The sequence below is a fragment of the Mytilus galloprovincialis genome, chromosome 4 (assembly GCF_965363235.1).
Source record: "Mytilus galloprovincialis chromosome 4, xbMytGall1.hap1.1, whole genome shotgun sequence".
In the NCBI taxonomy this organism is placed as follows: domain Eukaryota; kingdom Metazoa; phylum Mollusca; class Bivalvia; order Mytilida; family Mytilidae; genus Mytilus; species Mytilus galloprovincialis.
The window spans coordinates 56,427,567-56,715,924 of NC_134841.1; the positions used below are offsets into that span (position 1 = coordinate 56,427,567).

Here is a 288,358-nt window from a genome sequence, read left to right on the forward strand (position 1 = left end):
CCCCTCGCCAAATTTTTTTCGCCTCGCTACGCACGGCGAATATTTTCCTCACTTTTAAAAGAGGCTAGTTACGGCCCTGCACACTGATTGTCTTTTGAAGCCGGTAAAGATCAAAAAGGACAAAGGAGATTTCAAAATAAAAATAATAAACTGGTTTCAATGTAGCAGAATTTTGATTCCTGACCGAAAATAGTTCAAAATAAAATTTTACATGCTATTCTTGACATATAAAATATTAATAAGATTTGGAATATGGAACGTTATTGTTTATGTCGGTTTTCAGTTTTTTATTTTGGTCAAATCTTTTTTGCCCTCTGGTCTGAGTTTCTCAAATGTTTATGACTACGAAAAAAATATGGTATTGTAAAAAGAAAATAATGACTGTGATGAAAACAAAATAAACTTCCGGTGGATGGACGAGAGAAATAATAACTCAAAATGTTGAGTTTTAACGCCCTGACAACAGATTTTCATTAATTTCTGAAAGACCGAGAAGGTTTTCCACCAACAAAAGTTTGAGCTTGATAAATCTCTTCAAATTCTCTTTAACAGGAGGTAAATGAATGATTTAATTCTTATAATTTCACATTATGTGAAGCACGACAACTTGAACTCCTGTGGCTGTAGCAGTGTTGGACGGGCCTCCCCTTGTCTTTAATATTCGTTGCACTAAATCTAAAATCCAATCGTTATAATGAAAGTAATAAATTTGAGTGAGTGTGCATCCCGGTGTCCTACACGCTCCCTTGGGCGGTGTTGGGTGGGGATTGTTCTGGTGGTGGGATAATATTGTAAAGGACACATCTCCATTAATCCTTAGGGAGTGTACATGGATCCGCTGTACCCTTGCAGTCAATCAAGGGGTGCGTCTTAATTGGCGGAATCTCAGTACATACATGCTCGCTACAGTAACAATACATGTAGCTCTAAAAATCTTACTGGTATGACGGGGAGCCAGTTCTTTTAAAGGGAAAATTCACAAAGAAATAAAAATTTGATATTATGTTCATCCTTAATAAATAAGCATAATCCAAAAATATTAAAGGTTTATTCATCTAGATAAGTGAGTTAATCGATTTTTAAAACCAACTATCAATAAAAATTTTTATCGATTATTGAATTTATTGTTTCGTTGTATTGTCAGTATGCTGTCAGAAGTCCTGGAGCGAAAGCACAGGCCGAATTCTCTCTACCAGTAACGTAAACGGCTGAGCTAGCGGGGTATAATGTAATGAGACAGATTATGAATGGAAAATATGTTTACACACGAAAACCCATTAACATGATTAAGTTGCAATTTTAGACTTTGAAATTTTAAATTATATACAATACAATGCACATTTTCAACTGTTTAAAGACAACCTTGTCTTGTCCTTTAAATTGTCTTACTATGTTGTCAAATCGCGGACGATTTGTTTTTCTGGGTAGGGGGTATTGTAACGTTTGTGGCCGGGTCATCGTAAATTCCCCTTTTTCTATTTTTAGATACTATATATAACTATAGTTGTCCAGTCACTTTTTTCGCGGGGATCGTTTATCTCCTGCTTGAACTCAATGTCCAGACTTGGATATTTAAACCTCGTCAGGGCAGTATTTTTTTAGATTGGGGAAAACTTTCGTACTGGTAAGTTGTACTTTAAAATTTCATTTTATTTTGTATTTTGATGTTTGACTTAAAATATCTATTTCTTCTCATTTGATATATTTCTTTTCGGTCTTGTAGTCAAACAGTTCTAAAATATTAAATTACGTTTCCGTTCCAGAAAAAATAGGGGGAATTGTACACGAGCTAGAGATTTTATGATTTCGGGTTTATAAAGAGATGGAGTTCATTTTGATAGCAATATTTAAACAGATGGCTAATCCGAGGGGTATTTTGGAGTAACGGTCGTCAATCTACGGAATTGTTCGTGCCTTACTCTGACATAGAATTTTGTATTATCGCATGTTTTGGTTTTGGATCTTGAACTGGTCAATGATATTGAAAAACGTTTTCAGACATTGCTCTGGTTGGATTGAAAATTAAACAGGTATAGAGAAATGCGATGTTTTTTTTTACTATCTACGGAATTGTTCGTGCCTTACTCTGACATAGAATTTTGTATTATTGCATGTTTTGGTTTTGAATCTTGAACTGGTCAATGATATTGAAAAACGTTTTCAGACATTGCTCTGGTTGGATTGAAAATTAAACAGGTATAGAGAAATGCGATGTTTTTTTTTACTGGATCGAATTTTGTTCCCTAGTCATAGAATAATGAGGTTCATGATCTAGTCTAACAAAGTCGGTGGGAACCAGTGGGTATATTTTTTTTTGTCTCGGAAGGTTGACGTCACAACTTGATTGATTGGATAATATTTTAGTTAAAGACGACTAGTGTACAGCTCTCAATATTTTAAGAAAACGGACACCTCAAATTTCTAGTATCATATTATTTTATTCCATTAGATAGCACTAAGGCCAAACGCTTCTTTGAATTGGTAAACTTGTAATGGGTATTTTTCACCGCATCGTTTGTTCAAAAAAAAGGGGAAGTTCGACAATGTATTGAAATTCTGAAATATTTTCATATTTATGTATTTATATTGTCTTTGTCTATTAAATATGAAACTGTTTTATGAATTTTGGTCATTTGTTATATGAGCAAATACATTGCTTGGCAAATTGTCATCACTGTCATATTTTAGGTTTCATATTATACCTGTCACTTATTGAATTTATTGTTTCGTTGTACAGGGACGTAGCTAGAAGAAAACGATGTGCAAGCAACTACCGCTGAGCGGAGCGAGTCGAAAAAATTTTGGGACCCTTTAATGCAGAAAAATGTTTTTTTTTCGGTTTTCAGTCATAGGACGGTTTAAAGAGGAGCTACATGTAGATAGGACTTATAAACAATTTATGAATGTAAAACTTTCAATACTTGAATCTTATGAATAGAGTAAATCATGGTTAATTTAATACATAAACAACACATTTTTGAATTACAGAATTTACTCAAAATTGACCAAAATCTGCTCTTCGGGTCTAAGCAGAAACGAACTTCTCTATTACTTTGTCAACATTCACACTGATGGGACAAGTAGAATCATTCTGCAGAAAATAAATTTTAATCCAACTTTGATGAACAAAGTATGATTATTAAAAAAAAAAAAAAAACAAGAAAAGAAGATTTGTTTGAATCTTTCCAAATTTAAACTGAAACTAATTGAAACTTTTTATTTCTAAAGACCCCCTCAGACTTGCAATCGATAATTTAAAACTGGTTCTTTGTCAGTACTTTTAACAGGTAAAAAGCACACTTTTCTCGGAAACCAGTCTTACCATCCCATTCAACCATGCGCTTTTAAGATAAGGTAACTTAACAAGACAGTTCCTCACCAGCTCAGAAATGATTCGGCTCCAAGTTTAATAGACAGTTGGGCACCATAAGAGACATGATTAATAGACAGTTTGGCAAAGCAGTAGACATTTCTGGACCAAGACAAATCAGAACCTCTTTTCCTACCTTATTTTGTTGCTTTATAATAATTAATACCAATGTCCATACCCTATTTTTTAAATAAGAATGAGGAAATTATTTACCATAAAAATCATCAAATCATGTTTTTTTTTTATGTAGAAAAAACAGTACTTGCAATGCAGTGACCTATAGTTGTTAATTTCTGTGTCATTTGGTCTTTTGTCTCATTGACAATCATACCTCATATTCTTTTTATTGATTGCATTTGAATAAACTTTTTTCAACTTAAAAAAAAATAGGATAAAAATCCAATGAGTGTACATTTAGAGGCCAATCAGATGGTGCCTCATGTGCAAAGTATGATGAGACTTAAGCATTGATAAAAACTAGACCTAAGTCCTGTGACACAACTTAATTCAGTTGTTCATGGCTCATATCTTTTAAAAGTATTTCAAAGGATATAAATCAAATTCTGTTCATTTTTTTTAATTCATTTTGTTCCTTGAATCAACTTGAAATGCAAAAAAGGTTATTATTAAGATTTTTTTTGGACAAGTTACAATTTCATGCGGACAAGTAAGTTTTGGTATGTACTTGTCCTACTGGACAAGTTGAAAAAAGGTTATTGTAGAGGCCTGCTCAATTATGAAGGTACGTCATGTATTTCATTATTCAAGCATCTGCTATGAACACAGAGTAAAGTATTTTATACTGCAAATAGTTGTGTTTATTTCCTAAATATAGTAACACAGCTATATTTTGTGCAATGTCAATTTCATAATGGAACACTTTTTCCACAGTCAGGGGTTCATTAAGGGATGAAAACAAGTTTGAAATTTGTGTTATAATTTAAATAGCAATGAATTTATTTATTTAAGTTGCAGTATAAAACAATATTAGGTCAATGTCAGAAAAATAACATTTTTATTTTACTCGGCGCAAAACTTGAGAAGGGCTCAGTAGAACCTCACCCTTTCCCAGTTTCTCAGCCTCATACAGAAAGGTTGTTAATTTTCTGACATTGAGCTAATATTGTATATGAATTCTCATTTGCATTGTTAATGAATAATGAATAACTTGGAGTCAAAATAAAAGGTTGGCATTTCAGGATAGATATTGTGGATACAATGTATATGTATAAAAAAATTATAATAGCTTTCTTTCTTCATTTCATTATTTTTTGAACAGGCTAAATTGTCACAATGGTAAAGATACAGTGGAAACTTTTAGAGTTGCCATGGAGACTAAAGGCCTCAGCCATACAGTCTTTCCAATGGCTACGATTGTTAAGGCAGACATTATTTTACAACCATTTTACCTCAACAACAGTCATCATGGAAACTGCAGCAGAGCCTATGTTTTGGACTGTTGATAGATTTGCAAAATACTTAGGACCAGTAAGTTAATAACTGATTAATGAAATACCACTTATAATTGACAGTTAGTTGTGCATGAATTTCTTACTTTAGGTATTATAGATTAGTTAAGTAAGATCAACATTGCTCATGTAAAAAGAAAACTTATTGGGAATTTAACAAATTTATTCCAAGATCCATCTCAGCAATTTTGCTTTCAAAATAAGATATTACAGCCAGGGATGGGCACGATTACTGACAAATGTAATCGATTAATAATCGATTACATGAAGGATTTTTGTGCAATCGATTAATAATCGAAAAAATATTTTAGCATAGTTAATTACAATGTTTAAGGAAATATAAAAAAAAGTCGAATAATTAATTAGTTCAGCTAATTTTTAAGATCAAAATTTATTTTTATAATGACATGCATGTTTTAAAACTTTTGTTTGGATAACCACCCTAATTACAGATTATTTAACTGCCACTGGAGTACAATTTATAACCTGGGGCTAAATATTGTAAATTTCCTTCTTTATTAGACATAAGATAAGTGAAATAAAAACAAAGTATGTTCGTTATTAATTAGAAGACTTTGATCATCTCATTAGTAAAGGCAAGAATGTTGTTAACTTCTCCAATCAAATTATATACAAAATATATTTATAGTGTCAAAGGGCTACATGTATCTATTTCTAAAAAGAATTGCTATGCATTACCATTGGTTCATTGTTAAAAGGATTTTGTGTTCTTTTTTAATTTAATTTATACACATGTATATATATCATAACATTTAAGAAATCAACTGTTTATGTATTCTAAGCTTTAATTAATTTCAACTCTGATTGAAAATGATATTTTCAGGAAATTTAATACAAATAAGCTTACTACTTTTAAAAAATGTAGTACAAAACTTAACGAAAGACAGACACATTTCTTATTTAAGATCTTTTTTATTTTTTCAAATCTATTTTCTTATTTAAATATTAAAGCTCTTGAATTATTGACAAGCACATACATCCATTTGTTTCAAAAGCTAGATATAAAGTAAATTTAGGTAGGGGAGGGATCTGGTTACTCATAATGCAGCTAGAGACAATAGATAGAAATAAGGCAGTTGCTTAAATCTCAAGTATTGTTAATGCATAATATTTTATCTGTACTACAAAGTGATAACATACATATTTTCCTCTGAAATAGGTTATTTTTCATCAAACTATTTTACTAAAGTAATCGAAATGTAATCGAAAAGTAATCGATGATTACATCCAAATTTTTGCTGTAATCGATTTAATTATGATTACATGTAATCGAAAATGTCTTCGATTACAGATTACTGTCGATTACTTGAAAAAATGTAATCAATTACAATCGATTACGATTACAGATTACGATTACCCCATCCCTGATTACAGCTTATTAAATTAGGCCACAACATACCTATAATCATCAGCATGTTCATTAGACTGCTAAATTTGTTATATTTATATTTATGTATGTTCTCTATAGCTATGTACATTTTTGTAATTGAAGTTTTTTTATGAGAAATAAAGTACAAAATGTATTGGTATTCGTTAATGCAACTCCTAGTATTTAGATGGATTTTTTGCCATCATACATTTGTATATGTCATCTGAGACTACTATAACATGTGTTATAGTAGTCTCAGATGTCATATGAAGTTGATTATAATAGAAGTTGTCATTTTAGTGATTCCACCATTAAAACAAGAATTATTTGACCGGACCATTTTTGGGGTAAAGATTGCATCAAATGCAATTAAAACCCTATGTTACTGACTTGATATCTAAAACTTCCAAGGCTTATCACTACCTTTTTGATACACAATATATAGTGCATTGATCATAACATTCTATACATCCTATCCATGAACATTTCCAGAAATTTATCAATGTAATATATATATGTTAGACTCGGATCTACGTCCGGCCTCTAATCGACGTCCGTTCCTCAAATCGACATCCGTTTCACAAATCGACGTCCAAATCTGATGTCACATTCTCTAATCGACGTCCAATATTTTGATACTCTAATCGACGTCCAATATTTTGATACTCTAATCTACGTCCAATGTGACGGTACTACTTGCCAAAACTACACCCGATTGATTGTTGTCGTCTTAAATCAATGTTCAATATCAATAAATAATAAATTATTGGTCACAGATAAGGCTTTTAGTTTATTCGTTTAAATTGTTTTACACTGTCATTTCGGGGCCTTTTATAGCTGACTATGCGGTATGGGCTTTGCGCATTGTTGAAGGCCTTATGGTGACCTATAGTTGTAGAGAGTTGTCTCATTGGCAGTCATACCACATCTTCTTTTTTATATCAATTGTTTACACTTATACATGTACATAATCTATTTTTCAATCCGAAATAGGTATCATGCATATTAAAGTTTTTCTTGATATAAAGTTAATCCAATTGATCCACATCAAGGAGCGTGAGTCATTCCTATTCATAATAATTAGGCAATTAGTAATGCAACCCAACGACTAAGAAAACCAAACGACATGTAGGAGCTTTATTCAGTCTTCATCAATAGACAAAATAAAGAAGCACAGCCAAGTGTTTTGAGAGTATTATAATTCGGGTTTTTATTTTAACAAATTTCTGAGTTTTACACCTGGAGTGAAACGTAAACACAAGATAATTGGCATTATGTTTTTATGTTATGCTTTTACATCACTGTTCTAGGTTAAGTGCTCACACACATGTGTAACCCCTGACAAATTCTGTATGGGCCTGCAGTACATTGGTTTCCCTGGTTTATGTCTGTCATATTTGTTTTTCGGAATTGTTTTTAATAAATAAGACCGTTAATTTTCTTATTTGAATTGTTTACATTATTTATGTCGTGGCCTTTTATAGCCTTTGCGGTATGGGTTTTTATCATTTCGAAAGTCGTATGGTTTATAATTGCTCACATCCATTTTTTTAACTCTGGTGTATAGTTGTCCCTTTAAAAATCATACCAATCTTTGAAAAATTGAAATCACAACCTGTTTACATACTTTAATAGTCTAGTATAATAATTAAAAAAAAAACACACACATTTCTTATTTATTCCGTATTTTACTTATAACTGGACTTAGTTTTTCTGCTAGATCTTATTTGTCTCACTCTCACATACTATGATATGTTTAAAGGTCTAAATGTTTCAGCTGCTTTCGGTTCAGTTTAGTTTTGTATTCTGTGTCCAAAACGGACGTTGATTATAGAAGCTCAAAATCGGACGTCGATTAGAAAATGCCAAAAAAATGGACGTCGATTAGACAGGCATAAAATTAGCCGTCGATTTGGAATGTTATTTTATTGTGACGTCACATTTGGACGTCGATTTGAGGAACGGATGTCGATTAGAGACTGGACGTCGATCTGAGTCTTACATATATATATATATATATATATATATTAGAACAAAAAATTTGTGAAAGCAAATTTACAGATCTAACATTGTTGGGTTGATTGTTTAGACGAGTTGTATATATATCTATAATACTAAAATTACGAGGTCCAATTTGTCAGCCGTCATCATGTAAAAACGACGAATCAAAGAATTCAACTTTATATATAACTAATATTGTACAAACGTGTAGATTAAAAATTACACCACTCCAGGCCCTTTTTGCTGGTGATCTGATGGATAAATCTGTTGTAGAGTTGTCACTGACTCAGACGTACTTATGAATATAATTATTTTCTGTGACTGTATTTTGCATTAATTTGTAGGATACTTTACTATAGATAATTGAGCTGATCTGTAACAATAACATCTCCATGCCTTATATATCATGTACTGTAGTTCGACGCTAGATTAAACTGACGAGGAAAGGTAACACACGGCCACCGAAAGCTTTATTTTGAAGCCCAGGTGGTCGTGTGGTCTAGCGGGACGGCTACAGTGCAGGCGATTTGGTGTCACAATATCTCAGTAGCATGGGTTCTAATCCCCGCGAGGGAAGAACAAAAAATTTGCGAAAGCAAATTTACAAATCTAACATTGTTGGGTTGATGTTTAGACGAGTTTTATATATATATATATATATGGTCCGAGTACACAGTTATAGTCCTTTGATTTTTGTTGTCCACGAATATAGTCCTTAGTGTGGAAAAGTACGTCTGAGTCAGTGACAACTCTACAACAGATTTATCCATCAATGAGTGATCTTATGGATCTTATGGATAAATCTGTTGTAGAGTGATCTTATGGATAAATCTGTTGTAGAGTTGTCACTGACTCAGATGTAATTATAAATATAATTATTTTTTGTGACTGTATCTTGCATCAATTTGTAGGATCCTTTAAAATTACTATAGATAATTGAGCTGATCTGTAACAATAACATATCCATGCCTTATATATCATGTACTGTAGTACGACGCTAGATTAAAACTGATGAGGAAAGATAACACACGACCACCGAAAGCTTATTATTGTGAAGCCCAGGTGGTCATGTGGTCTAGCGGGATGGCTACAGTGCAGGCAATTTGGTGTCACAATATCTCAGTAGCATGGGTTGAATCCCATTGAGGGAAAAACAAAAAATTTGCAAAAGCAAATTTACACATCTAACAACATCAACCCAACAATGTTATAATCGCCTGCACCGTAGCCGTCCTGCTAGACCACAGGACCACCTGGGCTTCATAAATGAAGCTTTCAGTGGCCGGATGTTACCTTTCCACGTCAGTTTTAATCTAGCGTCGTACTACAGTACATGATATATAAAGCATGAAGATGTTATTCTTACAGATCAGCTAAATTATCTATAGTAAAGGATCCTACTAATTAATGTAAGATACAGTCACAGAAAATAATTATATTTATAAGTACGTCTGAGCCAGTGACAACAGATTTATCCATCGAATCACCAGCAGTGATGGTGATACATGGCTGTGTACATTATAAATATACATCTCGTCTAAACATCAACCCAACAATGTTAGATCTGTAAATTCGCATTTGCAAATTTTTCGTTCTTCCCTTGCCGAGATTCGAAATCATGCTACTGTGATATCATGACACCAAATTGCCTGCACTGTAGACGTCCCACTAGACCACACGACCACCTGGGCTTCATGGTATATTGCCCCCCCCCTCATTTACACCTTCAATTTCAAAAATTCTAGCTATTCTAACTTCTTTTCATAGTAATAATACTCCAATAATTAGTTTGTATGTGCAATGATAACAATATGTTCATCAATAAAAATAAAACAAAATATATGATTATTGGAACAAAACAAAGAGCAATGCCACATTACAATGAGAGTTGTTTAACTATTAACAATCAAGTGATACAATCTTCCACATGCGAAAGTCTTTTAGGCATTAAATTTGACCCTTCCCTCACATGGCCAAACCAAATTGATGTGATCTGTTCAAAAATATCATCTAGACTATATCTACTATTAAAGATTAAAAAATTTCTAAATCTAGACTGCAGAAAATTATTCTATAATGGTTATATCTTGCCACTAATTGATTATTGTTGTATAGTGTGGTGTAGTTGTAGCACTGAGGGTTTAAAAAGGATATTAAAATTACAAAAGAGGGCTGCTAGATTAATATTAGAAACAGACCCATTCGCTCCTTCTCCCTTCCCTAGATCTTCCATCAATTTCTTCATTTTCAATCAACACTTGATGGACAATTGATGGAAATTTGATGGTACTTGATGGAATTCCATCCTAAACCAAAAATATCCATCAAAGGATGATGGAAATTAGAAATATTTTTTCCATCATCATTCTTTTGATGGAAAATTTGATGGAATCTTTAACCCGTGATGGAAAGTTGGATGGCATTTTTACCCTTTGATGGAAAATTGGATGGCATTTTTACCCCTGATGGAAAATATGATGGCATTTATTCCATCTGATGGTAAATAGGATGGAAATGAAAGAATTTTGATGGAAATTGGACTTAAACATTTTCTTTGATGGAAAGAGGGATGGTATTTGGACTCTTTCTTGATGGAAAAAAAACTTAGAAAATTTTTCCATCACAGGTGTCAGGTGCCAATCTGTTTTCCTTTAACCTTTGTGTACAGGATGTGACATCATAAATGAACACAGAGTTTATTAACAAATTTAAATTTGAACATTCATGAACATGCAGACAAGAAGCAAAGATGACTTCTGTCATTAACAAATTATGGATTTTACAATGGATTTAGATCAAAAGGTTCTTATTAATTCTATTGACTGGGATTGAATAGTGCAGATGTATTCTTCTGATGACATAATTGTCTCTTGGATTTAGGAAGATTAGTGTGTACACATGTTCTGGATTAAATCTTTTGGTAAGTACAATGTATTTGAATTTCCACCATTTTGAATATATGTGCATGCTCTTTTAGTTCAAAGTTAAGTGACATTTAAAATGTTTTATTAGCTTTTCAGAGTCAAGAGAAAAAAACTAGACCATAGATTTATAGAAATTATTAATCAAGAAGATGTGGTATACATGGTATATAATTGCCAGTGAGACAACTATCAACAAAAGACCAAATGACACAAAAAATGTGAATATACATATCATACAATTGTGTACGACAGGAATCATATTTTGTATCATTTTAAAACATTATTTGTTTTATAAAATTATTTAGTACTTAATTCCAATAAAATAATTTTGCTATAAAATTAGAGATCTGTGGTATGACCGACAATTATACATTTATATATCCACAAATGACAAGTAACTAATAACCTTTGTCTTTACAATGTTAACTTATTCTAATTTATCATGTTTATAATATGCTAGATTCTTTTATTTTTATTTTGCAGAATTTGCCATCAACTAATTCAACTTTAAGGACAGAGATTCCAATGGGACACTGAACTAAAAGATACACACATGTAACTGGACTACCTATAGATGACAGAGAACAAATATTGTTTTATGACATCACAGAAAATGCCATATATGGAAAGATTTTCAAATTCCATCAGATGGAAAAACAGACTTCAATTATCCATCAGATGGAAAATATCCCCTAATTATCCATCAGATGGAAAATATGCCATCAATTATCCATCAGATGGAAAATATGCCATCAATTTTCCATCAATATGAAAAAATTCCATCAAACATTTTCCATCAATTTTTTTCCATCACTGATGGAAAGTTGATGGAAAGTTGTTCCAATACTCCATCAACTTGATGGCATTTTTTCCATCTCGAAATTCCATCACGTTTTGATGGAAAATCTAGGGAAGGGAATTATTGCACCCTTATTCAAACACTTAAACTGGATGACAGTTGAACAGAGAATAAAATATCATAAGTTAGTGATGACATTTAAGTGCATTAAATGTGATGCCCCATCATATCTTACTAACAAGTTTCATTATGTTTCAGACAGAAATCCATACCCCTTGAGAAATGCTGTTCAAGGAAACCTCATACTCCCTAAACCAAAAACAGAATTGTTCAAAAATCTTTTATGTATTCTGGACCATTCTTGTGGAATAATTTGCCAATACCGTTAAGAAATATTACAAATGTTAATTCTTTCAAATACAAAATAACAGATCATTTATTGAAATCAACCTAGCTGTATCAATAATATAAAAAAAACTGATCATGTCATCATGTTTATTTTTTTTCATCACATTTTATCAAGTTGTATTGAACATTATTATCATACTTGACTTTTTATACTAATGTATGCAATGTATATGTTTGCATTTTGTTTGATTTCTCATGTCGAGGGCCTCAAGGAAGATTAGTTATATAGCTAACTGTGTAACCCTCTTAAAATAAAGTATTGTTGTTGTTGTTGTTGTTTAACATGCTGGAACAGATGTTTTAAAAATTTTACTTTTTTTAAATTTTGTGAGCCATGGTAATTTGACCCCTCCCCCTTTTTTACCATGGAAAATCAAAACTATCCTTATATATATATATTCAAGCTACATGGTCTAGTCAGTAAGGATCAGTAAGTATTTTGAATGACATTTTGTTGGTAAAGACTTCAGAGAACTTATACCAAGCAAAGATATTTCTTTAAATCAATCATGAAAAATGTACCTCCCTTTCTTGTATGAATGATTTTTTAATCTATGATGAGCTTTAGAATAATGTATAATGTTCTAATAATCATCTAGGATGAAAAAAACAGGGGGTTCAATTTACCATAGCGGTATTTTGACCCCGGGGTCAATTTACCATGGGGTTCAAAATACCATATGACACTGGGTCCCCCTTTTCTGGGAAAAATCTGGTTGATTATATAGGGAAGCACTGTTCAAAGCATGACCGGAGCGGGCCCCCACTTATGAAAATTTCTGGATCCGCCACAGTTATTGAATAAGGTATAGGAAATATTTTAGCAGTTATTATTTTGATACAAAAACTATTATCAATACCTTTGCATGTGCACTTTTAAATTGTTGGGATTTGTTCTATCCTCAAAAATAAGCGACAATTTGCACTCCACGAAAATAACCTGCTATACAGTACTTAGAAGGATTGTTTGCCATCTTGTGTATATAAATGTTGTCACAGTTTCACATCTATAAATGCAGGCATAGTATTTTGGAATTACAATATATAATTTCTATTTTTTTCAGATATTTATGACAGCAGTAGTATGTTTAGTATCATCTGTTATAGTAGTAGCCTATACATGTTTATTACCACAAGAATACACCAAAGGTGTGGCAAGATGTATTTTCCATCTATTTTTTGGTCATTGGTTATTAGTTAATGTTGTGTTTAACTATGTAATGGCAGCATTTACAAACCCAGGAAATCCACCATATGTGAGTATATTATACGTCTGAAATATCTCCCTTAATTACAACTAAGCAGTTTTATAATTAACATTTGTTATGACCTTTCGTACCACAAAATAAGAAACTGAAATAAATTAATGCAAAAGATTTTGAAGGGTGTCTGTACTCCAATACTTGACAGGCATATGAATAATATAGGGTTATTGCATGAATATTGGGGAATATTGTCCGAGTAGAATTTTATATTGCACGAGCATGCGAGTGCAATATATGTTCTACGAGGGACAATATTCCCCAATATTCATGCAATAACCCTTTTAATTGAATAGCAATATAATATTTGAAAGTAAAAATTGGTTTAAAGTAAGATTTTGTCGTTGATGACGTCATTAATTTAAAAAATTTATTGCACTAGTGAAATATTGGAATTTATTGCACGCTAACTTTTGGTTACTTTCTGTGGGAAATATTATATTGCTATGCAATAAAAGGAGTTATTTCATATTGGTATTATTTTTGTAGGTTTCTCTATGCGAATTGGATTTTGAATAAAAAAGCATATTCACCTGGAGAAAAGTGTTATTCACCGCGCTTAACGTCACACGCTTTTACATGCAACGTTATGTTAAAATGTTTTATGTAAAATTTGTTTTGGTATATGTTTGTGAGTAAATACATTTTCTTCTCTCGGAATATGGAATAAAACAATTACTGTCTTTTGTTTTGGTAAATATGGGGTTTAATTGACTTTTGAAAAACTGATATTCACTTCGTCCTTCGGCCTCAGTGAATATCAGTTTTTCAAAAGTCAATAAAACCGCACATTTACCTCATCAAAAGACAGTAATTGTATAAAATTGGATATGAAGCAATGAGACAGCCACCCAATAACACAATTGGATCATGTGAAGTTTGTAAATATATTAACGAAAAAAGGACATTTAAAAATTATAGACCTCATCTTCATCTGCAAAGAGCAAAAGCACAAACCTTATAACATGAACAGAAAGGAATACAGTATACTGTTACATTAACAAGACACCAACCACTTAACATAAACAAGAGCTAACTCTGTAAAATGTAAACCACAAGAAAGAAAACACACCTTAGAACATCAGTGTGAACATGTACACACCATATTGCATAAGCATGAACACAATTCAACAGAATGATAAAAGATTAGAAAATTGTATTACATGTACTGGATTTTACAAAACTTTTAGTAAAAATGAAACATATGCAGATGCAGACCATTTTAAGCGGATATTCACTTGCTCATGATTATGCATTAAAGATTGAGGATTTATGCGCTCCATAGTATATTTGCAGGATATTTTTAATAGTTGACTTCCAAAAAATGTTTCATTGCAAGACTTTATGCACTGGTTGAAATTCGCATAAAGCAAGGTTATTCATTTGTATATGTGCAATTTCAAATATAACTCGTTTTTATTAATTTAAAATGAAGGTAGTATATCTAGAAAGCTGTAAAACTTGGTTAATTGTTTAATAGTTTGGAATTAGTGGTCTGACACCTAATGAATCTGTCCAATACCACCCAAAAACTCAATACTGTATACATGAATTGATAGTTTTACACATTTTCTCCCAAAGTTCCAGAAACAATATCTATATACATTTTGTATATGTAAGTAATGTATAGTTCCAAAACCATCTTGGACTCTTGACATAAATTTTTTATACATTTTAGGAGGTTCCAGAAACAGTATCTATATGTAAGAAATGTATCAGTTCAAAACCACCTAGAACTCATCATTGTAGTATATGTAACAAATGTGTGTTAAAAATGGATCATCATTGTCGTATCCTTATCACAATGCAGTTCTTATAGAAGAAGAAGATATTCATTTCCAATTATGGTCCCCAAAGGGCATAAACATTACAACATCAATCATTTTCATAATACAATACAAACAATGATATAAAAAAAAGATTAATGAGAACTATTTAAGTTTTTAAAGAATATGTAGAAAAAGAATCTATAATATGTGTTTTTTTTTAAATACTAATGCATTTTAATGCAAGTGTGGTTGATATAGATAACAAACAAGCAGCCCAAAAAGAAAAAAAGAAACATAGATATCCATATATGTATAGTACACAATAAGTTGGATAAATTAAACATATAATAACTAGCCAAAAAGAAAGTAGAATTCATGCATGTCCATGACTCATCCTGTGTCATATATAAATGGGGTAGTGAACAAAATAAAATTTCAGTCAAAAATTCAAATATACCGGTAGTAAAGATAAAGTTTTATTACTTTAATTTCACTGGTGATATTACGGCACATGTTATTCTAGTACATAAATACTACTATGGATTCATTATTACTCATGGCTACCAATTTTTATGGATTTTATGGGTTTATGGCTTTATGCATGTCAACACAAATTTGAATGTTCAACAAGTGCAAAATATCACTAAGCAAACTTTGCCAAAACCCATCAAAAATATCCACATTATATAAAACTATTCATCAATCTACCAAAATTGGACCGCTTGAAAAATAAATGAATCCACAGTATATGTTTTATTTTCATCATTATGACACATATACTTAAATATAATTCCAAGAGCAAGTTTGCAACAATCTCCCTTAACAAAAATCAGCTTGGATAAACAATTGTGTTGGATTTTATAACCATCGATATTTCTTTTTGTTTATTGTTTATTTATTTATTGGCGCTATTTATGTATGTGCAGTAGGTTATGATTCCTTCAAAGAACATTTCTATGGAAAAAAGGTTGGTTTAGCATCTTTTAATTCATCTTTGAAAAATAATGACATAATTTTTTTAGTCAGAGCTCTTGTAAAGTACAAAAATATCCTTTGAGTTCCTATAACCTACAGTTTATGCTTGAACAACTATTATGGATATTCTCTGTATATGGACACTTGGGTTTGTCGACAATTCTTTTATCCTTAAACGAAGTTTATATTCTTAAGCTAGAATATGTTATGTTCATATACGGTGAATTCAGAAATGATTGCAATTTTTTTTTAAAGTTGACTAAAATGCAAGATTGATTATTGCGATTTCATAAAAATCTCGAATGTCTGAGTTCTTATTATTGCAATACCCACCCAATTGCATTAGAATTACAAAACATTCTGAATTTACAACAAAACAAATTCCACCACATAATTTATTTTCTCTTTAACAGTCAATATGTATGTCTTTTTTTAATACTACATTTAAAAATTAATTAAATATATTTACAATAAAAGTATTGAAGTTTGGGGGGTTATAACAAATGTATATGCTATGATTCTGAGACAATGTGTATTTTGAATATATTTATAACCAGAATATTTACATAAATGAAAGGAGAAAGCAATAGAACAATACTCAAAAATCATTTAGAGGTTTACACACTGTCTTCAACGATAAACAAGTGTTCTTACCATATATTAATCTGTAAATGACTTACAGACAAAACAACAATAAAAAAAGAGTTAAAAATCTTTAGGCAGCAACCATTTGTTTTTCGGGGGGGGGGGGGCTATGGTTTTTTTTGGAAAAAAAAGTTTGTTTCCAGTTTTTGGAGAAAAAAATAATTTGTTTTTGTTTCTGAGAAAAAAAATTTGTTTGTTTCACCCTCAGCTGCCACTATATGTAATGCTAAAATTGAAAGAAAAAAAATGTTTTCGACTTGTCACGAAAAAAATAGATTGTTTTTCGCCGCAGGCGGAAAAAAAAATTTGTCCAGAAAAAAAAACCATAGCCCCCCCCCCCCCCAGAAAATCAAATGGTTGCTGCCTTACCACCCTGATAACTGTATTATGACTAATGAAAACACAGCTACAAGAAAGTCAATGTAAACATATGTGTGTAGTTATATTTTTTTTTACATTTTGCAGGAATATCCATTTCCAGGTTTTATGTATCCTCTCAATATAGCACATGAAGTTTGGCAGCACACAGCCACAGCAACTGTAAGTTGTAAGTAAAAATTGTCAAGAGCAAATGAAGGTGTTTACTATGTCCACAAAGAGAGGACATAATATGATATACCTTTGTATGTCTGTCCCCAGAGAGGACATAATATGATATACCTTTGTATGTCTGTCCACAAAGAGAGGACATAATATGACATACCTTTGTATGTCTGTCCACAAAGAGAGGACATAATATGACATACCTTTGTATGTCTGTCCACAAAGAGAGGACATAATATGATACACCTTTGTATGTCTGTCCACAAAGAGAGGACATAATATGATATACCTTTGTATGTCTGTCCACAAAGAGAGGACTTTATATGACATACCTTTGTATGTCTGTCCACAAAGAGAGGACTTTATATGACATACACCTTTGTATGTCTGTCCACAAAGAGAGGACATAATATGATATACCTTTGTATGTCTGTCCACAAAGAGAGGACATTATATGACATACCTTTGTATGTCTGTCCCCAGAGAGGACATAATATGACATACCTTTGTATGTCTGTCCACAAAGAGAGGACATAATATGACATACCTTTGTATGTCTGTCCACAAAGAGAGGACATAATATGATATACCTTTGTATGTCTGTCCACAAAGAGAGGACATAATATGATATACCTTTGTATGTCTGTTCACAAAGAGATGACATAATATGAAATACCTTTGTATGTCTGTCCATAAAGAGAGGACATTATATGACATTTGTATGTCTGTCCACAAAGAGAGGACATAATATGATACACCTTTGTATGTCTGTCCACAAAGAGAGGACATAATATGATATACCTTTGTATGTCTGTCCACAAAGAGAGGACATAATATGATATACCTTTGTATGTCTGTCCACAAAGAGAGGACATAATATGACATACTTTTGTATGTCTGTCCACAAAGAGAGGACATAATATGGTATACTGTTGTATGTCTGTCCACAAAGAGAGGACATAATATGGTATACTGTTGTATGTCTGTCCACAAAGAGAGGACATAATATGACATACCTTTGTATGTCTGTCCACAAAGAGAGGACTTTATATGACATACACCTTTGTATGTCTGTCCACAAAGAGAGGACATAATATGATATACCTTTGTATGTCTGTCCACAAAGAGAGGACATTATATGACATACCTTTGTATGTCTTTCCACAAAGAGAGGACATAATATGACATACCTTTGTATGTCTGTCCACAAAGAGAGGACATTATATGACATACCTTTGTATGTCTGTCCACAAAGAGAGGACATAATATGATATACCTTTGTATGTCTGTCCACAAAGAGAGGACATAATATGACATACCTTTGTATGTCTGTCCACAAACAGGGGACATAATATGAATACATTTGTATGTCTGTCCACAAAGAGAGGACATAATATGACATACCTTTGTATGTCTGTCCACAAATAGAGGACATAATATGACATACTTTTGTATGTCTGTCCACAAGGAGAGGACATAATATGATATACCTTTGTATGTCTGTCCCCAGAGAGGACATAATATGATATACCTTTGTATGTCTGTCCACAAAGAGTGGACATTATATGACATACCTTTGTATGTCTGTCCACAAAGAGAGGACATAATATGATATACCTTTGTATGTCTGTCCACAAAGAGAGGACATAATATGATACACCTTTGTATGTCTGTCCACAAAGAGAGGACATAATATGACATACCTTTGTATGTCTGTCCACAAAGAGTGGACATTATATGACATACGTTTGTATGTCTGTCCACAAAGAGAGGACATAATATGATATACCTTTGTATGTCTGTCCCCAGAGAGGACATAATATGATATACCTTTGTATGTCTGTCCACAAAGAGTGGACATTATATGACATACCTTTGTATGTCTGTCCACAAAGAGAGGACATAATATGACATACCTTTGTATGTCTGTCCACAAAGAGAGGACATTATATGACATACCTTTGTATGTCTGTCCACAAAGAGAGGACATAATATGACATACCTTTGTATGTCTGTCCACAAAGAGAGGACATTATATGACATACCTTTGTATGTCTGTCCACAAAGAAAGGACATAATATGACATACCTTTGTATGTCTGTCTACACTCTTTGCAGAAGCATATTTCTATAGGATTTTATACAGACTTCGGCCACAAAAGACAAAATAAAATATCCACAAAAATACAATTCCACAAAAATACAATTTTTTCTCAATCAACGAAAATTGATACCCAAGAGAATTACTAAATCCACAGTACACTGATATACATATCATATCTTGTATCCAGATTATCCATTTGCTATCCTTATACTGCTTCTATAATGTAATAGACCACTTTCAAGTTTGTCCTTCACCGGAAAACTCGTTTTGCATGCCTTTATGATGTCAATTACCAGATATAGAAGATCGCCTGTATATCTGCTCTATTTACGTTCATCAAGCGTCTTAGTGATCATCATTGTGCAGGATAAGCTAGAAAATAGTTTTTCTGTAGGTACTTAATCGCCATTCCCTAATGACAGCAGTGCTAATTGTCAATTATGAGAATTCAATTTGCTGAATAATTCATGCAATATAGTATATATCATAGTTTTCTAATCACTCGCTCAACTTGGGAATGGAAGTGACGATGCTCCTAAACACACGAATGATGTTCACTAAAACCTAAGTTTTTGACGGAAATACATCAAACTCGAAAGTTGTCTATTCCATTTCATTTGTGATATTATATCCTTTAAAAAAAATGTGCTTTTAAATACGTTTACTGGTATATATACTTATCTTTTTTCAGGCAGCGCCATACAAACATGACGAGAATGATTTAGAAATGGATTATGTGGATGCATTTTTCCACAATGCAGTATTGTACGAGTTTATTTTAGCCAGTGGTGTTTGTGTGGCTATATCACTGTTATTAGTATGGCACATCAAAATGGTCAGTTATAATGAAACAAATATAGAAATCCATATCAACAAAAAAGAGAAGGCCAGACTGAAAGCTCTGGGGATTGTAAGTTTACATTTGTTGTGTTGCTAATAAATATACCATAACATAAATACCCATAGGCGGATCCAAGGGAGGGGGGTTTCAGGCCCCCCTTTCTTGTGAAAAATTTAGTTGATTATATAGGGAATCACTGAAGCATGACTGGAGTGCCCCCCCCCTTTTAGGTTAGTCAGCGGGCCCCCCCCCCCCCCCCCCCCACCTTATGAAAAGTTCTGGATCCGCCACTGAATACCTGTTGACAAATGAGAATGTCAGAAAACCTATCAACACAATTATGAAACGACAGATACTTAAAAAACAACAGTTATTATTCCATCTTAATATTTTGATTTTGTGTATGGATAGTTACAGATGTAAACTGTGTGTTTCATTATAAGTAACAATGGATAGTTTTCATTATAAAACTTATGTACATATACTTTTTTCTGAAGAAATTTCTTTAATTTGTCCACATTTAGAAGAAGTTTACTTTTTTTCAATTGCTTGCTTCCAGGAAGCAATTTGCCAACATATTTTTCCATATGCAAAGTGACATTAGCGTGACCCTTCTTGTAAAATCTGGTGATCTCAAAATGAATGGAACTGTCATTAAAATAAACAATTATCTGATTGTACATGTTAAACACATGCTCAATATCCATGCCTCTTTGTTGATTGTTAACTATAAGGTGACAATCAGTAAAGTATGGTTTCAAAACACAACAATTAAGTAGCTGCCATTTTTTCCCCTCATAACAGACAGAGAGAAAAAAAATTGACGATTATACGATATATTGCGTAAAAAATTATAAAATTGTGCTCAGAAGACTAAGTTTATGATATATACATGCATTGGTTCAAGAATTGGATAAACATTATTTTTCGCCAGTCACTCGTTTCATATGACTTTAATTGCAAACACATATTGTAAAAATATATTTCTCATATGAAGATGTAGCAGGTACAACAAGGAAGTTACTGTGGATTAATTTATTTTCATTGGTACTTATTTTTGTGGATTGATGAAAACTTGTATTTTCCTGGATATATAATTTTGTTGTTTTGCCAAAGTCTGCATTCAACCTTATGGGAAATCAGTAATTTCGTTGAACATTTAAATTCGTGGTTCATATGTACCTACCAAATCCACGAAAAGAAGTACCCAACGAAAAATGATGAATCCATACCTGCCAACTTTTCAAATTGTCCATGGGGCTTTGACGTGCAAGATGGCTCTAAAAGTGCTACAAAACATTCAAGGGGGCTTCAAATACATTTTAATGTTGTTTTTTTGGCTTCTTCGTACTTTTGCAAGCCTGTAGCATTGTAAAATTAATAGTTTTGTTTAAAATTGTGGACAAAATTGCTCTTTCAAAATTTCCATTTCGGAGCCTTCATGGGGGAAATCCCCTGTAAATAGTGACAGTTGGCAGTTAACTATTTAAAGCCTGTTATCTGTCCTCTTTGGTTAATCTTTATTAAAAAAAACAAGAATAGGCTTACAATTATATCAGATATATTGACAAAATTACTATTCAAGAATAAAATCAACAAAATATTCATCCATATTGATTTATTTGAAGGTCAGATTTATAAGCTTGATGCCCTAAAAAAAATAATTTTAAGTTAGAAATTATCATTTAAAGACTGAATAAATGAACATATCAATTTAAATTAGAATTATGCATATTTCTTTTTCATTTTTAACAGAAATTCAAGAATCCATACCATCATGGAGTATTAAGGAATTGGAAAATATTTTTAGGATTATATGATGGAAGGTAAAATTATAGCAAAATGTGGAAGGAGAATTTAGTGATGTAATTTGATAATAGATATTCAATACAAGTTTTGTGTTGGCAACATTGTAGTAATGGAGTCTTATCTGATGGAAACTTTGATATAACATTGGACAACATTTCTCACTGAATGAGTTACTAAAGTAGCCTTTTCAATAGTCGTCTGGCGCGAAAAGGACGATAACTCAATTTTAGAATTTAATATTTTTGGAGACGGTCAATTTTCGGAATTCCATGCTTGATCATCCCGATTTTTTCTTTGAATTATTGCTGCATTCTTTGACAATAAGGTATATTTAACAAGGCAGTATTATCAATGTATTATCGTGGTATCAATATATGTTAGAAATGTTAGATACCTGAATTATTTGTAATTTTGGCAAGGACAATTCATCACGTCCCCTGAAAACATGATTTTGTAAAATATCACTTATTGGCATCTCCGGGCGGCAAGCCAGATTAATTTCCTGATAATCTTTACTACAGCATTCTGATTGTTATTAATTGCTACATATTACCGCTTTTTTGTAAATCGATGTTTGTTTACATTATCAACAAATGTGAGTAACATTGTAGGTCGAGTTGTCGTTTATGGTGTATAGTTTGTTCCAAACCATTGTTTGTTTCTGGTACAGGTTGGCAGTTGTTTATCAACAATAAAGTTGTTGCAACATAAACACATGTTATTTTCAGTGTGTATGTGTGTTTTTCTTTCTTTCTAATTAGTTATGATTGTTTATAAAAACAAAATGTTTTTAAATTCATTTGGAAGACAGGATTGTCATGTAATTGTTATTTCCCTTGTTTAAAAATAGAAATTGCGTGTTTCTATATTTAACAATTTGCATGACACTATTTAGTACATATTTGTTAAATAATATAGATATTGCTGTTTTGAATTCATTGTTAAAGAGAATTATATATGTCCTAAAATTCAATATTTGCATCGTTGCTTATCATTTATAACCTTTGTTGAAAGACTTAATCATTTTAGATAAGTTGTTTGAAAATATTGTTGGTTTCAAACTTCCTTCTGTTGTTTAATTGAAAGCAGTCAATGGCACTTTTCAAGGACTGCCAACGCTAATACTGTATATGGTTGGTAACAACATTGAATGATTGAGATGTTTATGAACTGACATTCAGTCCGACCATGGGAAGCTGTGCTCTGCCGGATGGTTGCTCAATTATTGTAGTCATTCAATGCTACATTTCTCTTTAGGTCTACATAATAAAAATTGTACTTAATTGAAAAAAAATATATATTGTTTTCATTTATTTTATTAAGATAGCGCTATCACATTTGGCATCCATCGTATCTTTATTTATCAGTTGTCAAATTAGACCAATATGTGGTCTGCATCCCCTGCATAATTGATCCTTTTACATACATGTCAGACTCCACTCCTTTATTTCTTTAATGGCTTTCAGTTATTTGGTGGACACAGGGAATTGATTCCCCGTTCCCTCCCCAAACTCCTACTTCACTCCATATTCTGTTCCTCTGCACTCTTATTTTTTCATCAACAAGAATTATCCCTGTTTTATCAAACTTTTCTCACGATTAAGACCACCCTGCCTCAAGCTTTCATCCATCAAATTCTCATTTCTAGTCCTCTTATTCCACAGTTCCCATAATTCTGTCCAACCCCTTTAAAGTGTCCCAATGACTCGCACCAATTAACAACCCATCATTCAACAAATTATATTAAACAACCTGATTTGTCTCCTATATGCAAAAATTATGAGTCAGGTTTTTTTGCTTTAATATAAATGGCAATTTTTAGCTCACCTGGCCCGAAGGGCCAAGTGAGCTTTTCTCATCACTTGGCGTCCGTCGTCCGTCGTCGTCCGTCGTCCGTCGTCCGTCGTCGTCGTCCGTCGTCGTTAACTTTTACAAAAATCTTCTCCTCTGAAACTACTGGGCCAAATCAAACCAAACTTAGCCACAATCATCATTGGGGTATCTAGTTTAAAAAATGTGTGGCGTGACCCGGTCAACCAACCAAGATGGCCGCCACGGCTAAAAATAGAACATAGGGGTAAAATGCAGTTTTTGGCTTATAACTCAAAAACCAAAGCATTTAGAGCAAATCTGACATGGGGTAAAAATGTTTATCAGGTCAAGATCTATCTGCCCTGAAATTTTCAGATGAATCGGTCAATCGGTTGTTGGGTTGCTGCCCCTGAATTGGTAATTTTGAAGAAATTTTGCTGTTTTTGGTTATTATCTTGAATATTATTATAGTTAGAGATAAACTGTAAACAGCAATAATGTTCAGCAAAGTAAGATCTACAAATAAGTCAACATGACCAAAATGGTCAGTTGACCCGTTTAGGAGTTATTGCCCTTTATAGTCAATTTTTAACCATTTTTCGTTAATTAAAGTAATCTTTTACAAAAATCTTCTCCTCTGAAACTACTTGGCCAAATTAATCCAAACTTGGCCACAATCATCTTTGGGGTATCTAGTTGAAAAAATGTGTGGTGTGACCTGGTCAACCAACCAAGATGGCCGCCACGGCTAAAAATAGAACAAAGGGGTAAAATGCAGTTTTTGGCTTATAACTCAAAAACCAAAGCATTTTGAGGAAATCTGACTGGGATAAAAATGTTTATCAGGTCAAGATCTATCTGCTCTAAAATTTTCAGATGAATCGGTCAATCGGTTGTTGGGTTGCTGCCCCTGAATTGGTAATTTTGAGGAAATTTTGCTGTTTTTGGTTATTATCTTGAATATTATTATAGATAGAGATAAACTGTAAACAGCAATAATGTTCAGCAAAGTAAGATCTACAAATAAGTCAACATGACCAAAATGGTCAGTTGACCCGTTTAGGAGTTATTGCCCTTTATAGTCAATTTTTAACCATTTTTCGTAAATTAAAGTAATCTTTTACAAAAATCTTCTCCTCTGAAACTACTTGGCCAAATTAATCCAAACTTGGCCACAATCATCTTTGGGGTATCTAGTTTAAAAAAAAATGTGTGGCGTGACCTGGTCAACCAACCAAGATGGCCGCCACTGTAAAAATAGAACATAGGGGTAAAATGCAGTTTTTGGCTTATAACTCAAAAACCAAAGCATTTTGAGGAAATCTGACATGGGATAAAAATGTTTATCAGGTCAAGAACTATCTGCCCTGAAATTTTCAGATGAATCGGTCAATCGGTTGTTGGGTTGCTGCCCCTGAATTGGTAATTTTGAGGAAATTTTGCTGTTTTTGGTTATTATCTTGAATATTATTATAGATAGAGATAAATTGTAAACAGCAATAATGTTCAGCAAAGTAAGATCTACAAATAAGTCAACATGACCAAAATGGTCAGTTGACCCCTTTAGGAGTTATTGCCCTTTATAGTCAATCTTTAACCATTTTTCATAAATCTAAGTAATCTTTTACAAAATCTCCACTGAAACTACTAGGCCACAATCATCTTTGGGGTATCTAGTTTGAAAAATGTGTCCGATGACCTGGCCATTCAACCAAGATGGCCGCCACGGCTAAAAATAGAACATAGGGGTAAAATGCAGTTTTTTGCTTATAACTATGAAACCAAAGCATCTAGAGCAAATCTGACAAGAAGTTAAATTGTTAATCAAGTCAATATCTATCTGCCCTGAATTTTTCAGATGAATTGGACAACTGGTTGTTGGGTTGCTGCCCTCCAATTGGTAATTTTTAAAGAAATTTTGCCGTTTTTGGTTATCTTGAATACTATTATAGATAGCGATAAACTGTAAACAGCAATAATGTTCAGCAAAGTAAGATCTACAAATAAGTCAACATGACCTAAATGGTCAATTGACCCCTTAAGGAGTTATTGCCCTTTATAGTCAATTTTTAACAATTTTCATTAATTTGGTAAATTTATGTAAATTTTTACCAAATATAGTTCTCTGTTACTAATGGGCAAAGTTCATGATAGATATAATTGTAAGAAGCAAAATCGTTCAGTAAAGTAAGAACTTCAAACACATCACCATCACCAAAATACAATTTTGTCATGAATCCATTTGTGTCCTTTGTTTAATATGCACATAGACCAAGGTGAGCGACACAGGCTCTTTAGAGCCTCTAGTTTTTCACACATCTCGTTTTTGAACTCCCATGCCTATTTGTTACTATCAACTATATGGCATCAATGCACACAATTCAAACGATCTTTTCACAAAACCACAAAAATTGCATAGCAAATACATTCTCAGGATTTTTAATAAAGTTTACTTTGCAAGCCCAAAGTGAGGAATTAATTATAAAACAATTTGGTAAAGCAAAATAAATATCTAAAAGATGTTTTAAAAATAGACTATAGTGGATGAGCTACCCCTTCGTGTAACAAGATTTATCTCTCCTGGGATTTAAACACATTGAGATTGAGATTGAATTGTTTCCCTTTGATAACAACCAGTTCCAAAGCAAGATTATTTGTTTGATGATTTTTAATTGATTAACAATATTTTGATAAAGGAAAAGGATAATACTTTCAATTTCGAGGTCTCACAAAGGCTTTTTACCTTCCATTCTAATTTTACATTAAAAACCCAAATTTAGATGAAAAGGCTAACTAAAGAAATATGTTATTCTTTTTTAAAGAAAACTTACATTTTATCAATGTTTTTACATCATTGCAGCTTACCGAACAATTGAAATTAATTTTCTATAGAACATATGATGCAATAATTTAGAAAAACAAATTTCTTGAACATTTTCAGTATTTATTTGTGAAGTCTTTTTAAATTTTTAAATTCATTTTAAGTTATGGAAACGTTTTGATTTGTTTATTACTAAGTCATCTATAAAACAGATTGACTGGGATTCATAATTTTTTGGGGGATGCTAATTTTCACAGATTTCATGTGTAAAGATGAGTCATGAATTTAAATGTTCAAAAAGTAAAAAGGTTCTATAGGCATGTATGCAGAATATGTCAAAACCTATTGGTTCTAACCTGCTGTATTTGATTTATTTGACAGAACAATATGGAGGCATATATTATTACCATCTACTCATCCACCAGAAGGAGATGGATTACGATGGCCAAAAGCTCAATATAAATATGACAGAAAGAAAGGAATATTGCAGCTCTTATGACAAAAACTGTATCAAGGCAAATATGAATGACAATATTTATAAACCAATTTTATCAAAGACCATAGATATATTAATATATGTCATTTATGAACTGTTTGTGATCAAATTTATTCCATTATTGTTTATTTTATTGCGAACCAAATGAAAGTTTTCCACAGAGTCGTCTGCTCTTGACCAGGGTATCTAAACTTTTGTCTATTCTCTTGTCCTATTGAATAACTACAAAAGCAATTGTTCTCTGTGTAGATTTTATGGCCCCGCAACAAAGTTGTCAGTGCCTTATAGTTTTACCCTTGTCCATCATTCTGTCATTCCTCAACAAACCATTATACAGACTTTTTTTCTATACGCCTTCAGATATTGGGCTGATTTTTGGTATGTGAGTAAACCATGATGAGTTACAGATCAAGTTTAAGTTACGTTCCACTCAGCTAATTTTTGCCAAAATTACAGGCTTTGGACTTTGGGCTTATTTTTGGAATGTCAGTTAACCATGATAAGTAACAGATCAAGTTGAAGTTTAGTTCCGTTCCGCTGATTTTTGTCCAAATTAAGGCTTTTTAAGACTGAAAATTGTTGAAAATCATATTTTTTTTACACAGACTTTTTTCTATACTCCTTCAAATTTTGATGTGATTTTTGATATATGAGACTACCATCATGTTTGTGTCCACATCTGTTGTTGAAATAGCAGATTTTTCAGTTTTTTGAGACAGGGCCATTCGTGATGTTTCGACACATCTAGTTTCACTTTGACCTTTTTGATTAGTTTACCTGACCAAAAAATTATCTTCTTTTTTTATTGAAATACTTTTAGAAACTTGCATAAACTGCATGCATGATTGTATTTATTCAATTTCAATAATACATTTTCAATCTGTTCAATATAAACATGGATCTAATCATAAAAACTTTATTTCTGACAAAAAATTTGGTATTGTTCCAAAGCATTTGCATGTTTTGTATATGTTCAGTTATAGAATACATTTATCAAGACCTTAATTTAAACAAAGGAGTAGTGCCGGTAAGGGCAGATTTTGGCCTCAAATTTCAGGTTCATCTAACGACAGATTTTGGACTCTTTTTAAACACTTAAATGTCTATTTCACTTGATTCGATTCGTTTATGTGAAAGATTTTATTTGATTCAGTCATTAAAACGCTCGGATTCAAGCTTATATATTATAAATATGAAAAATCTATCAAATATGCCAAAAAAACGTCTCTTTTCAGATGTTTTTTGTCAAAAATGAAAGTGGCTGCATATGTGTTCATCTTCAACCTTTATATATGTTTTGTATTATCATCAAATACAACTTACAATTCAATATTATAATGAACACAAATGCGGCCACTTTCATTTAAGACAGAAACTGTCTAAAATTTGACTACAATGCTAAAATTATGAAGATTTTAGTAATTTAGCATGACTTAATGAGATTAGTACCCGATATATGTGCATTGTATTATCAAAAATAGCCCATATTTATGTAGCTGAAGCATTTTACTTTCCAATAAATAGCTGAAAGATAACATTTTCACACTTTTGTAAAACTGCTATATTTTGGGGCCAAGAAGGGGTCTTACTGAACCTACTCCTTTATTTTAAAGTTATTATTTGTCAAACACAAAAAAGCAAACTTTAAAATAGGTAAAGTATTAAAAATTTGATCAGAAATCAACTTTTAGTTTTTGAAACAGTGTTTATATTGAAACAATTAAAAATGTTATATTGATATTGAATAAATACAACACTACATGCAATTTCAATGAGTCCTTATTTAGTATTTGTACATGTATTTTCATCATTGACAGTTCAATTTTTCGTTCAGGTAAATTAATTTGTGAGTGATAGATTTCTCCTAGAAGAAATTTAAAGGTCCCAGTGAATTAACTACACAGTGAACTATTTGTTAGATGGGACAGTTACTTAAAAAAGTTTAAATAAACAGGTAACTTGCAGGTTAATCTGTGGAAAAGTATCATTGGGTTCACAATAATTGTTCAGATTGATCCATGTTTTATATTCATGCCTTTACATTATAACATTTCTACAGGACTTTTGTGCTTGTGTGTTCTTGTGCATTGTGTCAGATACCTCAGGTGATGAACTAGAATTTATTGTTTTATGTAAAAAAAATCTTTTGTTTGGGTCTTCCTATGTAAAGTATATCATTTCAATTAAATGTCACATGAAATAGTTTGTGTAACATATAGCTATAGAGTGCAAAAATTAAACATATATGATTGCTTATTTCATGCTGAACTCACACACTTCTGTGCAATATTGTATGTTCCTTGACACTTATTTTGTTTTAACTTGAAAGTGTGGAAAAGTTTAGATACATGTATTTGTATAACATTTATTTATGATTCTAGGCTTTACCATACTCATATGTATATTAATAGTATGAAAATAATTTGTATATGTTCAAATGTATTTCTTATCAGTTTGCATATTCTTTAAAAATTACAAAATTTAACACCAACCTTAACTTTGATATACATGTATTGCATTTTAATGAAGCTTAGTAAAAGACTGTAAGAGGCTTTGCAAGCTTTTCTAATATTTTGAAATATAGCTGTATAGAAGGGAGAAATAAATGCAGCTGTAATATCTGTTTCTTCATGTTTTTATACATCGCCAAAAAATTTTTGCGTCATATAATGCTATCATGTCGTCGTCCGAAGACATATTTAGTTTCCGGACAATAACTTTAGTGAAGTTTTAGTGAATGAATCTCTATAAATTTTTACCAGAAGATTTAACACCTCTAAAGGAAGGTTGGGATCAATTTTGGTCCCAATAGTTAAGTAATTAGAGGCCAAAAAGGGGCCCAAAATGAGCATTTTTGCAGTTTTCAAACGATAACTTGTGTTTAAGTGTATGAATCTTTCTGAAATTATTCCACAAGTTTCCATACCATGAAGGGATGGTTAGTATTGACTTTGGGGGGTTATGGCTCAAAATGTTTTGGAATTAGGGGGGAAACACAAGGTTTTTCTAGTCAATGGACAATTAAGACAATTTAAATCAGTGTAAGGGAGGTAATTCAAAAGCATTTAACATACAATGTATCAGGTATGTTCAGATATACCTCCCTTACTCTTCTTGTAAATTATGTATAAAGGAATGTCAGGTTTTTGACTAATTGCAAAAAAGGGTAGTAGTTTTCAATTAATTTTTTTCCAAATTTCTCAAATTCCAAATTTTTTAAAAGTTTGAAGAAGAAATCTTTAATTGCACAATATTGTGCAATAGATTTGTAAGATTTTGACATTTGTTTTGTGTCAGAAACTCATATTATGTCAAAAATTTGATCACAATCCAAATTCAGAGCTGTATCAAGCTTTAATGTTGTGTCCATACTTGCCCCAATTGTTCAGGGTTCCACATCTGCGGGCGTATAAAGCTGCGCCCTGGGGAGCACCTGGTTAGGATATGTTAGCAAACTTGCTTTCTTTTTTTATGATCTTGGTATTGATCTCTTGATTTTTGGTTAGTGCTTTTTAAATTATAGAATTCCATTTTTTACTCAAGAAGGGTGAAATTTGTCATGAATATAGTATGCATTTTTGTTAACAGAAAAATTCCAGTTTAAATTTTTAGCCAGTCATGAATGTCAACTCATATATTGGACAAACAAAGACAGGATACATTTAAATATGATCAATTAATGCTATTATTCAGACTATTTTTTCCATAATCATGTAAAAATTGAACTTCTTATATATTTTCTTCTTATCCTTGTGTAATGGTTGTGAAAACATGTTTTACCCATTGTGTATGCTTGTTGACATTGCTTCATGGATGCATCACATCATAGTGAACAAATCATCGATTGTATGTTTCTGTTTTTAGATGGGCATTTTAGTTAGAAAATTATGTAGAATTACAATTCTATACACATGAATATAATTGTGCCATGTGATATAAATCTCTCTCTTTTATAAAGATATATATAAAGAAAAATGGGGGTTCATTGGCATTTTTAGCTCACCTGTCCCGAAGGGACAAGTGAGCTTATGCCATCACTTGGCGTCCGTCGTCGTCCGTCGTCTGTCGTCGTAAACTATTTCAAGAATCTTCTCCTGTGAAACTACTGGGCCAAATACTTTCAAACTTTAACTGAATGTTCCTTAGGGTATCTAATTTATAAATTGTATCCGAAGTTTTGATCTATCAACAAACATGGTCGCCATTGCTAAAAATAGAACATAGGGGTCAAATACAGTTTTTGGCTTATAACTCAAAAACCAAAGCATTTAGAGCAATCTGACATGGGGTAATATTGTTTATCAGGTCAAGATCTATCTGCCCTGAAATTTTCAGATGAATCAGACAACCCGTTGTTGGGTGGCTGCCCCTGAATTGGTAATTTTAAGGAAATTTTGCTGTTTTTGGTTATTATCTTGAATATTATTATAGATAGAGATAAACTGTAAACAGGAATAATGTTCAACAAAGTAAGATTTACAAATAAGTCAATATGACGGAATTGGTCAGTTGACCCCTTTAGGAGTTATTGCCCTTTATAGTCAATTTTTAACCATTTTTCGTAAATCTTAGTAATCTTTTACAAAAATCTTCTCCTCTGAAACTACTGGGCCAAATACTTCCAAACTTTAATTGAATGTACCTTAGGGTATCTAGTTTGTAAATTGTATCCGAAGTTATGATCTATCAACAAACATGGTCGCCATTGCTAAAAATAGAACATAGGGGTCAAATGCAGTTTTTGGCTTATAACTCAAAAACCAAAGCATTTAGAGCAAATCTGACATTGGGTAATATTGTTTATCAGGTCAAGATCTATCTGCCCTGAAATTTTCAGATGAATCAGACAACCTGTTGTTGGGTTGCTGCCCCTGAATTGGTAATTTTAAGGAAATTTTGCTGTTTTTGGTTATTATCTTGAATATTATTATAGATAGAGATAAACTGTAAACAGGAATAATGTTCAGCAAAGTAAGATTTACAAATAAGTCAACATGACGGAAATGGTCAGTTGACCCCTTTAGGAGTTATTGCCCTTTATAGTCAATTTTTAACCATTTTTCGTAAATCTTAGTAATCTTTTACAAAAATCTTCTCCTCTGAAACTACTGGGCCAAATACTTCCAAACTTTAACTGAATGTTCCTTAGGGTATCTAGTTTGTAAATTGTATCCGAAGTTGTGATCTATCAACAAACATGGTCGCCATTGCTAAAAATAAAACATAGGGGTCAAATGCAGTTTTTGGCTTATAACTCAAAAACCAAAGCATTTAGAGCAAATCTGACATGGGATAATATTGTTTATCAGGTCAAGATCTATCTGCCCTGAAATTTTCAGATGAATCAGACAACCTGTTGTTGGGTTACTGCCCCTGAATTGGTAATTTTAAAGAAATTTTGCTGTTTTTGGTTATTATCTTGAATATTATTATAGATAGAGATAAACTGTAAACAGCAATAATGTTCAGCAAAGTAAGATTTACAAATAAGTCAACATGACGGAAATGGTCAGTTGACCCCTTTAGGAGTTATTGCCCTTTATAGTCAATTTTTAACCATTTTTCGTAAATCTTAGTAATCTTTTACAAAAATCTTCTCCTCTGAAACTACTGGGCCAAATACTTCCAAACTTTAACTGAATGTTCCTTAGGGTATCTAGTTTGTAAATTGTATCCGAAGTTATGATCTATCAACAAACATGGTCGCCATTGCTAAAAATAGAACATAGGGGTCAAATGCAGTTTTTGGCTTATAACTCAAAAACCAAAGCATTTAGAGCAAATCTGACATTGGGTAATATTGTTTATCAGGTCAAGATCTATCTGCCCTGAAATTTTCAGATGAATCAGACAACCTGTTGTTGGGTTGCTGCCCCTGAATTGATAATTTTAAGGAAATTTTGCTGTTTTTGGTTTATTATCTTGAATATAATTATAGATAGAAATAAACTGTAAACAGCAATAATGTTCAGCAAAGTAAGATCTTCAATTAAGTCAATTTGACCAAAATTGTCAATTGACCCCTTAAGGAGTTATTGCACTTTAAAGACTTTTTTCACAATTTGTTCATCATGTTGACTTACTTTAAAAAATCTTTTCCTTTGAAACTGCTGTATCAATTTCAGCCAAACTTAGGCTAAATGAGTTTCAGAGTATCTAGTATAAATTTTATATTTTATTTCCTTGTATGTCAAGAAACATAGCTCCTATGGCTAAAATAGAACATAGGAGAAAATGATTATTTTTTTTGGCTTTTGAAGAAAATAGGACGATCCAAAAAACATTTAAATAAATTGAAAAGCCAAAATAATCATTGATGAGAGATTTAACCAAAAGAATTAAGGTGAGCGATTCAGGCTCTTGAGAGCCTCTTGTTTTTTAAGGCATTCAAATGGATAAAACCAGAGGATTTCTAAAATCTGACAAAAATTACAAAACATGACAAGCAAACATCCTTAAAAATTCAATTTTATCTAAATAAATTGTTGTTTTATTTCGAGTTTTATTTTTGTATTCCCTGGATCAGGTGAAAACAGAGGTTGCAGAGATGCTTAACTGGTATTGGCGACTGCAGCGACATTTGCTTTTTATGTAACCCCTGCCCCCCTTGTCTTTATATCCATCCCTACATCTGTATATAAATACACGTAGTATGCATGTCCCAAAATTGGTTTCCATTCTCTAAAAACTTTACAAATGGAAAAATTACCACAAAAAGGCATCACTTTTACTTTTCTGAGTTATGTCCCTTTATAATCAGGGGCGGATCCAGGATTTAATGTAATGGTGGGTGCAAATTTAAATGCTCCCTGAGCGGAGCAGGTCTAAAAAAAAATGAATTAAATTATCGTAATTATTGAAATATTCTCCTAGAATGGGTGCAATGTAGATATCTTGCCAAGCAAAGCGTGTCGAGAAATATTTTGTGGTAAAATTAGAGAGAAATTAAAGTTTCAAGCTAAAACCGTCTCAATCCACCCCTAACAATCTACAATTTCCATAATTAACAAGAAATCTGTGAGCTTTTATTCATTAAGACTTCCTCTATATATTCACGAGAAAAATGGGACTGAACACAAATAGAATAGAGATAATCCGGAGTACAAAAGTTGACCCTCCATATAAAATAAATTCAAGTGAATGCTATGTCAATGGTTGCTGGATAGCTGGTGTTGTATTTCTATTAGTCAATCGAATGTATTCGGGGTGACCTTTACCGTTTAGTTTAAACATAATTATTAATAGTGGATTTGGAAATAAGTTACCTGAGATCACCCTAAGTTTTTGGTGGGGTTGGTGTTGCTTAGTCTTTAGTTTTCTATGTTGTGTTTCTGTACTATTATTTGTCTGTTTGTCTTTTTATTTTTAGCCATGGCGTTGTCAGTTTATTTTCTATCTATGAGTTTGACTCTCCCTCTGGTATCTTTCGTCCATCTTTTATTACTACTTGTATCAATCCCTTTCCACTTTGTGAGTGCGAGTTCTGCCTTGTAGCGGCATGCTCTTTTTCGAAATCTATAAGGGTGTCTTTTACGTGCAAGAGATATTGCTCTCTTTTAATATGGGTCAACCATTTATCGTCCTCTTCTGGAGGACTATAATCGGTTCTGAAGACCTTACTCGCAAATGGTGTCGAAAATTCAGTCGGGGATCTAACCATGAACCTTTGTGATAGTACACGGCCGACACTCGGCTAACCGAGAGATTGGTCGGTTAATCTATATTGAGTATGCGGCTATATGGGCGATTGGTCTGTTAATTGGGTTGGTTATACGTCTGTTAAGAGTAAAACGCTTAATTTAATGTTAAACTCTATTAAATATACAGATTTTTGGCATGTTATAAGAACCAAATCAAAAAAAGAAAAGTGTCTGACAAAATGATATCTATCATAGAACATTTTGCATTTGTAAAAACAATTTTTAGTCTGCGCAGTTTTCAGTAAACTAAAAGGCGTCGCGCAAGTATGTAGTATTTATGCTTATATGCATAGCAATTTTTTGAATAAAAGGCGAAACAAACAAATTTAGATATCATTTAAAGGACAAAAAATAGTACTGTGGTTCTAAAAAATAAATTGACATTGGTAAATATTTCATAATAGTAAAATAACGTGAATAATACCATGTTTTAGTGAAAATTATGGGAATAAAGTCTGTTAATGGGTTGGACAATTGAAATTGTGTCAGTTAAGAGTTATTTAGCCACGACAAATTTAAGAATGAGATGTTCCTGAGTAAACACAAATGACAATACGGTGCCACAGTATCCTAGAAAGAGCATTTTTATTTTGACTTTCTTTGCATTTTATTTAAGAATTGAATGCTTCTTTTTGTAACTTCATTGGGGTGTAAAAGCGTTGACCGAAGTACATTTTGTATGAAGCGCGGAAGCGCTTCATACTAAAATGTGCGCACGGTCAACGCTTTTACAACCTTATGAAGTTACAAAAAGAAGCATTCAATACTTATAATTACATTTTTTTAGCAATGATCATGAAAAAACGAATTTTATTATTGTTTTATTTAATTCACCTGTGCACTTTATTGTGCGACCACGTGTTATCATGAATGAAAAGTTTTATTGAGCAATGCAATTGCTTACGGAATAACACGTTAGCCAATCAGAATAAAGTATCATAATGAAACATACATCTAATGTAATTATTGAAGGGTGTGTCACTTCAATATAGCGTGATATGTATTGGCCTCTAGAATATGCATGAATTTTTTATTGACGTTTTCAATCAGCCTTAATTTTGGTGTCTGTTTGAAGTAGCACGTTGTCAATTCCGACTGAAAGTGTCTTTCTAATACAACACAGGGTACATTTAACGTGTTCTCGTTCACATATGAACATGATATTTGTCACTGGACGTTAAACCCTAATTCGTCAGCATCATCCAATTGGTTCTTTTCTTCTATTACTTAATAATCATATGTTGTTTACAAATCACTCTAAAGAAGTAAACGGAAAGGAGCGAATGCAGCTACATTTGGTTATTTTAAGTTTCAATTAATTTTATTCCGTTTAGTTCCTTTCTACATAAGTGCAGAGGAGAACTACAGTTGTCTATGGTGGCCGGTGAAGTCCATTTCGCGTTATCGCGATTTCGCCTTTCATATTCTATAGGGCGAAAACGTGAAATAGCGAAAAGGCGAAATCGCAAAGTCGAAAACGCGAAAACGCGAAGTCGAAAACGAGAAATCGGTTTCGCATTTTCGCGTTTTTGACTTCGCAATTTCGCGTTTCCGCCATGTAGAATGTGTAAGGCGAAAACGCTAAAGCGCTAAAACGCAAAATGGCATTAACCTGCTACCATAGTTGTCCGCATGTAAACTTCTAGAATTTGTCACCAATATAAGTACATTGCAATCCGTTACTGTTTCAACAGCCATCGGTGTTTCATGTGTGTATTCTTAAACAAGTATTATTTTTCTCTCGTTTTTAGCAATGTACCACTCTCTACTGTCCTTATATATTATTCTATATTCTGCGTTTCCATCCAGATTCTCGTGTATACCATGAGGGTCCGGATTGGGGGTTTTGTTGATTTCTGTAGTCTTTAAATTGTTATGTCATTTTTTCTACATTTTGTTTATCTTACTCATTATTCTTTCTTTCTTTTCATATTTTGTCATCCCAATATATTTTACTTACTGATGTTTAGTTACATTACGACGTTTATCTCTGATTTATATATATTGGTTACCAATGTAGATGACAAATTTGTGTCATGCATGACAATTAAGCAGCATCAACATGACATATGCGATCATTCTTGGATGAAATTAATATTACTTTAATAATACACTTTTCGAAACCATTTTTATCAATTTTCAATTTCATGTGTTGTTTCCGTATATGCTATGTTTCATTGCTCATGTGGTGTTTTCGTATATTTTAGCCGCTCGTCTTGAGCCTACTCATTTGATTTGATAACACCCAATATAGCAATAAAATTATACTTTTATTGCCATTCATAACTCTTAACAGATCGAGTTTTCTACATCCGACCCATTAACAGACCAGGTTTTAAATAAAGATTGATTTATGTCACCAAAATACAGATTTTTGTGTAGATTTTTCACACAATGATATCAATATGGTTAACAAACATAATGCCTTTCTTTTTTCGATGTTCAAAATATTGAATGCAAGTAAATTTAACCAATGTGTAATTTTGTGTACATTTTATGTGTGTAAAATGTGTATAAATTTATTGATGAGGAACTCGCCTTTTCATTTTATAGATCGTACATCGAAGCTAGAAAAATAATAATTACACCACTGAATTCAGTACATTGAATTGTTTTGTTAGACATGAATACTTTTTATGATGAAAATATATTTAGAAAGTTATACTATGAAACATGCTGAACTTTCAATGATTTTCTCGATAACACCTGATTAACAGACTTTAGCCAACCCGATTAATAGACCAACCGCCGATATAGCCGCATACTCAATATAGATTAACCGACCAATCTCTCGGTTAGCCGAGTGTCGGCCGTGTAGTAGTCTGATGCACTATAACCACTACACCACGGCTCTCCTTGACCATTTATGCATGCTTTGGCAACATTTATAGGTTGCAAGTGAGAAACTATACTGACACAGAGAAATTAGATTAGGCAGCAACCATTTGATTTTCTGGGGGGAGCTATGGTTTTTTTTTTCTGGACAAATTTTTTTTCAATCTATTTTTTTCGCGACAAGTCGAAAACAATTTTTTTCTTTCAATTTTAGCATTACATATAGTGGCAGCTGAGGGTGATACAAACAATTTTTTTTCTCAGAATCAAAAACAAATTATTTTTTTCTCCAAAAACTGGAAACAAACTTTTTTTTCCAAAAAAAACCATAGCCCCCCAGAAAATCAAATGGTTGCTGCCTTATAACAGATAACAAGGAATTAAAATGGACAAAACAGTAACAGTAAAGATCAGTAAATGAAATATTAAAATAAGTCGGGTCATTGACAGATCTAACCCGAATAATTCAGTCGTTAGACCACACCAATTAAATTTCTTGTTCTACGGATTTTTGGGGCGAGCGAGCGATTTGAAAATTTGAATAAAAAATATTTAATTTGCAAATTTTTGAGGCGAAGCTTGAAAAGAAAAGGCGAGCGATTGTAACTTTTTTTTGTAAACATAAAATAATATGTTTTGACAACATTAAAACTTGATTTATCACTTGTACTTTGACATTAATTTTCTTTAATTTCTGAAGTATTTTTTCCCTGTTCACCAAGAAATAATTAAATCTGGTCTATGTATGTGTGACTGACAATTCACAATGAGACAATTCTCCATCCAAATCATAATCAGTATGGGGGCAACCCCTCAATGTTATAAATATCCCTTTTACATGTTTTATGAGGGATCAATCAATATAAGTTATAATATATTTGTTTGTACAAAAGGGCTCATATTTTGTCATAGAATTATATATCTATCTGGTATTAAATGGTCAAAACATGTCCAAGAATTTAGTAATATTCCTGGATTTTAACCATGTTAACACATTTACTTGAACAGTTTAATATTATTCAAAATAAGTGGACTCATATTTTAGAAAAAAATTGTTTAAAATATGATGTAACTCTCCTCTTTTTGAGTACAAAATTCTGAGTGTTCAAAGGTTTTGTATAGAAGAACTATACAAATCCTTGGTATTTCTATTTTCTTTTCTACATCAGTAAAATGACCCCTTGTCTGAGGGAGGGTTGTTCTCAACCGGATAATTACAAACACAGGTCAAAGTACGGCCTTTTACAAATTACACAGGGCTTTGATAGACCAAACAGCAAGCTTTAAAGGACCCCAAAATTATTAGCGTACACAATTCGAACAGGAAAACCAACGATCTAAGGGAGCTACCATTTGATTTTTATGGGGGGGGGGGGGGGACTAGGGTGAAATTTTAAAAAAATAGGCAGGACAGGAGTTTTGAGTAAAAAAAAAAAGGCAGGATGAGACACTTTGCAAAAAAAAAAAATCGGACACGGAAAGGGCTTGATTTATTCGAGTTATGACAGATCCAGTATTTCTTATTACGGGTATAATCCTTTGTAATGAATTCCATTTTCTATGAACATGTTCTTAAAATTATGTATCTAGAATGTACTCACTACTCAGTATATTTTTATATGCTCGTTTACGGGACGTCTCTCGTCAACATGTCAAACATTAGGGAGCTACCATTTGATTTTTATGGGGGGGCTAGGATGAAAAATTTTGTCCTGCTTTTTTTTTAGTTGTAATCTCTGTCCTGCCTTTTTTTTTACTCTATTCGGTCCTGCCTTTTTTTTTACTAGTTATCCTGACTTTTTTTACGCAAATTGTCATCCTGCCTATTTTTTTCAAATTTCACCCTAGCCCCCCATAAAAATCAAATGGTAGCTCCCTTAACGACAATGCATGGTTGCATGAGAAGTGTGCTGCTCTTTTCTGAAATTTTTCGATCTGTGAAATTTGCTGTTTTTGATGTGGTTCCCAAATTGTTGAGCAGTTCTCTAATTCTGGTCGGACAAGAGCTTTATATGCATCATAGTGAGCTTATTTTTGGTTTCTACGAATAAATCCAAGAGACTGGTTTGCTTTTGATGTCATGTTATCGATATGTTTGTCACATTTTAAATTTGATCGAAGAGGCCTAAATATTTTGTAGAGTCGACTTTTTCTAGAGCGTGATTGTATAATTTATAAGTTAAGTTTAAAAGGTTTGCGTTTTTGAGTTACACTGAGAATGTTGCACTTATATCTTTTGCCATTTTGCATTTTTATTACTTTACGTGGCTGGGATTGGCACCTTTTTAATGATAGAAACATTCTAAATATACAAGAGGGAGGGCAATAGGGGGTCCGTTAACATGTTAACGACACCTCGATTTTGGCAAAAACAGTTAACAAAATTGCAGAAATACTGATAACAGTTAACAAAATGGGTAGAAAACAGTTAACAGCTTTAGTTTATTTCAGATAACAGTTAACAACAAATTGAAAAGGGCCAAAACAGGTGAACATAAAAAGGTATTGTCCCCCCTCCTCATACAATATAATGGTCTGCCCGCCCTCCCCTATAATGGTGGCATGGTTTCAGTTTTTTCAATGATGGCTGGATAATTTGTTAACACAAGATCTAAAATTATATCATTTCGAGTTGGTATGTTTACAACTTGTGCTAAGGCAGCAACCATTTGATTTTCGGGGGAGGGGGGGAGGCTATGGATTTTTTTGGAAAAAAAAGTTTGTTTCCAGTTTTGGGAGAAAAAATAATATGTTTCTGATTCTGAGAAAAAAACAATTGTTTGATTCACCCTCAGCTGCCACTATATGTAATGCTAAAATTGAAAGAAAGAAATTGTTTTCGACTTCTCGCCAAAAAAATAGATTGTTTTTCGCCGCCGGAAGGCGAAAAAAAAAATTTGTCCAGAAAAAAAAATCCATAGCCCCCCCCCCCCCGAAAATCAAATGGTTGCTGCCTAATGAATGGTCATTTATAATATCTAAAAAAAATTGATGTTGTTTTTGCTTTTCCAGGAAAGGTCCAGATTCATCTTTTCTCCTTTAAGAAATAGACATTCTGAAAATCACCAATAGACATTCTGAAAATCACCAATAGACATTCTGAAAATCTACAGAAGAGACCAATAAAACACGCCCCATAATTTTCGCTAATTTGATTGGTTAATGAAATGATTTTGTCACGCATGTCCAAACTTAACACGTTCTCTTAATTTCAAGAATTATAGAGTAAGTTATATAGACGTGTTTAAAGTTTGAAGAAAAAATTCAGAATTTAGATGGTGACAAAAACTGACATTGAATTGACAATGAAATAGTTACGCAGTTTATAAAAACTGAGACTAACCATTTAAATTTAGTACAATTATGAGTGGGTAAAAATATCATAATCTAGAAGACATAGATATGTTCAGTACAACTCCATTATAAGATTATAATAATTTAATACAACTTTTTCTGTGAATTTTATACTGCTGTCTCTGTAAATAATATAGAAAATCATCACGACATGAAAAAATGATTGAATAAACGTAAACATGTTGATGTCAGAAAAAATAAAATGGCCGACTCTATTACAAAGATATCTTAACATGAATAAGGTATTGTTAAATAAAACGTGTTTAAGGCACCAAAGATGGAACTTTACTGCCTCGATTCACAGCCAATTTTAATGTGTGTGAAAATCAGTCAAATAAAACAAACGGTACCAAGACTGATGATTTATGTGTGCAAGAGTATTTTTTTCTTACAGGGTACCCAACAATTTTAACTAAAATGAATTTAGCTCATTTAATTTCCATTAAAAAAAATCAAAAATGTTTACTCTGACCTGTTGACAAATATAAGAATTATTCAAGAATATTCATTATTAATCCACACAATCATTCCTCTATAAGTACTATTAGTATGCACTAAAAACTTTCAGCTGATATTTCTAGAGTCAACTCCCCTTGCCAACCTTTTGTGGGGGGAAATTTAGTTGTAATATAAAAATTAAGCATCCCTCTTAAGCATGATTAGTTAAAGATCAAGCTTAACTTTCATTAGGCTGGGCTAATCTTTGCTGTAATTTCGGGCTTTGGACTTTGATAAATTTTTGAAAATCAGATATACAGACCTTTATTCTAAATGCTTTCAGATATTGGGCTGATTTTTTTTATGTGAGACTACCATGATGAGTTACAGATCAAATTTAAAGTTTCGTTCCACTCCGCTAATTTTTGCCAAAATTAAGGGTTTACAACTTTGAAAATTGTTGAAAATCAGTTATATGGACATTTTTCTATACACCTCCAGATTTTGAGCTGATTTTTGATATGTGAGACTACCATCATGTTTGTGTCCACATGTATTATTGAAATTGCAGATTTTTCAACTTTGTGACACGGGGACATATTCCTGACACATCTAGTTTTTTATTGTATTTGATCGGCAAACCAAGAATTACCCTTGTTAGTCCCTGTAATCTGATCTTCATTTCCAGTTTTGGCATGCATAGTTTTTATACAACTGCAAAAATCAAAAAAAATTTGGTCATATATTGATGTCAAGTGGTAGTTGTCAGCGTTGTCTAAAGACGGATGATTTCTGGATAATAACTTAAGCTTCAATAAAACTTTAACACAAGGTTTATAACCACTAAAGGAAGGTTGGGATTGATTTTGGGGGTTTTGGTTCCAACAGTATAAACAAGGAGCCCAAAGCAGGTCAAAATCAGTTTTTTTTCTAGTTTCCAGACAATAACTTGTGTGTATTAAGTGTATTGATATTTTTGAAATTGTAACACAAGTTTCCTTTCCAAAAAAGGAAGGTTAGGATTGATTTTGTGGGTTATGGCCCAAATTGTTTAGGAATTTGGGGCCAAAATAATACTTTTCAATGCTTGTATAAATTGCTTATTTCTTTACCAATTTCAATTTCAATGGGGTTTTATTCTTGAGTTCTTGGGATTCTTATGAATTCACCGTGTATTAAGTTTTTGGAATGAGGTCCTCGTTTTTCAATTTAATTTTGGGTCCCTTTTTTAAATTGGTCTACATTTTGGTCCAAAGGGTCCAAAATAAAATCTCAACAAAAATTGAACATGGACATGTATGGGTTTCTTTGATATGCTAAGACTAATCAAAATCTAGTCAAACCATACAATACTGACTGCCAATCATGCCTATTAAGTCATCTTGACAAAGTCGAAGATGAAGCTATTAACTAACATCTTTGGTCCCTTGCTGTTACACAAAAAAAGGTTGATTTTCATAGCGCGTAAAAGTGACTAAAGCCCTCAAAATCCTAGCTTAAACCCTGTTAAAGTAGACAATAAACCATCAATGTTAACTTTCAGGAAATTTGCTTCTCAAATTAAAAAGCTTTTAAATCAATAGAATATAAATAAAAGAGCTCAATAAGCAGAAAACAACTGGTCTGCATGCTTGCATGTTTCCAAGAGATTAGCCTTTGAAAATTGTTTGGCAGGATATAAATCTCTCTAGAATTTTCGTACATTTTCATACATGTAACATAGATTAAGGAAATAGGGGGAAAAAAGGATTCTATAGGATTGAGATATTTTTTTTATACTACATGTAGATGTTATAAAATTATAAAGAGAAAAGTAGGGGTTGGCTGGTAACTTCTTTTAATGGCACAACATGGAAAAAAACTAGAGGATTCAGGATGGCAAAAATATTTTTTTTATCTGCGACACCCAATGCTCAATGAATTGATCAGTTGGTTGTCTTATCAAAAGCTAATTTAAGCTGGTTTTTGTACTACAGCAAACATATTTTGGGTCATGCATCGCTATCACATCTTCAGCATCCTCTGTAGACATTTGGTTTCCGGACAATAACTTTAGTATAAGGACAACATCAAAAAATCTATGAAGGATAAAATACAACTTAATTCAAATAGTTTTGGGGTGGGGGGTCGAAATTGCTGCAAATTTTGTATAACAAATATTGATTTTCTATATACCCTTATTGGTCAATCAATTTTTCCCAAATTAAGTTAAGAGGGGGGTGGGAGGGTAGGAGGGTCAGTGAAAAAACTATATGAATTAAGTTTTTTTGCCCCATCCCATTTATAGGCATGATGATTTCTGGTCTGTGCATCAGTTTGTTCGTCTGTGCGTCCATTCATCTGTTCTCGCTTCAGGTTAAAGTTTTTGGTCAAGGTAGTTTTTGAGGAAGTACAATCAACTTGAAACTTTGTATACATGTTTCCTATGATATGATCTTTCTAATTTTAATGCCAAATAAGAGTTGTTTACCCCAGATTCACAGTCCACTAAACATGCATAGAAAACGATAGTGCCAGCCAGGAGCATTTGTGTACTATGGACACATTCTTGTATATATATGAATAAAATATTTCATTCAGGTCAAACCAAATTGCTTTCCGTCAAGAAGATAATTGATATCATTCATTTATCTTCGTTTTTAGATATGATGTGATGTGGATAATTAACAAATTTAACATAAATTAAGAAAATGCAAGATATCACATAAATCTGATTGTACATTTTAATTTTAAGAGGTTACTCAGAATTAGCCACAAGTGTAAGATATGAAATCATCCAGAGTAGGATTATCATAAATTTTGTGTTACAAGATTATAAAAAAATATTTTCCTTGAATACGTGCACATACAACGTATGTATATATATGTACGATTATAAGAACAAACGCGTGCTAACCTGTATGTGTAATCTTCGAAAATTTTATAGACATATACGCATAATATATAAAAATAACAAAGTTTTAAAGAATAAACCCCATATTTTCTTCTAAAATTATTTAATTTAAATATCTTCGTAATATTCCATATTTTAGGTTAATAATGGAACAAGTACAGAAGACAATCCTTCTTAAAGAAATATTAAATCGCGAGTTGAGAAGAAAAATGAAATGTCAGGAAATCAATCCATTTTCTACAAGTGCTAGAAACAAACTTATAACCATCCTACTAGAGTTTCATGTTTGTTTATCATATTTGAGTTATACCCTAAATTTAGATTGCGACGAATTCATAAATATACTGCCTTCACAAATTCTTTGGGCAGACAAGAGGCAAATGATGTTAACAGTATCTATATAAAAAAAAAAAACAAAAAAAAACGGAATTTTATATCATATTTACTGTTGATATGCCTATAAAGTCCGATATTCTCAACAAATAAAAGACATAAATTATATTAAATTCTCTAAATAAATTCATATTCAAATATATGTGTCACTATGGTACAGTGCACTTATAGAGAGAAAAACAAATTTTATTCCCCTATGGAGTACATAAGACACAGATCTCCATATGACATATTTTCGCGACGAGTTGGAGTACATCCAAAGACAGATCTCCATTATTTCGCAGGTGGACTTTGTTCCACAGAAGAGGATCGACAACGCTTGATTGTGAAATATTTTTTTTTATTGTGCATGCATCATATATTTTTGTGTATATATATATACATATGTATGTGTTCCATTTATTGTAAAAACAAATCTCCGAAAATTATCTCAGGAGATTTCAAACTTAACAAGGAAGGATTTATGACGTTTTTAGAAATAATTAGAAATTGAAATAAAATATATCTTATTTAAACCAAAATATATGTTTATAGGTAATTCAGATAGTTACAAGTAAAAGAGAATATAAAAGCCAAATAATTCGTTGATATAAGAAAAGAAAATAAGAAGAAAACACATAAAGAAAATAACGAATAACAAACATTATCTTGGATGCATGATATCAAAAACAAAAATAGTACAAGTCAAGAACCTCATAAGTTATTTAGCTCGCATTTAGATCGTCGGACACATATGTATGTCGAATTGATATTACATCCAAGATTCTCAGAATCATGATATCAGTAAAACATTAAAGACACGAGAATGTTATTGATAACCAATCAAAAAACTGAGATACAAAGATTGACGTATACAAGATACTAATTAAAATTTACAAATCTTTAATTATCTTTAATTTTTTAGATCAGAAATTGAAATTCTTCAAAAAATATTATTATAATTAATTTAAGAAATAATTATCCTAACGCCTATCAAAAAACAAATAAATACATTTTGCATATTTTGAAGCAATATAAGTTTTGGCAACACATTCCATCGTTTGCAAAAGAAGCTCAATCTTGTAGGGGGAACAAGAATGTCGGGTAGTGAATATATAAAAGCAAATATAAGTCTACTAGGTAACCCGTACATTACAATCCTTGTTCCTACGAGCAAATTGAGTTGTCTTATTTATTTCATTAAAAAAGACGCGAAAAAATATAGCAGACGTGCTGTATAGAGAAATCTTCACAAGATATGGTTGTCCGTCATATCTGACGAGTGACGGTGGAGCAAATTTCTTATCGCGTATAGTGAGTTCACTTTGTGAGGTATTAAAGGTAGCTAGAAGTTACACTAGCTCCTATCACCCACAAACAAACTCCTCTTGCGAAATTCTACTTCTAGACCTACCGAATTAGACTATTTACCGGATTTGTACTCACATAAGGAACACGACGGGAGCCACATGTGGATCTGCTTACCCTTCCGGAGCACCTGAGATAGCCCCTAGTTTTTGGTGGGGTTCGTGTTTTTTATTCTTTAGTTTTCTATGTTGTGTCATGTGTACTATTGTTTTTCTGTTTGTCTTTTTCATTTTTAGCCATGGCGTTGTCAGTTTGTTTTAGATTTATGAGTTTGACTGTCCCTTTGGTATCTTTCGTCCCTCTTTTAGCACAATCCTTGAGAGCGTTATGCTCCTATGAACAGGACACGTGGGATAATGATGGCATTTCGAAAGACGCCAGTCACCCAATCCATAGGATATTCACCTTATTATGTTCTATTTGGGAAAGAAATGACTTTACCTATTGACACTCAATTAAATTCCCACACAGAAAATGGAAAAAGCACCTAAACAGTTCATTGATGAACTAATTAAAAGGGTCAAAATTGATACAAGTATAAATAAACAAAGAGATAACAATTATTCTGAAAAGAAAGCAGGCCTGACGGTACTAAAAATAGAAACCGCAATAAATGTGACGGTAATAAAAATAGTAATAACAATCAATCAACGTGGTGACGAAATTATTAAAATCAAAAATCGATATCGGGAAAAAGACATTACTTGGTACTACTACCCCTACTTGGTAATGTTTCAGATGCACTTAAACAAAAATACTAACACAACCGTAATTCAAAATCGTTTTAAGAAAAAGCGACGGTATTAAATGGTATTCAATTTTATCTCATCCGTTGGTTGTATGAAATGTTTAAGAGAATGACTAACAGCGTAGTGACAAATTACTTTTTGCCTAAAACGTTATATTGCCTATAATTTTGAAGTTACGGTACCTAACTTCAATTCTTTTATATTGTAGGCATGGCAAGGGTAATAGGAGTGATGTTACTACGTTTGTTAGTGTACTTATCGGTTCTGACCTTTTCCAATGGTGATGAATACAGATTGAAGGTAAACGGACAGAAAGTCACAGGACAAAAAGTCACAGGACATTAAGTCACAAATTTGGTGGGACAAAAAGTCACAAATAATTTGTTGACAATTGTTTGAATATATAATAGAAATATCTTGAAATATTTACTTTTTAATACATATATTCAAATTAAAGTTTAGGAATTGTGTCATTATACTTGAAAAATCAAGATTTATTTAATTTTAATCATGCAAAAAATATATTTCTTGGCACCATGAAGCCATTTAAGTGCTAAGTCACTTTGACATTTTGTTTTTTTAACAATTATTTGATTATCTTTGATATATTTTTGATTAATTTTGTTCACAAAGTTGGTATATATACAGCAGTTTAAGAAAAATACAAAAATATTTTTGTAGAAATAAGCTTTTTTCCTTTAAAGAAAATAATCAGAAAAAAATGAATTGTGACTTTTTGTCCTGTGACTTTTTGTCCGTGACTTTTTGTCTGTGACTTTTTGTCCTGTGACTTTCTGTCCTACATTCAGATTGAACTACGGGATAATTTTTCCACAGCAAAAAGATGTTGACTTTGCTACCGATATGTGGACAAATACATTTGAAATTGAATTACATTTAATCCTAATGTGACTCTACCGAAACAAATGTGTGTACAAATGAAAAATCCTTTCTGTATATTGATGAATCAAATGCTGACACAAGTTACTTATATGAAATCTAATGTAAAACACCATATTATACAAACATTAGATTTAGAAAAGCAATTCTGCCTTTCGTCGCTGCGAGTCTCTTCGGAGTTTCAACTCAAAGTGACCTAAGACGTGTAGTTAATCACGTAAATAAAATAGGAAATGAAACAAATACAGTATTAAAAGCGTTAGCCCAATATGCTGGAGACTTCGACTCCTTTGTTACCCCATTACAACGCAAGAATTGCTAACATAATGATTTAATAGTTAAATTCTAGATCTACAACAAGAAATGACTAATATTAGTTCTGCTTTTCAATGTATATAAAGAAAGGTAATAGAAGGGGGAACAAAACCTATATAGTGAATATAGTGCACAGATGAGGTTTAAGGGAGTAAGTAGTATCCGAATGTCAAAAACGGCTGATTTGAAGAAAAAATGCTTCCCCCAGGACGTTATGATCGAATTTTGAACCCTTGAATCCCCTAATTACAGGTATATCCTATATCTTAAGAAAGGTAATAGAGGGGGAACAAAACCAATATAGTGAATATAGTGCACAGATGCGGTTTAAGGGAGTAAGGAGTGACCGAATGTCAAAAACGGCTGATTTGAAGAAAAAATGCTTCTCCCAGGACGTTATGATCGAATTTTTAACCATTGAGTCCTAAAATCGGTCTTATCTATGACTTAGTCTGAGGACGAATCTAAGGATACTTTCGAGAACACCACACCAGGTGTCTACACGAAATGCCAAGTTTTAAATCGTCAGGAATTTGTATAATACAATATTAAAAAAAAGCAATATGAACGTCTAAATAATATAAATATTCATTATTTACATATATTCTACATTTCTTTGTCGTTAGAAACACGTTTGCAAAGACCATTTTCCGTTCACATAAATTTTTGACGGTTTTCCTTATTTTTTTTTATAACCTACAAAAATTGCTCAAACTAGATGGGATGAAAGGGTACGTCTAAACACCGCTCAGGACCTCCCGAGTGCACTCAGGACATACAAAGTGCACTCAGGACCCTTTATAGTCATCGCATTTGCACACAGGATGGATGTATATATTCGTTACATGCTGCTTATTTAAGAATTAAATTTTGGTAGAATTTGAAATCGAACTTAGATAGATATGTTAATTTTGTTTAAATAATGAGGGCACGTGTCACTGATTACACAACTACTGAGCCGTGAATTATCCAATCAACAAAATTAATTGGATTATCTTTATTGATGTTTATGAATTGTGTTGTTTGTACAATGTTGCATTTAAAATATTTGAGATTGTTTAATGTAGTTAAATTTAAATTATGCACTGTAAAAATAGTGAATTGTATGGTTATGGAGAAAAAAAAAATAAGATAACCCATTCGATGTTCTTTTTCAGTCTATTTTTCATTTTGACGGCTAAATTTTTTTTTGTGTTCTGCAGTTTATGAATAAAGAAAATAAAAAAATCTGTAACAAGTTCTATTTTTGTTTTTCTTTGTTATTTATTTCTCTCTCTCCATATCAACTTAATAAACAAAAACAATGTTTACTAAATATCAAATTTTATTCTCAATAAACAATACACATAGTTAAAGAGAAGACAATTACATGTATGTACAATATTTACAATGACAATATTTACAATTTAAGAAGTCTAATATCTTGGCTGTGTACGTTCTGTCCTTGGTCTTTTCCTTTGGTTAGGCTTACGAGCAAGCTTCTGGGGTTTTGGTACTTCAAAATCTGAGCACGAAGACTTAGTTGTGGTTTTGATGGATTTTGTGTCGATCAACAGTCTCCGAAATAGTCTTTCTCGCTGTTCTTGTGTTTTCGAAAACCAACATTGGTACGATACGACATGCCTTCTGTACGGACCGAAAAGTTCATAATTTCCCATTCCATACAGGGAACGCTTCAAATCGATTAGTTGTACACGTACAATGTCCAGCAGTTTGGTTGCAAGGTCTGGAATTGGTTGTGGTTTCCACTCAACGGCTTTCTTAAATACATGATTCATGGACTCGCAATTGTTGTTTGTCCATAAACGGTCATGTTTAAGCTGCACTTTCGGCTGACGGACATTCTTCTAGACGGTCTCGGAGATTAGAGTTGAAGTAGTTGGCAAAGGAAGAATATTTCGAGCTCAAATTATCTGCTAAATAATTGTAATCGGAAATGTCACTTGCATTTACTAAACCTGTAGGACCAAATATTTCTGACATTAAGTTCGACCTCTCTTTGTCATTGATGCCTATCTTATTTTTCAAATGGTCAGTCACATTGTCCTTGATTTGTTTGCTGCAGAGAAGACGCTTTATTCCTGGAAATACGTCGTCAATGGCTTTAGTTAACCCAGAAGAATTGCGAATCTGAATTGTTTAGAAACAATACCCAAATATGATAATTATTAAAAATCAGACAAGAACGAGCTCAATGTAAAACCAATTCGTACTACATGAAATTGTTAAAAAATAATACCCAAATGTGATAGTTTTCAAAAAACGGAGACAAATTCATTTCTCAGAATTTATTTTCACATCGAAATTCGTTCAAGGCTTGTATTACTGAGCAAGAACGACTTTAATGAGAAATAAAATCTTACTAAATGCGGATTTGTTCAAACATTCGTATGACTCAGGAATTAAATTACTGGACAAGTCCGATAAAAATGAGAAATAGAATCTAACTATATGAGATTTTTATTGTTTGAAAAATTTATTTTGGTCAGTACGGTTTCTATAGTTCAAAACGGGCTCCATATACAAAACTAATTAACTTTATGAAAAGTAAATTTATTTCCCTTTTTAACCTCGTTCAAGGAATTTATTACTGGACAAGAACGAGTTTCAATAGGGGAATAAATCTTACGAAATGAAATTTTGATTGAATCTTAACGACAAGAAAATAGAGAAAACACACACACACACACATACATATATATATATATAAATATTAAAGTATTGAAAAACGCAATGATACCAATTTAAAAAAGAATCAACGCTACTATCCGTCATTGTAACTGTTAGCTTGGAAATAAATGATATATAAAAAGGTGTATCACATATTCTTTTTTACTATGGAACAGTGCAATTAAAATCTATTGTAGTATATCTAGAGATATGAAAATACGAAAGAATTATTCATCTTAATTTTTGAACTATTAAAGAATGAACTAAAACTTTCCCGTATATTGAACGAAATTTGATAAAATCAACGCTACTTTTTGTGCTTAACTGTTAGCTTAAAAGTATTTCAATTCAAAATATTTTATTGTTCAAATATCAAATGTACATTTAAACAAAGGGATTGGACAAAAGGCAGTGCCTATACAAATCCTTTCCCATACAAGATGGATTGAATAACATGCATGATAGTATATAATTTTCTGATAAGTTAATAGATCATACGTTGTTGCAGTGAGTCAGGGAGGCAGTTCCTCCACTTCTTGAAGTATTTTTTGTGTATACATATATAAATAACTATGTTAACAAAGTTAAAGCAAGACCTACTGAAGGTGATGTCGAATTTTATACCAAAATAATAAGTGTTGGTTAGGAATCAAGTAGATCATAAAGTGATTTTTACTCAAATTCACAAGCTCACTGCAACAAAGTTGTTCTATTTATATGAATAAAAAGAATTGATTGGCCCTTTTTTGCAATACATAAATAATTTAGTGTACCATCTTATTACATGACTATTAATTTCTTGATTTTTGAAAATATAATTACTAATACAAAAAATAAAATAAAATATATATAAATTTATTTGCAAAAAGATGCTAAACACAATTGGTTGTTTTTTGTGTTAAAAGTTAGGTTTGTCTTTAATTAAGACTAAAGAGTGGTACACTGTGGTTATAGGCTGGATTCTAAACAGTATAATATCACATGAAATATTATAAAAATCTTCCAGTTTCATGAATATATTGTTGTACATATGTAAATATCTCTGTGTTTTCATCAATATTTAAGTCTGAGCAACCCTGTAGTAGGACATCAAGATTGACATTTTTAAAGTTACTTATTTTTCGAAAGAGCTCATATCTCTGATAAATGTAAAATGGACAAACATAAAAGAAATGAAAATTATCTTCTACTGGATCTCCACATGCACACATAGAGCTGTCCGACAAATGATCACAGAAGAGATGATCTTTTATTTACCGGGGATGAAAGACTTAAAAAGTCAGTGTACACACGTTGTTTTTCACAAACCGATAAGTTCGTCGCCTAGGGATATATCAGAATTTGTCATAAAAGGTCCCTGAAAAGCTTTACAATACCCGGCCGTGTCATTTCCGTTTATTGTAGATGGAATGATAATATACATACACCATGCATACCAATACAGGTGAATTTTATTTTTTGATGACTTTTAAGAGGTGACGCATTATTACATAATGGCTAATTTTGAACTTTTTTAATTTTGAACTTCAATAATATAAAACGTTATTTTACAGATTATAGGGTACATCAAGGATTTACTATACAAATCATTGAGTTATTCAATTCTTTAATATTTCTGACAGATAATTTGTATGTTGCAACATTTTCCAAAAAGCAAAGTTTTACACTTTTCCACGTCGCCCCGGGTAGTCAAGTTTTACATCGGTATAATATGAATTTTGTATCTTTGCTCATCATGCACACGTATGTTATTTAAAGTAATAAAATAGTTGAACAGGTCGAGAGCACCTTTTTAGGAAATATGCATGAATTAGCGAATGTAGGACAGAAAGTCACAGGACAAAAAGTCACAGACAAAAAGTCACGGACAAAAAGTGACAGGACAAAAAGTCACAATTCAGTTTTGAGATTATTTTTCTTTGAACAAGACTACACTATTTTTTTTAAATATTTTTTTTGTTTTTTTCTTGAACTATTTTATATGAAGCAACTTTGTAATTCAAAATGTGTTCTATCAATATCAATTATGATCAAATAATTGTTATGAAAACAAAATGTCACAGTGGCTAACTACCTAAATGGCTTCATTCTGCCAAGAAATATGTCCTTTGTATGATTAATTTTAATAAATTTTCATTTATCAAGGCTTATGAACATTTGCCTAAACTTAGAAATAAATATATGTTACAAAAAGAAAATATTTCAAGATCTTTCTCTTGTATATTCAATCAATTGTCAACAAAATATTTGTGACTTTTTGTCCTATCAAATTTGTGACTTTTTGTCCTGTGACTTTCTGTCCGTTTACCGAATTAGCATACGTTTGTCCGCGCATTTGTTATAGTTTATTTACTGTGACTTAATTTATAAAATTGAGAATGGAAATGGGGAATGTGTCAAAGAGACAACAACCCGACCATAGAGCAGACAGACAACAGCAAAAGGTCACCAACAGGTTGACCTCTTTTTTTATCAATCCACCAAACAAGAAACAATGCATGATTGGCTACACCATGTTTACAATCAAACGAAAACACGTGTTATTTACTGAAATACAACACATTTTTTTCATGCTTTGCACTTGTCCCAAGTCAGGTATCTGGGGTGATGTTCTCGAAAGTATCCTAAGATTGATCCTAAGACACATCTTAGACCAATTTTAAGATGGACTTAAGAAGATCAACTAAGGACACTCTTCAGTAGTGTCTCGAAGCTATCTCAGACGAATCTTATGTTAGGACGTCCTAAACATATTCTTAGTCGAAACTTTAAATCGTTTAGATAATTTTTGGGAAAACATTTTTTAATGACGAAATTATTTAATAAAATTGTTCACGAATTATATAATAACATGTACAGAATTAAATGCATAATTACCAATGTAATTATATGATAAAAAGATTGTTATTTAAACTGGAAAACAATTTGTTTTGAAATAAGAATTAAATTTGTAGTGTACTCGTATCGTGAAACACGAGGTTCAAAGTTTAAAATCTTGCACTATTTCTTATATACGAGTTAATAACCGACGGTGCGTTTCATGTAAAATAATGAGCAAAAAGTGAAATCCAAACTTTATTACACTAGGATGAAGATAGGATGCTCTTAAGACACCTTATTGGGTGTCCTTAAGTTAGGACGAAAAATGAGATATATCATAAGTTAGAGAGCTTCTAGAACACCACCCCTGATGTACAGTAGTTGTCGTTTGTTTATGTAATTATATGTATTTCTCGTTACTCGTTTTTTATATAGATTAGACCATTGGTTTTCCCGTTTGAATGGTTTTACACTAGAAATTAAGGGTTCCTTGTTGTTCGGTGTGAGCCAAGATTCCGTGTTGAAGGTGACCTATGATGGTTTACTTTTAAAAATTGTTATTTGGATGGAGAGTTGTCTCATTGGTACTTACAACACATCTTCTTATATCTATTTGCGATGTTATCAATATCGATTAGATTTTCATTTTTTTTGTATCCATATTTATAGTTTGCGATATGAAGTATTCTTTAAATGCATAGATTAACGAAGAACTATTTCTATGCAAAGAACAGAGTATTGAATAACCCGATATATTGCCATTACTATATGATGGATGATGACACGGAGATTTCGGGTATTCATTCGCAAGACAGCAACGAAAGGACAGTTTCAACACAATTACCTATATTAGACGAACTTACAAGTGTAAAGTTAACCGTCGTTGCGAATATTTACGATGGCAGCAACTTTCATAAAGACAGTTAAAAAAAAAAGGGATCCTTGAATTTTGTGCTCGTAAAGATTTTGAGTGGTTCAAACTTATATTGGGGTCACTAAAATTTCATCGTTTTCACAAAATTGATTTTATGATATTGTACCTTTATTTTGTATAAGATCAAATAAAATCGAGGAAAAGTATGTAATTATGTATTTCTCTCTAGGAAACAACAAAGTATAATCATCAAGCGAGACAATTTATAACCGATTATACGTTATGTATTCTTCTCATTGTTGAAGGCATTACGTTTGCCTATCATTACTTACATTTACTTCATTCGAACTTGAGTTGAAAGTTGAGTCATATCGGCAATCATACCACATTTCCTTATTTTGTATACAAACATCTTTCTGATAGATCGTTTTTCCATTATAAGATATTTAAGCAATATTTTTATGTTCACTATTTGATCGGTACAGAACATGCATGAAGCTATATCATCCATCATATTCCATCAAAACTGCACAAGACATTTTTAATTCTTTCTGACAATGTTAACAAAATGTACAAGTACAAATTCCAGTATATTGGACTTTTTTTTTAAAAACTGTTCACTTTGTTCTGAAGGTTATGACGCAAGCAGTTGTATAGTTTCATTTTGTTTTCGTCTTTATAGAGTTCTTTTTTTTCCGTTCTGAATGAGATATTGGATTTTTTTTCATAAAATTTAAAGGACGCAGACAATTACCAACCTCAATAAGATCATAAAGAGGTTTATGTGCGACAAGGACGTGAACTCAAATATGTTTAGTGAAGTTGCAGCGTTGGATCTAAAAATCTATTATATTTCTTTTCTTTGTTTATTTTGTTTGTTTTGGTTTGAATTGTTTACACTATAGTCCCTTTATATATATCGTTGAAATTATGATTGCCAACTTTAACAGATTGTGTCTTGGTGAAAAGATATCGTATTAGGCACTCATACGTGTACCTCATCTTTTTTTTTTCTTCTTCATAAATATATCTGCTGTATAAATCACCTACTTCTATTTTACAAAATCAAAAACGGTCCGTTTACATCCTGTATAACCCCTATACAGATGAAACCGGACGTTGACGCGTTCGAATCGAACACACCGTGTAACATTGAGTTCAGACAATAAGGAATTAATAATTTTAAAGAAAATCCAATATCTGTTTTTCGGATATTTTGCTCCAATATATTCTTTGCCATATTACTCATTAGTATCTTAAAGGTTTTTCAACTGTGTGACATTTTTATATACAAATATAAAAAAATGCATTTTTGAAAGTTTTTACCATACATTTAATGTACGGTTAGGTGGCGGGTTGGGTGTCCGCTAACATTTTTAATCCCGCCATATTCTGTATGTGCCTGTCCAAAGTCGGAAGCGTGTAATTCAGTGGTTATATATATTTTTTTGTTCACTGTTTTGTACATAAATTAGGGCCGGTAGTTTTTACGTATGAATTGTTTTACATTTTTCATTTCGGTTAGTTTTATAGCTGAGTATGCGGTATGGGCTTTGTTCATTGTTGAAGCCCGTACGGTGACCTATAGCTATGGTCTCTTGCAAAGAGCTTTCAATACCACATTTTTTTTATATAGACAGCTGTTGAGATTATCACGGGAACATAACGTTCCTTAAATTCTCCCTCGCCCTGCTCGTCCGAATTTAAAGCATTTAATTTCTAATTCAATAGGCTATAAACAAGACAAACACAGATATAGGATTAGTTGCTCGCAGTAACATCTTATTTTCTCTTGCGATACAATATTTTATTTTACTGAATTGTACATATTTCTTCAATCGAAACATTATATAAACACATGACATATAACATTGTTCCTCTTTCGCATCGTTTCTTTTCCCCCGGCTAATGCCTCCAACGCCTGTACGTACAATAAACATAGCAGCAACTGCACATATACCTATGTGACCAACTTCAATCCGACGTAACTGCGAGCACATTCGATACTATAGTGTGTGATAACATTATGTGAGGGAATTCGACGTTTGATGTACCACTGTTCACTCCAGTGCAATTTATGACAATACCACTGCATCAATCAGAATTATTTTTTTTGCAGTGTTTTAAGAAATGATTTTGCTTTGTTGTCGCGTATTATTTGTGAAACATTCAATGTTTTAAAAAGGCGAATTTTCTTTATAAAGTCAATGATTATGTTGACTTTTGAAGGCCAAACTTTCTACAGCCTTAAATACGCTAATGAAAGATCCAAAAACTATACCAATACATAACGACATGATTATGAAATTATAACAAATCTATTGGTTAACAAATTTTTACTCGTTATTGCAAAATAATGAACTTAATATATCTGACATTTTCTCCCTACCCAGTTTACCCCTATACATTTTTATGATGTGGACTGGTCATTGTTATTGAATCGTAGGCAATTTGATTGGATTAAGTTGTTATTAGTTTACCTTCAAACTTGTTTATGCTTTTCATACATGACTATTGATTAATTAGAACGTGCATGAATGTGACCGGTAACTAAAATGACCTTCAAACTGGACACTGGAAGAGTCAATATTATGTTTTATCAATGAAAGTTAAGGTATGAAAGGTAAGAATTGCCACTTATTCGATTTTCACAAAATTTTCGGAATATACAGTTGGAAAGGTTATTTTTTAAAAGCCTATTGTGAAGAGTAAAGAGAAAGTTTACAAATAATACGTTTTGTTCCATTAAACAAGTCATTTTCGTAAGAGAAATACCGAAATATATTTTACGCACGACTACGGCAGGTAAAATTATTATTTATCATAATAAAAAAAAGCATTTTTCAGTCTCATTGGAATATGTTGATTACAATTAATCCCAAACTTAAGAAGTAAGTAACTAAAGTCAAAATATGTCCGATCTGCCTATTTCTGCACATCAAAAGTCAATACGATCGTTTTAAAGTCAATTTCGTCTACCTCACAAAATCTTGTTAGGCACTATAATACATTTAAATCCCAAACTTTATATAGTACCTTTAAACCCCACCCATAAAAACCGCCAAAACTTTCCTCGTGCCTCCTGCACCTAACATCAAACTTATAAATAGTACATACTGTTACAAAACCAGTATCCAAACTAGTTATACTAGTTCCCATCTGTAAATATTAACTACAAATAGCAAACGGGAAAAACCCTATTTCAAACGAAATAAAATACATAACTATTGTACATGTCTATTGTCGACATCGTATTAGTGACGTCGCCTTGGGCGGAAATACATATTTGTAGGTTAAATGTAATGGGTGAACAGTTGTTGTAATATCATCTATATTTATGCCTTGACCAATGGATCTCGTAAAATATTGAAAACTGCCGTATCTCAAGTAGGTTCGAATCAGCACTTTATCGATACGAATATTCTGTTTGACAAAGGAGCTCAAAGATCGTTTTTGACGCAGAACTTAGCGAATCAACTCAATTTACAGATAGAAGGAAAAGAGATTTATAGTATAACTAATCGCCGTATTTGAATATCAAAAATAAGACAACGCGTGACCGAACGACGCATGGATTAAACGAGTGCGCAGCACGAGTTTAATCCATAGCGGCGTTCGGTCACAAGTTGTCTTATTTTTGTTATTCAAATACGGCGATTAGTTATTCTTTTTATTACATTGGCAAATGGCTTTTTTTTTATGAAATTAATGTAGAAAATGTAAGGAACTATATCTTTTTCCTACGCATTGACAATTTGTTTTGATCCGACGTTATCGACGTCTTGACAACGCCTATTGTTGTATGACGTCAGAGAGTGAAATAACCACGTTTATTTCACATGTGAAATTATCGGTTTTTATCTAACTGGGACAGTTGGAAAGCAAGTCCTTGGAAACGTCCGTTGTCGTCAAGCTTTATCAGCAACAATAGCAGGGGGAATTAATTAGGTGGCGCTACAGTCGTCCGTAACGTCAAAAAGTCCGCCAAATCAATCGGCTGAAAGATTGACGTTTAAAGTATTTTTTGCAACTTGTCATGCTTTTATTACAATTAAATTTTAAAATTTGTAAGTTTTGTGGCCAATATTATTTCTTTACGACATACAAACATTACAAAAAATAGCTTGTTATTGCTATTCCTTTATCCTGTCAGTTCTGAAAAAAAATAACCATCTCTTTTGTTCGCCAAAAAAATCGATTTTTCCTAATTTGACGTTTGCGTATCCAAATACAGAAAAGAACGGTTATAATCTTAAATGAAACCGGGAAACCTATTTCAAATTTATACACTGTTTTGAAGCCATCATTTTTTACTTTTATACATCAATTTTAGTGACCACCAGCCATGTCAAGTTTTATCTGGTTTTAACTACGTTTCTACTTCAAAACAGTAAAGTTTAGCTTCTTTTCATTGTACCTGTTTCAAAGTGCTCTAAAATACTGATTTTATTAAAGACATGATTAAAAGTTGTGGATTTTCACAATTCCATACGATACTTGTATTTTAAAGTAACTAAAACCCCTTTTGATCCCCTACACAAATTGACGGTGACATTGTTTTCTTTTTTCAACATACGTCATGTGTTAAAAAAGTATTAGAAGTTTTTGAAATTAAACAAGAAGTAAAACATTTCGGACAATATAAATTTTTGAACATATCTAGTAAATTAATTCACACTAAATATATTAGCAATTGGTATGCTAGCCAAAATAAAGCTTCCGATGGAAAACTGTTTAATTATGTGAAATTTAAGCAGAATTTTGGTTATGAAAATTATCTTTCTTTAATTAAGAACTTTGATTTTAGAAGATCTATATGCAAATTACGTATTTCTGCTCATAAGCTTCAAATTGAAGTTGGTCGTTTTTCAAATATTCCACGAAATGAAAGAATTTGCAAAAAATGCTCCTCTGGCTGTGTTGAAGATGAAATCCATTTTTTAACTAACTGTGAAAATTTTAAATCAGATAGAGATGCTCTCTTTGACTTTGTTTGTCAAAGAATTCCAAATTTTTCTATACTTGATAATCAGCATAAATTTATTTATTTATTAAACTGTGAAGACAATCAGGTCCTTAATGCTGTTGGTAAATTTATTAAAGTGAATATGAGTTAGTAATTGTATTGTAACTGTATGTAAAAAAAAAAATTGTTTGTATCTATGTATCTATGCAAATCAATATTCTTTTGCCTTATTCATGTATACTCTGTATGCCCCTTGTGGGCCCTTAATTGGAAATAAAATATGTTCTGTTCTGTTCTGTTCTGTACCGTTTATAACAAAATATGTGTCAGGGTCATGTGCATAGTAAAAAATTTACACATTGGAAAAGTGAAACAACAAACAAAGATCTTCTTTATTGCGTTTAAAGCTAAACGTCTTGGAAAATTCTGACAGATCTGACAAACTATTGATAGCCTACCGTATGGATGTACAAAAGAACAAAAATAGCAATAGAAAATGCATTGCAAAGAAAATTCTGTAGGAAAAAAACATATGAAAAAAAAAAATGAAGGTCAGTTAATAAAATCTTGCTTATATTATTATCTCTTTACTTAGTAAGCTATATTTCCATTCTCAATTTTATAGTAATAAGAGCAAAAACTAGCTTATCAAGCCAAACAAGAAGTTTATTCATAGAGATGTGTTCTCTTACAAAATTGAATTTATTCAAATGGCAAATTCTTGTCAAATTTAACTTAAGCATCTTTGATCATTATTGAAGTAAAATGCACAAAATTTGTCCCACACCAGTTTCATTTCATTTCCTATTACTAGTATTGATCAGTATTCAGGTAAAGTATATTTACAATACTTTGTTTATAAATATGTAATTATTTAAAGAAGCTGATACAGCAACCTGTTCAAGAGAAGAAGCCCCATTTTTCCAAAAAGTTTACTTTCATAATCTATAAAATACCCTGAGAAATAAGACAAAGGGCTACTGTGCAAGCTAATCTAATAGTGTAATTTTACAATAATAATGATTCTGAAATTCAAAATTGTGTCACTTTCACTTATAATTTAAAGCATATATTTTTTTTACAGCATTTCTGTCAATATTTTTGGTATAAAACTTATAAATCCCTTTTTTGTATTTTACAACCCAAACAAACAAACCCGCAATACTATTGTCATTCTTAAAGTCAGCACTAAATTGTTCACAAACAAGCTGCTAAAAACATATGATTCAAACACTCAGAAAGTCCTTTGTTCTATATTTTTGTCTCCATTTTTATGCAAAACCTTTTACATTTTTATTTTATGGGTTACTGTTGAAGGTCTTACGATGACGTATGGTTGTTAACACATACTTCCTTTGGTTTCTTATGGAAATTTGTCCATTGACAACAAACATACCACATCATTTACTTTATATAAGTATTGTATAAATGACAACGTATTTTGGTGATCTTGCAAAATGATCGTAAACATATTTTCTTATCTTAAAAGGGGGCAAGGAGGGTTCCATTAACAGGCCAATAAATCAGATTACAGTTAATTTAAAAAAAATTAAAAAATAGGGGTATTTTTTCTCTCATAATAACAGTTAACAGATTCACAAAAATGTCAATTTCAAGAAAGCAGACAGTTAATTAGTCAATAACAGTACAGCATCAATAATCTTGAATACATGCCACTTTTAACTAAAATATAAAGGCACAGAACCAGGACATAGGAGCACAGAACCAGGACCGTTTTTCTTATCACCAGCACAGCGTCAGGACAATTCCGTTTAACGAACTTGCACGACTTTTGCAATATAATATTGTTGTAATATACTTTGCATGGTACTTATGACGCATCAGAGAAAAATTAAGCAACAAAACAGTCGTTTCATTGCCGTTCTGATACAATGTAAATAAACCCACCAGCACAGAATCAGGACCCACCAGCACCTGACAGGACCAAATTACCAGCACAGAACGTTCTCTCGCAGGACAACCATACCCACCGTGAAAGAGAAATTTGGATTTATGAAAAAGTTGACAAAGTTAAATTCTCTGAAAAAATGGACGACGTAGACTGGAATGCACTGCTTCCTAATAATAAAGACGTGGACGAACTATCTGGAATATTTACTGAAACATTCTTAAATATCGCGAGGGAGTGCATTCCCACTAAATTAGTTACTATACGTAGTTCTGATAAACCATGGTTTAATGGTGAATTAAAAAGAGAAATTCGAAAACGAGACCGTTTTAGAAAATATGCCTTGAAATTTAAAAGAGAATCGGATATTGCGAAGTATAAGAAACAGAGAAACAGAGTTAACAATTTAAAAAAACTTGCTAAGGAAAGATTTGAAACTAATTTAGATAACCTTATATTGAGTAATGCCCCAAATTCAAAAAACTATTGGAAAATAATGAAAATGCTGATAAAGTCGAATAAGAGTTCAAATAATATTCCTCCTCTACAAAACATAATAAAAGATGAGGAGTTTAGTGACATAGTTTATGAGGATAGCGAGAAGTGCGACTTATTGAACAAATACTTCGGTTTGATATCTAAACTCGAGGAAGAAAATGTTCCTATTCCAGAGTTTAAAGAAAAAACTATTACTTATATTCAAGATATATACATAAATCAAAAAGAAATAATGGATATTATCAAAACTATTGATCCGAATAAGGCATCAGGACCAGATTTGATTAGTCACAGAATGCTGAAAATTTGCCCTAAGAAAGTGGCGGTTCCTTTACAAATAATATTAAATAAATCCCTCCAACAATGTAAGTATCCTTCTAGCTGGAAGATTGCAAATGTTATTGCTATTTTTAAAAAAGGTGATTCGTCATTACCTTCAAACTATAGACCAATTTCGTTAATAAGCTGTGTAGGTAAAATCATGGAACGAATTGTCTTTAAGGGGGTTCGCGGGTCTAAATCATTTATATAGGATTTCTCTATATTTTTCTATAAATGAACTTTATCTTAAAGTTAATAGAAAAATAAAATAAAAAAGTGGGGTCACCGTTCATTTGCGCTCACAGTCTGCCTTCGAAAGAAGCATACATTTTTGTAAAGGTGTTTTTTTCTCTGTTGAAGTAATAGGAGAAATAAAGATAATATCGAAATAAAAAAAAAGAAATTTATTACAGAAATCGCTAAAATTTTACAATAATTTAGTTTAAGTACAGCTTATATGGAAATTGTATTAAAAAAGATAGGTCACCGATGAATTGAAAAAGATATTTCAATTTTAGAGCCAAAAAATGGCATTTTTCCATCAAAGGGAGATAATTTGGAATTTTTTCAATGATGTATCCATTTTGAAAGTCATCTTGGGCCAACACGAATTGATTGTTTTGAATGATTTTTGTACCATATGATAAAGTAACAACTACAAAAGGAAATTAATAACATTTGTAATGAAAAACAAATGTTTGATTTTTTTCTGAAATTTTTATACCCTCGTATTAATCATTTACATTTACATATGAATAAACTAATTTATGAATATCAGTCTAGATTTTTGCCAAAAAATTCAACTGTACATCAGCTATTAGAAATGTATAATTGTATTCTTAACTCACTAGAAAAGAAGGAAATAAATTGTTTTGTCTTTTGTGATTTTTCGAGAGCTTTTGACAAGGTTTTGCATAGAGGACTCTTGCATAAAATGAAAGCTTACGGAATACATGGTAATCTACTTAACTGGTTTGAGAGTTATCTTTGTGATAGGCAACAAAAAGTTGTGATAAATACATCATCATCCTCATTTTGCAGTCTTTCAGCTGGAGTACCTCAAGGCTCAGTACTTATTATTCATAATATATATAAATGACATTGCAGAGAAACTCGCATCTCTAACTAGACTCTATGCGGATGACACTTCGTTTAATTACTCGGGGAACGACCAAGAGCAAATAAAAACTGTTATTGATCGTGACCTCGAAGAGCTAAACGAATGGTCACGGAGGTGGCTAATGTCTTTTAATCCAGACAAATCAGAAATAATGATTTTTTTCAAATAAAGATGCACCCGTTTTAAAATTTTGCTTAAATGATAAAGAAATCCCTATAACAAAATGTCACAAACACCTTGGGGTAACGTTTTGCTCTGATGCTCGGTGGAACAGTCATATAGACAATCTGATTATCAGTGTTACGAAACATTTAAATATCCTGAGAAAACTCAAGTATCAGCTTTGTAGGAAAAACTTAGAAAAACTCTATTCAGTATTTATAAGACCAATTTTTGAATATGCAACTGAAGTTTGGGATAATTGCGGGATAGCACATGTTAATAAACTTGAAAGTTTGCAGCTAGAAGCTGCTAGAATAGTTACTGGTTTGCCTATATTTACAAAATCTGAAATTATGTATGAGGAAATTGGGTGGGAAACTTTAGCTGACAGGAGGAAAAGACGAAAATTACAAATGTTTTATAACATTCAACATAACCAAGCTCCGGATTATCTATGCAAACTTGTTCCACCTAGTGTACGGAGCACAACTGCATATCCCTTGAGAAATGGCAATGACATCATTGTTCCTTTTTGTAGATTATCTCGTACTAAAGAATCTTTTATACCATCAACTATTAACCTATTGAATCATACCGATTTGTCCCTTCGAAAATCAGACTCTATAGCAAAGTTTAAAATCCATTTAAAAAGGTTAAATACCACAAATAAAGATGTACCAAAGCACTTTCTATATGGACCGAGGAAACTAAATATGATTTTAACACAATTCAGATGCTACTCATCTTTCTTGAACTATGACTTGTTTATCAGGTCAAAATCTATCTGCCCTGAAACTATCAGATGAATCGGATAACCGGTTGTTGGGTTGCTGCCCCTCAATTGGTAATTTTAAGGAAATTTTGCCGTATTTTCTTGAATATTATTATAGATAGAGATAAACTGTAAACAGCAATAATGTACAGTAAAGTAAGACCTAAAAATAAGTCAACATGACCAAAATGGTCAATTGACCTCCTAAGGAGTTATTGCCCTTTATAGTCAATTTTTAACAATTTTCATAGAATTTGTAAATTTTCACTAGCCTTTTCCACTGAAACTACTGGGCCAAGTTCATTATAGATAGAGATAATTGTAAGCAGCAAGAATGTTAAGTATAAGATCGTAAGATCGACAAACTCATCACCATCACCAAAACACAATTTTGTCATGAATCCATCTGTGTCCTTTGTTTAATATTAACATAGACCAAAGCGAGACACAGGGCTCTTAAGAGCCTCTAGTTGAAGACAAAATGACATTTTGGATGTTTTTGGTATTTAGTGGTTCAATTTTGTTCCAGTTATTTGTGTGTAGAGTTGTGGTCTTTGGACATAGGAAATTCACTTAGATAGTCAGAATTCAACAAGTTTTTTCATTATGATTGAAGATTTTGTCTCGATATTTTTATGTTGTTTACACCATGACAAATTATAGATCAAGTTATAATTTTGTTCCATTACAATGAATTTGTACAAATCGGCTTGGGGACTATATGCATTGTCATGCATTACTCACAAAATGCTTGTTTTTATCAAAATTTTCTCAACTCTGATTCTGCAAAATTGTTTGATATTTAGTTAAAATAGATATTGATGACTTTATTTTGTTAATTTTTTTCAGATCTATCAATATTTTACTCCTTTTTGCTAATACCTTCATCATGTTCATTCATGACTAAAAACTTGTATCTATACCATTTTGCACTTTTTTTACGGCAGACCACCATAATATTATATGAACAGTAAAATCATAACTATTTTAATGACAATGTCTGCTCAACAGTTTAACCATTTATCTGTGTATATTTGTTTTTATTTCATGTGGTTATGAAATAAATTGTATTGCAATTTTAAATATTTGTGTTTGTCTCAGCTGGTAGTTATAGGTCAACTGTATCTTACATGTCTTATTCCCAAGCCTCAAATTGCTAGAGATTACATTCTTGGAGGAAACTTAACATTATTACTGTTATGTCCACTGTTCTCCCAGAATTGACATAGGGATTACTAACTGGTTCATGTCAGCATCATGTTTTGCAGTTGCAGTTTTATCAGGAATTATTCGGAGTATAGTCTCGTTATATTTGGCAGAAAGCTTTATCGCAATATACAAAATATAGCACTTTTCTAGGTAAGAGGCAAAATTCTATGATATTCAAAAAACTATTAAATCTTCCTCTTTTCTGGTAATAGATAACATGAATGTATAAGGCTGCGCAGTTTGTACAATTTTGTCTACATTTTCATGCTATTTTAGAAAAGAAAAGTGCTTAGAATTTTTAGTACTTTTACGATAGTCTTTTTGTCTAAATTGTAAGGGCTGCATTCATGTTGAGTCTCTATCTTTTATATGTTAAACAGTTTTATGAATCATTATCAAATACAACATGTTTTAAAAATTTGAGAAGACTGAACTCAATTGTGGCCACTTTGAAATTAGACAAAAAGCGTATAAAAACAAGAATATTATAAAATGCTAAAATTATGAAGAATTCATGATGATTTTACCTGATGAGGGTGCATAGTATTGTTATTTAAAATAAAACAGCCCATTTTTTAGGATCTAAAGTAATTTTCTTTTGAATAAGTTTACATTTTAAACATATTGTAAAAATGCTCAGTTTATGGGCAAAATGCAAAAAAGGGGTCTTACCGGGTTTACTCCTTTAGTATATTTTCTAATTCAACCTATGTTAAACTTGGTTTATTTAATAAATATAACCAGTAAACGTTCAGTCATTATTTTTCTTATATTTTGACTATCACATACTTTTGAAAAGTTTCTATTGAAACAGATAAAACCAGGTGCTCCGCAGGGCGTAGCTTTATACGACCGCAGAGGTAGATCCCTGAACAGTTGGGGCAGGTATGGACAAAACATTTAAGCGTGATACAGCTCTGAATTTGGATTGTGATCAAATTTTTGACATTATATGGGTTTTTTACACAAAACAAATGTCAAGATTTTACAAATCAATTAAAGATTTCTTTTCAAACTTATTTAAATCTAAAATTAAATAGTTGACACAGCATAGGTTTCTGACACAGAATGAATGTGGTCTATAATGAACTTAAATTTTTTTTTGCCTTTGAGCAATTCATTATGCTGTTGAATATTAATCCTGTCAAAAAAATGTTTGAAGAAATTTTCTTTTTATTTATGAAATCTGAAATGAGAACAAGTATGGACACAACTTTTAAGTTTGATACAGCTATAAATGTGGATTGTGATTAAATAGTTGACACAACATAGGTTTATGTCACATTATGAATTTGGTTTAAGAAATGAAAATTAGAATTTAAAGTTTTTAAATTTAATAATAAACTATTCTGGTTCAATATCCAAAATGTAAATAGTCATGTCTGGCAAATGTTCAACATACATTATCTAAAAACATTTTAGATAAGATAAGGAAAAAAAGCTTCATCAGCAACATTTTATATTGGCAAATTTCCAATGAAGTTATTTACATAAAGTTAATGGCAAATAAAAATAGAAAATGACATCATAGTCATGTCTGGCAAATTTCCAACATATATAATCAACTACTATTCTATACAAAGAAAGATAACTCCAATTGAAAATTAATTGCTATTGCACAATATTGTGCAATTAGATATTTCTTGCTATTGTGCAATACTGTGCAATTGAAAATTTCTTGCTATTGCACAATACTTGATATGGAATCCTGATTTGGACCAACTTGAAAACTAGGCCCATACTCAAAAATCAAAGTACATGTTTAGATAAAGCATATCAAATAAGCCCAAGAATTTAATTTTTGTTAAAATCAAACTTAGTTTAATTTTGGACCCTTTGGACCTTAATGTAGACATATTTGAAAACAAGACCAAAAATTAAGAATCTACATACACAGTTAGATTTGGCATATCAAAGAACCCATTTATTCCATTTTTGATGAAATCAAACAAAGTTTAATTTTGGACCCCCATTTGGACCAACTTGAAAACTAGGCCAATAATTAAAAATCTTAGTACATTATTAAATTCAGCATATCAAAGAACCCCAAGGATTCAATTTTTGTTAAAATCAAACTAAGTTTAATTTTTGACCCTTTGGACCTTAATGTAGACCAATTTGAAAACGGGACCAAAAATTAAGAATCTACATACATAGTTAGATTCGGCATATCAAAGAACCCCAATTATTCAATTTTTGATGAAATCACACAAAGTTCAATTTTGGACCCTTTGGGCCCCTTATTCCTAAACTGTTGGGACCAAAACTCCCAAAATCAAACCCAACCTTCCTTTTATAGTCATAAACCTTGTGTTTAAATTTCATTGATTTCTATTTACTTACACTAAAGTTATTGTGCGAAAACCAAGAATAATGCTTATTTGGGCCCTTTTTTGGCCCTTAATTCCTAAACTGTTGGAACCAAAACTCCCAAAATCAATTCCAACCGTCCTTTTGTGGTCATAAACCTTGTGTCAAAATTTCATAGATTTCTATTCACTTAAACTAAAGTTATAGTGCGAAAACCAAGAAAATGCTTATTTGGGCCCTTTTTGGCCCCTAATTCCTAAAATGTTGGGACCAAAACTCCCAAAATCAATCCCAACCTTCCTTTTGTGGTCATAAACCTTGTGTTAAAATTTCATTGATTTCTATTCACTTTTACTAAAGTTAGAGTGCGAAAACTAAAAGTATTCGGACGACGACAACGACGCAAGACGACGCAGGACGACGACGCCAACGTGATAGCAATATACGACCAAAAAATTAAAATTTTTGCGGTTGTATAAAAATAAAAAATTCGGCAAAATTGCCATCATGCCTATCTTTAATTATTATTTTATCGTAAGAAGGTATCATTTGCCGAGCACTGTTTTCTTGCATTTTGTAGATAAAAATATAAGCTTCATGAAATATTGCATTTTATTGAAAATAAAACATGATCTTACAAGATTCAAGCCTTTAAAAATATACAAATTTTGCAAAATCGGCCCTTTTTCAAAACATTTCAATTTCAATCTGTCAGTAGGGGTTTTGAGAAATGTCACAACTTTTTGAATTATCCTAATTTCCTTTCATTTTAAGTTGCTTGTTAAATTCATAAAATATTGGGACAATAACCCCCAAAATCAATCCCAACCTTCCTTTAGTGGTATTGAACCTTCTTGTTAAAATTTATAGAGATCCATACACTTAAACACAAGTTATTGTCTGTAAACTAGAAAAATGATTCATTTTAGCCCTTTTTTGGCCCCTTATTCCTACATATTCGGGAAAATTAACGCCAAACTGAATCTGTGTTTTATGTAAACGTGTTACAATGTCAGAGAGATTCATACAGTTACATACAAGTTATTGTCTTAAAACTAGAAAAATGCTTGTTTTAGGCCCTTAATTCCTAGACTGTTTGCCAAATAACCCCTTAAAATAAATCCCAACCTTCTACTTATGGTATTAAACATTTTGGTACAATTTCAGATCCATATCCCCCCCCAAAGTCAATACTTACCATCCCTTAATGGTATGGTAACTTGTTGGATAATTTCAGAGAGATTCATATACTTAAACACAAATCAATCCCAACCTTCCTCTTGTGATTATAAACATTGTGTTAAAGTTTTATTGATTTCTATTCACTGATACTAAAGTGATGACGCTGACGACGACGACGACGACCACAACGTGATACCAATATACGACCAAAACATTTTCAGTTTTTGCGGTCGTATAAAAACCTAGTCTTTTGATTTGAGGTCCTTGGTTTATGACCTTCAAATTAAGCTCAAGGTTATAGGTAAATTTGGCATTCTAGATTTTGACCTTGGCTTTTACTGTATAAGTATACATGATATAGCCATGGGACTTTTTGCATTAGGTTGCAAGTCATATGACCGTTGAAAAGCCAACCGGAAGTAGCTATCTTTTTACTTATTTCATGATAAAAAGTGTGTAGAATCCATATATTTTTGGAATTAGCTAAGAAATTATAAACCAAATTCATATCAAAAGGAATCGTATTAAAAAGATGGAAAGACCTTTAATTATAGTTTTGAGTTTGTATTGGATGGAGCAATGATTTGTATCTCGCGCTGCATAAGACATTATACTACAGTCTATGCAAAAGCACACGAGATTCCAATCCTTCTTACTATACAAATCCTTGGATAGAGTCAGCATGAACAACTAGAGAAGTCTATAACATAATAACCTTACAGTGGCGTAGCCAGGGTTGCAATGATGTGTATGTTTTGCTGAGCGGAGCGAGGCGAAATTTTTTTTTGGACCTTTTTATGCAGAAAATTATTTTTTATTTAAGCACATGTACTCCCCTAGAATCCGACACTAGTCAGATTTTTGTTTAAATTCAAAATACCCACCAATTTATATATTTATATTTTCAACCAAATTTTATTGTTTCCTCGAAACTACCATCATTCAATTTATAAATATTTGATGTAAACGTTTCCCACCCAATCTTATATTTGACATATCAAAAACAGACCCCATTACAGCGGCACTTCTGTATAATTAAGGAACTTCCGAATATAGGAACTGAGGTGACTGAACCCCAAGAATTCATTTTTTGTTGAAATCGAACTAACTTTAATTTTGGACCCTTTGGACCTTAATATAGACCAATTTGAAAACGGGACAAAAAATTAAGAATCTAAATACAGGTTAGATTCCGCATATCAAAGAACCCCAATTATTCAATTTTTTATGAAATCAAACAAAGTTTAATTTTGAACCCTTTGGGCCCCCAATTTAAAACTTTTTGCAGTCGTATAAAAAACATTTCAATGTTATTTTCAAAAAATATTTATTTGAAATCTTATAATGTAAATTGAGATTCATACGAGACCTGTTTTACAGAGTATATTGGTGTGAGAATAAATATCACTAAACATGTTGCTGATATATAAATTATAAATAACTAAAAACTATAAAATTGGTCATCATAGATGATTATCATTCAGGAAATCATACCACGAGTCAAGCTTTAACAGATGAGATCAACAGATAAAGCAGTATGCTTTTTAAAAGAAAAAATAGGATTGAAGTAAATGCAAAATCAATGTACCTAAAAAAAACACAAATAGGTTGATACAAAGTATTTCCCTATGTACCATCAATTCTGTCAAAAATCAGAATTTATACAATTGTAAAAAATATGAATTCAATTAGGTTCATTTTGCAATTTGGTTCAGTAAATAGACGGTCAAAGAACTAAAATAACATTTTGTCATATTTTCAATAATACTACACTTCAACCCAATCTGAGGAATCAAATACAATTTTGATTTGATTCTTGAAAAAACCCCACATATATTTGGTATGGAAGCCAACAATAAGTATGTCTACCCTAATATTGCCACACATTTACACATCATAAAAATGCAACGTTTTCTTAGCAAAACAGAATCAATATACACTTAAAGCTCTTGGAGTTTGCAAGACTAATTCCTGTAAGGTTAGCTCCAAAGAAAACATTGAACTGCACCTCTAAGTATTATCACAACTATGTAAACTAGGTAACAAGAAAGTCATCTAGTATCTTATAACAACTATGAAAATGTGGACTGTGTAACAAACAAGAGGCTCGCAAGAACCTCAATCGCTCACCTGTTATTTTTTGCTCAAAATCTTTCCACAATGACAATTTTGCTTTTCAATATATATTAATGAGTGTCTTAAAAATTCCATTTAAATGTTCTTTGCGTCTGTCATATTTTCTTCAAAAGGGGAAAAAATGCATTTTACACCCTGTTCCATTTTAGTGATACAATGTAGTAGCTATGTTTCTTGACGTACAAGGAAATAAAATACAAAATTTATACTAGATATTCTGAAACTCATTCAGCCTAATTAAGTTTTGCTGAAACTGATTAAGCAGTTTTAAAGCAAGCGAACTAGATGAACAAATTCAGAAAAAATGTCTTTAAAGGGCAGTTACTCCTTAAGGGGTTGATTGACAATTTTAGTCATATCAACTTTTTTGTAGATCTTTTTGCTGTTTACAGTTTATCTTTATCCTTAATAATATTCAAGATAATAACTAAAAACTTCCTTAAAAGTACCAATTAGGGGTAGCAACCTAACAACTGGTTGCCTGATTGGTCTTAAAATTTTAGGGTAGATAGAACTTGACCTTATGAACAATTCTATTCACGTCAGATTTGCTCTAAATGCTTTGGTTTCAGAGATATGATCAAAGAACTGCATTTCAACCCTATGTTCTATTTTAGCCATGGTAGACATGTTTTTTGACGAAACAGAAAATAAAACAAAAAGATTATTCAAGATACCATAAGGATCATTCAGCTTAAGTTTGGTAGGAATTGGTTCAGTAGTTTCAGAGAAGATGCTTGAAATAGTTTACACCAGACGGACGACAACAGACGACGATGGACGTCAAGTGATGGGCAAAAGTCATCTGGTATCCATTGTCATACCTTTCTTTAATTGGTTTTTATAATATTAACCTGTTCCATTGTGAGATTGTCAGTGCAGTATGCACATTTAAACTGTCAAGAATGTATAATTCTCATCATATAACTGATAAAAATTTCAGATTTTTTATATCAATAAAGGTGATTCCTAGAAAACACAGCTTAAAGTTACAGAAAAATGCAAACTGCCTTTGGTTTATACAAATGTACATATCAAAATGAAAATATATTTATAACTGCAATACACATTTTCATAGAATACTACAAATTTTCATTGTCATGCATTGCCGTTTTTATATTCAAACGGATGATTTTTTTATCTATGAAACAAGAAAATTCCAAATGATCTGTTTATATTGAGTAGCTGGAAGAAAACATAGAAGAAAGTAAAGAGTTACATGTAGTTAAAATGCTGAAACAGTACAGTTCTCTTTTAAAAGAACAGAACATCAGAAGATTTAAAACTGTCTTTGATTAAAATCACAGTGTACCATCAATGGCATCATCAGATTAAACATACAATCATTCCATATAAAATTGTCATGTCTTGGACAAGTCCATGTTCCATTTTTCTATGAGATGATGCATCTTAAGGAATGATGAGAAATACAGGAAACGAACTTATGATGTTATGGGTTTTTAACACATGTTTCCTTCCGCAAAATTATTTGTGCAAAAAACATTTAAAGGTCAGTTATACAAATCCTTGTTTTTTCACAACAGAAAGAGTTATCAATTCTTTTAGTGTTTAATGCATTTCATTTCATAAAAAAAAGAATACTTTATTAATTTTCAGGGATAATGTATAATTTTTTTCGGGTCGGCGGGAATAAAAAAAAGCATGAAAAGTCAATGTTATTTTTATTCTGAAAATCGGCAAAAATAGGGTCGGCGGATCCGTAAACCAACAAATTAAAAAACCCTGGCCTTGAGAAAACTTTTCATGATTTTAAGAAATTTCTAGTATCATCATAAAATATTTTTTGCTATCCTACTTGATTGTGTATGTGTACAAAAAATCTACTTTGTAAATGTATCGGGCAATAAGTTTGTACATAAAATTTGTTGTATGTTTTGCATTGATAGAAGGTACATGGCATTCAATGTACAGTTCGAAAACATATATCATAAATGGAAAATAAAATAAATGGTGATGTAAAAAGATAACACTTTATTCTGGCACACAGACATTTACTCTGAAATGCCAGTAACTCTTTGTCTTTGTAACTAATATCAGAAATATATCAACCACAAATCCAGAAAAAATTAAAATAATGTAATATTGAAAGCAATAAGCATTCTTAAGTCAAAGCCAATACATCTAAGCACTCAGTTACTGTGTTGACAATTAAGTGTAACAGTCTTTGACATAGCTGTGGAACCCTAGCTCTTAGGTCCTTATAATACTTTTTGACAATTTGCTTCCTTGCAAAACCATAGCTCTTTGGTCCTTATGATATTTTTTGACAATTGGTCTGCAAATTGTCAAAAAAATATCATTAGGACCTAAGAGCTTCTACATTTCTGCCTCTATCTTTGACCTTGGTTCCCCTTTTTATAAATAATATGCTTTTATTAATGTCTTTAATTGTTAAATACATTCAGAAAATTCTTTCCTTGAAAGCTGACAATAAACTTTTTAGGGTAAAAAAAAGATACAATTTTTACATAAATATATATGATTGTAGTGACCACAAAAAATACAAGATGATTTATGCAGCTTGAAAGCACAAACAAATATGTGATTTGCTTTATAACACAAGGTGTTATGAGTAAAGTTAAATAAAAATTACAACTTATATACTTAAAGAAAAGTACAATCATATGCTAAAAAAAAAATTTTTACAAACTTCATGCACTGCAATAGTGTTGTTGTTGCAATATTTTATCTGAAACATTTTTAGCTCAAATGGATTTGATCAAAATTAGATCAAATTTATTCGTTCATAGTGTGTTAATTTACGTTTTTTGATTGAGTTAAGCCTTCCAATTGATATTTTATCATGTGGTTTTCTATGTTGTGATGTTATGCTATTGTTTCAGAAAAAGGGAGAAGGTTTGGTACCATTAAAACGTTTAATCCCGCTGCAAATGTTTGCACCTATCCTAAGTCAGGAATCTGATGTACAGTAGTTGTCGTTTGTTTATGTAATTTATACGTGTTTTTCGTTTCTCGTTTTTTATATAGATTAGACCGTTGGTTTTCCCGTTTGAATGGTTTTACACTAGTAATTTTGGGGCCCTTTATAGCCTTTTTTTTCGGTGTGAGCCAAGGCTCCGTGTTGAAGGCCGTACATTGACCTATAATGGTTTACTTTTATAAATTTGATATTTGGATGGAGAGTTGTCTCATTGGCACTCACACCACATCTTCCTATATCTATTGATATATTCATTCAAATTTAAAAAAAAATCAGAATACATAATATTTGAAATCACATGCTATGAGTAAAAACATAAGCAAAACAAATGACAATAGATATCTGTTATTGTCTCATGTTCATCTATCCCTATCATTTTCACAGCAAAATACACACTAAACTAAGTCATCATAGTTGACATTTAATAGCTAGTTTTGGATGTGCATTTAGTTCAACATTTTTTTCCAGCTCTTAATTTCAATTTGTATTGGATGACCTACTGAATTAGACTTCATACTGGGTTTGTACTAACATAAGCAAAACATGGAGCAGGATCTGCTTACACTAACGGATCAACCTGAGATCACCCCAAGTTTTTGATAGGGTTTGTGTTGCTAAGTCTTAAGTTTTCTATGTTTTGTTTTGTGTAATATTGTTTGTCTGTGGTATTTTTCTTTTTTGTCCATGGTGTTGTCAGTTTATTTTCTACTTATAAGTTTTTGAGTATTGGAATGCAAGTTATTCTTGAATAACTTTCTAAGAGCAACGAAATAAGTAATTGAAAGTGTTTCCAAAAAGTTTTTCTAGGGCCAGGTTTTTTTTTTTATCTTTTGATGTACAGATTTTTCACCTGAATAAGTCTGATAGAAATTAAAATTAAAATAATATTCTTTCCTTGAATTTCTTTCAAGACAGAAAATATGTGAAAAAAATAAATATCTCCTTACTAAAAATATGCTTAGTATGCTTTTTTGTCATCATTTCTTAAATTCTAGTGCTATAAAATATTATTGATCAGCAGTGGTAAACATAAAATGCATTCCATCGGCATACAATTTCCAAAAAGGGTTATGTCCACATTCAAAGACGAATTAAATCGTCATTTCACGAACAAGAAAAAAACAGATCCCCATAGCTTTTTATTAATTTCAGGAAACTTGATGTATAATGATCTTCCAGCAAGAAAACTAATTAATCAAAATTTCAAACACATCGTATGAAAATAAGCTTTACCATTCTTGTCAAAAACATTCATAATAGACTCGTCCTCTGGAAAGACTAAGATATCAAATTCATGAGTTGTCAAGCATTTTGTTTGTATTACACAAGAAAATTTCAAATTACATTTGAATATATATTAATTTTACATCTTCCACGTTTGGACAGATCCATTTCATCTATGAGATGATAAATCTTTCGGAATTATGAAAAAAAAGAGAAAGAAAAAGGGAAAGAAATTTATCATAATGGGTTTTAAACACATGTTTTGCTCCGCAAAATTATATGCGCAAACAACATTTCAATATCAATTATGATTGATTTGTTTATTTTAAGATACGTAAACATACAAATTATTTTTGAATTTTTATTTTTTCTCAACTCAATGAGTTATCAATTCTGTTAGTTTTTGATGCATTTCATTTCATAAAGAAATGGGGAATGTGTCCATAGGGACACAGAGGATGCATCCACTAGCATATAACATTATAAAGAGACATAATTCAATAATGGTAAAAGTGACACTTCAAAAATTTAAACCTAAACCGAGTTATGTGGTAATAAGCATTTTTTATACATTTCATTAAATTTAGTTGAGACAAGCTTAAGTTAGAAAACGGAAGCAAAATATCATACAAGGTTAAAAAAGTGGCAAAACTGAAAAAAAACATTTATCTAAGTGCTTGTAAGCACTGAAGGGTGAAGATTGTTTTAATCTTTTCAGTGAACATTGCAGTGTATAAAGTATTGGTTATAGTTGATGCAGTTGTTGAAATTAATTTTTGAAATTGAATTTATCTCTCTTTGTCCATAATTGTAGTGGTTGCAGTCTTGTAATTGACTTACATGCAAAACAGCTGATCTTTGAAAATAAAAAAATAAAAAATGCTACATAGAAAATTGTTTTCATGTTCATATCATGTATGTACTAATGTGAAATTGTGATTTAATCGGAAAAAAGTGGGTCTTGCCATGAAGAATAAAAAGTTACGTAACCCTGAAGTCAAAACATTTTTTTTTCTACTTTCTGTTTGCTGTTTTTACTAGGCCGCACCACTTCCAGTAAACTTGATATCCTTCCACTTTACTGGATTGATATCCCAAAAACAAGCAAGATTTTTTTTTAAATCTATATATATGTTTCAATTCAGCATAAACCTATAATCAAACAGAAAAAATTGAGTCCAGAATTTTTTTCTAATATATTGTTTCCCTTCATGTTTTGACACTGGAGTTGTAATACAAGACTGGTACCTAGTTGATACCGACAGACAAGGGTAAAACTAAATGCCCCCTCCACTACAGCCGGGGCATAAAAAGAATATTTCAATTTATTTTAATCTGCAAATTGGAACAAGAGGCTCTCAAGAGCCTGAATCGCTCACCTGGTAAACAATGCCTTCGGCCATGTTTTTTGACGAAATAGAAAATAAAACACAAACTTTATTTTATACACCCTACTGATCATTCAAATGAAATTTGGTTGAATTTGGTTGAGTAGTTTTAGAGGAGAAGATTTTTTAAAGTTAGCAAATATGATGAACAAATTGTGAAAAAATTGTCATTAAAGGACAATAACCCCCTAAGGGGTCAATTGACAATTTTGGTCATATTTAATTTATTTGTAAATCTTACTTTGCTGATCATTTTTGCTGTTTACAGTTTATCTTTATCTATAATGATATTCAAGATAATGACCAAAAACTGCAAAATTTCCTTAAAATTACCAATTAAGTGGCAGCAACCCAACAATGGTTTGTTTGATTCGTCTGAAAATTTCAGGGCTGATAGATCTTGACCTAATGAACATTTTTACCCCTGTCAGATTTGCTCTAAATGCTTTCGTTTTTGAGATATAAGCCAAAAACTGCATTTGACCCCTATGTTCTATTTAAAGTAAGGGCGGTCATGTTTTTTGACGGATCAAAAATCGAAGCACACACTTAGTGCAGGATAATCTAAGGAACTATCATGCTAAGTTTCATCCAAATCCATTCAGTAGTTTCAGAGGAGAAGATTTTTTAAAGTTAGCAAATATGATGAACAAATTGTGAAAAATTGTCATTAAAGGACATTTACCCCTTAAGGGGTCAATTGACAATTTTGGTCATATTAACCTATTTGTAGATCTTACTTTGCTGATCATTTTTGCTGTTTACAGTTTATCTTCATCTATATTAATATTCAAGATAATGACCAAAAACTGCAAAATTTCCTTAAAATTACCAATTAAGTGGCAGCAACCCAACAATGGTTTGTTTGATTCATCTGAAAATTTCTGGGCTGATAGATCTTGACCTAATGAACATTTTTACCCCTGTCAGATTTGCTCTAAATGCTTTCGTTTTTGAGATATAAGCCAAAAACTGCATTTGACCCCTATGTTCTATTTCAAGTAACGGCGGCCATGTTTTTTGACGGATCAAAAATCGAAGCACACACTTTGTGCAGGATAATCTAAGGAACAATTATTTTAAGTTTCATTCAAATCCATTCAGTAGTTTCAGAGGAGAAGATGTTTGAAAAATTGTTAAAGACGACAGACGACGACGACGACGGACGCCAAGTGATGAGAAAAGCTCACATGGCCTTTTAGGCCAGGTGAGCTAAAAATAGGGTAGACCGTTCAGTAAACCAACAAATTAAAACACATAAAATAAGCATTACATAATTCAGATTCATAGATACTCTAGTAATGTCTAAACAAATAATTTCAGCCAAAGAAAGAAACATAGATCTTCAAATAGATTAATGAGTAAGAGAAAAACAATTATAATCAATCATGCATGCCCTTACGCCCAACACATGGTAAAATGTGTATTGGCTTTGTTGTTGAATAATAACAGGAAAAAATTCTTAAACACCACATCAATATTTTGTTCGACCGCAGCAATCTTGATAAAGCTATTAAACAGACACTGGAAGACATATATACAAATGTTTATAACATAGATGCCAACCCCCTTTGTTGCAATCAATAAAATGTATTTCCTCACTTTCCTTGCCATGTCATTATAAACATTGCCATAATAGACACTCTTCTCTTATAATACTGACGTAAAGTCTACAAACAATCTTTGTTGTAATCAACAAACTAATCAAATAATTTAACATAAAATATTAAAGACAGCATCATTTAACAAGAACAAATAGTATTTTAGCACTAATGGGATCTGTAAGTTGTACAAATGATTTAAATAACAAGTTTGAACAAACTTCACAATTTGTTTAGAATGAACACATAATATACATGTGTGAACAAAAATTGTAATGTGTCTTCATCACACGTTTTTTTTAACAACAAACAATAGCTGCATAAACACACATACACACTCACACGCAAATTTAACAAAATGGAAGCTGATAAGTAAGGCACCAATAATCACAGATAAAATCTAACTAAAACCATCATCAACAGCTCACTAAATCATTCGAATTTGTTGTTCCTAAACTCATAAATTCTAAAGATGGCTGGAAGTCTGAAAAGAAAATATAAATATTAAAATATGTTTGTATAAATTAATCAATGTGCTTGTAAGCACTGAGGGGGGAAAGATTGCTATAATTTTATTTATCAGTTGAAAGTAAAACTAAATTTTGCATTGTATAAAGAATTTGGTTGCATACATGACCTACGGTACACAGTTTTGACCCCTTGTCACGATTGCATGATCATGATTGTGGAAAAAGCTCTAAAACGTTTTGTTAAACAAATTCTTTTGAACTTTACCTGAGGGTTATCAAGCCTCAAGTGTGTACTGTTACATTTGTCATTTTGATGGATTATCCTCATGCATATCATATCTGGATTGGTGACTATATTTGTATCACCATCATGTATATCATACCTGGATTAATTACTATATTTGTATCACCCTCATGCATATCATACCTGGATTGATCATTATATGTGTATCACCCTCATGTATATCATACCTGGATTAATAACTATATGTGTATCACCCTCATGTATATCATACCTGGATTAATAACTATACATGTATCACCATCATGTATATCATACCTGGATTAATCACTATATTTGTATCATCCTCATGGATATCATTCCCTGGATTTATCACTATATGTGTATCACCCTCATGTATATCATACCTGGATTGATCACTATATGTATATCACCATCATGTATATCATACCTGGATTAATAACTATATGTGTATCACCATCATGTATATCATACCTGGATTAATAACTATATGTGTATCACCATCATGTATATCATACCTGGATTAATAACTATATGTGTATCACCATCATGTATATCATACCTGGATTAATAACTATATGTGTATCACCATCATGTATATCATACCTGGATTAATAACTATATGTGTATCACCATCATGTATATCATACCTGGATTAATCACTATATTTGTATCATCCTCATGGATATCATTCCCTGGATTTATCACTATATGTGTATCACCCTCATGTATATCATACCTGGATTAATAACTATACGTGTATCACCATCATGTATATCATACCTGGATTAATCACTAAATGTGTATCACCCTCATGTATATCATACCTGTATGAATCACTATATGTGTATCACCATCATGTATATCATAGCTGAATTGATCACTATACGTGTATCACCCTCATGGATAACATACCTGGATTAATCACTATATTTGTATCATCCTTGTGTATATCTTACCTGGATTGATTACTATATTTGTATCACCATCATGTATATCATAATCTTCTACTGTTAAATCTTCATCACTTTCTGCACATGATGTATCCAACTGATTTCTATTCAATATTAGTGAATACTGCTGTCCAGTTTTGGATTTCCTAGTAAAAAAAACCATTTATGTTTGGTTAATATTTCAAAAATAAATAGAAAACTTTATCTCACATGAATAATTTTGTGTTCATAGGACATTCATGCGAAAATTGCATCATTACATTTCTTGAATTTGGCATATAATTGCAGAATTTCACAACATAATGAAAATCTGTAATAAATTTCAAGTTGAAAGTTGAAAGTTGAAATTACCATAAATTAATGATAAACTATCTTGATTTTAAAAACTTTATATGAAACTTCACATAAACTAGAGGCTCTAAGGAGCCTGTGTCGCTCACCTTAGTCTATGTGAATATTAAACAAAGGAAGCAGATAGATTCATGACAAAATTGTGTTTTGGTGATGGTGATGTTTATGTACATCTTACTTTACTGAACATTCTTGCTACTTACAATTATCTCTATCTATAATGAACTTGGCCTAGTAGTTTCAGTGGAAAATGTTGGTAAAAATTTACAAATATGAAATTTTTTTAAAATTGACTATTAAGGACAATAACTCCTTAGGGGGTCAATTGACCATTTTGGTCATGTTGACTTATTTGTAAATCTTACTATGCTGAACTTTATTGTTGTTTACAGTTTATCTTTATCTATAATAATATTCAAGATAATAACTAAAAACAGCAAAATTTCCTTAACATTACCAATTCAGGGGCAGCAACCCAACAAAGGGTTGTCCAATTTATCTGAAAATATATAGATCTTGACCTGATAAACAATTTTACCTATTGTCAGATTTACTCTAAATGCTTTGGTTTTTGAGTTATAAACCAAAAACTGCATTTTACCCCTATGTTCTATTTTTAGCCATGGCGGCCATCTTGGTTAGATGGCTGGGTCACTGTACACATTTTTTAAACTTAATACCTCAAAGATAATTGTAGCCAAGTTTGGATGAATTTGGCCCAGTAGTTTCAGAGGAGAAGATTTTTGTAAAAGATTACTAAGATTAACAAAAAATGGTTAAAAATTTACTATAAAGGGCAATAACTCCTAAAGGGGTCAACTGACCATTTCGGTCATGTTGGCTTATTTGTACATCTTACTTTGCTGAACATTATTGCTGTTTACAGTTTATCTCTATCTATAATAGTACTCAAGATAATAACCAACAAGAGGCTGTCACAAGGACAGCAATCCGGATTTATTAACATTTATTTGTGTCCTGGCAATATCACAAGAACCATAACTGATGAACGGCGAAAGGGAAAATTGTCAATATCAAATTTGACCTCCAATTTGTCATCAGTATCAACATATTAAAATTTGAAAGAGCTTAGGTTGAATGGTTCATGAGTAAATGCAACAACATGAATGGAAACGCCATTTTTTTATCTTTCAAGAACCATAACTCCTGAATGGTAAAAGTCAAAATCGACATTATTAAACTTGACCTCCATTTTGTCATCAGTAACAACATAGTAAAATTTGAAAAGCTTTGGTTGAACAGTTCATGAGTAAATGCACGGACACGACTGGAAACGCCATTTTTCAATCTTTCAAGAACCATAACTCCTGAACAGTAAAAGTCAAAATCGCCGTTATTGAACTTGACCTTCATTTTGTTGTCAGTAACAACATATTAAAATTCTAAAAGCTTTGGTTGAACAGTTCATGAGTAAATGCACGGACAACATTTGGTTGCCGCCCGCCCGACTGCGCACCATACATCCCCAAATCAATAACCGACATTTTTGTCACAAAAATCCGGTTAAAACCAGTAAAATTTCCTTAAAATTACCAATTCAGGGGCAGTAACCCAACAACGGGTTGTCCGATTCATCTGAAAATTTCAGGGCAGATAGATCTTGACCTGATAAACAATTTTAACCCCATGTCAGATTGCTCTAATTTTTCAGGTTAGATTAACGTTAGTTGATAGGGAAATTTTGTGGGACTTTGAAAATTGTTCAGTTTAAACTGAAATTCGGTTTTATCAGGGTTCGGTTTACCCAGGTTTCACTGTATATATGTTTATATGATAATTAATGACATTTATGTATCATTCTATGTACCTTTTAAACCTTTTAATAAAACAGCCTACTATAACTGCCAGTACAAAAACTACAATAATCAAAGGTACAGCTATCAATATGGGTGATGTTTGTCTGCTGTTTTCATGTGGCTGTACATTTATTGAAGTTGTAGTTTCAGGTATCTTTGGTAATCTGTTGTCATCATCTAAAATACACAAGTCAAAGCATTAATAAATTCCTAGATATAGAATTACATAGCAATTAAATCCAATAAAAAACCAGATGCTGCACAGGGCTCAGCTTTATACGACCGCAGAGGTTGAACCCTGAACAGTTGGGGCAAGTATGGACACAACATTTAAGCTTGGTCAACTTTGAATTTGGATTGTGATTCAATAGTTGACACAACATAGGTTTCTGACGCAGAATGAATGTGGTCTAAGAACTTAAACTTAAAACTTAAAAATTTTAAATTGGACATTTACCTATTATGGTCCAATATCCCAAATCTAAATACATGGTTAGATTCAGCATATCATAGAACCCCAAAAATTCAATTTTTGATGAAATCAAATAATGTTCAATTTTTGACCTTTTAGACCTAAATGTGGACCAATTTGATAACCGGGCCCAAATATTAAAAATCTAAATACATGGTTAGATTCAGCATATTGAAGAATCCCATATATTCAATTTTTGTTGAAATCAAACAAAGTTTAATTTTAGACCTCGATTTGGACCAACTTGAAAACTGGGCCCATAATAAAACTTCTAAGTACATGTTTAGATTCAGTATGTCAAAGAATCCCAAGTGTTAAATTTTTGTTACAATCAAACTAAGTTTAATTTTGGACCCTTTTGACCTTCATGTAGACCAATTTGAAAACAGGACCAAAACTTAAGAATCTAAATACACGGTTAGATTTGGCATATCAAAGAACCCCAATAATTCATTTTTTTATGAAATCAAACAAAGTTTAATTTTGGACCCTTTTGGCCCCTAATTCCTAAACTGCTGGGACCAAAACTCCCAAAATCAATCCAAACCTTCCTTTTGTGGTCATAAATGTTGTGTTAAAATTTCATAGATTTCTGTTTACTTATACTAAAGTTATTGTGCATAAACCAAGAAAAATGCTTATTTGGGCTCTATTTGGCCCCTAATTCCTAAACTGTTGGGACCAAAACTCCAAAAATCAATCCCAACCTTCCTTTTATGGTCATAAACCTTGTGTTTAAATTTCATAGATTTCTATTTACTTATACTAAAGTTATAGTGCGAAAACCAAATGTCTTCAGACAACGACGCCAACGTCATACCAATATACAACCAAAAAATTTCATTTTTTGCGGTCTGTAAAAACCAGACTATCAGAGCAAATTTTTTTAACAATTATTTGTACAAAATGTACTTAAGTCATTGCTTTTACACCCTAGTAAATTTATAACCAGATGCTCCGCAGGGCACAGCTTTATACGACCGCAGAGGTTGAACCCTGAACGGTTGGGGCAAGTATGGACACAACATTCAAGCTGGATTCAGCTCTAAATTTGGATTGTGATTAAATAGTTGACACAGCATAGGTTTCTGACACAGAATGAATGTGGTCTAATGCACTTAACATTTTTGTTTTGCCTTTGAGCAATTCACTATGCTGTTGAATATTAATCCTCTCAAAAATATGTTTGAAGAAATTATCTTTTTATTTATGAAATCTGAAATGAGAAAAATTGACCCCCCCCCCCCCATTTTTTTTTCACATCCCCCTTTCCCTTTTTCCAAAACTGATCTCAATTCAAATTTCTAATGGAGTTTGCAACAATAACTACTCATTTAAATACATCATATAATATTATAATGTAACAAAAGGTGCTTGTTATCACTGAATGGTAAAGATTGTTTTAATTTATCAGTTGGTAGTAAAAGTGAATATACATGGTATATTGTATAAAACAATGATTTAAGTTGACTCAACTACTATTCTGGACAAAGAAAGATAACTCCAATCAATTGAAAATTTCTTGCTATTGCACAATATTGTGCAATTAGATATTTCTGGCTATGGAGCAATACTGTGCAATTGAAAATATTTGCTATTGCACAATACTGTGCAATTGAAAATTTCTTGCTATTGTGCAATACTGAGCAATTGAAAATTTCTTGCTATTGCACAATACTGTGCAATTGAAGATTTCTTGCTATTGCTGAATACTGTGCAATTGAATATTTCTTGCTATTGAATACTTAATATAATAATTTTGAATCCTGATTTGAACCAACTTGAAAACTGGGCCCGTAAACAAAAATCTAAGTACATGTTTAGATTCAGCATATCAAAAAAGCCCAAGAATTCAATTTTTGTTAAAATCAAATTTAGTTTAATTTTGGACCCTTTGGACTTTAATGTAGACCAATTTGAAAACGGGACCAAAAATTAAGAATCTACATACACAGTAAGATTAGGCATATCAAAGAACCCCAATTATTAAATTTTTGATGAACTCAAACAAAGTTTAATTTTGGACCCCGATTTGGACCAACTTGAAAACTGGGCCAATAATCAAAAATCTAAGTACATTTTTAGATTCAACATATTAAAGAACCCCAAGGATCAATTTTTGTTAAAATCAAACTAAGTTTAATTTTGGACCCTTTGAACATTCATGTAGACCAATTTGAAAACGGGACCAAAAATTAAGAATCTACATACACAGTTAGATTTAGCATATCAAAGAACCCCAATTATTCAATTTTTGATGAAATCAAACAAAGTTCAATTTTGGACCCTTTGGGCCCCTTATTCCTAAACTGTTAGGACCAAAACTCCCAAAATCAAACCCAACCTTCCTTTAATGGTCATAAACCTTGTGTTTAAATTTCATAGAGTTCTATTTACTTATACTTAAGTTATGGTTCGAAAACCAAGAATAATGCTTATTTGGGCCCCTTTTTGGCCCCTAATTCCTAAACTATTGGGACCTCAATTCCCAAAATCAATCCCAACCTTCCTTTTGTGGTCATAAACCTTTTGTTAAAATTTCATTGATTTCTATTCACTTTTACTAAAGTTAGAGTGCGAAAACTAAAAGTATTCGGACGGCGACGACGCAAGATGACGACGATGACGCCAACGTGATAGCAATATACGACGAAAAATTAAAATGTTTGCGGTCGTATAAAAAGAAGCATCCAATTCTTAATTTAAATCATTATAACCAGTTGCATTTTACAAATTGTTATCAAAGGTTTTGATAATATCAAACCAGGAATGACTGTTTACATAAATTTTTATCAATCATTTGGCTGATAATAAAAAATCATTCAAATGTAATTTTCCCAAAAGTTCCATTTATATTTCAATTCATCTACACACTGTTAATATAGATTGTTTATTCCTTAGAATTAAATCACTTTCTATATCAATTAATAACACATATATAATTTGAATTAATCTTTAAACACATCAGAATATAAAAGCTGCACTTGTTTACTCAAATTTCCACAAAACTAAGCACCAAGAGACTCAGTTGGAACACATTTTACAGTTTGTTTTACATCTCAGATCAAGGATGTACATAAATCCATTAAAAAATATTGATTTCAAAGATTTAACATTTATCATTTATCTACAAAACATGAAATATTTAAGCTAGCTGAAGAATAACATACATTTATATCATGTGCCTGAGGGAGATATGAAGATTTGTTCACCTAAGAATATTCATATTTCACTAGGGCTCTGCCCGAGGGAAATATGATTTTTCGAGGGTGAACAAATTTTTATATCTCCCCAGGCTAAGGGAAATGAATGTTTTATTCCACTGCCTAAACTTCAAATATTAGTTTGTATACCGGCATTTTTTCTTATCCGCTTGTTTTTATTACTAAACATGACATACATGTTGATAAACAGTACAGATAAATATTAATTAATTAAATAGTCTTTTTGTTTTAACGTCTGAAATAAATTTGAACACAATAATGATATTTGCTAAAGCTATTTAGAAAAATAAGAAGTTCAAGACGTTATGTACATAAACTGCGTGTTAAGTCGCATGATTTAGTCCCGACATTTCAGAGGGGAATATGATACTCTGAGGTGAATATGAAGTCTTGTTTGACGTCACGTATGAATGTTTCAACCAATCAAATGTTAACTAGAACACACCCGCGAAGAAAACTGTTAAAAAAATATATAACTGGAGAATTCCAGGAGAGGTATCAAAAGTCAAAGGTACTTGGGGACTGGGCACATTTTTTTTTTGCCCTCCCCCATTTTTCCAAATACCGATTTATATTCTTTCTGTTTTTCTGTATACTATGAACATACATATATATATATATATATATATATACTATAATTACTATATACAAGAGTGCACACGCTGAAATGTCTCGCCTTCTATACAAATCATTGATATTATGTTGATAGTCCTATAGGTATAAAGCTAAGCTTTATTACAACTGTCACATAAACTCAACATTAACCAAGATAACTAAACAAAGACCAATGAACCTTGAAAATGAGGTCAAGGTCAGATGAAACATGCCAGGCAGACATGTACAGCTAACAATGCTTCTATACAACATATATAGTTGACCCATTACTTATAGTTTAAGAAAAATAGACCAAAACACAAAAACTTAACACTGTGCAATGAACATTGAAAATGAGGTCACGGTCAAATAAAACCTGCGCGACTGACATAAAGATCATAAAATATTTCCATACACCAAATATAGTTGACCTATGGCATATAGTATTAGATAAAAAGCCCAAAACTCAAAAACTTAACTTTGACCACTGAACCATGAAAATGAGGTCAGGGTCACATGACATCTGCCGGCTAGACATGTACACCTTACAATCATTCCATACAACAAATATAGGAGACCTATTGCATATAGTATGAGAAAAACAGACCAAAACACAAATATTTAACTATAACCACTGAACCATGAAAATGAGGTCAAGGTCAGATGACACCTGCCAGTTGGACATGTACACCTTACAGTCCTTCCATACACCGAATATACTAGCCCTATTGCTTATAGTATCTGAGATATGGACTTGACCACCAAAACTTAACCTTGTTCACTGATCCATGAAAAACTGTCTGGCAGACATGAGGACCTTGCAAGGTACGCACATATCAAATATAGTTATCCTATTACTTATAATAAGAGAGAATTCAACATTACAAAAAATTTGAACTTTTTTTTCAAGTGGTCACTGAACCATGAAAATGAGGTCAAGGACATTGGACATATGACTGACGGAAACTGCGTAACATGAAGCATCTATATACAAAGTATGAAGTATCCAGGTCTTCTACCTTCTAAAATATAAAGCTTTTAAGAAGTGAGCTAACTCCGCCGCCGTAGCCGCCGCCGGATCACTATCCCTATGTCGAGCTTTCTGCAACTTAAGTTGCAGGCTCGACAAAAACAATCACTAATATATTAAAAGTCACCCCAGTAAACTATTGGAATTTGTAGTAAATTATAGCAAATTTATACAATTTATTCATAGTATATATGTATGTAGTAAGCTGAAATATTTCAGTGATTGCTGTGGATAGAAAACTATTGAATTGATAATATAACAGGCTATTATTTGAACTTGGAATTATTTTTAATTATGGAATTTGCTTGATTTCTTGTTATTGAAATTTTCAATAAATTCCATGTTTATTCTGTACTGAAATGTTCTGTGCTGCGCACAACACTTTCTATTACAAAGAAAATAGTATTTTTCAATAGAATGTACTGTGCCGCGCACAACACTATCTAACCAAAATACATTGTATGGAAAGTGTTATTAACCGCTCAAAAGATCATACATAATACCAAATATTACATGGAATTTATCAAAAATTTTAAACACAAGAAATTATGCAAATTCCATAATTAAAAAAAATTCCAAGTTCAAATAATAGCCTGTTATATATATAAATAGCAAATACACTTTATCTATAGTATCTGTATGATCATAGTATACAGAAAAACGCAAAAAATAATTGTTCTGTCCCAAGTACTTATGCAAATTATGTTTAATTTCAAAACAGGCCTAAAGGGCAGCGGAAGTCTTTCTTATTTATTAAAAAGTCAGTCCGATGACAGAAACAATATATGGACGCCTATATTTTCGTTTTCCTCCCAAAATAACCCAAACTGAAATACTTTAAGCAAGAATGATAAATGCTAGAACACACCCGCAAAATCGTGGGCATCCAGAGCGTGGTTGAAAGTATGTTAAGTGTTGTAGGATGAATTTTTGTAAAATCAGATGCTCCGCAGGGCGTAGCTTTATACGACCGCAGAGGTTGAACCCTGAACGGTTGGGGCAAGTATGGACACAACATTCAAGCTTGATTCAGCTCTAAATTTGGATTGTGATTAAATAGTTGACACAGCATAGGTTTCTGACACAGAATGAATGTGTTCTAATGAACTTAAAATTTTTGTTTTCTCTTAGAGCAATTCACTATGCTGTTGAATATTAATCCTCTCAAAAAAATGTTTGAAGAAATTTTCTTTTTTATTTATGAAATTTCAAATGAGAAAAATTGAACCCAATTTTTTTAATCACATCCCCCTTTCCCTTATTCCAAAACTAATCTCAATTAAAATTTCTAATGGAGTTTGCAACAATAACTACTCATTTAAATACATCATAAAATATTTAGATGTAAAAAAACTGCTTGTTATCACTGAATGGTAAAGATTATTTTAATTTATCAGTTGGTAGTAAAAAGTGAATATACATTGTATATTGTATATAACAAAGATTTAAGTTGATTCTGGACAAAGAAAGATAACTCCAATTAAAAAAAAATCTTGCTATTGCACAATATTTTGCAATTAGATATTTCTTGCTTACTATTCTGGACAAAGAAAGATAACTCTAATTAAAAAAAAATTGCTATTTCACAATATTGTGCAATTAGATATTTCTTGCCATTGCGCAATACTGTGCAATTGAAAAGACTTGCTACTGCACAATACTTAATATAATAATTTTAGATCCTGATTTGGACCAACTTGAAAACTGGGCCCATAATAAAAAATCTAAGTACATTTTTGGATTCAGCATATCAAAGAACCCCAAGATTTCAATTTTTGTTAAAATCAGACTAAGTTTAATTTTGGACCCTTTGGACTTTAGTGTAGACCAATTTGAAAACAGGACCAAAAATGAAGAATCTACATACACAGTTAGATTTGGTATATCAAAGAACCCCATTTATTCAATTTTTGATGAAATCAAACAAAGTTTAATTTTGGACCCCGATTTGGACCAACTTGAAAACTGGGCCAATAATCAAGAATCTAAGTACATTTTTAGATTCAGCATATCAAAGAACCTAACTGATTCATTTTTTGTCAAAATCAAACTAAGTTTAATTTTGGACCCTTTGGACCTTAATGTAGACCAATTTGAAAACGGGACCAAAAGTTAAGAATCTACATACACAGTCATGACAGTTAGATTCGGCATATCAAAGAACCCCAATTATTCAATTTTGATGAAATCAAACAAAGTTTAATTTTGGACCCTTTGGGCCCCTTATTATGTTGGGACCAAAACTCCCAAAATCAATACCAACCTTCCTTTTATGGTCATAAACCTTGTGTTTAAATTTCATAGATTTCTATTTACTTATACTAACGTTCTGGTGCGAAAACCAAGAAAAATTCTTATTTGGGTCCCTTTTTGGCCCCTAATTCCTAAACTGTTGGGACCTAAACTCCCAAAATCAATACCAACCTTTCTTTTGTAGTCATTAACATTGTGTTTAAATTTCATTGATTTCTATTTACTTAAACTAAAGTTATTGTGCGAAAACCAAGAATAATGCTTATTTGGGCCCTTTTTTGGCCCCTAATTCCTAAACTATTGAAACCAAAACTCCCAAAATCAATCCCAACCGTTCTTTTGTGGTCATAAACCTTGTGTCAAAATTTCATAGATTTCTATTAACTTAAACTAAAGTTATAGTGCGAAAACCAAGAAAATGCTTATTTGGGCCCTTTTTGGCCCCTAATTCCTAAAATGTTGGGACCAAAACTCCCAAAATCAATACCAACCTTCCTTTTGTGGTCATAAACCTTGAGTTAAAATTTCATAGATTTCCATTCACTTTTACTAAAGTTAGAGTGCGAAAACTAAAAGTATTCGGACGACGACGACGACGCAGACGACGACGCCAACGTGATAGCAATATACGACGAAAAATTTTTCAAATTTTGCGGTCGTATAAAAAATAATGACTGGAGAATTTCAAGAAAGGTAATAAAAGTTATAGGTACTTGGGGACAGGACAATTGTTTTTCAACCCCTTCTCCTTTTTTCCCAAAATTTCCATTTTCTATTTATTTCAATATGAACATATGTTTAGTATGTTATGAAAATACATTACTATAAATAATGTGTGTTTGCCTTTTTCTATCAATTCTCAGTTAACTAATCAATCCACGGTGGTCATTGATATATTATATAGACCCTCTCTATCTAATATACTTAGTGACCCGATGAATTTTTGTAAAAGATTTTATAACTGAAGAATTTCAGAAAAGGTATCACAAGTTATTGGTACCTTTGGAGATGACAATTGTTTTTCTAGCCCGGCTCCTAATTTTTTTCCTTCAAAACTCCTATAATTTGTTTTCTATTGATTTCAATAATGTTAGCATTTATCTGTATATTATGAACATACATTACTATAAATAAAGTGTATTAGCTTTTCAACTCTCAATTTACTAATCGATCCACGGCGGTCATTGACATATTATATAGATCCTCTCTATCTAATAAACTCAGTGACCGCCGTGGATAGTAAACTTTAAAATGATAGCAGATAGCAAACACATGTTATTCATAGTCTTTGGTATGCACAAAGTACAGTAAAAACGCAAACCGGATGTCTAGTCTGACTTAAAATTTCGTCCAATGACGGAAAAATATCAAGGCATAGTTTTTTTCATTTTTCTCCCAAAATAACCCAAACTGAATAATCATAAGAATGGATGACAAATGCGAAAATAAATGGTACCTATAACACACACAGGCATGGTGATTAATTTATTGTGGAAGGAGAGGAGCGACACACAAAATGAGGTCTTCTCGTTTAATAGTATAGATTTCGCTATCAAAATCAACATGCAATGGAATAAAATATATTAACTTACAGGTTTTTTTCTTATCCGCTAGTTTTTATAACTAAACATGACATGAACCATAATGATCTGTATGTACCATTCAAAATTTAATTATATTTATTGGTTTGTTTTGTTTTTATATCTTATATAATTTTGAAAACGAATTTCTATAATTCCTCAAAATAAGAACCGTTCAAAATGTTATAAATATTACTGTCCTTAACATCCCACATTGTAGTCCGAATGTTCTGAGGGAAATATGTTACTGAGAGGGGAATATGATACTAAGAAGGGAATATAATACTGAGAGGGGAATATGAAGTTTTGTTTGATGTCAAGTGGGATAGTCTCAACAAATCAAATGATGATTTCCCTATCAATATAAACATGCAGTGGAATAATCAAGTTTGGTTACGATGACCTGTTGACATCATGGTATCATATGACAATCAAAGCACTGTAAGCGCTGTAGGCAGTTAACCAAAAACCAAGGCAAACATAATTATAAAAGCTGTGGCAATGTTGCTTCAATTTTTTTTTTAAGATTTTTAAAAAGAACAAACATTAGACAGTCATATATTGTACATTTATGTTCATTTAATGAATTAATCATTAAGGCAAATAATTCATATTTTGTCAAGTATATTTTTTTCATGGTAATGAGTCTGCAGTGGTACAAGTTTGCAATGATTGCAGTTCTTCTAGTTGATAGTTAACGTTGGTATTAGTTGACTGTTAGCAGTTCAAGTTGACTTTAGTAAGAGCTTGTAAAAGTATGAATGGACTTGCTTCCCTAGAAAGAAAACTGAGTTTGTGTTCAACAGTTCAAAAGTTATGAGACACAAATCAGACAAATGTTTACTACTACAAGGATCAAAGGTGAGGTCTGACTAACCTGTCCATAGTAAATGTTAATGTCCCCTACCTTCACCCCAAGTCTACGATGTCTGAGTTTGGAATAAAATGACAGGTTATTATAAAAACAGTTGGTCAAACATTCTTGGGCTTGAAAGATGTGTTTTCTTTATAATGAGCCATATGAAAATGAAAATTTTTATAGAACCAAAAATAATTCAAATTATAATTAAGGTAAATTCTTTAAACCTACTAATTATTTTCCATCAATAAAGTTTTATAATTATCAAAAAAATTATTGTTACATAATGCTGTTACGAAGTCTTCCAAACAAAGCTCCAATAATTATACATTCCCATGGTCGCCTGAAATTGGGCAAGATCTAGTACACATTGGTTAGGTCTAGCAAAGTGACATAGATATAAGAAGATGTGGTGTGAGTGCCAATGAGACAACACTCCATCCAAATAACAATTTTAAAAAAAGTAAACCATTATCAGCCTTCAACACGGAGCCTTGGCTCACACCGAACAACAAGCTATAAAGGGCCCCAAAATTACTAGTGTTAAAACATTCAAACGGGAAAACCAACGGTTTAATCTATAAAAAAAAAAAACGAGAAACGAGAAACACGTATTTATTACATAACCAAACGACAACTACTGTACATCAGATTCCTGACTTAGGACAGGTGCAAACATTTGCAGCGGGATTAAACGTTTTAATGGATCCAAACCTTCTCCCTTTTTCTGAAACAATAGCATGTTAGGGAGCTACCATTTGATTTTTATGGGGGGGGGGGGGATAAACTAAAAAAAAAAGGATAAACTAAAAAAAAAAATGCAGGACAGAATAGAGTGAAAAATAAAAATGCAGGACAGAGATTACAACTAAAGAAAAATGCAGGACAAAATTTTTCATCCTAGCCCCCCCATAAAAATCAAATGGTAGCTCTCTTACATCACAACATAGAAAGACATGCATATGTGACGCCTATGAGATTGACATTGTATGTCATTCAATCTTTTTGAAATGACAAACAGGAATGAATATGGTTTAGTATAGGAGTTGGTTTTTCAATCTTTTTCAAGTTCTCAAAACACACAAGAGGGGGTGGGGTGACCCTAGGGACTACCCTTATATTTCATTTAATGTTTTATCTTGTCCCATACATGCATATATATGGTTTGGGGTGGGGATCTCAATCGTTATCAAGTTTTCAAACAGGAGGGGAGGGGTGATCCTAGTGAATTCCCCTATATTTCATTTGATTTGTTATATTGTCCAATACATGAATATATATGGTTGAGGGGTGGGGATCTCATCTGTTTCTAAGTTATCAAACAGGAGTTGGTAGGGTGACCCTAAGGACTCTACCTATATTTCATTTGATTAGTTCTCATACATGAATATATATGGTTTAATTTAAAGGTGGGGATCTCGACTGTTTCCAATTTCTCAATCAGGAGGGGTGGGGTGATTGCAGGGACTTCCCCTATATTTCATTTGATTTGTTATATAGTCCCATACATAAGAATATATGGTCAAGGGGTGAGGATCTCGAATTTTTTCCAAGTTCTCAAACAGGAGGGTGTACAGTGACCATAGGGACCCCCTTATAATTCATTTGATTTGTAATATTGTCCCATACATAAATATATGTTGTTTAAGATTGTGGATCTCAACCGTTATAAATTCTCAAACAGAAAGGGGTAGAGTGGCCCCACAAACTCCACCTATATTTCATATGATTTGTTATATTGTCCCATACATGAATATATTGTTTATGGGTGGGGATTTTGATCGTTACCAAATTCTCAAACAGGAGGGGTGGGGTGACCCGCAGGGAATCCCCCTATATTTTATTTGATTAGTTATATTGTCCCATACATGAATAAATATGGTTTAGGGTTGAGGATTTTGAATGTTTCTCAAACAGAAGGGTTTGCATTGACCCTAGGGACCCCCTTATTATTCCTTTGATTTGTAATATTGTCCTATACATGAATATAAATGGTTTAAGATTGGGGATCTCAACCGTTTTCAAATTCTCAAACCGGAAGGGGAAGATTGGCCCCACGAACTCCACCTATATTTCATATGATTTGTTAAATTGTCCCATGTATATGTTCCAGACCATATGAGTATTTGGACCGTACGCGTACGGTCCAGACCGTATACGTATACTCGTACGGTCCGACCATACGCGTACGGTCGGACCGTATGAGTATACGTGTATGGTCCAGTACGAGCTGACCATACATGTTATTAGATCATATGGGTTAAATTAAAAAAAATATAACATTAATCACAATCTTTATTTTCAGATTTACTAATTTAATATTATTACAATTACACAGATAAAATGAACAAATGCACAATTGAAATTAAATATTTGTTTAATTGTATATCTTGATCCTAATTTTGGTACTCTCAACCATTGTTACACTTGCTACCACAAGTAACGTACTAATATTTTTTACATTTACATTTTTGCAGTTCGTGTATGTTCCTTAGCAAAAATGTTTTTTGGTAAAGTTGCTAAATATTCTAAAACAATTGTCCTCCCACATTATATTTACTTCCGATATTTTCAATTTTAGTGATCATTATTCAATTATTTTACTGAGTGATGGACATGTTAAATACAAGAGATTAACAGATTCAATTAGCGTGAATTTTTTAAATCATTAAAATATATAGTTGGTTTTTTTTCAATTACAATTAAACTTTTTTTATATCTATTTGAGAGTTAAGTTATATTGATCTGTTATATGGATCTAATTAACTTTGACAACTTCTTAATATTAGTCAGACGTACGGTCCAAATACTCATACGGTCTGGAACATATACATGAATATATATGGTTTCGGGGTGGGGATCTCGACCGCTTCCAAGTTCTCAAATAGGAGGAGTGTGGTGATCCCCAGGGACTCAACCTATATTTCATTTGATTATATATATATATTGTCCCATACATGAATAAATATGGTTTAGGGGTGGGGATCTCGACTGTTTCCAAGTTTTAAAACATGAGGGGTGGGATCTCATCCGTTTCAAAGTTATCAAACAGGAGGAGGTAGAGTGGCCCAATGGTCTCCACCTATATATCATATGATTTGCTTACATTCAGGTATCATATAATATAGTTGCACTATTTGTGCCTGTCCCAAGTCAGTGGTTGTTACATATTTGTTTTTTGTTACTTTTTTATATAAATAGGGCCCGCGTTAGTTTTCTCGTTTGAATTGTTCTACATTGTCTTGTCGGGGACTTTTATAGCTGACTATGCGGTATGGGCTTTGCTCATTGTTGAAGGCCGTACGATGACCTATAGTTGTTAATGTCTGTGTCATTTTGGTCTCTTGTGGATAGTTGTCTCATTGGCAATCATACCACATCTCTCTTTTTTTGTAAGAAACTTCCAGCTATTTTAACTGACCTATCAAAATTGAGAAGAAAAAAAATACCCTTTGAAATTTCAGTAATATGTTTAACTTTAAAAGCATCTAACATGCATTACCAACATTTATCACTGATAAAGAAAATTTATACTATTACCAGGAACATATATATATTGTTTAGATAAACTGTTCCCAGCTGTCACATTGTATTGGATTTTGACATTAAAATGGGTGTACAAAATATTTTCTGCTTTTTCTTTCTTTTACATATATATCTTTTGGTTTTCAATTCTAGTGTTTATATTTATTTACCATGCATAGATGTATTTTGTCACCTGTCTGGATTCTTTCAGTTGATAGCCAAAACCCGGGATTACCCTTATCCGCTTCCGGAATCGGATACGATATTGTAATTGTCAGCCATTTTGTTTACAATGTTGTTTTTGACAGATATGCAGTGAGATACGATTTAACTCCGATTTACACATTATTTGTCGGCGATTTTCTGTATTAAGCTAGCGGTTGAACAAATTGAACATCGCTGTCATGAATAGTAATAATGAAAATAAGTTTGAGATTGTTTATTAGGAAACTTTGGTAAAAATGTTTGCAAAGTTATTATTTTTTTTCTTTCAAGGTCCGTCGGGCCTGTCGAGCGTAGCTAGTAACCAAGTAGTAAGTCCGACTGCAAAAGTGAAAGGTCGCAGACCTCGGACCTCCTCTTATTTGAACCCCTGCGTCTAAATTGAAAAGATATGAAAATTTCGTCTTCTAATTCAAAATTGCCGCCAACAGCGTGATCAGTTGAACTTATATTAATAGACTACTGACGTAGTTGACTACGTATTGACGACAAACAATATTCCTACGACTTTTGCAATTTGGGAAATCTTAACTACTTGTCTTTAGAGATTTTCGGCGATTAAATATTTCATACATTTGTTCTTTGACATCTTAGCCAAAAGCTCAGGGGATGATAAACTACATAAGGATTCCTAATGTGCTCTACTTCCTATGTGCAACTTCAAAACTTTTGGGAAAATCGACGATCATTTAAGGTTTTTCTGGTCATATTTTTTGTAGTCCAGAATGAAAAGTATGAAAAAACTGTCCAATAAGTTATAAAATAACATAATTACCAGCTAGATAATAACAATGGCAAATATTTCAGCATTTATTGGGTAGAACACAAATCCAGAGTGCTCCCATAAGGCAGCTTAACTGCCTAATAAAAAATACCTGTTATGACTTCTATTTTGGTAACTGTTATAGGGTCTTCATTTGGCATCCATTTAAATGACAACTGTCCTGTCTGTAATTTATCTTGTAACTCAAATACAATCTGAAACACATTGTTAAATCATAGTATTAATTCTTTGCATACAGATATAATAACTAGAGGAAAATATGAAATTGCATGTTATGTCAAGAGAGGATACCAAACTTGTTCTATTTTTAACAAGCAGTAAAAACTGCAAATACAGAAGTTTTGTTGAATATTTTTATTTTAAAGAAAATACACCTTATTTATATTTGTCTGCAAAAAGGTCACTGTAAAATTTTTAGCCCATTTATCAACAATTGCAATGATAAATGCACACAAAAATTTCTGAATATGCTTTACATGTCTAATTTCCAACTTAAGGCGAAGTGTACGTAATTAAACTACACAATGGATTTTTTTGAAATTTTACATGTAGATTCTACTTGTAAAATTAAATCGGAAAATAAAATAAAAAAAGGGGGTAACCGTTTTCGTTTTTGAGATACGAGCTGTTGAAGTTAACAGCATCATACACCAAAATTACAAAGGATATATAGGGAAAATCGTGAAATTCGGCAGGAATTGTTACATTTCCAAGATTTTCTATTATATTAGACAATCGATTTTTTTTTAAATTTATGAGACGATTCTAAAATGTCTGAGGAATCGATTGGTGCAAAGAAAGTCCTTAGCAACCATGCTACTTAGCAACCATGCTACTTTTCAAGCTATACCCTGTTAAAGTTGAATTTTGCGTGTAAAAAAACAAAAAACAACGACAACGTTATTGACGTCGCTGCAACAGTTACGACGCTTCATATAGTTCTATACTTGTATGAAACATATACCGTTTTGTTGGAGTTCATGTTGCTCGGTCTTTAGTTCTTTATGTTACGTTTTGTGTACTATTGTATTGTATTTGTCTATTATATTCGGGTGCATGCGGAGATCGCCAAGCTAGAAAACGGTTGACATTTTCTTCATTATGAACTAGAACTATTTTCGACCTTGGTGCCTTATTTTTGTTAAAATCTAAACACTGCGACGTGTTTTCAAAATCTTTGTTCCCATAAAACTTCATTTCATCAAGGTTTCTTCTCAGAATATCAGCCATCTGTCTGGCACAGGATAACAAATCAATATTTAAGTAAATTAAGTTGTGTGGTAATTCTTAGTACATTTGGGTAAATTAATCTTATCTTTGTGCCGCATAATCATCTCTATAATTCAACACATCCCTGAGCCACGACATTATACATTTATGCATTGCATGATCTTCTTTTTATCACAACCCAGACCGGCTAGTAATCGTTGTATAACTTTACACGTCTGAAGACGAATGTTTGCGTGAAACATTTTTGTATGATTTTTATTTCTGGAAATCAATCTGAAATCTACAACAGTCCTTTTCCGAAAGTCAGGCTGGACCTTTACTTTTATGTGCATTCGGGATTTACACAAATTGTAACCCGAATAATTCAGTCGTATTATTCAGCTGATGTACGAATGCTACATTTCTCGTGTGGGAGAAAATCGGACACAGAAAGGGCTTGAATTATTCGAGTTTACTCAAATTTAAACTCGGGAATATATTTCTCGGGAATATATTTCTAACTGTTCGGAATTCGCGGAAACAAATGATTGTTTTTCGCATTACGGTATTGAATCAATATGAGTCAGAGATACCAATTATTTCTTTTAACAAATTCGAATACCAGTCAGTTTATAGGACCTCAGTTTGAAATAGGGGCGGCAATCCATTCATTTTATCCAATCAATTGGAGAGGGGGGGAGGGGGTCAACATTGATAGTCAAAAAGCTTTGAAATATTCGATAAAAACATTGAATGTAAATTATATGAACTCCAAAGTCTCATATTATAAGACTAGTAAACCACAGTCTTCTCAATTCTTGTATGATCATGAACTAGGTGAAAACCTAGAGCTAACCGAGTGAGAGATCCTCATGGATAATCATCGAGGTCGTTAAACACCCCTTGCAGTAAACTTGGGTTAAATTTAAAACAAAATCTAAATGTAATAGTCTGAGCACATTTCACCTCTCATCTCACTCAGTATTAAATTGCAGTTACAAGTATCACAAAACTTCCCTGACCTCTTTTCATTAACCATAATAGAGGGAGGAGGGAAGGAGGGAAGGAGGGATCCAGATCCCGAAATCCCGGGCTTAAAAACACGAAATCCCGAGGTCCCGAATTTGAAAAAAAATTAAATCCCGAAAGGGTCAATTCCGAAATCCCGAGCTTAAAAACACTCGATCCCGGAGTTCCGATAAAAGTCCTACCCTCCCCTCTCCCCCCGTAATTCTATATTCTATTCATTCACTAGTAATCTTGAATTGAGACTTGATACTTCAAAATTACATTCTCTAATTTTGAATGCTGCACACAGGCACAATAAAAGAAAACAGATATCGCTATATATCTCTTCGAAATTGGAATTTGTGAAAGAAGAAATGACATGTTATATTTTATCTTACATGTGTACTTTCAATTTCAATATGGTACTAAATTTAGATTTAGTTTTCCCATAAATTGCGGACGGAATAGAAGACACCCTATTTATTTTCTGCACATGTAGAAAAAGTTGAAAACTGGGAGTTGAATGAAATAATTTTTACTTATTTTCAGATAAATGTTAGAGACAATTTTTAAGTTACTGAGTAATTTTTGGGGCATAATTTGTTTATTTTTTGTTTGTTTTCCGTCTTTGTTCTTCCTACGTGTAAGTGTTGCACTAGTGGTCAAATTATTCTCTTGGTATCGTCTGATATCTTATATGAATATAAATCATGTCCTTAAATTTTCAATTGCACAAAATACGAACATTTCAACGTCTTTTTAATTAAACAATTAAATTCACACGTCTTTCATTAATTATTTGTAACCTATTTTAAAACTTTACGTTGAGTACTGTGTTTTTCGTTCAAGACTACGGCTTTTTAAATCGATATTGTTGGGTCAATTCAGGTTTTATTTTAATTAATTTGATATCAATAGAAGAAGAAATGTTACATGTTTATTTGTTTATAATTTTGTTGTGAGGCGTTTTTTCTTTCTGATGATGTCATAAACATGAAATGCCTTCTACGCGTCTAAAACCAAAAAAAAACAACAGTGTTTTTAAGTCAGACTGCACACAGAACAACGTACAGAATGCTGTGATTTCTAGTTGGAGTTATTTAGATAATTTCTATGAGGTTTAAGACAGCACAGGCGTGCTTGTTGGATTCATTATAGACCGCAGAAAGTAGTTTCTCTTTCGTGTGTCCTTTCTTGGAGTAAGGGAGATAACTTGCGTAACTAACGACGAACGTTTTTAATCCCGTATTCCGCTAGAGGCGTGCAATTACGTACACTTCGCCTTAATGACAAGCTTTTAAAACAAAAGCAAAATCAAACTATGAAATAAAGTTACCTGATCTATAGTAATTCCAGCAAGGTATGGTGGAAGAATGGTGACGTCAGCCATTGTTGGTTTCTGGTTTGGTATGTAAACATTGAGCCTGCTTCTGTCAACATATAGTATCTGGAATAACATTTGAATCTGTTTATTATACAGCACAAAAACACAACATATTTTGAAAGCAATGTCTTAATGGTGGAGTGTAAACTTAATTCAATATCACCTTACCTGCATGAAATTTATAATTCAAAATTTGTACTGTCTGGAGAATTTACAGTGACTTATCTGGATCTTTTTTTATGTGGTTCTTGTTATTTGCTTTATACCATTTTTTGTTTAGTTTCTCTGATTGATGTCTATTTCAATTTCATTGATATGACTAGGTCTACAATTGGTTAAGAGTTTATAAAAAATATTAAAGAATCTGATTTGAAAAATTGTTAATGTTATTTACACTTATAATATCATTAGTTTTTTTTCAAAATGAGATTTTGTTCATACAATATTTACCACTCATCTTTAAATTAAAAAAAAAACAATAATGTCTTGTCAGTCAAATCATTGATATTGAAATCCTTAAACACTTTACGCAACACTTTCATAAATCCTTTGTACACAAATTATTTCATTTTCTCTGAATCTTACTAGATTTTTACTTTTCCTGACCTGTTGATTATTGGTAAAAATTCAATTATGACTCTAATACTCTTGCTTTCCTCTGAAATTTCCATTGTGATGTCATAAACAAAGGTGACCATGCCTGGTGATGTCAAATAGAATGAACACAACTGTTTGCAGATCATTCCAAAAGAAGGATTATGATTGTCTGCATATTGTCAAAAAATCATTAGAGATACAGATTCCACCAGCACTCAATCTTGACTATTAAATTTCAAATATTTAAACGCTCGGCAAGCTTTAAATTTGAAAATTCAACTGTCTCCAGTGGATAAATATTGTACCACACTTGATGCAGTGGTAGAATCTATATTTCTCTAATTCTTTGGCAATTTAACTCTTTCTGGAACTTTATTGTTTTAATTTTTTTTATCCAATCTCAATAATTTACTTATTAAATTTTAAAGTCCTTGACAATTTTGATTTCCAAATTCAATAATCTAACTACATGAATCTAAATTAAATAAATCCAATAATCCACTGGTACCAATTTAAGGATGTAAATACTGGTATATCATGAATACTGTGAAGCATACAATACAATACAATGCAAAGTTTTTCATTGCCAATTATGACGCCCAATAATTTGAGCAGCACAATTAAGTTCAATTCCCTCTATTCCCACTTTTTATAAATCTGGTAAGAAAAGGTAAAATTTCATGTGGGAATAGGAGGAAAACTTGTGCAAACAAAGGATTAAACTGTACAAACATTTTTTAATCAAGTGTTAATTGATCAGTGTGTTTTTTATTAGAAGAGGTAATAAGTTATTTTTCTGTATGAATTCTGTTTTTTTTTAAATAAAATAAATAGGAAAGAAATTAAAACAAATATAAGTAAATTATTTTATTACTTTTACAACACAAATTCAACTGTAGATTCAAGCAAGCATAATATAACACAAATTATACAACAGCACTACATCAAATCACACATTGTAGCACAAACATTTGACAGTCTATTAAAGTGTATCAATCTATTCCACGTGAAGAAGGTGGGAGACTGCATCACCAAACTCTACTGTTGTGACTTCCTGGTTGCGATGTCTAACCTTAAGTTCGTCTAATCTATTGTTGATTTCTACATACTTCTTTTTGGGGGCCACTCTCTTCCCACCGGCTGCATACTGGTCAGGGCATTGAAGGCTTCCTCATGTTTCAGAAGTTTAATTAGGTGAAAGATATATGGATGTGAACATGTGACATGTTCTTCAGCTTGCTGTGCCTTCCCTCTAGATGATTTGTTGTCCTTGGTCCTTGTGTTAAGTAGTGGTTCCAAAGGTGACTAGTTCTTCATTGTAGATGATTGGAATTGGTGTCAGCTCATTTGTGCAGCGAACTTTCATTCTCTGGAGGACATCGTCTACTTTCAGCTGCATGGGGTCAGACCCATGGTTGTGATTTGCTGAGATTTTGGTTGGTATGGTGTTCAAAGTATTGATGGTGGTAAGACAGTTTGAAGTTGAACACTTCCAGTAAGTTCTTATGCCCCTTTTGTTCTTTGCCTTGAATCTTAAACCAACTGTGTACAAGGTTTTGGTTCCCGAGTCTGTTTGTAACAAACTTTACTTGTAGTTGTGCATTAGCCATTGTAACTGAATAATGACTTGACTGGATAAGGACCACAATTTATATCAATTTTTAATGCTTTGAAGTAAAGTTTACAGTTTTCACCCATTATTTTATACCTTTGATTAATGGTCCAAGTAATTATATTTTTAGAGTATGTTTTATTCCACATCTGAATATTATACTTGGTTATAATATTATTAATATCACGATTTATTAGTACAGTAGACAATTTTTTAAGGTTACATATTCAAAAAATTTAAAATAAATCTAACTCCAATCTATCTATCATAATTTTTCTTTATTTTTAAGTATTTCTTTGATGAAAAAAGAAACATATTACAAATAAACAAGGTATTATACCTGAACAGTGTACCAAATATATTATGGTTTGTAAAAAATACAGGTAAATCTTAGGTGAAATTCTAATTAACCTTGATTGTTATAAAAACAAATTATTTATCAAAACATCTATTGTTATTTGCAAGTGGGAATAGAAGGAATAGTATTTTTAAAAAGTGGGAATAGGAGGAAGACACCATACAAGTTATTACATATTGATTACATTGATTATTTAAAAATTAAACAAAATCAAGTCTTTTTAAGCAGAATAATTTCTACAGGAATAATATACATGATATATAGTTTTACAATATAATATAGATGGACAAACTACCAGTGACTATCTAGAATTAAATTTCTCTCTTTGAATAAAGTACACAATAATAAACTTACTTTTTTAATTATAACATTATCCTCAGATGACATTAACCATATTAATTTTGATTTATTTGGGAGGCTTTTAAAGTTTTTGTTTACCTTATTTAAGTAATTTATATATTCATATCTTTTATTTTCTAAAACAGGACACTGAAGAAGAAAATGAATTTCATCTTCAACTTCAGTGTTGCATAATTTACATAATCTCTCCTCCACTCAAAGCCCCACATATCTGCCTCTTTCAATTTCTAATTTATGTGCACTGACTCTGAACTTAGTGAGCAGTCGCCTTTCATCCTCATTCAAAATTAATAAGTTTTTTTGCATACAAATATTTTCTCTAAATAATCTATAAGTTCTTTGTTTATTTCCATGCTGTTTATTTTGTCTATCATTTTAAGTTCAGATTTCTAAATACAACAATATTTCTGTTTTAATTTCCGGTAAATTAGTGATTTTAAATCCATCTTTGAATTTTCAACAAGTTTAAGATCTATATTAAGATATTTCATAAGAATCGCAATACAACTAAACCAACTATTTAGTGATTTAGATACATTCAGAGAGAAGGATATCATCAGACTTAAATCTATACTATTAAACGAGAAGACTTCATTTTGGGTGTCGCTTCTCTTCTTTCCAAAATAAATTAATCAACACGCCTCTGTGTCCTATAGGTACAGTGCATAGTCGCATTTGTCATCCATTCATATGATTATTCAGATTGAGTTATTTTGGGAGAAAAACGAGAAAAAGGGCATCCGGATATTGTCCCGTCATTGTACGAAATTTTAAGTCAGATTAGACTTCCGGTTTGCGTTTTTCTGTATACTTTGAACATACATATACTACGAATAAAGTGTATTTTCAGAATTTTATCTGCTATCATTTTCAAGTTTACTATCCACGGCAGTCACATAGTTTATTAAATAGAGAGGGTCTGTATACTATATCAATGATTACCATGGATCGATTAGTAAACTTAGAATTGAAAGTAAATACGCTTTATTTATAAATATAGTAATGAATGTTCATAATATACAGATAAGCGCTAAAATTATTCATGTGAACCTTTGATACTTTTTCTGAAATTCTCCAGTCATTAAATCTTTTACAAAATTCATTGATTACAAAAAAAAAAAGAAGATGTGGTATGATTGCCATGTTGAGACAACTCTCCACAAGAGACCAAAATGACACAGAAATTAAAAATTATAGGTTACCGAACGGCCTTCAACAAAGAGCAAAGCCCATACCGCATACTCAGCTTTAAAAGGCCCCGAAATGACAATGTAAAAAAAAAGACCATACCGCATACTCAGCTTTAAAAGGCACCGAAATGACAATGTAAAACAATTCAAACGAAAAAACTAGCGGCCTTAAATATGTACAAAACATGAACGAAAAACAAATATGTAACACATAAACAAACGGCAACCACTGAAGTGCAGGCTCCTTACTTAAATGTTCATAACATACTAAATGTATGTTCATATTGAAATTGATAGAAAACCACAAATTGGGAATTTTGGAAATAAAGGAGGAGGGATTAAAAGAAATATTTTCCTGTCCCCAATATTAACCTATGATTTATGATACTTTTGCTGAAATTCTCCAGTCATTCAATATTTCACAAAATTCTTCCAACAACACTTTACATACTTTAAACTATGCTCTGAATGCCCGCGATTTCGCGGGTGTGTTCTAGTATATATTTATAATAACTAAACATACTTAAAACTACTTCAAGAAATAAGGGATATCTTCCCATTTCACCTAATACAGCTACATTTGTAGATTTTTTACCTAAACCCAAAGAAAATTTACAGAATTTGACATGAATGCTTTCTTGTTTCATGTCCTTTCAATAGATTATGTTCATTTTTATTTAGTTTTTTATTACTGAAGCTTCCCATATTTCACTCTCATATAACAACACAGGTTTTACAGTATGATCAAATATATGTGAAAGGGTGTTAATTTTAGGTTTATATATTAAAGTTAAAACTTTTTTTATATTTATAACTCTGTATTGCTACTTTCACTTTTCATTGTTTCTCTCACCATGACGACGTCAAATTTCACCACTTTGAGTACTTCAGGGATTAATTTCTGTATAAAAACATGTAGACCATAGCAAATAAAATTGCAGACCATTCGAAGTGTTGTTGTCAATTTTGGGTATTATTTTTTTATATTTAAATAAAGCTTTCAATCCCCTTTTATATAAATCTTCTTTAGCCTCTGTAAAGCTTCCACTTGCACTAACATAAATGCCTAAATATGTATAACCCCATGCCCTTTCAATAGGGACATTATTAACATTAAATATTTTATCATACAGTTTTCCTGTTTTATTAAATACTACTGATTTAGTTTTCTTTATATTTATTTGGAGCCCCCATTTATCACAGTAATTATATAGTTTATCAATACACTTCTTTAAACCATCAGCTGTTTCTGACATTAATACTAAGTCATCTGCATACAATACGGTCGGAAACCTGGTTGAAATAGAACAAAAGAATCGAAGTTCTTTGTTAGAGAAGGCGATAAATGTGTACAGTATTGTTTACTATAGTGACAAAAATTTTAAAAGTTAATAGAAACAAACAAAGTTACAATTTTCTTCTCAATTACGAGTTGTTTTGCATAAGTTTTCAATTTATCAAGTACATAGTTAAGCAGAACAATTAAATTTCAAGTCGACGATATGGGTATCTTTCAAGCTGGATGAAGAAAATGCATAACCTCCGATTTTTTTTTAAAAATTACCACGGACGGAAAACATATCAATCTATTACATGTAGTTCAAAAATTTTCGTGTCTGCCCTTCCATTATGTGACTCAAGAACAAATTCCAAAAAATGGGTAACAATTGTATCGAAAAGAGAAAATCGAGTGCACCTTTTTATGTTAGGGCGTGTTTGAGTTGAATATTTTGTCTTGCTATCGTACAAAGTAAGATTATTTCATACATTGTCTCGCTTCAGATTCTATTATTTTTATATATCAAAGCTACAGATTGACTTTATAACACAAAAAAATAACATTACTTAAAGATGAAATATATGGGTCAAGTGAAATACCTATCTAACGAGTCACAAAAACAGAGAAGGTGTGTTCGAATAGCTATTTTTTACTGAAAGTACTTGATGACAGTCTTACAAGTTGGATGATGAAAATGCATATCTTTGAAAATATCTAATTTTTTGTGTGTGAAAAGTAGGGTTTATAGTCTTTATACACTAAAAAAATCTAGTCTGCCCTTCCACGAAATTTTTAATTAGAATTTTTTTAAATGTTTATGAATTTTCGAAAATTCCTCCTGTCCACCGATCAGACAATAGTTTTAAGTTGAAACAATGCAGACATGATCATTAACTGATGCTCATTAGCTAGTTGATACATTTGTCTTTTAAAATACAACTGACTTATAAGGATTGTAATGGTACAATGTGGATAAACTTATCGGTTTCCATGAGCAAAATTGGTAGCGCGTCATCCCTACAATGGCTTCCATTTCTACGATTGTGAAAATGAACTGGCGTAATGGGGAGATAATTCTGACGAAGTAGAATCCTGACTGAATAATCAATTAAGCTGTAAGAAATTTAAAATAGCAGGTTTACAGGTCTCATCAAATGAGTCAAGAATATCAGGTCAAAAAGCATATAAAGAATTTTTTATCGCCTTGTTGAGTATACTTTTCTATAAGAGTTCTCAAAACTAAATGATGATCACTGGTGCGCTTGCCTTTACAGAAACCAATTTGTTCCGGTTTAATAATATTTGCCAAAAACTTCTCTAAAAGAATATTTAAAATTTTCACAAATAACTTGCCTAAACAACTTCCAATGGTAATTCCTATATAATTTGAAGGGTCATCTTTTGAACCACTTTTAAATAAAGGAACTATATATCCTTTTGCCAAAATTTTGGGAAAATTTCCTGAGTTTAAAATACTATTAAACAATTTTTGAAAACAAGGAACTAAATATATTTGACTGGACTTTAACATTTCATTTAAAATTGAGTCAAAACCACTGGCTTTTTTATTTTCTTAGTGTACTAATTGCCTTTTCTATTTCTGTTTTTGAAATCAAATTATCAAGTACAGTAAATATTTTTTCTTTCCATATCTTTAAGTTTATCTTTTGCATAATTACAGGATGCATAAGTGTCTTTTTCATTTAAATTTTAAAATAAGACAAGAGTGCACACGCTGAAATGTCTCGCCATCTATACTAATCATTGATATCATGTTGATAGTCCTAAGTATAAAGCTAAGCTTTATTACAACTGTCACATAAACTTAACATTAACCAAGATAACTAGACAAAGACAAATGAACCTTGAAAAAGAGGTCCAGGTCAGATGAACCATGCCAGGCAGACAGGTACAGCTAACAATGCTTCTATACAACATATATAGTTGACACATTACTTATAGTTTAAGAAAAATAGACCAAACCACAAAAACTTAACACTGTGCAATGAACCGTGAAAATGAGGTCACGGTTAAATAAAACCTGTTCAACTGACATAAAGATCATAAAATATTTCCATACACCAAATATAGTTGACCTATGGCATATAGAATTAGATAAAAAGACCAAAACTCAAAAACTTAACTTTGACCACTGAACCATGAAAATGAGGTCAAGGTCACATCACATCTGCCCGCTAGACATGTACACTTAACAATCATTCCATACAACAAATATAGTAGACCTATTGCATATGGTATGAGAAAAACAGACCAAAACACAAAAATTTAACTATAACCACTGCACCATGAAAATGAGGTCAAGGTCAGATGACACCTGTCAGTTGGACATGTACACCTTACAGTCCTTCCATACACCGAATATACTAGCCCTATTGCTTATAGTATCTGAGATATGGACTTGACCACCAAAACTTAACCTTGTTCACTGATCCATGAAATGAGGTCGAGGTCAAGTGAAAACTGTCTGACAGACACGGTGACCTTGCAAGGTATGCACATATCAAATATAGTTATCCTATTACTTATAATAAGAGAGAATTCAACATTACAAAAAATTTGAACTTTTTTTTCAAGTGGTCACTGAACCATGAAAATGAGGTCAAAGACATTGGTCATGTGACTGACGGAAACTTCGTAACATGAAGCATCTATATACAAAGTATGAAGCATCCAGGTCTTCCACCTTCTAAAATATAAAGCTTTTAAGAAGTGAGCTAACGCCGCCGCCGTAGCCGCCGGATCACTATCCCTATGTCGAGCTTTCTGCAACAAAAGTTGCAGGCTCGACAAAAACCAAGCATTTGTTGACACATCAGATGTGGAATTCTCCATATTTGTATCTGATAACTCATGAAGCAGTACCCAATATTGACTTGGATTATTGTCTTTTAAGTTATCTAATTTATCTATTAAATCTTGACGAAAAACCCTTATTTTTTTCTTTCTTGTTTTTCTGTAATGTTTTAAAAGATTGAAAAAAGATGACCTTATTACTGGATCAAAAGGATATTTTTGTAAAAATTTTTCTTTATCGTTTAGGTTATTTTTTAATTTAGAAAATGAAGCATCTAACCAATTAGGTTTTTCTTTACATTTTGTTTTAACTTGCTTGTTGATTTTTTAGTAAGCTTTTGTTTTAGTAATAAATTTGCAGCTTCATAGAATATAGTATTAACATCTTTAATCATATTATTAATATCAGAATGATAATCAGTTTTATGAAAATTCAAAATTTTTTGTTGCATACTGCCTGAAGATAATGCTTCCTGAAATAATACAATAGAGTTCTCATTCCATTTATAACTTTTAAGAGACATCTGAGTTTGACATGTATCTCCTTTTATTTATGTTCAATAACACAGAAATCTGACAATGATCAGAGAGATCACCCAATAAGTTACGGACTTTAAAAAAACATACCTTTGATAATAAGTTTTCTGATACAATTAAAATAATCTACAATGCTACATCCATTTGAGGTATAGCATGTTAATTGGCCAATAGAGTCTCCAGTAGTTCATCCATTTATAATTCTAAGACCTGTTTCAGGGTGATATCTGTATTGAAACAGGTCTTAGAATTATAAATGGATGAACTATTTCCTGTTGTTCCACTTTCATCTACAGTATCTATTTGAAACTGTGATATTTTGAAAGCTTTCTTCAGAATGAGTAGATTTCCTTTTCCCTGAATTGTTTGCACTATTTGCACTTGGATACTGTTTATACGAATTGAGGATTTTAGCTATGTTCTCAAGCGTTTTTGCTATTTCTCTGTTTGTGCGTGTGTTGTCAGATAATTTAGTGCCCGCAACTTCCAAGGCCTTTGTAGCAGTAATAGAGTTTTCATAAATATTTGCAAAGTTTCTGCAATGGGATCTATTTTATTCTGCAAGTTTTTGCTATATTTTCATTTACATTCTTGTTGAGTTTTTCTGTAAAGTCTCTTATCTGGTTAATTGTTTTAGTTGACACCTTGTCATACCCCTCTTTCATTATGCTCTTAGTTTCAGATTTTATTTCACTTGAGGCGGTCGAAATTGTGCCTTTTATTTCTTCAAATTTCTTGGAGATTTCACTCATATGTTCCTTGTGATTTCTCTCATTTTGTAAATCTAATTTAAGTTGGATAATAACATCATCTTGATTCTTTTCATGTGTTTTTGTAATAGCGTCGACCACACTGTTTTCTATTCAGTCTAGTATTTCAAGTGTTCTATCCTTTTCTGTAGTGTCTGAATACCTGTTTTTTTCTTTATCATCTCCCTGGCCCTGTATTTGTATGAATGAGCCTTTACACTTTTCTAAAAAAGATGGTGGGACAGTTGTACAGGTTTCACACTTATACCCACTTGAGGTACTTGTTAACAGATAGATTTGGTAAACTGGTAGTGAGTCCACAGCTGTCATTTACAACACTGTATCATAAAAGCATTTTGAGTGTCGTTGCACAACTGTGTGCATGCTATTTTGTTGATTTCGAGGGATTCACTTTGTGATTTTAATTCTTTAGGGACAGTATCCTCTGATTGTAATATATATATGTGTGAATTAAGCTATCAGTGAAATTATCTTTCTCTACCTGGTCTTGGGGTGTAGTTTTTTACTACTACATGTATCATTAATATTTTCATCATTGCCCTCATTGATAATTGAGACATCAATTGCGTCAACAGAGCATGGTGGGTTTTTACATTTATGATCATAATCTATGGGATATTTTGTTGTCTCTGTATCGTCAAAGACGGGAATATTATGACAATTCTGAAATGCACTACTGGCAATTAAGAATGCCACTGCTTGGTCTATAGTGTGAAATCCTTTGAAAACTGCATGGGGGAACTTGTGCACATTGAGTCGCATTTGCTCCATAAAGTATAAATACCGGATTGCAACACTATAAACTAGAGGCTCTAAAGAGCCTGTGTCGCTCACCTTGGTCTATGTGAATATTTAACAAAGGACACAGATGGATTCATGACAAAATTGTATTTTGGTGATAATGATGTGTTTGTAGATCTTACTTTACTAAACATTCTTGCTGCTAACAATTATCTCTATCTATAATGAATTTGGCCCAGTAGTTTCAGTGGAAAATGTTAGTAAAAATTTACAAATTTTATGAAAATTGTTAAAAATTGACTATAAAGGACAATAACTCCTTAGGGGGTCAACTGACCATTTCGGTCATGTTGACTTATTTGTAAATCTTACTTTGCTGAACATTATTGCTGTTGACAGTTTATCTCTATCTATAATAATATTCAAGATAATAACCAAAAACAGCAAAATTTCCTTAAAATTACCAATTCAGGTGCAGCAACCCAACAACGGGTTGTCTGATTCATCTGAAAATTTCAGGGCAGAGAGATCTCGACCTGATAAACAATTTTAACATGTCAGATTTGCTCTTAATGCTTTGATTTTTAAGTTATAAGCCAAAAACTGCATTTTACCCTATGTTCTATTTTTAGCCGTGGCGGCCATCTTGGTTGGATGGCCAGGTCACCGGACAATTTTTTTTAAAGAAGATACCTCAAAGATGATTGTGGCAAAGTTTGGATTAATGTGGCCCAGTAGTTTCAGAGGAGAAGATTTTTGTAAAGGATTACTAAGATTTACGAAAAATGGTTAAAAATTGACTATAAAGGACAATAACTCCTTAGGGGTCAATTGACCATTTCCGTCATGTTGACTTATTTGTACATCTTACTTTGCTTAACATTATTGCTGTTTACAGTTTATCTCTATCTATAACAATATTCAAGATAATAACCAAAAACAGCAAAATTTCCTTAAAATTACCAATTCAGGGGCAGTAACCCAACAACGAGTTGTCAGATTCATCTGAAAATTTCAGGGCAGATACATTTTGACCTGATAAACAATTTTACCCCCATGTCAGATTTGCTCTAAAGGCTGCGGTTTCAGAGTTATAAGCCAAAACCTACATTTCACCCTTATGTTCTATTTTTAGCCATGGCGGCCATCTTGGTTGGTTGGCCAGGTCACGGGACACAATTTTTAAACTAAATACCCCAATGATGGTTTAATTTGGCCCAGTGGTTTCAGAGGAGAAGATTTTTGTAAAAGATAACTAAGATTTACGAAAAATGGTTAAAAATTGACTATAAAGGGCAATAACTCCTAAAGAAATCAACAGACCATTTTGGTCTTGTTGACTTATTTGTAGATCTTACTTTGCTGAACATTTTAGCTGTTTACAGTTTATCTCTATCAATAATAACATTCAAGATAATAACCAAAAACAGCAAAATGTCCTTAAATTTACCAATTCAGGGGCAGCAACCTATCAACGGGTTGTCCAATTAATCTCAAAATTTCAGGGCAGATAGATCTTGACCTGATTAACAATTTTACCCCATGTCAGATTTGCTCTAAATGCTTTGGTTTTTGAGTTATAAGCCAAAAACTGCATTTTACCCCTATTTTCTATTTTTAGCCATGGCGGCCATCTTGGTTGGTTGGCTGGGTCACCGGACACAATTTTTAAACTAGATACCCTAATAATGAGTGTGGCCAAGTTTGGTAAAAATTGGCCCAGTAGTTTCAGAGGAGAAGATTTTTGTAAAAGCTAACGACGGACGACGATGACGCTCACAATCTGCCCTCGAAAGAAGCATACATTTTTGTTAATGTCATTTTTTTTCTGTTGAACTAATAGGAGAAAAAGCGGTAATATCGAAATAAAACTAGAGGGTCCAAGGACCCTGTGTCGCTCACCTGATATTTTTATTTACAATTGTTACATGATAAATGCAACTGTTGTACTGTCGTTTAGTTTCAGAGATATAATACTAAAAAGTGCATTTGAAACCTATGCTTTATTTCAGCCATGTGGGCAGGCAGGGTCATCATACACAGTGGTCCCTGGATATCCTAGTGGTGATTTAAACCAAGTTTGTTTAAATTCAACAGTTGTTTAAGGGGAGAATTTTTGTAAAATTTATCTAACAAGAAATGCAAAGTAATGAGAAAGTTGAGAAGTAGTTTTGTTGTTGCGCAACACCACCCCCCCCCCCCCCCCCCCCACTTTGCCAAAAAAACCAAAAAGGTAATAAAAAATTATCATATAAGGGCAATCTATCCTATTAATGATTTCTGCAAAATTCAGTTGATTGTGCAAGGGTTGTATAGCCAGCTGAGGTCGTTAAAAACTCTCTTTCTTTTGTTGTTGCAGATAGATCTTGACCTGATAAGCAATTTTACCACATGTCAGATTTGCTCTAAATGCTTTGGTTTTTGAGTGATAAGCCAAAAACTGCATTTTACCCCTATGTTCTATTTTTAGCCATGGCGGCCATCTTGATTGGTTGGCCGGGTCACCGGACACAATTTTTAAACTAAATACCCCAATGATGATTGTGGCCAAGTTTGGTTTAATTTGGTCCAGTAGTTTCAGAGGAGAAGATTTTTGTAAAAGATAACTAAGATTTACGAAAAATGGTTAAAAATTGACTATAAAGGGCAATAACTCCTAAAGGGGTCAACAGACCATTTCGGTCATGCTGACTTATTTGTAGATCATACTTAGCTGAACATTTTTGCTGTTTACAGTTTATCTCTATCTATAATAATATTCAAGATAATAACCAAAAACAGCAAAATTTCCTTAAAATTACCAATTCAGGGGCAGCAACCTATCAACGAGTTGTCCGATTCATCTCAAAATTGCAGGGCAGATAGATCTTGACCTGATAAACAATTTTACTACATGTCAGATTTGCTCTAAATGCTTCGGTTTTTGAGTGATAAGCCAAAAACTGCATTTTACCCCCTATGTTCTATTTTTAGCCATGGCGGCCATCTTGGTTGGTTGGCCGGATCACCGGACACAATTTTTAATTAAGATACCCCAATGATGATTGTGGCCAAGTTTGGTTTAATTTGGTCCAGTATTTTCAGAGGAGAAGATTTTTGTAAAAGATAACTAAGATTTACGAAAAATGGTTAAAAATTGACTATAAAGGGCAATAACTTCTAAAGGGGTCAACAGACCATTTTGGTCAGGTTGACTTATTTGTAGATCTTACTTTGTTGAACATTTTTGCTGTTCACAGTTTATCTCTATCTATAATAATATTCAAGATAATAACCAAAAACAGCAAAATTTTCTCAAAATTACCAATTCAGGGGCAGCAACCTACCAACGGGTTGTCTGATTCATCTGAAAATTTCAGGGCAGATAGATCTTAACCTGATGAACAATTTTACCCCATGTCAGATTTGCTCTAAATGCTTTGGTTTTTGAGTTATAAGCCAAAAACTGCATTTTACCCCTATGTTCTATTTTTAGCCATGGCGGCCATCTTGGTTGGTTGGGCTGGTCACCGGACACAATTTTTAAACTAGATACCCCAATGATGATTGTGGCCAAGTTTGGTTTAATTTGGTCCATTAGTTTCAGAGGAGAAGATTTTTGTAAAAGTTAACGACGGACGACGACGACGACGACGACGGACGCCGGACGCCGGACGCCAAGTGATGAGAAAAGCTCACTTGGCCCTTCGGGCCAGGTGAGCTAAAAAGAACTAAATTACAGAAATCGCTTAAATATTACAATTATTTAGTTTATGTACAGCTTATTCGAAAATAACAATACAAAAAAATATAGGTCACCGATGAGTTAAAAAAGATATTTTAATTTAAATGCCAAAAAATGACATTTTTGCATCAAAGGGAGATAATTTGGAGCTTTTTCTATGATATCCACATTTTAAAAGTCACCTGGGGTCAACAGGAATTGATTTTTTGGAATGATTTTTGTACCATATGATAAAGTAACAACTACTTAAGGTAATAAATAAAATTTGTAATGAAAAATTGATGTGTTCTTCTTAGCCAAAGGTATATATAAAATTTTGTTTCTCAGCAAAAAATATGGTTAACTGCCATACCGGGAGTGGAAGTAGAAAAAGCATATGAAGCACAATATATTTATATTTTTGAATGCAAAAAACTTTTTCATACTTTATAATGAATTTCAGTTTGAATGAAGCCACTTTTATGGTGTTTTATTTAAATATTGATGGCATAATACTGACCTCTGCTAAATTCATACACACAATATTAGCAAATGATATTCTCCATAATAAAGACTGTGTGTTGAAATGATCTATATTACTGGAAAACATCAGTCTCAGTGTTGTCAAGTTTTCTGAAAAATCATAAAAGGATTTTTTTTTAAATTAAACAGTCATCCATATAAATTCTCACCATGCATATAAAAAAGAAGATGTGGTATAATTGTCAATGAGACAACTCTCCACAAGAGACCAAAATGACAATAGGTCACCCATTACAAATACATCTGGTTTTTAACTATGTTTTTATAAAAATTGCCTATTTGAATCTTTTCATTGTACTTTAAACAATATGGTTTTCAGTGCCATATCATTTTTCCCATGCAATTATTGATTGACTGAAAATAAATAGGTAACTTTCAGACACCTATTGTCTTGCATATTTCAATAACTTTTATTTGTTCATCTATTACATTGTGTATTACTAATTTCTGTTTTGAAGCCATATTTAAATACATTATTTCACTCAAAACAATTTTTGAACCTAAAAATGATAATCTAAGCCTGTGAAAATTCTTCCTGACTGTTTAACTTTGTGCTATTGATATCATATTACTTACTATGAACTTGCAGCATAAAATGTTGAACAACAGAACTAACAGAATTCACAGCCTCCACAGTCAAATTATATTTACCAACTGATGTATAGTTGTGTGACATAGCATTATTCCATGTCAATAGAGATTTAATTCCATTAGGCTTGAACTGAAACACAAAAATATTTACAATAATTTGAGACTTCCTAGATTTTGGAAAACTTAGCAGTTTTTAAAATAGGGCATAACTCACTATATTTTTTTTAATATAGGAGGATTATATAGATGTCAACAATTCAGAATTGGAACGTTAAAGCAAGAACTGAAAATAATGCTTATGATATAAGTTTCATAAATATCTTGCAAGAATTTAACAAATGAGAGCGCTAACGATACAATTTTTCATATAATTCATGTTTCCAAGGGACACAATTTTTCAAAAATAATTGATTGGGACTGATTTTCAAACTTGTCCAAGACTTTGTTTATATAAACCTATGATATATTTTATAACAAGAATGTGTCCACAGTACACGGATGCCCCACTCACACTATCATTTTCTATGTTTAAAGGACTGTGAAATTGGAATAAATTCTCTAATTTGGTATTAAAATTAGAATGATCTTATCAAAGGAAACATGTATACTAAGTTTCAAGTTGATTGGACTTCTACTTTATCAAAAACTACCTTGACCAAAAACTTTAACCTGAAATTTGCACTATCATTTTCTATGTTCAGTGAACCGTAAAATTGGGGTCAAAACTCTAATTTGGCATTTAAATTAGAAAGATCATATCATAGGGCACATGTATACTAAGTTTCAAGTTGATTGGACTTCAACTTCATCAAAAACTACCTTGACCAAAAACTTTAACCTGAAATTTGCACTATCATTTTCTATGTTCAGTGAACCGTAAAATTGGGGTCAAAACTCTAATTTGGCATTTAAATTAGAAAGATCATATCATAGGGCACATGTATACTAAGTTTCAAGTTGATTGGACTTCAACTTCATCAAAAACTACCTTGACCAAAAACTTTAACCTGAAATTTGCACTATCATTTTCTATGTTCAGTGAACCGTAAAATTGGGGTCAAAACTCTAATTTGGCATTTAAATTAGAAAGATCATATCATAGGGCACATGTATACTAAGTTTCAAGTTGATTGGACTTCAACTTCATCAAAAACTACCTTGACCAAAAACTTTAACCTGAAGCCAAAAACTTTAACCTGAAATTTGCACTATCATTTTCTATGTTCAGTGAACCGTAAAATTGGGGTCAAAACTCTAATTTGGCATTTAAATTAGAAAGATCATATCATAGGGCACATGTATACTAAGTTTCAAGTTGATTGGACTTCAACTTCATCAAAAACTACCTTGACCAAAAACTTTAACCTGAAGCCAAAAACTTTAACCTGAAATTTGCACTATCATTTTCTATCAGTGAACCGTAAAATTGGGGTCAAAACTCTAATTTGGCATTTAAATTAGAAAGATCATATCATAAGGAACATGTGTACTAAGTTTCAAGTTGATTGGACTTCAACTTCATCAAAAACTACCTTGACCAAAAACTTTAACCTGAAGCGGGACAGACGGACGAACGGACGAACGAACAGACGGACGAACGGACGCACAGACCAGAAAACATAATGCCCCTAAATGGGGCATAAAAATCCGGCTAGGATTGTACACATAATAGCACTAACATGACAAGACTGATGCCTGATATTTCTATTTCCCCCAAAATGCATTCACTGGGGACAAAAACGAATGTTGTTCGAGTTCATTGTTCATATTCTTAAATTAAATTCAAATCAAACATGGCATTTTTTACATCAGGTTGATACATTTAGTGAAAGTATATTAACCACATTTTGTACAATTCCCTACAAACATTCACTTTACCTGATCACCAAAGTTCCACACATAATGAATTAATCCAAAGTTTGATGAATTTGTTTTGCTGAGTACATTTACAATAATCATGGTAGGATGATTTATCTCAGCTCCCCTTGGAATCTGTATATTAAGGTCTGTTATCTCATCTATAAAAAACACAAACATTTTGGTAACTTTGATATCAATATTTTTTTTTCGTACTTTACAACTCCTCCAGAAAAAGAAAATTACTTAAGACAGTTTTGACTGTTTTGTTAAGGCTGATTTGGTTTTCATACTCTCTCACTAATTATTTATGTTAAAAAAGAGGGACAAAAGATACCAGAGGTCAAACTCATAAATCAAAAATAAACAGACAACACCATGGCTAAAAATGAAAAAGACAAACAGATAAACACATGACAAAACAATGAAAACTAAAGAATAAGCAACACGAACCCAACAAAAACTAGGGTTGATCTCAGGTGCTCCAGGAGGGTAAGCAGATCCTGCTCCACATGTGGCACCCATGGTGTTGTTCATGCCATAACAAATCCGATAAATAGTCTAATTCAGTAGTTCACATTCATGAAGGGGAAGCTACTCTAACTTCTAGACTCAAGTTTACCTGATGAAGTTTTTTCCATAATTTTTTTTTTGTGAAAACATATCAATCTTGTTTTCTTTGCACGAACATAACAAGATTAATTCTACTTGAAAAATGTATATGTCAAAATAATATTCGATGTAATTTGTATTTCATCAAAATGTTAACTTTCAAAAATCAAAAGAAATGTATTTTTTCAATCATTACTTGTCAAAAAAAAATTTATGTCTTATTTCACATTTTTTCTGTGCAAGCACCTTTACCACCCTCATCTATCATAATTCATAAAGGGATCACTTATGTGTCTTTTCCCCTCATTCAGGGATTGATTGCTCTTTCTAAAATTATATAATTGATTTTTTGTCAAATATTCAAGTAGATGCTCTAAGTAGATAAAGCCATCATTTTCTATGTCTGAATAGGTTATCAATCATAACTAATGTGAAATATCACAGTACTGTATAATATCCAGAATTTTTGGCAGCTATTCACTATTTATAGAATTTCTGGGTGGTACCTCACTGGAGCGTCAAATCTACTGGCTCAGACAAAGGAGTAGGTTCAGTAAGACCCCTTTTTGGCCCCAAAATATAGCAGTTTTACAAATTTGTGAAAATGTAATCTTTTAGCTATTTGTTGGAAAGTGGAATGCTTCTGCTACATAAATATGGGCTGTTTTTGACAATACAATGCACATATATCGGGTACTATCATCATTAAGTCATGCTATATTACTGAAATCTTCAAAATTTTAGCACTTTAGTTATTTTTTAGACGGTTTCTGTCTTAAATGAAAGTGGCCGCATTCGTGTTCATTCATAATATTGAAATGTAAGTTGTATTTGATGATAATACATCATATATATAAAGGTTGAGGATGAACACGGATGCGGCCACTTTCATTTTTGACAAAAACCATCTGAAAAGTGACGTTTTTTGGCATATTTGATAGATTTTTCATATTTAAGCTTGAATCGGAGGGTTTTAAATGACTAAATCAGTTAAAATCTTTCACATACACTAACAGAATCAATTGAAATAGACACTTAAGTGTTTAAAAAGTGTCTAAAATCTTTCGTTAGATGAACTTGAAATTTGAGGCCAAAATTGGCCCTTACCGGACCTAGTCCTTTTGGCCACTCATGTTTTTTTAAAGAAAACATTCTACCTAAATTTATTCTATTGAGGCATTCTAGAATTGAAATTTTTGTGGACTGACTTTTTGGTTGATTCAATAAACTCTTACTTAAAGACAAACAAATGCCTCACCTTCAACTTTTATAAGTCTTGTACACGTAGCAACACCAACACTATTTTTAGCCACAACAGTTACTTGGTACTTTCCTGCTTTTGTGTATTTATGGGTCCTTGTTTTTGTTTTATCAAATCCCAGATCAATCAGAGGAGGTTTGCTGTCTCCAAAATCCCAGGTATATATAGTACTGTGGGTAGATCCCTGAAATTTACAAATAAGCTTTAGAAAGTCATATACAAGATTGTTTTACTATTATTAAAACTAACATGGTATAACAGATACACACACATATAACATGAAATTTGAGTTACAATGTGAATATAAATGGGTAAAGCAAGAGTGCAGAAAAATGTTTTAAAATGAATAGACTTACAGTATAAAATATTTTATAAAATGCTACCAACTAGTACACACTTTATTTAGGGGCCAGTTGAGGACCACTTCTGCGTAAGGGCCCCCTCCCCCCCCCCCCCCCTAAATCCGCCTATGCTCACTGTGTTGAAAACCAATTGGTGGCCTTTGGCAGTTGTCCGCTCTTTGGTCGGGTTGTCAATCTCTTTGACATATTCCCAATTACCATTCTCAATTTTTACTTTCAATTCTGTTTAATGAGAAATATTAATAACCAGATGCTCCGCAGGGCGCAGCTTTATACGACCACAGATGTCCAACACTGAGCAGTTGGGGCAAGTATGGGCACAACATTCCAGCTTGATACAGCTATGAATTTGAATTGTGATTAAATAGTTGAGACAGCATAGGTTTCTGATACAGAATGAATGTGGTCTAATGAACTTAAAAAAAAATTTGCTTTTGAGCAATACACTTTGCTAATCCCCTCAAAAAAAATATTCAAAGAAATCTGAAATGGGAAAAATTGTACCCCCCCCCTTTCCCCCAACTAATTCTTATTTACATCTTTGTTCCCACCCCAAAAATTTTCACCTCCCCCTTTCACTTATTCCAAAAATAATCTCAATTCAAATTTCTAATGTAGTTTTTAACAATAACTACTCATTTAAATACATCATAAAATATTAAAATATAAAATGACATACAGTCATGGTTAAAATTAATATTAATGAATAGTAACTTTTTTTTTTTTTTTACAGCTAATCATCTCAAGACAATCATCATTTCTTAATACATAATTTTCAAAATGTAAAAGAGGTAATCAAATATATATAAATAACAGTTTTCTTTAAGGGACAAGGTTCACTTATGGCACAAAATGGCCTAAAATATCAACTTTATCATGGAACACCAAAAAGATCACAATTTGGTAAGTAATTGGGTCTATTTCAAAAGTCTTAATGCTAAATAAATCAGTTCTTTTCATAAAAGTACATTATATTCTCCAGAGTAGGCCTATTTTGGGCATTTTGTCAAAATATGATGATTTTGTGCAATTTTAAAACCTAAAAGCGTTTGGAAAACCTTGGCCGCCACCTACGATCCAAAACGTTTTGTAGCCAAAAGATTCTAAATTTAATATAGAATTCATCAACATAAAAACTTTTTGGATCGTGGATGGCGGCAAAGCTTGTTTATGCAAAAAAAAATTTAAATTATGGAAAAATTTAACCAAAATTGACTAAAACTACAAATAATGTTTATTTAAGCTGGATAGGGACTTTTCGACTGAACATAATTTCACGCATGAATTACAATGCATACAAAAAGTACATTTCACCCAATTTCACCATTTTCCCTCTAAAATTTGGGTTTTAAGGCAAAATATTTTTTTTCCTTATCGATGACCTATGTTTTTTATTTTCTCATTCTTTGAAGCTATGTTTCAGCTTTTTATATTGCATTTTTGGACCAAGTGTCAGTCCGATAAATATATGTCTACACCTCTATTTTCCCTATCATTTCATTGAAAAAATGGTCCCTTTTACATACCTGTTTAAAAGTAAAATTTTGAGCCTAAATGGTTTGTGACCCCCTATTTTTTTTCGACCAATTTGATTCACTTTCTGTAAAGAATAAAATAACAAAATAAAACGGCACTTCTGATAGAAAATTTGAATAAACCTGAGCCACCTTAAGGGGTCATAGCTTCATAAATTTTAAAGGAAGGTGCCAAAAAAATATAATTTTTGCATAATAGTGTTATCATAAGAATTTTTTTTTGAAATTTGTAATTGTTTTGCCCGATTTAAAAAACATCAAAAATTAAGGGCAAGTTTTAACCCTTCGTGAACCTTCTCCTTTAAATTGGATTACCTCCCTTACACTGACTTAAATTGACTAAATTGTCCTTTATCCAGAAAAACCCTTGTTTTTCGCACTTTTTTTACCCTAATTGGTAAAAGATTTCAGCCATAACCATCCCTTTGTAGTATGGATGCTTGTGGTATAATTCATGAGAGATTTATACACTTAAACACAACAAGTTATTGTCTGGAAACCAGTAAATAGCTTGTTTTTGGCACTTTTATGGCCCCTAATTCCTGCATGAATGGGACAATAACCCTGAAGCTCAATCCCCGTCTTTCTGTTGTGATATGGAACTTTGTGATACAATGTCTGAGAGATCCATACTCTTACACACAAGTTATTGTCCAGAAACTACTGTACTAATATGCTTGTTTAGGCCCCTTTTGGGCCCTTTATTCTTAACTGTTGACACCATAGACCCCAAAATGAATCCAAACCTTTTACTTCTGGTACTAAAAATTGTGGTACAATTTCAGAGCAATTGAAATACTTATACACAAGTTATTATCCTGAAAGTAGAAAAATGCTTGTTTTGGAGCCCTTTTGGACCCCTTATTCCTAAACCAGTGGGACCATCATCCCCAAAATCAATCCCAGCCTTTCTTTTGTGGTATTGAAACTTCTTATTAAATTTCAAAGAGATCCATTCACGTTTACTAAAATTATTGTCCTGTAACCAAATGAGTCTTCGGAACAACACAGACAAGGACATCATACCATTATACGATCCAAAAAAAAATTTTGCGGTCGTTTAAAAATATTTGTTCCAAGTCCTTCATCCCTAAGAAGTAATAGAAAAATCAAAAATAAATGATGCTGAACAATAGTGTGTTCAAAGATTATTTGAAAGATTTTAATGGTTTACAAGAAGCAGATATAATATAAGAAGGATGACAATTAAGAAGCAAGACAACAGATACTACTACACTGATTCTTATGTATAATCCCTGCTAACTATACAACAAATAGAAACTATTGCATTCTTAAAATATTCAACTGGTCATAAATTTGAAATTGTTAAACCTAGTATAGATATGACATCCACACTTTTTCATACTTGTATTATTAAAGAAGAAGATTCTATGGTTACTAATACTATTTCACAATAGATAAATGAAGAGAATATGTTACTGTGGATTCATTGATTTTCATGAGTGTCAATTTTCTTGGTTTTATCTGAGACAACTATAACACAGAGATTGGTCACTGCCGATTTATCGTGTAATGTGAGTCTCCACATATTTAGTTACGTTATTTTAACGTAGTTCCGTATTTAACTGTAGTTTCGTATTTAACAGTAGCAGACGACATATATCACCACCAAATCACTGAGACTACTATAACAGTATCGAATATTATTTAAAAATAATTTAAAAACAAAATTGAATAAGTGGAAAAACGAAAATAAATTATTTATATCTTTGTTATCACTATTTATATCTAGATTTTAATTTTTAATCAGTTTATAGTTCGTTAATAAATTGTATTTATGCGGCACCTCTTGAAAATGCAAATGTGATTAATCTTATCCATCTTACAGTTAGGTACATTGTTTTGCTACGGGTCCGTTAATTGTATCTAATATACAAATATTTTACCTGTAAAGACAGGTAGTCTCAATAGCATGGGAGATGAATTTGTTTCACAGCTGGGTGCCCACAAGATACACGAGGCTCCGTTCATTGCAATAAACTTGTATACTTGTAAGGTATTTTTAAAGCTGAGTACCCAAGTTACATGTTTATTGCAGTAAACCTTGTCAATTACCGTCGTTGCACTTGAGGTAGGATTCAGGAGGGTATAAATGGGGTTTTATAAGGGCAAAAAAAATGTAGAGAATGGAGAAAAATGGACCGACAAATATAAAGAATAGAGAATAGAAACTAATTCGGTGTTAAAATTTAAAGAATAGAGAAAAATAACACAGAAATAATCAAATAAAATATTTTATTATAGTAAATAAAGAAACCCCACCTAGAACCTCCTTCCGATTATCCAGCGTAAATTTTATTTTTGAACCCATTTTTTTTTTCGGTTTCAACCCCTTTCTCTTTTGTCTTTTTTTTTTAATTTCCAGTTTGATAATAAGGTGTGCGGTTTATTCCTGATCACATAGACATTGCTTTCTAAAGATTCAGCTAATCAGGATGCCTTTCATAGTCAGTAATACATGATAATTAAAAGATTTCCTTTTTCAATCAATTTAGATCAAGATTTTGCAAACAATGTAATTAGCGGCAATTACAGTAGAGACACAAAATTTCATTATAAAAGTCAAATGAATAATTTCCTTAGGTAATAGATCAGAAAAGAGGTTATAACTTCACATAAGCTAAACTGGACCTCTGCTGTTGTTTCAATCTTCAATCATATCGAAGTATCAATCAGCCAGTTGACACATAAGCCATACAAATTGAAATTATGAATAAATGTTTCCCCAAAATCGCCGTCATTTTTAAATTCACAATGACTTTTTTTTTTATCTTGGGATGATAGTGATCTCAATTCTTGATCTTTAACTGGGTGATTATACTGCATCAGATATTGAATCTGACGATGACTACGTCTCTGCTGCAAAAAAACTACAAAAGAAGCGGAGACCACTAGTGCTTCTCAATCGAAACGTCAAGCTATATATCAGTGCCCCGAGTGTCACAATACATATTCTTCCGTTACTGGTTTCCTTGGCCGTTTAGGAACCAGATGCTCCGCAGGGCGCAGCTTTATACGACCGCAGAGGTTGAACCCTGAACGGTTGGGACAAGTATGGACACAACATTCAAGCTGGATTCAGCTCTAAATTTGGATTGTGGTTAAATAGTTGACACAGCATAGGTCTCGGACACAGAATGAATGTGGTCTAATGAACTTAAAATAATTTTTTTGCCTTTGAGCAATTCACTATGCTGTTGAATATTAATCCTCTCAAAAAAATGTTTGAAGAAATTTTCTTTTTATTTATGAAATCTAATGAGAAAAATTTACCCCCCCCCCCTTTTTTTTCACATGCCCCTATCCATTTTTCCAAAACTGATCTCAATTCAAATTTCTAATGGAGTTTGAAACAATAACTAATAATTTAAATACATCATAAAATATTAAAATATAACAAAAGGTGCTTGTTATCACTGAATGGTAAAGATTGTTTTAATTTATCAGTTGGTAGTAAAAGTGAATATACATTGTATATTGTATAAAACAATGATTTAAGTTGATTCAACTACTATTCTGGACAAAGAAAGATAACTCCAATCAATTGAAAATTTCTTGCTATTGCACAATATTGTGCAATTAGATATTTCTTGCTATTGCGCAATACTGTGCAATTGAAAATTTCTTGCTATTGCACAATACTGTGCAATTGAAGATTTTTTGCTATTGCTGAATACTGTGCAATTGAAAATTTCTTGCTATTGCACAATACTTAATATAATAATTTTGGATCCTGATTTGAACCAACTTGAAAACTGGACCAATAATCAAAAATCTATGTACATGTTTAGATTCAGCATATCAAAAAAGCCCAAGAATTCAATTTTTGTTAAAATCAAACTTAGTTTAATTTTGGACCCTTTGGACTTTGATGTAGACCAATTTGAAAACGGGACTAAACATTTTAGAATCTACATACACAGTTAGATTTGGCATTTCAAAGAACCCCAATTATTCAATTTTTGATGAAATCAAACAAAGTTTAATTTTGGACCCCGATTTGGACCAACTTGAAAAATGGGCCAATAATCAAAAATCTAAGTACATTTTTTGATTCAGCATATCAAAGAACCCCAGGGATTCAATTTTTGTTGAAATCAAACTAAGTTTAATTTTGGACCCTTTGGACCTTAATGTAGTCCAATTTGAAAATGGGACCAAAAATTAAGAATCTACATACACAGTTAGATTCGGCATATCAAAGAACCCCAATTATTCAATTTTTGATGAAATCAAACAAAGTTCAATTTTGGACCCTTTGGGCCCCTTATTCCTAAACTGTTGGAACCAAAAATCCCCAAATCAAACCCAACCTTCCTTTAGTGGTCATAATCCTTGTGTTTAAATTTCATAGATTTCTATTTACTTATACTAAAATTATGGTGCGAAAACCAAAAATAATGCTTACTTGGGCCTCTTTTTGGCCCCTAATTCCTAAACTGTTCAGACCTCAACTCCCAAAATCAATCCCAACCTTCCTTTTGTGGTCATAAACCTTGTGTTTAAATTTCATTGATTTCTATTTACTTATACTAAAGTTATTGTGCGAAAACCAAGAATAATGCTTATTTGGGCCCTTTTTGGCCCCTTATTCCTGAAATGTTGGGACCAAAACTCCCAAAATCAATCCCAACCTTTCTTTTGTGGTCATAAACCTTGTGTTAAAATTTCATAGATTTCTATTCACTTTTACTAAAGTTAGAGTGCGAAAATTAAAAGTATTCGGACGACGACGACGCCAACGCCAACGTCATACCAATATACGACCAAAAAATTTTCAGTTTTTGCGGTCGTATAAAAAGCAGTCTAATCAAGATAAAAGGTAGGTAATAAGTCTCTCCTCAGAGACCAAACAATACAGAAGTAAACTTACGGAATTCTGAAATCGAACTGCTTAGAACAATGACCAAAAGCCATACCATAGTGAGCTACATAAATAAGATGAAGATAGTACATGTATATTGTTGTTTCCAAATCTTGTGTTTAATGGCAACATTTACAACGAAATGCTTTATATAAACAGGAATTGTCTAGAACAAAAACAACAATTTTGAATTAAAAATGAAAATCCTTTTTTCAATTTGATCAATGAAAAGTATGGTGAAGAATTGTCAAATTTCAATTTCTAAGCTAAATGAGAGCGTCAGTGGCAAACATTTCTTGAATATGGGGTTCATTGCGTTTTTACAAAATCTTTATGAGATCTTATGACGTACATTATAATTTTTTGTACCCTAGTGATTGAAGTTGTCTAAAACTCAATTTAATTTGTAATATTGTTTTCGTTGACAATTTCCAAATATTACCACGCCTCAACTGATGAAGTATTTTTAATGAAGTGTATTTCTTGGTGTACCAAATCTAGTTATATACCATTAAATGTATAGTGCGGTTCCAGGTTTAATGACACAAGATGTTCTATATGAAGAAAACTTACAAGTTGTATGACTAAATAATCAATATATCTAACAAATTATATCTATGTTTACATGTGTGTAAACAACGAGATTTTTTCAACACGAGAAATATGGACCCTCTTCCGTAAACCCAAACAAGGAGCAATCTGCCAACAGTTTTCCATGTGAAAATTCTGAGAAGCAAAAACATTGCAGAATGTATAAAGATGTAGCAAGGTCAGATCTAAACAAGAAAATTGAATATGATAGCATATGATGATGTCACCCTTTCAATTTAAATTCGATTCACAACTGCTGTCAAATATTTCATGTACAGTCAATCTGATGATCCCGAAATGAACATTTTACAACTTGTTTAAAGTTAGTTCTGATTGTGTTGTTACACCTATATCTCAAGTCAGGATACTGTTTTTCAGTGGTTGGGTTTGGTTCATGTCTGTCATATCTGATTTTTTGTAAATCGCTTTGTTAATGTAGACTTTTCGTTTTCTCTACTGAAATATATCAACATCTCCTCTTTTAATAATATTAGTATTGCTTAAAGTGGTTATCCCTTTAATATATCAAGATGTGTGGTTACTTGTGTGTTTTTAGCATTGAACTGTCATTAAGACTGAGCATGTTAGTAAAGGAGTAGGTTCAGTAAGATCCTATTTTGGCCCCAAAATAAAGCAGTTTTGCAAAATTGTGAAAATGTTATCTTTTAGATATTTATTGGAAAGTAGAATGTTTCTGCTACACAAATATGAGCTGTTTTTGACAATACAATGCACATATATTGGGTACTAATATCATTAAGTCATGCTAAATTACTAAAATCTTCACAATTTTATCATTTTAGTTAAATTTTAGACAGTTTCCGTCTTAAATGAGAGTGGCTGCATTCGTGTTCATTCATGATATTGAAATGTAAGTTGCATTTAATGATAATACATAACATATATAAAGGTTGAGGATGAACACGGATGCCGCCACTTTCATTTTTGACAAAAAACATCTGAAAAGTGACTTTTTTTGCATATTTGATAGAATTTTCATATTTAAGCTTGAATCGGAGGGTTTTCCATGTCAGACTTAATCAGTTAAAATATGTCACATAAACTAACTGAATCAATTGAAATAGACACTTAAGTGTTCAAAAAGTGTCCAAAATCTTTCGTTAGATGAACCTGAAATTTGAGGCCAAAATCGGCCCTTACCGGACCTTCTCCTTTATGCAATCCAGTCATAGAAATCATAGGCATATTAAAATAAACATGAATATCAAAATACATAAATATTTATTTCTCCATATACTGAGACAAGCATAACAATATGACCATGAAATTCTATAATAATAATTATTTTTTTCAATTGGTCCAGTAGGGTTCTTTTCCCTTTTCCTATATCTTTATTAAACCTTCTTCCAATGCTCAATTTCTTTCTGTGAGGCATTACTTATCCTACAACAAAGAATATTATATTAGAATAAAAGAAATAACCTTTCAATTTTATTCCATATGAAATTCATTATTCTACGACAAAAAGATATTTATCAAAAAAATTATACTGATAAAGCAGACCAAGTGCATGTACTTCAGGATATCATGTTTATAGTATTAAAAACAGACTCTCTATGCAGACATGGCTTCAAACATTCATGGCATAAAATTATTTTTCTAACAAGTAAAGACTGCTTTTATTTTATCAACAGAACCAAATATAAGTCTGAATTTCTTAAACTAACAATATAAATGAACCTATCATTCGATATCAGACCTCGTGTTGTTTATGCACCTTGTCAATCCAGCTTGTCACGTGTGATTCTCAATTATGCACCGGAACTGTCACGATACAGAAAAAATGGTATTTCATAAAATTACAAATTTTACATAATTACAACGGATTATTACTAAGGCTTGTATTGAAATATCCGGGAAACAGATTGTTCATCTGAAATATAAGTTATGGTCGAGTTTGTCATTGACCCAGTCCCATAGACTGGTAAAAATTCGAGATTACCTTCCGATTTAGTCAGTAAATTCAAGTCTATAACTGCACTTTTTTTCTATTAAAAGTGATTATAAACAAACAATAATGATTATTTTAAATGTTATATTCACACTTACCGAAATATAAACCTCTTTAAACATCTACATTCTCTAATTAATTATTTTTCTTCATCAGTCAAAGATGGCGGATTTTTCCATCTTGTCAAACTCATCAGATCACGTGACTCGGACGTTATCGATGACACAAAAATACTTACAATTTGACTGGTCAGTACAGGAAGTGACCAATCTCTGTGTTATAGTAGTCTCAGGTTTTATGAAAACACTTTTCATGGATATTTGATTTTGTGGTTTTGTCAATTTCTTCATACAAGCCAATATAAAATTTGTAACTTGTTGAACATTTAGATTCGTGGTTCATAGGTACCAACAAAACCCATGAAAATTTATTTCCAACAAATAAAAATGAATCCACAGTATGTATTGATAGGAATATACAGAAGGAGGCATGAAAGGTAAGATAAACGGAAGCAAGACTGTTAACGACTTTGTTTCGCCATCTTTACAAAAAGAATTATATATATTTCTCAACATATTTCTTGATATAAGAGTAATTTATCTCAATGTGGATTCAACTGAAAGCACATCTTAATCAGTTATGAGCATGATAAGTGTAAGCTTTTCCATATAAATAATACATATCAGCATATAATTTTGTTCTTCTTTAATACTTGTAAATATTTATAAAAGGACTTTGCATGCATAAGAAGTTTACATAAAGATTCCATGCACTGAAGAAGCTACTGTAGGTTTTTGCATAAGTACCTGGATCATAATAAACTGTTAGCTCTGAAAATATTTCATGTAGAAATACTTGAACTTTTGAAAGTAAAATTAGGTTTACTTACTAATATACTTTTCTAAAGTTGAACAAATTTAAATCAACAAACCATGAAAGATCCTTAAGGGTAGTCAAGGTTGCTAAAAAAACTCTTACTTTAATCTACTATTTAAAACATTTGACAAAATTCATATTGCTTCCCTTTTTATTTAAGGAAGTTCACTACTCAATTTCAAAATAACAAGCTTTTGAAAAGACTATTATAAATTAAAGGAACTAAAAAAGTAGAAAAAAATAGGGGTCTGCGTGCTTGTTTTCGAGATAAAAGCAATTGAAAATTTGGCTGGGAATAATTCTCTCTAGACTTTTCATACATTTAATCATTGGCACGTTTTTTCTTTCAGAAATGTTGAAAAAAGTAACAAGGATTTTATTAGATTTTTCAAGGATAGCATTTTAAACTATATGTTATCAAATTCTGAAAAGAAAAGCTGGGGTTAATGGACAAACTTTTAAAATGACACAACATAGATAAAATCAGAGGATTCCTAATGTCTGGCAAAAATTCTAAAACAAGACGAGTGAAAATCCTTAAAGGGGCACTAGTTACGAGATATATAAAAAATTATATTTTTTGTTCAATCATTAATGGAATAGAAATTGTGAAATAATAATTCACTTTTAGCAGCCGGGTTAATTTTGTCAAAGTAAGCGAAGAAACATTGATAATGTATTATTCACATGGAAGTGAATAATTCGACCTCATTAAATCCGTATTCATGTGAACTTCAATTTAACCCCTTAGCTAGTGATGGATAACATGTGAATTGTGTGTGTATATTTATATAAAGGAAAAGTATGTCAACATTGAAAGTTAAACAAAGGTAAAGCGTTTTCTTTACTTATTCGATCCACAAAAATTAAACAATCATTGAAAAATCCAATTACATAAGTTCGCTTTATCTATTTATATCTTTATTTATGTTTATATCATTTATATGGTCATTGGAAGTATTCGGAGGCCAACTCGATAATTAATTAGATGGCGTCTAGATTAAAAATCACACGAAACGAAGCTACCTATTCTCGAGACTATGCCATGTAAATTGCTTATTTTATACTTTTTATGATTTGGATAAATGTTTTACATTGTTATTAATCAAATACATGTACTAGAATTTTAGTCAAATCGGTGACCATGAATTTGACAGCTAGACAGCTTTAAACAGGATCATTATTCTCTGTCTTTATAATTTATAAGGGAAGCACCTGTAATAGCCTGCCATAATTTAACATTTATATGTGGATTAACTTTCCAACTTTAAAGAAATCAACTTCCATTACATCTATCTTTGTGTTAAGGATTCATCTCCTTTATTTCTATTAACCTGGAGGCAGTATAATGTTTATAATAGTACAACTTAGGAATAATCATTCACATGAGATTTTCAGGGATATGGAGGTACCAGGGTTAAGATGTATGCTAAATTGTGTAGATCTAAAACGCAATTCTAAGCAGGATTTTTTCCTTAATTCTAAACCTTTTGTAAAATATCTACTTGCATTGTAGTTTTTTTTATATAAGAATTAGATTTCTTAAAGTCATCAAAAATAAAAATTTTAACTGCTTAACATAATTGAACAGGTGCTCCAATTACATAAGGTGACTCTACATCAATGTTTTCTCTATGACTTTTACCACTATAAACCTGGAAATGTCATGGTGAATTTATCTCATAAATTTCACAGTACATTGGTTGTCTGTAGTTTAAAAGCATAGAAATAAACCCTGTAATTCTGTAACAATTGTATAGAAAGGTATGAATACCAGAAACCAGATGCATTTAATGTACAAAATCATGTAAAAAAGCTTATATGGCTTGTTTACTTCCAGTCATTTCAAAAAACAATTAAATTTTACCTTAACTTGAGAAAGTTTGAAGACAATAGATGATCCTGTAGCTACTGTATCATGTTCTATGCTTAGTGACAATCCCTCTGGTTTATATACAGGACAACTGATATTTAACAGTTCGTACTTCCCAGAGTTCTCTACACCACCGACACATTTATTGGATGCTATCTTTCTGTACCTGTAATTATTATTAGTTTCAAAATTAAAGGTGACCATCAGCTCCCAAAATTTTGCGATGTTTAATATCATTGGTGTAATTTTCAATAATTTTAACCCAAATTTTAAATTTCATTGAATTGTGTAAACACAGTTATTCTTGAATTCTCATAAATTGATAATTGATTTTAAACTTTACAGAAGTTGATTACATTAAGTATACTGATATCAATGATATTTGATCGTACCAGCTTGGTCAAATGGTTCACAACAATGAATAAAGAATAAAAAGTCATTAATTGCATAAGAATGGTATGAATTGTCATTAGGGTAGGGACTCTTTGTCCTCTGAGTTTGGTTTTTTGTAATTTTACTTTTTGCTACAAACTATCCCTATATCATCCATTTAAACCAGATGCTCCACTGGGCGCATCTTTATATGACCGCAGAGGTTGAACAATGAACGCTTGGGGCAAGTATGGACACAACATTCAAGCTGGATTCAGCTCTGAATTTGGATTGTGATTAAATAGTTGACACAGCATAGGTTTCTGACACAGAATGAATGTGGTCTAATGAACTTAAACATTTTTTTTTGCCTTTGAGCAATTCACTATGCTGTTGAATATTAATCCTTGTTTGAAGAAATTTTCTTTTTATTTATGAAATCTGAAATGAGAAAAATTTACCTCCCCCCCCCCCCCCCCCCCATTTTTTATTTCACATCCCCCTTTCCCTTTTTCCAAAACTGATCTCAATTCAAATTTCTAATGGAGTTTGCAACAATAACTACTCATTTAAATACATCATAAATTATTAAAATGTAAAATAAAGTGCTTATTATCACTGAATGGTAAAGATTGTTTCAATTTATCAGTTGGTAGTAAAAGTGAATATACATTGTATATTGTATAAAACAATGATTTAAGTTGATTCAACTACTATTCTGGACAAAGAAAGATAACTCCAATTGAAAATTTCTGGCTATTGCACAATATTGTGCAATTAGATATTTCTTGCTATTGCGCAATACTGTGCAATTGAAAATATTTGCTATTGCACATTTCTTGCTATTGCGCAATACTGTGAATAGTGCTTAAAAACCAAGAATAGTGCTTATTTTGGGCCCTTTTTTGGCCCCTAATTCCTAAACTGTTGGAACCTAAACTCCTTAAATCAATCCCAACCTTCCTTTTGTGGTCATAAACCTTGTGTCAAACTTTCATAGATTTCTAGTTACTTAAACTAAAGTAATAGTGCAAAAACCAAGAATATGCTTATTTGGGCCCTTTTTTGGCCCCTTATTCCTAAACTGTTGGAACCAAAACTCCCAAAATCAATCCCAACCTTTCTTTTGTGGTCATAAACCTTGTGTCAAAATTTCATAGATTTCTATTAACTAAAACTTAAGTTATAGTGCGAAAACCAAGAAAATGCTTATTTGGGCCCTTTTTGGCCCCTAATTCCTAAAATGTTGGGACCAAAACTCCCAAAATCAATCCCAACCTTCCTTTTGTGGTCATAAACCTTGTGTTTAAATTTCATAGATTTCTATTCACTTTTACTAAAGTTAGAGTGCGAAAAACTAAAAGTATTCGGATGACGACGACGCCAAAGTGATACCAATATACGACCAAAAAATTTTCAATTTTGGCGGTCGTATAAAAACTAAGTTCATGTTTAGATTCAGCATATCAAAGAACCCCAATAGTTCAATTTTTGTTAAAATCAAACTAAGGTTTATTTTAGACCCTTTGGACCTTAATGTAGACCAATTTGAAAACAGGACCAACAAGGATGTGTCCATAGTATACGGATGCCCCACTCGCACTATCATTTTCGATGTTCACTGGACTGTGAAATTAGGGTCAAAACAAGAATGTGTCCCAAGTACAAGAATGCCCGACTCGCACTATCATTTTCTATGTTCAGTTGACCGTGAAATTTGGGTAAACCCTCTAATTTGGCATTAAAATTAAAAAGATCATATCATAGGGAACATGTATACTAAGTTTGAAGTTGATTGGACTTCAACTTCATCAAAAACTACCTTGACCAAAAACTTTAACCTGAAGCGGGACAGACGGATGGACGGACGAACGTACGAACAGACGCACAGACCAGAAAACATAATGCCCCTCTACTATCGTAGGTGGGGCATAAAAATTAAGAATCTAAATACACGGTTAGATTTGGCATATCAAAGAACCCCCATAGTTTAATTTTTGATGAAACCAAACAAAGTTTAATTTTGGACCCTTTTGGCCCCTAATTCATAAACTGTTAGTACCAAAACTCCCAAAATCAATCCCAACCTTTATTTTGTGGTCATAAACCTTGTGTTAAAATTTCATAGATTTCTATTTATTTATACTAGAGTTATTGTGCGAAAACCAAGAAAAATGCTTATTTGGGCCCTTTTTTGGCCCCTAATTCTTAAACTGTTGGGACCAAAACTTCAAAAATCAATCCAAACCTTCCTTTTGTTGTCATAAACCTTGTGTTTGAATTTCATAGATTTCTATTAACTTATACTAAAGTTATAGTGCGAAAACCCAATCTCTTCGGACGACGACGACGACACCAATGTCATACCAATATATGACCACAAAAATTTTGCAGTCGTATAAAAAGTACTAGGTATTAAGTCACTCAAATTATATCTTCCCCATTATCATTTTTATAGGGATACTTTAAATAACTGTTGGTCATTTAATAACTTTCCCAGGATGAGTATATCAAATAGATGTCTGTGCGAGAAGAGTGCTAAATTATCAATATAGAGGAAGTTTAAAACATGAATAGAAGACTTAAAGTATCCAATCAGTAATCATACCCCTGACTTCTTATGTAAAAATCTCCCTCGACACAGTGATGGTTAATTCTAGAGTCATCAAACCAATCTGCCCTCTGACAAATGTGTCTGTTGATATCTTCTGGTTCATACCCATAATCACTGTAACATAAAATACACATATACAATTAACATCCAACCAATATCTAATAAACCTCCCAACCCATGTATAACAAGCATTTTGTGAGTATTGCATGGCAATACATAGTCCCCTACCTATTAAAAATTCATTGTAATGGAACAAAATTCTAACTTTGATTTATAACTTGTCAAGGTGTAAGCTACATAAAATAACAAACAAATCTACCACTCTAATACTCTTTAAACAATTTACTAAAGAAAAGGAAAAGAAAAACAAAATGTCATTTATCTTTATTCAATGTCTTTTACAAATCTTTTTAAAACAAGAGTGCACATGCAAATAAAACCTGTGCCACAGACATAAAGATCATAAAATATTTCCATACACCAAATATAGTTCACCTATTGCATGTAGTATTAGAAAAATAGACCAAAACTCACAAGAGTGCACACGCTGAAATGTCTCGCCTTCTATACTAATCATTGATATTATGTTGATAGTCCTAAGTATAAAGCTAAGCTTTATTACAACTGTCACATAAACTTAACATTAACCAAGATAACTAAATAAAGACCAATAAACCTTGAAAAAGAGGTCCAGGTCAGATGAACCATGCCAGGCAGACAGGTACAGCTAACAATGCTTCTATACAACATATATAGTTGACACATTACTTATAGTTTAAGAAAAATAGACCAAAACACAAAAACTTAACACTGTGCAATGAACCGTGAAAATGAGGTCACGGTTAAATAAAACCTGCTCGACTGACATAAAGATCATAAAATATTTCCATACACCAAATATAGTTGACCTATGGCATATATAGCATTAGATAAAAAGACCAAAAATCAAAAACTTAACTTTGACCACTGAACCATGAAAATGAGGTCAAGGTCACATGACATCTGCCCGCTAGATATGTACACTTAACAATCATTTCATACAACAAATATAGTAGACCTATTGCATATGGTATGAGAAAAACAGACCAAAACACAAAAATTTAACTATAACCACTGAACCATGAAAATGAGGTCAAGGTCAGATGACACCTGCCAGTTGGACATGTACACCTTACAGTCCTTCCATACACCAAATATAGTAGCCCTATTGCTTATAGTATCTAACATATGGACTTGACCACCAAAACTTAACCTTCTTCACTGATCCATGAAATGAGGTTGAGGTCAAGTGAAAACTGTCTGACAGACACGAGGACCTTGCAAGGTACGCACATATCAAATATAGTTATCCTATTACTTATAATAAGAGAGAATTCAGCATTACAAAAAATTTGAACTTTTTTTTCAAGTAGTCACTGAACCATGGAAATGAGGTCAAGGACATTGGACATGTAACTGACGGAAACTTCGTAACATGAAGCATCTATATACAAAGTATTAAGCATCCAGGTCTTCCACCTTCTAAAATATAAAGCTTTTAAGAAGTGAGCTAACGCCGCCGCCGTAGCCGCCATAGCCAACGCCGCCGCCGGATCACTATCCCTATGTCGAGCTTTCTGCAACAAAAGTTGCAGACTCGACAAAAAACTTAACTTTTGACCACTGAACCATGAAAATGAGGTCAAGATCAGATGACACCTGTCAGCTAGACATGTACACCTTACAATCATTCCATACACCAAATACAGAAGACCTATTGCATACAGTATGAGAAAAACAGACCAAAACACAAAACCTTAAATGTAACTACTGAACCATGAAAATGCCAGTTGGACATGTACACCTTACAGTCCTTCCATTCACCGATTATACTAGACCTATTGTTTATCTGAGATATGGACTTAACCACCAAAACTTAACCTTGTTCACTGATCCATGAATTGAGGTCGAGGTCAAGTGAAAACTCTGACGGGCTTGAGGACCTTGCAAGGTACGCACATACCAAATATAGTTATCCTCTTACTTATAATAAGACAGAATTTTACATTACAAAAAATCTTAACTTTTTTTTCAAGTAGTCACTGAACCATTGAAAATGAGGTGAAGGACATTGGACATGTGACTGACAGAAACTTCGTAACATGAGGCATCCATATACAAAGTATGAAGCATCCAGGTCTTCCACCTTCTAAAATATAAAGCTTTTAAGAAGTTAGCTAACGCTATCCCTATTTCGAGCTTTCTGCGACTATTAGGCTCAACAAAAATGAGTTATTTCCCATTGAACAGATATCAAATAATTAATTAAGTATTTCATCAAAAATTTAATTCTAGGGAAAGGGCTTCAACTGAACAAGGAAAAAAGCTAAAATCGTGATAATCAAATTTGACCTGTAACTTGTCGTGAAAAAACAATAAATCAAATATCAAATCAATATCTTCAAGCATGAAGAAAAAAAGTGTGGAAAACTAATTTGCAGGTAAGACAGATGGACAAATGGACAGATTGCAAACCTTAACTCTAACACGTGAACAACAAGAGTAAAACTAAATGCCCCTCCTCCTTCAAGTTGATTGGACTTCAAATTCATTAAAAACTATCTTGTCCAAAAACTTTAACCTGAAGAGGGACAGAAGGACAAATGGAGAATGGACAGACCAACAAACCGACTGAAAAGATATAATGCCTTTAAGTGGGGCTTTAAAACCAGAAAAATTCCAGTTTTTAATAGTTTACTCAAAATATGAATTTGTCAACATAACAATAATTTGTTACTTTTAGAAATAGTTTGTAATAGTTTGATCATTCAATTTGACATGTTGTAATTTTCTCAAGTACAACTCAGCAGACTATGTTTAATATTAACCAACCATTCATAATCATATGCTGTACATTGACAGAGAGACTTTGGTTTGAGTCGCTTAAATTCAGGTCCATAGTAACATATTGCATTTGGTTTTCTTCTTTGGTACTCTATTGTCTCACCTAAAATACAGTTCCTGTTATTTGCCTGGAAATACATTAACAGTTACTTTAAGAAATACTTTGCAACACAATATATCATATTCACCCCAATAAATGCTATAAAAACTGATTTGTTTATGTTTAGGTGTGAGCTAAGGCTTTGTTTTGAAGGCCCTACTTTGACCTATAATTGTTTACTTTTACAAATTAGGACTTGGATGGAAAAAGCTTGATACAGCTCTGAATTTGGATTGTGATCAAATTTTTGACATAATATAGGTTAATTACACAAAACAAATGTCAAGATCTTACAAATCTATTGCACAATATTGTGCGATTAAATATTTCTTCTTCAAACTTTTCAAAAATTTGAAATTTGGAAAATTTGGAAAAAAATTAATTGAAAACTACCAACCCCCCTTTTTTTGGCAACTAGTCCAAAACCTGACATTTCTTTATACATTATTTCCAAGTAGTTTAAGGGAGGTAAATACGAACATAGCCAACATTGTATGTTAAATGTTTTTGAATTACCTCCCTTACACTGCTTTTAAATTGTCTTAATTGTCCATTGACCAGAAAAACCTAGTTTTCCCCCTTTTTTTGCCCCTAATTCCAAAACATTTTGAGCCATAACCCCCCAAAGTCAGTACTAACTATCCCTTCATGGTATGGAAACTTGTGGTATAATTTCAGAGCAATTCATATACTTAAAGTTATTGTTTGAAAACTACAAAAAGGCTTATTTTGGGCCCCCTTTTTGGCCCCCAATTCCTAAACTATTAGGACCATAACCCCTAAAATCAATACTAACTATGCCTTCATGGTATGGAAACTTGTGGTATATTTTAAGAGAGATTCATACACCTAAACACAAGTTATTGTTTGAAAACTACAAAAATGGTTATTTTGGGCCCCCTTTTTCCAAATTCCAAAACTGTTGGGACCATAACCCCCAAAATCAATCCCAACCTTCCTTTAGTAGTAATGAACCTTCTGGTAAAAATTTATAAAGATCCATTTACTAATACTTAAGTTATTGTCTGGAAACTAAATGCGTCTTCGGAGAACACAGACAACGACATGAAAGCATTATACGACGCAAATTTTTTTTTGGGGTCGTATAAAAATTACTAGCTTGCTGGAAATCTCACATTTTGCTAATGATTTTTCTTATAATTGGTGCATCTTTATAGCATGTTAATTTTAACTAATGATGATGAAATATAAGATAGATAAAATAAGGCCTACAGGATTTAATTGATCTTTTGTTAATGAAATTGGTTACTGTACCTTATTTACAGGTATCCAAGAAATGTAATCATCATCTTCACATATATTTGTTAAAATAGACGAGAAATTCAGTTTGACCATCTGTCTTCCTGATTTGTCACTTAGCCTTCCAAAAACACTGCAAATATAAACAAAATCTTATCTAGATATAGACAATAAATGATGAATGTGTCTATGAGACACAGATGAAGCCCCCACTTGCATATAAAGTTATAAAGATACATAACTCAAGAACTGTGAAGGTGACACTACCCAAATTTGTACTTAACCTGAGTTTTGTGGTAATAAGTATTGTGTATAAGTTTCATAAGATATGGTTGAATCAAAAATAAGTTAGAGAATGGAAACAATAAGTTTAGCAATTTTTCCATTTGTAAATGGGCATAGCTCTAGAAGCTATAGTGATGCCACAAAAATCTTAACTTGAACCAGATTTTGTGGTTATAAGCATTGTGCATAGGTTCATTTGTAAAAGAATATAACTCATGAACTGTAAAAGTAACACAACTCAAATGTGTACTTGATCTGGGTTCTGTGATAATAAGCATTGTCTATAAGTTTTGTAATATTTGGTTGAGAGATCAGAAATCAATTTTAGGACCTACAGATGGACAAGGGTAAAACTTATAGCACCCTTAAATATATCCATGTTTCGATTCAATGTTGGTTACATAAGGGGAAAATAAAATGATTATCAGTTTTGAATGAACAAACCTTTAAACCTACCTAACAATGAGAGTAGATATTCCAGGTTCAGTAAGAACACCATCCACATACATCATTTCTGTAGAGAACTGATGTAATTGCCATGTAGCTCCATCATCACATGAAAAGCTAAAATACAAATATCAAAATGATTTTACATCCAAAAATATACAGCTGAGCTTACTGATTTAATGATTCAACAATAAACATTATTTTTTATAATTATGCAAAGATAAGTATAGAAAAATAAAGTTTATCAAAAAGTAAACTTCAGTTTGTTTTGTTTATGTTGTCTTATATTATTTTCTTTTATTTATTTGATCTATCTATAACTCCCTACTTTTAATTTTTAAGCTTTGTACTTCAGTTACTAATTTCTGTATATAAAATATCCTAATGATGCCTGTCCGGCAGGTAAAACATGTCAACCAAGTTCAATAAAATTGCAGTCTCTTTAGAGTGTTGGTCTTATATATTGGTAATACAAGACAGTGTAAAAACTGTAATCCATAACATTATAATAACCACACAGTTAAAAATTACCATGTAATCTATAACATTATAATAACTACACAGTTAAAAATTACCATGTAATCCATAACATTATAATAACCACACAGTTAAAAATGACCATGTAATCTATAACATTATAATAACTACACAGTTAAAAATTACCATGTAATCCATAACATTATAATAACCACACAGTTAAAAATTACCATGTAATCCATAACATTATAATAACCACACAGTTAAAAATTACCAGTAACTCACTGAACTACATTGGTTACTTTAGTTCTGTTCTGTTCTATTGCAATTATGGCTCCTCCCTGGTCTAATATATTTATTTTATACAAACCATCAAACGGAGTCTGAAATAACAAGGCATTTATCAGTATTGATGATACAATCATGTCTAGAATAACTGCAGCAGATGATATCTTCTTATATACACATATCAGTTATCTAATAGAAATCAGTTTTTTTGGGAATTACTTGATAAAATAATTGTTGTAAAATAATAAGATTGGAATTCAACGCTTTCAAAAATATACATCTCTCATTCCTTTGTGGCCTGTTTTGTTTTGAAATTAACATACCAGTAGCCCTTTCATAAAAAAATCTCAAGTGTAAAATTAATCTTACTATAAAAATATTATAGTTCAATTGTTAAGGAATGTTTTCAACTTAAAGGGAAACTTCACCAAAAAATTAAAAATTGATATAATGTCCATTCTGTATAAAAATGCTCAAATTCATAATTATTAAAGTGTTATTCTGCTAGATAAGAGATCACCATCGATTTTAAATTTAGAGTATCAATTCTCTGCGTGCGGCCATTTTGACATCTCCTCCGATTAGAAACCATGATATGTCTATAAACCACAAAGGACCAAAACGTTGTGAGACGAGGACTATTTTAATAAGGATATTCCCGATTATTTATAAATTTTGTTCATGTTTTTCACACCTGAAAAGAATATTTGTTTGTATCTTTTTATTCCATTTTAAGAAGATCCTTGAATTTCCTGTAAAATTTTTAAACACCTTTTTTTTTTCAAATAGCTGTAGCATTTATGCGTTGTGAGATTTAAATATTTTGATGAGAACATTAATTCTTGAATACGTAAATAAAGATCATTTTGGATGGACCAAATTATATAATTGTAATTTGAAATGATCTGTTTCAAATATTCAAGGTTACCGATTCTAATTTAAAATAGTACAATTTTTAGTTCATACTCTCGTGTTAAGAAGGCTATTATTATTTATAAATTTATTCAATTAAATTAATTCAGCATTTCATTGTTAAAAAAGTAACCAGCAGTCATAATTCATTTAAAAGTGAGCTTACGTAAAATATAACCAGATGCTCCGCAGGGCACAGCTTTATACGACCGCAGAGGTTGAACCCTGAACAGTTGGGGCAAGTATGGACACAACATTCAAGCTGGATTCAGCTCTAAATTTGGATTGTGATTAAATAGTTGACACAGCATAGGTTTCTGACACAGAATGAATGTGGTCTAATGAACTTAAAATATTTTTTTGCCATTGAGCAATTCACTATGCTGTTGAATATTAATCCTCTCAAAAAAATGTTTGAAGAAATTTCTTTTTATTTATGAATTATGAAATGAGAAAAATTTAATACTCATCCCCCCCCCCCCCCCCCCCCGCCTTTTTTTTCACATCCCCCTTTCCCAAAACTGATCTCAATTCAAATTTCTAATGGAGTTTGCAACAATAACTACCCATTTAAATACATCATAAAATATTAAAATGTAAAATAAAGTGCTTGTTATCACTGAATGGTAAAGATTGTTTTAATTTATCAGTTGGTAGTAAAAGTGAATATACATTGTATATATATTGTATAAAACAATGATTTAAGTTGATTCAACTACTATTCTGGACAAAGAAAGATAACTCTAATTGAAAATTTCTTGCTATTGCACAATATTGTGCAATTAGATATTTCTTGCTATTGCGCAATACTGTGCAATTGAAAATATTTGCTATTGCACAATACTGTGCAATTGAAAATATTTGATATTGCACAATACTGTGCAATTGAAGATTTCTTGCTATTGTGCAATACTGTGCAATTGAAAAATTTCTTGCTATTGCACAATACTGTGCAATAGCAGATTTCTTGCTATTGCTGAATACTGTGCAATTGAAAATATCTTGCTATTGTACAATAATTTTGGATCCTGATTTGAACCAATTTGAAAACGGGACCAAAAATTAAGAATCTACATACACAGTTAGATTTGGCATATCAAAGAACCCCAATTATTCAATTTTTGATGAAATTAATTTTGGACCCCGATTTGGACCAACTTGAAAACTGGCCCCATTATCAAAAATCTAAGTACATTTTCAGATTCAGCATATCAAAGAACCCCAAGGATTCAATTTTTTTTTTAAATCAAACTAAGTTTGATTTTGGACCCTTTGGACCTTAATGTAGACTAATTTGAAAACGGGACCAAAAATTAAGAATCTACATACACAGTTAGATTCGGCATATCAAAGAACCCCAATTATTCAATTTTTGATGAAATCAAACAAAGTTCAATTTTGGACCCTTTGGGCCCCTTATTCCTTAACTGTTGGGACCAAAACTCCCAAAATCAAATCCAACCTTCCTTTTATGGTCATAAACCTTGTGTATAAATTTCATAGATTTCTATTTATTTATACTAAAGTTATGGTGCGAAAACCAAGAATAATGCTTATTTGGGCCCCTTTTTGGCCCCTAATTCCTAAACTGTTGGGACCTCAACTCCCAAAATCAATCCCAACCTTCCTTCTGTGGTCATAAACCTTGTGTTAAAATTTCATAGATTTCTATTCACTTTTACTAAAGTTAGAGTGCGAAAACTAAAAGTATTCGGATGACGACGCCAGCTTCATTACAAATATATGACCAAAAAATTTTCAATTTTTGCGGTCGTATAAAAATATACAACAGTTTTTCAGTTTTTGTGCGACCTTATTACTCCCTAAAATTAATTTTAATTCTCTTTTACATTTTCAGTGTCTAAAACTCCTGTTTATCATTCATACAAAATGTTGTTTACACCTGGAACGGTGAACAGTGACGGCTAAAATTCACTGAATGAAGATCAAAAGATTTGATTAACAGAATGCTAATCATTTAATTACCTTGAGTTTAACAACGCATTCAACATTCACTAACCCCATAGAAAATGTCAATGGAATTCCACTTGAATATCAGTTGATTCCACTGGAATTCTACGGGATTCCAGTGACTCATTGGAATTCCACTGGTAAATCATATAAAACAAAGGAATTTGATTGGTGATTCCACTGGAATGACATTGGAAAATTTTACCACTGTAATTCCACTGGAATAATGACATTGGAAAATTTTACCAGTTATTCCACTGGAATACATTGTTCTTTGATTTAAATATATACATGCATTTATATCAATTTTCATGATATTAAAATACCTTGGAAAACCAAGTGTACATAAAAAAAGCTCATGAGTAGTTTGATAATTTAGTGATGAAAAACCATGAACATAAACTTGAGTGCACTTCAAAAGATTGTTTTCAAAAATTAAAGCAGGGTTGTGTGATTTGTCATTAATTAAGATACTGCATTATTTTTGGTAAAAAAAAGCTATTATCAGTACAATTCATTTGTACCTAGTCCAAATATTAAATTATGAAGTCTTGAAAGGCTACTTAATTGTTGCAAAAACAAACAATAAAATTGCCATTCTGTTGAAAAAAGTTTTCAAATGCAACACCCTAATTTGTTTCTTATACATTGAAAGGAGAAGGTCCGGTAAGGACCGATTTTGGCCTCAAATTTCATGTTCATCTGACGAAAGATTTTGACCACTTTTTAAACACTTAAGTGTCTATTTTATTTGAATCAATCAGTTTATGTGAAAGATTTTAACTGATTAAGTCATAAAAAACGCACCGATTCAAGCTGAAATACGAAAAATCTACCAAATATGCCTAAAAATGTCATTTTTCAGATAGTTTTTGTCAAAAATGAAAGTGGCCGCATCCGTGTTCATCCTCAACCTTTATATATGTTATGTATTATCATAAAATACAACTTACATTTCAATATTAAGGATGAACACGATTGGGCCACTTTCGTTTTACACGAAAACCGTCTAAAATTTAACAAAAATGCTAGAATTGTGAAGATTTCAGTAATTTAGCATGACTTAATGGTTCAAGTACCCGATATATGTGCATTGTATTGTCAAAATCAGCCCAAATTTATGTAGCAGAAGCATTTTACTGTCCAATGAATAACTTAAGGTTTACATTTTAACAATTTTGTAAAACTGCTATATTTTGGGGCCAAAAAGGGGTCTTACTGGACCTACTCCTTTCTCGATCTAAATATAGTTCTCCCACCATACCGGCAAAATCAAGAAGACCCAGCAGATTTGCATTTAAATCCTTTAAATCGGATACTGGACGGTATTTTTGTATTTAAATAATTAAAATCATTAAAATAATTAAATTTCAACCTCATAAAACGGGCCTTGTCATCTGAGGTCACTGATCATACTCCATTACTGTTCACCTGTCAATTTAGTTTCAGTACATTCTTTCATTGTGTTATGACAGATTGTAACAATTACACTTATCGCAGCACTCTTACGTACAGGTAATCATGAAACAGTATCCTGAGTATTAAACATAATATGGGACAGTAGAACATTTTAACTACTGTGAAAAAAAGTACTTTATTTGTGGGTATCAAATTTCGTGGTTTGAGAAAAATTTACATGTTCGTGGGTTTTTAAATTCATGGATTTTAGTTTCTAAAAAAAATTAATTGAAAAATTAAAGCCTTTTAAAAAAAAAAACGAAGGTTACAAATAGCCTGAATTGAAGGAAATTGCAATGTAAACATTGACTAGTGTAAATCGAAGTGACAACACTAATTAACCCAAGATAAAGTGATCTACAGATTTAAGACCATCAAATGTGTTAATTAGGCCATAAACATGTCACCTAAAGAAAACAGTAACATAAACAAATGCTATAAACATATCTTGAATTGTCAAATAATTCTTATCAAAATCAAGCCAAGTATGAAATTATTATTTCCCATATGTAGGAGAACTATGAGGATATAAAGTGAACACTTTATCATACAAGCATATCAATACTGGAAATCTGACTTTCATCGATCAAAAATGTTTTTTATGAGAATTAAAAGATCAAAAGTTGTACAGTTCAGGTTATTAAATATTAAATGGGTATACTCCTGCATGCAGTTGTAGTTCTGTGACTGCTATTAAAGTATTCTCAGATTTGGCGTTGTTCAATACATTCTCTAGATCATATCAGAAGTCAAACCTATATGGGGATCTTTCCATGTCTTGATTTTGACAATGGTTGTTTTATTTCGTTGGACACTTAAACTTGTGGATAAAGTCATCCACGAAAACCACAAAAATTAGTACCCCACGAAAAAAGTACTTTCACAGTAATTATTTGTCATTAATGTATGGTATTTTTATTTTTTATTCCTGCAAAATAAAAAAAATGAATAAAATGAAATAGAAGTTGTAGCTGTATTTTACGATATTTATTATTTACAAAACTAAATTTCACAAAGGAAGACTATATTCTGATTAAGGTAAAATACATTTTCAAATATTCTCAAACACCCATATTAAAGGGAACTAACTCTTGGTGATTTCAAATTTCAACAACTCCCGCAAATCGGCAGTTTTTCGTGGTCCAACAAGCGCCCAATTTGGGGAGTTTCACTGAAATACCGTTACGGGGACAAATCAACTTCGGGCCGATATTAGATGGGGCGAGATTGACACCTTGACGTAAATGCACTTACAAAAAATATAATTACACTGGATAATCAAAATGGAGAATCCAAACGCAGATGTTTACAGATAAGTATTTGATTTAACAATTACATTTAATGATTATAAAATACAATTTGTTGAGGCTCTATAAAACATCTAGGATTTTAATCTGAGCAAAACATTAGAAAGTTTTGGCAAACAATAAATTAATGAATATATAATATTGATGTCACCTTCATAACATTAAAATCTGACATGTAAATGGTATGATAATCTGATTTGTAGAAATTAAATAGTAAATTAACTTAGTGAAAATTATAAGTCGCCAGTTTTATCTTCAAGGGATAAAAAGGGGAGTACTTAATTTGAGTTTAGGCTTTCAATGAATGTAAGATATATAATATATATGCATAATGCTGTTTCTATTGAATGTATTGCTTCATAGAAACATTACCGCTTGAACAATTGATTCTTTGTGGATATTTTTGTACTTTTAGGGGATTAAATATGAGCTGCCAGCAATTATATGAAACAGATTTTATGCAGACTCCATTTTAGTAAATTTATTCTGCAATTCTATAGTAGTTGGAAGTACAGAGACAGCAAGTTTTAACATTACAGAAAGGAAGAGAAGTTTATATCTGACGCATAATATTTATATTAGTTAATCAGTTTGTGGGTGAGGTTTAAGCTGGCCATAGTCACTGTTTTTATTCTACTTATACAAACCATGCAGGCCGTTTTTCTGTTCATGGATAGGATGTTAAGAATGTTATTTATTTAAATATATTTAAATATGATCATATCAATCATATGATCAAAGCACTATATTTTGTGTTTCTCAGAAGTAGTGATACGGCCACCAATGGGTCTTATATGTCAGAGTAGCAATTCCACTGGAACGGCACTGTTATTCCACTGGAGTTGCAGCAAAATACCACTGGAATTACATTTGCATTCCACTGGAATACCAGTGAAATAACGCTGGAATTTCCCCTGTAATTCCAGTGGAAAGCCAATGTACATGTAGTTCCAGTGGAGTTCCAGCCAAATTATTCCACTGAAAATCACTGGAATTCCAGTGGAAATTACAATGGAATATCAGTGGTATTCCAGTGCAATTCCACTGATCTTTTTCTCTAAGGAAGTGTCACATAACAATACACATTGTATTTCCACATTGCAAGCTTGAAATGCTTGCTGGACTGAAGCAAAAAAGTAAGAATACAAACATGTATTTTAATTCACTATCGATCATGTCAGTTTCGTATGTTTGTGTAAAGTATTTGACAGGGAAAAAAATCATAAAAATATTCTATTGTATGATTTACTTTTACTACTAAAATTTGTATCAAAAATTGTTAAAACATAAATCCTACAATCTAAATTTAAAAGTTGCATGGCTATCACCTTTTTTTAGTTGGTTAATAGCTACACCAACATTCATTGATGGGCTTTAAATCGCGTTATTAGATGTTTAATGAACAAGACTTAAATGAGATAAATTCCACTCCTGGCATGCAAAAAAACTTAAACTACGTCACATAAGTCAGGAAGTTTGAATAAATAAAATTAATAATCCCAATTTTCTTCTTTATTTGTTTTCATAATACAAATAGTAAGCAAATACATGTTCTCGGATACCATCTCCCATATAAAAAAAATCACATCATGAAAAAATGAACCCGTTATGGTTCCTCTCCTAGCTTCAAAATGTATCCAAAATCAAAGATGTGGAACATATTCTATCATAATCATTTGGCAATTAATGCAATTAGGGTCTCTTCCATGCCGGTTTTGAACATAAAAAAACTAAATATTAAATAAAGAACTCTACTAATGCTCAGGTTGGTTGTCATATTGTGCAACACAGTTAATAATATGGGAAAAACATAGAACTTCTTATGTCATACAAAACACTGTCAAACATCCAAACATACTATCCACACTGATTTGTGTCCACACTTGTTTTCATATCAAAATAAAACTTGGTAAATATGTTTTTATAAGATGATAAGTCAAAAATCGTGAATTTTCCCTTTAAGACAAATTTTACACTCAAGATAGTTTGTGAAACTGGCTACAGTTTGACAATAAAAGATATTATAATGAAACTTGTGGATTTTAAAAGACATTTAAATGATTCGTTAGATAGCTCTACAAGTAATAATTACTTTGTTCCAGCTGAATCCTCCATCTCTACTGATAAAGACATGAGCATCTTCTGTAACTTTTTCTCCAATGTATCCATGAGCAATAATAAGTCCTGGTGCAGCATTTTCTGACACTATGTCAGGGATACCAAATATCAAATTGCTGTACCGCATGTGCAAATGTAAATGGCAATTCTACAAAACATTTGGAAAGAAAACTACATTTCTAATAAACCATCAGTCATACCCTAGACATGCTTTATATGTCTCATTGGCACTCACACCACATCTTCCTATATCGATTTAACTACTGTTCTTATTATTAGTCTATTTTTCCAAAGACTGATTGAAACATTCCAGACTGTAACAACCTTTCATTTTAGTTATAGATTATCGTTGATCACCTCAACGAGATTGATTTTCTGGCTTGAGCGGGAAGGCGAAAGCAAGAAAGGCAATTAAGTTGAGATGACCAATGTTAATCTGTTTATCGCTTTTTTACCTATGAAGATGTTGTCAATTTCATTAGCAACGCCACATGACTCCTTAGTTTCTAGTGATAATTTTCCATCTCAAGCGAATGGCATGATATGAAAATTTATCACACAAAAAATCAAAGAAAAAATGCACAAAATAGCGATAATATATTTTATTTGTGATAACTCCTTATAAAACTCCTAGGAAAAGCAATGACTAATCTAACTGAAAAATAAGTAAGTGGTATATATATATATATATATATACTAGAACACACCCGTGTATCGAGGGTCCGTGACTGAAATATAGTATATAACTATGCGTAGGCCTTAATTTAGTATTGGTATTGTCATGCCGATTATAAGATACACAGTTTTCTCTGCTTTCAAATCTTTCTGTTTGAACCCGTTTGACCTGGAACTTATCAATTATTGGTAATATTAATTATTTGAAAGCAAAAGTTCCTGGAATGGAGTATTTTTTAATCAAAAGCATTGTCCTATAAAGTTGACTTCTTTAATTCGCTGTTTTACGTCATGCCCGCTAACAAATTGAAAACTGTACCTATACGCCTTATTTCAAGTCCAGATTTTTAGTGTTCGTATTGTTATCTTAGAAAGTCTTACTGATTAAAATACTACAATAGGGAACAGTTTTACAATGATTGAATTTAGTAGTGTCAAACCTGTGATAAATACTACAATAGGGAACAATTTGACAATGATTGAATTTAGTAGTGTCAACCCTGTGATTATGACCTGTGTATATAGCAAAATCATATACACCGTTTGGTGGTGCGCCTGTCAGATGCGGAACGTACAGATAAGGTAATAGGTAACAGGTGAATATACTATTGGTATCAGTATCGGATTCGACCCTGAACTTGTTAATTATTGGCAATATTAATTATGTGGAAAACAAAAGGGTCTGGAGTGGTGTAATTTTAATCTATATTATCTATATATAAAGTTGAATTCTTTGATTTGTCGTTTTTACCCGATGACGGCTGACAAATTGGACCTCGTTATTTTAGTATTATAGATATATCATATAAGTACGTCTGAGTCAGTGACAACTCTACAACAGATTTATCCATCGGATCACCAGCAGTGATGATGGTACATGGCTGTGTACATTATGTATATACAACTGGTCTAAACATCAACCCAACAATGTTAGATCAGTAAATTTGCTTTCGCAAATTTTTTGTTCTTCCCTTGCCGGCCGGGATTCGAACCCGTGCTACTGAGATATAGTGACACCAAATCGCCTTCACTGTAGCCGTCCCGCTAGACCACACAACCACCTGGGCTTCATAAAAATGAAACTTTCAGTGGCCGTGTGTTACCTTTCCACGTCAGTTTTAATCTAGCGTGGTACTACAGTACATGATATATAAGGCATGCAAAACATTTGCGAAAGCAAATTTACAGATCTAACATTGTTGGGTTGATGTTCAGACGAGTTGTATATATATATATATATATCAATATACAATTGTACTTTGTATGAGGTCAATACAAGTATATAATGACCCGAAAGACATATATTGACTGAAGACGAAGTCCGAGGTCGATATACATCTCAGGGTTGATATATCCTGTATTGACCTCATACAAAGGCTATAATTGTTATATTAATATTTTCCATCCATATTTGTATAAAAATGGTCAGTTTTATTATACCTAATTTGTATTTGAAGATTTTTTTCTTCAAATAATTGATCATATAAAATATACACTTTTTAAAAACTTTTAACAATATCATGAAATTCATTAGATGACATCACAAGATATATAGGTTTTTAGATATTCTAGAAATAACCATGCAATATGCGTTTTGCTATCCGCTGTATTCTACCTACCTTTAAAATTATAAACATATGCTATCCCTGAACGAATCAAACAAGTCAAAATATATGAATTAATAATATTAGTTATTACAACTAGTCAATTTTTTTAAATGCTCATATTTGTCTTTATTTCTATGGACAAACAATGTAAAATTGAGATCCTATTCATTGCTGTTTTTTTTTTTTAGATCCATCTTCCAGTAAACTATCAAGTCTGGTTTATTATTTTTCATTATCAATCTGATAAATAAAATAACTCATGCTACCCAGAAACCTATTGAATTACTCTGTTTGCTTGATAAACATACCATGCTGTTTTAGAAACAGGAGAAAACTTCCAAATTTTTAGAAAGTTTTTTTTTTAATGAGATATGGCTTCCTTGTCTTTCCCCTCCCCTCACCAAATCTATCATTCAAGAATACATTATACAAGTATGTAACTTACTAATTGATCTTCACAAGAGAGTTTTAAGTCTTCTGGCACTGCAATCAAAGACCAAGATCCTCCTTTATCAAAGGAAATAAAGGTTTTCTCCACAACTTTACCATTAGATAGATTTACATATTGGTTGGTGATGTAGGTTCCTTGCACACCTTTCACCTATTATGAAGATAAATTGAAAACATACTATTTTTTTTTTTTACATATTTAGAATTTAAAATTCATCAGAGGTTAAAAATTTGCAATATTTAATGGAAATACAGGAACAATTGAAATGGTCATACCCGGTCAATGAAAGGTCCTCCATAAGAAATTCAATGGTCAATGGTTGAAGCATTTGTGTTAATAGTTGTAGGTTCTTGACTTTTGTAATTAAAAAATTAAAAGTCCTTCCTAGAAAAGACAGGTTCGAGAACTCAGACTCACACTATTTTGAATCCTATTTTGCTCATAAGTTGTTTTAAACCCTAAACTGGCTAAAGACAAACCAACCATTCAGAATTTTTTCAAGACACTGGCAGTTTTCCAGCTAGTATTTCAAAAGGGCAGGCTGCCAATCCTGAAAAAGGGCATTTAACACGTGATATGATAATATGAAAAGGGCATGTTTTAATAAAGATATTAATCAAAAATTGTGTTTAATCCTTGAAATCACTGGTTATACAAGAACTACATCATTAGCCCATATAGAACTCTATCTTTCTACTTTTTAGGCTGAAAAACTTGTCAAGCAGCTTGTCACACAAGTTTTAAAATCATTGCTTGGCACAGTTAAGCTTTATATGCAGCATGTTTTGAAAGGTGTCCTGCTTCATTCTGTTTCTATGGTCTGACACACTTTACCAGTTTCACCTTTCTACCTCTGCTGTGCTTAATGGCAATACAGCACAAACGAGCTGATATAGCAACAGTGAAAATTTGTATTAAAAATAAAGAAAACAGAAAAAGATGACCAAGGCACCCTACCAACACTGCTACTAAGACCCTCTTTAACTTTTCCCATAACTCAAAATACCTAAACATATATATTCTTAAGCAAGAAGTATGTAGACATATTTTAGAATATGTTAAGTGGGTTATTCAATGCTAGGAAAAAATCAAACTAAGTTATCTTTCTTCATTCAGTTTGCTCCTTCTTTGGAGGATTATAAACGTACTAGTACGTAGAAGATGTAAACATGATCAACAATATGGCGGCCGATTTTGTTATTTTCGTCTCAAAAATGAGGGCAGTCAATGACAAATACATCTGAATTTACTATTTATTTCATGGAGAACAAGTAAAACAATGTCTTCCACGAGTAGTTTGTGGTTTTCAACTTTCTGTCATTACGTTTTCTCCATGAAACTACGGTAAACATTGCAAATTATGCCCAAATTGTCGTATGCACATTTCTTCAAAGATAATTGCTGATTGACTGATTGTATTTGAATGAATTAATATTGATGATCATTAATGACCCATCCGATAAACGGATTACTTATAACAACAGATTATGACACTAGCTGTAACCGTTGATTAGCTTGGGGTCGTAAACAAAGTCATAAACTTTTCGCCAGGTAAAATTTAGTAATTAGCGGATCATATCAATACGAACAAAATATATGAATAATATACAATCGATCTTCAAAAAAGGCAGGGCACCCTGGAAACTGTAAAAATGGCACAGGGCGGCACTCAGGAAAGGGCGGGCGCCGCACCCTCTGAAAACGGCCTAGCTGGAACACTGACTGCAAAACAAAGAGCCACAACTAAAAGTACTTTTACATTTAAATACATATATCTAAGAAACAATTCATAAGGTTTGAATATTTAACTGGTTTTACCATGGATTGGTCCTTCATTCTAAATAATGTATTTGACCTTGAGCAATAGGGAAGGGTAAAATAGCAGCATAAAGGGCACTAGTGGTGAAATCATTTTAAATTCAATCCACAATGAATTATTTTTTATTCTAATACTAGGACAAATAGAATACTAACATTTTGTAAATTTACCACTTTTTATAATAAAAACCTGGATAAAACAGTTATGTGTGGTGTTAGTACTTTATTTTTCTATTTAAAAAATTTAAGCGAAATAGTATCATGACCAATTTCCAACGGAGCTTGTTTATGTTATCCATGCCCACCGTCATTTTACACAAAATTTATGAAATTTTGGAAGCCTTTTCGAATAATTCTCTAGAAAATATTTCAATAGGTTTTAAAATTTATATTGTAAATTTCATACTGCCGTTATTCATAGATAAATAAAAAAATATATTGTACCCTTACATCCAATCACAGCGCTCCTAATTTGACTTCCTTCACCTGCCTTGGGTACACAAAAGGCCAACCTAATGCTGGGAAAATGTAATACTACCGTTTTCCCTATAGTAAGCTGTACATGTTTGACACCACAAAATAATAAACTACAGAACATCTTTTTTTAATGATGTGGATGAAAAGGTAGAAAATTAACATTCATACAGGAAATGCTAAAAAAACACCAATGAACTGAGTCTGAGGAGATCTGGAGCAACTTTACTGACTGAAGGACCTTGTGGCATCATTTAGAAAAAAATCTTGGAAGTTTTGGGAAATTTGATTTGAACATATGAATTTAGGCATTTATGTTATGTTTTTACATTTAAATAATTAATTAGTACTTTTTAAGTTATTGATAAACTTCTAAACCAAGGTTCTTCAAATGCTTTGAGAACACACATGCACTGGTGGTGAAATATGAATATATTGTATTCCGCTATATGGCAACGTTATGATATGTTTGGGCTGTTTCCATCTTACTCCCATGATCTACACCATTTATGAATGAGTTACTCAAGTTCAATTCGTGTTAATGACTTCATTGAACAATGACATAGGAATATAAGCCTTCTACTGTAGTAAATTGACTTACTTCATATAAGTCAACATCTAACCAAGGATCCTCTATAGTACTGACAACATTACGTAGTGTTGGAACATAAAACTGGCCATTGGTATCAGATAAATACAAGTTTACTTCCATTTCTTTATGATCAGCAGCTATAAATACTTGGTGTTCACTTGTGTCAACTATATGGAAATCCTGTAATTAATAAATACAGGTTTTATCTGGTAATTTGGTTAATCAATGAATTACACATACAATAAATACATGACATTGTCTTTTCAATATTAGCTTGCTCCTTAGGCTGCTATGAAAAAGACAAAGTATTAACCTATTTATCATATAATGCCAATGTATGAATGTATGAACACATCCAGGCTTATAACTGCATATGAGCTCCATAATCTTAGGTTCAAAACCACAGTTATTTCGTAGTGCATTTCTTTTAGACAATAAATGAAAATAAAATAAATCCAACCTGCGTTTTATCAATAATATTTTTACAGTGTGTTGTCCTACTTTTGAGACAAATCATATCAAAATTATAGAAAACTTCATCGACTTTAACTCAAAATATGAACAATTATATGTTAAGGGGGCCTTGAAATCTTTTAACAGCTTCCGAAGTGCTAACTTGTATAATTTGGAATGGGTATAAAAAAAGTTTGCAAGAAACACACTGCCCACACTAGAGACAACAAAAATCAAAGACGATAATTGTGTACTCGATCCTGTGACAACAGGCCAGAGAAAAATGGGTTATCAGTCAGTGTAACCTTGAACATTACTTGAAAAAGTAATTTCAGTCTATTATTACTAAGTCAGTTGTTTTCTAACCAGGACAGGCACTTATTCACAAGGAAAAGCAATAAAAGTTTACTGTAAAAAAAACTTACTGTTGGGTGTAAATTCATTGGAAAATATGCTTTTCTGAATGGACCTCTATTGTGTGAAACAAACATATCACTTGATCGTAATGTAGATTTCTAAAAAGAAAAAGATATAAATATGATATGCATTTTAAAAAATGGTAAATATAAGTTTTTTGTAAGCAGACAAATAAAATTTAATTTCATATTAAAAGTCAAACATATTACATGACAGATTAACAAAAATATTCTAGAAATATTCATTGTTTTCTGCCCTTTGGTCAGTATGCTGTCTCTTTGACACATTCCCCATTTCCATTCTAGATTAAAATCTCTTTGACACATTCCCAATTTCCATTCTGAATTTTATCTAAGTGTCTAATGAATAATATCTTTTAAAGATGTTTAAACAGATATATCAAATGTAAATGTCCATTGAGCAGAATTAAATATCTCATCTATAAAGCAGATGTGTATAGTTTAACACAGTTGGTTGACCTATGTTATAAATTTATGACTTTTTATTTCACTTGGTGACAACACTGTTATTTTTTTCTGACCCTAAACATTTCCTTTATTGTCTAAAGTTTAGACAATAAAGGAAATGTTTAAAAGGATTACAAATCAAGTTTTGTTATTTCCAAAAACCTATCATCTTCAAGCAATGTACTTCTGAATTGTACATTTCCTTCCTGTTCAACACATGTTGTAAGCTGTGTTAAGGAAGTGTATTTCATTGTTACAAATTTTTTTGGTACTTTATCAGACAACCAGATGCCCAACAGGGCACAGCTTTATACGACCGCAGAGGTCGAACCCTGAACAGTTGGGGCAAGTATGGACACAACACTCAAGCTTGATACAGCTCTGAATTGGGATTGGGATTAAATAATTGACACAGCATAGATTTCTGACACAGAATGAATGTGGTCTAATGAACTAAAAAAATAAAATTTACCTATTATGGTCCAATATCCAAAATCTAAGTACATGGCCATGGCTTGATTCAGCATATCAAAGAATCCCAGGAATTCAATTTTTGATAAAATTAAGTTTAATTTTGGACCCTTTTGACCTCAATGTGGACCAATTTGATAACAGGGCCCGAAAACTTAAAATCTAAAATCAGAGTTAGATTCTGCATATTAAGGAACCCCTATACGATGATTTATGAGGAAATCAAACAAAGTTAAATTTGGACCGTTGTGACCTCAATGTTGAACAATTTGATAACAGGGCCCAAAAATCAAAAATCTAAATACATGGTTAGATTTAGCATATCAAAGAACCCCATATATTCAATTATTGTTGAAATCAAACAAAGTTTGTTTTTGGACCCCAATTTGGACAATCTTGAAAACTGGGCCCAATCAAAAATCTAAATACATGTTTAGATTTAGCATATCAATGAACCCCAAGAATTCATTTTGTTAAAATCAAACGTCTAGTTCAATTTTGGACCCTTTGGACCTCATGTGGACCAATTATAAAGGGGGACCAAATTCTAAAAACTTAATACACGGTTAATATTCAGCATATATAAGAACCCCAAGAGTTCAAGAATGGAAATTGGTCAAGAAATAAGCAGTTTATACAAAGTATTAGAAAAGTATTGTTTTTGGTCCCTAATTCCTACACAATTTGGGCCATAACCCCCAAAATCAATCCCAACTTTCCTTTTTGGGAATGGAACCTTGTGGTACAATTTCAGAAAGGTCCATACACTTGCACACAAGTTATTGTCTGGAAACTAGAAAATTGTACAATTTTGTTCACAAATTGGAATTTTGTGAACGTAGTTACACTTACCTGATTTCCTTACATTATGGATTATCTTTCCTGTATTTGGTCACATCTAGCTCAAAACGCTTGACTGATCAAGAATTCAAACCTCTCGGTGAATCAGTCCAAGCGTGAGAACCCCTTCAGTATTCTCCGGCGAAATCCAAACAGATTGCCAAAAGAATTACTAATGGGGAGGAGGTGGGTAGTATATCAGGTAAGTGTAACTACGTTCACAAAATTCCAATTTGTGAACAAAATTGTACAATTTTTATATTACTTGTTACACTTACCTGATATCCTTACATTATGGATATCATTAGATTCCAAAGCAGTACCAACTCAAGCGGTGGACTGTAATTCGTTTGTTCAAATAATGTACACTATAATACACTATATACAAAGTCTAAAGTGTTGTTGTTATAAGACTCTCTACATTTTATGTTTTTATCATAACGACCCTGCATACCCTCGAGTATCCACTTTATGGACTCTACCGTACTACAGACTCACCAGGCGTTGGTTCACTTTCGTTTGTAAAAGTTTAAAAATGTTTGACTGTAAAAACATTAAATAGATGTCTTTTTCATCTCACACACAAAGGTTTAAAAACTTGCATCGCATCTCGTCGGATATGAATAGTTCCAACACTGTACAAACTATATTACAAGTTAAAAACTGTACACATTTTTCTTCTTTTTAATTAGGTCTTTCCACTTTTCCGTGGAAAGATCTATTGGTTTTCTTCTGATTATTAGGTCTTTCAACCTTTCAGGTGAAAGACCTATTGAATTTGTTCTGATTATTATTATTATTATTATTAGGTCTTTCAACCTTTCAGGTGAAAAACCTATTGAATTTGTTCTGATTATTATTATTATTATTATCATTAGGTCTTTCCACTTTTCCGTGGAAAGACCTATTGGATTTCTTCTTCTGATTATTATTTTTTTTTTTTCCTTCGCTGTTTTTTGTTTCGCAAGATGTCGCTTAGATTTTTGGAATATGATATCGAACAGTTTATACGCTTTTGAAACCAACTCTGCTTAACCAAATACTTTCCAAAATAAGAGTTATCTCCCCGAACACTGTTTTTCTTGTTATCTCTAAGGCTTCGTAACCGTAAAAGAAACCGACAAATTTATTTTTCCAAATTGCTCGTTACATCCTCAGGATGTTCCGTTTTATTTTGACCGAAGCCGTATATAGATTCGATCAGTGTTCTCCCCAGAAATTTTGGATAGCATCACATTTGGCGTAAAAAAATAAATTGTATTTTTTTTTAATGTAATTTATCGTGTCGTGGCAACGCTTTATTTCCTTTATGTTATATACATTATTGTTTATTACAAAATGTATTATAATGTTTGTATGCTATAGGCCCTTATTTGGTAAATAAAATATTCTATTCCACCCTATTCATTGTTTTTATATTGTTGAATTCATAACTGAGAATACAATTAAACTATAACCATGATAACAGTATTTTCAGTTTATGTTTTCTATATTCATTTATAGTTCCAGAATTATTTTTTCCTCTTAGTCTAAATAAAAATATATGTGTGGTTCCAGTTACCCTACCTATACCTAGCTAAATGAATGAATGGTTTATTATAGTGCAACCTGTATAGATACAATTGCACTAAATATGTAGGAAAAAACATGGGTTCTTAATAAAAAATTTGAATAGAAAAAATTCTTTATCATGTTTTTGAAACATATTGGTTCATGGTCCCAGTTGTTTCTTTTTACAAAATGATATATTTTTAACAAAGTTATATACAAGTAGTCTATTCTTATTATTAATGCTTACTTTTCTCTTTATGTGTCATTGTTTTCTGTCTACTGTGCCATTTGTGCATATGTAGTTATTATTGTAAAATGCGGATTTTTGTCATATCTGGTCCGGTTCCGATCAGTAGTTTACACTAAAATATTAAATGGTCGCCGAAAGCAATGAAAAATACGAAAATAAAACAATGTTTGACAAGAGATTGGGAATGAATGTGGCGTTTTTAATGCATTAAATGGATGAAACATATACACAAGCCAATTTTGATCACTTTCTAACGAAAGTACAAAACTTATTTAGCCCAAAATAAAAGTTTTCACTCTCGATTTACAGAAAGTAATAGGAAGAGAAAGAAAGTAATACTAATATATTAAAAGTTGTAAAAAGATAAGACTCAACCTCATTTTAAAAGAGAAAATTGTTTGTTTCTTTGAAATTTCATTTAGCAAACATAATTTCGATTTTTTTTTATGATTTTCTGATTACGTTTTCTCCTTGTCGAAATTTGCTGATTGCAAACCACGTGGTATTAATCATGTCAAAGTGACAGCTTGGGGTATTCGTATCCAAACAGTTATCACCCAAAGGGCAATTAACACCTATTTAACCACTCTAAATTGCCTCTATTGTCCGACTTGAAGGATTACAATTAAAAGTGATATATTTTTTTATGATCATAAGTGGTAATTAGATGAAAGTTCAAAATTTAGGAACGAGAAAAATAACATCCTGAAAATAATTATAGCATCGCGGTAATTATTATAGCGTCACGGGAAGAAATATAGTGTCGCGGTACCGCGACGCTAAAACGGCCTGGGTAGAACACTGTTCCATATGAGAGTTATCCCCCTTTTATGTTTGATATAAGAATATGCATTTCTAACTGGTAACCCATAAGTTATATACTAGGGTCTTTTGATTTGAGATTCTTGCTCCAAAAAAATGAAAATAATGTCAAGGTCAAAGGTCAAGGTCATATTATACATTTTGATTTTGGCTTATTTTCACTTGTTTTCAAAAGCCGTATAACTTATCGACAAATTATTTTTACTAAATTGTTAGTTGCGACATGTCGTAACACGTAAATTTTAGTTGAAAGAGTACATAGACATTTGATGCCAGTTTTGCCCCCTTTTATATCTAATATTAGTTGTAAGGTAATACAACTCATTAATAATATAGTAGAGGCCTAGAGTCTTTTGATTTGAGGTCCTTGGTTGATGACCTCGAAATTGAGCTCAAGGTCATAGGTAAATGTAACGTTCTAGATTTTGACCTTTGCTTTTACCTCATATGTATGTAATGATCAAGACATGGGACTTTTTAAAGTAGGTTGCAAGCAATGTGATCTAGAAAAAGACAACCGGAAGTGACCTTTTGTAAACCGGAAGTAGCTATATTTTGTACTTAATTAATGAAAAAGTATATAGAACCATATATTTTTGGAATCAGTGACAAGTAAACAATAAAAAATTACCGGAAGTAACATATTTTAAACCGGAAGTAAAAAATGATCTCCCTTCTTAATATCTTTTTGTATAGAAACCATAATATTTTTTGAATAAGTGTTCAATAAGCTGTCATTTGACGCTAAAATTGACATTTAAAACCAAATTTTAATATTTTCACATAAAAAAAGGTCTTAACTGGTGGAAAGACCATCAATGGTTCTCTGAACAATTGGTTTTTAATTTTATGTATTTTTCTTCTTTTTTTTTTTTTTTTTTTTTTTTTCTTCTTTTTTTTTTTTTTTTTTTTTTTTCTTTTTCTTTTTTTTTTTTTTTTTTACTTCGATAAAACATGAGGGTCTATGTGACGTAAGTAAAATTTGGTGAATGTGGATTCCCTGCTCCAATCAGAAGCTTCCATGATGTTCTTCATTGATGCACCTTTTTAAAGAGCCCAAGAAGGACCAATAGCTCTTGTCGAATGAGCTTTAACAGATTTCTTTTTGTCGTTATATGCCATCTGAATGGTACTCACAATCCATGATGAAATTGTTTGACTTGAAATTGGCTTATGTGGATTGCTAATTGCTAAAAACAATTTACTATCTTGTCTGTTCTCACCACGAAAATTGTCAGTGCTCTTTAGATAGTAAGTTAATGCCCTTTTAGGGTCAAGAAGCTTTTCTGCATCAAAGGCAGGTACAAAAATCTTAGCCCCAAAATGTCCAGGACGGTCTTGTTTTGACAATCCTTCTCCAATAAAATATACTCCTCTGTTATGTACAGAAATATTTCCATCTCCCAAATGTAAGGCCTGTAAATCACTGCAACGCCTGAAAGTAGTGATAGCAATTAAAAATACAGTTTTCCAAATGATAAACTTGAGTTCAGCCTTTTTCATTGGTTCAAAAGGCTTTTTCTTTAACATTTCAAGTATTTTATCTAAATTCCATTCAGGAAGTGGTTTGATCCTTGGAGGTCTTAAATTGAAAACACCCTTCAATAAACGAATAATGTATGGGTGTTGACCTACTGGTATTTTTTCGACTGGTGGTAAAACACTTGATAACATAGATCTGTAGCCCCCTATTGTACTATACTGGAGACCACTGGTATACAGACTTGTAAGAAAATCTGCAATTTCTGTTAAAGAGGCAGAATAAGGATCAATTTCCCTTTCACTACACCAGCCACAGAATTTTTTGAACTTACTAGAATAGTCTTTTTGAGTTCCTGTTCTCCAAGAAGCTGACATGTCTTTTTGAGTTCCTGTTCTCCAAGAAGCTGACATGAGTTGTCTAGTTTCTTTAGAAAAGCCTCTCTTTTTGAAAATTCTGTTGATAGAGGCCATGCAACCAGACTGAATATTTCTGGGCTTGGATGGTATATTTTTGTTCTTGGCTGATGTAGTAGATTTTTTTGAACTGGTATTTTTATGGGATAATCTGATATCATTTTTAGCAGTTCTGGGTACCAGTGTCTCCTTGGCCAATGAGGAGCTACTAGAATTATCTGGCAATTGTATCGATTCATGTGTTGAAGCACTTTCCGTACTAGAAAGATCGGAGGAAATGCATACCCGACAACATTGTCCCATGGTATGGACAGAGCACCTATTGCATATGCTTCCGGGTGTGGAAACCATGAACAAAATATTTTCACTTTGCGATTTTCCGCTAACGCAAACAAATCTATCATTGGTCTGCCTAACCTGACAAAAATTTGTTGAGCTACAGTCTCCTGAAGAGACCACTCTGTGTGTCTTATTTTTGTCCGTGATAGAAGATCTGCTAACACATTCGCTTTGCCTGCTATATGTGCTGCTTTTATCTGAATTTTGTGTTCTATTAGGAGTTTCTTGTTTTTTGACAAAGCTGAATTGATTTGGTGCCCCCTGTTTGTTTATGTATTGTACAACAGTCGAGTTGTCGCATCGCAGAAGTACATTTTCCCTTTCAACTGAGGAAGAAAATGTTGTATTGTTTTCAGTACAGCTTCTAACTCTAGACAATAGATATGTTGAGTTTTCTGTATTTCTGACCAAGTCCCTTGGACTATCTGGGAATCCATGTGACCACCCCAACCGTTCGATGTAGAAGCATCTGTTGTTATGGTCACATGAGTTTCCCAGTGTTGTAAAGATCTGCCCTTTGTAATGTTGGCTGTATCTGACCACCAAATCAGATGAGATTTTAGATATTGTGTAATTGGAACATTCAGTTCCAGATTTTGAGAAGTGGGGCGCCAATGACTCAGCAAATAAATTTGAATTGGTCTCATATGAAGTCTTGCATAGGGAATCATCTCTATGCAAGAAGCCATAATTCCGAGTAGATGTAAAAATTCTCTGGCTGTTGCATGTTTTTTCAATTTCATTTCTTTGACTGTTTTTTTGTAATTTCAACACTCTTTCTTGTGTTGGCATTACTATTCCTAAATCCAGATGGAATAATGCACCTATATATGTTATTTTCTGTGTTGGAGTTAAAGAGGATTTTTTTAGATTTATTATGAAACCCAACTTTACCAGAAGATTCAACACTATCTCTCGATCCTGGACTAACATGAGAGATGATTGATTTACTAGAAACCAGTCGTCCAGGTATACTACCAGTCTGATGCCTTGTGCTCGTAAATGTGCAGCTACTACCGATACTACTTTGGTAAAAACTCGAGGAGCTGTTGTTGGACCAAACGGTAGAGCTGAAAATTGTAAGCAAGGGCTGTTTTTTACACAAAACTTCAGATACTGTCTGTGTTTTTGAAATACAGGGATATGCATATATGCGTCCTTTAGATCGAGAGATATTGCCCAATCCCCTTGTTTTACTACATTCAAGAGTGTTGATAGAGAGTCCATTTTGAAGTGTTGTTTTTGGAGATACCTGTTGAGGGGCTTTAAATTTATTACGGGTCTCATGTCCCCTGTTTTTTTTCGGAACTAGGAAAAATGAGCTGTAGAAACCGTTTAGAATGTCCGCTTGCGGAACATATTCTACAGCGCTTTTTTCCATAAGTTCTTTTACTTCTAAATGTAAAATTTCTAAATCTTTTGCAGGAACAGAAGTTATTTTTACTTCTGTTTTTGGAGGAAACTGTTGAAATTCCAGTTTGTAGCCCTGTTTTATATTTGATAAAACCCACTGATCGTTTGTTATTTTTGTCCATTCCTTTAGAAATAGGCTTAAACGACCCCCTACAGGTATCTCTGGAAGCAACATTTTCACATGAAAGTTGCTTACCTTGTTCTGATAGTCATTTCTTTTGTTGCCCTTTTGCATGAAATGAGTTGTTAAAACGACAAAAATTGTTTGTTGTACCAGAACTCTTGTCGTCTTTATCTGGTCTTGTTACTGTACTAGTTCTTTGCACTGTACGCTGTGTACCAGATTTTGCCCCTGTTAATGTAGAACCTTGTGCATTGTCAAATTTTGGTTTCTTAGACCAATCATTAGAAAATTGATTGCCTGTAGCTTTCCTTTTCACTGAAAAAGTTTTATTCACGTGTAATTCAGGCAGTAACTCTTTTAATTGTTTATTTTTGTCAACCCTGTCTTTAAGAGTTTGTTCCATATTGTCACCAATGACACCTGACTTTGTCAAAGGTAACGACACAAGTGGATGCTTAAGCTCTTTAATATCATTAAGACCTGTGTCCTCTAAAGTAGCTTTTCTACGAATTAAGTGGTGAAATGCACCGGCCCGTGCCACTTGGTCCAAAGATTTTGTAGACATTGCAAATATGTCTCTTACTAGTTGGGCCACACCAATTTAATTTCTTGTTCTACGGATTTTTGGACTCCAAAATTTGGGGCGAGCGAGCGATTTGAAAATTTTAATAAAAAAATATTTAATTTGCAAATTTTTTAGGCGAAGCTTGAAAAGTAAAGGCGAGCGATTATAATTTTTTTTTATAAACATAAAATAGTAGGTTTTGACAATATTAAAGTTTGATTTATCACTTGTACTTTGACATTTCTTTAATTTCTGAAGTATTTTTCCCTGTTCACCAAGAAATAATTAAATCTGGTCTATGTATGTGTTCCTGACAATGAGACAATTCTCCATCCAAGTCATAATCAGTTTGGGGACAACCCCTTAATGTTATAAATATCCCTTTTACATGTTTTATGAGGGATCAATATAAATTATAATATATTTGTTTGTACAAAAGGGCTCATATTTTCTCAAAGAACTATATATCTATCTGGTATTAAATGGTCAAAACATGTCCAAGAATTTTGTAATATTCCTGGACTTTAACCATGTTAACACATTTACTTTAACAGTTTAATATTATTCAAAATAAGTGGATCTCTCTTTTAGAAAAAGTTGCTTAAAATATGATGTAACTCTCCTCTTTTTGAGTACAAAATTTTAAGTTTTCAAAGGTTTTGTATAGAAGAACTATACAAATCCTTGGTTTTTCTATTTTCTTTTCTACATCAGTAAAATGACCCCTTGTCTGAGGAAGGGTTGTTCTCAACCTGATAATAACAAACACAGGTCAAAGTACGGCCTTTTACACATGGCTTTGATACAGACCAAACAGCAGGCTATAAAGGACCCCAAAATTATTAGCGTACACAATTCGAACAGGAAAACCAACGATCTAAATTATATATCATGTATATCCAAATGGGAAAATACCAATCAACAAACGATAACTGCTGAACGACAGGCCCTCAATCAATCAGGACAGGTGCATAAACATGCAGCGGCTATGGATAGTTTTGTTTCGCCAGCATACAATATAATTGCAGTTGAAGGCAAATCCTTCAGAAGTTCTTTGTACTTTATTCTAACAACGAACATTTTTTGATAAGGAATATAAGTAAGGGGGAAAGTAACCAATTTTTTGTTCTTTACAGGTATTTCCACTGTTATAAATTTATATCGGAGCACTCCCGCTTTGGATAAATAGGTTTCATGCTGAAACAAATACTCTCACAGATATTTTTAAAAAGTGTGGTGGGGTGCTTTTATGTTTAAAATCGTTATATACAGGTTAGACTGTGATTTTAAAAACAAATGTTGATATCTTTTTATATTTACAAAAAAAAAACGGTACGGGAAATGGACATGATTACATTTCCGGATGCGGGAAGCGGGAATATAAAAATTTTTTTTAAAAAGGTGCGGGCGGGTCCGTCGAACAAGGAAATCAAATTGGTGTGGCCTTGGATAGATTTATCCAAATTAACTTCATTTTCTGACAAAGTATTTAACAAATTGCCCAAAGCTGGTTGTGTGTATGCTGTAGTAATTATCCCCATGCGTGCAGCTACCTGTTGCCTTGATATGCCAACTTTTCAAGGGATTTTAAACAAGGATTGTATAAATTGCTTTTCTGGCTTACTGCATAAGCTTTAGCACCATGTTTTTTCACTAATAAATCAGGTACCATATTATCTAGACTAGGTACTTCTAAAATGTCACTAGTTTTCTCGTGAACAGGAAAACTGTGTCTATACTCATCATTATAGGCTGTCAACCTTTCTGGATTTTTACACCTCCAAGAACCAGATAAAATATCAATTTGACTATTGTCAAGAATAAGACCTCCAGAGCTTGTTTCCTTAAAAAATGTCTTAACATCATCCCCAAATAAAGATTTTAAGTGATCATTATTGTTCTCATCTGAATCACTTTCATTACCCTTCACATATTTACTAAATCTTGATGAAGATTTTTGAGGATTTTCAGTTTCACTTTTTAAAGAAGACTCATCTTCTGATAGTAAACCTATGTCATGTCTTTCTCTATGACCTGGTGCCAAAGATACAACATCATCATTTTCCCTTTCACGAACTGAATCTGTTGGAAAATGTTCATGGTTAGAATCCTCAACAAGTCTGTGCGCTCCTGAAGAGCCACTATCTTGTTCAGATTGATTCTGACAAGGTCTCTGCTCACCTGATGTGACAGTATCCTTGTTTATATTTATACCATCGTTTGAACTAAATAAATCAAAAAATTTATCAAACCTGGTTTCTATCTGTGTGAAACGGCTGAAACGGCTTTCCCATTTCTTATTCAGTTCCTTGACCTCATCCTTTTTCTTGGACCTACAGGAACTGGTCTTTCTCGAGGCTTTGGGCTCCGCCATTTTATCCCGAGTATCACCTGCCAATGACGACTTTGGACTGCTGGCAGTAGAAAATACCTCGTCTTCACTGAGCGTGTGGTGAACGGTAGCTTCCGTCATCCTTGCACGCATACAAAAACTTAAATTGCAAAAATTATGTCAAAGACACGTTAATTCTGACGAATAAAGAAACGTGACCGCTTTGGATTTCGCCGGAAAGAATACTGAAGGGGTTCTCACGCTTGGACTGCTTCACAGAGAGGTTTGAATTCTTGATCAGTCAAGCGTTTTGAGCGAGATGTGACCAAATACCGGAAAGATAATCCATAATGTAAGGATATCAGGTAAGTGTAACAAGTAATATTAAAAATACTTATTTTGACCCCTTTTGGGACCCTTGTTCCTAAACTGTTGGAACCCACCACGTATCATCGTACAGAGGATGTAGGTACTAACCAAGCGGGCATGATCGATTTTGAACTGACACGGTAACAAAAATCTTTGTTTTGTTTTATCAACATTCAGTGCACATTTCTCAACATCTGAAATTCCTGCTCCAAAATAATTTTCGCATAGCATTTTCCTATTTATAAGACAACTTTGATATTCTAATAAAAACAATTAACTTGTAAATGCGCAAATAGTTGTGAATGTCAACACCAACTTTCAATTTCGATACAATTGTCGAGACATTTACATGTTTTATCTGAAAGAAAGCGAATACAGGGTAAAAGTAATAGTTACCAATCATAAACCTACCTGTAATTACTCATTCCTTGAAATTTCTTGGGTAATAAACGAGTATGAAAATTTAGTTTTTGTGTAGGGTGTACAGCAACTTAACTATGCACCGTACAGAAGGCTTTATGTGGTCAGCTAAACAACATACACAACGTTTCATTTCGGAATAAAATATCGAAAAAAAACATATGCATGAAAGATTTCACTGCCAATTATTGAAACAGCTATACTGTTTACACACACACAGCAGCCTTCTATCAGAAAAAGAGTTGCAATGAAAATAGGATTATATCGGATGAGACGAGTGCCAACTTCTTTGACAGGTGTTTTCACATATTTTTAGTAATCGTTCTTGTTTTGGGAATATAATGAGACATCTCTTATCATTAACCTACGACCAAATCATTTCTTAAAACAACAATTATGTTTAGATCAAAGTACACATTGATATTATGTGAACAAAACAAAGATTTTCGTTACCGAGGAAGATTAAAATCGATCACACCCGCTTGGGTAGTACCTATATCCGCTGTACTGATGATACACGGTGGAACCATAACCCCAAAAATCAATCCAAACCTTCCTTCGATGGTTTCAAACCTTGTGTTTAAATTTCATAGAGATTCATTCATTTTAACTAAAGTTATTGTCCGGAAACAAAGCAGACGACGACAACATGATAGCATTATATGATGCAAAAAATTGTTGCGGTCATATAAAATGCATGGCAAAGCCTGGATCAGTTATATTTTAGACAAACATTTATAAATAAATGGAGAATGTGTTCTTGGGAAACAGATGATGTCCCTAGGTGAGGCATACAAATCCAGCCATTTTTCTATTTTTAAAGGGACCTAATTCTAGAACAGTAAAAGTGACACCGACCGATTGCAAGCATGATCTGTGTTTTTGTTTTATAATAATCATTGTGTGTAAGTTTCATAGAATTTGGTTGGGCCACTTTAATAAGAAATTAGAAACAAAATTCAGCATTTACCGTTTGAAAAGGTCATAACTATATATATATATGTATATTTATCGCTATTATCTGTATTTTCCTTTGATCTTTTTTGTGATAATTTTCATATCACTTTTGCGCTTAGTACAAAAAAGTTTATATTTTTATGACATTGACCTAATATTTTTTTAATTATTTTAAATTAATACATTGATAGCTTTTTAAATCGAATCACTTTTTTTTCTCTGATTGTAGAGAAAGTGTTCCATGATGAAATTGACATTATAAGAAATATAGCTATGTTACTATATTTAGGTAATAAACACAGCTATAGTTGCAGTATAAAAAGATGATTTCTCGTAAGACGGTTAAATATTTTACAGTGAATTTGATAATGAATTAATTCAAAGTTAATAAAATCAAATCATGTTTCTAAAAAATAAAAAAAGTCAGTTCTACATAAATCTACTACTAATGATCGTCGGTCTGTCTGCATTTCTTTGGCATACGTACATGTATATTTCCTAGTGTGCTTTGAAAAAACACCCCTATGCTCAGTCATAGATACTACGTTAAAATCATAGAAAACTTTAAATATCAGGAAAATTTATGTACACAACAATTTGGAAATTTTCACTCCACGTTCCAAATATCAATTACTAGACATTTAGTAAAATTGAAACTACTGAAACTGAAAAAAACAATAAGTCATAACTCAAAATCATTAATCAAACATCCAATTTACCACCTAACTTGACTTTAAAACGATGAAAATGATGTTCGCCATAATTTGAACACTCCGGATGATCAGTTGAAACAACTTTTTTCAAATGAATGAACAAGCTGTGTGATTACATATATATATATCAAATCAGCCTGCGCCAACAAAAAGTACCAAAAAAGAAAATGCATCATCATTGCATAGAAATATTTTTTGTTGGAATTTATATTAATTAATATTCGAAAATACACATAATAGCGATAAATAGATTATTAATGTTTTTTTAAACTCGATGCATCTTCTCATTCTCATCTCATCCCTTCGATGAGATGAGAATGAGAAAATGCATCTAGTTTAAAAACATAAATAATCTATAAAGATAGAACCATGTTCTGGGTTTTGTGGTAATAAGCATTCTCATCTCATCCCTTCGATGAGATGAGAATGAGAAAATGCATCTAGTTTAAAAACATAAATAATCTATAAAGATAGAACCATGTTCTGGGTTTTGTGGTAATAAGCATTGTATAAGGTTTGTAATACTTGGTTGAGGCAAACTGAATTTAGAGAATGGAAACCAATTTCAGTATGAACGTATGGAGGGACAAGGGCAACACTTACTGCCCCCCTCTGCTGCGGCTTGGGCATAAAAATATTAGACTGGTCCATTAAGCATGTTTGATTAACTAACCATGAGACCGTAGAATGTGAAATTCTAGCATAACGATTAAGGGCATACGATACAGTTTTAAACCTGTATTTACAAGTTGATGAAAATTTGCATATTGGCTATTTTTTTACCTGATTAAATCAAACATGTAATAAAAAATATACCTTCATGCCCTACGTTTTGAGTAAAACGAGGTCGAAATTTTGTATATTTACTCAAAATTCAGATTTGTAGCCGTATTTTCATTTTCGAAAGAAAGACATAACTTTTTTGTTTTAAAAGATAAACACAAATTGTTTTTGTTAAATAATCGGTTATTTCTGTATTTTATAAGTATCATTAAACATCATGCAATTTTTATTCAGAAATAACTCATATATATCAAATGTTCATGAATAGGGGAAAAAAACGTAATTTTTTGCTGCATGTTTATCAAAATTAAAAAAATTACGCTATTTACAGTTTTATAAAATTTTGGTCACATAATCTCCTTGCAAAATGAAACAAATTGCCGTTTTTAAAAATAGGGGTCTATGCACTCGTTTTCAAATTAAATCAGTTTGAATGATAAAAATCAGTCGAAAAATGCATCTTTTCCCGATATGTCATAGTTTGACGTCGCGAAAATAACATTTTACGTTAGCAACGTCATTACCTCCCCTGTAACTGTATCGTATGCCCTTAAATAATAGCTTCAACTTACCTGTACAAATACATACTCATTTCTGACAATCATAGAGAATGGATCAATTTCACCAATATCTTTGTCTGGAGTAACATCTTGACAATCTGGAGCAACACAGGCTAAATATTTACTGGGTCCTAACACTGCAATGAAAGAATAAAAGCAATTCTAAAGATCTTATTCAATTGTTATAAAATATTACTTTTTATATGCTGAAGATTCAAAACACATTTTAAGTGCCTCAAAATTATTTAAAATGTGAATCAATGTCTCAAATAGTCCTTTTGCACAAAATGTTTCTTAAATCAAAGGATCATCTTTAATGAAAATATGAATATATGAAAACATGTAATCTCAAACTTAGGGGTGGGGTGGGGGTGGAGGGGAATCTTCAAAACAACACAATAGGTGCACCACTTCAATGTGTTAAAACTTTTTGTGAATATCCAAAGTTCTAAGTTGCATTCTGCAAACAACATCAGAACATTGGTCTGGTCTTAAATAGATTGGAACAAAAATTATTAAAAAGTTTCATGATTGAAATGTCAGTTTTCACTCAAATTTATTATAAAGTGATTTATATAAATTGCCACTCACTGTGTAAATCTTGGATTTCCATATGAACAGTTAAGTTCTTTTGGTCTACATTTTCTACAGCCCTGTAACATAATATTTAATACTTATGTATAACTAACTGTTACTACAATAATGTAAAATATGTTCCCTATTCATGCTATTGGAATTTCTACATAATATAATATAATGTTATAACAGAAACAAAGAAGCATTAACTGCCTTATTTTTGTATTTGTAATTTGCTCTGTTTAGAAAATACCCTAAAATTTAATATAATACTTTAAAGGGAAACTTCGCAAAAAAATCAAAAATTGATATTATGTTCATTCTGTATAAAAATGCTCAAATTCATAGATATTAAAGTTTTATTCCGCTAGATAAGCAATCACCATCGATTTTAAATTTAGAGGATCAATTCTCTGCGATCCGCCATTTTGTCTTCTTTCCCGATTAATAAAAACGATATGTCTATAAACCACAAAGAAACAAAACTACAGTAACCGATGTAGTCGTAATTGCGTGTCGATATCTTGTCAATCGTACGGTTGTTTTATCCGACTAACTAACTTGATACGAAAAATATTCTTACTTTTTTTAAATTACCATGGTCTGTTGTTTTTAAACTGTTGATATTGGAATTAGGTGAAAAGTCAAAGTTGAAATCATAAATAAGTGTTCCGTGAAAATTGTTTTCGAAAATCTAATTTGTTCATAATTCTTTAAAGTAATAAACAAATATATTTTGATCTTCCCTCATCTGATCACCAGCATGGCTAAAGGTTTTACTTCCAAAGGTATTGTGAGGGGTGTGAGGTGACACGTCCAGGTATTCAAGCGGATTTCCTGTCGGGCTTGCAAGTTCATGCATCGTTTCACTTCTGCAGGTATTGATCAGTGTACACGGCTGATAACTTATAACTTATAACTTTCCATTTTGAACTATCAGATGAATAATATACAACTCTGTCTTACTTGTCATTACTAAACTCATACGCTTGTTTATAAATAACATTTCTGGTGTAAAGAATATAATTCATAAACATATAAATAATACCCAAAAAATAAGATTTGATGAAATTAAAATCTATTTAAATATTTTTTCCAAGGGTGAATTTGGGAAAATGTAATATATAGTCATTGTCAATAGTGAAGGACAGATTGGAACAGACCAGAAATATTGATTTAAAAAAATGTACGCACTTGCAGACGATTCGTTTATACGACTGGATAGAAAGTTACGGAACTATAGCGCAATTTAAAATATATACATGTATACATTGAACATAAGAAAAAAACATATATTTTGAATAAATAGGGGTAAAAGTGTTGTAAATAGACTAGTCCACGTATGCCAACAGTATGTAATCATCGAATGTCGATAGACTATTGTATACCAGAAGAAGAAGAGAACCAATTTGATTTAAATACAGGTCGATGTATAACTTTTGCTTTGGTTCATTGAAGCTGTGGACCTAGTAAAATCACAGATTTATATTTCAATAAGATTGTTCTCGAACAAAGAAAGTAATTCGTCATCACAATTGTTATATATGCCACTGGACGAACATTAATTATCCCCAGGGAATGTGAATATTTTGCTGGAAAACTTTTGAGTATCAAAGTTTCAAATTAATTTCGGGATTTATTTTCTTTCTTGGTATTCAATAACAGAAAAAAGAATAAATTACTTGTTCGCTAAATAGGGGTATTCTTGTCAGATAAAAGACTTTTAGTTATATTTAAAAAATAGGGAAATATGACATTAAATTGGTTCTGTCTTTTTTTTAAACATCGTTAAAAAGATGTGTGTCTAAGGTGAACGCCACAAGAACCCTGTAATACTAGTACGAGAGTATAGCATGTAAACATTCCTTCTCAATAATATGGTTGTATTGGAAATCTTTTCATACAGATTGACAACTCATTGTCCGATATGCATGTAATATTTGCCACATGACGCCCATAGTTCTTTCTACCATTATTTTATTCTGTGATATTGCTGTAAACATCGATGGTTCACACCCAAACAAAATGGGAGTAATGGACCTTCAGAGCTTCTCCGTGTTATACACTTGTGAAATATATAGACGAAATTTCTGTATTGAAATGAATCTACATCTCACAAACAGGATTTTCAAATAACGATTGTGAGTAATCACCTTACAAACCAATATAAACGTATGGCAAGATATAACCATGAAGGAATTTAGTTTTTGTCAGACGCAAGAACTCATCACTATATATATCATAAACGTATACGTATATATATGCATACAGTTTCAAATATTAAGAACAAGCGGTCGATGTCGATAGTCTGTAAAATTCTAACTGTTCAGAGTTAGACATGTCACTTGTTCATTCTTGGAAGCCTTCATATTCCCCGTCTAACGATGGGAACTCTTTCTGATTGTGTTGACTATAAATGCTTGTATGGTAATTCTGTCGTTTATCTGTACAAGCGGTTGCATTTCCTCTCCTTTCCCAACAAACAAACGAACGAAACGCCACTAGTCTGATTTCTCTGGAGCTCATCCTCAATGGCTCTTATACGTCAGGAAACTTACATGTATACTAATAATGATTGTTTCAAGAACAACGATGTATGGACAAACTATTATAAATTCGTCAATATCAGTTATGCATGACTAAAATATAACTTTTATTACAACTACTGTATTACTTATTTGGATTAATGACGGCTATCATGTTCAACATTGCACAAATATTATCATAGAATTTTAAAAAAAATCCTCAAAAATCCTCAAAAGAAATAATGCCTTAGCTTAGATAATTGATATTCTTTTCACAAAAAGTTCGTGTAAATGATTGTCAAATGAATTTAATTATGTAAGAATAAAATGTTAAAAAGAAACTAAAAAAAAATCATGCATGTTGTATGTTGTATTTTTTTGTCAATTAAAAACTTTAAAATTGCAATAGTTTTATTAGCATTTAAACACAGCCAGATTTGAATACAAGTTAAGAAATTCCGGTAAAGTCAATGATATCAAACAGATGTACAATGGTATATCAAATTGGGTAATATTGCATTTAGTTTTTATAAAAGATTAAATTTAAACTACTATTTTTTGCTTCATATTTGAATCTTTACGCCAATTGCCGCTAAGAAAGTAATCAAAAATTGTTTCCTTTTATTTTTATACACTTTCGGAATTACGAATCTGAATTTTATTTTCAATTCATTTACACAATTTAATTATTGTATCTTTATTCTCATCGTGTATTAAATCTTAGTGTATTAACATCGTGACAGCATACTCTTTCTAATCCTTTCTGTTTATCCTTTCCAAATAACAACATTTATACCTGTGTACGCTTGAACTCACACCTGCGGCTAAATAGCTACAAGGTAAACGAATTGACCTCAAGCCGAGAAATATACAGTGACCTTTACAAAATGATATACACACTCTGCTCACACATTAGTTGCATTGAAATGATTAACAAAACAATAACGGTAAATAGAACTGAAATATTTTCAGTTCAATATCAGTAAAAATGTTCAATAAATATTTTATGAAAAAAATCTCAACAATAATTAATTAAATTTATTCAAAAACATTTACTAGAGATAATTTTATAGGAGTTTAATTCAATCAATACAAAACGGTATATGCATATTCATTTTCGTTCATTCTTATATTGTGTTTCATAACTTCGACCATTCGTCAGCTGTGCGCTTTTAATTACGTATATTGTCGATAAGCTATAAGAGTTAAACAGATTTTATTTTTTCCCAGAATTCAATAAATCGGGCTAATACGTCACGACCCACTCGAGAATTCAACCAAAAAAGTTACAAATACTTGATTTTCTCCGTTATTAGAAGGAATATAAATTTAAAACTTTGCAAATGTGTTTTTTATGTTAAGATGAACATAATTAGATGATAAGTAAAAAATCGCGGAATTTCCCTTTAATCCCAAAGCAAGTACAGCTTATAGGATATACATACAATGTTTGACAAATTAATTATAGTACACATTCAATCATAAAAATATGTTTCACAAAGAATTTTTGATCTAAATATCCTACCAATAAAATCTGTGCGATACTGCTTCATGTAACAATGTCCAGGTTTTTCCAAAATCACCACTTGAAAATAACTGGAAAAAAAATATTGTTGAACAGTTCAGGTAAGATGAAATGATGGCTGTTTTCCATCCAGAAGCAAATTAAATGCATATTCAGGACAAGATCATGTTAATTTGGTTTTACTCAGCCAGGATTAAACCCACAACTTCCTGCACTGTAGAATTTCAATCTACCACAAAACCATTTATGGCAGTTCAGTTCAGTTAACATCACTACAGAAATATGAGAGATATATTTGGAGATGGGATAGGGATGATGTAGAGCAATGGTTATGTTGTAATTATTTTCGCCAAAGTGTGATGGTTCTAACTGATATATGGCATGGGATAGCTAATTTAAAATCTACAGGCTATTGTTTCACAAAGATTCGTACGACTTACGTTTACGAATAAACTTACGTTAAGCGTAAGATTTTACCTACGAGTGTTTCACAAAGGTGATCGCAAACGTAACGTAGACTTACGATTGTAATGGAAAAGGGGTGCTCTCTTTGACAGCCGCGTTCATGTCTATAAAAAGAATAGTTCTTTCAAAACCAGGAAGAATATTCATACCATCGTATTTTGAAATAGTTATCAGTTTTTTTGTTAGTATAGTAATGAGATTTAGTGAGGTAAGCATGATAAGTGTCCAATCTAGTTTTAAGAAATTTTTTGCTTTGATTTTATTAGAAAATTGACTGGCGGAGGTTGTTTTTTTTCATGCACGGTCTGTTTCTGCTATTGTTGAAGAATGATGAAGTCATACAAAAAAGCCAGTTACATTCATTGGGACTTTTTTACTAGAAATTATAAGTGTTATTTATGAACAGGTATAAAGTGTGTTAAGCATTGTGAACGTTTCTTGTGCATGTCTAGGTTTTTTTTGTCAAGGAGAAACCCACTGGCAAACCAACAATCAATTATGGAAATGTAAAAAGTATATGCATATTTTTATTTCATATTTATAACGCTATGCGGTGCATTTGTTTCTGTATCATCCAGCAAATATAATAGTCATCAGGACATTAAACAAGAGGCTCTCAAGAGCCTGAATCGCTCACCTTAATTCTTTTGGTTAAATCTCTCATCAATGATTATTTTGGCTTTTCAATTTATTTAAATGTTTTTTGGATCGTCCTATTTTCTTCAAAAGCCAAAAAAAATAATCATTTTCTCCTATGTTCTATTTTAGCCATAGGAGCTATGTTTCTTGACATACAAGGAAATAAAATATAAAATTTATACTAGATACTCTGAAACTCATTTAGCCTAAGTTTGGCTGAAATTGATACAGCAGTTTCAAAGGAGAAGATTTTTTAAAGTAAGTCAACATGATGAACAAATTGTGAAAAAAGTCTTTAAAGGGCATTAACTCCTTAAGGGGTCAATTGACAATTTTGGTCAAATTGACTTAATTGAAGATCTTACTTTGCTGAACATTATTGCTGTTTACAGTTTATTTCTATCTATAATTATATTCAAGATAATAAACAAAAACAGCAAAATTTCCTTAAAATTATCAATTCAGGGGCAGCAACCCAACAACAGGTTGTCTGATTCATCTGAAAATTTCAGGGCAGATAGATCTTGACCTGATAAACAATATTACCCAACGTCAGATTTGCTCTAAATGCTTTGGTTTTTGAGTTATAAGCCAAAAACTGCATTTGACCCCTATGTTCTATTTTTAGCAATGGCGACCATGTTTGTTGATAGATCATAACTCCGGATACAATTTACAAACTAAATACCCTAAGGAACATTCAGTTAAAGTTTGGAAGTATTTGGCCCAGTAGTTTCAGAGGAGAAGATTTTTGTAAAAGATTACTAAGATTTATGAAAAATGGTTAAAAATTGACTATAAAGGGCAATAACTCCCAAAGGGGTCAACTGACCATTTCCATCATGTTGACTTATTTGTAAATCTTACTTTGCTGAACATTATTGCTGTTTACAGTTTATCTCTATCTATAATAATTATCAAGATAATAACCAAAAACAGCAAAATTTCCTTAAAATTACCAATTCAGGGGCAGCAACCCAACAACTGGTTGTCTGATTCATCTGAAAATTTCAGGGCAGATAGATCTTGACCTGATAAACAATATTACCCCTGTCAGATTTGCTCTAAATGCTTTGGTTTTTGAGTTATAAGCCAAAAACTGCATTTGACCCCTATGTTCTATTTTTAGCAATGGTGACCATGTTTGTTGATAGATCAAAACTTCGGATACAATTTATAAATTAGATACCCTAAGGAACATTCAGTTAAAGTTTGAAAGTATTTGGCCCAGTAGTTTCAGAGGAGAAGATTCTTGAAATAGTTTACGACGACGACAGACAACGGACGACGACGGATGACGACGGACGCCAAGTGATGGCATAAGCTCACTTGTCCCTTCGGGACAGGTGAGCTAAAAAGCATAAAATATATTTAAAAAAAAAAGAAAATGTGGTGTGATTGCCAATGAGACACCCCCTTTTAACCTGGGACAGTGTCAAACATAACAACATAAACTTGAACGAACTATAAAAATCAGTTGAAAAAGGTTTAACTCATCAGATGGACTAAAATACAAGTGGACGTGGACGGGAACTTGTACATCCCAACAACAAAAAGATACTAGGTACAGATCTGAGAATACTCGCAGTTAAATGGCAGCTAGTTCAAATCCTCCAACAACCAATAATTACATTAGATGTATGTTTCATAATAATATTTTATTCTGATTGGCTAACTGCACATCACGTGTTATTCCGTAAGCAGTTGCATTGCTCAATACAACTTTTCACTCATGATAACACGTGCTCCAACAATAAAGTGCACAGGTGAATTAAATAATAAAATATATAAAATTCGTGTTTTCATGATCATAGCTAAAAAATGTAATTATAAGTATTGAATACTTCTTTTGGTAACTTTATAGGGTGGTAAAAGCGTTGACCGTGTGTACATTTTTAGAATGAAGCGCTTCCGCGCTTCATACAAAATGTACTTCCGTCAACGCTTTTACACCCCAATAAATTTACAAAAAGAAGCATTCAATTCGTAAATAAACAAGAGGCTCTCAAGAGCCTGAATCGCTCACCTTAATTCTTTTGGTTAAATCTCTCATCAATGATTATTTTGGCTTTTCAATTTATTTAAATGTTTTTTGGATCATCCTATTTTCTTCAAAAGCCAAAAAAAATAATCATTTTCTCCTATGTTCTATTTTAGCCATAGGAGCTATGTTTCTTGACATACAAGGAAATAAAATATAAAATTTATACTAGATACTCTGAAACTCATTTAGCCTAAGTTTGGCTGAAATTGATACAGCAGTTTCAAAGGAGAAGATTTTTTAAAGTAAGTCAACATGATGAACAAATTGTGAAAAAAGTCTTTAAAGGGCAATAACTCCTTAAGGGGTCAATTGACAATTTTGGTCAAATTGACTTAATTGAAGATCTTACTTTGCTGAACATTATTGCTGTTTACAGTTTATTTCTATCTATAATTATATTCAAGATAATAAACAAAAACAGCAAAATTTCCTTAAAACTATCAATTCAGGGGCAGCAACCCAACAACAGGTTGTCTGATTCATCTGAAAATTTCAGGGCAGATAGATCTTGACCTGATAAACAATATTACCCAACGTCAGATTTGCTCTAAATGCTTTGGTTTTTGAGTTATAAGCCAAAAACTGCATTTGACCCCTATGTTCTATTTTTAGCAATGGCGACCATGTTTGTTGATAGATCATAACTTCGGATACAATTTACAAACTAAATACCCTAAGGAACATTCAGTTAAAGTTTGGAAGTATTTGGCCCAGTAGTTTCAGAGGAGAAGATTTTTGTAAAAGATTACTAAGATTTATGAAAAATGGTTAAAAATTGACTATAAAGGGCAATAACTCCCAAAGGGGTCAACTGACCATTTCCGTCATGTTGACTTATTTGTAAATCTTACTTTGCTGAACATTATTCCTGATTACAGTTTATCTCTAACTATAATAATATTCAAGATAATAACCAAAAACAGCAAAATTTCCTTAAAATTACCAATTCAGGGGCAGCAACCCAACAACGGGTTGTCTGATTTATCTGAAAATTTCAGGGCAGATAGATCTTGACCTGATAAACAATATTACCTCATGTCAGATTTGCTCTAAATGCTTTGGTTTTTGAGTTATAAGCCAAAAACTGCATTTGACCCCTATGTTCTATTTTTAGCAATGGCGACCATGTTTGTTGATAGATCAAAACTTCGGATACAATTTATAAATTAGATACCCTAAGGAACATTCAGTTAAAGTTTGAAAGTATTTGGCCCAGTAGTTTCAGAGGAGAAGATTCTTGAAATAGTTTACGATGACAGACGACAGACGACGGACGACGACGGACGCCAAGTGATGGCATAAGCTCACTTGTCCCTTCGGAACAGGTGAGCTAAAAATGCATCTAAGACAAAATCACAAATCCGTACACATCCAACAAATAATTTATTTCGTGCAAAGACGTCATAAACAGTCAGAGAAAAACATGACCTTGTGTAAAAGCAAACATGTCTACACTCTAAAAAATGTGTTTAAGGCCTAAATATAAACCTATACATGTTACGTGTAATGCATTTGTAAACACGTTCTTATCCTATATATGTTCTTCTCCTAAACATGTTAAGGATACGTTTTTTTTTTATTATTTTGTTTTGTATCCGAGAGTTGTAATTTTCCGGCCCAAATTACTAATTCATTTGGGTCATGCTTATTTCTTTATTAGTGTATATATAAAGGGCGATCTTAATTAAATCCCGCTGATGCACACCCCTTTGTCTCAATTTCTTTACGATTGCGCTATGATCGTGAATTCAGTGTTACTCTAAAATGAGGTATCAAGAACATAAGAGGGTTGTAGTTTTCTTGTAATATGTATTATTTAATTTCCTCATAGACGACAATGATAGGCTATTTCGAGATACAGACTAGAAAGTTGATTATTTTAACGAAAACTTGCTTAATTACAGATATAATATTCGGAGAGTATTTTTTAGTCTAAAAAATGTAGGTTGTTGTTGCTTTTCTTAACATAATGTGTATACTTATCTCCCATGCATGAGGGGGGGGGGGGATGGCTATATATCACCTGTATAAAAAAAAAACACACACACACACAGACCCACACACATCTTGCGTTTGTCTGGTCACGATCGAGATAAAAGGTTGCCCAATCTTTCACTGTCAATTTTTATTAAAAATCAACAAAATTCAGTGTTTTTAAAAACACAATAAACGGTTTCAAGGGAAAAAAAAACTTTAATTTCCTTGTTTAATCGGCCACACTAAAGATTCAGTTTCAAGTATATAACTATATATTGAAATGTAGTCATTATAGACTCAAAATGTGTTCATATTTTAATAAATCCCATAGACTTGTGTTGCGCCTTTTGAGTTTTCTCCTACAGTACTGCATATTTTATTTATCCAATTGCACAGTGTCATTGGGAAAGTTGAATCATTATTACGGACATATCTTTTTTCCGAATTTATTCCGTATTTAGAAAAAAACAAAAGATTTTTCACAGATTTAAAAGTAAAATTTCAATTAGATACATTCACAATCCCGAATCACAATATTCTTGACCACCGTTGGGTATTCTTTCACAATCATTTCTCTCGATAATTCGAATGACACCCATGATCTGTAACCGAAGTGCGAGTGGAAGGAAATTAAGGGGGCTTTGTAAAATTTTGGAAATGTTAAGGAGGACTATCATACTTGTATTTAATTCTTCTAAGCGGGAGGGGGAGGGGCAATGAAATGTTTTCAAAATACTTTAGCAATTCTGTATACAATGAACACACTATTTTTTTACGTGGAGATGCATACTCAAGAGACAACCTACCGTGCGCTGCCTATACAATAAAAACTTGTAATATTTTGACACAGAGAAACTAATTTCGCTCGGGCTCATTTCCTAAAGTCACAAGAAACCTCAAATTGAAAAAAAATAATGCATATGCTTTTTTTTATAACTCAATGGATAGATTTCATTATAAAACTTATGTACATATACTTTTTTCTTAAGTTAATTCTTTAATTTGTTCATATCTAAAAGAAGTCTTCTTTATTTTCATTGCTTCCTTCCAGGAAGCAATTCCTCGATATATTTTCTGTATGCAAAGTAACCTCAGTGTGACCCATCTCGTAAAAATCCGGTGATCGCAATACGCATGAATGTCCTTTAAAATAAACTATTATCTGATTGTACATGTTAAACACATGCTCAATATTCATGCTTTTTGTTGATTGTTGACAAACAGGTGACAATCGTTAAACTTCGGCTTCAAAACACAAACTTTAATTACCTGCCATATTTTCACAATAACATTGACCAATTGAGAAAAAAAATGACGATTATACGAAATTTATGCGAAAAAAATGATAAAATCGTGCCCAGAAGACTAAGTTTATGACGTTTGAATGCATTGGTTCAAGAATTGGAATAACATTATTTTCCACCGGTCACTCGTTTATTATGACTTTAAGATCCCAAATTCTAACTTTCAACAAGATCTTGACTTCGAGGAGAGTATATTTATCTGAAGCTGAAATGGGGTGAAGGAATTTTTTTTGTATTTGAAAGATAGTTGAATTTATTTTCTTTCATCAGGGTGAAAACTTGAAAAATCAAAGAAATTCTAATGTTTCCTTCCATCCACTTGAATACTTAAAAATAAGAATCTCGTCACCTAAAAAAAATAAAATTGAAAATGAATAAATTAAACATATTTAGGATTGGAAAATTTAGGATTCTTACAATATTCTTAATTTGAAAATGAAATTTGATAAGTATATTTATAGACATAAACAATCCCATAATGGGAAAGTGATTTATTATAGTTTTCAAACCTACAATTATTAGAAAGATCCAAGCAGGTATTGAGTACGGGGTTGAAGCATACATTTTATACCTTAAAAAACACGAACCTGATAGAGCGCATGGCAACTGGTGTAATTAGTAAATTACATTGAAACTATGGATTCATACCAATATATTCATGTACTTATAAATGATTGTTTTCTCATCAGTAAAGAGCATCGTCCTCCTCTGTAGTGTAGTGTATGCATTGATTGATGAGAAAATGGGGGACTAAAGATTAGATGGGGGTCTTAATTTGGATTGTAATTTAAAAGCTTGACATATATGTATTTATTGTTATCTTCATAAAGTCCGTGTAAAACATGAGTGATAAATGCTGTAAAACTAGTAAATAAGCTTTTATAATTTTCTTTTTTTTTGCTGTACTTTAGCACACAGTTATGTACAAGCACCGTGGCACGATGTACCGATCCCCTCCTTATATAGTTAGACTTTATAGTGCTGTGCTAGCTCACTCATTTCTATGTTTTTATGGTCTAATATTTGGATTATTGGAAGCAAGATGCTGTGTTGAATTAAAGGAAAATAAAGTCAAATGTACAGAGAAATACGATTATTTCAGGAATTTAGAGTTTCAGTTACTTATGATTGGACAATATTACATAAATACATGTATTCTAATGATCCAATGACACTTATTTTTCTTTAAGATAATGTAATGTTGTTGATTTTAACAAATTTTCGACAGGTAAATCCCTACGATTGACTTACGACTGCCTTTTAACAATCGTAAGTTTACGATCAAACTTGCGATAAATTTCGACTTACGATTGTTTATGAAACGGTCAAAAACTTATGATTTGAAGTACGACCGACGTACGATCTAAGATTGTCGTACGATTCTTTGTGAAACGATACCCAGATATGCATTTATCATCAGATATAAATTTTTTAAAGACAATAGCAGAAATTATGTCTATTATTGTCGAGCCTTCGACTTTAGTCGAAAAAGCGAGACTAAGCGATCCTACATTCCGTCGGCGTCGGCGTCGTCGGCGGCGTCAACAAATATTCACTCTGTGGTTAAAGTTTTTAAAATTTTAATAACTTTCTTAAACTATACTGGATTTCTACCAAACTTTGACAGAAGCTTGTTTATGATCATAAGATAGTATCCAGAAGTAAATTTTGTAAAAATAAAATTCCATTTTTTCCGTATTTGACTATAAATGGACTTAGTTTTTTCTGCGGGGAAACAAAACATTCACTCTGTGGTTAAAGTTTTTAGAATTTTAATAACTTTCTCAAACTATCCTGGGTTTGTACCAAACTTGGACTGAGGCTTGTTTATGATCATAAGATAATATCCAGAAGTAAATTTTGAAAAAATAAAATTCAATTTTTTCCATATTTCACTTTTAAATGGACTTAGTTTTTCTCCAGGGAACCATTACATTCACTCTGTGGTTAAAGTTTTAAAAATTTTAATAACTTTCTTAAACTATCCTGGGTTTGTACCAAACTTGGACAGAAGCTTATTTATGATCATAATATTGTATCAGAAGTAAAGTTTGTAAAAAGATTACTCCCGTTTTTTCTGTAATTTACTTTTAAATGGACTTACATTTTCTTACAATCATAAAAAAGTAACAAGAGGAATAATTTTATTGATTTTTTTCCTCATTGTTGTTGAGCCTGCAATTTACAGCAAAAATAGGCGAGACACTGGGTTCCGCGGAACCCTTACAAATTTTTATTATTATATTGATGTTTTGGGAGGCGACTTTATGTCTATGATGAAATATTTTAATCTATACATAATCATGATAATGCTTTTCTGTTTAAATTTACAGCTGTTAACAAACTAAAACAATTTCACAAGTCAGTGAAACACTGTATTCTTACCTCCATACTTATGACACTATACCCTAAAAGCCATTGGTTTTCTGTAGGATGAAGTAGTAATTTATCAGGTTCAAATGCAACATAAGAAGATGTCCATGTTATTCCTTCATCATTTGTGTAATGTACTTTCTTGTTCAAAATATCAGTTAAAATTAACTGAAAATAAAATTTTCCACATAAAATTTCAAATCTCCTATGTTTGTTCAACAATAAAGTTCTGCAAAGCATACTTGAATATTTTTATTTATTTTTTCATCTTAAACAATGTTTCATAAAGCTGGATATAACTGCTAAATGTCCGACAATTCTAAATAAAAGAAGAGAGTTCCAATGTCCTATGCGTTGTACATATTTCGTCTATTGATGGTGCAAGGGCAATAACTTAAGAATACAATTTTTTTGTTCATTTAAATTTTTCATAAATATCTTAAGAGAAATAAATGCTTCAGAGCAAATTTAATGTGATTACCAATATGATTAATATTTCCAAGGGGCTTAATTTGTGTATCAAAATGATCATTTATCAACATCTTACAATTAGATCATATCTATATAATGTAAAATAGGCTCAATAGTTGTTCTCTTGATATTTACTGTTGTAAATGATTCAGAGGGATATCAAGTCTGATCTTCACTTCATTAATCAATTTCTCTTTAATTGAATGAAAAAAATTCTTTGAAATATAAAAACTGGTTAAAAGCAGTTGAAGGATAGTATTTTTATCATGCTTATCAGTGCTTTCTCTGCAATGGTATTACATTACTCAGCTCTCTGTAAAAACAGTTTGTGATATAATGTGTTTGACCTGGCCTCAATAACTCTGACCTCGACTTATCATCATCGTCATGAATGTTTGCTAAAACATTGATAAGAATAAATATAACTTTGAAGTGGCAAAATGGAAAATAAATGTATTTATCATATACTTAGCATTAATATGATAGCTTTTGCATATGTGTAATGGGCGGAAGTGCACAAGCCATATCTTCCCACCCGGGCTGATAACCCATATCAAGTGCCTCTCGTGCAAAAAAACCCATATCAGTGCCTCTCGTGCAAGTTACTTCCGGTGTTTCCGGTATCGGTTGTTTACTTTTCCATTGTGACGTCAGATGTTTTTTATGACGACGTCAAAATTTACGGGAACTTTTGTGGGGATAGTTTAATACTTACTAACAAATGCCATTGACAATTATGAATCATTTTATAGTACAACAAACATGGAGTAGTAATGATCGTAAAACTCTTCCAAATTTTCAATGTTTCAAAATGCCTCTATAGGAAATGTTACCATAAATATATAAGGAGTATATATGCTGTTGTTGGACAACTATAGTATATTTGATTCATAATTTTAATTTTCTTTATAAAATGTTTGACTGTTTTAGCTATTGCATTAGTTTATTTGCCTTACATAAAACTATTGTCGGAAGTATATGATAAAGCGATTAATACATGGCCTTTTCCATATCAGCCAAGGTATCATCCCTCGACCCATATCAGCACCTCGACTCCGTCTCGGGCTGATATGGGGGTCTCGGGATGATACCCAGGCTGATATGGAAAAGGCCATGTATTAATCTCTATATATCATTATTGAGGGTGGTAATTGGTGTACCTTCATGACAAATAACGGAAAAATTCTAGCTAAAAAACGTTAACGATAATTTTTGGTGCATGGCGATAAAATGTACACTTTTCTTTAGACAATAAAAAAATCGACTGAATTTGAAGAATCACATTAATTTTTTTCTGAAAATAACGGTAACAATAATTATTTGATACCTTTGACAAATCACGATAAGGATATTTTGACGATTCACAGTAAAATTTTAACCAATTTGACGCTAACCGTAGCTGAAAATGACCGTTTGACGACTGACGGTAAAGGGCATTACTACCCTCATTATAAGACTCCATTAAATTTTTGTAAGGGTTCCCCTGCCCCTGGTTTATTAGTAGGTGTGCTAAACACATGCCTGATATTCATCAACTTTACTTCATTTGACCTTTGATCCAGTGATTTTCCTAGTGTTTAGATGAAGGGGCCCAGGGCCCATGCAATTGGGAATAAAAGTTTGTGAAATGTTGGATTTAGGGACACCATCAGCCATGTGAAACTAGCTTGGGAAGTGGGGTTTGGGGACATGGTCCTGAAGAAAAATTTTAAATTATTATTATTATTATTGACTTTAAGAGCATATTTCTCTTTGAGTAAGGGGCCCATATTCGGACACAAATATGAGGGTTGGAAAATAACTGTGATCTAAAAATCAATATGGTTCTTCAACTTCTTTAAATTTTCCAGTTATACAGGGTTTCTGCCGGATTTTTGTTTTTTTTATTCTTGTGAATTTTTTTTAACATTAAAGTGGCAAAACAGAAAATCAATGATTTTCTAGTGTATGTACAATATATATATCATACATTTCAAGATCTGTATCACTATTGACCAAAGGATCAACAAAATGACCATGGTTTAAATACGAAATTTATAACATGACTCGAGTAAACCTCAGGCATAGAAATTAACAGAACGTTTATATGTATCAACATTGTATGATGTAAATAAACCGAGCACATTTTAGTTAAATTTCACCTGATTTCTTTTCACTGGGGATGAATATATAAATTCTGCCACTGCATCTGATGGTAAATCAATTCTTTGAAATGTTGTTCCATAATCACTTGATCTACAATATAAAAAATAATAAATTCATACTACATTGTAAACATATGTACTATATAGGGATCAAAGGAAAAAAAGCCCTGTTCTTTTACCCTCATTTGAATAACTGAACAGGAATTTCAAATCAAACTTTTAATCTACCTGTTCGTAACCGTTTTCACAGATTCTGAGATACTCCAATATCAATCTTTTTCATTAACTCAAAACATAACTTACTACAACTTGGAGGCTTTACTAAAAACTATGAAACTAACCTTTAAAATAAACTTAATAAAGAAACAACAATATTTACATCAATAACTTTGCATGATCAAAAAGTAGTCCAAAAACTATAACCTCAATTTATCCTTAATTCTTTCACTGATTCCTAGGTCCTAAACACTGATTTGCTCAGTAATTATAACCAATCAACAACTTTTAAATAAGAACATTCAAAACTCCTAGGTTCCTACCCAGTCTCTGAGACACCTAGTTTATGAGACACCTAGTTCTGAAATGACTAGTCTCTGAAGCACCTAGTTCCTGAGACAACTAGTTTTAAAACACCTAGTCTCCAGAGCACCCAAGTCACAAAATCATAACAAGCTACCTGTTTGAGGGACTGCAACCATTCCTGAGGGAAATTACAGTTTCGGAACAACCTGGTAGCTTGCAACAATCGTAAAGACTTCTAAGCCGCTTGCTTCAAAACCACAAGCTTTCAACTCGAACTAGGTTTACAAACTTCTCAATTCTAACTTCTTTATTTGCTGGTATTCACTTTCTGATGCTTATCCATCAACAGCCAAATAACAAATGAGCGAACTTGCACAATGAATCAGTGTCTTTATATACCAAGAGCACGGACCTCGAAGAGAGCACCCTAGCAACAATTAACTCATCTCATAACAACCAAGGATAAAAGGATGATTTTAAATGTAGTTTTCATTATTGCATAGTCAAAAGGGTAATTTATTATAGATTCCAATTCAACAATAATCTACAAATACTATATTACACTTAAAGGCATTTTTGTCACAATATACAAGTTTTTCATTTACTTTATGAGAACATATGAAATTTCCGTGTTTGCCATTTTTTTATTGTGTTTCATCATGTGTGTCTTCTTTCAGATCATGGAAAGAATGTGTTATTCTATTTGTTTAAATGTGTATAAAATTTATAAATATCAATAAAAATATAAAATTATACTTTTCTTAAATTCAAATCACAACAAAAAGGAGCCATTATTCCTTCACTTGCAAAATACATGTAACAATACATTGCACAAATGTAACAATACATTGCACAAACATCACTTTTCCAGTTGTGTAAGATGTTACATGTATTATGTATATATGCATACACTAAATACTTTATACAACATATATGAGTATGAAATTGCTGAAATAAAAATTCAAATATTCAAATGTTTTTGCATAAAAGGAGATCTAAATTATCCATCTAATTGTCAAATATCTTAAAGAGTTCCAATGTCCTCCACATTGCACAAATCTAATCTCCCCAAGGTAAAAGGAAGAAGGCAATAGCTAAATCAAAGTGATGGATATCACTCATGGAAAGATTGGAAGAGTAGTTCTAGGTATGGTGCGGACAAACAAGAACATTAATAAAGCAATATTTCTGACAATTGCATTAACTGTAGGTCTTTATAAAGAAAAGTGCTTTTCCAGTATGAAGATAAAATGAGCTCAATTTAACTCTAAATTTGCAAAATTTTATTGAAACTGCAGTTTATATCTCAAGCAAATAATCTTCCCTGTTTTGAACATGTTTAAAAAAAAAAATTGCAAATCAAAAATTCAACTACCGGTAGTTAATTTTACCAACTATCCTTGTAAGACATGATTAAAGACCAACAGATAAACTTGAAGCTAAGAAGTTTAAAGTGTCAACAAAAAGAATCTAAATAAGTTGTTTTGGGGCATTTTGTAAGTTGAAACATAGGTTATATGGCATTAAAGATTAAAAGTTGTAGAGTGCCTTTGGATCTATTTATAAAGTTTTTTTAAGCACAGGGCATTGAAAATGTACATTTTCAATGTAAACAAATTAAAAAAACTTCTTTTATTGAAATGTGGATTCTTCCTTGATTGCAAAAATATATATTCACTTCTTATAAATATTCAAATGCCTAAAATTGTGAATAGATATTTGACATAAAAAAATGTTTGAAACTAAAACCAGTTTTATCCCACTGCAGATGTCGAACCCTGAACACTTTGGGCAAGTATGTACACAACATTCAAGATTGATACAGCTCTGAATTTGGATTGTGATTAATTATTTGACACAGCATAGGTTTCTGACACAGAATGAATGTTGTCTAATGAACATAAAACATAATATTTGCTTTTTTAATACACTGCTGATGAATATTAATCTCCTAAAAAAGAACAAATTATTATTTACACCCCCCCCCCCCCCATTTCTACTTGTGGTATTAAACATTGTGGTACAATTTCAGAGCAATTAAAATACTATTTCACAAGTTAATATCCTGAAAGTAGAAAAATTCTTGTTTTTGGCCCCTTTTAGGCCCCTAATTCGTAAACGGTTTGGACCATCATCCCCAAATTAAAATCAATCCCAACCTTTCTTTTGAGGTATTGAACCTTGACTTATCAAATTTCAAAGAGATCCATTCATGTTAACTTAAGTTATTGTCTGGACACCAAATGTGTCTTCAGACGGCACAGACAACGACGACATCATATCATTATACCACGCAAAAAAATCGTATTAAAAAAAAGTTTGTTATATATATATATATATATATATCTAAAAAAAAAAAATATTTTATTAACTGTCTCAAGCAAATTTCTGATAAAAAAAATTAAGTGAACTAACATAAATTGTTGATTAAATACAGATGATTAATGGAAATTTATCATGTAAAGTATAGGCCTTACTTGAATACCTTTTAAATATTCATATTTATATTTATATTCTTTTAAAGATCTTGTTAATCCTTAATTAATCATTTATCTTTCAGACATAATTTATAGAATCACTTTACGTAGTGTAGATCAAAAGTAATAAGCAATAGATAAATCATCCTTATATATCAAACATCTAATATACACATGTAAGATTTAATTGTGTATTCAAATATGTGGTCAAATACTTGTGTACTAAGAATTAGATGTATATTGGAGGGTCTGTATAATTATGTAAGACTGAGGTTGATAAGTAATGTGGTCCATTTGATTGGCAGTTTAGAAGGTGGGGCATTGTAATTTAAGGTCCACCTTGTCTCTGATTTTTCTGTGATAATGACAGTTGTCAATCATACTAGTATTGTATCAATACTCCTCAAAAGCCTGCACATCAACACACCTTAATGACATACATTCTTGAATGAACTGCTCCAAAAATATACCCATTTTTTCACAGTTTATATGTGTATTATGTGCACATACATGAGAACTAAAGGGAACTATATTTCAGTGTGAATACATAAATTTAGTAGATAACCTGTCATGTTGTTAGGGTGGCCAGTGCCTTAGGAAAGGTTTAGAACAAGTTCCAATCTTTCCAAAAATGCACTTTTTTGTTGTTCTTTAAAACTGTTTATTGATATCTTAGAGAAATGAAGGCTTCAGAGCAAATGCAATGTGATTTCCATTATACCTTTATTATAAAAAATATTTTCCAAGGGCATAACTCTGTTAAAAATAATTAAACCTATGATATAAGTTTCATAAAAATTTGGGAAGAATTGTACAAGTAAGATAACTAACAATCCAATTTCCATATAATCAATATTTCCAAGGGGCATTACTCTTTTAATAATAATTGATCAGCACAAATTTTTGAAATTTTCCAAGACATTGCTGATACATGTATCAACCTGTGATATAAGTTTCATAAAAATCTGGCAAGAATTGTACAAGTAAGAGCACTAACAGACAGGACAAAAGGACAAATGCCTGGTAGCTTGGTATTTCTATATCCCCCGCAATGCATTGTGCAAGGGACAACAAAATAAGAAGCTTTTATTCAAGAATAACAGACAAATCCTTCCTGTGTATTATAGTCCCACTGAGGTGCAGGTATTTTTCTTGCAATATCTAATATCTTTAATATTTCTGGTTTTTTTTAAGTTAACAGTTAAAACTATAGTATCAATGTTATTATGAGGTTCACTGACAGTATAGTTCATGTATTCGTCATTGAAGAATGACAAAATTTGCATGAATATGTGCATCTATTTTCATTAAGGGCAGATAAAGGTTATTTAGTATATAATATGTAATGTACTATGCATGTGATTATAAACAAACATTTCTGAATAGTAACACCTGCTACCGCCCCGACCATAAAATGTACATCATTCTTAAATATTGCACAGATGTAAAGAAAAATAATGAAACTAAGAAATATCAATATTCTTATAAGGAAACAAAATATTTTATGCTTTAATAGGATTTCATTAAAAAAATGACAAGAAATTCTGACCTGATGCACGTAAGTTCTACTAAACATAATCCTGTAAGTCTATTTTGATCACATCCAAATTTTTCAGAAATATTTTTAGGAGAAAATAAGTTGACTTATAATTTTAAATCCCAAAATATGTATTTATAAGCATAATCTTGTAAGTAATACACATATTTCTGATTAGATTTCACTCTTTTGTTATCTTTTTTTCTTTTGTTTTTTTTACTAGACGCTCTTAAAAGAGCCTTGTGTAGCTCGCCTGGGTCTACATGCTTATTCAACAAGGAGACTCTCCCAACATTGTTGATGAGAATAGAGTTCATGCAAAAAACTCAGTTTTTTAATCCGGTAATCATCTCTGTGATTTCTAGTGTCTATTTATCTACATATATTATAATTTTAATGAAAAGCAAAATACAACCAGATGCTCTGCAGGACACATGTACAGCTTTATACAACCGCAGAGGTCGAACCCTGAACACCCTTCCCTAGATCTTCCATCAATTTCTTCAATTTCCATCAACACTTGATGGAAATTTGATGGTACTTGATGGAATTCCATCCAAACCAAAAAAGTCCATCAAAAACTACCTTGACCAAAAACTTTAACCTGAAACTCCCCCTTTTATTTTCTATGTTCAGTGGACCGTGAAATTGGGGTCAAAAGTCTAATTTGGCATTAAAATTAGAAAGATCATATCAAAAGCAACAAGTGTACTAAGTTTTAAGTTGATTGGACTTCAGCTTCATCAAAAACTACCTTGACCAAAAACTTTAACCTGAAACTCCCCCTTTCATTTTCTATGTTCAGCGAACCGTGAAATTGGGGTCAAAAGTCTAATTTGACTTTAGAATTAAAAAGATCATATCATAAGCAACAAGTGTACTAAGTTTCAAGTTGATTGGACTTCAGCTTCATCAAAAACTACCTTGACCAAAAACTTTAACCTGAAACTCCCCCTTTCATTTTCTATGTTCAGTGGACCGTGAAATTGGGGTCAAAAGTCTAATTTGGCATTAAAATTAGAAAGATCATATCATAAGCAACAAGACTTAGTGTACTAAGTTTCAAGTTGATTGGACTTCAGCTTCATCAAAAACTACCTCGACCAAAAACTTTAACCTGAAACTCCCCCTTTCATTTTCTATGTTCAGTGGACTGTGAAATTGGGGTCAAAAGTCTAATTTGACTTTAAAATTAAAACGATCATATCATAAGCAACAAGTGTACTAAGTTTCAAGTTGATTGGACTTCAGCTTCATCAAAAACTACCTTGACCAAAAACTTTAACCTGAAACTCCCCCTTTCATTTTCTATGTTCAGTGGACCGTGAAATTGAGGTCAAAAGTCTAATTTGGCATTAAAATTAGAAAGATCATATCATAAGCAACAAGTGTACTAAGTTTGAAGTTGATTGGACTCCAGCTTCATCAAAAACTACCTTGACCAAAAACTTTAACCTGAACAGACGGACGGACAGATGCACGGACGAACGGAGGCACAGACCAAAAACATAATGCCCCTCTACTATCGTAGGTGGGGCATAAAAAGTTCTAACAAACACATTGTTAGATACTTTACTTCTCAGTGTCAATCATCACAATAAAATACACAGAATATTTCAAATAAAAGAAGAAAGAATTCCACTTTTCTGGATTTTTAATTATGCCTGATACAATTTAAGGCACTAAAGCACTGCCTTTAAAGAACTAATTTGACAAGTAATGAGACTCGAATAATTATTTATTTATAGGATCAACAAAATGAGGTACAAATAACTTGGTAAATATTTTGGCTAATCTGATTATGTTGTAATGCGATGTTAATTTTTAGTTCATCTGAGGGCAATAAACCAATTAACAGTCACACAGTGTTGGGAGAGCATCTTTGGAGGATATTGGGAGTATAATCGGTGATTCACGGTGTGACGCCGCTACACCCAAAATTGGTGGTAAGAGTTCACAATTATAAACTCTCTGTGTGTACTGTAGTATTCCTTGAATTTTCATAATCTATTAGATTTTTCCTCTCTGCAAAACACCTCTTTTCTTGTTTATTTATTCAAATTGTTCAAATACGAACATGTTATTTACTGTTAGATCTCTATAAAATCTTATGGTTGATATTTTCAGATTTTAAAAAGAATACAAGAAATATTCCATAAATTACATGGAGAGAAGGATTGAGGTAAACATAGTATATTTTAGCAAGCTATTGTTCTAAAGATGAATCCATTGATCACCCATAAATTATAAAATATCCTATTAATGATGATCAATGGGTCTTTATTTATATTGGTCAAACAATGCATTTACCTCCATAATGTACTATCTGTAACAAATCCATGCTCTGTCTGGCGAGTTAGCACAAACACAACCTGTAAAAATATATACATGGAATTCAGCAAATCATAATATTTATGAATATCTTTACAATTATTTCTAAATAAAACAAATGTAAGAATGAAGCCAATTAATGCTCCAAAACAAGCCATTAGTTTTTAATAAAATTAAATATTTCCATATTTTCATGAATTTCAAGAAATTGATCATAAAAATTATATCTGGATAAGTTTATTAAACCTTTAAATTTATCAATCAGAGGAATTACTTAAATGCCTGATATCTAAATCACTGATTTCAAGTAACATTTTGTCCAGAAAAGTTTGAAGTAAGAGTTATCTTTCTTAAAGAAGATTAAATAAGACACTTATTACAACACAATGAAATCGTTAGACCTAGGTACGAGTGAGGTGATATCTATAGCACATGACATTATTTATAATGTTAATGATGAGTCTATCTCCGTTGAAAATGGTCGAACTGAGAATAGTAATAAACGGAAACATTCCAGTTGCGCCACTTCCCCCAAAATAGCATCTGAAGTTGTAAAAGTACCTTTAAGTAAAAAGGCATGGAAACAGACTGGACAATAAGCAAAACATCCAGATAAAAAAAGCGCACCAACAAAAAACAAATCTCCAAATATTGATGTCGAATCAGACATACATCTTGATACAGAACTCACTCCGGACACCGTTGTCATGACAGAAATTATTAGTAAATTATCAGCAGATATGACGATAATGTTTAGTGACTAATAATAAGTACTTTAGAGGAGAAATTAGAACAAAAGTTGACGCAGAAATTTAATCAGATTTTAGATAAACGGGTAAAGTCATCAAAAATACGTAAGGATGTAAATAAGATTGTAGATGCACTGAGGTCAGATATTGATCAAGATCTTACAGTAAATGTAGTTGAAGACAGACTTGGGGTAATTGTAATTGTAATCGTTAATCAGCTGTAATTGATTACAATTTTCAAGTAATCAGTGTAATCATTAATCAGCCAAAAATCTGATTACATGTCATTTAATTTAATCAATTACTTTTCAAAATACCCTGTAATCATGATTACTTTTTGATTACATTCTGATTACAAAGAAAAAAAAAATTGTGTTTTTGGTCATTAAATGAACCTCTTTGTTATTCATATTTGATAAATTTTTAACATACTAAAATGGTTTGGTTACTTTAAGCATGTCTACTCCATTAAAAAATAAACTGTTACAGTATTGAAAAGTCATCATTAGCCTAAGCAGAGACATATAATACAACTATATACCTTTTATCTTAGTAAAAGATATTGTACATACATGTATATTCATCGTTTTATAATGATCTTCATATTTATATTTGATAACTGTTATTTATTCAAGTAATACTTTTCTTTAACCCTGAATTATAATCTTTTGTTAATTTTTGTGATTTTTGTCAACTTTGAATTGACAGGTAGGAGATTAATTAAGGTTTGTTTAACTGGTAACTTTATTTCATCCATATTTAAACTTCCATAAACTGCAACTTGGAATACATATAAATTATGAAAGAGGTCAGAAGACAAAGAAAAAACCTCTTGATTATGATATATCTTTATTGTATTTAATTCAAAATAATTCAGAGATCATCGGTGATAAAGTGTAATGTATATATATGTAGTGAAATTTGGTGTTCATTTAAATAGATGAATTTTAATTTGAAGTTATCATTTTATAATTTAACCAAATAAAATACTTTCTCAAAAATGCTATGGTTATATTGAACGTTTATTCATTCACATCATTCAAAATGTTTTGTTTTTGAATTCATTGTAATCAGATGTAATCATGATTACTTTGCCAATGTAATCATTAATTTAATCAGATACTTTCAGAAATGATGTAATCATTAATTTAATTTAATCGTACAAATGACAAAGTAATTGCAATTTAATCAATTACATTGAAAGTAATCGGACCCATCTCTGGTTGAAGATAAGTTAGATGGAGTCTCTAAAACAGTAGTTGAAATAGGTAGTAGAGCAACAAACCCAGCACAAGATATTTCAAAAAACGTGATTATTTGAAATCTTCCAGAGGATCGGAATGAGAACCTAAAATTTAAAGTAGCAGCCTTGTTCACTGAGGGTCTAAAAATAGCAAGAATAGTTACATTTAATGTTGAACGTAAAATAAAGAAGTCTGGCCGGGATGGCATAGTTGTTGTCTCATGTAAATCAAGAGATGACCGAGAGAGTATCTTGTCAGCTAAAAATAAACTTGAAGTCAGCAGACAATATAGTAACATTTATATACACCCTGACATGATCCTGCAACAACGCATCGAATCCGACAATATGAGAGTTCTAGCTAAAACTCTGAAATCTGTTAACCCAGATCTACGTGTGAGAGGATCTAGACTTGTTGACGAATCCGCCCATTCAGATTCCCAAAGTAATGCTCGTTCAAATAGGCGCCATGAACATAATAGTCACACTGGAAGTTACGATCGTCATTCTTCAACCAGCCGACACAGGGACAGTTACGATTACTGCACACAACGTAGTTGTTACAATGACATCTTCGACAGCTGTTCATCAAGACATAACAGTGAACATTACATGCAAGACAATCCAAATCAATACCGTGGAGGGAGATAGGTGAAAATAGGTTATTGGAATGTCAACGGATGGAGAAAAAATTACCTTTTCTGACAATTTTAATGTTCGTTTAAATTCAATTTCATGTTTAAATCTTGATGTTTTAGGCAGCAACCATTTGATTTTCTGGGGGGGGCTATGGTTTTTTTTTCTGTACAAACTTTTTTTTTCGCCTGCGGCGAAAAACAATCTATTTTTTTCGCGGCAAGTCGAAAACAATTATTTTCTTTCAATTTTAGCATTACATATAGTGGCAGCTGAGGGTGAAACAAACAATTTTTTTTTCTCAGAATCAAAAACAAATTATTTTTTTCTCCAAAAACTGGAAACAAACTTTTTTTTCCAAAAAAAACCATAGCCCCCCCAGAAAATCAAATGGTTGCTGCCTTAGGTATAGCTGAAACTTATCTGAAGAAAGATGAAGTACTGATTGTAAATGGGTTTAAATGGTTTGGTCATAACAGAAATGTCATCCATAAAAACGCTAAGTGCGGTCAGGTGGAGTTGGTTTTTTAATTAAAGATTATTTAACTGAAATTTTTGATATTGGTTTTTTAGACCAAACTTTTGAGGGTATTTTATGGGTGTACCTGCATCACAGGTTGTCAAATTTTAGATTTAATATATGTGTTTGCTATCTTCCACCTGATCACTCTACTAGGCAAGTAGACAAGGAACTATTTTTCGACACATTAATTTCACAAGTTTATGAATTTCAAAATGATGGTTTATTCTATATTTGTGGAGACTTTAATAGTAGATGTGGCGATGAGTATGATTAAATTCCTGGAGATGATTGTATAAATATGAGAAGTGTTATAGATTTTACACGTAATAGTGATCAATAGTTACTGTACTACATTTATTGATTTTTAACAAGAAGCAATTGTTGTACGTTGAACGGTCAATGACTTCACATGTGTTTCATCAAAGGGTCAATCGGTTGTTGATTATTGTATTACTAGCTATGAAAATCTTCATTTTTTTCAAGACTTCAAAGTTATTAGATCGTCGGACTTAATTATAAAATCTAAGCTTAATATGACTGGGTTGGATGGGAGATCGATACCGACCATTCTTTGTTGTATTGTGAGTTAAACATCAGTGCTTCATTACCGTTGTGTCATACCTCAGGAAATCGTAGTCCTGAATTTATTAAGTTTGATGTAAAAAAACATACCTTCAAATTTTTGTCACGCCGATGAGATACATTTACGACTTTTAGATACTATCAATGGTCTTGAAACAAATGAAGTATCCCAATGTAATATTGATCAAGTTTATAATGATTTTTGTGCTATTGTCAGCGAAGAAAATGAATCAGAAATTGCATTCAAAAGTAATTGTCATGTCTGATAGTACTTATTGAAGTAAGAAAACAGAATTAACTAGAGGCCCTAAAGAGCCTGTGTCGCTCACCTTGGTCTTGTGTATTGTAAACAATGGACATGGATAAATTCATGACATAATTGTGTTTTGGTGATAGTGATGTGTTTGTAGATCTTACTTTACTGAACATTCTTGTTGCTACAATTATCTCTATCTATAATGAACTTGGACCAGTAATTACAGTGGAAAATATTTTCTAAAAATTTACAAAAATTTATGAAAAATGTTAAAAATAAACTATAAAGGGCAACTAAATATCATTGAGATGGGAGCCATCTCTGTGGGCCCCGCTGTCAATAACGTGGGGTAAATAAGTTGTATGGATAATCTGATATGAAGCATTATTTGAAGTTATTACATAGTCTCATGTGTGATTTTGATCTAAGATTTTAAGTTAAAACTGATAAATATTCTCATCTTACTTTCATAGTATAATAGTGATATGACTGCATGATGTGAACTCATTGATTACTACTCTAAGGTGACTTCTGGATATATGGATTGATGTTTGAACAATATGTTTAAAGGTGCTGCCCAATTGATATTTGTCACATATTTTTAGAATTATGCCTTCAATATATTATGACCCACCAAGTATAAAGTATGAAATATTAATGGTTCTCGAGAGGTAGAGCGGACACAATTTGTTAAGAACAACGAACAGATGGACAGACCGACAGACTGATCTTAGACCTAGGATGCATACATTATGACACATTCTCTTGTGTTGGTTAATATATATGTTAAGTTGAAAATGTTTGTCAGGTATAAAGTATGAAATAATAACAGCTGTCCTCTCAAAATATAATGTGGATCAAATTTGTTAGCGATGGACAGACCAACAGACAGACAGACCTTTGACCTAGGAAGTGGTACATATATCATGACACACCCTCTGGTGTTGGTTAAAATAGATGTCAAGTATAATTTTTGAAATCATAACGGTTTTCAAGATATAGAGCGGACACAATCTTCACCACAGGACACAGGGTTGTCAACTGAAACCAAAGTTTTTTTGACGTTGACCTTTGACCTAGGAAGTTGTACATACATCATGACACGCCCTCTGGTGGTGGTTAAAATGTATGACAAGTATATACTTTGAAATCATAACGATTATCTAGATATGGAGCGGACACGATCTTCACCACAGGACACAGGATTGTCAACTCGAAACCAAAGTTTTTGACCTTGACCTTTGACCTAGGAAGTTGTACATACATCATGACACACCCTCTGGTGGTTGTTAAAATGGATGTCAAGTATAAACTTTGAAATCATAATGGTTATCTAGATATGGAGCGGACACGATCTTCACCACAGGACACAGGGTTGTCAACTGAAACCAAAGTTTTTGACCTTGACCTTTGACCTAGGAAGTTGTACATACAACATGACACACCCTCTGGTGTTGGTTAATAATCATGTTAAGTCAGTGTTCTAGGATTCCCATTACCCGTTACCCGGGGTAAGTGGATTAGGACAACGGGTAAGTCATTTTTTAGCCTTTGTCACCCGGTGGTAAGTCAATTTTCAAGTTCGGGGAAGCCGAAAAACTCTTGAAATTTCCCGGTCCTCTTCAATTTTCCCATATCTGCTTTTTATTTTTATTAAATCACGAGAAAAAACTTTGATTAACGATCGAAGATTTTGTCGATGTCTATCGTCGCTTTTATTCAAGCACTCGTTTACTAGGTGTAATCAAGCGCAAAAGAGACCACATTCTTCTCCTATCATTCTAAAAGTCGGTCACGGTGTCGGTAAAATCGGAAAATCCGGATTGATAACTGGTGTTTAAATCGGGACATAAACGATTTTTTTTCTTGTCATCGGAGAAAATAAACTTACAGTTGCATTTATTATAGCTCTTAATAAATGACATAGTAATAACTATAACATATTTGTCAAATTTAGTAAGAAATCGGTTTTTTTAAATTTTGTACAAAATTCAATCGTATCCGAATCCAGCTTTGTTCAGACAAACTTCACAACATATAATTTAAAGCATGTCATAAAAGTTTTTTTTGGTTGGCGGATTTAACTTTTAGATGTGGGTAAGTAATTTTTTTATTGATCTTACCCGTGGTAAGTCAAGGTGCCAAAAAAATCCTAGAACACTGTAAGTATTAAGTATGAAATCATAATGGTTCTCTAGATATGGAGCGGACACGAAAGTGTTACGGACGGACGGACGGACGGACGGACGGACGGACAGATCACTATAGGGCGACCCGCCGTCGGCGGGGCCCTAATAATAACTCCTTAAGGAGTCAATTGACTATTTTGGTCATGTAAACTTATTTGAAGATCTTATTTTGCTGAACGTTATTGCTGTATACAGTTTATCTCTATCTATAATAATATTCAAGATAATAACAAAAAACGGCAAAATTTCCTTAAAATTACCAATTCAGGACAGTAACCTAACAACGGGTTGTCCGATCCATGTGAAAACATCAGGGCAAATAGATCTCGACCTGATAAACAATTAAACCCTGTCAGATTTTCTCTTAATGCTTCGGTTTTTGAGTTATAAGCCAAAAACTGCATTTTACCCCTATGTTCTATTATTAGCCGTGGCAGCCATTTTGGTTGATTGGCCAGGTCACGCCACACAATTTTTAAACAAGTTACCCCAATGATGATTGTGGCCAAGTTTAGTTTAATTTGGCCCAGTAGTTTCAGAGAAAAAGATTTTTGTAAAAGATAACTAAGATTTACGTAAAATGGTTAAAAATTGACTATAAAGGGCAATAACTCCTAAAGGGGTCAACTGACCATTTTGGTCATGCTGACTTATTTGTAAATCTTACTTTGCTGAACATTATTGCTGTTTACAGTTTATCTCTATCTATAATAATATTCAAGATAATAGCCAAAAACAGCAAAAATTCCCCAAAATTACCAGTTCAGGGGCAGCAACCCAATAACGGGTTGTCGGATTCATCTGAAAATTTGAGGCCAGATAGATCTTGACCTGATAAACAATTTTACCGCATGTCAGATTTGCTCTAAATGCTTTGGTTTTTGAGTTATAAGCCGAAAACTGCAGTTTACCCCTATGTTCTATTTTTAGCCATGGCGGCCATCTTGGTTGGTTGGCCGGGTCACGCCACATATTTTTTAAACTAGATATCCCAAAGATGATTGTGGCCAAGTTTGGATTAATTTGGCCCAGTAGTTTCAGAGGAGAAGATTTTTTGTAAAAGATTACTAAGATTTACGAAAAATAGTTAAAAATTGACTATAAAGGTCAATAACTCCTAAAGGGGTCAACTGACCATTTTCGTCATGTTGACTTATTTGTAAATCTTACTTTGCTGAACATTATTGCTGTTTACAGTTTATCTCTATCTATAATAATATTCAAGATAATAGCCAAAAACAGCAAAAATTCCCCAAAATTACCAGTTCAGGGGCAGCAACCCAATAACGGGTTGTCGGATTCATCTGAAAATTTGAGGCCAGATAGATCTTGACCTGATAAACAATTTTAACCCATGTCAGATTTGCTCTAAATGCTTTGGTTTTTGAGTTATAAGCCAAAAACTGCATTTTACCCCTATGTTCTATTTTTAGCCATGGCGGCCATCTTGGTTGGTTGGCCGGGTCACGCCACACATTTTTTAAACTAGATACCCAAATGATGATTGTGGCCAAGTTTGGTTTAATTTGGCCCAGTAGTTTCAGAGGAGAAGATTTTTGTAAAAGTTAACGATGACGACGGACGACGGACGCCAAGTGATGGGAAAAGCTCACTTGGCCCTTCGGGCCAGGTGAGCTAAAAAACCTTCGTGGAATGATAATTTAAGTGTATTTTTTAATGATATGTGTTGTGCAGAAAAGTTATGGAAAAAAGGCAAATTGTCTCGTGTGTCTTGTGTTGAGTTAAAGTCCACTTTTTTGTCAAAATGAAGGGTTTTTCGATCGTGAGGTTCAAAAAGCGAAGAGTAAGTGCTGGAACACATTGCAGCAAGAATTATTGTTGGAATCAAAAACTGATCAACAATAGTTTTCGAAGAAGATTGGTAAGATAGGAATTGCTTCTGAACGCAAAACATTAATACCAATGGAAGTTGCAGATTCAAATGGTAATGTATCTTCAAATATTGATGATGTTTTGTTAAAGTGGAAATCAGACTATGCTGATCTACTAAATCAAACAGGTAACCAGGTTACTATGGATAGGAACATTCCAGTCGATCATAGTCTTGCCGTTTTGACAGAAGGCGACTTTCATTTGAAGAGGTTTTTAGTGCAGTATGTAAAAGCAAAAGAGGCAAAGCCTCTGGTGTAGATAATATTCCAGCTGATGTTCTATGTAACCAGAATTGTATTATATTTTTACATAGATTGTTTAATTGGTGTTTTAAAACTGGTAAAGTCCGGGAGATGTGGAATAGTATTATTATTAATCGGATACCCAACAAGAGGCTCTCAAGAGCCTGAATGGCTCACCTTAATTCTTTTGGTTAAATCTCTCATCAATGATTATTTTGGCTTTTCAATTTATTTAAATGTTTTTTGGATCGTCCTATTTTCTTCAAAAGCCAAAAAAAATAATCATTTTCTCCTATGTTCTATTTTAGCCATAGGAGCTATGTTTCTAGACATACAAGGAAATAAAATATAAAATTTATACTAGATACTCTGAAACTCATTTAGCCTAAGTTTGGCTGAAATTGATACAGCAGTTTCAAAGGAGAAGATTTTTTAAAGTAAGTCAACATGATGAACAAATTGTGAAAAAAGTCTTTAAAGGGCAATAACTCCTTAAGGGGTCAATTGACAATTTTGGTCAAATTGACTTAATTGAAGTATTTGGCCCAGTAGTTTCAGAGGAGAAGATTTTTGTAAAAGATTACTAAGATTTATGAAAAATGGTTAAAAATTGACTATAAAGGGCAATAACTCCTAAAGGGGTCAACTGACCATTTCCGTCATGTTGACTTATTTGTAAATCTTACTTTGCTGAACATTATTGCTGTTTACAGTTTATCTCTATCTATAATAATATTCAAGATAATAACCAAAAACAGCAAAATTTCTTTAAAATTACCAATTCAGGGGCAGTAACCCAACAACAGGTTGTCTGATTCATCTGAAAATTTCAGGGCAGATAGATCTTGACCTGATAAACAATATTATCCCATGTCAGATTTGCTCTAAATGCTTTGGTTTTTGAGTTATAAGCCAAAAACTGCATTTGACCCCTATGTTCTATTTTTAGCAATGGCGACCATGTTTGTTGATAGATCACAACTTCGGATACAATTTACAAACTAGATACCCTAAGGAACATTCAGTTAAAGTTTGAAAGTATTTGGCCCAGTAGTTTCAGAGGAGAAGATTCTTGAAATAGTTTACGACGACAGACGACGACGGACGACGGACGACGACGGACGCCAAGTGATGGCATAAGCTCACTTGTCCCTTCGGGACAGGTGAGCTAAAAATAACATGTCAGATAAAAGAGACCCCTTAAATTATAGGGATACTGCTTTAGCCCCAGCTTCATATAAATTATATTGTAACATAATAAACTTAGTCTCAATGGGTTGAAGATAATAAGTCCTTAGTTGATGATCAAAATAGGTTCCAGAAGGGAAGAAGTACCATAGATCAAATATCTTCTCTTAAAATGTACTAGTTTAGTCGATGTTCGTAAAAAACTACGAAAATCCACCTTTTGTGCATTTATATATTTTAAGAAGGTGTCAGTATTCACCTCAGAAACTTACAAAACCTTTGAATTAAGAAGGGATATAATTATGATACTGTTGTCAAGTCATTAAAGATTGCATATTTTGGCGTTAATATTGAGTCACTGATAAGGTCTTTGCATCGGAACTAAACACATTTATTCTAAAAACAGTTGTTGGCATGACACGGGTTATGTTCTTCTCATATATGTTATGATGGTATGATACTAAACCCCTAACGGGAAGGATTGTTCCTGATGTTCATATGATGAAATCATAATCTTTCAGTCAGTTTAATTGAAGTCTGGAGCTGGCATGTCAGTTAACTGCTAGTAGTCTGTTGTTATTTATGTATTATTGTCATTTTCTTTATTTTCTTTAGTTACATCTTCTGACATCAGACTCGGACTTCTCTTGAACTGAATTTTAATGTGCGTATTGTTATGCGTTTACTTTTCTACATTGGTTAGAGGTATAGGGGGAGGGTTGAGATCTCACAAACATGTTTAACCCCGCCGCATTTTTGCGCCTGTCCCAAGTCAGGAGCCTCTGGCCTTTGTTAGTCTTGTATTATTTTAATTTTAGTTTCTTGTGTACAATTTGGAAATTAGTATGGCGTTCATTATCACTGGACTAGTATATATTTGTTTAGGGGCCAGCTGAAGGACGCCTCTGGGTGCGGGAATTTCTCGCTACATTGAAGACCTGTTGGTGACCCTCTGCTGTTGTTTTTTATTTGGTTGGGTTGTTGTCTCTTTGACACATTCCCCATTTCCATTCTCAATTTTAATTGTATAATAAGATTAATAGTACATTGTTATGGGAAAAACTCACATCTCTGGGGGTTGATGTAAAAATGTGTATGGCTATTAAGTCCCTTTATAATGGGGTCAGGTGCTCGATCAGAGTCAATAGCTTCAACACAGATTGGTTTACTGTGAACTGTGGTTTAAAACAAGGTTGTCCACTTTCTCCTTTATTATTTAACATTTTCATAAATGAATTGGCTGTATACTTAACATCTTTTGATTTTGGTGTTGACATTGGGGGAGAAAAAGTATGTATTTTATTGTATGCTGATGATATCGTACTGTTAGCAAATACTGAGAATGAGTTACAAAACCTCTTAGATGAGTTATATCATTGGTGTACTGACAATAAAATGACTATTAATTCATGTAAGAGTAATGTTACCCATTTCAGACAGACCTCATTTGAACAATCAAGTCCTGTCTTTAAAAGTGGGGATATGAATTTTGCTACTAGCAGCGAATATGCTTATCTGGGCCTTGTTTTAAATGAGTTTCTAGACTTTAGTATTACTGCAAAAGCAGTTGCTAGGTCAGCAAACAGAGCTCTAGGTCTGGTCATAGCTAAGTGTAAAGCTATTGGTGGCATTTCATATGACGTCTATAAAAAACTATTTGATTCACTTGTAAGTCCCATTGTTGAATATGGTGCCGCGATTTGGGGCTGCAAGAATTTCTCATTTATTAATGCGATTCAGATGAGAGCTTGTAGATTCTTCCTTGGTGTTGGTAAATATACACCTAATCCAGCTATTATGGGAGACATGGGGTGGATTCAATGGAAAGTAATTGCAAGACACTGGCACAGATTAGTAAATATGGAGCCAGATCGTATTAACAGGAAAATATTTATATGGGCAGATGAGCTCAGTCTGAAACATAGAATTGTACAAAATTGGAATTTCATTGTTAAAAAACATTTCACGAAACTTGAATTGGTTGACTTTTGTAATAAAAACACTTATATTAATAAAGATATGTTTATTGATACAGTCATGTCAAGAATGTTTGATAATTATATTGGAGAATGGAATTTAAGTATTGTTAGTTCATCCTCTTCCAGACGGGAAAATGGGCATAATAAATTGAGAACCTATAATATTTTTAAGCAGGATATATTATGTTGTTGAAAACTACTGCAAACTGTTAATGCCTTTTTGTAAAAGAAGCGCCTTTGCAAAATTTAGATGTGGGGTGGCTCCTATTAGACTGGAAACTGGGAGGTATGAAAATTTGCGGCTGGAAGAGAGATGTTGTTTTAAATGTTTTAATACTGTCGAAGATGAATATCATGTTATTTTACATTGTCCTGTTTATAATGATTTTAGACAAGTTCTTTTTACTGAGTCTCTTAAACTTGATGAACATTTTAATAGTTTTACAGATTGTCAGAAAATGGTATTTTTATTTTCGAATCAAGATATTATAAGACTTTGTGCCAAAACCTGTAATTTTATTTTTAAAAGGCGCCGAGAAGTTTTATATTGTAAATAATAATTGAATACTTTTGTTGTTTAATTTTATCATGCAGGTTTAATATTTATTATGTACATACAGTGTATACATATTGTTTTAGTTGATTATCGTCTCTCATAAATCTGTACAGATTGCCTTATGTATACAAAATGTATCTTTTATAAATGTATTGTGTAATTTTATACATAAGGTGAGACGTAAATAAAATATTGAATTGAATATTCTTTAATGTTTTTCACCTATTCAAGTACTAGCAAAATAAATGATTTAATTTTATTGTTGCTTTAAATATACAATGCTAATGATCCAGGGACAAATCATGTTGCTAAATTTATCAGAACCAACATCTGTCAGTATGTGTTAATAGGATGACTGGTCATGTCAGGTGATGACCTTGTACTGATTCTAGGATAATGACATGAAATTCACTTGTTTAAGCATCATACCTCTATATTCTTTTAAAAAAAGATCAATTTTTTTAATTAAGTATTTATTACCCCCACTTATTTCAACACCCTAGGTAGGCACAGTGAAATTTTTATGGTGAACAGTAAAATTTGATTACAAAATCTGTTAAATGAAACCTTGAATTTTACTTGAAAAAATACTCCCACTGCTGAGGAAATTTGCTTAAAAAGTATAAGTTCATTATGTAAAGCCATTTTGATAGCATTTTTTCAAACAAAGTAGAATTAACAGCTGAATCATTGCACCAAAGGCACTTAAAAGGAATCCGGGTCCGTTCGAGCCCAATCACGTTCGCCCCCTTTCACTTTCGCACCCTACACGTTCTCACCCAATTCTTATTTTTTTGTGCTAATAATTTGTAATCGAGTGTATTGCTATACATAGATTTTTTTTTCATTGTTTTTAAATAAAGTGAGATTCTGACAACCAGTATTTTATTTTTGTGTGGAATAATTCTTCAAGTAATCATGTTTTGGTTAGTGTGTTGTCATAAATAATTTGTTTCATGGTTTTTAGTAAATAAAGTGCTTTTCTGACGACGTTTTTTTTTGGCGTTGAATAAATGGTAAGCATGGTAAGTGTATTGCTATAATTATGTTTTTTTCATTGATTCTAAATAAAGTGAGATTCTGACATTTCTTTATGTGTTGTAAAATATTTATCATGTTTTGGTTAGTGTATTGCTATAAATATTTCATTTTTATTGTTTGAAAGGAATTGGGACAACGGTTTTTTTATGTGGTAAATAATTTGTAATCATGTTTTGTGTAGTGTCAGTGTTTTCCCTAGGCTATTCATGCATAGCGGTACCGCTACGCATAAAATTTCGGCCGCCATGCTTTTATCATACCCGCTATGCATCCCGCTATGTGTGAAATTTTTATCATCTTATAATATGAAGTGACAATAGACAAACTCTACAGGTGTTTCAAACTCACTGGACTGATAATTGATCATAATTAGATGCAACGCTCTGATTTTACAACCACGTTGATTAGATAGAACAACATTCAAGACTTCGATTGCATAATAGAAATCGGGAGTTCAAATTGTTTTAATGATAAATATTATAGCCTGATACAGCTTCCAAATATTCTTCCGTGAAAAAATAAAAAGTAAACCTTTTACAGTATAAATTTTACGTTTTGAAATCATAAGTCTGACATCGAAATATTTATATCAAACGCAGTTGATTAGTTGTAACAGATAATACACATCATTGGGTTGAAACATGATGTAGCTTTGACCTCTGTAGCAGAGTTCAAAAAATTTATGGGTCACTGAATATTCACAATTCAGATCGTTTTTGTTTTGATGTCAAAAATTATTTTATTTTTCAAACTGATCTTTCAAACTAGTTTTAATCCAGAAGAAAGTAAAAACATTACTTGACTGTACCTTAAGTTGAATATCTATATCCAAATTAAATTAATTTCAAGCTGTAATCCATGATCACAAATTGAATGCTATGTTTACAATTGTTGAAAGCCATGTGCTTTTTGGCGGGAAAATTTCTGGAAACCCCTTATTAACAGGAAACAGTTACATTTTTTGTTATTTATAGACAGTAGGAATTTCATTTTGGAAATCATTTTGATTAACTGCTAAGATTTATTCATGAAAAATTAAAAATTTCTTGGGGTGAAACTGATAATACTTTTTTTTATTAAAACAATTTACATCTAGGGGTATGGAAAGGGGGGCTGGTTTTTTTTTTTTTTTTTCAATAAGGGAGCTACCATTTGATTTTTATGGGGGGGCTAGGATGAAATTTGAAAAAAATAGGCAGGACAGGAGTTTTGAGTAAAAAAAAAGGCAGGATGAGACACTTGCAAAAAAAAAAAGTCAGGACGACAATTTAGGTAAAAAAAAAGTCAGGATAAACTAAAAATAAAAAGGCAGGACCGAACAGAGTGAAAAATAAAAAGGCAGGACATAGATTACAGCTAAACAAAAATGCAGGACAAAATTTTTCATCCTAGCCCCCCCCCATAAAAATCAAATGGTAGCTCCCTAATATTACAAATATATAAAGTTCACCAGTCTGAAAATACATGGTTAAATGGATTTTAATTCTGAAAAACTCATGTTTATTTAATTCCTTTATTATTTCCATCATAATCAGAAACAAGCTACATGTATAAGGTATTTCAAACATATATTTTTGGCTTTTATATAAGAACATTCAAGACTATTAATATGTATGTACCTGTAGTAAAAACAAACCTGGTAGAGCCTAAAAAAATTCTACAGGTCCCTTGAAAAAACTTTTGGATCCTTAGGCTGGCCTTGAGAGAAAATGTTAAGTATTGTTCCTGACTGTATTGCAGATTTATGTGAAGTTTTTAAACTGACATGCACAATTCATTTCACTAGTGTAATAAAAATAATTCTACAAAACAATGCCACGCTCTACGTTGCAAATTCATCTTAGAGGCCCACCATGCATCAAGAATTTTCTAGGGAAGACACTGAGTGTATTGCTATAATTATTTCCTTTTTAATTGTTTCTAAATATAAAATGAGATTCTGACAACATTTTTTGTATGTGTTGAATACATCTTATATATCAGTTGCGACCCAGGGCATTTATATTCATATTAAAAGAGTTTGGAGGTAGACTATCTATGAGGGTGAAAAAAAACATAAACATCATGCATATATATCAACAATAATTCCACTAAAATTCGAATAAAAATTGGGCGCGAACGTGTAGGGTGCGAACTGACTTCGGGGGCGAACATGTGAGGTGTGAACGTGTATTGGGTGTGAACGGACCTGATACCACTTAAAAGAAGCAAAAGGTTCATTTCTTTTTTAATAATTTTACTGATAATAAGATATAATCGTAACCTGTATGTTTAAAATTTTGGTAAAACTACAAAATCACAGAATTTCAAATTTGCTTCTTTATAAGTGATTTTATAAAAATTTGCTCAACAAGAGAAATTGTCTAAATACATGATTTACCCACTCCCCCCACTCAAAGTTAATGATCTTCTCTTATTGCATCATCAAAATATTGCATCACCGCCGAACGAATAACCATAAACAATTCAATAAAATTCAATAAATAAATATTGACCAACAGCCTTTTAAAACCCTTTAAATATTTGTTATCAACTTTGGAAATTTTCCATTCAACGATACGACTTCATGTAACAAGGTGTGTTTTGTTGTTTTGTTTGGAAAAGTACTTTTAAGTTATAAAAAAGACACGTGTTTTACCTATATAGCTACACATAATACACATTCATAAAAATATAAATCTTACCTTGCCATTTTCTCCAGACCAGTGTACAACAGCTTGAGAGTGGAGTTTGTCGGGAATTCTGAATACACTCGATGACAACAACGAGTTATGTTTTACATTAGATTCTGTGGGAACTGAGCCAACGTCCGATACATCTCGTCTTTTTCTATCGAAAACCTGATTAAGATTGTAATCGTTTAAGTAAACGATGACTGTCTGCTTATGCCTCTGCGATTCCCTGCTGAAAATTTTCCCCTGACATGTATGTAAGCAAATATTTAACAAAACATGTAGTACTGTAAAATACACGAGTGTGTTTTGGTCGGCCATTCTTTCTATGTTGTAGTAATCCGCGTTGAAGGTCTGATTGGATATATGCAAATCGTGTTTACAACACGTGATTAGATTGCATCATCACCACGTTCATTCATAAAAATCAGTACCACTTGAATGTAGAAAACACGTAACAGAATGGTTTACGGAAAAGTGATTAAAGAAAATATGCAAATAATACAGAATAGAGAATAATGGTCTACTATCATTATAAAAAAAATAAGACAGGTAAAAATTCTAGTTTGAATTGTTTTACATTTTCTTTTTAAATTAAAATTTTTCATTTAAATAAGACGTCTAATTATTTGGACTAACATGATAGATCATGATATAACATGAGACTATACGTACTCACTGTACAACACAACCAATTAAAAAAACTAATATGCAAAGTAGAAATAATAAAAAATTATGAAAAAAAAAATCATCAGGGCTGAAAAATTAAAATTTCCGCTATAGGATTTGATATCTATTTGCTGGGCATTCAAGTTTTGCTTCCACGTTTGTTTTCCAAAGTGACAGATTACGTCAAAACACGCCCTTTTTCCCGTAAAAACCAAATGACTCGCGGAATTTATATCAATAGGTACTAAAAGTAACTAAAACAATACAAAGACTAACATCAGTCAATTCAGACAATTCATCATACAATATTTACAATATTCAAACAACAATGAACACACATTTAACCGGTTTATTCATGTGTGGCAGTTAGGATTATTATGTTATTATTATTTCCCTTACAAGTTTAAGTACAGTTCTTGCTAAGGACCATGCAAATTTAAAAAATTATGATACAAGATGTTCTGTAATTTTATTATATGTATACATTTTTTTGAAGAAGAAATATAAAAAATAATATATTTAAAATTGTACTGCAATAAAAATGCACAACAACTACTTTTTACATGAGATTTCTTCATGGTATTTCAGCCATTTTCCCATAGGATTGTACAGTGAAACTTGAACTTAAATATTGCAGTTGATGGACAACCATATAATTCATATTTTAGTTTAATACATCTAAAATTGATCATTTTCATAATTTATGAAGAGAAAACCGTGTGATAATGTCTAAAAGTTCTTTTTTGTAAATGACCGTTTTGAAATTTGAATTTCCCTCCAAACAAACTTCCTACAGTTACCTCCCTTTATCAAAAACGAAAATCAAACACCAATTTCTTATCTAAACTGATTTTCAGAACTATTTTCTAGACTAATCAGTCATGATAATGTATTTAATGATAAAGCCAAAGAATTTTTTAAAGTATTGGACCTGACAACAAATATGTAGCAGGTAAATGTTGTTTGGTTAGAGATTATTTGTTTACATTAGCAATCATGGCGGCAATTTAGAAAATCAACAAGCTGACAGCAGAAGATATGTTTCCCCGTTGTAATGTCGGGATATTTGTAAAAACTCAGTGTGGAACTTCCTCTCATTACCAAAATGAGTTGTCCCTTGTAAAACTATTTGATTGTAATCGGGATATATCAGGTCATTTGCATTCCCTGAGACTACCAACTGGCCAAAATCAGACAAAATGTGACACCCAAACAGAGGGTCAGCTGATTTCAAGAAGGGCAGGTGTATTTGATTATAATAGAAATCTAAGCATATGTCCGAAACATAGGTATGATTTGGGGATCTATTGGAGGCCCAGAACAACTTGCCAGTTCCAAGGTCATGTTGGGAAGGGAAAACCAGTTCGAACAGTAACAAGTCCTATGAGTTATGGAATATGGTGTACACAGACACAGCTTGTGCATGCAGGATCAGGTATGAAATTTGGTAAAGTGCTAGTTCAAACATGAGACATCCAGGTGGACATAAATTTGGGGGTTGAGGGTCCCACAAAATAAAACTGTCAGGTTTACAATTAACAGATTAATACCGTATGTTTACATTTTATCAGATACATGTATTTTATGGAAGCAGGACAAATCGCCCCACTGGCAAATCGCCCCAACCCTAATCGCCCCACTTTTTCACCAACTCGCCCCACTTTAAATAAACACGCCCGAAACTGATTTACCAAATCACCCCAGTTTTTAAATAATCGCCCCACATGTGAAATGGGATAAATCATGTTTAATATTACTTCTGCCAACTCGCCCCACTTAATGGAAAACGGTAATATCTTGATTAGTATATAATTTTCATGTCTGCCAACTCGCCCTACTTTAATGAAAACTATCTACACAGAATACAAACAAAGTTAACCGAAAATTTATTTAATTCGGTTACTATTATTGATATACTGAAATTATAATTCTAAATATAACTTTTGTATTGTTGGAGAATAACAGTATTCTTGTAAGCTTAGTTATTTGCAATTGAAAAGAAACCTGTTAATTGTATCATAATCATTGATAATGCAATATAAATAAATGTATTTTATTTATTTTTATTTGATGACCAAACCTGAAGTCTAATCCTTGATTTGCAATTTTTCATGTCATTTTTTTTGAAAAAGTCAGTCTGATGATTTATGAATGTTTTGTTCATCAAACTTGTTTAAAAAATGTTATTCAAGAATCCTTAGGATCCTCTAGAGCGTTTTATGCAATAAAAAGGAGATATACATGTATATATGCCGGACTTGATTGGGAATTTTGAAAAAGGGAGTTTTATTATCATTTTATCTTTTTTTCTGACATGTCTGAGTCTCCCCCTTCTACCATGGACATATTGTCTGCCATCTCATGTGTGAATCTATACATGTGGATGTTTCCTACCTAAATTAATGTTAGGAGTTTGGTTGAGGTACAATTGACAACTCAAAATTGGCACATGCCCATCCCCATAAATTGGGGTATGATGTTAAATTTATCGTTTCATATTTTCTCAAAACAGACTTACAAGATACATGTAGCATGATGAAAATTTCCTTGTTATATTACTAAAATGTTGTTCTCAAGTCAAGTGAAATTTGTTTATAAGTACATTTTACATGAACGTTGTGTACATACAGAAAACAATAAACACCAATTCTGATGTGATTTTAAAACAGACATACAAAAAAATCTCCAACAAGAATAAAAAGTTGGATAGTATTCGTTTAATTGTATGTATACACACTCCTTATACATGTAATAATATAACTCACGTCTTCAATTTTTTTTATAATGGAATGAATGGCAAAGTAAGGAAATATTTGTATGATGTGTTCCTGAGGTTAATATTATGTACTAAAACAAAAGAAATATTTTCGTTACTGTGTCAGGTGTAAATCAACCATGCCTGCTTGGTTAGTACGTACATGTTCATGTATATACGCTGTACCGATAATATACCATTATTATATTGTTGAACATGAAAACAAAGAGTTTTAGCATGGAGTTATTCACACACATACACAATGATACACTTTTAATGTTTTGCACTTTAAAAAGCTCATACAACATAACAACAAGCGCACTAAAAGTATAGCAGTTTTGCAATAATTCTATACATACAATGTATATACACATGGAATAAGAAGCTCATCATTTTTTTTTATTGGGTGAACATTATTTAATAACTTTTTATTGCCTATTAATTTAGATTCATGTACATGTCAATGCTATTCACAATTTAAATTTGCTTTTCAGGAATATGCAGAAAATGTATAGATGTTTTCAAGGAGGTTGTACCAGACATTACTGTATACCAGACAGGTTTAAACAGTATCACAGATAGTAATGATAGTGAGGTAACCAAAATACTAACCTCAAAGTCTTTTTGTGCTCAGATTTATTGTATCATCATTCTGACATGTAACCTGAGTATAAAACTTATAAAAAAAGACACATTTTTTTATTTCCTTCATGTCCTTTAACTTTAGTAAGCATGTTTAAATTATAAATATGAGCTACGGCCTAAATTGACCCTAAATTATTTAACTCTTTCTTGGCTTAAGACCCTTTTATACTTATATGGTATACTATTTGTATTTTTTTTTCCATTGAAAGTACATTCAATACACATATAAGAATTAAAATTTATACAAAGTTTAAATTGCTGAAAAATATTACATCTTCATGTTAAAGTACATGTACTCTTTCATTGGAAAACCTTCATTTTTTTGGCACCGACTCATATAAATATGACCTTTGAATAATTGTGATAAGTCTGATAAATCAAATGAGTATTCTATTGCTTTGAATACATGATATGTTATATATTTAGGCATTTAAAAAGTATTTTTTTGCAATATTTTAATTTTTTAAGCCTCAAATGTTGATAGTTGAAATTTTTCTATTTGAAAATAGAATTTATGATATTGTCTTTAATAAACATCCTAATGCCATGAAACTTTATAAGCAGTCTCATAATTTATTAAGGCTTTGGTCATAACAAATTTTATTAAGATTTGACAGCTTTTTCTATCCTATTAGGTCTGAATACACAGTTATTGTCCTTTGATTTTTGTTGTTCACTAATATATTCCTAAGTGTGGACAGGGTGTTACTTGCCATTTTTTTTTATACCCCTTCCAAATGTATGTCTTTGTTTTATGCCCCAAATAGCAAGTAGGGGAATTGATACTATGAAAAAAAATGTAATTGTAAAGTAAAGTAGTGATTTTGTCCAGCAGAAAAGGTTAAAAGTTAGCACTTTGGAAGCTTGTCAAAAGATGTCAAGACCCTCTCACACAAAATTATCCATATTTTGAGTTAGAGCCAATAAAGTTTTCCATAATTTTGATATGTTTTGTCCCAAAAGTAGTAAAACACACTGTAAAAATATTATTGAGAAAGAGCAGGTTGGATTTTTTAGTTTTCTTTTATGGTCCTAAAGAATTGCAAATAACTGTGTACTCGGACCATGTACATGTATATTTATGTGATACTGTATTGAAATTCTGTACAATACAATATTTTTTTAAAACTCATTTCAAATTGGTCCTTAATGAAAATTTTAACCTGAATTAGTCTATATGTCCTTGTTACTGTAATTAATTATTATATTCTAGATACATACATGTGTATATCATTGTATATGCCATTTTCTTTTTAAGGCAAATTTAAAACAATTGAAATTTTTTACAATGATTCTATGCTTAATGTATATTTATAGAAAGAAGAGGCAGCTGAAGAACATAGTTTTAACTTTACCAGTGACAGTTCCGACAATTTTTACAATTTGAGACAGAGAACAAATATATCATATCACAATGAGTTGGATGTGAGTGAAACTTTTTTTCAAGAAAATTATAAATTTGGTTAATAGATAATGTGAACTCTGACTGATCTAAACAAATTGTCAATTAGCATGAATAGTAATTACGTCCATCTGTAACATAAACAGGTCACATCGACCTACAGGTATATTGCCCACATAAATGACTTTGGTTAAGGTCCATATCTCAGCAACTACAACATGTACAAGTCATAGAGGAATAATCTTGGGACTGTGGTAGGATTGCAAATGAAACTACTCTCTACAAAAGACCAAAATGACACAGAAATTAACATCTATAGGTAACCGTACTGCCTTAAACACCGTATTGCCTTTAACAATGAGCAAAACCCATACACCACAGTCAGCTATAAAAGGCCATGAAAAGACAATGTAAAACAGTTCAAACGAGAAAACTAACATGTAGGTTAAGGTTAATAACAGTCAAGGCATTAGCCATTGTTTTTTTTATTCATATTTAATAAGCATACATGTATCAAAATTAAAAAAAACAACTATGACCTAGATTTACTGAGATTATGAATAACTGATTTCTTCTATATTAAAGAATTACTGAATGTACACCATTAAATAAGTCTGCCATACAAAGTTTGGATACTTATTGTTTTTGCTCAGTTTTTTTTTTTTTAATATTCTTCTTCTTCCTCTTCTTCTTCTTCCGCCACTTTAAAAATAAAGTTGTCCCCAGCAGTTCTCCAAAACCGCTTGTCAGATTTACTTAGTATTTCATAAAATGTTAGACTATTATAAAGAGGTATTGGGGGGGGGGGTTGATAAAGAAGGGAGGGGTTTACTATAGAACCCTACGGGATTTTATTATTTTTATTTTCAAATGACTATAACATGAAAACTGTAAGTGATAGACACACCTAGTCTTCAGAAACGATCACAGGACAGGTCCCCACCCCCTTCAATTTTAGAATATACTATGTATTATCTTGTAAACGGTAGAGATCCCCACCCCTAAACCATATATATTCGTGTATGGGACAATAAAACAATTTAAATGAAATAATGGAATAAAAGGGAAGTACCTGTTTGAAAAATTGTCAACAGTCGAGATCCCCACCCATAAACCATATACATTCATGTATGGGACAATAAAACAATTTAAATAAAAAAGAAGGGAAGTACCTGAGGGTCACCCCCACCCCTCTTGTTTATAAAAATTTGTAAACAGTCGAGATCCCCACCCCTAAACCATATATATTCGTGTATGGGACAATAAAACAAATTAAATGAAATAAAAGGGAAGTACCTGGGGGGTCACCCCCAACCCTCATGTTTGATAAATTGTAAACAGTCGAGATCCCCACCCCTAAACCATATATATTTGTGTATGGGACAATAAAACAAATTAAATGAAATGAAAGGGAAGTACCTGGGGGGTCACACCCAACCCTCATGTTTGATAAATTGTAAATGGTCAAGATCCCTATAATTTATTTTTTCTTGAATGGGACAACAAAACAAATCAAATGAAATATAGGTTAAGTCCATGGGGGTCACCCCACCCCCTCAATAAATGGTCAAGATTCCCATCCCTAAACCATATATATTCTTGTATAGGACAATAAAGCAAATCAAAGGAATGGGAATAGCGAATTATGGGAGCTTTGTTTGGGAGACTTCATAACAGCATCCTGTTACAATTACTTCTTGTTTTATTTCCTTTCAACAGGCAAACCTCTTTGATTTCATTTAAAAATGCAGAACAAAAAAAAATTGAGTTCGTTATCTCCCCTTCCTACAAATATATTGCAATTTTACAAATTATTTTACTGAATATGATGTTTTTATTCATATACTGTGTGATTCTTATGAATATAGAATACATTTTGAAAGAAAAACTATATAAAAGCTTAGTTTGGACATTTTTATAGCAATTACAAATAAAACAGTTCACCTTTAGTATGGTAATAGCTATATATACCTATACAGATTGATAAACTAATTTAAAAAATAACATCAACACAGTGGAGTTAAAGTCTTATAGGATTGTAAGTATGATTTATTTTATCACCTTGCACTTTCACATTTTGACTGAACAATTTGTTCAAATTTCTGACCAGTTGAACAATTTGGTTTAATAAAACAAATTGCAATTTGGTCAAAATTTTGAATGAATTGCAATTGTTGGATAGCAACACTATCAGTCAAGTCACTGTAACAGTGAAATTATCCTGCATCTACATGATGACCTTGAGCTGCTCAGATTTTTCTTATAGACTCCTGGTATCCCATTCCTCACATTCATTTGTGTAAAGAGGGGGATATGACCTTTATTGGGACTCCGGGATCATACAATTTCTAGTTCAAAGTATACATAAATGCTACATCACAGACACACAAGGTGATAGCAATTTCAGTGATATACAAAATAATCAGCCCAAACAATTTCTTGTACCACACTCCTTAAACTAAATTACAGACTTTTTATAGTGCAATATATTTGATCTTGTCATTATTTTCAGATATTTTCATCCAAAGATATGATTATAGTGAGGCACAGTCTGGGAAATCGTATTGTGACAGCAAAATCGCGCACATGCGACGAAAGATGAGGATGTATGTCGCATCAGGTGGAAACATACAAAACCCTGTAGATATGAGAGATGCGATTCTAAGTGGAAAAGGGGTAGTAGGGTGCAGAGTAGCAGTTGCTGAAATAAATACAGAAAAACAGCAGATTTTTAGCCATAAATGGAAAGGGGTCCAAAATATAACGAACTTGGGGTTCATGGCAGAGAAAGTTATAATTTGGAAAGCCTATGGTATTGGCAATGGAAATTCTATTCCTATGTCAGAGGTATTATATCTTTCATTACATTATTGTCTTACCATTTTAGGCAGTTATATAGAAGTCATCAAGCCCCTTTATATTGATTTTATAAACACAACTTCAATTACACCTGTGGGGGATAAAATTTGTTTATAATAACCATAGAAACATGTCTATTTGAAATTTTTGAGGTCTGAAATAAATTTCTTGTGTACCCTGAAAAATTTCCCTACCAGAAATATTTTATTGCATAATCTTGTTTTGAATTATTTTTTTCATTATGAAAATTAAGAACTTTCAAATTGTTGGATTTATATACCCATCATAAACAGATATAATTGTCATCCTATTAAAATATGTAAATGTCTGAATTGGTAACAGCACACATTTTGTTTAAATGTTGGTCAAGATGGAGTACATTAGATGGAATGCTATAGGGGAGCAGGGACATCTTGATTGCATTAACACATTCTGTCTTTATTTGTATTTTTCTGATTTTCAGCTTATTATATATATATCAAAAACTGTAATACATAAAAAATGAATTTAATTTTTAAGTTATTCAAAAACTTGTGCTGTGTCAAATTTACCAGGATCTATTAGTATTCTAAACTATGATATAGTGTCTATACTTGTTCATGGTTCAGTATTACAGCTGTGATCCACAGAGCATTACATTTTGTTTTTCGTAAAGATTCTCACTAGAATATTAAGAAAAACATTGTGACATATATATGTCAGCTTCATTATGATGTCACTTACAAAAAGAATTCAGTTTCAGGCAGAAATTCTCTAATGTATCACAACTTTTCCTATATACTCAAGATAATTTTTGACTTGACCTTTTTAACTCCCAATATTCTATTTATTTTCAATTAATTGTATTTATACTACATATTGCGGAATTCTCAGAAAAAATTGCATTGAAATGTCTCTTTCTTTTCAGGTTAAAAAAATGTCTTGTGATCAAGAAGAAACAGCTTTGATAATCACACATGATTTTAATGATATTATACAAACAGGCAGTGTTACCTTACCAAAGAAAAGAGCCAACCCAGTCCAATCAGAAGACAACGTAGAATTAGAACAGGAAGCCACAAGAACTGAGGACTTAGAAAATTTATCTAACTCAAGTTCTTCAGTTTTTAATTGCTCTGAAATCGGCTGCACGAAACAATACCAATTCTTCTCCAAACTACAAAATCATATAGAGTTTGGTCGTCATGTTTACAAATTGGAAAGAAAATCAACGTATGATGACATCAAATTAAAATGGGCAGATGTTTGTAAAGATGTTGATATCAGACTGAGAAATTTAGAAAAAGTCCAAGAATCATTAAATGAGATAAATGAACACCAAGTAGATTGTGGATGGGCTCTTAGAAAAGGGAAAAAAGTTATTAGGCACTCAAAAGCTGTGAAAGATTATCTTTTACATCTTTTCACCATTGGACAAACTACAGGGAAAAAAATTTGTCCATCTGAAGCAGCCTTGTTGATTAGAAATAGTTTGGATGAGGAAGGAAGAAAAATGTTTCAACCAGAAGAATACCTCCTTACATCACAGGTGGCCTCATACTTTTCTAGACTGGCTTTATTATCCAGGCAGAATCAGCTTTCCAGAAGAGAACAGGACAATTTGAATGATGAAGACTTGGCTGCTGTGTTGTCATCCATTGAGGAAAATGAAGTTCGCCAAAACATTCTTCAAACACATTGACACATTTCTTATTTTAATGTATTTTTATATAGGTTGTATGGACTTTTGTTATGGGGGGGGGGGGGTTTATACTGAACAAAAACATGAAAAGGGTTTAAAAATCGGTCATTATCCCTTTTGAATGAAGTTTGGGAGAAGATTTTATAGTTGTCTTTTGTCCATCCCAATTATGCATGGTTCTCAATAAAGATAAAATAAAAATAAATCCCCTCTGAAACTATGTAACAGAATTTCATGAAACTTTGACAGTAATAAGAACACAATAAAGATATTTCAAATCCCTGAATTTTGTTCGGGTTTAAGTTTTTTGAAAATTCCATAAATCTTCAACTGAAACAATTTGTCAGATCAAATCCTGAAACTCTGCTCAACTCCTAAAACAACTCGGGAGAATTTCATGAAACTTAGTAGTTATTTAGGACACAGCTGTGCATATTATCAGAAAATTTTGATCCCATGAAATTCTTTGAAGATATATAGCTCTTTAAAAGTAAAAAAAGATATTCCACATGCAGTTTGACAGAGCAACTTCTTTCAAGCCATAGAACAGATTTTGCAAAATTTGATGATTTGTTACAAAAATTATGTATATTGAATTAGCTTTCTGTGACTTATTGCATAAGTAGGTTTTTTTTGTCCAAATGAAACAATTGAATAGTGGAAAAGTTGCATTTCTACACAAGAAAGCATTCTGAAGACAACTTTTTCCCCAGTAAAGCTAGTAATTACAATGTATAGAAATAGATATAAATTCATAAATTTGGGACCATTTAAGGAATTGTCTTATAAGAAATTAAAAATAATTTACTTCAACACAAACATATATAAGTATATTATTAGTGTGCTCATTTCTAAGTAAAGACATTAAAATTTGGCGGGAAATTAGATTTATCTGGATTTTCATTGCCATTGTATTGATAATTTCAGTCTTTCCATAGAGGTTGAAAATCTAACTAGAGTTGTGTTATTTGGTAAATGCTTTATTAAGATATATAAATTTAACTGAGAAATTTTGAAATTAATGTAAAAAAAATTCTGGTTTAGTGATCGATATAACCAAAGGGTTTCCAAAATTTCCAACCAAAAATTTATCAGCAGCATCCTTAAATGTTATTAAAAGTGGGAAACATGATATATAATAACCTTCTTAGCATTGTCTGATCACTACTATTTTCATATTTGATTGTTCATGATGTATAGTGTAATGAAAACAATCACAGTTAACCTCTTCAGAGGAATTGTAATTTTGATATTTTTTCTGAAATATTGATTTTTTATGCACAAAATAAATTATTTCATGATAGAAGTCACACGGTTTTCGTTATTTTTTATTACAAACCAATATATGAACTGTATAAAATTCAAAGGTTTGTAGATGTACTGGCTCCATCAATTTTTTTTTAAGACTTTGAAGTTCGGTGAATTTCATGAAAATATAGCCAAATGGCTTTTTGAAAATCAACAGATATTAAAATCACCAAAGAGATATAAAGGCAAATCTTTAGATATCCTCTCTTCACTTGAATTTCATTCTTTTAAGTTGTTAAATGATATTATATCCTAAATCAGATTAATATTTGAGATATAAATTGATTTTTTTATGTTTAAAAAGTGATGAAAAACAAGATTTTTCAATGAAAAACGGCAATTTTTGGATTTATGGTTTAAACACCGTTACCATGGCAACGATTTATTTGCAGATTTTTTTTTAATGATAAATCATAATTTTACACTTAAATAGATATGAAAACCACATTTCTTTCTAAATATTAAAATTTAACTATATCACCATTTGCTTGATTCTTAGGAAGACCTGTACTTAAAACAATAAACAGTGACGAACCTCAAATTTTTTAAAGTGTCTATTTTTTCAATAACTAGCTAATTAACAAATTAACACTTTAGATTAATCCTTTCATCGAACTAATTGGTTATGGATTACCTGGATACCTGGAGGTGTCACAATGATTTTATATTTGCTCCTATGACATAGTAACATGATAGACATATTGTACACTGAAACGAGTCGAGGAGTCAATTCTTTAATCATTGAGGGCCATACATATCGGAAGATAAGTGTCCTGAAACACATTTTACTAATGTACCATAAAATCGTGTACAGCCAGAGTCACCACGGATTCTATTGTCAAAACACAGAACGAGCATAAGGTTCCATGTGGTAGATGTCCGAAAGACAGCGGGTACAGTCAATGTAAAGTCTGGAGATGTATCTTGTAGGACTTCTTCCACTACCCGTGGTGAGCAGGGGACAACAGTTATATACAAGTTATGATTGATAATTCATTAAATTTGTACAAGTGGCTAACTGAGGAGGTCTATAATGATAAAAGAAAAAGAACATGACTTGGATTGAGAGTTCATTCATTGGCACTCATACCACTTCTTCTAATATCTATTCACCTGTAATTTACCTGTAAAAAAAAATCGGCGCAAATGAAATGCAGATCGGCGCAAATGCAAAACGCCGACAATGATAGAATACGGATCAATGCGTATCACCTGTATACATGTAATTAAATTGTCAAAACATCTCGTCAATATGAAGAAGTTGACTTCTTATTTTGAAAGGTAAATACAAATTATTCTTGTATTTTTAAGTGAAATTTCCATATATAATTGCATTGTCCAACTAACGGAATCTCGGTGTTATGTACATTTTGAAAAAACAATCATTATGAATGAATTAAATTAAATTTGTTTATCTATCTCTTTGAGCCCCACCCCCCTCCCTTCCCCCTTTTCTCCTCCCTTTTCCTTCCTAAAAACTTTAAATGTAAACTTTAAGCACGACTGACTGACCTACTATATATTTTAGGTCGTCAAGCTGCCCTTGTCCCTCAAGCTGCCCTAGTCCCAAACGCAAGTTGGAGCAAGATGACAATATTCAGCCTAGAAAGAGGTCTAGAAAACGTCACAATTCAAATCTAGTTGAAGTTTGTGATCGTCGAGGGAGCTCATCTGAGGAGTCTATTTTGGATACAATTGTTAAACCTTCATGTTCACACGCTCATCCATTGCAAGGAAACACCCGCGACGCATGATGTTGATTAAAAGGAAGGATGCCAAGTAAATACGATATCAGTCATAGCTATATGCGGAATTGTTCAAATTGACGTTTTAAACGACCTTGTCTTTTTTATAACTTTATTCCGGACTTTACAGACCTTGCACGGACATGTGATTTGGTTTTAAATTTATTTTATCATAATTCTTTTGTTATTGAGGTCAATTTATTTTGTTAAAATACATTTTATTTGTTCATGTTTTCTAAAAACTTACCAAAATAAATACAAAACTTTAACATTTTATAATGATACATATTATTAAAGTTATTACGAACAATATTTATATAGGACTAAGGTTTTAAATTTGTTTTGTAATGTAGCTTCTTTGTGTCTATGTAGTTTCACGGGGAAATAACTCTTAACTTTAAACCTTTCGCACCAACGGTTACTTGCAACGGTTCCTTGAAAGCATAATCGAGTGCACACAATATTGTTTCCTATGAATACAAGAAATAACCACATGAAATTAGTCCCAAATTACAGCTAAAAATTATTAAAACAGTTCTGCATATGATTCCTAAAACATTCGTTGATATTAAGTGTATACATCAATAATTTCCAAAAGTTAAATGACGGCTCCCACTTTGTACTACGGTTGGTACGGTAGCAAATCGGGAAACCTCTGCTAAAAGAACTCTGACAATGTTCGATCAGGTCTTCATTTTATACAATTAATTATTTGATGGCATTTCCGAAGATCATATAATAAAAATAAAACGACATTTGAGAAATAACCGGGTCGAAAAGAAGAATGTGTTCTGTATGTTCTGGACGAAATGTCCCTGGTGGCAGGAAAAGGCTGCATGAAAAATGTATATGCATGTGTGCTCTCTGTCGTAAAATTGTTCATAAACCATGCAGTAAATATAAGAAACACGACAGACGATGTAACACCGACGAATTAAATATTTTTCTTGAGTAATGTTTATATGAATCCTAAATTTTGTATTCCAAGCTCATATAATGAAGTTGTTCACCAAAAATAATGACAAACTTTCTTTAATTTATAAGTAGTGACAAATTAATTTGCATTATCTCTTTTCGTATTGACTCGGGAGTACAATGTATATGATCTTTAGACAGGTTACCTTCTTTATAGTAGGGAATTTCTGGTATTAATTCAAGTGAGGGCAACTAAAAGAAGTAAAGTCAAACTTAAAATCGGTGCACTTATTTTGTAATGTTTCATGGAACACATAAAATAGTTACCCCTCCCTCAAAAAAAAAAAATATTTTACCTTATCTTATTGCTATTATTAGAACCGGGACCAGAATATCTTCTTATATATTGTCTTCATGTCTTCATAGGCAAATGAGGCAAATGCCTCATGCTGGAAATTTTAACAACAAAAAAAAAAAAGACGGAAAGAAAAAGATTGTCTTCATATCAAATTGTTTTCACGGAAAGTGTCGTGCAAGAAGCAAGTTCTCTTCACTCCCTGATGTCGCCCCTGCATTTTTTTCGTGATCCATGTTTCTATTTTACTTTTGGTTTTCGGAGTTGATGGTCGTTTGTACTTCTGTGTCTCGGGTTTCACGGTCTTTTGTTCTTTGTTTTTTGTCTTTTGTTTTTTTGTTCTGAAAATTTTCAGCAGGGAATCGCAGAGGCATAAGCAGACAGTCATCGTTTACTTAAACGATTACAATCTTAATCAGGTTTTCGATAGAAAAAGACGAGATGTATCGGACGTTGGCTCAGTTCCCACAGAATCTAATGTAAAACATAACTCGTTGTTGTCATCGAGTGTATTCAGAATTCCCGACAAACTCCACTCTCAAGCTGTTGTACACTGGTCTGGAGAAAATGGCAAGGTAAGATTTATATTTTTATGAATGTGTATTATGTGTAGCTATATAGGTAAAACACGTGTCTTTTTTATAACTTAAAAGTACTTTTCCAAACAAAACAACAAAACACACCTTGTTACATGAAGTCGTATCGTTGAATGGAAAAAAAAAAGACGGAAAGAAAAAGATTGTCTTCATATCAAATTGTTTTCACGGAAAGTGTCGTGCAAGAAGCAAGTTCTCTTCACTCCCTGATGTCGCCCCTGCATTTTTTTCGTGATCCATGTTTCTATTTTACTTTTGGTTTTCGGAGTTGATGGTCGTTGGTACTTCTGTGTCTCGGGTTTCACGGTCTTTTGTTCTTTTATTTTCCTACTTTATGGCTATAGTCTGAGTGTTGATTTTCATTTCTAAACGTGCGCAATGTTGCATGTCCACCAATGTCCAGATATTGTGCGATGCTACTGGACACAGAAAAAAATGTCTTTTCTGCATCGATAATAGAACTTGATATCAAAGAATACAAAACTGCCTTTTTTGTATATTTAACCACAGGCCTTGGGCATATGATACAGATATATTTTTCTCTCGTTGATTTAAGATATTCAATTTTCTATATTAATAATGCATATATATCACTTTTGTGCATGTCACACCTAGTTTCGAGTGATCTAAACGACTCAGAGAAAATACCCAATTTTTCTTAGTATGGATTGTAAAATTGGGTATTTTCTCTGAGACATGCACAAAAGTGATACATATGTATTATAAATATAGAAAATTGACTATTTTGATCAACAACAACAAAAAAATAAAAATATATATGTATCATATACCCAAGCACCTGTGGACAAAACTACATAGCTGACATGGTATAAATTAAGTAAAACCACCGATTTCCCGGTACCAAATCATTTGAAAAAAAAACAACAACAATGTATTGCCATATGACCTTTAACATTGAAGGGTTAAACTTGCATTAAGTCGTGTTCAGACAGAAAATAAAGGAATATGGGGTAAACATACACGGGAACTTATCGCACACAAAGTCAATGTATAGAAAAAATACAAATGATCAATGGTCAAAATTTTTATTCCTGTTCTTCATCTGAGGGTACTCAAAAATAAAAGAATCATTAATACTGTAAAAGAAAGTCAAGATGGTCCCTAGTGTTGAATCAAGCAGTACTAGTACTTAAAGTATATTAATTAATACTGCACTGTCACTATTTTTAAATCTAGTCATAAAAAAAATCATCAAAGTCAGCACAATACAAGACAAGAGCAGACAGACAGACCCGGAATTAATGATTATGAGAAATACGAATTTTACTTTATCCTACATATCGGTCTTTTAATATTGCCCCTAAAACCTAAAAGTCTTAAATTATAATGAATCTATGTTTTTGCATTGAGACCAGAATATTGTCGAAAAAATAGCTAAAGATTATTTGCGTTTCAATGTTAGAAAGAGTCCGTGGAACGCTCAGAATGCACGATTTTGCGTTATTTTACTCAAAGCTTCTGGGGGCCTTGAGCGGCCCCCAGACACTTCGCCAAAATTTTTTTCGCCTCGCTACGCTCAGCGAATATATTTTGCCTCATTATTAAAAGAGGCTAGTTACGGCCCTGATATGTAAGAAAATGGATTATTAGTAAAAAAAGTTTAATTTTCCCGCCACTTGCAGTTAACATCTTTTGGCGCTTTCATACCTATACTATGACGTCGACATTTTTTGCGTTATCGTAAAGACAATCAAAAAAGATATTCAGGGCACTGAAGGGTTTTGTTTAAATTTGTTTGGCAGCGAAAGGGTTAACGGTGCTTTTTTGTGGACTTTAGCGGAACTTGCTATTGTGGACTTTAAAGGGAAATCACACTATTGTTTATACACATTGCTCTCGGTGCCGCTATAGTGTCGTGGCCGTATTATGACGTCGCCGTTTTCGATTCCGTCGCAGTGGTTGCTAATTTCTAAAATGGCGACCCGCTCGAAGGGACGTTTCACTAAAGCAGAAAAAAGCAAACCACATTTTGATTTAAGTGCAACAATGAAAATGCTACTTGAAATGGACACAATCACAATGTATGGCAACAAAAATAGCCGATAGTGGTCTTGATATGGTCTTGATATGAATTACCGTCCGCTCAACTCATTTTTGTATATAAAATAAAATACTTTAAGTTTACTGTAAAGTTTATATAATTTCAAATAAAATATTTATTGATCTCGCAGATTTCTTAGTTGTATGAAAAAATATTGTAAAACAAAAGAGATATTAAAAATTTTTGTCGATCAATATAATCAACACGTAAATTGGCGAATATGAAATCCGTCCGGTCAATTTTTTTTTTGTAGAAAAACAATTTGTTTTACTATAAAGTTTAAATTTTCATATAAGATAACTATTAATCTCGCAGATTTCTTAGTGGTATGAACAAATACTGTAAATCAAAAGAGATATTAACACGTTTTGTCGATCAGTTCAATATACGTAAAGCATACATAAAGCGAAATCCGTCCGGTCAATTGTTTTTGCTCAAAAATACTTTTTTAAACTATTTTTGTTAGATTTTCATAAAAAAATAGTCTTGTATCTCTAATGCGGGGTTCACACATTGCCGATTATTGCTCCCGTTTGAGATCAGACAGCGATACGACACGAAAAGTGAAAAAGTCGGATTAGTATCCTCAATTATCTGGAATGTCCTATTATTGTCTGAACGCAGTCGTTTTAGTTCGTAACAGATTCCTACTGGTCGGGAAGGGTCCGAATAGTTTGGCAAAGCACCCCGACAGTTAGGTGCGTCCCGTAACATTCGGGGAAACTCAGCCGATTTTGTCTAGTCGGATTACAATCGTGCCTATGTCGTGACAGATTCTGCTGTATCTGATCGAATTCCTAACAATGTTCTGTGTATTCGGGACGGTGTCCTGTGGAACGGGAATGATCTGGAGAAGTCCCGACAATAACAGAATACAATACGACTGAGACCAGACAAAGCCGTTTGCAATGCGATAGAGCGGACCGTGATAGGATTACGTTCCGACAGTACCTGATCATCCCGATTATGCCGACAGTTTTCGAACGGATAACTTCCGTCAGCGTCTGTTCACTGTCTTGTCACTATCTGATCTCTGTCTGATTACATTCGGTAGAATCGGGACGCAGTCGTGACAGACTCGGTCGAATTTTACCTGGCGAAAGATACAAATCGAATTTCCATCCACGATTCACAGGATCTTGATCAGACTTTTGACAAATTTTAATCGGGAATGGTCCTGTCAAGGACGTCAGTAAAAATCGTGAATGTGTGACCCAAGCTTAAGGTATTCAAATATTAAAATAATCTATCAAGTAACAAGAAAGTTCCGGTGCATGAATATCCTGTCACAATACGGGCAAACGTCCTGTCATTAGTGTATAACCCAGCTGTTGGCAGCGTATCGTCGCGATGCGGTATGTGGGATTCAGCGTATATTTTCCGGAAAAAAATAACAATATATTATTACCAAGAGAAACAGCATGTAAGCGTACAGCTTCCAGAACTTGTAGTTTTCAGTCCAGCATAGGGACGTAAACAAGAACAAGGAGTTTCTGTCGACTGTAAGTTTTCTCATATCACATGCAACGTCATTACTGTATAGTCTTCTATACTACATGTATAAACAATTCATCAAAACTTAATTTCACATTTATATTTATCCGGTTCAGCCTGTCGGGTTATACAAAACCGGGTCAAAATTCATCAGTCAATATGTTCTAGTTCTGAATATGTATTTAACTTGCCACTGGCCGTTAATGTGTGAAGTGTTTGAAATATTATTTATTTCACATGCGACGACATAAATTATCCAAGTGTCATCCATCTTTCCTAAAATATTCCTTTGGTATCTTACGTCTCTCTTTCCCTCTATTTTTTCTTTATCTTTTGGGGAGGTGGAGCACAAATACATGAACACGAGTTATTTGTAGAGTAAGAAATATCAAACGCTATTTAAGAATAACGCCATTTAAAAATCACTGTAAGAAGCATACAAAATTTTACATCGGTTGCTTGCTGTCGAAATCAATGAAAATTTAGCACCGTATTATAAAATAAATCATACTCAATATTTCTTTAATGCTTTGTAAAGGCTTACATAATTTAAGCACCAAAAAAAATTATATGTTGTTGTATTTCTTCAAACTGTAGCTACATGCAGCAAACTGTACGACCAGCAGATTAAAACATACATGTACGACCGCTAGACGTCATAGCAATATGGGAATATCAAACACCTTACCTCGTTATTTGGTCCTATTGATGACCACAACAAAAGTTCCACACTGTATATTTGGATTTACAAGTCACCGACAAGAGAAATATTTAACACACACATACATGTATTTATGTAGAGTAACATATCTTTCGGAGTGCTAAACTGTAACCATCACACCAGGGTCCGTCTTGTAAAAGAGTATTCAACTCATATAGAAAAATGTTCTTATGCTGAATCTCGTGTAATATTGCCACTGAAATATTTGCAAAAATTAAGAAAAAGACGGGGAAAAAAAACTAGTAGTTCAGATGTAGGTGCGTGTTCAGATCTCTCAATGTGATCACTTGCCTTTCAAAAAAACAGTGACATATAGAGATTGTCGGAATCCGATCATGACTGCAAAGGACAACAATTTTTGTCGAGCCTTCGACTTTAGTCGAAAAAGGGAGACATAGCGATCCTACATTCTGTCGGCGTCGGCGTTCACAAATATTCACTCTGTGGTTAAAGTTTTTGAAATTTGAATAACTTTCTTAAACTATTCTGGATTTCTACCAAACTTGGACAGCAGCTTGTTTATGATCATAAGATAGTATCCAGAAGTAAATTTTGAAAAAAAGAATATCCATTTTTTCTGTATTTTACTTATAAATAGACTTAAGTTTTCTGCCAGGATACAATACATTGACTTTGTGGTTCAAGTCTTTTTTAAATTTTAATAACTTTCTTATACTATTCTGGATTTGTACCAAACATGGACTGAAGCTTGTTCATGATTAAAAGCTAGTATCTAGAAGGACATTTTGTTAAAATTTTGTACCTGTTTATCCGTATTTTACTTATAAATGACCTTAGTTTTTCTTCCAGTTAATATTACATACAGTCTACAGTTTTTAAAACATTTATTAGATTCATAAACTATCCTTAATTTTTACCAATCTTGCAGTCCGATATGCGGTTTAATTAGAACAAAAGAATTCGACCTCTTGTGTTTAGAAGGTAGAAAAGTGAAACAAACTTTGTATACGGTTGTCAAGATGTCACAAAAGTTACTTTCCGTAAAGTCATTATAAATATTTGCATTCACGATGTTTAATTTTCATATTGTACAATTGTTAACAATGCAACCTGCAAACAATCGTTTTTAAAACGACCATAAGTCAAGCTGTTACGTCATTTAGGGGGTCTCCTTAAAAACTGCTTCTTTTTTTTGCCCGACATAGAAAAAATCTGTGGAAAATTACAAAAATTGAGAAATGAATTGTCAATCGTTTAAGACCATTCCCAAAGTGGCACACCTAAAATTGACATTTGGACGCAATTTCAAAGTTGGATGTTATATGACGGGGTTTTGTTAATAAATTTACACATCGAACACACCCGTCCTATATATGTAACATCACATGACTTTTAAGTGATTAAAACTAATTTATTTTAAATAATATTTGCATGTTTGACATGTTTTTTTCTTAAACAATTACATTTACACCGACAGTCATAATTTCTGTATTATTTAAAAAAGTTTTGTTCCACATTTTATTACATCTTAGTTATACAGTAACCCGGATTGGTTGATCATTGTGAAGTTGCATATATTTATATCGTTGTATTCCTTTTGTTTGTGTTAACCAATTGTCGCTCGGAATTATTTTTTATACATCATTTATTGATCTTGTAATTTAGTTTGCGTCTTATTTCTTTGGTGTCATATTTTGGCTAATATGTTTGTGTTCGATCATACAGTATAATAAGTCGGTAGTTGCCCGCGAATGGATTTTTTTTTAACTTCTTGTGACTCTTTGCGTCTTATTTGTTGATTGCAGTTGGTTTTTGTTTTGTGTCATGTGGAGATATGGTGTGATTTTGTTTTTCTTTTGATGTGTTTGCATCTTAGATTGGGATTGCACTGAGTTATTTCATGATTTCTTTTGTGCTATATTTTCGATACATTTTTATTGCCCCACCTATAGTAGAGAGGCATTATGTTTTCTGGTCTGTGCGTCCGATCGTTCGTTCGTTCGTTCGTCCCGCTTCAGGTTAAAGTTTTTGGTCAAGGTAGTTTTTGATGAAGTTGAAGTCCAATCAACTTGATCAACTTGAAACTTAGTAAATATGTTCCCTATATGATCTTTCTAATTTTAACGCCAAATTAAATATTGACCCCAATTTCACGGTCCACTGAACATGTAAAAAAAAAGTGCGAGTGGGGCATCCGTGTACTATTGACACATTCTTGTTAGTCTATCTTATAGCATCTTACAATTGGCTCACTCTATTTTTCTCATACATGCTCACTATTACAAGTCAAGTACTATAGTAGTACACCGGTGTCTTCATATTTCATGTACTACACATGCGTATATATATTACTCGAATGTGAAACATGCAACAATACTCTACCAAAGCAAGCCAGGAAACAATCCATCAACAAGGAATTAAGTTATTCATTTAACTTTAAACGGGGTATGGTTTTCTTGTCTGAGCGCGACCATTTATTGTCCGCCTCCACCAATAAAATATTTTTTTCTTTCAAAACTTAACACTTTAAGGTTTAGGAAGATCAGAATTCATAATATTTTTTCTGGTTTTAAATTTTGCCTGACAACAATATTTTTTCGAACGAATTTTGGATCAGACGATATTTTTGTTGAATGAATCTTACCCCTCACTCTTTTTCACAATTTGAAGTTAAATTTTCGTTCCCGTATGTAAATAACCAGCACAAAGACTCATTTTTTTTTTATACATTTGAAGACTTCCATCGCACTGTTCAAACCAATATTCAGTGGCGGATCTAGAATTTTACATTAGGAGGGAAAAGGGGGGTGGGCTAACTGAGCTAAGGGGAGCTCGCTCCAGTCATGCTTCAGTGATTCCCTATGTTTAATCAAACATATTTTCCCGACGAAAGCCCCCCCCCCCCCCCCCAGAATCCGCCTTTTTTCTTTAAAACGTTGTTCTTATACATCTTCTTACCTCCATGTTATTGTCTCAAGTCTTCAGTCTTTGCACCAAACACTTACAATCAACCAAGCCGTTGCTAAGACGGTGCTTAAAAGAGCAGCGGCTTGGGTTAAAATTGTACTTACTAGACAGTTTTTGATAATCTGTTACAGTTTTGTACAAGAGTTAGTCCTTTGTTGTTTTAATAATAAAAACGGAACTATTATGATGTTATTGGAAATATCGAGTTTGCTTGATATTGACAAATCAAAAATTCAAGTCACATGGTAATGTTTGGGATGCTTAAACCTTTGACATATTTTGTAAGTTGAAATATGACTATACTAATTTAAAGACCTTTTTTGGGGTGTTAACATTTACGGTTGACTAGCATATTTTAGTAGAATGTACAACCTGTTTTATTTTAAAAAAAAATGATGATTCTAAAAGATAACGAAAATTAAGCATATGTTCTTTATTCTGTTCTTGAACAGGGCTCTAATTTAAAAAAAAGAAGGGTTCAGCTGATCAAGTTCTATGAAGAAGGAGAAAGAGGAAACCAATGGCACTGCTATATCATCTCAAAAATTATATAAATTATTACCATCAGTATTTCAAGGCTATGAAGGATGCATTCACATCTCTTCTGTTATGATCCATACGTTTGACAAATTATGTATATAAAAAAAAACAAGTTCCTTTTGTGGCATAACTTTATTCATATAGATTATTTCTCCTACATATCTTTATATATTGCTTTCTTTAGTTCAAATTGGAATCTCAGATAAGCATCTGGTACTTTAAAACCTCTCCTCTCTGTTCTATGCCTCTGGTCGACATGTGTACTTCAGAATAATTCCTAACTGTCGAATGTATATAGCAGAACTTTCACATAACTTCTTGATAAAACTGCTGTCTATCTCCCTTTTCGACACTGCAAACATAAAAATCGAACAGGCAATTAAAGAGGGGGTTGCAACTACATGTTCCCCGTACAAACGGATCGGAACTAAGAGCTCTTTCCCGGATCTGACACTGGATTTATACATCAGATGCATCACAAAATATAAACATGTTATTTAATATACTAGAATATGAAATAAAGAAAATTTAAAATATTAATCGAAAATGTTGAATTATAATTTATGTCTACGAAACCGAAAGTTCCTACTTAATTGGCCTTGTTTTCAAATCATATCAAATGTTTTCATTGGTCTTCACATGTTAGAATAATGTAGGTTATTGCATATTCTTCAGAGCTGTATCTTCAACTAATGAATTGAAAAAGAGGGGATGGATATACGTACTAAACATTAATTTTGTCTGTATTTTCAACATATCTAACAAACATGTGAGAAAAATTAGTTTAAGAATACAAATATCTCTCTCATTCTGTAAACAGATATTGTAGGATTGTTAAGGTATTTTGGTGTTTTTGAACCCCCCCCCCTTTTTTTTGTAATGTACACCACAAAAAACATTTAGTTAGGATAAAGAACTAATAAACGATAGTCCTATAATGTAAGGCTTCAGAGTTTCATTTCATTTACATTCAACATGTTTATCGGATTTTTTTTTAATATCAATGTTGAACCGTTATTTTTTATCGGATTTTTTTTTAACTACCAATGTCGAACCGTTGAACCGTTCAACATTGATAGTAAACAAAAGTTCGATAAAAAACGTTGAATGTAAATGATATGAACCTCCGGTCTTATATTAGAGGACAATATATAAGACTTCTGAGATTCATATCATTTACATTCAACGGTTTTATCGGATTTTTTTTTATTACTTTGAACCGTTCAACATCAATAGTGAAAAAAAATCCGATATAAAAACGTTGAATATAAGTGATATGAACCTCCGAAGTCTTATGTAATAGCACTACGGTAAAAAGAATAATTGAAATTCAGTTAATTGAGTGTGGGAGGCTATTTTAATCCACTTTATGAGTGTGTATTATATAATGTTACAATGTAACAAACCTATCGAACACACCGTGAAAAATAACATTATCTCCCCTGGAAATGCTTAACAACAAGATACAAAAAGCTGCTACCTTTTTTTGCCCTATATCACATGATTATGAAAACACATCACATAGATAGGGAATACTGTGCTTGTGTACACGTTTGAATGTGTAGGTGGCACACTCAGAACGATTGTCTCCAGATTTTTTTTTAAAATTCGTTCCGGCCTTTCCGGGTTCACGTAGCAACACGTTTCTTTCCTTTCTAGCTATTCCTGATTATGAATAAATCGAAAACATGCATTTATCCCAAAGCAACAACTATTAAACAACTCACCTATACCAATGGTGATCGTCTAATTCCTAGCTGATTCCTTTAATCGTACCTTTCTTGACGACACCCATCGTTGTAGCGTCTACCATTGGAGGTAGCGAAATTACATGATTTGACAGGAGAGCGAAATAAACAAGGGGAGCAATTTTATCGAAACGCATTCCGGACTGTTGGACAGAAGCTTCTTACAATGAAAAGATAGTATCGAGCGGAATATTCTTATTGATGTTTTCACCCTCATTTTTTTTGAGGGATTAACAGCAAAAGAAGGCGAGACACTGGGTTCCGCGGATCCCTTACGATTTTTTTTAATAATAAGGCAGCTGATTTTCTCTTGATATCTTGGTTCTTTAAAAATAATGGCCAACATGATATATCAGAGTGCTGAAAATGACACGCACAACTAATCAGTTATTTTCAAATTACCTATTATTAATCCGTATTGGGAAACAAAAGTAAATATACCATATTGAAACATAAATGTGATAAAAGAATATACATTCAAAGAAAAAGAGGTGCACCAACCGAAAATAGAAACTGCAATCTTTCTCTTAATTTCATTGGATATACAATAATACAATACTAATTTATTAACATTTCACCATCAATAATATCGGATCTCAAAATTTAAACTCTTACCAAAATTTCTCATTCTATCTCACAGTAATACTATAACTTGGAAGTTCTAAGCGGAACTCGAGCTTTGTCTAGAACTCTTAATTACTCGAGTTAATATGCGAACTCAAATTGATACTCGAACTTCAACTCAAAATCTAACTGGAACTCGAACTCATTAAAATGTCTACAAATGTTATCAACACTTCACTTGTCATCTGATAAAAAACTAGAGTTAGATAAAATATATCAACTTTTCCACAGAAACACGGAAAGATGTAACAGAACAAGAAAAAAGAACTATTTCCGTTTATTATAAGTTAAAAGATTTATTTATTACATATCAACTGGGAACATTATATATATATGTTCCTGATATCAATATAACGTTACGATGTGTCTTTTATTATCAATCTGTATGAGCACTGAATTATCAGAAGCATTGTATTTCTCATAACGTACCAAGGTTGCGCGAATAATTGAACGGAAATATCATATATAAGTAATACATAAAGCTTTCATACCATGGCGATGAACACTGAGCATATTATGTACAATAAACACGAAACGATGTATGGGTGATTTTTTAAGAAAATAGAAATATCGGCTCTGAAATTAATTTAAATTTGAAAGAATATGGATTTAAAATGGTGCTAAATTATAAAATAAAGGAAAATCAAATTATGGGCGACAATGTTTAAAAAAGAAATATTTGATAATCACATTCTAAGCATTCAAACCCTCATTTATAAGTGTTGACATGTTCCCCTACGACTATGTTCATTGACTTTGGTACTAAACAAAACAAAATATGCATTTACATTTATACATTATAGTGCACAGAAAATAATTTATAAGATGTGGTTCACAAGTTTTATTCTCGCTATTTTAAATTCATAGTACGTTTTCACAAGCAGGGAATTTAAAATATTTAAAGGAATCACTAATTCCAGAGAAATATGTCTGTTAGTTAATACATAATGTCAGTTTATATATAAAAAAAATCAACCAAATACTGTTCATTTATAATGAAGACTTCAGAATACAGTAAATGTTTGTTATTCGCCGGTTGTCATGTTCATCGTGAATGAAAAAAAAGTTAAAAATCATTCAATATGTAATTTCAAGACCTTCGAAGGAATACACCACTAAAACAAGTGCCTTGTTACACTTTACATGTAGCATATGTTTTTCTCCTTGTTTATCCTGAAATTTGTTTGTTCAATCCAGCAGTCATTTTGTGGGGATTATCTATGATTCGTTGATTCGTGACCTACGACCAAACAAATTATCATCACAAAACTTAAATAAACCTTTATATTTGCGTTTTTTTTCTTTCTGTATTGAACATTTTGTACAGGTTTCTTCTATCCACCGAGCAAGGTCATGATTTCTTGTGATATGACGTGTGATGTACAGCCAACTATATTAGAGTGTACTACGGCTTGGAAATATATTGGGAGACATTAGGCATTTGAGCTGGCTTTCTGCTGGGAACAGTATGTCAATATACATATATATGTATATATGTTCCTGCTTTCTGTAACTGCTAGCAAGTCAGGATTTTCATTGGTTGTCTAATGTGATACCTTCACCGTCGTATTTTGTTATTTTTATAGATTTGAGTATAGATAGTAAGGCATAATTAACATTATTATGATGAAATAACATTGAACAGCAACTCTTTTTTAACGATTTTTTCTTGTTCAGATTGTAAAAACCTCTATAGCTTCGCTGCCCTCCTGACTCCCTGCCTCGGTATAAACAGAAGGCAAGCTACGCCACTGTCGTATGCCCTTAAGCCTATCTTTAGTTAAGTTTCAAACACAAAGTAATTAAATTATACATCTCATACCAATCACGTTTATATAGAAGTCTTCATTAACGAACAAAGGTAAGTTTTACACTCGTGATGAGTTTAATTATTAATCCATGAAAGTGTTGATCCGTGTATAACCACCGTTCAAATGTCTCTAATCGGTCAACAGTTTCAGACGAAAGACTGTTTGACTTTCTATTTTTTTGTTTCGAGTAGTGCACATGAAAACATTCCCTCGGAAGAAAAGGACGTTGATGGTACTACTATAACAAATAGTAAGTTAACCTAAGGAAAACATATTTATGCTGTTAAGGATGTACTTAGGTGAGGTTTTTGGAATAAGTGTCAAATATTCGGACTCCTCGGTGTTTTTCATACGATACAATGTAAAATATTTTGCCCCATAACACCTATTTATCTTTTAACATAAGACTTTATAATTCATAAAAGGTCATTAAACATAATTTAATCAGATACTTGATTTTCTTTCTTTTGATTTGAGACCCAAATAATACCAATGCAAAATTAAGGTAAAAGCCCGAGTCAGCCTTTTCCCGCTATATTTTATAAATCAAATATCTCGAAAAGAAGCTCCATGACCTATCAATATTTTTGGCTTAGTTTGATCCTTTTCCAATACTCTTCTAGCTTAAAGTATCAATTTTGAATTCTTGATTTATTTCATTTTACCTTAGATCACCTAAGTACATCCTTAATTAATTGTTTTAGTATAACGAAGGGGATATTTCATTGGAACTAAAGTGATTGGAAATGTGAAGAGAACTTATCTGAAGATGTATAACAGCAAACGAGTATCCGAGTACTCGGCCCTTCGAGTACTCTAAATGTCATCCCTAGGCTACTAGTTACCGTATCAACTAGCCTGTTGTCAGAAAAAAAGTAAAATTACAACCTGAATTGTTTTGGCGATACATATTAAAATTTTCCTTGGCTTATAATGAACCCCAATGAAAACTGTTTGAATGAATACTTTATTGCAAAAAACATATATATGCTATAGCAACGAAAAACATATTTACAACATGACAAATGATAAACAGCAGAGATTAATACATATAAATCATTATAAGAAAGCAAATAACATTAAGTAACAATATGTGATCTGATTGACCACGCAGATTTTATGTAGTTACACATTTTTTTAATATGTAAATCAGACTTTAATTTAAATAGATACTGTAATTAAGTAAGGTTTGGCCAAGAACAATAGAATTCTGGCAAATATATAGGCCTAATTGATCTATAGACAGGGCATACTAATAAAAAGTGGTATTCGTTTTCAACACACTGCATATTACAACATTTGCATAAACGTAATTCTCTAGCCATGCTAGTAAATCTTCCTGTTTCAATGTTCAGTTTTAGTGTACCACTTCGCAATTTAGTTAAAAAGTGTGGATTATAACAGCAATATAAATAATGTTCAAACCTTAATTCTAACTTTATGGGAGAGATCCGTTTGCGCCAAAAACGCGTCCTTTTGCGCCACAACTTTTTTCTCAAATCATCGGCTACGTTTGCGCCACATGTTTTAAAATTAGATGGTTTCATTTGCTCCAAAAATAAATCATACGATTGCGCCAGTTAAAAGAAAATTACTTCCTTACTCCTTTATTCGGACTTGGAACCGGTAGTGTAACACGGCACATGTTTCATTTTCTAAAACATATGTTTTTATTACTGCTGCTGCATGGGTACTTCCCAATTTAATGTATGTAGTAGCTTTTAACTTCTTTTTATTGTCCAAAAACACAAACATTGAAGGATGAAATCCATAAAATAGTTAATAAAAGTTCATAATAATAATAAAGCCCAAACGCATGGTGGGAACAAAGCTCTGTGTCATCAACATTTGTGGCTAAAACATAAAGAGCAAAAACTTCTATTTTCTATATTGGCATATCTTTGTTAAGCAAAGCAATAAGTTTTATTCTCTCTCTGTACATTGACTGTCTAATGCTGCTTAAGTCATTTAATTCTCTTCAGAAACTCGTCTTTATGGTGAACTATCTCCTAACATGTGATACCTTTTGAGGCAAAAATAAGAATACATATATAGTAATCATTAATATTTATGATAGATATATGTACACTCGGGTAAATTGGCGCAAATGAGTTCCGAATATTGGCGCAATTGATACATTTTGAAAATAAAATTTGGCGCAAATGATACCCCTGAAAAACAGTATTTGGCGCAAAAGGACTTCTGCCAACTTTGTATCTTATAAATAATTAAGTTTTTCGCTCTTTTCTACATAATTATGCTAACCAGCTTTGTATATACTGATCTTTAATTCTATTCTTAATTACATCAATAAATCCAATAGTATGTATTTCTGATTGTTGATACCATATATAATTGAGACCACTATCAAATAGTAAGTAACGTACATTAGAAGCCCAGGTTTTTTTGCCATTATTGGCATCATCAAGTAACAATTTATAAACATCATAAACAATAGGTGTTTTGTTAGTTAAGATATTCAACCAATATTTCAAAAAATTCTAAATTTTCTCATAATATACATAGGAAAATGGCCCAATTCTCCATATAAAAAAAAAAAAAAACAATTTGGCACAGATTTGACAACTTTTAAAATACATCGACAGAAACGATTCTGACTTAGAACCGGTAGTTTACACGGCAAATGTTTCCTTTTCTGAAACATATCTTCTTCTTACTGTTGCTGCTTGGGTATACTTCCCAAATTATTGTATGTAGTTAGTAGCTTTTAACTTCACTTTATTGTCCAAAAAACAAAAAAAAATAGAAGGATGAAATGCATAAAACAGTTCAATGTAATTCTTGTGGAATGCTTCTGCTCCATTACTGATACGTCTTGCGGTAGATACATGTAGTTTCAGCCCATACGCATGGTGTCATCAACATATGTGACTAAAACATAATCAGCAAATGCTTCTATGTTCGTCTCTTTTGGCATATCTTGTATTTAATATTCAGCAAAGCAATAAGTTTTCTTCTCCCTCTGTATATGGACTGTCTAATGCATTTTAAGTCATTTCTCTCCAGATGCTCATCTACATGGTGAAATATCTCCGAACATATGATACTTTTTAAGCAAAAAATAAGAATAAATATATATTTATGATAGATATGTGCATGATGTGTACAGGTAAATTGGTGCAAATGAACTCCGAATATTGGCGCAATTGATACATTTGGAAAACAAAATTTGGCGCAAATGATACCATTGAAAAACAGTAATTGGCGCAAAGGGACTGCTGCCATAACTGCCCCTTTCTTTACCCCCATTAAATTTTCGAACGATTTGGATAAAATACCACCTGATCTAACACACATTTTAACAGAAGAATAGACAGATTTCACAATAGTAACAAATTTGGAGCTAATTCCACTTTTAAGGAGTTCATACATAAGTATTCTTCGGTCCAGCTTGTCAAACGCGTTACGGAAATCTACGAATGAACAGCACATATTTTGCTTTTGTTGAAGAGTATTAGTAATAATTCCATGTAATACAAATATTGCATCTATAGTAGATCGTCTGGGTGTGAAGCCAAATTGATTGTTGATGAGTTTTTCTTCTTCCTCTGACCACGACAATAAACGATTGGTTAAAATAGAAGTGTATAGTTTGGATAAAACACTAACTAAAACTATTGGTCTATATATAGTAAAGAAGATGTGGTATGATTGCCAATGAGACAACTATCCACAAAAGACCAAAATGACACAGACATTAACAACTATAGGTCACCGTACGGCCTTCAACAATGAGCAAAGCCCATACTGCATAGTCAGCTGTAATAGGCCCCGATAAGACAATGTAAAACAATTCAAACGAGAAAACTAACGGCCTTATTTATGTAAAAAAATGAACGAAAAACAAATATGTAACACATAAACAAACGACAACCACTGAATTACAGGCTCCTAACTTGGGACAGGCACATACATAAATAATGTGGCGGGGTTAAACATGTTAGCGGGATCCCAACCCTCCCCCTAACCTGGGACAGTGTTATAACAGTACAACATAAGAACGAACTATAAAAATCAGTTGAAAAAGGCTTAACTCATCAGATGGACAAAAATACAAGTAGACGTGGCCGGGTACTTATACATCCCGACACAAAAAGACGCAATGAACAGATCTGAGAGTACTCGTAGTTATCTGACAGCTAGTTCAAAGCCACTAACAACATGGATTTAGTGTAAAGACGTCATAAACAGACAGAGAAAAACATGACCTTCTGCAATGCCAAGTTACATATATCGACAGATTGTAGATCCATGAATATGTATATGTATATAACATACTAGTAATATTTAGTTAGCTTTTAATTTACTGATAACAAAATCAATATTTATACAAATAAAAACAATATTCAATGATCTTATTACAGTGTTAAATAGGTAACCTTTTAGAATAAGTTTATTTAAAGGAGCGACAAGTTTACATGGATCATTTCTAAATTTCCGGGGAAGGTTAACAACATTTCCGTAAAAATGAGGATGTGCTATCCCGTTTGAAATAAGTTTTCTACAGGTACAACCAAACTTCAAAACCAAATCTTTATATCTATGCAAAAATTTAGTAAAGGTTTTAAGTAATTTATGGTAACGATATCCCTGGTTTAATAATTTACCAGTAATACATAGGTTGCGTTCGTTAAAATCAAAAACGTCACAACAGACACGGGCATAGCGAACAAGTTGTGAAATATAAACACCGTAAGATGGTGCCAAAGGAACATCACCATCTAAAAATGGAAAATCTGGTCACTTAGTAAATGAAATAGAGAGGGTCTATATGATATATCAATGACCGCCGTGGATTAATTAGTTTACTGAGAATTGATAGTAAAAAACAAACCCACTTCATTTATAGTAATGTATGTTCATAATATACTAAACGTATGTTCATAATGAAATAAATAGAAAACAAAAAATTGGAAATTTTTGGGAAAAAAGGAGAAGGGGTTGAAAAACAATTGCCCTGTCCCTAAGTACTTATACTTTTTATTACTTTACCTGAAATTCTCCAGTCATTAATCTTTTTACAAAAAATCATCCTACATCACTTTACATTCTTTCAACCACGCTATTGAAGCCCGCGATTTCGCGGGTGTGTTCTAGCATCTATCCTCCTTACTTAAAGTATTTCAGTTTGGGTTATTTTGGAAGGAAAACGAAAATATAGGCGTCCATATATTGTTTCCTTCATCGGACTGACTTTTTGAGAAATATGAAACACTTCCACTGCCCTTTAGACCTGTTTTGAAATCAAACATAATTTGCATAAGTACTTGAGACAGAACAATTATTTTTTGCGTTTTTCTGTATACTATGATAAAAAATATACTATAGATAAAGTGTATTTGCTATCTATATATATTATCAATTCCAATAGTTTTCTATCCACGGCGTTCACTGAAATATTTCTGTATACTACATACATATATACTATGAATAAATTGTATAAATTTGCTATAATTTACTATAATTTCCAATAGTTTACTGGGGTGACTTTTAATATATCAGTGACCGTTTTATATAGTAATTATAGTATATGTATGTTCACAGTATACAGAAAAACAGAAAGAATAAAAATCGGTATTTGGAATTCTCCAGTTGTATTTTTTTTACAGTTTACATACACGCTATTTCCCCGCGATTTCGCGGGTGTGTTCTAGTTTATATAAAGTTAGGTAGCAATTAACAGTTAGGAAAAAATACTAAAATTTGCCCTTATGAATTTTACCATGCTTTCTTGCAATATCAAGCTTACTGTTTGTGTCATATATGGGCATATGTATGTATCAGAATCTTCCATAGATTTTATATCCAGTACATAAAATGGTAAAATATAATTTCTTTTTGGTGTATCCATGGCAACAATCTGCATTTATTTGTTATAAAAGGAGTAGGTCCGGTAAGGGCCGATTTTGGCCTCAAATTTCAGGTTCATCTAACGAAATTTTTTTGACACTTTTTAAACACTAAAGTGTCTATTTCAATTGATTCGATTAGTTTATGTGAAAGATTTTAACTGATTTAGTCATTAAAAACGCTCTGATTCAAGCTCAAATATGAAAAATCTATCAAATATGCCAAAAAACGTCACTTTTCAGATGGTTTTTGTCAAAAATGAAAGTGGCCGCATCCGTGTTCATCCTCAACCTTTATATATGTTTTCGATTATCATCAAATACAACTTACATTTCAATATTATGAATGAACACGAATGCGGCCACTTTCATTTTAGACGAAAACCGTCTAAAAATTAACCAAAATGCTAAAATTTTGAAGATTTCAGTAATTTAGCATGACTTAATGATGCTAGAACGCGAGATTTGTGCATTGTATTGTCAAAAACAGCTCATATTTATGTAGAAGAAGCATTTTACTTTCCAAAATATAGCTTAAAGATTACATTTTCACAATTTTCTAAAACTGCTATATTTTGGGGCCAAAAAGGGGTCTTACTGAACCTTCTCCTTTGGCTAAAAGTAGAATTTCAATCGATTGAAGTAATAGCTTTTCTGAAACTGTGTACATATATCATTCAGCAAATCCAATGAAAATCATATGTCTTTCATCTCATTTTTTTGTAAAATTGCGTCAAAAACTTCGTATAAAAAGAGTGTTGGTAAACAATACATTAATTTCTGGACCGATGGCCGGTCTAGCTATGAAAATACGGATTGTCAAACAGAAAACAGCCCATAAAACATGTAATAAATCATCTTGATGCACTTATAAACCATCTTTGACGGCTAAATTAGCACTCATCTGTCTAAAAATGAATTTTATTACACAATAACTTTCCTATTTGAAAAATCCAAAGGGCCAAAATGCGAAACTAAAATCCTAACTGTGTATTGCTACCTTATGCCTTTTCCATCTTGAAAACAACATAATTGAGAACGGAAATGGGGAATTTGTCAAAGAGACAACCATCCAATAAAGAGCAGAAAACAGCCCAAGGTCACCAATGAGTCTTCAACACAAGGAGAAAATCCCGCACCCGGAGTCGTGCTGTAGCTGGCCCTAAATTTGCAATTTTCAGACCTGTGTTTCACAACACAAAGTTAAAGATCGGGTGCACAAACATAAATGAGCACGAAGACTGACTTTGTCACTTACGGGCACCTACGATGTGAAAACAAAATTATATATTTTATAAAATTATAAATTACAAATTGAGAACAAATTAGTTGTGCATCTTGCAGTACCTGAAAAATACCCACCAAGAAAAGCGTTGCATACATTTCAGTGTGAAAAATCATGCTAATTAAAAGAAAGTAAAAGACGCATTTTCCCTGGGTTTGGAGTTCGGTGCAAACAAAGGGTGGTGTGGTGAAGGGTTTTGGTATAGAGAATACACACAGTGAATTTTCAGTTCAAAAGAATGCATGAAGCTGTTAGCAAATTGATGAGTTGGACGATCAGACAAATCAACACAAAAAAATGCAATTACAAACGTTTAAGCATGTAGACAGACTTGTGAACATGTTGACAGACTGATTGACATGTAGACAGTCACACAGCTTGGTAAACAAATAGATGGACTGATAGCCGTGTCGACAGACTGTTGGACATGAAGACAGAGCTAGTTAGACATATAGACCGACTGATAGCCATGTCGACAGACTGTTGGACATGTAGACACAGCTTGGTAGACATATGACATATAAACCGACTGATAGTCATGTCGACGGACTGTTGGACATGTAGACACAGCTCGGTAGACATATAGATCGACTGACAGTCGATTCGACAGACTGTTGGACATGAAGACACAGCTTGTTAGATATATAGACCGATATAGCCATGTCGACAGACTGTTGGTCATGAAGACAGACTAGTACCTTTTATAAACATATTAAGACAAATTTATTACAAACCGCATGATAGCTTAATTGCTCTTATGTTTTTTTTTGTGTCAATTAAACAATGAATTATTATCGACCGCCGTTTCTACAATTAACCTATCATAATATCAATTATTGTTTGTTTACGTGTTCATGAACCCAGAGACATATATTACATAATATGAATGAACAAAATTCCAATAAAATTAAAATTATTTGCATACAAAGTCCGACAAAGAAGACTACATGTTTATCATCTGTTACTGAGGAGTCGGTATTTTTTATATAACGGCTTGTCCATTAATTTGTAAACAACAGTATTGAACTTCAAATTATTTGTGCTTTTTCGTGTCGCTCAGTCTAACTTTTTTCTGTGTTTTTTTTTTTTGTACACAGAGTAATTAAATTATACATCTCATACCAATCACGTTTATATAGAAGTCTTGATTAACGAACAACAGTAAGTTTTACACTCGTGATGAGTTAATTATTAATCCATGAAAGTGTTGATCCGTGTATAACCACCGTTCAAATGTCTCTAATCAGTTGCGTAGGGTTCACCGTTTCTTATTAAGAAATATGATCTGGTCAACAGTTTCAGACGAAATACTGTTTGACTTTCTAGTTTTTGTTTGAAGTAGTGCACATGAAAACATTCACTCGGAAAAGAACGTTGATGGTACTTCTATAACAAATAGTAACCTAAGGAAAACATATTTATGTTGTTAAGGATAAACTTAGGTGAGGTTTTGGAATAAATGTCAAATGTTCGGACTCCTCGGTGTTTTTCATACGATACAATGTAAAATATTTTGCCCCATAACACCTATTTATCTTTTTACATAAGACTTAATAATTCATAAAATGTCATTTATCGAAATTTAAGCAGATTCTTGATTTTTTTTCTTTTGATTTGAGACCCAAATAATACCAATGCAAAATTTAGGTAAAGTCCGAGTCAGCCTTTTCCCGCCATATTTTATAAATCAAATATCTCGAAAAGAAGCTCCATGACCTATCAATATTTTTAGCTTAGTTTGATCCTTTTCCAATACTCTTCCAGCTTAAAGTATCAATTTTGAATTCTTGATTTATTTAATTTTATCTTAGATCACCTAAGTACACCCTTAATTGTTTTTTTTTTAGTATAACGAAGGGGATATTTCATCTGAACTAAAGTGAGTGGAAATGTGAAGAGAAATATTCCTCGGTGAAAAGATTGGCTCATGCCATTTTTCCCCCCGGGGGAAAACTGGCAATAGGGGGGGGGGATGGTTATATAACACGGGTAGTTCAGTGGTTGTCGTTGGTTTGTGCCTGTCATATTTGTTTCGCGGAATTGTTTTGTTGTAAATAAGACCGTTTGTTTGCAAGTATGAATTATTTACATTTTACATGTAGTTACCTTGTTTTCTGTTAAGGCCTTTGTGTAAGTCTAATGTCACCTTTTCTTTTTTTCTAGCAGGTCGCGACGCAGATTGAGGAATTCCAGGTATGTTTTCTGTTAAGGCCTTTGTGTATGTCTAATGTTGTCTTTTCTTTTTTTCTAGCAGGTCGCGACGCAGATTGAGGAATTCCAGGTATGTTTTCTGTTAAGACCTTTGTGTATGTCTAATGTTGTCTTTTCTTTTTTTCTGGCAGGGCTCGACGCAGATTGAGGAATTCCAGGTATGTTTTCTGTTAAGACATTTGTGTATGTCTAATGGTTCTATTTTTTTTCCTTTAGGTCGTGTGGCCTTTTCTTTTTTATTTGCAGGGCGCGACGCAGATTGAGGATTTTCAGGTATGTTTTCCGTTAAGACCTTTGTGTATGTCTAATGTCGCCTTTTCTTTTTTTCTAGCAGGTCGCGACGCAGATTGAGGAATTCCAGGTATGTTTTCCGTTAAGGCCTTTGTGTATGTCTAATGTCGCCTTTTCTTTTTTTCTAGTAGGTCGCGACGCAGATTGAGGAATTCCAGGTATGTTTTCTGTTAAGACCTTTGTGTATGTCTAATGTTGTCTTTTCTTTTTTTCTAGCAGGTCGCGACACAGATTGAGGAATTCCAGGTATGTTTTCTGTTAAGACCTTTGTGTATGTCTAATGTTGTCTTTTCTTTTTTTCTGGCAAGGCGCGACGCAGATTGGAGATTCGCAGGTATGTTTTCTGTTAAGGCCTTTGTGTATGTCTAATGTTGTCTTTTCTTTTTTTCTAGCAGGTCGCGACGCAGATTGAGGAATTCCAGGTATGTTTTCTGTTAAGACCTTTGTGTATGTCTAATGTTGTCTTTTCTTTTTTTCTAGCAGGTCGCGACGCAGATTGAGGAATTCCAGGTATGTTTTCTGTTAAGACCTTTGTGTATGTCTAATGTTGTCTTTTCTTTTTTTCTAGCAGGTCGCGTGCAGATTGAGGAATTCCAGGTATGTTTTCTGTTAAGACCTTTGTGTATGTCTAATGTTGTCTTTTCTTTTTTTCTAGCAGGTCGCGACGCAGATTGAGGAATTCCAGGTATGTTTTCTGTTAAGACCTTTGTGTATGTCTAATGTTGTCTTTTCTTTTTTTCTAGCAGGTCGCGACGCAGATTGAGGAATTCCAGGTATGTTTTCTGTTAAGACCTATGTGTATGTCTAATGTTGTCTTTTCTTTTTTTCTAGCAGGTCGCGACGCAGATTGAGGAATTCCAGGTATGTTTTCTGTTAAGACCTTTGTGTATGTCTAATGTTGTCTTTTCTTTTTTTCTAGCAGGTCGCGACGCAGATTGAGTAATTCCAGGTATGTTTTCTGTTAAGACCTTTGTGTATGTCTAATGTTGTCTTTTCTTTTTTTCTAGCAGGTCGCGACGCAGATTGAGTAATTCCAGGTATGTTTTCTGTTAAGACCTTTGTGTATGTCTAATGTTGTCTTTTCTTTTTTTCTAGCAGGTCGCGACGCAGATTGAGGAATTCCAGGTATGTTTTCTGTTAAGACCTTTGTGTATGTCTAATGTTGTCTTTTCTTTTTTTCTAGCAGGTCGCCACGCAGATTGAGGAATTCCAGGTATGTTTTCTGTTAAGACCTTTGTGTATGTCTAATGTTGTCTTTTCTTTTTTTCTAGCAGGTCGCGACGCAGATTGAGGAATTCCAGGTATGTTTTCTGTTAAGACCTTTGTGTATGTCTAATGTTGTCTTTTCTTTTTTTCTAGCAGGTCGCGACGCAGATTGAGGAATTCCAGGTATGTTTTCTGTTAAGACCTTTGTGTATGTCTAATGTTGTCTTTTCTTTTTTTCTAGCAGGTCGCGACGCAGATTGAGGAATTCCAGGTATGTTTTCTGTATGTCTAATGTTGTCTTTTCTTTTTTTCTGGCAGGGCGAGACGCAGATTGGAGATTCGCAGGTATGTTTTCTGTTAAGGCCTTTGTGTATGTCTAATGTTGTCTTTTCTTTTTTTCTAGCAGGTCGCGACGCAGATTGAGGAATTCCAGGTATGTTTTCTGTTAAGACCTTTGTGTATGTCTAATGTTGTCTTTTCTTTTTTTCTAGCAGGTCGCGACGCAGATTGAGGAATTCCAGGTATGTTTTCTGTTAAGACCATTGTGTATGTCTAATGTTGTCTTTTCTTTTTTTCTGGCAGGGCGCGACGCAGATTGGAGATTCGCAGGTATGTTTTCTGTTAAGGCCTTTGTGTATGTCTAATGTTGTCTTTTCTTTTTTTCTGGCAGGGCGCGACGCAGACTGGAGATTCGCAGGTATGTTTTCTGTTAAGGCCTTTGTGTATGTCTAATGTTGTCTTTTCTTTTTTTCTAGCAGGTCGCGACGCAGATTGAGGAATTCCAGGTATGTTTTCTGTTAAGACCTTTGTGTATGTCTAATGTTGTCTTTTCTTTTTTTCTAGCAGGTCGCGACGCAGATTGAGGAATTCCAGGTATGTTTTCTGTTAAGACCTTTGTGTATGTCTAATGTTGTCTTTTCTTTTTTTCTAGCAGGTCGCTACGCAGATTGAGGAATTCCAGGTATGTTTTCTGTTAAGACCTTTGTGTATGTCTAATGTTGTCTTTTCTTTTTTTCTAGCAGGTCGCGACGCAGATTGAGGAATTCCAGGTATGTTTTCTGTTAAGACCTTTGTGTATGTCTAATGTTGTCTTTTCTTTTTTTCTAGCAGGTCGCGACGCAGATTGAGTAATTCCAGGTATGTTTTCTGTTAAGACCTTTGTGTATGTCTAATGTTGTCTTTTCTTTTTTTCTAGCAGGTCGCGACGCAGATTGAGGAATTCCAGGTATGTTTTCTGTTAAGAGCTTTGTGTATGTCTAATGTTGTCTTTTTTTTTTTCTAGCAGGTCGCGACGCAGATTGAGGAATTCCAGGCATGTTTTCTGTTAAGACCTTTGTGTATGTGTAATGTTGTCTTTTCTTTTTTTCTAGCAGGTCGCGTGCAGATTGAGGAATTCCAGGTATGTTTTCTGTTAAGGCCTTTGTGTATGTCTAATGTTGTCTTTTCTTTTTTTCTAGCAGGTCGCGACGCAGATTGAGGAATTCCAGGTATGTTTTCTGTTAAGACCTTTGTGTATGTCTAATGTTGTCTTTTCTTTTTTTCTAGCAGGTCGCGACGCAGATTGAGGAATTCCAGGTATGTTTTCTGTTAAGACCTTTGTGTATGTCTAATGTTGTCTTTTCTTTTTTTCTAGCAGGTCGCGACGCAGATTGAGGAATTCCAGGTATGTTTTCTGTTAAGACCTTTGTGTATGTCTAATGTTGTCTTTTCTTTTTTTCTAGCAGGTCGCGACGCAGATTGAGGAATTCCAGGTATGTTTTCTGTTAAGACCTTTGTGTATGTCTAATGGTTCTTTTTTTTTCCTTTAGGTCGTGTGGCCTTTTCTTTTTTTTTTGCAGGGCGCGACGCAGATTGAGGAATTCCAGGTATGTTTTCTGTTAAGACCTTTGTGTATGTCTAATGTTGTCTTTTCTTTTTTTCTAGCAGGTCGCGACGCAGATTGAGGAATTCCAGGTATGTTTTCTGTTAAGACCTTTGTGTATGTCTAATGTTGTCTTTTATTTTTTTCTAGCAGGTCGCGACGCAGATTAAGGAATTCCAGGTATGTTTTCTGTTAAGACCTTTGTGTATGTCTAATGTTGTCTTTTCTTTTTTTCTAGCAGGTCGCGACGCAGATTGAGGAATTATAGGTATGTTTTCTGTTAAGACCTTTGTGTATGTCTAATGTTGTCTTTTCTTTTTTTCTAGCAGGACGCGACGCAGATTGAGGAATTCCAGGTATGTTTTCTGTTAAGACCTTTGTGTATGTCTAATGTTGTCTTTTCTTTTTTTCTAGCAGGTCGCGACGCAGATTGAGGAATTCCAGGTATGTTTTCTGTTAAGACCTTTGTGTATGTCTAATGTTGTCTTTTCTTTTTTTCTAGCAGGTCGCGACGCAGATTGAGGAATTCCAGGTATGTTTTCTGTTAAGACCTTTGTGTATGTCTAATGTTGTCTTTTCTTTTTTTCTAGCAGGTCGCGACGCAGATTGAGGAATTCCAGGTATGTTTTCTGTTAAGACCTTTGTGTATGTCTAATGGTTCTTTTTTTTTCCTTTAGGTCGTGTGGCCTTTTCTTTTTTTTTTGCAGGGCGCGACGCAGATTGAGGATTTTCAGGTATGTTTTCTGTTAAGACCTTTGTGTATGTCTAATGTCGCCTTTTCTTTTTTTCTAGCAGGTTGCGACGCAGATTGAGGAATTCCAGGTATGTTTTCTGTTAAGACCTTTGTGTATGTCTAATGTTGTCTTTTCTTTTTTTCTGGCAGGGCGCGACGCAGATTGGAGATTCGCAGGTATGTTTTCTGTTAAGGCCTTTGTGTATGTCTAATGTTGTCTTTTCTTTTTTTCTAGCAGGTCGCGACGCAGATTGAGGAATTCCAGGTATGTTTTCTGTTAAGACCTTTGTGTATGTCTAATGTTGTCTTTTCTTTTTTTCTAGCAGGTCGCGACGCAGATTGAGGAATTCCAGGTATGTTTTCTGTTAAGACCTTTGTGTATGTCTAATGTTGTCTTTTCTTTTTTTCTAGCAGGTCGCTACGCAGATTGAGGAATTCCAGGTATGTTTTCTGTTAAGACCTTTGTGTATGTCTAATGTTGTCTTTTCTTTTTTTCTAGCAGGGCGAGACGCAGATTGAGGAATTCCAGGTATGTTTTCTGTTAAAGCCTTTGTGTATGTCTAATGTTGTCTTTTCTTTTTTTCTAGCAGGTCGCGACGCAGATTGAGGAATTCCAGGTATGTTTTCTGTTAAGACCTTTGTGTATGTCTAATGTTGTCTTTTCTTTTTTTCTAGCAGGTCGCGACGCAGATTGAGGAATTCCAGGTATGTTTTCTGTTAAGACCTTTGTGTATGTCTAATGTTGTCTTTTCTTTTTTTCTAGCAGGTCGCGACGCAGATTGAGGAATTCCAGGTATGTTTTCTGTTAAGACCTTTGTGTATGTCTAATGTTGTCTTTTCTTTTTTTCTAGCAGGTCGCGACGCAGATTGAGGAATTCCAGGTATGTTTTCTGTTAAGACCTTTGTGTATGTCTAATGTTGTCTTTTCTTTTTTTCTAGCAGGTCGCGACGCAGATTGAGGAATTCCAGGTATGTTTTCTGTTAAGACCTTTGTGTATGTCTAATGGTTCTTTTTTTTTCCTTTAGGTCGTGTGGCCTTTTCTTTTTTTTTTGCAGGGCGCGACGCAGATTGAGGATTTTCAGGTATGTTTTCTGTTAAGACCTTTGTGTATGTCTAATGTCGCCTTTTCTTTTTTTCTAGCAGGTCGCGACGCAGATTGAGGAATTCCAGGTATGTTTTCTGTTAAGACCTTTGTGTATGTCTAATGTTGTCTTTTCTTTTTTTCTGGCAGGGCGCGACGCAGATTGGAGATTCGCAGGTATGTTTTCTGTTAAGGCCTTTGTGTATGTCTAATGTCGCCTTTTCTTTTTTTCTAGCAGGTCGCGACGCAGATTGAGGAATTCCAGGTATGTTTTCTGTTAAGACCTTTGTGTATGTCTAATGTTGTCTTTTCTTTTTTTCTAGCAGGTCGCGACGCAGATTGAGGAATTCCAGGTATGTTTTCTGTTAAGACCTTTGTGTATGTCTAATGTTGTCTTTTCTTTTTTTCTGGCAGGGCGAGACGCAGATTGGAGATTCGCAGGTATGTTTTCTGTTAAGGCCTTTGTGTATGTCTAATGTTGTCTTTTCTTTTTTTCTAGCAGGTCGCGACGCAGATTGAGGAATTCCAGGTATGTTTTCTGTTAAGACCTTTGTGTATGTCTAATGTTGTCTTTTCTTTTTTTCTAGCAGGTCGCGACGCAGATTGAGGAATTCCAGGTATGTTTTCTGTTAAGACCTTTGTGTATGTCTAATGGTTCTTTTTTTTTCCTTTAGGTCGTGTGGCCTTTTCTTTTTTTTTTGCAGGGCGCGACGCAGATTGAGGATTTTCAGGTATGTTTTCTGTTAAGACCTTTGTGTATGTCTAATGTCGCCTTTTCTTTTTTTCTAGCAGGTCGCGACGCAGATTGAGGAATTCCAGGTATGTTTTCTGTTAAGACCTTTGTGTATGTCTAATGTTGTCTTTTCTTTTTTTCTGGCAGGGCGAGACGCAGATTGGAGATTCGCAGGTATGTTTTCTGTTAAGACCTTTGTGTATGTCTAATGTTGTCTTTTCTTTTTTTCTGGCAGGGCGAGACGCAGATTGGAGATTCGCAGGTATGTTTTCTGTTAAGGCCTTTGTGTATGTCTAATGTTGTCTTTTCTTTTTTTCTAGCAGGTCGCGACGCAGATTGAGGAATTCCAGGTATGTTTTCTGTTAAGACCTTTGTGTATGTCTAATGTTGTCTTTTCTTTTTTTCTAGCAGGTCGCGACGCAGATTGAGTAATTCCAGGTATGTTTTCTGTTAAGACCTTTGTGTATGTCTAATGTTGTCTTTTCTTTTTTTCTAGCAGGTCGCGACGCAGATTGAGGAATTCCAGGTATGTTTTCTGTTAAGACCTTTGTGTATGTCTAATGTTGTCTTTTCTTTTTTTCTAGCAGGTCGCGACGCAGATTGAGGAATTCCAAGTATGTTTTCTGTTAAGACCTTTGTGTATGTCTAATGTTGTCTTTTCTTTTTTTCTAGCAGGTCGCGACGCAGATTGAGGAATTCCAGGTATGTTTTCTGTTAAGACCTTTGTGTATGTCTAATGTTGTCTTTTCTTTTTTTCTAGCAGGTCGCGACGCAGATTGAGGAATTCCAGGTATGTTTTCTGTTAAGACCTTTGTGTATGTCTAATGTTGTCTTTTCTTTTTTTCTAGCAGGTCGCGACGCAGATTGAGGAATTCCAGGTATGTTTTCTGTTAAGACCTTTGTGTATGTCTAATGTTGTCTTTTCTTTTTTTCTAGCAGGTCGCGACGCAGATTGAGGAATTCCAGGTATGTTTTCTGTTAAGACCTTTGTGTATGTCTAATGTTGTCTTTTCTTTTTTTCTAGCAGGTCGCGACGCAGATTGAGGAATTCCAGGTATGTTTTCTGTTAAGACCTTTGTGTATGTCTAATGTTGTCTTTTCTTTTTTTCTGGCAGGGCGAGACGCAGATTGGAGATTCGCAGGTATGTTTTCTGTTAAGGCCTTTGTGTATGTCTAATGTTGTCTTTTCTTTTTTTCTAGCAGGTCGCGACGCAGATTGAGGAATTCCAGGTATGTTTTCTGTTAAGACCTTTGTGTATGTCTAATGTTGTCTTTTCTTTTTTTCTAGCAGGTCGCGACGCAGATTGAGGAATTCCAGGTATGTTTTCTGTTAAGACCTTTGTGTATGTCTAATGTTGTCTTTTCTTTTTTTCTAGCAGGTCGCGACGCAGATTGAGGAATTCCAGGTATGTTTTCTGTTAAGACCTTTGTGTATGTCTAATGTTGTCTTTTCTTTTTTTCTAGCAGGTCGCGACGCAGATTGAGTAATTCCAGGTATGTTTTCTGTATGTCTAATGTTGTCTTTTCTTTTTTTCTGGCAGGGCGAGACGCAGATTGGAGATTCGCAGGTATGTTTTCTGTTAAGGCCTTTGTGTATGTCTAATGTTGTCTTTTCTTTTTTTCTAGCAGGTCGCGACGCAGATTGAGGAATTCCAGGTATGTTTTCTGTTAAGACCTTTGTGTATGTCTAATGTTGTCTTTTCTTTTTTTCTAGCAGGTCGCGACGCAGATTGAGGAATTCCAGGTATGTTTTCTGTTAAGACCATTGTGTATGTCTAATGTTGTCTTTTCTTTTTTTCTGGCAGGGCGCGACGCAGATTGGAGATTCGCAGGTATGTTTTCTGTTAAGGCCTTTGTGTATGTCTAATGTTGTCTTTTCTTTTTTTCTGGCAGGGCGCGACGCAGATTGGAGATTCGCAGGTATGTTTTCTGTTAAGGCCTTTGTGTATGTCTAATGTTGTCTTTTCTTTTTTTCTAGCAGGTCGCGACGCAGATTGAGGAATTCCTAGTATGTTTTCTGTTAAGACCTTTGTGTATGTCTAATGTTGTCTTTTCTTTTTTTCTAGCAGGTCGCGACGCAGATCGAGGAATTCCAGGTATGTTTTCTGTTAAGACCTTTGTGTATGTCTAATGGTTCTTTTTTTTTCCTTTAGGTCGTGTGGCCTTTTCTTTTTTTTTTGCAGGGCGCGACGCAGATTGAGGATTTTCAGGTATGTTTTCTGTTAAGACCTTTGTGTATGTCTAATGTCGCCTTTTCTTTTTTTCTAGCAGGTTGCGACGCAGATTGAGGAATTCCAGGTATGTTTTCTGTTAAGACCTTTGTGTATGTCTAATGTTGTCTTTTCTTTTTTTCTGGCAGGGCGCGACGCAGATTGGAGATTCGCAGGTATGTTTTCTGTTAAGGCCTTTGTGTATGTCTAATGTCGCCTTTTCTTTTTTTCTAGCAGGTCGCGACGCAGATTGAGGAATTCCAGGTATGTTTTCTGTTAAGACCTTTGTGTATGTCTAATGTTGTCTTTTCTTTTTTTCTAGCAGGTCGCGACGCAGATTGAGGAATTCCAGGTATGTTTTCTGTTAAGACCTTTGTGTATGTCTAATGTTGTCTTTTCTTTTTTTCTGGCAGGGCGAGACGCAGATTGGAGATTCGCAGGTATGTTTTCTGTTAAGGCCTTTGTGTATGTCTAATGTTGTCTTTTCTTTTTTTCTAGCAGGTTGCGACGCAGATTGAGGAATTCCAGGTATGTTTTCTGTTAAGACCTTTGTGTATGTCTAATGTTGTCTTTTCTTTTTTTCTAGCAGGTCGCGATGCAGATTGAGGAATTCCAGGTATGTTTTCTGTTAAGACCTTTGTGTATGTCTAATGGTTCTTTTTTTTTCCTTTAGGTCGTGTGGCCTTTTCTTTTTTTTTTGCAGGGCGCGACGCAGATTGAGGATTTTCAGGTATGTTTTCTGTTAAGACCTTTGTGTATGTCTAATGTCGCCTTTTCTTTTTTTCTAGCAGGTCGCGACGCAGATTGAGGAATTCCAGGTATGTTTTCTGTTAAGACCTTTGTGTATGTCTAATGTTGTCTTTTCTTTTTTTCTGGCAGGGCGCGACGCAGATTGGAGATTCGCAGGTATGTTTTCTGTTAAGGCCTTTGTGTATGTCTAATGTCGCCTTTTCTTTTTTTCTAGCAGGTCGCGACGCAGATTGAGGAATTCCAGGTATGTTTTCTGTTAAGACCTTTGTGTAAGTCTAATGTTGTCTTTTCTTTTTTTCTAGCAGGTCGCGACGCAGATCGAGGAATTCCAGGTATGTTTTCTGTTAAGACCTTTGTGTATGTCTAATAGTTCTTTTTTTTTCCTTTAGGTCGTGTGGCCTTTTCTTTTTTTTTGCAGGGCGCGACGCAGATTGAGGATTTTCAGGTATGTTTTCTGTTAAGACCTTTGTGTATGTCTAATGTCGCCTTTTCTTTTTTTCTAGCAGGTTGCGACGCAGATTGAGGAATTCCAGGTATGTTTTCTGTTAAGACCTTTGTGTATGTCTAATGTTGTCTTTTCTTTTTTTCTGGCAGGGCGCGACGCAGATTGGAGATTCGCAGGTATGTTTTCTGTTAAGGCCTTTGTGTATGTCTAATGTCGCCTTTTCTTTTTTTCTAGCAGGTCGCGACGCAGATTGAGGAATTCCAGGTATGTTTTCTGTTAAGACCTTTGTGTATGTCTAATGTTGTCTTTTCTTTTTTTCTAGCAGGTCGCGACGCAGATTGAGGAATTCCAGGTATGTTTTCTGTTAAGACCTTTGTGTATGTCTAATGTTGTCTTTTCTTTTTTTCTGGCAGGGCGAGACGCAGATTGGAGATTCGCAGGTATGTTTTCTGTTAAGACCTTTGTGTATGTCTAATGTTGTCTTTTCTTTTTTTCTAGCAGGTCGCGACGCAGATTGAGGAATTCCAGGTATGTTTTCTGTTAAGACCTTTGTGTATGTCTAATGTTGTCTTTTCTTTTTTTCTAGCAGGTCGCGACGCAGATTGAGGAATTCCAGGTATGTTTTCTGTTAAGACCTTTGTGTATGTCTAATGTTGTCTTTTCTTTTTTTCTAGCAGGTCGCGACGCAGATTGAGGAATTCCAGGTATGTTTTCTGTTAAGACCTTTGTGTATGTCTAATGTTGTCTTTTCTTTTTTTCTAGCAGGTCGCGACGCAGATTGAGGAATTCCAGGTATGTTTTCTGTTAAGACCTTTGTGTATGTCTAATGTTGTCTTTTCTTTTTTTCTAGCAGGTCGCGACGCAGATTGAGGAATTCCAGGTATGTTTTCTGTTAAGACCTTTGTGTATGTCTAATGTTGTCTTTTCTTTTTTTCTGGCAGGGCGAGACGCAGATTGGAGATTCGCAGGTATGTTTTCTGTTAAGGCCTTTGTGTATGTCTAATGTTGTCTTTTCTTTTTTTCTAGCAGGTCGCGACGCAGATTGAGGAATTCCAGGTATGTTTTCTGTTAAGACCTTTGTGTATGTCTAATGTTGTCTTTTCTTTTTTTCTAGCAGGTCGCGACGCAGATTGAGGAATTCCAGGTATGTTTTCTGTTAAGACCTTTGTGTATGTCTAATGGTTCTTTTTTTTTCCTTTAGGTCGTGTGGCCTTTTCTTTTTTTTTTGCAGGGCGCGACGCAGATTGAGGATTTTCAGGTATGTTTTCTGTTAAGACCTTTGTGTATGTCTAATGTCGCCTTTTCTTTTTTTCTAGCAGGTCGCGACGCAGATTGAGGAATTCCAGGTATGTTTTCTGTTAAGACCTTTGTGTATGTCTAATGTTGTCTTTTCTTTTTTTCTGGCAGGGCGAGACGCAGATTGGAGATTCGCAGGTATGTTTTCTGTTAAGACCTTTGTGTATGTCTAATGTTGTCTTTTCTTTTTTTCTGGCAGGGCGAGACGCAGATTGGAGATTCGCAGGTATGTTTTCTGTTAAGGCCTTTGTGTATGTCTAATGTTGTCTTTTCTTTTTTTCTAGCAGGTCGCGACGCAGATTGAGGAATTCCAGGTATGTTTTCTGTTAAGACCTTTGTGTATGTCTAATGTTGTCTTTTCTTTTTTTCTAGCAGGTCGCGACGCAGATTGAGGAATTCCAGGTATGTTTTCTGTTAAGACCTTTGTGTATGTCTAATGTTGTCTTTTCTTTTTTTCTAGCAGGTCGCGACGCAGATTGAGTAATGCCAGGTATGTTTTCTGTTAAGACCTTTGTGTATGTCTAATGTTGTCTTTTCTTTTTTTCTAGCAGGTCGCGACGCAGATTGAGGAATTCCAGGTATGTTTTCTGTTAAGACCTTTGTGTATGTCTAATGTTGTCTTTTCTTTTTTTCTAGCAGGTCGCGACGCAGATTGAGGAATTCCAGGTATGTTTTCTGTTAAGACCTTTGTGTATGTCTAATGTTGTCTTTTCTTTTTTTCTAGCAGGTCGCGACGCAGATTGAGGAATTCCAGGTATGTTTTCTGTTAAGACCTTTGTGTATGTCTAATGTTGTCTTTTCTTTTTTTCTAGCAGGTCGCGACGCAGATTGAGGAATTCCAGGTATGTTTTCTGTTAAGACCTTTGTGTATGTCTAATGTTGTCTTTTCTTTTTTTCTAGCAGGTCGCGACGCAGATTGAGGAATTCCAGGTATGTTTTCTGTTAAGACCTTTGTGTATGTCTAATGTTGTCTTTTCTTTTTTTCTAGCAGGTCGCGACGCAGATTGAGGAATTCCAGGTATGTTTTCTGTTAAGACCTTTGTGTATGTCTAATGTTGTCTTTTCTTTTTTTCTGGCAGGTCGCGACGCAGATTGAGGAATTCCAGGTATGTTTTCTGTTAAGACCTTTGTGTATGTCTAATGTTGTCTTTTCTTTTTTTCTGGCAGGGCGAGACGCAGATTGGAGATTCGCAGGTATGTTTTCTGTTAAGGCCTTTGTGTATGTCTAATGTTGTCTTTTCTTTTTTTCTAGCAGGTCGCGACGCAGATTGAGGAATTCCAGGTATGTTTTCTGTTAAGACCTTTGTGTATGTCTAATGTTGTCTTTTCTTTTTTTCTAGCAGGTCGCGACGCAGATTGAGGAATTCCAGGTATGTTTTCTGTTAAGACCTTTGTGTATGTCTAATGTTGTCTTTTCTTTTTTTCTAGCAGGTCGCGACGCAGATTGAGGAATTCCAGGTATGTTTTCTGTTAAGACCTTTGTGTATGTCTAATGTTGTCTTTTCTTTTTTTCTAGCAGGTCGCGACGCAGATTGAGGAATTCCAGGTATGTTTTCTGTATGTCTAATGTTGTCTTTTCTTTTTTTCTGGCAGGGCGAGACGCAGATTGGAGATTCACAGGTATGTTTTCTGTTAAGGCCTTTGTGTATGTCTAATGTTGTCTTTTCTTTTTTTCTAGCAGGTCGCGACGCAGATTGAGGAATTCCAGGTATGTTTTCTGTTAAGACCTTTGTGTATGTCTAATGTTGTCTTTTCTTTTTTTCTAGCAGGTCGCGACGCAGATTGAGGAATTCCAGGTATGTTTTCTGTTAAGACCTTTGTGTATGTCTAATGTTGTCTTTTCTTTTTTTCTAGCAGGTCGCGTGCAGATTGAGGAATTCCAGGTATGTTTTCTGTTAAGGCCTTTGTGTATGTCTAATGTTGTCTTTTCTTTTTTTCTAGCAGGTCGCGACGCAGATTGAGGAATTCCAGGTATGTTTTCTGTTAAGACCTTTGTGTATGTCTAATGTTGTCTTTTCTTTTTTTCTAGCAGGTCGCGACGCAGATTGAGGAATTCCAGGTATGTTTTCTGTTAAGACCTTTGTGTATGTCTAATGTTGTCTTTTCTTTTTTTCTAGCAGGTCGCGACGCAGATTGAGGAATTCCAGGTATGTTTTCTGTTAAGACCTTTGTGTATGTCTAATGTTGTCTTTTCTTTTTTTCTAGCAGGTCGCGACGCAGATTGAGGAATTCCAGGTATGTTTTCTGTTAAGACCTTTGTGTATGTCTAATGTTGTCTTTTCTTTTTTTCTAGCAGGTCGCGTGCAGATTGAGGAATTCCAGGTATGTTTTCTGTTAAGGCCTTTGTGTATGTCTAATGTTGTCTTTTCTTTTTTTCTAGCAGGTCGCGACGCAGATTGAGGAATTCCAGGTATGTTTTCTGTTAAGACCTTTGTGTATGTCTAATGGTTCTTTTTTTTTCCTTTAGGTCGTGTGGCCTTTTTTTTTTTTTTTTGCAGGGCGCGACGCAGATTGAGGATTTTCAGGTATGTTTTCTGTTAAGACCTTTGTGTATGTCTAATGTCGCCTTTTCTTTTTTTCTAGCAGGTTGCGACGCAGATTGAGGAATTCCAGGTATGTTTTCTGTTAAGACCTTTGTGTATGTCTAATGTTGTCTTTTCTTTTTTTCTGGCAGGGCGCGACGCAGATTGGAGATTCGCAGGTATGTTTTCTGTTAAGGCCTTTGTGTATGTCTAATGTCGCCTTTTCTTTTTTTCTAGCAGGTCGCGACGCAGATTGAGGAATTCCAGGTATGTTTTCTGTTAAGACCTTTGTGTATGTCTAATGTTGTCTTTTCTTTTTTTCTAGCAGGTCGCGACGCAGATTGAGGAATTCCAGGTATGTTTTCTGTTAAGACCTTTGTGTATGTCTAATGTTGTTTTTTCTTTTTTTCTGGCAGGGCGAGACGCAGATTGGAGATTCGCAGGTATGTTTTCTGTTAAGGCCTTTGTGTCTGTCTAATGTTGTCTTTTCTTTTTTTCTAGCAGGTCGCGACGCAGATTGAGGAATTCCAGGTATGTTTTCTGTTAAGACCTTTGTGTATGTCTAATGTTGTCTTTTCTTTTTTTCTAGCAGGTCGCGACGCAGATTGAGGAATTCCAGGTATGTTTTCTGTTAAGACCTTTGTGTATGTCTAATGTTGTCTTTTCTTTTTTTCTAGCAGGTCGCGACGCAGATTGAGGAATTCCAGGTATGTTTTCTGTTAAGACCTTTGTGTATGTCTAATGTTGTCTTTTCTTTTTTTCTAGCAGGTCGCGACGCAGATTGAGGAATTCCAGGTATGTTTTCTGTTAAGACCTTTGTGTATGTCTAATGTTGTCTTTTCTTTTTTTCTAGCAGGTCGCGACGCAGATTGAGGAATTCCAGGTATGTTTTCTGTTAAGACCTTTGTGTATGTCTAATGTTGTCTTTTCTTTTTTTCTGGCAGGGCGAGACGCAGATTGGAGATTCGCAGGTATGTTTTCTGTTAAGGCCTTTGTGTATGTCTAATGTTGTCTTTTCTTTTTTTCTAGCAGGTTGCGACGCAGATTGAGGAATTCCAGGTATGTTTTCTGTTAAGACCTTTGTGTATGTCTAATGTTGTCTTTTCTTTTTTTCTAGCAGGTCGCGACGCAGATTGAGGAATTCCAGGTATGTTGTCTCTTAAGACCTTTGTGTATGTCTAATGTTGTCTTTTCTTTTTTTCTAGCAGGTCGCGACGCAGATTGAGGAATTCCAGGTATGTTTTCTGTTAAGACCATTGTGTATGTCTAATGTTGTCTTTTCTTTTTTTCTGGCAGGGCGCGACGCAGATTGGAGATTCGCAGGTATGTTTTCTGTTAAGGCCTTTGTGTATGTCTAATGTTGTCTTTTCTTTTTTTCTGGCAGGGCGCGACGCAGATTGGAGATTCGCAGGTATGTTTTCTGTTAAGGCCTTTGTGTATGTCTAATGTTGTCTTTTCTTTTTTTCTAGCAGGTCGCGACGCAGATTGAGGAATTCCAGGTATGTTTTCTGTTAAGACCTTTGTGTATGTCTAATGTTGTCTTTTCTTTTTTTCTAGCAGGTCGCGACGCAGATTGAGGAATTCCAGGTATGTTTTCTGTTAAGACCTTTGTGTATGTCTAATGTTGTCTTTTCTTTTTTTCTAGCAGGTCGCTACGCAGATTGAGGAATTCCAGGTATGTTTTCTGTTAAGACCTTTGTGTATGTCTAATGTTGTCTTTTCTTTTTTTCTAGCAGGTCGCGACGCAGATTGAGGAATTCCAGGTATGTTTTCTGTTAAGACCTTTGTGTATGTCTAATGTTGTCTTTTCTTTTTTTCTAGCAGGTCGCGACGCAGATTGAGGAATTCCAGGTATGTTTTCTGTTAAGACCATTGTGTATGTCTAATGTTGTCTTTTCTTTTTTTCTGGCAGGGCGCGACGCAGATTGGAGATTCGCAGGTATGTTTTCTGTTAAGGCCTTTGTGTATGTCTAATGTTGTCTTTTCTTTTTTTCTGGCAGGGCGCGACGCAGATTGGAGATTCGCAGGTATGTTTTCTGTTAAGGCCTTTGTGTATGTCTAATGTTGTCTTTTCTTTTTTTCTAGCAGGTCGCGACGCAGATTGAGGAATTCCAGGTATGTTTTCTGTTAAGACCTTTGTGTATGTCTAATGTTGTCTTTTCTTTTTTTCTAGCAGGTCGCGACGCAGATTGAGGAATTCCAGGTATGTTTTCTGTTAAGACCTTTGTGTATGTCTAATGTTGTCTTTTCTTTTTTTCTAGCAGGTCGCTACGCAGATTGAGGAATTCCAGGTATGTTTTCTGTTAAGACCTTTGTGTATGTCTAATGTTGTCTTTTCTTTTTTTCTAGCAGGTCGCGACGCAGATTGAGGAATTCCAGGTATGTTTTCTGTTAAGACCTTTGTGTATGTCTAATGTTGTCTTTTCTTTTTTTCTAGCAGGTCGCGACGCAGATTGAGTAATTCCAGGTATGTTTTCTGTTAAGACCTTTGTGTATGTCTAATGTTGTCTTTTCTTTTTTTCTAGCAGGTCGCGACGCAGATTGAGGAATTCCAGGTATGTTTTCTGTTAAGAGCTTTGTGTATGTCTAATGTTGTCTTTTTTTTTTCTAGCAGGTCGCGACGCAGATTGAGGAATTCCAGGTATGTTTTCTTTTAAGACCTTTGTGTATGTCTAATGTTGTCTTTTCTTTTTTTCTAGCAGGTCGCGTGCAGATTGAGGAATTCCAGGTATGTTTTCTGTTAAGGCCTTTGTGTATGTCTAATGTTGTCTTTTCTTTTTTTCTAGCAGGTCGCGACGCAGATTGAGGAATTCCAGGTATGTTTTCTGTTAAGACCTTTGTGTATGTCTAATGTTGTCTTTTCTTTTTTTCTAGCAGGTCGCGACGCAGATTGAGGAATTCCAGGTATGTTTTCTGTTAAGACCTTTGTGTATGTCTAATGTTGTCTTTTCTTTTTTTCTAGCAGGTCGCGACGCAGATTGAGGAATTCCAGGTATGTTTTCTGTTAAGACCTTTGTGTATGTCTAATGTTGTCTTTTCTTTTTTTCTAGCAGGTCGCGTGCAGATTGAGGAATTCCAGGTATGTTTTCTGTTAAGGCCTTTGTGTATGTCTAATGTTGTCTTTTCTTTTTTTCTAGCAGGTCGCGACGCAGATTGAGGAATTCCAGGTATGTTTTCTGTTAAGACCTTTGTGTATGTCTAATGTTGTCTTTTCTTTTTTTCTAGCAGGTCGCGACGCAGATTGAGGAATTCCAGGTATGTTTTCTGTTAAGAACTTTGTGTATGTCTAATGTTGTCTTTTCTTTTTTTCTAGCAGGTCGCGACGCAGATTGAGGAATTCCAGGTATGTTTTCTGTTAAGACCTTTGTGTATGTCTAATGTTGTCTTTTCTTTTTTTCTAGCAGGTCGCGACGCAGATTGAGGAATTCCAGGTATGTTTTCTGTTAAGACCTTTGTGTATGTCTAATGTTGTCTTTTCTTTTTTTCTAGCAGGTCGCGACGCAGATTGAGGAATTCCAGGTATGTTTTCTGTTAAGACCTTTGTGTATGTCTAATGTTGTCTTTTCTTTTTTTCTAGCAGGTCGCGACGCAGATTGAGGAATTCCAGGTATGTTTTCTGTTAAGACCTTTGTGTATGTCTAATGTTGTCTTTTCTTTTTTTCTGGCAGGGCGAGACGCAGATTGGAGATTCGCAGGTATGTTTTCTGTTAAGGCCTTTGTGTATGTCTAATGTTGTCTTTTCTTTTTTTCTAGCAGGTTGCGACGCAGATTGAGGAATTCCAGGTATGTTTTCTGTTAAGACCTTTGTGTATGTCTAATGTTGTCTTTTCTTTTTTTCTAGCAGGTCGCGACGCAGATTGAGGAATTCCAGGTATGTTTTCTGTTAAGACCTTTGTGTATGTCTAATGGTTCTTTTTTTTTCCTTTAGGTCGTGTGGCCTTTTCTTTTTTTTTTGCAGGGCGCGACGCAGATTGAGGATTTTCAGGTATGTTTTCTGTTAAGACCTTTGTGTATGTCTAATGTCGCCTTTTCTTTTTTTCTAGCAGGTTGCGACGCAGATTGAGGAATTCCAGGTATGTTTTCTGTTAAGACCTTTGTGTATGTCTAATGTTGTCTTTTCTTTTTTTCTGGCAGGGCGCGACGCAGATTGGAGATTCACAGGTATGTTTTCTGTTAAGGCCTTTGTGTATGTCTAATGTCTCCTTTCCTTTTTTTCTAGCAGGTCGCGACGCAGATTGAGGAATTCCAGGTATGTTTTCTGTTAAGACCTTTGTGTATGTCTAATGTTGTCTTTTCTTTTTTTCTAGCAGGTCGCGACGCAGATTGAGGAATTCCAGGTATGTTTTCTGTTAAGACCTTTGTGTATGTCTAATGTTGTTTTTTCTTTTTTTCTGGCAGGGCGAGACGCAGATTGGAGATTCGCAGGTATGTTTTCTGTTAAGGCCTTTGTGTATGTCTAATGTTGTCTTTTCTTTTTTTCTAGCAGGTCGCGACGCAGATTGAGGAATTCCAGGTATGTTTTCTGTTAAGACCTTTGTGTATGTCTAATGTTGTCTTTTCTTTTTTTCTAGCAGGTCGCGACGCAGATTGAGGAATTCCAGGTATGTTTTCTGTTAAGACCTTTGTGTATGTCTAATGTTGTCTTTTCTTTTTTTCTAGCAGGTCGCGACGCAGATTGAGGAATTCCAGGTATGTTTTCTGTTAAGACCTTTGTGTATGTCTAATGTTGTCTTTTCTTTTTTTCTGGCAGGGCGAGACGCAGATTGGAGATTCGCAGGTATGTTTTCTGTTAAGGCCTTTGTGTATGTCTAATGTTGTCTTTTCTTTTTTTCTAGCAGGTTGCGATGCAGATTGAGGAATTCCAGGTATGTTTTCTGTTAAGACCTTTGTGTATGTCTAATGTTGTCTTTTCTTTTTTTCTAGCAGGTCGCGACACAGATTGAGGAATTCCAGGTATGTTTTCTGTTAAGACCTTTGTGTATGTCTAATGTTGTCTTTTCTTTTTTTCTAGCAGGACGCGACGCAGATTGAGGAATTCCAGGTATGTTTTCTGTTAAGACCTTTGTGTATGTCTAATGTTGTCTTTTCTTTTTTTCTAGCAGGTCGCGACGCAGATTGAGGAATTCCAGGTATGTTTTCTGTTAAGACCTTTGTGTATGTCTAATGTTGTCTTTTCTTTTTTTCTAGCAGGTCGCGACGCAGATTGAGGAATTCCAGGTATGTTTTCTGTTAAGACCTTTGTGTATGTCTAATGTTGTCTTTTCTTTTTTTCTAGCAGGTCGCGACGCAGATCGAGGAATTCCAGGTATGTTTTCTGTTAAGACCTTTGTGTATGTCTAATAGTTCTTTTTTTTTCCTTTAGGTCGTGTGGCCTTTTCTTTTTTTTTGCAGGGCGCGACGCAGATTGAGGATTTTCAGGTATGTTTTCTGTTAAGACCTTTGTGTATGTCTAATGTCGCCTTTTCTTTTTTTCTAGCAGGTTGCGACGCAGATTGAGGAATTCCAGGTATGTTTTCTGTTAAGACATTTGTGTATGTCTAATGTTGTCTTTTCTTTTTTTCTGGCAGGGCGCGACGCAGATTGGAGATTCGCAGGTATGTTTTCTGTTAAGGCCTTTGTGTATGTCTAATGTCGCCTTTTCTTTTTTTCTAGCAGGTCGCGACGCAGATTGAGGAATTCCAGGTATGTTTTCTGTTAAGACCTTTGTGTATGTCTAATGTTGTCTTTTCTTTTTTTCTAGCAGGTCGCGACGCAGATTGAGGAATTCCAGGTATGTTTTCTGTTAAGACCTTTGTGTATGTCTAATGTTGTCTTTTCTTTTTTTCTGGCAGGGCGAGACGCAGATTGGAGATTCGCAGGTATGTTTTCTGTTAAGACCTTTGTGTATGTCTAATGTTGTCTTTTCTTTTTTTCTAGCAGGTCGCGACGCAGATTGAGGAATTCCAGGTATGTTTTCTGTTAAGACCTTTGTGTATGTCTAATGTTGTCTTTTCTTTTTTTCTAGCAGGTCGCGACGCAGATTGAGGAATTCCAGGTATGTTTTCTGTTAAGACCTTTGTGTATGTCTAATGGTTCTTTTTTTTTCCTTTAGGTCTTGTGGCCTTTTCTTTTTTTTTTGCAGGGCGCGACGCAGATTGAGGATTTTCAGGTATGTTTTCTGTTAAGACCTTTGTGTATGTCTAATGTCGCCTTTTCTTTTTTTCTAGCAGGTCGCGACGCAGATTGAGGAATTCCAGGTATGTTTTCTGTTAAGACCTTTGTGTATGTCTAATGTTGTCTTTTCTTTTTTTCTGGCAGGGCGCGACGCAGATTGGAGATTCGCAGGTATGTTTTCTGTTAAGGCCTTTGTGTATGTCTAATGTCGCCTTTTCTTTTTTTCTAGCAGGTCGCGACGCAGATTGAGGAATTCCAGGTATGTTTTCTGTTAAGACCTTTGTGTATGTCTAATGTTGTCTTTTCTTTTTTTCTAGCAGGTCGCGACGCAGATTGAGGAATTCCAGGTATGTTTTCTGTTAAGACCTTTGTGTATGTCTAATGTTGTCTTTTCTTTTTTTCTGGCAGGGCGAGACGCAGATTGGAGATTCGCAGGTATGTTTTCTGTTAAGACCTTTGTGTATGTCTAATGTTGTCTTTTCTTTTTTTCTGGCAGGGCGAGACGCAGATTGGAGATTCGCAGGTATGTTTTCTGTTAAGGCCTTTGTGTATGTCTAATGTTGTCTTTTCTTTTTTTCTAGCAGGTCGCGACGCAGATTGAGGAATTCCAGGTATGTTTTCTGTTAAGACCTTTGTGTATGTCTAATGTTGTCTTTTCTTTTTTTCTAGCAGGTCGCGACGCAGATTGAGGAATTCCAGGTATGTTTTCTGTTAAGACCTTTGTGTATGTCTAATGTTGTCTTTTCTTTTTTTCTAGCAGGTCGCGACGCAGATTGAGGAATTCCAGGTATGTTTTCTGTTAAGACCTTTGTGTATGTCTAATGGTTCTTTTTTTTTCCTTTAGGTCGTGTGGCCTTTTCTTTTTTTTTTGCAGGGCGCGACGCAGATTGAGGATTTTCAGGTATGTTTTCTGTTAAGACCTTTGTGTATGTCTAATGTCGCCTTTTCTTTTTTTCTAGCAGGTCGCGACGCAGATTGAGGAATTCCAGGTATGTTTTCTGTTAAGACCTTTGTGTATGTCTAATGTTGTCTTTTCTTTTTTTCTGGCAGGGCGCGACGCAGATTGGAGATTCGCAGGTATGTTTTCTGTTAAGGCCTTTGTGTATGTCTAATGTCGCCTTTTCTTTTTTTCTAGCAGGTCGCGACGCAGATTGAGGAATTCCAGGTATGTTTTCTGTTAAGACCTTTGTGTATGTCTAATGTTGTCTTTTCTTTTTTTCTAGCAGGTCGCGACGCAGATTGAGGAATTCCAGGTATGTTTTCTGTTAAGACCTTTGTGTATGTCTAATGTTGTCTTTTCTTTTTTTCTGGCAGGGCGAGACGCAGATTGGAAATTCGCAGGTATGTTTTCTGTTAAGACCTTTGTGTATGTCTAATGTTGTCTTTTCTTTTTTTCTAGCAGGTCGCGACGCAGATTGAGGAATTCCAGGTATGTTTTCTGTTAAGACCTTTGTGTATGTCTAATGTTGTCTTTTCTTTTTTTCTAGCAGGTCGCGACGCAGATTGAGGAATTCCAGGTATGTTTTCTGTTAAGACCTTTGTGTATGTCTAATGTTGTCTTTTCTTTTTTTCTAGCAGGTCGCGACGCAGATTGAGGAATTCCAGGTATGTTTTCTGTTAAGACCTTTGTGTATGTCTAATGTTGTCTTTTCTTTTTTTCTAGCAGGTCGCGACACAGATTGAGGAATTCCAGGTATGTTTTCTGTTAAGACCTTTGTGTATGTCTAATGGTTCTTTTTTTTTCCTTTAGGTCGTGTGGCCTTTTCTTTTTTTTTTGCAGGGCGCGACGCAGATTGAGGATTTTCAGGTATGTTTTCTGTTAAGACCTTTGTGTATGTCTAATGTCGCCTTTTCTTTTTTTCTAGCAGGTCGCGACGCAGATTGAGGAATTCCAGGTATGTTTTCTGTTAAGACCTTTGTGTATGTCTAATGTTGTCTTTTCTTTTTTTCTGGCAGGGCGCGACGCAGATTGGAGATTCGCAGGTATGTTTTCTGTTAAGGCCTTTGTGTATGTCTAATGTCGCCTTTTCTTTTTTTCTAGCAGGTCGCGACGCAGATTGAGGAATTCCAGGTATGTTTTCTGTTAAGACCTTTGTGTATGTCTAATGTTGTCTTTTCTTTTTTTCTAGCAGGTCGCGACGCAGATTGAGGAATTCCAGGTATGTTTTCTGTTAAGACCTTTGTGTATGTCTAATGTTGTCTTTTCTTTTTTTCTGGCAGGGCGAGACGCAGATTGGAGATTCGCAGGTATGTTTTCTGTTAAGACCTTTGTGTATGTCTAATGTTGTCTTTTCTTTTTTTCTGGCAGGGCGAGACGCAGATTGGAGATTCGCAGGTATGTTTTCTGTTAAGGCCTTTGTGTATGTCTAATGTTGTCTTTTCTTTTTTTCTAGCAGGTCGCGACGCAGATTGAGGAATTCCAGGTATGTTTTCTGTTAAGACCTTTGTGTATGTCTAATGTTGTCTTTTCTTTTTTTCTAGCAGGTCGCGACGCAGATTGAGGAATTCCAGGTATGTTTTCTGTTAAGACCTTTGTGTATGTCTAATGTTGTCTTTTCTTTTTTTCTAGCAGGTCGCGACGCAGATTGAGGAATTCCAGGTATGTTTTCTGTTAAGACCTTTGTGTATGTCTAATGTTGTCTTTTCTTTTTTTCTAGCAGGTCGCGACGCAGATTGAGGAATTCCAGGTATGTTTTCTGTTAAGACCTTTGTGTATGTCTAATGTTGTCTTTTCTTTTTTTCTAGCAGGTCGCGACGCAGATTGAGGAATTCCAGGTATGTTTTCTGTTAAGACCTTTGTGTATGTCTAATGTTGTCTTTTCTTTTTTTCTAGCAGGTCGCGACGCAGATTGAGGAATTCCAGGTATGTTTTCTGTTAAGACCTTTGTGTATGTCTAATGTTGTCTTTTCTTTTTTTCTGGCAGGGCGAGACGCAGATTGGAGATTCGCAGGTATGTTTTCTGTTAAGGCCTTTGTGTATGTCTAATGTTGTCTTTTCTTTTTTTCTAGCAGGTTGCGACGCAGATTGAGGAATTCCAGGTATGTTTTCTGTTAAGACCTTTGTGTATGTCTAATGTTGTCTTTTCTTTTTTTCTAGCAGGTCGCGACGCAGATTGAGGAATTCCAGGTATGTTTTCTGTTAAGACCTTTGTGTATGTCTAATGTTGTCTTTTCTTTTTTTCTAGCAGGTTGCGACGCAGATTGAGGAATTCCAGGTATGTTTTCTGTTAAGACCTTTGTGTATGTCTAATGTTGTCTTTTCTTTTTTTCTAGCAGGTCGCGACGCAGATTGAGGAATTCCAGGTATGTTTTCTGTATGTCTAATGTTGTCTTTTCTTTTTTTCTGGCAGGGCGAGACGCAGATTGGAGATTCGCAGGTATGTTTTCTGTTAAGGCCTTTGTGTATGTCTAATGTTGTCTTTTCTTTTTTTCTAGCAGGTCGCGACGCAGATTGAGGAATTCCAGGTATGTTTTCTGTTAAGACCTTTGTGTATGTCTAATGTTGTCTTTTCTTTTTTTCTAGCAGGTCGCGTGCAGATTGAGGAATTCCAGGTATGTTTTCTGTTAAGGCCTTTGCGTATGTGTAATGTTGTCTTTTCTTTTTTTCTAGCAGGTCGCGACGCAGATTGAGGAATTCCAGGTATGTTTTCTGTTAAGACCTTTGTGTATGTCTAATGTTGTCTTTTCTTTTTTTTCTAGCAGGTCGCGACGCAGATTGAGGAATTCCAGGTATGTTTTCTGTTAAGACCTTTGTGTATGTCTAATGTTGTCTTTTCTTTTTTTCTAGCAGGTCGCGACGCAGATTGAGGAATTCCAGGTATGTTTTCTGTTAAGACCTTTGTGTATGTCTAATGTTGTCTTTTCTTTTTTTCTAGCAGGTCGCGACGCAGATTGAGGAATTCCAGGTATGTTTTCTGTTAAGACCTTTGTGTATGTCTAATGTTGTCTTTTCTTTTTTTCTAGCAGGTCGCGACGCAGATTGAGGAATTCCAGGTATGTTTTCTGTTAAGACCATTGTGTATGTCTAATGTTGTCTTTTCTTTTTTTCTGGCAGGGCGCGACGCAGATTGGAGATTCGCAGGTATGTTTTCTGTTAAGGCCTTTGTGTATGTCTAATGTTGTCTTTTCTTTTTTTCTGGCAGGGCGCGACGCAGATTGGAGATTCGCAGGTATGTTTTCTGTTAAGGCCTTTGTGTATGTCTAATGTTGTCTTTTCTTTTTTTCTAGCAGGTCGCGACGCAGATTGAGGAATTCCAGGTATGTTTTCTGTTAAGACCTTTGTGTATGTCTAATGTTGTCTTTTCTTTTTTTCTAGCAGGTCGCGACGCAGATTGAGGAATTCCAGGTATGTTTTCTGTTAAGACCTTTGTGTATGTCTAATGTTGTCTTTTCTTTTTTTCTAGCAGGTCGCTACGCAGATTGAGGAATTCCAGGTATGTTTTCTGTTAAGACCTTTGTGTATGTCTAATGTTGTCTTTTCTTTTTTTCTAGCAGGTCGCGACGCAGATTGAGGAATTCCAGGTATGTTTTCTGTTAAGACCTTTGTGTATGTCTAATGTTGTCTTTTCTTTTTTTCTAGCAGGTCGCGACGCAGATTGAGGAATTCCAGGTATGTTTTCTGTTAAGACCATTGTGTATGTCTAATGTTGTCTTTTCTTTTTTTCTGGCAGGGCGCGACGCAGATTGGAGATTCGCAGGTATGTTTTCTGTTAAGGCCTTTGTGTATGTCTAATGTTGTCTTTTCTTTTTTTCTGGCAGGGCGCGACGCAGATTGGAGATTCGCAGGTATGTTTTCTGTTAAGGCCTTTGTGTATGTCTAATGTTGTCTTTTCTTTTTTTCTAGCAGGTCGCGACGCAGATTGAGGAATTCCAGGTATGTTTTCTGTTAAGACCTTTGTGTATGTCTAATGTTGTCTTTTCTTTTTTTCTAGCAGGTCGCGACGCAGATTGAGGAATTCCAGGTATGTTTTCTGTTAAGACCTTTGTGTATGTCTAATGTTGTCTTTTCTTTTTTTCTAGCAGGTCGCGACGCAGATTGAGGAATTCCAGGTATGTTTTCTGTTAAGACCTTTGTGTATGTCTAATGTTGTCTTTTCTTTTTTTCTAGCAGGTCGCGACGCAGATTGAGGAATTCCAGGTATGTTTTCTGTTAAGACCTTTGTGTATGTCTAATGTTGTCTTTTCTTTTTTTCTAGCAGGTCGCGTGCAGATTGAGGAATTCCAGGTATGTTTTCTGTTAAGGCCTTTGCGTATGTCTAATGTTGTCTTTTCTTTTTTTCTAGCAGGTCGCGACGCAGATTGAGGAATTCCAGGTATGTTTTCTGTTAAGACCTTTGTGTATGTCTAATGTTGTCTTTTCTTTTTTTCTAGCAGGTCGCGACGCAGATTGAGGAATTCCAGGTATGTTTTCTGTTAAGACCTTTGTGTATGTCTAATGTTGTCTTTTCTTTTTTTCTAGCAGGTTGCGACGCAGATTGAGGAATTCCAGGTATGTTTTCTGTTAAGACCTTTGTGTATGTCTAATGTTGTCTTTTCTTTTTTTCTAGCAGGTCGCGACGCAGATTGAGGAATTCCAGGTATGTTTTCTGTATGTCTAATGTTGTCTTTTCTTTTTTTCTGGCAGGGCGAGACGCAGATTGGAGATTCGCAGGTATGTTTTCTGTTAAGGCCTTTGTGTATGTCTAATGTTGTCTTTTCTTTTTTTCTAGCAGGTCGCGACGCAGATTGAGGAATTCCAGGTATGTTTTCTGTTAAGACCTTTGTGTATGTCTAATGTTGTCTTTTCTTTTTTTCTAGCAGGTCGCGTGCAGATTGAGGAATTCCAGGTATGTTTTCTGTTAAGGCCTTTGCGTATGTGTAATGTTGTCTTTTCTTTTTTTCTAGCAGGTCGCGACGCAGATTGAGGAATTCCAGGTATGTTTTCTGTTAAGACCTTTGTGTATGTCTAATGTTGTCTTTTCTTTTTTTTCTAGCAGGTCGCGACGCAGATTGAGGAATTCCAGGTATGTTTTCTGTTAAGACCTTTGTGTATGTCTAATGTTGTCTTTTCTTTTTTTCTAGCAGGTCGCGACGCAGATTGAGGAATTCCAGGTATGTTTTCTGTTAAGACCTTTGTGTATGTCTAATGTTGTCTTTTCTTTTTTTCTAGCAGGTCGCGACGCAGATTGAGGAATTCCAGGTATGTTTTCTGTTAAGACCTTTGTGTATGTCTAATGTTGTCTTTTCTTTTTTTCTAGCAGGTCGCGACGCAGATTGAGGAATTCCAGGTATGTTTTCTGTTAAGACCATTGTGTATGTCTAATGTTGTCTTTTCTTTTTTTCTGGCAGGGCGCGACGCAGATTGGAGATTCGCAGGTATGTTTTCTGTTAAGGCCTTTGTGTATGTCTAATGTTGTCTTTTCTTTTTTTCTGGCAGGGCGCGACGCAGATTGGAGATTCGCAGGTATGTTTTCTGTTAAGGCCTTTGTGTATGTCTAATGTTGTCTTTTCTTTTTTTCTAGCAGGTCGCGACGCAGATTGAGGAATTCCAGGTATGTTTTCTGTTAAGACCTTTGTGTATGTCTAATGTTGTCTTTTCTTTTTTTCTAGCAGGTCGCGACGCAGATTGAGGAATTCCAGGTATGTTTTCTGTTAAGACCTTTGTGTATGTCTAATGTTGTCTTTTCTTTTTTTCTAGCAGGTCGCTACGCAGATTGAGGAATTCCAGGTATGTTTTCTGTTAAGACCTTTGTGTATGTCTAATGTTGTCTTTTCTTTTTTTCTAGCAGGTCGCGACGCAGATTGAGGAATTCCAGGTATGTTTTCTGTTAAGACCTTTGTGTATGTCTAATGTTGTCTTTTCTTTTTTTCTAGCAGGTCGCGACGCAGATTGAGGAATTCCAGGTATGTTTTCTGTTAAGACCATTGTGTATGTCTAATGTTGTCTTTTCTTTTTTTCTGGCAGGGCGCGACGCAGATTGGAGATTCGCAGGTATGTTTTCTGTTAAGGCCTTTGTGTATGTCTAATGTTGTCTTTTCTTTTTTTCTGGCAGGGCGCGACGCAGATTGGAGATTCGCAGGTATGTTTTCTGTTAAGGCCTTTGTGTATGTCTAATGTTGTCTTTTCTTTTTTTCTAGCAGGTCGCGACGCAGATTGAGGAATTCCAGGTATGTTTTCTGTTAAGACCTTTGTGTATGTCTAATGTTGTCTTTTCTTTTTTTCTAGCAGGTCGCGACGCAGATTGAGGAATTCCAGGTATGTTTTCTGTTAAGACCTTTGTGTATGTCTAATGTTGTCTTTTCTTTTTTTCTAGCAGGTCGCGACGCAGATTGAGGAATTCCAGGTATGTTTTCTGTTAAGACCTTTGTGTATGTCTAATGTTGTCTTTTCTTTTTTTCTAGCAGGTCGCGACGCAGATTGAGGAATTCCAGGTATGTTTTCTGTTAAGACCTTTGTGTATGTCTAATGTTGTCTTTTCTTTTTTTCTAGCAGGTCGCGTGCAGATTGAGGAATTCCAGGTATGTTTTCTGTTAAGGCCTTTGCGTATGTCTAATGTTGTCTTTTCTTTTTTTCTAGCAGGTCGCGACGCAGATTGAGGAATTCCAGGTATGTTTTCTGTTAAGACCTTTGTGTATGTCTAATGTTGTCTTTTCTTTTTTTCTAGCAGGTCGCGACGCAGATTGAGGAATTCCAGGTATGTTTTCTGTTAAGACCTTTGTGTATGTCTAATGTTGTCTTTTCTTTTTTTCTAGCAGGTCGCGACGCAGATTGAGGAATTCCAGGTATGTTTTCTGTTAAGACCTTTGTGTATGTCTAATGTTGTCTTTTCTTTTTTTCTAGCAGGTCGCGACGCAGATTGAGGAATTCCAGGTATGTTTTCTGTTAAGACCTTTGTGTATGTCTAATGTTGTCTTTTCTTTTTTTCTAGCAGGTCGCGACGCAGATTGAGGAATTCCAGGTATGTTTTCTGTTAAGACCATTGTGTATGTCTAATGTTGTCTTTTCTTTTTTTCTGGCAGGGCGCGACGCAGATTGGAGATTCGCAGGTATGTTTTCTGTTAAGGCCTTTGTGTATGTCTAATGTTGTCTTTTCTTTTTTTCTGGCAGGGCGCGACGCAGATTGGAGATTCGCAGGTATGTTTTCTGTTAAGGCCTTTGTGTATGTCTAATGTTGTCTTTTCTTTTTTTCTAGCAGGTCGCGACGCAGATTGAGGAATTCCAGGTATGTTTTCTGTTAAGACCTTTGTGTATGTCTAATGTTGTCTTTTCTTTTTTTCTAGCAGGTCGCGACGCAGATTGAGGAATTCCAGGTATGTTTTCTGTTAAGACCTTTGTGTATGTCTAATGTTGTCTTTTCTTTTTTTCTAGCAGGTCGCTACGCAGATTGAGGAATTCCAGGTATGTTTTCTGTTAAGACCTTTGTGTATGTCTAATGTTGTCTTTTCTTTTTTTCTAGCAGGTCGCGACGCAGATTGAGGAATTCCAGGTATGTTTTCTGTTAAGACCTTTGTGTATGTCTAATGTTGTCTTTTCTTTTTTTCTAGCAGGTCGCGACGCAGATTGAGGAATTCCAGGTATGTTTTCTGTTAAGACCTTTGTGTATGTCTAATGTTGTCTTTTCTTTTTTTCTAGCAGGTCGCGACGCAGATTGAGGAATTCCAGGTATGTTTTCTGTTAAGAGCTTTGTGTATGTCTAATGTTGTCTTTTTTTTTTTCTAGCAGGTCGCGACGCAGATTGAGGAATTCCAGGTATGTTTTCTGTTAAGACCTTTGTGTATGTCTAATGTTGTCTTTTCTTTTTTTCTAGCAGGTCGCGTGCAGATTGAGGAATTCCAGGTATGTTTTCTGTTAAGGCCTTTGTGTATGTCTAATGTTGTCTTTTCTTTTTTTCTAGCAGGTCGCGACGCAGATTGAGGAATTCCAGGTATGTTTTCTGTTAAGACCTTTGTGTATGTCTAATGTTGTCTTTTCTTTTTTTCTAGCAGGTCGCGACGCAGATTGAGGAATTCCAGGTATGTTTTCTGTTAAGACCTTTGTGTATGTCTAATGTTGTCTTTTCTTTTTTTCTAGCAGGTCGCGACGCAGATTGAGGAATTCCAGGTATGTTTTCTGTTAAGACCTTTGTGTATGTCTAATGTTGTCTTTTCTTTTTTTCTAGCAGGTCGCGACGCAGATTGAGGAATTCCAGGTATGTTTTCTGTTAAGACCTTTGTGTATGTCTAATGTTGTCTTTTCTTTTTTTCTGGCAGGGCGAGACGCAGATTGGAGATTCGCAGGTATGTTTTCTGTTAAGGCCTTTGTGTATGTCTAATGTTGTCTTTTCTTTTTTTCTAGCAGGTCGCGACGCAGATTGAGGAATTCCAGGTATGTTTTCTGTTAAGACCTTTGTGTATGTCTAATGTTGTCTTTTCTTTTTTTCTAGCAGGTCGCGACGCAGATTGAGGAATTCCAGGTATGTTTTCTGTTAAGACCTTTGTGTATGTCTAATGGTTCTTTTTTTTTCCTTTAGGTCGTGTGGCCTTTTCTTTTTTTTTTGCAGGGCGCGACGCAGATTGAGGATTTTCAGGTATGTTTTCTGTTAAGACCTTTGTGTATGTCTAATGTCGCCTTTTCTTTTTTTCTAGCAGGTCGCGACGCAGATTGAGGAATTCCAGGTATGTTTTCTGTTAAGACCTTTGTGTATGTCTAATGTTGTCTTTTCTTTTTTTCTGGCAGGGCGAGACGCAGATTGGAGATTCGCAGGTATGTTTTCTGTTAAGACCTTTGTGTATGTCTAATGTTGTCTTTTCTTTTTTTCTGGCAGGGCGAGACGCAGATTGGAGATTCGCAGGTATGTTTTCTGTTAAGGCCTTTGTGTATGTCTAATGTTGTCTTTTCTTTTTTTCTAGCAGGTCGCGACGCAGATTGAGGAATTCCAGGTATGTTTTCTGTTAAGACCTTTGTGTATGTCTAATGTTGTCTTTTCTTTTTTTCTAGCAGGTCGCGACGCAGATTGAGGAATTCCAGGTATGTTTTCTGTTAAGACCTTTGTGTATGTCTAATGTTGTCTTTTCTTTTTTTCTAGCAGGTCGCGACGCAGATTGAGGAATTCCAGATATGTTTTCTGTTAAGACCTTTGTGTATGTCTAATGTTGTCTTTTCTTTTTTTCTAGCAGGTCGCGACGCAGATTGAGGAATTCCAGGTATGTTTTCTGTTAAGACCTTTGTGTATGTCTAATGTTGTCTTTTCTTTTTTTCTAGCAGGTCGCGACGCAGATTGAGGAATTCCAGGTATGTTTTCTGTTAAGACCTTTGTGTATGTCTAATGTTGTCTTTTCTTTTTTTCTAGCAGGTCGCGACGCAGATTGAGGAATTCCAGGTATGTTTTCTGTTAAGACCTTTGTGTATGTCTAATGTTGTCTTTTCTTTTTTTCTAGCAGGTCGCGACGCAGATTGAGGAATTCCAGGTATGTTTTCTGTTAAGACCTTTGTGTATGTCTAATGTTGTCTTTTCTTTTTTTCTAGCAGGTCGCGACGCAGATTGAGGAATTCCAGGTATGTTTTCTGTTAAGACCTTTGTGTATGTCTAATGTTGTCTTTTCTTTTTTTCTGGCAGGTCGCGACGCAGATTGAGGAATTCCAGGTATGTTTTCTGTTAAGACCTTTGTGTATGTCTAATGTTGTCTTTTCTTTTTTTCTGGCAGGGCGAGACGCAGATTGGAGATTCGCAGGTATGTTTTCTGTTAAGGCCTTTGTGTATGTCTAATGTTGTCTTTTCTTTTTTTCTAGCAGGTCGCGACGCAGATTGAGGAATTCCAGGTATGTTTTCTGTTAAGACCTTTGTGTATGTCTAATGTTGTCTTTTCTTTTTTTCTAGCAGGTCGCGACGCAGATTGAGGAATTCCAGGTATGTTTTCTGTTAAGACCTTTGTGTATGTCTAATGTTGTCTTTTCTTTTTTTCTAGCAGGTCGCGACGCAGATTGAGGAATTCCAGGTATGTTTTCTGTTAAGACCTTTGTGTATGTCTAATGTTGTCTTTTCTTTTTTTCTAGCAGGTCGCGACGCAGATTGAGGAATTCCAGGTATGTTTTCTGTATGTCTAATGTTGTCTTTTCTTTTTTTCTGGCAGGGCGAGACGCAGATTGGAGATTCGCAGGTATGTTTTCTGTTAAGGCCTTTGTGTATGTCTAATGTTGTCTTTTCTTTTTTTCTAGCAGGTCGCGACGCAGATTGAGGAATTCCAGGTATGTTTTCTGTTAAGACCTTTGTGTATGTCTAATGTTGTCTTTTCTTTTTTTCTAGCAGGTCGCGACGCAGATTGAGGAATTCCAGGTATGTTTTCTGTTAAGACCTTTGTGTATGTCTAATGTTGTCTTTTCTTTTTTTCTAGCAGGTCGCGTGCAGATTGAGGAATTCCAGGTATGTTTTCTGTTAAGGCCTTTGTGTATGTCTAATGTTGTCTTTTCTTTTTTTCTAGCAGGTCGCGACGCAGATTGAGGAATTCCAGGTATGTTTTCTGTTAAGACCTTTGTGTATGTCTAATGTTGTCTTTTCTTTTTTTCTAGCAGGTCGCGACGCAGATTGAGGAATTCCAGGTATGTTTTCTGTTAAGACCTTTGTGTATGTCTAATGTTGTCTTTTCTTTTTTTCTAGCAGGTCGCGACGCAGATTGAGGAATTCCAGGTATGTTTTCTGTTAAGACCTTTGTGTATGTCTAATGTTGTCTTTTCTTTTTTTCTAGCAGGTCGCGACGCAGATTGAGGAATTCCAGGTATGTTTTCTGTTAAGACCTTTGTGTATGTCTAATGTTGTCTTTTCTTTTTTTCTAGCAGGTCGCGACGCAGATTGAGGAATTCCAGGTATGTTTTCTGTTAAGACCTTTGTGTATGTCTAATGTTGTCTTTTCTTTTTTTCTAGCAGGTCGCGTGCAGATTGAGGAATTCCAGGTATGTTTTCTGTTAAGGCCTTTGTGTATGTCTAATGTTGTCTTTTCTTTTTTTCTAGCAGGTCGCGACGCAGATTGAGGAATTCCAGGTATGTTTTCTGTTAAGACCTTTGTGTATGTCTAATGGTTCTTTTTTTTTCCTTTAGGTCGTGTGGCCTTTTTTTTTTTTTTTTGCAGGGCGCGACGCAGATTGAGGATTTTCAGGTATGTTTTCTGTTAAGACCTTTGTGTATGTCTAATGTCGCCTTTTCTTTTTTTCTAGCAGGTTGCGACGCAGATTGAGGAATTCCAGGTATGTTTTCTGTTAAGACCTTTGTGTATGTCTAATGTTGTCTTTTCTTTTTTTCTGGCAGGGCGCGACGCAGATTGGAGATTCGCAGGTATGTTTTCTGTTAAGGCCTTTGTGTATGTCTAATGTCGCCTTTTCTTTTTTTCTAGCAGGTCGCGACGCAGATTGAGGAATTCCAGGTATGTTTTCTGTTAAGACCTTTGTGTATGTCTAATGTTGTCTTTTCTTTTTTTCTAGCAGGTCGCGACGCAGATTGAGGAATTCCAGGTATGTTTTCTGTTAAGACCTTTGTGTATGTCTAATGTTGTCTTTTCTTTTTTTCTAGCAGGTCGCGACGCAGATTGAGGAATTCCAGGTATGTTTTCTGTTAAGACCTTTGTGTATGTCTAATGTTGTCTTTTCTTTTTTTCTAGCAGGTCGCGACGCAGATTGAGGAATTCCAGGTATGTTTTCTGTTAAGACCTTTGTGTATGTCTAATGTTGTCTTTTCTTTTTTTCTAGCAGGTCGCGACGCAGATTGAGGAATTCCAGGTATGTTTTCTGTTAAGACCTTTGTGTATGTCTAATGTTGTCTTTTCTTTTTTTCTGGCAGGGCGAGACGCAGATTGGAGATTCGCAGGTATGTTTTCTGTTAAGGCCTTTGTGTATGTCTAATGTTGTCTTTTCTTTTTTTCTAGCAGGTTGCGACGCAGATTGAGGAATTCCAGGTATGTTTTCTGTTAAGACCTTTGTGTATGTCTAATGTTGTCTTTTCTTTTTTTCTAGCAGGTCGCGACGCAGATTGAGGAATTCCAGGTATGTTGTCTCTTAAGACCTTTGTGTATGTCTAATGTTGTCTTTTCTTTTTTTCTAGCAGGTCGCGACGCAGATTGAGGAATTCCAGGTATGTTTTCTGTTAAGACCATTGTGTATGTCTAATGTTGTCTTTTCTTTTTTTCTGGCAGGGCGCGACGCAGATTGGAGATTCGCAGGTATGTTTTCTGTTAAGGCCTTTGTGTATGTCTAATGTTGTCTTTTCTTTTTTTCTGGCAGGGCGCGACGCAGATTGGAGATTCGCAGGTATGTTTTCTGTTAAGGCCTTTGTGTATGTCTAATGTTGTCTTTTCTTTTTTTCTAGCAGGTCGCGACGCAGATTGAGGAATTCCAGGTATGTTTTCTGTTAAGACCTTTGTGTATGTCTAATGTTGTCTTTTCTTTTTTTCTAGCAGGTCGCGACGCAGATTGAGGAATTCCAGGTATGTTTTCTGTTAAGACCTTTGTGTATGTCTAATGTTGTCTTTTCTTTTTTTCTAGCAGGTCGCTACGCAGATTGAGGAATTCCAGGTATGTTTTCTGTTAAGACCTTTGTGTATGTCTAATGTTGTCTTTTCTTTTTTTCTAGCAGGTCGCGACGCAGATTGAGGAATTCCAGGTATGTTTTCTGTTAAGACCTTTGTGTATGTCTAATGTTGTCTTTTCTTTTTTTCTAGCAGGTCGCGACGCAGATTGAGGAATTCCAGGTATGTTTTCTGTTAAGACCATTGTGTATGTCTAATGTTGTCTTTTCTTTTTTTCTGGCAGGGCGCGACGCAGATTGGAGATTCGCAGGTATGTTTTCTGTTAAGGCCTTTGTGTATGTCTAATGTTGTCTTTTCTTTTTTTCTGGCAGGGCGCGACGCAGATTGGAGATTCGCAGGTATGTTTTCTGTTAAGGCCTTTGTGTATGTCTAATGTTGTCTTTTCTTTTTTTCTAGCAGGTCGCGACGCAGATTGAGGAATTCCAGGTATGTTTTCTGTTAAGACCTTTGTGTATGTCTAATGTTGTCTTTTCTTTTTTTCTAGCAGGTCGCGACGCAGATTGAGGAATTCCAGGTATGTTTTCTGTTAAGACCTTTGTGTATGTCTAATGTTGTCTTTTCTTTTTTTCTAGCAGGTCGCGACGCAGATTGAGGAATTCCAGGTATGTTTTCTGTTAAGACCTTTGTGTATGTCTAATGTTGTCTTTTCTTTTTTTCTAGCAGGTCGCGACGCAGATTGAGGAATTCCAGGTATGTTTTCTGTTAAGACCTTTGTGTATGTCTAATGTTGTCTTTTCTTTTTTTCTAGCAGGTCGCGACGCAGATTGAGGAATTCCAGGTATGTTTTCTGTTAAGACCATTGTGTATGTCTAATGTTGTCTTTTCTTTTTTTCTGGCAGGGCGCGACGCAGATTGGAGATTCGCAGGTATGTTTTCTGTTAAGGCCTTTGTGTATGTCTAATGTTGTCTTTTCTTTTTTTCTGGCAGGGCGCGACGCAGATTGGAGATTCGCAGGTATGTTTTCTGTTAAGGCCTTTGTGTATGTCTAATGTTGTCTTTTCTTTTTTTCTAGCAGGTCGCGACGCAGATTGAGGAATTCCAGGTATGTTTTCTGTTAAGACCTTTGTGTATGTCTAATGTTGTCTTTTCTTTTTTTCTAGCAGGTCGCGACGCAGATTGAGGAATTCCAGGTATGTTTTCTGTTAAGACCTTTGTGTATGTCTAATGTTGTCTTTTCTTTTTTTCTAGCAGGTCGCTACGCAGATTGAGGAATTCCAGGTATGTTTTCTGTTAAGACCTTTGTGTATGTCTAATGTTGTCTTTTCTTTTTTTCTAGCAGGTCGCGACGCAGATTGAGGAATTCCAGGTATGTTTTCTGTTAAGACCTTTGTGTATGTCTAATGTTGTCTTTTCTTTTTTTCTAGCAGGTCGCGACGCAGATTGAGTAATTCCAGGTATGTTTTCTGTTAAGACCTTTGTGTATGTCTAATGTTGTCTTTTCTTTTTTTCTAGCAGGTCGCGACGCAGATTGAGGAATTCCAGGTATGTTTTCTGTTAAGAGCTTTGTGTATGTCTAATGTTGTCTTTTTTTTTTTCTAGCAGGTCGCGACGCAGATTGAGGAATTCCAGGTATGTTTTCTTTTAAGACCTTTGTGTATGTCTAATGTTGTCTTTTCTTTTTTTCTAGCAGGTCGCGTGCAGATTGAGGAATTCCAGGTATGTTTTCTGTTAAGGCCTTTGTGTATGTCTAATGTTGTCTTTTCTTTTTTTCTAGCAGGTCGCGACGCAGATTGAGGAATTCCAGGTATGTTTTCTGTTAAGACCTTTGTGTATGTCTAATGTTGTCTTTTCTTTTTTTCTAGCAGGTCGCGACGCAGATTGAGGAATTCCAGGTATGTTTTCTGTTAAGACCTTTGTGTATGTCTAATGTTGTCTTTTCTTTTTTTCTAGCAGGTCGCGACGCAGATTGAGGAATTCCAAATATGTTTTCTGTTAAGACCTTTGTGTATGTCTAATGTTGTCTTTTCTTTTTTTCTAGCAGGTCGCGTGCAGATTGAGGAATTCCAGGTATGTTTTCTGTTAAGGCCTTTGTGTATGTCTAATGTTGTCTTTTCTTTTTTTCTAGCAGGTCGCGACGCAGATTGAGGAATTCCAGGTATGTTTTCTGTTAAGACCTTTGTGTATGTCTAATGTTGTCTTTTCTTTTTTTCTAGCAGGTCGCGACGCAGATTGAGGAATTCCAGGTATGTTTTCTGTTAAGACCTTTGTGTATGTCTAATGTTGTCTTTTCTTTTTTTCTAGCAGGTCGCGACGCAGATTGAGGAATTCCAGGTATGTTTTCTGTTAAGACCTTTGTGTATGTCTAATGTTGTCTTTTCTTTTTTTCTAGCAGGTCGCGACGCAGATTGAGGAATTCCAGGTATGTTTTCTGTTAAGACCTTTGTGTATGTCTAATGTTGTCTTTTCTTTTTTTCTAGCAGGTCGCGACGCAGATTGAGGAATTCCAGGTATGTTTTCTGTTAAGACCTTTGTGTATGTCTAATGTTGTCTTTTCTTTTTTTCTAGCAGGTCGCGACGCAGATTGAGGAATTCCAGGTATGTTTTCTGTTAAGACCTTTGTGTATGTCTAATGTTGTCTTTTCTTTTTTTCTAGCAGGTCGCGACGCAGATTGAGGAATTCCAGGTATGTTTTCTGTTAAGACCTTTGTGTATGTCTAATGTTGTCTTTTCTTTTTTTCTGGCAGGGCGAGACGCAGATTGGAGATTCGCAGGTATGTTTTCTGTTAAGGCCTTTGTGTATGTCTAATGTTGTCTTTTCTTTTTTTCTAGCAGGTTGCGACGCAGATTGAGGAATTCCAGGTATGTTTTCTGTTAAGACCTTTGTGTATGTCTAATGTTGTCTTTTCTTTTTTTCTAGCAGGTCGCGACGCAGATTGAGGAATTCCAGGTATGTTTTCTGTTAAGACCTTTGTGTATGTCTAATGGTTCTTTTTTTTTCCTTTAGGTCGTGTGGCCTTTTCTTTTTTTTTTGCAGGGCGCGACGCAGATTGAGGATTTTCAGGTATGTTTTCTGTTAAGACCTTTGTGTATGTCTAATGTCGCCTTTTCTTTTTTTCTAGCAGGTTGCGACGCAGATTGAGGAATTCCAGGTATGTTTTCTGTTAAGACCTTTGTGTATGTCTAATGTTGTCTTTTCTTTTTTTCTGGCAGGGCGCGACGCAGATTGGAGATTCACAGGTATGTTTTCTGTTAAGGCCTTTGTGTATGTCTAATGTCTCCTTTCCTTTTTTTCTAGCAGGTCGCGACGCAGATTGAGGAATTCCAGGTATGTTTTCTGTTAAGACCTTTGTGTATGTCTAATGTTGTCTTTTCTTTTTTTCTAGCAGGTCGCGACGCAGATTGAGGAATTCCAGGTATGTTTTCTGTTAAGACCTTTGTGTATGTCTAATGTTGTTTTTTCTTTTTTTCTGGCAGGGCGAGACGCAGATTGGAGATTCGCAGGTATGTTTTCTGTTAAGGCCTTTGTGTATGTCTAATGTTGTCTTTTCTTTTTTTCTAGCAGGTCGCGACGCAGATTGAGGAATTCCAGGTATGTTTTCTGTTAAGACCTTTGTGTATGTCTAATGTTGTCTTTTCTTTTTTTCTAGCAGGTCGCGACGCAGATTGAGGAATTCCAGGTATGTTTTCTGTTAAGACCTTTGTGTATGTCTAATGGTTCTTTTTTTTTCCTTTAGGTCGTGTGGCCTTTTCTTTTTTTTTTGCAGGGCGCGACGCAGATTGAGGATTTTCAGGTATGTTTTCTGTTAAGACCTTTGTGTATGTCTAATGTCGCCTTTTCTTTTTTTCTAGCAGGTCGCGACGCAGATTGAGGAATTCCAGGTATGTTTTCTGTTAAGACCATTGTGTATGTCTAATGTTGTCTTTTCTTTTTTTCTGGCAGGGAGCGACGCAGATTGGAGATTCGCAGGTATGTTTTCTGTTAAGGCCTTTGTGTATGTCTAATGTTGTCTTTTCTTTTTTTCTGGCAGGGCGCGACGCAGATTGGAGATTCGCAGGTATGTTTTCTGTTAAGGCCTTTGTGTATGTCTAATGTTGTCTTTTCTTTTTTTCTAGCAGGTCGCGACGCAGATTGAGGAATTCCAGGTATGTTTTCTGTTAAGACCTTTGTGTATGTCTAATGTTGTCTTTTCTTTTTTTCTAGCAGGTCGCGACGCAGATTGAGGAATTCCAGGTATGTTTTCTGTTAAGACCTTTGTGTATGTCTAATGTTGTCTTTTCTTTTTTTCTAGCAGGTCGCTACGCAGATTGAGGAATTCCAGGTATGTTTTCTGTTAAGACCTTTGTGTATGTCTAATGTTGTCTTTTCTTTTTTTCTAGCAGGTCGCGACACAGATTGAGGAATTCCAGGTATGTTTTCTGTTAAGACCTTTGTGTATGTCTAATGTTGTCTTTTCTTTTTTTCTAGCAGGTCGCGACGCAGATTGAGGAATTCCAGGTATGTTTTCTGTTAAGACCTTTGTGTATGTCTAATGTTGTCTTTTCTTTTTTTCTAGCAAGGACGCGACGCAGATTGAGGAATTCCAGGTATGTTTTCTGTTAAGAGCTTTGTGTATGTCTAATGTTGTCTTTTTTTTTTTCTAGCAGGTCGCGACGCAGATTGAGGAATTCCAGGTATGTTTTCTGTTAAGACCTTTGTGTATGTCTAATGTTGTCTTTTCTTTTTTTCTAGCAGGTCGCGTGCAGATTGAGGAATTCCAGGTATGTTTTCTGTTAAGGCCTTTGTGTATGTCTAATGTTGTCTTTTCTTTTTTTCTAGCAGGTCGCGACGCAGATTGAGGAATTCCAGGTATGTTTTCTGTTAAGACCTTTGTGTATGTCTAATGTTGTCTTTTCTTTTTTTCTAGCAGGTCGCGACGCAGATTGAGGAATTCCAGGTATGTTTTCTGTTAAGACCTTTGTGTATGTCTAATGTTGTCTTTTCTTTTTTTCTAGCAGGTCGCGACGCAGATTGAGGAATTCCAGGTATGTTTTCTGTTAAGACCTTTGTGTATGTCTAATGTTGTCTTTTCTTTTTTTCTAGCAGGTCGCGACGCAGATTGAGGAATTCCAGGTATGTTTTCTGTTAAGACCTTTGTGTATGTCTAATGTTGTCTTTTCTTTTTTTCTGGCAGGGCGAGACGCAGATTGGAGATTCGCAGGTATGTTTTCTGTTAAGGCCTTTGTGTATGTCTAATGTTGTCTTTTCTTTTTTTCTAGCAGGTCGCGACGCAGATTGAGGAATTCCAGGTATGTTTTCTGTTAAGACCTTTGTGTATGTCTAATGTTGTCTTTTCTTTTTTTCTAGCAGGTCGCGACGCAGATTGAGGAATTCCAGGTATGTTTTCTGTTAAGACCTTTGTGTATGTCTAATGGTTCTTTTTTTTTCCTTTAGGTCGTGTGGCCTTTTCTTTTTTTTTTGCAGGGCGCGACGCAGATTGAGGATTTTCAGGTATGTTTTCTGTTAAGACCTTTGTGTATGTCTAATGTCGCCTTTTCTTTTTTTCTAGCAGGTCGCGACGCAGATTGAGGAATTCCAGGTATGTTTTCTGTTAAGACCTTTGTGTATGTCTAATGTTGTCTTTTCTTTTTTTCTGGCAGGGCGAGACGCAGATTGGAGATTCGCAGGTATGTTTTCTGTTAAGACCTTTGTGTATGTCTAATGTTGTCTTTTCTTTTTTTCTGGCAGGGCGAGACGCAGATTGGAGATTCGCAGGTATGTTTTCTGTTAAGGCCTTTGTGTATGTCTAATGTTGTCTTTTCTTTTTTTCTAGCAGGTCGCGACGCAGATTGAGGAATTCCAGGTATGTTTTCTGTTAAGACCTTTGTGTATGTCTAATGTTGTCTTTTCTTTTTTTCTAGCAGGTCGCGACGCAGATTGAGGAATTCCAGGTATGTTTTCTGTTAAGACCTTTGTGTATGTCTAATGTTGTCTTTTCTTTTTTTCTAGCAGGTCGCGACGCAGATTGAGGAATTCCAGATATGTTTTCTGTTAAGACCTTTGTGTATGTCTAATGTTGTCTTTTCTTTTTTTCTAGCAGGTCGCGACGCAGATTGAGGAATTCCAGGTATGTTTTCTGTTAAGACCTTTGTGTATGTCTAATGTTGTCTTTTCTTTTTTTCTAGCAGGTCGCGACGCAGATTGAGGAATTCCAGGTATGTTTTCTGTTAAGACCTTTGTGTATGTCTAATGTTGTCTTTTCTTTTTTTCTAGCAGGTCGCGACGCAGATTGAGGAATTCCAGGTATGTTTTCTGTTAAGACCTTTGTGTATGTCTAATGTTGTCTTTTCTTTTTTTCTAGCAGGTCGCGACGCAGATTGAGGAATTCCAGGTATGTTTTCTGTTAAGACCTTTGTGTATGTCTAATGTTGTCTTTTCTTTTTTTCTAGCAGGTCGCGACGCAGATTGAGGAATTCCAGGTATGTTTTCTGTTAAGACCATTGTGTATGTCTAATGTTGTCTTTTCTTTTTTTCTGGCAGGGCGCGACGCAGATTGGAGATTCGCAGGTATGTTTTCTGTTAAGGCCTTTGTGTATGTCTAATGTTGTCTTTTCTTTTTTTCTGGCAGGGCGCGACGCAGATTGGAGATTCGCAGGTATGTTTTCTGTTAAGGCCTTTGTGTATGTCTAATGTTGTCTTTTCTTTTTTTCTAGCAGGTCGTGACGCAGATTGAGGAATTCCAGGTATGTTTTCTGTTAAGACCTTTGTGTATGTCTAATGTTGTCTTTTCTTTTTTTCTAGCAGGTCGCGACGCAGATTGAGGAATTCCAGGTATGTTTTCTGTTAAGACCTTTGTGTATGTCTAATGTTGTCTTTTCTTTTTTTCTAGCAGGTCGCTACGCAGATTGAGGAATTCCAGGTATGTTTTCTGTTAAGACCTTTGTGTATGTCTAATGTTGTCTTTTCTTTTTTTCTAGCAGGTCGCGACGCAGATTGAGGAATTCCAGGTATGTTTTCTGTTAAGACCTTTGTGTATGTCTAATGTTGTCTTTTCTTTTTTTCTAGCAGGTCGCGACGCAGATTGAGTAATTCCAGGTATGTTTTCTGTTAAGACCTTTGTGTATGTCTAATGTTGTCTTTTCTTTTTTTCTAGCAGGTCGCGACGCAGATTGAGGAATTCCAGGTATGTTTTCTGTTAAGAGCTTTGTGTATGTCTAATGTTGTCTTTTTTTTTTTCTAGCAGGTCGCGACGCAGATTGAGGAATTCCAGGTATGTTTTCTTTTAAGACCTTTGTGTATGTCTAATGTTGTCTTTTCTTTTTTTCTAGCAGGTCGCGTGCAGATTGAGGAATTCCAGGTATGTTTTCTGTTAAGGCCTTTGTGTATGTCTAATGTTGTCTTTTCTTTTTTTCTAGCAGGTCGCGACGCAGATTGAGGAATTCCAGGTATGTTTTCTGTTAAGACCTTTGTGTATGTCTAATGTTGTCTTTTCTTTTTTTCTAGCAGGTCGCGACGCAGATTGAGGAATTCCAGGTATGTTTTCTGTTAAGACCTTTGTGTATGTCTAATGTTGTCTTTTCTTTTTTTCTAGCAGGTCGCGACGCAGATTGAGGAATTCCAAATATGTTTTCTGTTAAGACCTTTGTGTATGTCTAATGTTGTCTTTTCTTTTTTTCTAGCAGGTCGCGTGCAGATTGAGGAATTCCAGGTATGTTTTCTGTTAAGGCCTTTGTGTATGTCTAATGTTGTCTTTTCTTTTTTTCTAGCAGGTCGCGACGCAGATTGAGGAATTCCAGGTATGTTTTCTGTTAAGACCTTTGTGTATGTCTAATGTTGTCTTTTCTTTTTTTCTAGCAGGTCGCGACGCAGATTGAGGAATTCCAGGTATGTTTTCTGTTAAGACCTTTGTGTATGTCTAATGTTGTCTTTTCTTTTTTTCTAGCAGGTCGCGACGCAGATTGAGGAATTCCAGGTATGTTTTCTGTTAAGACCTTTGTGTATGTCTAATGTTGTCTTTTCTTTTTTTCTAGCAGGTCGCGACGCAGATTGAGGAATTCCAGGTATGTTTTCTGTTAAGACCTTTGTGTATGTCTAATGTTGTCTTTTCTTTTTTTCTAGCAGGTCGCGACGCAGATTGAGGAATTCCAGGTATGTTTTCTGTTAAGACCTTTGTGTATGTCTAATGTTGTCTTTTCTTTTTTTCTAGCAGGTCGCGACGCAGATTGAGGAATTCCAGGTATGTTTTCTGTTAAGACCTTTGTGTATGTCTAATGTTGTCTTTTCTTTTTTTCTAGCAGGTCGCGACGCAGATTGAGGAATTCCAGGTATGTTTTCTGTTAAGACCTTTGTGTATGTCTAATGTTGTCTTTTCTTTTTTTCTGGCAGGGCGAGACGCAGATTGGAGATTCGCAGGTATGTTTTCTGTTAAGGCCTTTGTGTATGTCTAATGTTGTCTTTTCTTTTTTTCTAGCAGGTTGCGACGCAGATTGAGGAATTCCAGGTATGTTTTCTGTTAAGACCTTTGTGTATGTCTAATGTTGTCTTTTCTTTTTTTCTAGCAGGTCGCGACGCAGATTGAGGAATTCCAGGTATGTTTTCTGTTAAGACCTTTGTGTATGTCTAATGGTTCTTTTTTTTTCCTTTAGGTCGTGTGGCCTTTTCTTTTTTTTTTGCAGGGCGCGACGCAGATTGAGGATTTTCAGGTATGTTTTCTGTTAAGACCTTTGTGTATGTCTAATGTCGCCTTTTCTTTTTTTCTAGCAGGTTGCGACGCAGATTGAGGAATTCCAGGTATGTTTTCTGTTAAGACCTTTGTGTATGTCTAATGTTGTCTTTTCTTTTTTTCTGGCAGGGCGCGACGCAGATTGGAGATTCACAGGTATGTTTTCTGTTAAGGCCTTTGTGTATGTCTAATGTCTCCTTTCCTTTTTTTCTAGCAGGTCGCGACGCAGATTGAGGAATTCCAGGTATGTTTTCTGTTAAGACCTTTGTGTATGTCTAATGTTGTCTTTTCTTTTTTTCTAGCAGGTCGCGACGCAGATTGAGGAATTCCAGGTATGTTTTCTGTTAAGACCTTTGTGTATGTCTAATGTTGTTTTTTCTTTTTTTCTGGCAGGGCGAGACGCAGATTGGAGATTCGCAGGTATGTTTTCTGTTAAGGCCTTTGTGTATGTCTAATGTTGTCTTTTCTTTTTTTCTAGCAGGTCGCGACGCAGATTGAGGAATTCCAGGTATGTTTTCTGTTAAGACCTTTGTGTATGTCTAATGTTGTCTTTTCTTTTTTTCTAGCAGGTCGCGACGCAGATTGAGGAATTCCAGGTATGTTTTCTGTTAAGACCTTTGTGTATGTCTAATGGTTCTTTTTTTTTCCTTTAGGTCGTGTGGCCTTTTCTTTTTTTTTTGCAGGGCGCGACGCAGATTGAGGATTTTCAGGTATGTTTTCTGTTAAGACCTTTGTGTATGTCTAATGTCGCCTTTTCTTTTTTTCTAGCAGGTCGCGACGCAGATTGAGGAATTCCAGGTATGTTTTCTGTTAAGACCTTTGTGTATGTCTAATGTTGTCTTTTCTTTTTTTCTGGCAGGGCGCGACGCAGATTGGAGATTCGCAGGTATGTTTTCTGTTAAGGCCTTTGTGTATGTCTAATGTCGCCTTTTCTTTTTTTCTAGCAGGTCGCGACGCAGATTGAGGAATTCCAGGTATGTTTTCTGTTAAGACCTTTGTGTATGTCTAATGTTGTCTTTTCTTTTTTTCTAGCAGGTCGCGACGCAGATTGAGGAATTCCAGGTATGTTTTCTGTTAAGACCTTTGTGTATGTCTAATGTTGTCTTTTCTTTTTTTCTGGCAGGGCGAGACGCAGATTGGAGATTCGCAGGTATGTTTTCTGTTAAGACCTTTGTGTATGTCTAATGTCGCCTTTTCTTTTTTTCTAGCAGGTCCTGACGCAGATTGAGGAATTATAGGTATGTTTTCTGTTAAGACCTTTGTGTATGTCTAATGTTGTCTTTTCTTTTTTTCTGGCAGGGCACGACGCAGATTGGAGATTCACAGGTATGTTTTCTGTTAAGGCCTTTGTGTATGTCTAATGTCTCATTTCCTTTTTTTCTAGCAGGTCGCGACGCAGATTGAGGTATTCCAGGTATGTTTTCTGTTAAGACCTTTGTGTATGTCTAATGTCGCCTTTTCTTTTTTTCTAGCAGGTCGTGACGCAGATTGAGGAATTCCAGGTATGTTTTCTGTTAAGACCTTTGTGTATGTCTAATGTTGTCTTTTCTTTTTTTCTGGCAGGGCACGACGCAGATTGGAGATTCACAGGTATGTTTTCTGTTAAGGCCTTTGTGTATGTCTAATGTCTCCTTTCCTTTTTTTCTAGCAGGTCGCGACGCAGATTGAGGTATTCCAGGTATGTTTTCTGTTAAGACCTTTGTGTATGTCTAATGTCGCCTTTTCTTTTTTTCTAGCAGGTCGCGACGCAGATTGAGGAATTCCAGGTATGTTTTCTGTTAAGACCTTTAAGACATTGTGTATGTCTAATGTTGCCTTTTCTTTTTTTCTAGCAGGTTGCGACGCAGATTGAGGAATTCCAGGTATGTTTTCTGTTAAGACCTTTGTGTATGTCTAATGTTGTCTTTTCTTTTTTACTGGCAGGGCGCGACGCAGATTGGAGATTCGCAGGTATGTTTTCTGTTAAGGCCTTTGTGTATGTCTAATGTTGCCTTTTTTTTCAAAAACGTTTGAAAAATGTTGAAATTTGACCTCCGGTTGAAGTATTTATTATGTATACAAGACTCAGAGTGACGGGGAATCCTATACATAGTCATGTGCCCATATGTTTCTGAGTCACATTTATTTATATCTCGACCAATGAAAAGCTTTAGGATGCATTTGTGTCAGTTCCTCCTAAACAGGGGGATTACCCGCGGTTTTTTGGAAATCAACGGAGGACGTCTTTTGATTTATCATATTTCAGTATCGCAGCATGTATTTTAATACCTATTTGGGCAGTCGTGTGACAAAATCTATTCTAATGAAAAATTAACCTCAAATACTGATGAATGTTAAGTTGTTTTAATAAATTTATTGTCTGAAGCACAGGCTATGTTTTTGTTTACACGCTGGTTACAGCGCCACCTCGAAATTTTTAAATTATCTCCCCTTTCCTGCGTGACCACTGGAAGGAGCTCTTCAATGTTTAGGTGAAAGATAAGACTTAAATATTTGTAATTCGTTGTGTCCATGGTCCAACTTGTTTCACAAAGGATAGGAGAACGGCGAACGGCTAACGGCGTACGCCGTATTTTGACTTAAAACAAGTAACCGGCATATCATCCAACATTAGGAAAATAATAATTTAGCCTTTAAATCTGCATTTTTGCATAATTACATGGGTGTCCGGACACAAAATGCATGTCAACTTTTTGCACCGGAACCTTGCCCTAATGAAAATAAAGGTGGAATTTCCCATTCTCGGAAGCTCTCTGACTTTATCCATACCGG

General features: G+C 33.3%; 3 protein-coding genes and 3 long non-coding RNA genes across 9 annotated transcripts; 4 read left to right on the forward strand and 2 right to left on the reverse strand.

Annotated features, from left to right (window-relative positions):
* Nucleotides 1–380: 380 nt before the first annotated feature.
* On the forward strand, nt 381–33,931 carry LOC143072495 (palmitoyltransferase ZDHHC16B-like). 3 transcript variants are annotated; one of them, XM_076247436.1, is made up of 9 exons: nt 382–555; nt 4,650–4,858; nt 13,426–13,617; nt 15,302–15,413; nt 16,226–16,359; nt 17,478–17,552; nt 20,350–20,568; nt 22,255–22,325; nt 27,323–33,931. In XM_076247436.1, the coding sequence occupies exons 2-9, from the start codon at nt 4,664–4,666 to the stop codon at nt 27,438–27,440; spliced, it is 1,116 nt and encodes a 371-aa protein (XP_076103551.1). In that variant the 5' UTR covers nt 382–555; nt 4,650–4,663; the 3' UTR covers nt 27,441–33,931. The 3 variants fall into 3 exon arrangements, with proteins under 3 accessions (XP_076103552.1, XP_076103551.1, XP_076103553.1); XM_076247437.1 differs by lacking the exon at nt 22,255–22,325 and having other exon boundaries at nt 381–555; XM_076247438.1 differs by lacking the exons at nt 15,302–15,413; nt 16,226–16,359.
* Nucleotides 10,961–13,420, forward strand: LOC143072496 (uncharacterized). Its single transcript, XR_012977211.1, has 2 exons — nt 10,961–11,150; nt 11,638–13,420. It is a non-coding gene; the product is annotated as an uncharacterized LOC143072496 (long non-coding RNA).
* A 36,553-nt stretch (nt 33,932–70,484) lies between the features above and the next one.
* On the reverse strand, nt 70,485–208,312 carry LOC143072497 (VPS10 domain-containing receptor SorCS3-like). 2 transcript variants are annotated; one of them, XM_076247439.1, is made up of 26 exons: nt 207,924–208,312; nt 192,142–192,203; nt 185,293–185,386; nt 182,693–182,848; nt 173,879–173,949; nt 169,844–169,905; nt 169,265–169,389; nt 154,389–154,478; nt 153,520–153,690; nt 150,621–150,776; nt 147,868–148,041; nt 140,125–140,222; nt 139,372–139,479; nt 138,646–138,763; nt 137,259–137,398; nt 134,382–134,501; nt 131,396–131,567; nt 119,305–119,491; nt 117,456–117,595; nt 115,563–115,707; nt 114,964–115,076; nt 100,435–100,545; nt 96,973–97,075; nt 82,350–82,515; nt 80,177–80,316; nt 70,485–78,969 (listed from the first exon to the last, which is right to left on the reverse strand). In XM_076247439.1, exons 1-26 carry the CDS (start codon nt 208,230–208,232, stop codon nt 78,902–78,904), a joined length of 3,399 nt encoding a protein of 1,132 aa, XP_076103554.1. In that variant the 5' UTR covers nt 208,233–208,312; the 3' UTR covers nt 70,485–78,901. The 2 variants fall into 2 exon arrangements, with proteins under 2 accessions (XP_076103554.1, XP_076103556.1); XM_076247441.1 differs by lacking the exons at nt 173,879–173,949; nt 185,293–185,386; nt 192,142–192,203; nt 207,924–208,312 and having other exon boundaries at nt 182,693–182,832.
* A 672-nt stretch (nt 208,313–208,984) lies between these two features.
* On the forward strand, nt 208,985–213,381 carry LOC143072498 (uncharacterized). Its single transcript, XR_012977212.1, has 3 exons — nt 208,985–210,015; nt 211,830–211,930; nt 213,298–213,381. It is a non-coding gene; the product is annotated as an uncharacterized LOC143072498 (long non-coding RNA).
* Nucleotides 213,382–215,859: 2,478 nt separating this feature from the next.
* Nucleotides 215,860–219,232, forward strand: LOC143072499 (uncharacterized). The gene is made up of 2 exons (XM_076247442.1): nt 215,860–216,229; nt 217,149–219,232. Exons 1-2 carry the CDS (start codon nt 215,969–215,971, stop codon nt 217,920–217,922), a joined length of 1,035 nt encoding a protein of 344 aa, XP_076103557.1. The 5' UTR covers nt 215,860–215,968; the 3' UTR covers nt 217,923–219,232.
* Nucleotides 219,233–230,699: 11,467 nt separating this feature from the next.
* On the reverse strand, nt 230,700–232,596 carry LOC143072500 (uncharacterized). The gene is made up of 2 exons (XR_012977213.1): nt 232,314–232,596; nt 230,700–230,938 (listed from the first exon to the last, which is right to left on the reverse strand). It is a non-coding gene; the product is annotated as an uncharacterized LOC143072500 (long non-coding RNA).
* Nucleotides 232,597–288,358: the final 55,762 nt, after the last annotated feature.

Bases quoted from the DNA above. Each gene is read 5' to 3' on its own strand.
- LOC143072495 (XM_076247436.1), top strand. From the start codon at position 4,664: ATGGTAAAGATACAGTGGAAACTTTTAGAGTTGCCATGGAGACTAAAG. The intron at 13,618-15,301 runs GTGAGTATATTA...TATACATTTTAG, and splicing joins ACCCAGGAAATCCACCATAT to GAGGTTCCAGAAACAGTATC. The intron at 15,414-16,225 runs GTATCCTTATCA...AACAAAAATCAG, and splicing joins AAAAATGGATCATCATTGTC to CTTGGATAAACAATTGTGTT.
- LOC143072497 (XM_076247439.1), bottom strand. From the start codon at position 208,232: ATGGCCGACCAAAACACACTCGTGTATTTTACAGTACTACATGTTTTG. The intron at 115,708-117,455 runs GTAAAGTGAATG...TTTGTGTTTCAG, and splicing joins TGTGGAACTTTGGTGATCAG to TTCAAGCCTAATGGAATTAA. The intron at 97,076-100,434 runs GTAACTTTATTT...AATGTGTTTCAG, and splicing joins CTGGAATTACTATAGATCAG to ATTGTATTTGAGTTACAAGA.
- LOC143072499 (XM_076247442.1), top strand. From the start codon at position 215,969: ATGCGACGAAAGATGAGGATGTATGTCGCATCAGGTGGAAACATACAA. The intron at 216,230-217,148 runs GTATTATATCTT...CTTTCTTTTCAG, and splicing joins ATTCTATTCCTATGTCAGAG to GTTAAAAAAATGTCTTGTGA.